We start from the raw sequence: 288,358 nt of genomic DNA, 5'->3' as shown, positions 1-288,358 counted from the left end.
TTAACATCTGTTCATATTACTTGTTTGCCTATTTTCAATAGTACAGTGTTAGAGTAAAAATATCTCTCAAACAGAGCTTCTGCTAAACTTGCCCGAGTCTCTTCTTCTTCTTCTTCCTCAGTGTTTATTTTCTTTATGTCTCATTTTCACTTGCTGCTTCTTTTGCGCCTTCCCTCTTCCTTTTTTTGCTGGCCCTTGCACCCTCCACCCCTGTGTGACAGATGAGGCAGAGATGAGAGGATGAGAGGGGAGATGTGTTGCACCTCACTTCTCTTTCTAATGTTTCTGGCTGCCAGGAAGCCATGTGGAAAACTAAAGACTATTAATGCCACAAACAAATCTCTCCCAAAACGGAAGCTCTTTTACATGTTTTAGTGTACGGGTGGGCTGAGGACTTAATGACATGGAGAGAGGAGGATGATGGAGGGGAAGGCTGGGTAGTGAGGATGGGGATGAGGAGGAGAAGAGGAGGACAAGATGTGGATGGGTAAGGAGGAGAAATGGGAGGCTGGAGAAGGGTAAAGGGAGGAAAAGAAGAAGCTGATCACTGAGATGACCCAGGTTAGATAAAAAAGCACATTTACTTTTATTAGTTCTGTCTTCTTTGCTGGGAGACAAAGAAGACAAAAGTTTTTTGTTGTAAAGTTTGTAATAGTTAATTGGAGTGGTCCATGTCCAGCTGATTTGGCTCTTTAATTATTTATTTGATGAAGTTGATGAGCAGGTTAGCTAACTACGGTCTAATCTGCTCAAGCTGGTGTGTGCCATTCTTAAGTTTGTTTTACCTGTCAGCTCATTTGTCGACTCTGAGACAGTTTTCAGAGGATGGTTGAGAACATGATTGCATACATCTCTGAGTACACTTAAAAGCACAAGAGTTTCCACCAGTACCAGACAAGTTTGATTCCTTTTTAAAGGTCTCAGAAGTTAACAGCTTCCAATTATTAATCCACACCTCCTCTTATAGCCCCAGCCAAGAAGTCCAAGTCTTAACCAAACCCACAGCGATAGGATCACAGTGTCGGAGTGGAAACAGAGTGCTCCCATTAGATGTCCAGCTAGATAAATAGACTATAATGGGCTGCTGGGGGTGTGTTTGGTCTTTGGCCTGACGCTTCCATCAGATGTGATCTCAGGGTCGTCGCCATGAATCAAGCAGCAGTGCGATGTCATTGGTCATCCTGACAGCTGAACAAAGCCCAGCAACTGGGGAGGGACAGACGGTGCTAATGGAGCCAGATTAGGATGGGTATGCTTTGTAACTTGTGCTGGCTCTGCCGGAGTTAGATGTTTGGGGTCAGTGACGTCTTTATGAGGTACCTGAGCAAGGCACTGAGGTGCCACTGTGGCATCATCCATATTGGTTTTGCTGGGTTGCACTACTGTGTTCCATGTTCTTTGTGTTTGTAGACCTTTATGGTGTCTGTGTGTGAGTGGAGAGCCTGGTGATGTGGTAGTGGTGGGATTGATAAGAGGCAGATAAAGCTTTAAGGGCTAATGGTTTCCACTAATGAGAAAACTGGCTGTGATTATGACAAATAGGTGGAGAGCACCAGGCTAAGCAGCGACACACAGCAGCTATTGTTAGGCAGCCGAGCCTCAGCATCTCATTACACCTCCTACTGATAGGCCTCCTTTTCTGCTTCAGATAGACCTCTTCTTGTCCCAAGAAACTTCTTTCTTTTCTCCCAAAAGCCATTGTTTCTCCTTCTTAAATAAACTCTCTCCTCTCCTCCATTCTACAATCTGTTCCTATCAGTCTCTAAATTCCATTTTACAAAAGTCCATAAGTGTTCAAAATAGTTCAAGCTTTATGTGAATAGGCAACATGGGGGGGACATTGTAAGGCAGAGGAAGTGGTAAATGGAATTTCTGCTATTCCACTAAGCAGTGGGTGACATTAGGGAAAGCAATGTAATAAGGAAACTATAGCCCCAACAATTATTGCCAGCAATGTAGGAGTGCAATTGCTTACAACATTGAGAAAATAACATGCATCAAGAATACGCATTGACAATAAGATGTTAGGTTGACTTCCAACAATAAGGAAGGAGCCTTTAGTCCTTTCACAATAACTTTATTTATACAGTGCTAAGTTTAAAAAACAAAACAAAACTGAAAACCACACATAATGTTTCAACAAAAGGAGAAATGTGTCATATTTTGAAAAGGTACAAGCTCAGTCCAAAAGACTGAAAGACATGAAAGACATCTTCATGCCTTTATGGACCAGTCTTATTGGAACCAGAAGAGGCTATTTCCACAAAGCTGGAAGCATGAGATTGTTCAAAATGTCTCTATAAGAATACAATTTATTTATTTGAAAACCAGTTTGGAATATATCCACCATCGCTCCTCTGCACATGGCCAGACCTTACCTCTCCAACCACTCAACCTGAGCTGTCCCTCTGATATACTCATTTCTAATTTTCTCCATTCTGGTTACTCCGATTGAAAACTTTAAGAACTTCAACTCTGCCACCTCCAGCTCCACCTCCTGTCTTTTTGTTAGTGCCATCATCTCTAAATCATACATCATAGCAGGTCTTATTAACGTCTTGCAAAGCTTCCCTTTCACTCTTGCTGCTATCTTTCTGTCATACATCACCCCTGACGCTCCTCTTCACCCACTCCACCCTACCTGCATTTTCTTCTTCATCTCTCTTGTGCACTGTCTATTGCTTTGGATGGTTGACCTCAGGCACTTAAACTCATCTATCTCTACTCTTGCATGTTCACCTTTCCCCCTGTCGCCCTCTCATTCACCTACATGCATTCAGTCTTGCTTCCACTGACTTTAATTGCTTGCTTCCACTGACTGTGTTTCCCTCTTCCACCTTCGCCCTACTCTCACTACAGATCATGTCACATCATGTCTTCTGCAGACATCATCCTCCAGGGAGACTCCTGCCGAACCTCATCTGTTAACCTGTCCATCACCATCACCATCCTCTTTTGGTGTTATCACCCTATTCTTTAAAATCTGTACCACTACATTTCTTCTCTACACCTTAGACATCCTCCCACTCTCCAGGATTGTGTTAAAAAAGGAGACCACTGCCTTCTCTCCCAAACATCCTAAAGCACTTCACTTACGTCATCTGGACCAATCACTTTTACACTCTTTGTTCCATTTCACTTCATTTTTTACCAAATCCTTGCACTTCCTGGTTCAGTAACTGTCCTCTGCATGCATTAGCCCCTCAAAGTAGTCCTTTCTTCTTCTTAACACACTGGCAAAATTCCAGTTGGCAAATGGTAAATGAACTGATTCATATATACAGCGTCTCCTTAACCTGCTCCACATCTTTGGGATGCTGGGTAAAATTTGGGACGTTATGTAAAATGCAATTATTTGCATAACTCATAAACCCACATTTTATTCACAATAAAACACAGAAAACATATCTAATGTTTACAGTGAGGCATTTTAGTATTTCATGAATGTTTTAGCTCATTTAGAAATTGTAACATGCCTTAAAAAAGTCGTGAAAGCCATAAAAACCCAGCCTTTTGCTGATAGGTTTTTGTTTTTTGTCACATTGCTTGTTTTTTATTTGTCCCTCTCACCACTTATCTTTGAGACTGCAGTGCATTAATATACTTTAACAGTACTGGCTGGAGTATATTAATATTTGTTAACTTCTGCTCCACCCTTAAAATCCTACTTGCACCTTTTAGCCTTCCCTCCCTCCCTCATGCATTGCATTCACCCTCCTTTTCTTTCTGTCTTGTCCTTTCTCCAATCTTCTCTTCATCTTTCCCTCAGTACCCTCTCTCTCTTTTTCCTCCCCCTCCTTCCTCAAACTCATTTCAGCATGAGATTATAAATGGAGCCTTGGGAAAATGTGATAAATCAATTAATCATTTGTAGCTGTGTTGCTTAATGAGTGAACTGAGGTGTCATAATTAGTTCTCCCAGTATCAATCATTAAAGTGCAAGTTTGCTGATAAACAGGCAGCTGATGAGTACAGAGACATAGCTGAGACTCTCCTGCTGCGACTGCTGGAAAATCACATGATAAGAGCACTAAACGTGCATTAATGAGCTACAGTTTACAGTATTTTAATTCAGCTACACTTCAGTTACATCTGATTGGGTCAATCTGAGAGATTGTGAACTTCAGCCCAGAATAGAGCATATTTTTGTCCTACTATAAGAACAGAAAATATATGCACAAGTCACTTTAATGTAAATTTTTGTACATTAAAGTGCCTGGATCTCCTCCATACCTGCTTCATGCCCTGGGGGACGGGGCTATGGCTCCCCACACTCCCTAGCAGATCATTACATGGCGAAACCTTTTGAATACAAGCGTGGCGATCCACACGGGTGTGCACACAGGTGTACACATGGGTATTCACAGACACAAGCTACACCTTTCTTGGCTGCTACCTCAAAGCATATTGTGCACTGTCGATCTTGCTTACTGCACAATAACATGTAATATTTAGTATCTACTGTTATCTACTTATAGCTACTTTATTGTGATAGTGTTGTATTTATTATGTTGCTCTTTTTTGTTTGTTTTCTCATCTGTTTTTTCTTATCCCCATACAAGTGATCCAGGTGTTTTGTTTGTTTTTCTTTCTTTTTTTCCCTTTTTCTTCTCTCTTCCCCCCTTTCTCACCATTGCTTCTTCCCTCTATTTTTCTTTCTCTCCCTCTCTTTCTTTCAGCTTTTTTCTTCCTGTCCTATCCCCCAGTCATGTCTGTCCCGTCTGTAACAACCGAAAAATAAAATAAAATAAATACATAATTATAATAAAGGTCAATCAAATGGACCAATATGACAAGGCCATGATGATCCAATTGGAAAAGTAAATCCACTTGGCATTTTTCTTGGCCTTCAGACAACAATTCTGATGGCTAAAGATCCAAACGGGACAGGCAAAAAAACCCCAAAAAACTTCGGTGTCCACACGCGTAGGGTGGCTGTGGCTCAGGAGGTCGAGCCAGTCACCTGCTAATCAGAAGGTTGGTACTTCGGTCCTCATCTGCTCGGGTCGGCATGCCATATATCCTTGGGTAATATACATCATCATCAGCCTTTCATTGTTAGGAGTGAAAATCGTGTAATAACACCACATTGCCATCTGTTGTGATCAAAAAGCTACTTGAATTAGCCCCCCAAATTTTTACATATTACTTAAATACAGCTATTCTCCTTCATAATCGAATAATTTGATGGGCAGGCTTTCAGAAACTCTTGATGACACCTTGTAAAATCCTGCATGTCTCATGGTCCCTTAGTTCTGTGTTGACCTTCTGTTTTCTATCCTTTTGCTTGTCTCTCTCTCTGTGTCCTCTGTTTGTGTGTGTGCACGTGATTGTAAATGAATTGACTCTTCTTTTCTGTTTCAGGGATAGGATTCCTCCAGGAGGCCCTTCCTTCCTGACTTACACTCGTGGAAGCTGTCACCAATTACTCACCTGTGTGCAATTGGTCAATAGCAGGTGAGTTCCTCTCTGCATTTAAGGTTAAAGAACTCACTCGATGCCATATTGTTGCACAAACTGTGATGTTTCCTCTCCTTTGAGCTTTAGTGGTATTCTGTTTACTTGCTTGTCAGCAAGGTTCCTCCATCCTTAGCATTGCTAAACAGCTTTATCAATCTCTTTACTTTCAGTGCTCACAATAAACCTGTTGAACTTTTCATCCATGTCTATCAAACAAGGTGTCCTTTAACATCAGTGTTATGACACATTTGAAACCTTTCTTTTTGTTTTAATTAGCTGTTTGTTAGTTTTAGGCTACAGCACTACTTCATTACAAATAGGATATAATAGTTCTAGTTTGATTCGAAAAGTGTTAAAACTGCAAAAGTTGTTCTAAAGGGAATGTGGTACATAAAGCCAAGGAGTCCTAAAAAACCTGTCAGCTTGTTGTTTAAAATGCAAATTGTGTGAATTAAAAAAGTTAATTCAATCAGTCCTGGATGTTTTTGAAACATCCATCCAGTTAAAGCACGGGTTTCGGCATCCATGCTTTCATGCATTGTGTTTTTTTTTGTTTGTTTGTTTTATCGAATTAAATAAAATCTGTGAATCCAGATTTTATTTAATTCGATAAAACAAACAAACAAAAAAAGCCATTTAGAGTTTAATCAAAAACGACATTGCTCAAAGCAAGCATTTCAGCTCCTTTATGCAAAACTCTTGTCCACATTACAGCAGCAAAAAGGGTAAGTTTTCTTCTTTGAAGCATGTGTGAAGGACACACTCTGGCTTTGCACATAGGCAATGGTACTGACTACCTACATTACAGCAACTAGAACATTGTCGATGTGTCTGGATAATTAAAACGAATGAAGGCAAATCTCTCTGTGCAGTTCGGGCAGAAGACTTCAGGTGGTTTCATTCTAATTTAATCTGATGCAACAGTGAGATAAGCCGAGCCACCGTATGTATCTAAGCCGTATGTGTACATTGTCACCTCTTTCATGTGTACTTAAAGAAAGCTAGCCGGCAGAGGTTAGATAAGTGAATTGCTTATTACTAAACCTTGCTTTGAGATGTTAAGCTAATTCATGCATATATAACATTTTTGGAGCAGGAGGCATGGCTGTGTGTGTGTGTGTGTGTGTGTGTGTGTGTGTGTGTGTGTGTGTGTGTGTGAGAGAGAGAGAGGGAGAGAGCAAGCGAGAAAGGGTCAGGAAGGAGGTCACTGTTTATGTGTGTGAGAGTGTGTGAGACTTGCTAATGGTCTTTCTAGCATGGAAAATGCCCCAGTGAGCAGCCTAAATTATTGAAATCACAAGCTCAACACTGGAAGCCATTATCACACTCATTTGCATAAAGACTCTTTCAAATAGGTTCCTGAAGGCCAGGGCACGCCTCCATCTCAGTCCCAAACATAAGAGTGTGTGCGTGTCCAATATTCCTCTAAGGCTTCACTTAGGTGAAGGAAAAGTTAAACCCAGCCCCCCATGTCGCCTCCTATCAATATCCAGCTGCACGGCCCACTCAAACCGATCACAGTGATATATGTATGGGGTGTGTCTTTGTGAGGTGTAACACAGGCAGGCAGACAAGACCACACACACACACACACAGACACACACACACACACACACACACACACACACACACACACACACACACACACACACAAGTATATTTACACACAGTGGATAGTAACAAGCCATTAATGAAAGCTTAATTGATGAGCTCGTTAAGATCTGTTATTAGAGAAATTGATTTCAAATAGCCACTTTAATCTGTTGGCCAGAGGGAAACAGGCTACAATGCAAATTGAAGCAGCTAAAGTACATAATGGAGCAAGTAATTCATAGATTTCACTTTCACTAATTAATAAATGGAGATTAGAGGTGACGGTAGGTGTTTGTGTGCCGGCTGACAGTGTTAATGTGGGTCTATTGTGGATCTCTTGTTATTAATTAATGAGCTTTATTCCCAGGCAACCTATTAGTCATTAACACTTTGTATATGCGTATGAGTTTGTGTGTGTTTAAATGCGTTGGGCTGGGTTTGTTTATGATCAAGAATATCATTTTTGGGGACATCTTTCAAAAACACAACTTAGACTTTAAACAGTGTTGTAATAAAACTGTGTGTGTGATACCAGACCGACTGGAATTATGTGCCATTTTTGTGGACAAATTTTTTGTGAAAGCCATACAGTGAACTTCTATGTGCTTCTATACACACAGTATGGTTTTAAAATGTGCTCTACAATAGCACAATAGAAAACATGATGTCAGATGTCATAGTTAATTATTTAATTAGCTACTTTGTGTTACTTTGTGTACTTTGTGACTCCACTCGCACCCAGCAAGAAGCTGGGAGTCCCCTGGTGGTAAGTGGATAGTGGGAGGGAGAACAATTTGGGGTTCTAGGAGGTGTTTTACAGCTTTGTAAAGTCAGTTGAGTGAAGCTGAGATTAAAGTTGGAGCACAATGTGATGAGCTCTCATGACGTCCTTACATACCTCCACATTGGTGACCCCTGAGGCGAACATGCTGAAGTCCGAAGAGGAAGCCGGCCCTTTCCCGGAAGTGTCTGCAGCCACCAGACTCCCACCTGTAGCTGCGTTTGCTTTGGCAGTTAAACTACTGGACTTTTGGCTTCACAACCCTCCTTAGTGGTTCGTGCACGTCACAGTGCCGATAATAGGCGCAGATTTTCTTTGTGCTCACGGACTACTGGTTGATGTTGCTAACAGACATTTGATCGATGCTGTGTCATTTTCTTCACTGCTTTGTTTTGCTCGGGGCACCGAGCCCATGGTGCATACTAATCTTGTAGTTTCAGGTAAAGTTTTTCAGTGTTTGCTTTCTGAGTTTCCCTCACTAACTGTCCCTACTTTCTCGAACACTGTGACGAAGCACGGGGTGGAACATTACATCACTATGGTCGGGCCCCTGGTGTTCGCGTGCGCCTGGCTCTACCCTGCCAAACTGTCTATCGCTTGGAAAGAGTTTGCGACTGTGGAGCACCTGGGTATTGTGTATTTTTGAATAGTTCCTGGGCTTCCCCATTACACACAGTGCCCAAATCTGATGGTCGATGGCAGCCTTGTGGGGATTTTTGCCATGTAAACAACGTCATGCGGAATGATCACTATCCCATTCCCCATATCCAGGATTTTTCCGCCCATCTTCTGTGGACCTCGATTTTTTTCTAAGATTATTCAATCTTAGAAAAAATAAGGTACGGGGGTATCACTAGGTTCCCATGTATGCTGAGGATGTCCCGAAAACCGCCGTAATTACTCGATTCGGCCTTTTCGAGTTTTTGTGCGTGCCTTTGGGCCTGAAATTTGATGGACTCTGTCTTGCGTGGGCTGCTCTTCGTCTTTGTATCTCTAGATGATATCCTGGTGGCCAGCAGCTCGGAGGGACAGCACACATCCCAACCCATCTCAGGTTTTTTAGCGCTTGGCAGCACATGGCCTGATCATTAACCCACCAAAACGCCAGTTTGGCTTGCCTGTTCTACTCTTCCTGAGACACTATATTTCTGTGGTGGGTGCGGTTCCATTGCCAGTCCGGGCCGTCTCAGATTTTCCACGTCCCACATCAGTTAAGGCACTGCAGGGATTTTTGGGGATGGTGAATTTTTACAACCGCTTTCTCCCCAGAGCGGAACACCTGCTGCAACCACTGTATGGCACATTGAAAGGTAAAAATGCTTATGACCCTGTTCACTGGGTCCCGGAACTGCTCCGGGCATTTTGCGAGGCTAAGTCCACATTGGCTAATGCTGCTCTGCTGGCCCACCTGCCTCCATCGGCACAGATCGCATTGACCACCGATGCCTCGGATGGTGCAGTTGGCGCTGTGCTGGAACAGTGGGTCTCTGGTGTCTGGCAACCACTTGCCTTTTTCACCTGTATGCTACGGGACAACGAACATAAATACAGTGTTTTTGACAGGGAGTTACAGGCTCTTTACCTGGCAACACGACATTTTCGTTTCTTTCTCGAAGGCTGGTAATTTACCGCATACGTTGACCACAAACCTTTGACATTTGCCATGCCCAAAGCTTCTGACCCTTGAAGTTCATGCTAGCAGTGCCATTTGGCGGCTATTTCAAAGTTCACAACGGACATCCAGGACGTGGCTGGTAAGTCCAATCATATGGCTCACTGTTTGTCCTGCATGCTGGTTTTTCCTGTGTATGTCGGCATAGATTATTCTGCTATGGCTGCCAACCAGTACAGTGACTCGGACATCCTTCGCAAGTCTTTTAGGGAATAAGCTGTGGCATCCATTCTGTGCTGCTTTGAGGTTAAGGAGGATCTTGGTGCCTTTCCAGCCGAACTGGTCCTCGGTCAGCCTCTCCATGCCCCTGGGGAATTCTTGCCAAAGAGTCCCTCCCCGTGCTTCCGTTCACTGGTGTTGTCTCCTCACCCTCATTTGGACTCATTTCGTGTTTCAGGTCCAGTGCACCATTGACACCTTTGTGATGCACAAAGGACACCACTACATCCGCTGTATGATGGCATGTTTAGGGTCCTTGAATCTGCTTGAATCGAGCCAGAAACACTTTGTTTTGGACTTCGGCAGGCGTAGGGAGACTGTGTGTGTGGACAGACATAAACTGGCCCATGTCCTTGTGGAAGATCAAGTAGTCCATTAATGCTGCGGAAGGTGGTCAGGCCCCCTGCTGTGGCTGACCACCTTCTGCAGGATTTATGGACTCTGGTTTTTCCTCTAGCAGCACCTCTCGACCTCCAGAGCTTGAGTTTTCTTCAGCCTTTCCTGGCTGCCCACGCTGGCCTCATCCTCAGGCTAGGACCCCCTCTACCATTTCTCTATCTTCCAGGTTCAGGTGTTCTGGCCGTTTAAGCCCAGAGTCCTGGACTAGTAAGAGACCCTGCTGGGTGTTCGAGAGGAGGTATGTGTGGCGGACCACCACGGGAAGAGAAGTGGATCGAACCACCAACCTTCTGATAAGTAGATGACAGCCACCCCTGTTGTTATTATAACTAACAACACTTTTGTGGTGATTTTTTGTTTGTTTTTTATTGTATCATTTTAACGTGTGGTGGCTTTCACAATACTTTGCTCAAATTCTTCTACTGCTGTTCGAAAGCACTTCTCCTGAGCTGTATGGCCCATTGTCACAACACAAAAACATGATCAATATGTTTATTTACCCAAAGGTTGATGTAACCCTTTATATTGACTGACACACACACTGAGTTCTGGAGCTTAGCTGACCAAGAACCAAAGTGTATGGTGTGTGTGCTTCAGCCAGAGAGCACTGTTTGATCAGACTGTTTTTAATCTCTCTCTCTCTCTCTCTCACACACACACACACACACACACACACACACACACACACACACACACACACACACACGTTGTATAATTCCAGTATTAGGGGTGGTATTAGCCAGAGTGGGGCAGGTACTTAACACTGAAAGGACTGAAATCACTTCCCAAGGGACCTTTTATACAGTGTGTGTGTGTGTTTTGGTGTGTGTGTGTTGAGTGTTAGTAGATATTGTGAGTGGCCTAGCTTTCCGATTTCTGTGCGCGGCTTAAGCTGGAGGAAGTGCGTTAGTGGCTGTGTGATGGCTGCAGCGACTCGGGGCCCCCTGCGTTGATTTAATGTAGAGAATTGGCTGCTGCTGTATTGAATCAGACTGGAGCCCATATTGTTCGGCTGCAGGGGATTACACATTTAGCAGCTAGTGATCTGGTTTTGGTTATATCGCCACTCGGCAAGAGAAGCAGCTCTTATCAGCCACAGGGAGCCCAGTCACTGCCACATTCACAAGCCTCCAATACACTTTAATTGAATTTCTTTTTAGAGACAGAGAGGCTCAGACGGCTCATGGCATTCAATTTACCACCTCCCCTGTCAACGTTTAGATTCCTAACCCCTTTTTCCTCCTCCAGAAAAAAGGAGGCGCCTTCAAGCAACAAAAGGAAACTTGCAAATACCATATTTATCTCTGTTCCCCCTCTCTCCTCTCTCTTCCTCCGCTCTCCTATCCATGTCAGTTATTATATCATTTCAATGAATACTCGCCAGGAAATGGGCTTATCTCAGTGGCAAAATATCTATTTCTTTCAGGCGTTGATTTAGTGCGTTTAAAGCCCATGGCGAGGACAGACAGACTGTCAGCTCAGGTGCAGCAGTGAAGTAACGATGCTATCGGCCAGGACCTGAAATACAGATGAATGGAGAGTGGAGAGGGGAGGGGACGAAAAGAGGAGAAAACAGAGAAAAAAGGAATAGGACAGGATGAAGTAACAGAATGAGGAGGAAAGAGAAGAGATGAATTCAAGCAGCTTTAACGCAGCAGTGAAAGGGCAAAGATGAATGAGGAAGGAGGTGAGAGTGAGAAGTGAGTTAAGAGCAGGAACTGGATCACAGAAGAAGAAAAGTTAACGTCAGATCCCTTCTTAGCGTCTTACTTCTTCCCTCTGTTCTTTTGAAGATGACAGAACATAATCGCTGCTGATCACTGCAGTGGATTTTATTTTAAGTAGGTTTTTCTTAGTATAGTGAAAATGCAGGTGACATTTTACATTGTGTCTTCTCCAGTCTCTCTTTCGTATCAATTTTCTAGATTCCTTTGCATATCTTTACTAGGTATTAGGTTAGGTACAGCTTCTCTTATATGGAATTTACACTTATTAGCATATTCAAATGACATATTCAATTTGTTTTAATCTGTGTTGTTCAGCACTTTGAACTGCCTTGTGTGTTCGTAAAGCGCTATACAAATAAACGATGATGATGATGATGATGATGATGACCTAACCCACTGTCATTACCCCAGTGCCTTTATAGGAAAACCGAGAATATAGGCTACTCTCCACTTTCACTGTCTCTCTTTAGCAGTAAGTGGCTGTCCGCTGTTTGGCTAGCTAGACACACAAATGTGATCACCTTAAACTGATTTTTAGTTTTATTGTCTTCATTTTCCTCTGAGCTATCAATTCTGTCACTAGTTAGCTAACATTAAACTAATGTAAAGACTATGTAATATAATGTAAGAGAACTACAGTAGTTGGCATTTTGAGCCCATTTTAGAAATAAATTCACCTTCAGTCCTTTTCAATTAAATGTACATAGAAATAAAAGTGAATATTAGCTTTTATGTATGTTTTATCCACTGTAGCTGCTGTCCAGAGACAAATTAATAAATTGAATGTTTCATTAACCCCTGTTAATGTTGGATACAGAGGTCCAGCAAATCTTGATTTTTGCAACATCTTAAAGGTAAGAACTTTTTGAATTGTTATCCAAATTTAGAAATAAAAGGCCATCTTTTGAAGGCCAGATTTCAAATCTGAAAAGTCACCAACCTTAAGTGGACATGATGCTCTGCTGTTGCACCGCATGCCCCTCATGTTTGGAAAATGTGTTAATTCTGAGCGGCTTTTCTGATCAGTACATTGTTAACAAGTGCTTATCTAAGTGTGACAGGTGAGACCTGAGTGTGGGAACCGCCCCTGGTAGGCGGAGCCCCTTTCATAAGCTCAGGTGTGGGCAATTGGGTATTCTCTAGCAAACCTGAAGCTGCGAGTCCCCCTAAACGTCTGTTAGAACGGTAGGTTATATATGTATATGTATATATGTGTATATATGTGTATGTATGTATGTATGTATATATATATATATATGTATGTACATATATATATATATATATATATATATATATGTATGTATATATGTATGTATATATGAGGGACCTATGGATTCTTCGATACCCAACATCCACAATGACGGCGAAACAACTAGTAGCTCAGTGTTCCAACATTCGAAAGAAGGGACTGCTCTCACAGCTAGAGATTGACGAGGTACAACATAAATGCTACGGCAAGGAGGAGTCAGGACGCCAGGTCAGGGGGGAGATATCATCACCCCCACCCGAGATTGGGTACATAGCCCCAAGTGCGATAGGAGAAGGATCGTTGAGTGCGAGAGGAACTGACCTGAAAGATAGGATCATGGCCAAGCTTGAAACCTGGACCCCCCCTAGCCGGTTACCAAGATTACGTGAAGTACCCTCAGAAGGTCTGCTAGATGATGTTAATGCAGCACTACGGATGATACCTACAACCACGATTACCGACACTAACAAGCTGATCTACACTACGGCAGCAGTGATCAGTGAGATGCTTGACTACAAGTTGAACAGCCACAAGGGGCAGTACCCTCCATGGAGAAGGAGGCTAGAGGGCAAGATCAAAGTAGCACGAAGGGAGGTTAGCCAACTAACGGAGTTGCAGAAAGGCGCGACAAAGAAGGTGCATAAGAAATACAGCAAGCTGTCCATACCTGAGGCCTTGGAAACTGCCAAGCAAAGACTCACAGCCTTGGCCAGCCGCTTGAGGAGGTACACCAGAGAGATAGAAGGCAGGAGAATAAACCAGCTGTTCTCCGCAGAACCAGCAAAGGTGTACTCTCAGTGGCAAGGGAACAATAACAGAACAGCACCACCAAGGCTGGAGACGGAGCAATACTGGAAGAGCATATGGGAGAAGGACGCAACCCATAACGGCAATGCTCAGTGGCTAGTGGATCTGAGGGCAGACCATAGCGACCTCCCTGAACAGGGTCCAGTAACCATCACAGTGGCAGACATCCAAGAAAGGGTCTCCAGTATGAAGAGTTGGACAGCACCAGGGCCCGACATGGTTCACGCCTACTGGCTGAAGAAGCTGACTGCACTCCACGAGCGTCTGGCAGCACAAATGAACCAGCTGCTAGTTAACGAGAGACACCCGGAATGGCTAACCGAAGGTCGGACGGTCCTGACCCCCAAGGACCCCAAGAAGGGACCGGTCCCATCCAACTACCGACCAATAACCTGCCTCAGTACTACATGGAAGCTCCTGTCAGGCATCATATCGGCTAAGATGAACAGGCACATGGGTCAATACATGAGCGGGGCACAGAAAGGGATTGGCAAGAATACCAGAGGCGCAAAACACCAGCTACTGGTAGACAGAACAGTCAGCCGAGACTGCAAGACCAGACTGACCAACCTGTGCACAGCCTGGATTGATTACAAGAAGGCCTATGACTCAATGCCCCACAGCTGGATACTGGAATGCCTAGAATTGTACAAGATCAACAGGACCCTAAGAGCCTTCATCAGGAACTCAATGGGAATGTGGCACACAACACTAGAGGCCAACTCCAAGCCCATAGCACAAGTCACCATCAAGTGCGGGATCTACCAAGGAGATGCTCTGTCCCCACTGCTGTTCTGCATAGGCCTGAACCCCCTCAGTGAGATCATTAACAAGACTGGCTACGGATACCGACTACGGAACGGAGCGGTTGTCAGCCACCTCCTGTACATGGATGACATCAAGCTGTATGCCAAGAGTGAACGAGACATCGATTCACTGATACACACTACCAGGCTATACAGCAATGACATTGGAATGTCATTCGGGCTGGAGAAGTGTAGTCGGATGGTAACAAAGAGAGGGAAGGTAGTCAGAACTGAGGGGATTGAACTACCAGAAGGCAACATTGCAGACATAGAGGACAGTTACAAGTACCTGGGGATCCCACAGGCGAATGGGAACGATGAAGAGGCCGCTAGGAAAGCTGCAACCACCAAGTACCTGCAGAGGGTCAGGCAAGTCCTGAGGAGTCAGCTGAACGGTAAGAACAAGATCCGGGCCATCAACACCTACGCCCTGCCCGTGATCAGGTACCCTGCTGGGGTAATAGGCTGGCCAAAGGAGGAGATAGAAGCCACTGACATCAAGACAAGAAAGCTCCTTACCATGCATGGAGGGTTTCACCCCAAGTCTAGCACCCTGAGGTTGTACGCTAAGCGGAAGGAAGGGGGCCGGGGACTGGTGAGTGTCAGCACCACAGTCCAGGATGAGACAAGAAACATCCACGAATACATCACGAAGATGGCCCCAACTGACAGCGTGCTCAGTGAATACCTCAGGCAGCAGAAACCCAAGAAAGAGGAGGAAGGCGAGGAACCATCATGGAAGGACAGGCCCCTGCACGGTATGTACCACCGGCAGATAGAGGAGGTGGCTGATATACAGAAATCCTACCAGTGGCTGGACAAAGCTGGACTGAAAGACAGCACAGAGGCACTAATCATGGCAGCACAAGAACAAGCTCTGAGTACAAGATCCATAGAGGCTGGGGTCTATCACACCAGGCAAGACCCCAGGTGCAGGCTGTGTAAAGATGCCCCAGAGACAATCCAGCACATAACAGCAGGGTGCAAAATGCTAGCAGGCAAGGCATACATGGAGCGCCATAACCAAGTGGCCGGCATAGTGTACAGGAACATCTGTGCCGAGTATAACCTGGAAGTCCCGAGGTCAAAATGGGAGATGCCCCCAAGGGTGGTGGAGAATGACCGAGCTAAGATCCTGTGGGACTTCCAGATGCAGACGGACAAAATGGTGGTGGCTAACCAACCGGACATAGTGGTGGTAGACAAACAGAAGAAGACGGCTGTAGTGATCGATGTAGCAGTTCCGAATGACAGCAATATCAGGAAGAAGGAACACGAGAAGCTGGAGAAATACCAAGGGCTCAGAGAAGAGCTCGAGAGGATGTGGAGGGTGAAGGTGACGGTGGTCCCCGTGGTAATCGGAGCACTAGGTGCGGTGACTCCCAAGCTAGGCGAGTGGCTCCAGCAGATCCCGGGAACAACATCGGAGATCTCTGTCCAGAAGAGCGCAGTCCTGGGAACAGCTAAGATACTGCGCAGGACCCTCAAGCTCCCAGGCCTCTGGTAGAGGACCCGAGCTTGAAGGATAAACCGCCCGCAGGGGCGCGCTGGGTGTTTTTTTTGTTTTATGTATGTATATATATATGTATGTATATATATATATATATGTATGTGTGTACATATATATATATATATAGATAGATAGATAGATAGATATAGATAGATATATATACACACACATATATCTATATATATAGATATATGTGTGTGTATATATATATATATATATATATAGATAGATAGATATAAAAAAACAAAACACCCAGCACGCCCCTGCGGGCGGTTTATCCTTCAAGCTCCCAGGCCTCTGGTAGAGGACCCGAGCTTGAGGGTCCTGCGCAGTATCTTAGCTGTTCCCAGGACTGCGCTCTTCTGGACAGAGATCTCCGATGTTGTTCCCGGGATCTGCTGGAGCCACTCGCCTAGCTTCGGAGTCACCGCACCTAGTGCTCCGATTATCACGGGACCACCGTTACCTTCACCCTCCACAACTTCTCGAGCTCTTCTCTGAGCCCTTGGTATTTCTCCAGCTTCTCGTGTTCCTTCTTTCTGATGTTGCTGTCATTCGGAACCGCTACATCGATCACTACGGCTGTCTTCTTCTGTTTGGCGAGCCTACCGCAGATATGAGTGAGACATATATATGTATATATATATAGATAGATAGATAGATAGATATAGATGTGTATATATATGTATATGTGTATGTATATAGATAAAGGCGCCGAGTGAAGACGGCACTGAGGGTTTGCTCTCTTTTTCTATAGTCTTTTGCCCATTTGGGGTTATGTGTGAGTTTCCGTCCCTTTTTAACCTGTGTGCTATGTCGATTTGTTCTTAAACGGTTCCCCGCAGTGCTTATCCTGTCTCACGGGCAATCATTCAGTTTTATCGTTTTTAATAAAGTAAAGTTTTTAATTGTTTTTAGGTGCCGCTGTTACACTGTTACTTTTATTTTGTGTTAAAAATTAAACCCTTTTTAACTGACTGTGTGCCTACGGCTCTGTCCTATTTTAAATAGGTACCTACCACGGGTCACATAAGTTACAATAGCCTTGCTGTCAGACTCACCTAGTCTTAATCTTCTTCTCTGATCTAGGAGAACAACAATTTCAGAAATGGTCAAACCCGCCCATCTCTTAATGTATCACCCCAAGGAAACGACTCCTTAATTTGTGACAAATACAGGTGAATCTTCGCTGTTGTTAGCACAGCTATCTTTGATGTTAGATTTGAGCATTAATTGAAGTTCATGTGCTACATGGTTTGATATACCGCCCTGGTGCCACATAAATAAGTTGCCACAGGAAGTGCTCAGTAAATATATGTGTGTGTTTGTTATACCAGCATGTCTTTTAACTGACAGGTTTTAATGGGCGTGCTATCTAATGGTCAGCCTGGAACTTACAGGCAAGCAGCAGATACAAGCAGCAGATTTGCTCACACACCCAGAGGTGCCTCGTGTGCATTTGTGTGTGTCAGTGACATCCCTGGCCACAGGCCCTTAAGTCTAACATGGTTTAACAATGTCACAGTGTTAGCCCATAGCACATTCATATTCACAAACATACAGGTCTGCTGGTGTTATGTGCCAAGGGTTATAGAGTATAGCAGCTATTTTTCTTTTGCACTGACTGGCCGAGTGGCCCTTAGACACAAACACACAAATATATAATACACAATGCACATACACCCACATATATGCAGCCATTTCATCTGGGCAGTGTAATTCCATTTGTCTGGTCCAGCAAGCAGTTGGCTAACTCCATGAATTATTACAATCCCACAAGGCATATGGGGTGTTGCAGCACTGAGAGGCCTGTGTGTGTGTGTGGCCTCCATCTACCATTGAAGTTACCATGGAAGATGAAATAGTCACACACTTGAGGACACACCCATACATACACACAGACTCTTCCTCTGTCCCTTATCAGAATGTGTGTATCTTCTATCTTCAAATAATGTTTTGTCTCTTTCTTTTGTGCTATCATGCTGCTACAAATGGAAAAACAGCGTCTCATTCCTCTCTCTGGGGTTTTTTAGCAGTTCATTTTTTTCTGCTGGGGTCGTGTGTGTGTGTGTGTGTGTGTGTGTGTGTGTGTGTGTGTGTTCGCACGTGTGTGTGGTAGTTGTGGGTGGCACAGTAACAGTGGCAGATAGATGGCCATTCCTCTTTCTCTCTCTGACCATGTTGAACATTGCCTAGAAAGATCATCGGAGCAAAAAATGGATTTCATTTCAGCCTGTATTACAGGATTTAAAGTACAGCAGGCCCTCTGTAATCTGAGAGCCCTTTGTATTATTCTGCACTGATTGAAGTAGAGTTTTTGAAGTAGAGGCAGAGCTTCTTTTTTTTTTAATCTGAAGTGAAATGGAGCTTGTGCAGGAATACAGAAGGAGTTTTTGTAAGTGTGAAGCCACTTCACTGAAAGAAAGCAGAGTTTTCAAAATGAAGCAAAGTGATTGCAGAGAGTTGTTTGACAGAGTCCAGAGCTGGAGAGCTATAGTGGTGTCTTCAGACCATTGAGCCAACATTCTGTCATTGTACTCGGGGATTGATTGATCAAATGAAGCATTTACTGTATGTGTGTGTGTGTGTGTGTGTGTGTGTGTGTGTGTGTGTGTATCCATGTAGTCATGGAATGCTTCATACTCAAAACAGTCTTCGTATTTTGGCTTTTTTTTAAAAGTATGACTTCATATTATTATTCTAACTATTAGTAGTAGTAGTAGTAGTACAGGAATTATTATTATTAAGCAAACGGCAAGGCTTGATAACCAGCTGAGTAACGTGGTAACTGATTAACAGTGTTACTTGCGTTTTGTGTAGAATCTTGTGTCTTCTCTCACTACACTGCACTGTTGTGGCCCTGTTCATCAACAAATACCAGGTACAAAAGACAACTTTCATCTACACGAATAGTTTTCTTGTCATAACGAGCCAAAAGTAGGGGATTTTTAAAAAATTCATTCTCCCTCCAAAAGGAGGAAGTATGTCATCAGTTACATTTGTGTGTTAGTCTGTTTGTTAGCAGCTTTGGTGAACATCAGGTCAAGGTTAGACCAAATGTTAAAACTAGTAAAAACTTTACATTATCCACAGTTTTTTATGGATTGTCTTAACTTTACAACCATATACTAGACACTGGGGGACATGAAGACTTAGACTGGCTAAACATTTAACCTTGACCCTCGTTGGCAGCACCCAAAGTCATAGAAAAAACCATGCTGGTAATATATCTTAAAATCTCTAGTTTTTACAGATTATAGAAGCCAAAGATTTCGGCCACTCCGATGCTAGGCTGCTAACAAACAGACAGGCAAACAAACCAATGGAACTGATGAAGTACTCTTTCCAATCAATGGTTGAATAAAGACACTGGAAAATAACACTGCCACTGCATACACCTGGACAAGATGCAAAATGGAAAGAGAGTTTCTTTGAAGTGGGCACACTCACCCCTGAACTGTTATCTGCTCCCCAATTTTATCTTCACCTTAGACATCGTTTTGGAGGGGAGGTGTAGATGAACAGCAGCTTGATGCTCATCTTTAAACTCAATTTTAAGGCAAGGCAAGGCAAGGCAAGTTTATTTATATAGCACAATTCAACAACAAGGTGATTCAAAGTGCTTTACAGAGACATTAAAAACAAAAACAAATAAAAAGCATGATTTAAATTTGATTAAAACAAGCAAACAAACAAACAAACAAACAAACAAACAAACAAACAAAACAGTATATAAAATCAAATATCAAAACAGTAGATAAAATCAGAACAGTAGATAAAATCAGTAGTTAAAATGTAAGTTTTGAAATTTAAGCTTAAAAGTGTGGATTTGGTGTTTTATTAAAATGCAGCTGAGAACAGGTGAGTCTTCAACCTGGATTTAAATAAACTGAGTGTTTCAGCTGATCTGAGGCTTTCTGGGAGTTTGTTCCAGATATAAGGAGCATAAAAGCTGAATGCAGCTTCTCCGTGTCTGGTTCTGACTCTGGAGACTGATAACAGACCGGATCCAGATGACCTGAGGGATCTGGAAGGTTCATACTGGGTCAGGAGGTCACTGATGTATTTTGGTCCTAAACCATTCAGAGCTTTATAGACTAGCATCAGAACTTTAAAGTCTATCCTCTGACGGACAGGCAGCCAGTGTAAAGACCTCAGAGCTGGACTGATGTGGTCCACTTTTTTGGTCTTAGTGAGGACTCGAGCAGCAGAGTTCTGAATGAGCTGTAGTTGTCTGACTGATTTTTTAGGTAGACCTGTAAAGATGCTGTTACAGTAATCAAGCCTACTAAAGATGAATGCATGGACTAGTTTTTCCAGGTCCTGTTGAGACATCAGATCTTTTATCCTTGAAATATTCTTGAGGTGATAGTAAGCTGATTTTGTTATTGTCTTAATGTGTTTTTCTAAGTTTAGGTCTGCATCCATCACTACACCCAAATTTCTCGCCTGGTTTGTGGTTTTTAGGTGTATAGATTGAAGTTCTCTGGTGACCTGTAATCGTTTTTCTTTTGCACCAAAAACTATTACCTCAGTTTTATTTTTGTTTAGCTGGAGAAAATTGTGGCACAACCAGTCATTAATTTCCTCAATGCATTTACCAAGAGCCTGTACAGGGCCTCGGTCTCCTGGTGACATTGTAATATATATTTGTGTGTCATCTGCATAGCTGTGATAGTTTATTTTGTTGTTCTTTATAATCTGTGCCAGTGGGAGCATGTAAATGTTAAACAGAAGGGGTCCCAAGATGGAACCTTGGGGAACTCCACATGTGATACTTGTCTGCTCAGATGTGAAGTTGCCTATTGATACAAAGTATTTCCTGTTTTCTAAGTATGTTTTGAACCAGTTTAGTACAGTTCCTTTACTTTCAAAGAAAACACAGTAATGATCAGACAGGCCCACATCAGACACAGTAACGTTTGAAATGATCAGGCCCTTGGAGATCAGTAGGTCAAGAGTGTGTCCTCTATTATGTGTGGCCTCTGTTACATGCTGAGTCAGCCCAAAGTTGCCCAGAGTGTTACTCAGGTCTTTAGTCCCTTTGTCCTGAGGGTTGTCCACATGGATGTTAAAATCCCCAACAATAATTACACAGTCGAAATCAACACAGATCACAGACAGCAGTTCACTTTAATAGCAAGTGTCGAGCTTCTCTTGGGTGCCTGTTGCCCTTTGGCTGTGAGAGCTCCGTCTGGGCTCCGTTGACTTAAGTCTGTCCTCTTATTATTAACTTTTTTCTATTCTCTACCTCTGTGGGGTGATCGTGGCTCAAGAGTTGGCAGTTTGTCTTGTAATCCGAAGGTTGCCGGTTCGAGCCCCGGCTCCGACAGTCTCGGTTGTTGTGTCCTTGGGCAAGATACTTCACCCGCTGTCTACTGGTGGTGGTCAGAGGGCCCGGTGGTGCCAGTGTCCAGCAGCCTCGCCTCTGTCAGTGTGCCCCAGGGTGGCTGTGGCTACAATGTAGCTTGCCCTCACCAGTGTGTGAATGGGTGGAGGACTGAATGTGTAAAGCCCTTTGGGGTCTTTAGGGACTAAGTAAAGTGCTATACAAATACAGGCCATTTACCATTTTTCCTTTTTACTTCTGTGGCTTTTTTCTGCCTGTCAGCTGTATTCACAATACTGATGTACTGTGAATAATAATAGAAATGAATAAATAAATAGATAAAAGAAAAGAAAACACAAACAAAGGAGCCTATAGTGACTTTTTTTATTTTATAAACACTGCATTCGGATCATGATTCTGATTGAAAAAAGCTACCAGACAAGAAGACAAGACATGCTAAAAAAAAGGGAAGAGATTTCCTTCTACACTGAAGATTTGAAATTCATACAAACCCTCCCTTTATTGTACAAATTCAACACCAGAGCAAGAAGGCCAAAGAACAAATTTGTATCTGTCACATCAGTCTAGTGACAGCCTTTCTATTCAAACCACATTTAGGTAGATATCAATATGTTCAATCAATATGTTTTTTTACATGTGCTACTGGAAAGCACAGAAAGCATCCATGAAATGCATGTAAAATTATTATGTGAAAAATTATTGTTTTTTTCTATCTAACTTCACTATCTGCCCATTTTCTCGCCTCATTCAATCCCTCATCTCTATCTTTCCGTCCTCCTCAGTCCTTTTTTTTGCTTTAACATTCGCACAAAATGCACAAAAATAGCATAAAAAATAAGCGTAGATTGTATTATAAGAGCAGGTTTTGGATCCACGTTTGACTGATTATCATCCCCAACTAGTCACAGCTAATGGCTGCCAGCTCTCACCTGGAACTGGAGCTATACTGCAAACATAAAATGAAGCTGAATTTGACCAAAACAGGGATAAAAAGTTTTAATAAACTAAACTAATAAGCTTGATCTATTCCTTGCCTGGCAGCTATTGATACAGCTGCAGCCTGGTAGCATAGAAGGTTAAAATGAACTAATACTCTCTAGTAATCTAGCCCTACCTATTGGATTGGCCAGTTCTAATCACATGATGTTAGAATGGAACATATTCCTGTAATTGTTGCTGTTTCTACAAGGTGTAATCATACTAAGCTGCATTATAGACTGGAATATCACTTTAATGTAGATTTATGTTTATACATCCCTATAATAAAACATCTAGCTCTTCCCCAGTGCTGATTGCCTCACTGGCATGTACCAGCAGTTGTTGTTGTTTCAACCTTTGCCTGGGTTCCCATCTCTTTATTTGTGTTTGATCTTTGTAAGTAATTATCTTTGTATTATTAAACGTTGGGGCTCTTCTGAGCTATTGACTTCTTGATGTATTTAAGGGAAAACTGTAGCATCTTGTGTTGGTTTAAATCTTCTAAAACCTTAACAATAGATATTCCCTTCTGTGGCAGAGTGTTTCCTCCAGGTTTATTATCACTGATTCTGTGAGTGTTACTGCTTCTCCTGCACACATTCTTCATAGAGAGTAATCTTAAATTGGATCTGTTGGCTGGTTTCTTTAATTATGCTATGATCCATGGGTGAACAGCTGGAAGGTGAAGAGGAGAGAGTGTGTGAGTGGGTGGGTATAAGATGCAGTTTGACGAATGTCATATCTAATAGAAGTGATCAATAATGGTGGCTTGTTGGACAGTGCTAACCTTTGCTGAAGCTTTGTCAATTTTACCTGGATTCAAACTCCATCTACAACTCTTTAGCAATTCTAAGTGTTCCATTAGACTTTAAATTCAATTTCAATATTTCTATTTCCCTTTTTTCATAAAACAAATCCATAATAAATATATATATATAAAAATTCCCCTCTTGCCGGTCTTTATCCTTCAAGTGTCTTTGCTGTTCCTAGGACTGCGCTCTTCTGGACAGAGATCTCAGATGTTGTTCCTGGGATCTGCTGGAGCCACTCGCCTACTTTATCTAGTTAATCCAAGCTGACAGAGTTGTCCAACCTGATTTTTACTCCACTGCTTAAATTAATATCACTGTGTGGAAAGAAAAGCAATGGTTAAAATGTTATCCTTTAGTAAATTTATTATCTTTTTCATTTTTATCACTTCCTGGTTTAAATCAATTAATTCATCACTGTCAAAAATTTATTGGAAAAATAAAAGTCCCCACATAAAATTTTCAACTTTTCAAAAACCCAAATCTCAAGGACCTATACTGTTTCACCTTCTCTTCTTTCCCTAATTTGGAGTAATCCCGACTTTACAATCACAAATAAAACATTAAACTTCACATCTGGAAAATCAAACTAATTACACATGTTAATCAAGATATAGTTTCTCTACCTCCCTCCCCAGCCCTGCTCTATCTACTCTTTTTATGGTAGCTTAGGTTTTATGATGCTCAGTACGGATGACTCACAAACATTTTAAAGAGGGCTCAGGTCATGCCAACACCATCACCACTTTGAGCCAGACAAAATATCAAGTGGACCAATGACCCACTTACAAACAAGCTATATACGATAGGAAAAAGAGCAAAACAGAAGTACAACATCAGATGTAGTCCAGTGGAATTTGATTATGCCCGACAAAACTGCTGCCCAAAACATTGAGTTTATCAGGTGATGACCTAATTATTTTTAGAGGTAATGGAAAGGATTCTTGGGGAAGTTGTGGTGTCATAATGTCCCCACATACACATATAATCAATCATTTATTGGTTCAGCAACAGATGCCCAGATTCCCAAACTTCTGTATCAGTTGGAGCCTAAATGTAGATGATCATTCTGGCTAATGATGTCTTTGCTATGATCAAGCACTGCTGAACATATCAGACCTTTAAATGGTAATATCCTCTGAATGGAGCATTAACTGTTAAGTGAACTTAATAAGTCTACCTAAGGACAGTGTTAATGGGCAACTCTTTAACGAGTGAGAGCGAGGGGAAGAGAGTGTAGACTGGGACATCAAATAAATTACAGAGAGAAATGAAAAAGCAGAGAATGGAAAGAGCTGGATATTAGCGATCGTTAAATTTTTATACCATTAGATGGTGGTTGATCATTTTGACCATACAGCAGCTCTTACTACAATCACCCGACTTACTGCTATGAACTCAATTAAGGCCAAAAGTTAAAGAGACTATTAGATCCTGAGGACTGTTTAAGTTAAAGCTGGCAGTGTTTAGCTGATAAGTGTTAATGGTGGATGGTTGGATTTAGTGACAATGCTGACTTCATCCGGGTTTGTGTGTTTATGTGTGGAGGTGGGTGGGTACCTGGATCCTCCGTGGCCGATTACAAAGACTACATGACGTAACCTCCAAAACCTAAGATGTGAATGCAGCATAACAGACTATCCCTACTGCGCCCTTCACTGAAACCAACCACAGCGGCAGTGATCATTGACATGCTTGGCTACAAGATGAACAGCAGCCACAGGGAGCAGTATCCTCCATGAAGAAGAAGATTAGAGGCCAAGATAAAGGCAGTATGGAGGAAAGTTTCAACTTACAGAGTTGCAGAAAGGCACGATGAAGGTGGCTGCAGCTCAAGTGGTAGAGCAGGTCATCTGCTAATCAAAAGGTTGGCAGTTCAATCCCTCCAGTCTGCATGCCAAATGTCCTTGGGCAAGATACTAACCACAAGTTGCTCTGATTGGAGTAGTATGTGCATGTTGGCTAAAAAGCACTCACATAGAACAGTTCTTGTGTGAAGAGCTTCGAGTGCTCAGTGTAGAAAGGTGCTATATAAGAATCTGCCAATACCTGGGCCAAGCAAAGAATCACTGGACCAGCCGCTTGAAGAGGTATAACCCGAGAATAAACCAAATAAATACTCTCAGTAGCAGGGAAACAATATGAGAACTGCCCTACCAAGGCTGGAGACACAGCAATAATGGGAGAAGGGAGAAGGCAGTAATACATAAAAACAATGCTCAGTGGCTGGTGGAGCTAAGAGCACAACACAGCAACCTCCCTGAACAGGATCCAGTAACAATCAGAATGGCAGATATCCAAGAAAGAGTCAATGTGTGTGTCACCTTGTGTCTTCCCTCATTTACTTTGACTGTCTGGGCTTAGAGGACCGAGACATTTGCACACGGTTACTGTACTTATTCACATTTCATAAATCCTTTAGTGTGAAAAACTGAACTACTTTGTAGTGGATGTGTTAAGTTTTGGTGAAACTAAACAGCATGTAAGAGGTTTTCTTTGCTTTTCTTGTTATCACTTGGACCTCGATTTGTTTAAAGAAGTTCCCTCTTAACTAGCTTATTATTTGCATACGAGTTTGAGAGACAGTGACAAGATGAGCTGAGTTGCACTAGCTAGTTGTCTTTTGTTCTTAGGCCCTAGGAGCTGGGGCTAGTGGTACTGCTGCTTCACAGGGTTTGTAAAGTTGCTGACCCAAAATATTCATCAGCCAAACATCACCAAACAGGTGGCCAGCCGAGAGAGATAATTTCTCCAGCATGTCCTGGGTCTGCCCTGGGGCCTCCTCCCGGTGGGACGTGCACAGAACACCTCACCCAGGAGGCATCCTTGTCAGATCCCTGAACCACCTCAACTGGCTCCTTTAATTGTGGAGGAGCAGTGGCTCTACTCTGAGCCCCTCTCAGATGGCCGAACTATCTCTAACGGAGAGGCCAGCCACCCTTTGGATGAAGCTCATTTCTGCCCTTTGTATCCGTGATCTCATTTTTTCTGTAACGACCCACAGCTCATGACCATAGGTGAGGGTAGGGACGTAGATCGACCGGTAATCGGCTTTGCTTTTACACTCAGCTCTCTCTTCACCATGACACCATTCACATCACTGCAGCCTCAGTACCAATCTCTCCCTTCTCCCATCACTTGTGAACAAAACCCTGAGATACTTAAACTCCTCCACTTGGGGTAGGAACTCGTTCCTGACCCGGAGTGGGTACTCCACCGTTTTCCGGCTGAGGGCCGTGGCCTCAGATTTGGAGGTGCTGATTATCATTCCCATTGCTTCACACTCGGCAGAATCAAACAGAATAAGTGACAAAGGACAGCCCTGGTGGAGTTCATCACCCACCAGAAACAAATCAAATTTTGCTGGTTGTGCGGACCAAGCTCTTGTAATGGTTGAAAGGCCCATAGCAATGGGCCAGACACTCCGTTACTCCCGAAGCACCTCCCATAGGGCACTCCAAGCGACATGATCGAATGCCTTCTCCCCCTATAGTTGGAACAGCCCCTCTGGTCCCCCTTCTTTAAGTCCCTCAGTGACCTCACCCCTGGAGATAGAAGAGTCGTCCTCCTCGTCCCCAGACTCTGCTTCCTCCACAGAAGACGTGCCAGTGAGATCAAGGAGGTCCTCAAATTATTCCTTCCACCATCTGACAATGTTCTCAGTTGAAGTCAGGAGTGCTCCACCCACACTGTCCTTGAGCCACAGGGCGATTGTGGCTCAAGAGTTAGCAGTTCGTCTTGTAATCGGAAGGTTGCCGGTTCGAGCCCCGGTCATTGTGTCCTTGGGCAAGACACTTCACCTGTTGCCACCCGGTAGTGGTCAGAGGGCCCGGTGGCACCAGTGTCCGGCAGCCTCGCCTCTGTCAGTGCGCCCCAGGGCAGCTGTGGCTACAGTGTAGCTTGCCATCACCAGTGGGTGGATGACTGAATGTAGTGTAAAGCGCTTTGGGGTCCATAGGGACTAAGTAAAGTGCTATACAAATACAGGCCATTTACCATTTCACACTATAAACAGTGCAGGTAGAGCACCACTTTCCCCTCCTCAGTCGCCTGCGGGTTTGCCAGAATCTCTTCGAGGCAAGAAGTCTTTTTCCTTGGCCTCCAAACTCCTCCCACACCTGAGTATTTGATTCAGCTACTGGCCAAGCCGCGTTCAGCTTGGTCTGTTGGTACCTATCGGCTGCCTCTTTCTAACAGGCCAACAGACTAAGAATGAAAAGTGATGTTTTATATACTTCAAAAGATACAATGTTAGTGGATGATTTGCTGTGATGAATTACAATACACATCTTCCAAACAGACAATAGGACCAGGGAGGTTTTAACATCAGTTGGACAAAATCACCTAATGAAGAACCAACTCCGACCTGCACCGTCACAAACCAGACAATAATAGTACAAACTTTGGCATTATACAACTTTAACAACTGCACATGAATTATACTTTGTACATGGGCTCTTAAGCTGTTGAGTTAAAATGCTAATATATAATTCATCATTTTGGAAACTCTTCCTAAAGAGTTATGATACAACTGATACGAGACTAAAATTGGTGTCAGAAAGTTTCAAGTTATAATGACATGTATTATAATATATCATATATCTTAAGTTTTGTGACCAAAAACTCCATGTGACCAAAAAGTCTTTTACCTTTTGCAAATGTTTTATCAATGATAAGCAGAATGTTGACATGAGAATCAATTTTATCAGTACTACCTATAAGTTTTTTTTTTAAAAATTTGTTTGTTTATTTTAATTTAAATCTTTATGTCCATTGAGATTGGAAAGTCTCTTTTACAAGGATCCCCTGGCCAAGATGGTACAGAGGTGAAATAAAGTCACGTTTAGCTTAGTAATATTATCAAAGTCAAAATGGAGGATCCAAATGCGGTTACTGAAAGCAAGCTCAATAAATAAAAAGGCCGCCACAACTCATATGCAAAGTACAAAAGCTGGAATATAAAAATCAGGAGTCTAAGAAAAACAAAGGAACACAAAGTAAACAGTCTGACAAAGATCAGAGATTTGAAGACATTAAGTAAAACAACAGCAAAAATGCCAACGGATATTACAGATATCACCAAAATAAAGCAGGAAGTGACAACAAGGAAAGATAAGATAGCTTAGTGTTACTGCAAAGAAACTGGCTGCTATTCAGCCACAGACACAGAGTTGAAGTGCCCTGTGTTCTTTCTTACAGTTGAATTCTAACTGAAATTTTTTCTTTAGTGAAGTTACTTTGACCATAAAATCCTATCTGTCTGCTAATGCATCTTTTATAGCAACTAGACATAAGAAGCATAAACCAGAAGGAAAACTTTCACATGTGCATATCTGATTGTGGTGCGTGATAGTAACTCTGCTCTCATTCATACTTCATCCTTCCATCTTTTTTTTTCCAGATTTTAGTCTCTACGTCACTTCTTTATTGACTCTTTTGCTTTGTTTGATCCTTTATTTTATTTTAATTTCTTCACCCCAAATCTGGGATGGAGAAAATAGTGCATCTCCACACTTACTTTTCCTTTCAATTTCCTTCTGTCAACCCACTTCCATTTAACATCCAGCCTTTTCTTACATCTCTTCCACTTAACTTCAATCCCCCATTCCTTACGTTTTTCTCTTATCAATTTTTCTGCATAGCTCTATCTTCTTCTACCACTCCTTCTGCATCCTTCATTTCAAACTCCATTTACCCTTCCATCCTCCCATTATTCCACTTCATCTTCTTCTTTCCTCCTATTTCTTCCTTGTCATCTGCCTTGCAACTCTTGCTCTCTAATCTGTCCTTGCTTGTGTCTTTTCTCATCCCTCCTCTCTCATTGCCATTCACCAATTTTTTCTCTTCTGATTTATCTCTCCCTTTTTCTTTATCTGTCTCTTTCCTCGCTATACTTACGTCTATTCTCACCTGCCATTTTGCTATTTTGCTCACTTCTTCTCTGTTGTTTATTCCCTATTCCAAACTTTCCCTCATCCCCAACTCTTCTCTATCTCATTCACCATACCTCTCTCTATCTCCTTCTTCCTTTCTTTTTGTCTCATTCCTTTTATAGCCAAAACTACTTTTTCTTCTTAAATTCTCCCTTTTCATACATTTTCCTCCTCTCCTCTTCACCCCTTCCACCTATCTTTCACTCTGCTTTTTGCTTTAAGTCTTTACCACACCCCATTCTTTCTCTATCTCCTTTCCCTCCTCTCTTCTTTGTTTTCACCTCCCACTATTTAACCTCCACTTGCCCTCTCGCCTCTCTCCTCTATTTCTCCTTCTTCTTTTCTTTGTCCCCCCACTTTCCATCTGTCACTGATGTTTTCTTCTTTACCTGTTTTATTCCACATCCTCCGCTCACTTCCTGCTTTTATTTACCATTAACCACACCCTTACCACTCCCTCAACCTCCATTCCTTGTTCCCCCCTCTACAAATCTATCCTTCTTATTCCTCTCTTTCATGTTTCTCCCTTCCTCTCTTTTCACCTCTCACTTCTTGTGCATCGTCTCCATCCCTTGTGCCCTGTCCTGTCACCTCTGTCCCTTACATCTGCATTCTCTCAGCCTTTTCCCTCTGCTCTGGTCCCTGTTCTCTGACATATCCCCTAATTTGGCCTTTGTCCCTTCCCCTCTTACACCTCTGCTATCCCTTTTTACACTCCTGCCTTTCTCTTTGTCTCTCTCCCTTCTCTCTCTCCCTCCCTCTGTCCTAATAGCGCAGTGACAGCGGCAGTGTTTCTAATCAGAGGTGAGGAGAGCGAATGAGCAGCCGTCCGATCCTCTCTGCTCTCTCATCAATCGGCTCTAACTGAATGGGAGCAAATCTCAGCCGGGACAAAATTAATATGTAGCAGATCTGCGGTGTGCTCGCCTGCCCTGGAATTGGAAATAGCTTCTGTGCTGCCTGACCCGTATCCGTCCTCGTGTGTGTGTGTCTGCGAGTGCATGTGTGTTAGAGGGTTGTGGCGGCAGATTATTGGAGAGACAATTGGCTGTACGGCAGTAATCAGGAGAACACTGAGGTGTGTCTACCTTATGACTGTTCACTGACAACCCCTTACACACACATATACACACACACATGTATGCACCAGGATACCCACCCACCCCTATCCAATTCAATCAGACAGTCCATCCGCCCTGCAGAGCAATGTGGCACTGCCCCCGTGCATGACAGTATCAATTCAATTACCCAGGAAATGGATCCATATTCAACCCATATAAACTCATACACAGAGCCAGGAGGGGCTGCTGCTGCTGCCGAGACAAAGAAATGCACATTTACCCTGTAATAACTTTCATTTGGACTGGCTTTGAAAACCATTCTCAGCCAGGCATTTGTCGCTGTCACATCACGTTATCCACAAATCAGGTTTACAAAATATCAATTCAATTTCTGGCGTAGCACGAAACGCTGTGAGAGGACGAGAGAAAGAGAGCGAGACACACACATACACCCAGAGAGAGAAAGAGGGCTGGAGAGAGAGCACACAGGCTGAGGGGCCCCTTGTGGTTTGGGCAGATTTCCAGTCAGAACTAATCAAAAGCAGAGCAGACCATGCTAATCTCTTCAATTTCATCCTTTAGGCTGTTTTCTCTCTCTCTCTTTTTCTCTCTCTCTCTCTCTCTCTCTCTCTCTCTCACTCACACACACACACACACACACACACACACACACACACACACACACACAGATATATGCTGCAGGTCAGTTACAGATTGACACACAAGCAAAAACGTACATAACACAAACATACCCCATTCTTAATACACAATTCACAATTTATATCACACATCCAGATTCGTGTGCACACACACATTCTCCAGTCCGCCAGGACTATATGCTGGAGTAAACACTTGAATGTAGAAGCAAGGGAATGAACGTCTGTTAACACACTCAACTTTTCTGGGTTTTTCTGAAAGATGAGTCCAATGAAGCTGTAGCCAGTCTGAGCGTGTCTCCTCAGTTCAGCTAGGAGGGAAGAGTCCACTTTGACACGCCCCACCTCCCCTGCTCATGTGTACATAAATAGAATCTTAATTTGTTTCAAAGCTGCTTGGGTTCAGTTTCTTAGCTGAGTGGACATTTTAGGACAGTGGACATGTTATTGTAGCAGCTATATCCATGCATGATGTCCTGTAAACCAATGATTGGACAGTCTCACACACGTGGAAATTTAAGTTTGTGTAAAAAAAAAAAAAAAAGCTCTGTTAGGCCTCTTGTCAATACCTTTTTTAAATTAACTTCTTATAATGTTTAACATTTAAGTGATTTTCATGTCGTTGTTGAGTCACATCAAAGCTCAGGTAGAGTGGAACATGCTGTTTGCCTTCTGAAATTAATTCCACAATATGCTAAAATTCACAAAGTTAGGATAGCGACACAAAGCAACAGCTGTTTTGCCTTTGTGGTTGGTTTTACTTTAAATTGGCATAACTTTGATTTGTAATGTTTTTAATGTCTTTAATTAGATTTTTACAGCTGGTGATATTGATTATACACTATAGATACATGAAGATCGTTGGAAGAAAGTTGGAAAATTAAAGCCACTGCAGAAGTGCCTTAAGTGAAACACAACTAAGTGTCCATGTGGCGCTGGTATTTAAAATCATTGTATGCAATTCAAAAAAAGAAATAAAAAAGAATGCACGTGTGATTATTTACTCTCTAAGAAAACCAAAAAATATCATTAAGTAGATCTACAAACACAAGTATGTTTCTCCAGTCAGGTTTCAGGTCCTTCTAACTACATATATATATATATACATGAAAAACAAACACAGAAAGAATGCATGCCTACGCCAAATAAAATCACCACCATCAGAACAATATAGAAAAATAATGCTGGCAGGAACATTTTGTTTGATGTGCCTCTACCAGGAAAGCAGCAGTCAGGAAGAATAAGTCGTTACAACACATTTATTTCATGGTCAGTATACAGGTTATGACTGAAAAGGTGGTGACTGGGACATAGACAGCAGCTGAGAGAATCTCCTTCAGATTAGCCTTTAGTAAAAATGATTCGAATCTTGCTCTGAGAAGGTTTGAAGGCTTTAACAAGAGTGACAGATAAGAAATCCATGTTTGGCATGGTTCCACAGTGTACCACTGTTAAGCTGGACACATGTCCAGACTGAAACTGTTTCTTTTGACTGCTAAAAAAGAGTTTTTCTTAAATGGTCTACAGGTTGTGTAAACCTGAAAAAATGAGCTTGGCTAATTTTTTTTGCAGAGTAAAAGTTTTTACAAGACCATGTCCTGGCTGGTTGGTAAATCATGAGCTGCTTCCTTCATAGGCATGAGATCACAACACACTTTGATGTTTCCCCAGTTGCATGTGCTGTTAGGCAGGTGACTCAAAGATGGCACCTGGTGGGCAGGTTAGGCACCATCAGGTGACGTGAAATGGAAAGTGAGTACTCAGAAAATACTTCAAATACACACCAGTCACCTTTGCTTACAAATGCGTCTCTGCCTGCTGTGTTTTTCTTGAATGTGCTTATTCAGAAGAGTTATAAGCGTACATACTCTACTTGACTCTTTGACATAAGAGAGAAGTGGAATGAGGTTATGAGTGGAGGAGAGAGAAGTGCTGCCAGCTGTAATAAACTCCTAATGAAACTCTCTCTTATTCAGTAATTAGACACATGGAGCTTCCTTCATCTGGAAACTGTTAGAAACACAAACGCATGGCGCTTCATGAAATTATCCACAGACACAGTCTGATGCAGACACACACGTAGCCTGAGGCATACACACACAGATACAGTGTCAGCTCTCACAGTAATTACACAGTTGCAGGGAGCACCAGGGCTCAAAACGCTGTTTAACAAATCAATTTAAGAATGCTTACCTTGTAAAGCTGTATCTATTTTTGTGTATTTGTATGTGTATGTGCATGTGGACACTTCCCTGAGCTGATCCATTAAGGTGTTAAGAGCTGCGCTCGGCCGCACTGCTGGAAATGTGTAATTGGAAGAATAGCTAAGGGCCGACACACACAATACACTTTATTGATCCGCAGCATCTCGCATATAGTGCCTCCAGCTAACATGCACTCATAGCCTCAGCAAGGGCTTCTACGGACTACAGTCCTATTCTGTTGCCATCAGTGGCAGTTTATCAACCAATCAATAGTCTTTTATTTTCTCATATCTTTAAATGGACGAATATCCTGAATATGATTTTTACAACAGCAGGGAGGAATGTGATGGAAAAGAAGGGTGGGAGGGGAGAGGAGATGGAAGGGAAGATGGAAAAAAGCATAAAGAAAGGAGGTCGACAGAGAAGAGCAGACACAGGGAAAGAGAGAAAAAAGATAGTAAAGAAAAGGGTGGTAAAAAGAGAGTTAAGCTGTAGATTTTGGACCTCTTCCAGCAGGCGGGAAGCTGCTGGTTGACCTGAGCGCCATTTGCATGTTAAGTGGTGTCAATCTGCATTGATTCCCAGGCAAATGAAATGCAGTGGGCTTCAATAGAGCCTGTGCTTTACAAGGGCTTCCTAGCTGCTACATCCAGCCTATTGGATTCAGCTTAACAGGCTCAGTATGACCACACACTGAGCAACTTATCTTTAATTAAAATCACTTCCTCCTTTAAGACCCACTGGACTTGCCTGGAATGGACGGAATTTGAACTGGACTCACCTTGGTTGTGCTGGACTCATCTCTTAGAACTGGACTGGACTTCAATTATTTGTACTCATTTGTACTGGTTTGAGTTAGACAGAATTTTCTGGGCATATACTGAAATGTTTTTGTAAGTGGTACTTCTGAAAAGCATGAGCCTGCATAAAATAGGCTGCATGAATGAACTGTTAACAAGAACTATTGATACAAGGACATGAGTTACACAGTTGTAAAGCACAAATCCTCTAGGAAACAGGAGAGTCCCAACAAGACCAAAAAAATCTCCCAACTTTAAACAAGAATATGCAGTGTGTGTTAAGGGTTTTTTTTGTCATCTTCTCCAAGGTCAAGCATGACCTTTCAAATTAATAATAATAACCAAACTGTCTAAATACTACTACTACTGCTAGTAATAGTACTAATAATACTGTTGTAATAATAATAATAATAATAATAATAATAATAACAACAATGATAATACTGTAAAAAGTACTACTACTACTACTAATATTATTATTATTATTATTATTATTGGTGGTAGTAGTAGTAGTAGTACTTTTTACAGTATTTTACATTTGGCTGTTCTGTGACCTCCCCCCACCCACTCTTCCATGCTCATGCATGGACTGTGTAGGGTCGGGCGAGCAGCAGAGAACAGAGCAGGCAACAGTGACAACATACACATGACATTGATCAAGTCTTGGAGTGGGATTGCTGCAACTGTGGACAGGCTAAACCCAAAGCAGTCATATACACAATACTAATTTATATTGAAGTTTAATGAATACTGTATGTATGCAGCACCCTGCTAGTGTTGTTTTATACAAGTGTAGTTAACCACCAAAGAGTCCAGCTACTTCTGAAGTTATGGTCTTGCATCAAGATGTTAGGAGTAGATCATTTCAGTTAATGTAATGACTCTAGTGACTAACCATTATTTCACCAAACCAAAGCCAAACATATTATTAAACTCTGCTAAATGTTCTTACCATCTACAGTCAGATTTATGAGTTAAAAACTGAATAAGAGTCTGTTATTAAAGCAAACAACTGCTTAAACTTGCAGCCAGTTTTTTTGGAACACAGTAACCCGGGAGTGATGTCATTCCACCTATCCACTTTTCAGGTAAGTGGGACACAACATTTCAGTATTTGCAGTTCAGTTTAGACAAGTCATATTGTAATAAAGTCATGTTGCAATAAAGAACAGCACAAAGTGCATGCCCATCCATAGTGCTGACTTTGTGGCGTTGATTATCATGTGCTTGAAATAATCAGTTTGTAGTGATTATCTTTGTTCATTCCAATTTATCAAGCTTAAATAACAAAAGGAATTAATTAATTAACTGATTAATTAATAAAAAGATCACTACTACTTGCACTGAATGGATTGTCAGTGATGGACCGTGTGTTGCTTTATTGTGAATAAACGAATAACCACAAAGATTGGATTCCACGAAACCACACTTAATTTCACTTGACCTGATTTTAAACAGACAACATACCTCATAAATAAATTGCACAGTTTGTAAGAAAGTGTTTGTAATATTTGTCTGAAAGGAAAGAAACTGCATTTGGTTATTCATAAATGTATTTAATGTAGTATTAATCCTTTTGGCATCACTGTGACTGGGAGACATAAGACAAGTAACCTGAGTCAGGTGCAAAGGGACCCCGTCACTTTCATGTGGATAAAATGGTAAGTTTAGTCAAAACTCTATGAGTACAATGCAGTAGATAATCGATAGAAAGAGCAGACAAGTCAAATACTAGAATTCCACTCACCAAAACTGAAGCACAAGCTTCTTGGATGGTTTGTACCATACAGCAGGCCATATAATTCCATATAATTCCAACTAGACAGCAGTCGACTGCACCTTTGTGTAGGGACACCTCATCACTAAAAGCAGTCATGCCACTTACTCCAGTACCATGAGTTAAGAAAAAAATATTTACTATGCTGTAAATATGCTTATTAGTGGTGTAACAATAGCCAAGATCAAGGTAGCACAGAGGCAGGTAAGCCAACTATCGAAGCTGCATAAAGGTGCAATGCAGAAGGTGCCTAAAAAGTACAGCAAGCTGTCCATACCTGAGGCCTTGGAAACTCCCAAGTAAAGACTCACAGCCTTGGCCAGCGGCTTGAAGAGATACACCAGAGAGATAGAAGGCAGGAGAATAAACCAGCTAAGGTGTACTCTCAGTGGCAGGGGAACAATAAGAGAACAGCACCACCAAGGCTGGAGACAGAGCAATACTGGAAGAGCATATGGGAGAAGGACGCAACCCATAATGGCAATGCTCAGTGGTTAGTGGATCTGAGGGCAGACCACAGCAACCTCCCTGAACAGGGTCCAGTAACCATCACAGTGGCAGACATCCAAGAAAGGCTCTCCAGTATGAAGAGTTGGACAGCACCAGGCCCCGACATGGTTCACGCCTACTGGCTGAAGAAGCTGACTGCACTCCACGAGCATCTGGCAACACAAATGAACCAGCTGCTAGTTGATGAGAGACACCCAGAATTGCTAGAATAGGCACATGGTTCAATACATGAGTGGGGAACAGAAAAGGATTGACAAGTATACCAGAGGAGCGAAACATCAGCTACCAGTAGACCAAGCAGTCACCCTGGATTTCAAGACTAGGCTGACCAACCTGTGCACTGCCTGGATTGATCACAAGAAGGCCTATGACTCGATACCCCACACCTGGATCCTGAAATGCCTAGAACTGTACGAGATCAACAGGACCCTGAGAGCCTTCATGTTACACCCCAGCCCAGGGAAACCCGGCGTGCAACATAAGGAAAATAAAAATAAGGAGAACTGCCCCCACACTCCCTGCTCTCAAGGAAGACGAACCAAAAAGACAACTGCCACGGATTTCACAACAGCCAGTCAGTTTATTAAGGCCCAAAAGGTAGCGGGCGTCAGGGTGAGCATGGCCAAAACAACAAACCAAAAACTCTAGAAATGAAATGCAGCTGGCTTACCTTCACAGAAAACCCCAAAAGAAAATTACAGGTGTCTTACCTGCCTCCCTAACCAAAAACAGGAGAAAAGGTTCCCAAAGAAAAATGGCTTCTCACCCCTACAGCTACCGAGTAAAATTAAATATTGACAACTATTTACATCTATATACAACACTATTCACAACACGGAAAAAGCTTCCAGAATACAAATTCACACGCAGCCACATGCACAGTTTGTTGGGAACAGGAAGTAGGCGGGGGGCGTGCCAGTTGAGAAGGGTCCTCATTTATAGCCGGCCTCTCCCAGTCCTCCACCAATGGTCAGCCTCCACCTGGAACTCACATAGCAGCAATAACACAGGACACAAACTATGCCACCCTCTGGTGTGGCAGACCAAAAAACACAGTACAAAAATATCCATAACACTGAATCATAACACTTCATCAGGAACTCAATGGGGATGTGGCGCTAGACACACTAGAGGCCAACTTCAAGGCAATAGCACAAGTCACCATCAAGTGCGGGATCTACCAAGGAGATGCTCTGTCCCCACTGCTGTTCTGCATAGGCCTGAACCCCCTCAGTGAGATCATTGACAAGACTGGCTACGGATGCCGACTACGGAATGGAGCAGTTGTCAGCCACCTCCTGTACATGGATGACATCAAGCTGTATGCCAAGAGTGAACGAGACATTGATTCACTGATCCACACCACCAGGATATACAGCAATGACATCGGAATGTCGTTCGGACTGGAGAAGTGTAGTCGGATGGTAACAAAGAGAGGGAAGGTAGTCAGAACGGAGGGGATCGAACTACCAGAAGGCAACATTGCAGATATAGAGGACAGCTACAAGTATCTGGGGATCCCACAGGCAAAAGGGAACCATGAAGAGGCCGCTAGGAAAGCTGCAACCACCTGAGAAGTCAGCTGAACGGTAAGAACAAGATCCGGGCGATCAACACCTACGCCCTGCCCGTGAAACCCAAGAAAGAGGAGGAAGAGGAGGCACCATCATGGCAGGATAGGCCTCTGCATGGTGTGTACCACCGGCATCCAGAAATCAGTATGGCTGACATCCAGAAATCCTACCAGTGGCTGAACAAAGTTGGACTGAAAGACAGCACAGAGGCACTAATCATGGCAGCACAGGAACAAGCTCTGAACACAAGATCCATAGAGGCTGGGGTCTATCACACCAGGCAAGACCCCAGGTGCAGGCTGTGTAAAGATGAGACAAACCAGCACATAACAGCAGGGTGCAAGATGCAGGCAAGGCATACATGGAACGCCATAACCAAGTGGCCGGCATAGTATACAGAAACATCTGTCCCGAGTATGGCCTGGAAGTCACAAGGTCAAAATGGGAGACGCCCCCTAGGGTGGTGGAGAATGACCAAGCAAAGATCCTGTGGGACTTCCAGATACAGACGGACAAAATGGTGGTGGCTAAACAACCGGACATGGTGGTGGTGGACAAACAGGAGAAGACGGCCCTAGTAACAGACGTAGCGATACCGAATGACAGCAACATCAGGAAGAAGGAACACAAGAACCTGGAGAAATACCAAGGGCTCAGAGCTCGAGAAGAATATTAATAGAGGAATGGCAGAAAGCCTGCTTGAAAGCCCAAACACAATCTATTAACACCCAGTTTAAACTAATCCAGTATAAATGGCTAATGAGAACATATGTCACTCCAACATTGTGAAACAAATTTGATTCTAATATCCCAGACGTGTGTGTTAAATGCGGGGTGAAAGGCACACTGATGCATTGCCTATGGGAATGTTTAGAAATGCAAAGGTTTTGGAAAGACACTTTAGATGTAAGTACACACATTACAAGTGTTAAGCTGAATCCATGTCCTAACCTTAGGGATTTTTCCCACTGAAAGGCAATTGTGCAAAGTTCACAAAAAAAACAACAATCTACTGCTTGTTACAGTAGACTGGAAATCGTGGAAATCCATTAGTAGACCACATTTGAAAACCTGGCGTCTACATTGTCCAAATTCCTAGCTTTGGAGGAACTTACTTTTATGATTAAGATTGAAAGATGTGGGGAAATTTTTTGTTGTTTTTAAAATATAAAGAAATGACTGACGATGAACAAATATAATTGTACTCATTTAATTTAAATGGGACATGTACTTTTGTTATTTTTAAAGAAAGCCTAAGGTACCAACATATACAAGGCTGTTCAATAAAAGGGTAAGAAATGGATATGCGGATGTCAAACTACCTAAAACTGAAGAGGATAATGTGACTTGTATTTGGAATCTTTGGACTAAACTCCAGCCTGCAGCCCTGATGTAACAAACGTACTGTCTCACTGCGTTGTACTTTTTTATTCAGCATTCTGTTCCTTTTTTTTTATACATGGGGTCGGTATTAGTGTGTATATTTGCATGCCTACTATACATTGTGGACATGTATTGTTTTTTTATGTACTTTGTTTAAACATTTGGAAAATAAATACATAAAATAAATAAATGATAAAGATCAGTCAAGTGGACCAATATGATCCACTTGGGAACATAAAATCTGTTGGTTATTTTTATTGGCCTTCAGACAATAATTTTAATTGCTACAGTGCAAAAAAATCTGGAAAATCAATAAATAAATTAAAACATTTTAAAAATCTCATAAACACACTCCTAAACCTTGTGGAAAGCTTTCCCAGAAGATTTGAAGCTGCAAAGGGTGGGCCAACATCAACATCAAATTAAACCCTATGTATTGACAAATGATGTCATTTATACTCATGTGAAGGCAGATAAGCAAATACTTTTGGCAAATGTATTGTGTGTGTGTGTGTGTGTGTGTGTGTGTGTCATATGTGGTATTTTAGCCAATGTCAATGTCCTCAGGAAAAGTAACCTTGTCTTTAAACAGTGGTGAAGGGCTTTAAGAAGTCCATGTGTTTATAAGCTTGAGTGTATTTACATGTGTATGTTTCCTCCAGTATGTGTAAAGATGCGTGTGTGCCTGTCCTCTCTATAATAGCCACACTGCTATCAGCCATAGTCTCTCACAGCTACTATGGGACAACCAATTCCCTTTATCAGGCTACTGATAACAGACTTTAGTTCTGCTCTGTCATCCTACATACACACCATCACACACAAAGCCACTAAATAACTAATTAGCTTCTCTCTGGGGCAAGGGTGGTAAGGTTGGCGGTGGTAGGGGTGGTGGATTACCCACCACTCTGACAAAGGTATGCAGCATTTTAACGTAAAGAAAAAATGAAATCAATAAAAGCGTGGGGCGTTGGGCAACTAGCAACCAGCCCTCTCTTAACATTAACAATTATGGTGATTAACAGTGATACCCAGAGCTCATTATTCACAGGCAGCAGAGAGAGAGAGAGAGAGGGGATAGAGATAAGCTTGTTTATTGGAGAGGGTCCTTTTCACAAGGTGCAGTCGTTCATCATTTGGGCAAAGGGGGGTGGGGTTGTTAGTGGAATGTGGTGGTGGGGGTGGGGAATGGGGCATGAGGGGCACTACAATTAAAACACAGTATGACCTTGTGGCTGGAAGGACCTACAGAGTTGGAAAATGTAACCAAGGAGGAGAAACATCATGATGGAGAGTCAGCTGCAATCAGGCCTCTCGTCCAGTGGCAACATCATCCATGTGATAAAGTGAGGTGGGTTATTTATGAACTCAGCTGTAATTTTGGCTTTGGGAACGTCAATTTAAAATATCAATTTACATATTGTTTAACGAGTTAACTTGCCTATTCAATATTTTCTTTCATATATGCGGGAGCAATGATGGACTCTCATATTAAATATGACTAGGCATTTTCACACCTATAGTTCATTTACACAGGTCCAAATGAGTTGATGATTTTTTAAAACTTGTAGTTTTTTCCTCTGCTTTTGTTTATTTTACACAGAAAAATCAGAGTGAGATTGTTCTCAGTGCTCTTATTGGCCAGAGTTGTCTGAGGTGGGAGCTACAAATTTAAATACAGGGAGCACCGTGAGGCAATTGTTGTTGTTGTTTGGCGCTATTTAAATAAAATACAGTTGAACTGAACTAAAGAAGGTGCTATGTTCTGGACGTTTGAAGAGCATGAAGAATTTCTGTTCATTTTATGGTTAGTTGCTAGCCTGCACAGACTCTTTGCACATCTAAAGTACATTCCTGCATTGAGAATACAAAGCATACGTTGATATGGGATGGGGTTTTTTAGCTCAAACTTGTAATGCACACCTAGTAGTTGGTTTGGATTGGTGATTTCTTTAAAAATCACTTAAATAGAATCTGTCTGTGTGAAGTGTGAATTAATGTGAATTAATAATTAATCAGGAAGTATTTAGAACAAGAACAATTTTCAGTCAGTTTTTATTTTCAGAAAATGTCAAATGTTTTCAGCTCCAGTTTGAAAATGTGTCATGTTTGTGTCCTGTTCACTGAGCACTCGTCCTGCTGGTTTACTGACAGTTAAACTCTGAATAAGTCAATCAACTTATTCAGAGTTTAACTCTCACTATGGAATGAACACCCCAGTAAACATGCCAATACAGCAATGTGAAAATAGCGCAGAATTAAAACTTTCCTGATTCAGTGGACTAGACTGAGCTAGTTGTAGTTGGAAACCTGAGGAGAAACTCACTTTAGCTCCAAGGGTGCTGCAGAACTCTATCCATGCACGTGAGGTGGACTGGGGTCGACAAATCAAACACAATGTCAGGTGGAATGCCATCTAGCCAGAAGACATGTTCTGTTAGAAGTTGGCTGACCCCCACAAGGACCAACCATTTCAGGTTTTTCGTACCCAGTTATCCACCTTTCCACCAGCTGTTCTGACAGACATTGACAGAAGTGCTGCAAAATCCTACGTGAAACAAAACCAAACAAAAGACAAATGCTATCCTTAACTCCCTAGCTTAATAAACAAGAGAAAATGTACAAAAAATCATCAGTTCACCTCTTTTGTTTTAGTAATATAAAGTTCTTACAACATCTGCTGCTGTAATCACCTTCACGGTTTGCCATTTAATTTTTTATTCTCTGCAGACATATTAAGCATGGCTGACAAATTTCTCATATATCATAGTTTGTGCAAACAAATTGATGAGGGTTTACAGGAAGGGTTCACTGAGTGTGAGATCATTTGAACAGTGTTAAAGATAATAATAAAGCCTGGTACTTTCAAAGAAATGTTAACCACCAAAGACGATTCAGTCTAAAGAAGCTCATATTTGAGACAACAACAGTGCTGACCTCTTTGAAGAGTTAAGTAAAGCTAAACAGCAAGATAAGTAGAGCTTTCAGGAGTTTCTGTAATTATGGATTTAAAACAGCGTGCACTCTTTGAGTCTTAACAGCCGGGTGCAGACTTTAACTATGACAAAAAGCTTGTGCAGAGTATTTTCCCTGACACATTGTAACAAGGCTTTAATAAGAAAAACAACTATTTTAGATATGACCTCAAACCCTTACTTACTGACCTAATGATTTCTTGCTAGAACAGTCTACTAGGGAGGTGTATGAGAGACTGAGTGGACTTTCTACAGCCACTGAAACCAAATCTGCAACTCTAAGTATCACAAACTTGCTATCATTGACCTGAGAGAAGAAGCTAAGGTTGACACTGAGCTACAGGCTAGCCGTGCTGCTATTAGAGAACTGTCTTTCCTAACCAAACAGTTATCCAAGGTTGTAAACACAACTCACAGTGTGAAGGGTGGGCGAGTTACCTGACCAACAAGTCTAACACAGATGCTGACACCCTCTCACATTATCCAGTGCCATTCATGGACTACATTGAAACAATGTCTCCAAAAGTGTTCTCTGTAATGTCTGTAAGGAGACTAAGCCCTGACAGACAGTGATGTGCTATGGGTGGCCATACAGCTATGTCACTGCACTGGCGACATGCCCCCTGAAGGTGCCTCGGTCATCACCCCAGAAAACATCAGGGTTGCAGAGATGGAGGACGCCCATCTGTGAAAAAAAGGTGAATCGTGTCCTTATAATAAAGATAAGACACCCCAGAAAGAGTATGTGCCAGAGAGAATGCCAGTGGGACCAGTAACATCCAGTGTCCCATTTGAACTCATCTCATTTGACTATTTACATGTAGAACCAAGGTGGCTATGAGTACATTTTGATCTTGGTAGATCATTTTACATGTTTTCCCAAGCTTATCTAACTAAGAATATCTCTGACAAAAAGCAGCTGAGAAAATCTGTTATGACTTTATCCCACTCTTCAGGTACCCCGAAAAGCTGCATCATGACCAGGGCTGACAGTTTGAGAATAGTATTTTCCAGAGGCTCAAACAGTTGCCCCCTACCACCCACAGGGAAACCCAACTAAGCGTCTGAATAGGAGACTTCTACAAATCCTTCAAAATTTGTATGATGAAAAACAGTCAGACCATTTGCCCCTTATAGTCCCTGCCTATACCTGTGTGGCACTGGCAGGATGAATGTTATGTCTCGGTTCAACCCACTTTCGGCCTGGCGTATTAGGGGGGCACTAGTATAAATAGTGGCCATTTGAGCATTCCTGGATCGCTTACCTGTGATCTCCTTTTTGGTCACCTGACTTCCCTTGGTGTTGCAGAGATCATCTGCGGGTTACCCTTCTGAAGCCTCCATCGCAGCTGGTAGGTGTTTACTCAGTGTAGTGCGTACATTACCTTACTGGGTGGTAAACGGATATTGTTTTTAGGTCGTAGCTGTAGAAGCCTCCTATGAGTCACTCTGCTCATGATTCATGACGCTGTTTACTCGGTACGTAATTCAGTTTTGTTACGATCTCTGCCTTTTATTGTTCTTTTATAGTAAATACTTATTATGCTTTGCAGGAAGTGTGGGCCTTAGTTTTACACAACGCTACGCTAACTGAAGTGCTGCTGCTTTGCTTTTACCGCCTGTTCCCGTTGCGAGGTTACTTTTCCTGCTGCTGCCAGCTTTTTAAAGTGGACGTCGGCGTGGACAGCGGCCATATGCATGCCGGTTATGGGAGTCGGCTGGCGTGCATATTGATTGACTGGATGATTAACTTATAGTTGGGCAGACTGCAAGTTGGAGCAATACGGCGATTTCGTCTGCTCCAGATTTTAAATTTTTATCTAGATTGTATGTTCTTTTTCTGTTGTTTTGATTTGTAGTTTGGGTTTTGTTACGCCACTGGTGGGAGGCCCTTTTTCTAGCTGCAGATCACCAGTGTGGTCCTGCAGTTGGGTTATCCCCCCAGCGCTGTGTAGTGTTCTTATTCCTCTATGAATAAAACATCAAGAATTGCTCCTGTTGCTAGCTTCAGCTAGCTGTTTACTGTTTTTCTACAACGATCACTTTCTTCTTCTATTCTGTATATCTTATTGATTACAGAGCGCCCCCTGTGGGTAGCTTCAACAATAGCAACTGTCATTACATCCCCTTTCCAAACAGGTTAGTGTTATAATAACCACAATTCCAAAGAGCACTGTTACTCTGTAACATCTGAACATTCTTGTCTAACATTCAACATGTTATAAATTGTGCAACAAACTACATTCAGTAGTGTTTTTTTATAACCAAAAGTTGTAGCACAAGTCAAACAAAATAAATCCAAATGTATACCTTACATTTTCCAGACTGGACCAAATGAGTCCCATACAGCCCTCAAGCACATTAGAACTCTTCACCTTTGACAACTTGAACAGTCAATAACACATTATAACTCAGCAGGTCTCAAGTACATGTGAACAATTACTATTCTAAATTAATTATTATCATTTATTTATTTGTGATTCATTTTTTAGCAATTCTTTACCACAACAGTTCACACTTGTTCTATGAGCCTCTCCGTAGGTTTCTTAGGTCTGGTAGACCTTCTCAGTATCTCAGACATTGGGGAAGGTGAAGGAGGCTCACTGTGGTGCTCAACAGGGTTAGCACCTTGTTGTTTAACATGTTTAACATCCTGTGTCTTTAACAGACTTCTCCGGTTTCTTCTTAACACTTGTCCATTCTCTGTCTGAACAGCAAACGATCCGGGCCCTACTTCGCTGAGAACTGTTGCTTTTTTGTCCCAGAAATCTGGACCTGCAATCCTCACAACATCTCTTTCCCGAAGCAGTTCCAGACGCCTTGCTGTTTTGTCGTAGTTCCTTTTCTGTCTGTGCTTGAGTTTCATCCTTCTGTCAGTCAGCTTGTTGTCATGTGCATTGTCATTTTCCTTGGAAATGTGTGGAAGTGTGGTGCGTAGCTTGCGATGCATGAGTAGCTCAGCAGGTGATGCCCCACACTCCAGAGATGAAGCTCTGTAGCTTAGCAGATCCAGGTAAGGGTCAGTCTTACTGTCTCTTGCTTTTTTGAACAGTCTCTTTACTATTTGGACTCCTTTTTCTGCCTGTCCATTTGCTTGGGGATACAAGGGACTAGAGGTGATATGTTGAAATCCATATTGCTTTGCAAAGTCACTAAATTCTCTACAGTCATATTGTGGGCCATTGTCACTGATGACACACTGTGGAATTCCATGCCTGGCAAAAAAGCCCTTCATGTGTGTGATGACTGACTGTGCTGATGTACTGGAAAGCTGTGCCACTTCTGGATAATTAGAATAGTAGTCAATCACCAAAACATAGTCCTTGCCATCCAGATGAAATAAATCTGTGCCTACCTTTTGCCATGGTGCAGTGGGTAGATCTGCTGCCAGCATTGGTTCTTTTGTTTGATTGTAGTGATGTTTGAGACATGTTTCACATTTCTGTATCATCTCTTCAATATCCCTGTTGATGCCTGGCCAGTAAACTGCTTCTCTCGCTCTCCTCTTACATTTCTCCACTCCAAGATGTCCTTCATGAATACGCTGAAGAATGTCCTTACGCATGGATTGAGGGATGACAATCCAGTTTTGTCTCAGCACCAGCCCATTAGCCATGCATAAATCTGCTCGCACAGAGTAGAACCCTGGACAGACTCCCTTCGACCACCCATTTTGTATATGGTGGGATACTTTCTGCAGCATTGGATCTTTTGCCTGTACAATTTGCTGCAACATGACATCTGATGCTGGGAGTGAAGCAGTTACCATGTTTACATGTGTTTCAGCCTCCTCGGCTGTAGTGCTGACTAGGGATGGGTATCGTTTAGGTTTTATCCGATACCGGTGCCAAACCGGTACTTTTGAAACGGTGCCGGTGCTTAAACGGTGCTCAAACCAGTGCTTAAAGAATGGAGAACACAAAATTGGTCCAAAAACCTCTCATGTTCAGCTGTTTTTTTTGTAAAAAGATAACAATGTTAGCCTTTTCTGCAGCTATAGGGCATATATGGTCTCACTCTTGGCTGGAAGCAGTGCTTAAACAATGGAAAAAACACAAACTTTGTCCAAAAACCTCTCATGTTTAACTGTTTTCCACTTTTTCTTTGGTCATTTTAGCCTTTTTGGCCAGGGTGAAGGAGTATCTGCCATCAAACAAGAAGACAGCCGCATGTAACTACGACGGTGTTTGCTAGTTCACCTTACATGCATTAAAGTAATAATGTGGTTAGCCTACTCAACGTTAATTACACACGAACAACAAGCTACTCACACAGAGGAGAACGGCTGCTGCTGCCATCCGTCATCATTTCTGCTACACTGGCAGGGCTAGGGGCCAGGACTCTACTCTTCGGGGTTTTGGGGGATGTTGCTAACTCCGGGTCCGATAACAGGCACCACACCCGCAGTAGATGTGCACGGTGTGAGGTCTCGCAACAAGCGATCAAATACTGCGCATTTCTCGGCTTTAAAAAAAAAAAAACCGCTATGCGTCGCCAGGTGTTTCATCAGATTTGAGGTGTTACCTCCTTTGACAGTATCATAGTATCAGCTTAAAGCACTTGTTGCAGGCTGCTGAGTTTCCATCTTTTGCTGTGAAGTACAGCCAGACTTTTGACCGCTTCGCCTTGGGCATTTTTAATCTGTAGCTCTGCTCTAAAAGAACGTACGTACCTGGCCCCGCCTACTAGCCTCGGAAACGTAAAATGATTGGCTAGAATTGGCTCAGGAAAAAATAAAGCTCCGAAATAAAGCACCGAAATGTGCGCTGCTTTTCGGTCTGGTTACTACCGTTTATGTCAGAACCACACCGGTACCCATCCCTAGTGCTGACTAACCTCTCACCGCTTGATGCTGGCGCTCGGGATAATGCATCCGCGAGTACGATATATTTCCCAGGCGTGTAGATCAGCTCAAAATCATAGCGCTGCAACACCATCATCATGCGCTGAATTCTGGGTGACATGTCGTTGAGGTTCTTTTTTCTGATCGATATGAGAGGTTTGTGATCAGTCTCTGCTGTAAAGGTTGGTAATCCATATACATAGCTGTGAAATTTTCCACACCCAAACACTAAGCCTAAAGTCGCTTTTTCAATTTGAGCATAGCGTTGTTCAGTTTCTGTCATGGATCTGGACGCATATGCTACAGGTTGCCACTTGTCTTTGTTCTTTTGGAGCAGAACTGCTCCCAAGCCATCTTTTGAGGCATCTGTTGAAATTTTTGTTGGCTTTGATGGATCAAAGAATGTCAGGACCGGCTCTGTAGTTACAGTTTCCTTTAATTTTTTCCACTCTTTCTCATGCCGGGCCGTCCACTCGAACACTGTGTTGTGCTGTAGCAGCTCCCTTAGGCATGCTGTCTTGGAGGTAAGATTAGGAATGAACTTACCCAGAAAGTTGATGATCCCCATTGCTCGCAAGACACCTTTTTTGTCAGTGGGTGCTGGCATATCCATTATGGCTTGTACCTTTGACTGATCAGGTTCCACCCCTTCACTTGTGACCTTATCTCCCAAGAAGGTCATCTCTGAAACACCAAAGAGGCACTTGTCTCTATTCAGTTTAAGTCCATTCTTGTTAACTCTCCACAAGAGTTTCTCCAGCCTTTCATCATGTTGTTGCCTTGTATTTCCCCAGACTATGAGGTCATCTATGTAGACTCTGGTGCCTTCCAGCCCTTCGATCAGGGACTCCATTGCCCTGTGGAAGATCTCTGGTGCTGATTTAATTCCAAATGGGAGCCTCAAGAAACAGTAACGCCCAAATGGTGTGTTAAAGGTAGTGTACCTGCTGCTTTCTGGGTCTAGCCTCAGCTGCCAAAATCCATGTGATGCATCCAGTTTGCTAAAAAACTTAGCTCCTGCCATTTCACTCATTATTTCCTCTCTCTTAGGGATCTGATAATGCTCTCTTTTCTTTTTAAAAAAAATTTGTTTATCAAGAGATTATAGAAACTTATATACATTGTATTGTATGCATCTTACATGACATATTTTCTCAAACATTTCTTTCCCAATCATTTTAACATTTTAACTTTTACTTGTTAAACAAAAGAGAAATTAAAATACAAAAAAACCCATCATACCAACAGAAAAACAGAAAATTGAAGAAACAACATTAAAAAGAAAAGAAAAGAAAAGAATAAAAGGGCGGGGGGGGGGTGCTTAAATCCTATGCCTACCTTTAAAAAAAAGAGAGAGAGAAAAAAAGAGTAAATTTCAAATTCTTTTCAATCTAGTCGCAGGGTGGGTAAATTGCATTGTACTAAGGAAAAGATTTGAGATATTCCACAAAGGGTGTCCACTTGTGGATAAATTTTGCAGAACTACCTTTCCCTGTGAGTGAAATCTTCTCCACCCTCAAGAATGTCCGGACAGTATTAAGCCATTGCAATGCAGATGGAGGCGTGTGAGATTTCCAAAAAAGTAAAATACAGCGTCTAGCAAGAAGGGAGCAAAAGGCCAAGATCTCATTTTGCTGGGGAGTTATATTAAGAGGGGTCTTTGGAACTCCAAAAATGGCTATTAGAGGGTCTTCTCGGATCTGAATTCCAAAACCCCCCGAAAGTACAGAAAAGAAATCACTCCAAAATTTGTTCAAAGTCGGACAGAAAAAAAACATATGGCTTAGATTGCAAGGGGAGGTGTGACATCTGTCACATTGGTCTATAATTGAAGGAAAGATTTTAGATAAACGGGATTTTGAGAAATGGACTCTGTTTATCACTTTAAACTGTATAAGCTGTAGCCTAGCACATGGTGTACTTGAACGCATGATGAGATTCACCTTATCCCACCATGATTCAAACAGTTCAACACCTAATTCACGCTCCCAGGCGGTTCTGATTTTACCTGATAAGTCAGATTCGGTCGCCATAAGCATACAATATATATTTGATAGAGGTGATTTTTGAGTAGGCCTAACAAGCAGAAGGTCAACCCATGGAGGATCAGCAGGGAGAATTGGGAAATTTGGAAACAGTGATGAGACACAGTGTCTAATTTGTAAATAGAGAAACAAGTGAGAAGGAGGTATAGGTTAAATTTTGAGGATAGCTCTGAGAAACTAAGAAAGACATCACCTTTGTAAAGGGCTCTCATGGTTTTTATGCCTCTTTTGTGCCAAGTCAATAGGTGGCGCTGGTAGTGGCAGGGGAAAATAGATGATTCCTTAACAATGGTAATCTGGTAGAGGGGGATATGAATTTAAAATGCGACCTGAACTGAAACCATATCTTAAGTGTAGAGAGCACTACGGGATTTGAAGCAACAGAAGATGTTTTAACAGGAAGTGATGAATAGATAAGGGAGGAGGGTGAAAAATATGGAGAAACTGATTGAATTTCAAGTTTACACCAAATCAGGTTAGGCGAATTTAGCCAGTAGGTCAGCTTATGAATATGCGAATACCAATAGTACATTAAAAAATTTGGTAGGGAAAGACCCCCATTAGAGGTAAACTGTTGTAATAAAGAGAGCCTAAGTCTAGGGGCTCTTCCATTCCACAAAAAAGAAGAAACCATCTGGTCCAAGGACTTAAAAAACTGTTTGGGCAAAAATAGGGGGATACACTGACATAGAAAGAGAAATCTGGGTAGCACATTCATTTTGATAATATTAATCCTGCCAATTAGTGACAGTGGGAGGGAATTCCACCTCTGGAAATCTAATGCAAATTGTGAGACCAGGGGGGTAAAATTCTCAGAAAACAGTAAAGGCAAAGTTCGTGTAATATTAATTCCCAAGTACCTAAACCCCAAGGGGCTGAGCTTAAAAGGAATGTCAGACTGCTCAAGCGTTAACGCTAAAGAGTTCACAGGGTAACATTCACTCTTGAGCAAATTAATTTTATAGCCAGAAAAAGAGCTGAATTTTTCCAAGACAGATAAAATTGGAGGAAGACTATTGGGTCAGCTACATACAAAAGAAGGTCATCTGCGTACAGGGATACCTTAAGTTCAACACCTGCACGGATAATTCCATGAAAGGAAGAGAGGGATTTCAGAGCAACAGAAAGAGGTTCTATGGCTAACGCAAAGAGAAGGGGAGAAAGAGGACACCCCTGTCGAGTGCCACGGCATAGTGGAAAATAATCAGATCGAACTGAGTTGGTGATGACACAAGCCTGAGGGGATGTATAAAGAAGTTTGATCCAAGACACAAACCTTTCTCCAAACCCAAACCTAGTCAGTACAGCAAAAAGATAATCCCATTCGACCCGATCAAAGGCCTTCTCTGCATCTAGAGAAATGATCACCTCAGGAGACGAGGGACAGTGAGCAGAAAAAATTGCACTTAGCACTGTACCTGTGTTAAAGAACAACTGATGGCCTTTAATAAATCCATTTTGTTCCTGTGAGATAATCTGTGGAAGAACGGCCTCGAGCCGAATTGCAAGTAGTTTTGCCAAAATCTTAAAATCTACATTTAGGAGAGACAGGGGCCTGTAGGACTCACAGGCCATAGGGTCTTTGCCTTTCTTCAGTAAAACTGAAATAGATGCCTGCGTTAAAGTGGGGGGCAGCCGGCCATTTCGCAGTGATTCATTATATACATCAAGAAGGAGAGGGGCCAGCTTGTCTTTAAATTTTTTGAAAAACTCAGCCGGAAATCCGTCTGAGCCTGGGGCCTTACCGCTCTGCATACATTTGATTGAGCCAAAAATTTCCTCTATTTTAATAGGAGCATCAAGCTTATCAGAAACTGATTTATTTACTGTGGAAAGGTCAGAATTCTGGAGGAAGGCAAGCATCTCATCTGAAACTGACTGTTATTCAGAGCTGTAGAGATTGCAGTAAAATCTCTTCAAGTTCAAGTTCAGTCTGTAAATCCTGACGTTGCTTCAATAACATCTGTGATGGATTAATGGCATTTTGGTTGTCAACGTCCTGAATTTTTGCTGAAATTTCTGCTACCTTGGCCCTGGAGTTTTTGTTAAGATTAGCTGAATAAGAAATAATCTGGCCACGCAGATATGCTTTCAGTGTTTCCCATAATAATGAGGAGGAGACTGAATCGCTTTTATTAAAGGCAAGAAAGTCATCGATTGCTGATAGAATGAACTGGTTGAATGAATCAGCAGATAGTAGGAGAGTGTTGAACCTCCAAGAAGGGCAGGAGCAAGGTCTACCAGTGAAGTTTATATCAAGGCTTAGTGGAGCATGGTCTGATATAACAATTGGGTGGTATTCAGAAGATGTGACTTTATGCATCAGAGAACCATCAACAAAAAAATAATCTATACGGGAATAAGATTGGTGTACCTGAGAGAAAAAGGAAAACTTTTTTGTTTGTGGATTACGCGTCCTCCAAGGATCTACAAACCCATTCTGAGACATGAAATCAGAGATTGATTTGGACATAGAGGACTGAGTAAAGACACGAGGTGAGGAGCGGTCTAGTGTCGGGTTCATTACACAGTTCAACTCCCCAGCAAGAATTAAGCAATGGGTGTCAAGAAAAGGAAGAGTGCTAAATAGATTGTTTGTAAAATCAGGGTTGTCAAAATTTGGAGCATAAATATTGACCAACAAAACAGGAGTATGAAATAGTCTACCAGCAATTATAAGAAATCTACCATTTTTATCCTCAATTGTTTTGGAAACTGTAAAATCAACCTTTTTACTAATTAAAATAGCTACTCCCCTGGCTTTAGAGTTAAAGGTTGAATGAAAGGTCTCCCCAACCCATGAGTACCTGAGCTTGCAATGATGTGTATCTTGCAGATGTGTTTCTTGTAAAAATACTATATCTGGATTTAGACGCTTCAAGTGTGAAAATATTTTAGAACGCTTCACCGGGTTGTTAAGGCCTTTGACGTTCCAACTCAAAAATCTAACTGAGGAAGAACTTGATGAGGCTTGTATATCACAGGACATGTGATCAGTCATTTATAGCAGAAGTAAGTAGGCACCCCCCTCCCAAAGGATGATAATGCTCTCTTTTAATGTTTTCATTTAGATCTTTCGGATCAAGGCATACTCTTAAGGCGCCTGTATTCTTTTTCTTGACACAAGTGATAGAGTTCACCCAGTCTGTGGGCTCTTCCACTCGTTCAATGACACCCATTTGAATCATTCTTTCAAGCTCTTTTTTCAAACTTGTCCGTAATGGAGCAGGCACTCTCCTTGGGGCATGCACCACAGGCACGGCATCATCCTTGAGCTGGATTTTGTAGGTGTAAGGCAATGTTCCATGTCCTTTGAAGACTGAAGGAAATTTACTGATAATGTCTGAACTTCCTTCATGCCCTTGGTGTTCCAGTCTTTTGCTTTGTTTGGCTTCTTTCATGGCGTCAGTATTAATCTGGTAGATCCTCTTTACTAGTCCCAAGTCCTCAGATGTTTTATCTCCTAAAAGTGACTCGTGTCCATCAGGCACAATGGTGAACAAAATGTTATGCTGTTTGCCTTTTGCTGTCACTTTAAGTCTGCATCCACCTTTTGTTTGTATTGGCTGGTTATTGTAGGCCTTCAGCGGCGTGACTTTCTCTGTAAATCTTCTAGGCTTCTCAGTCAGTGCCTTGAAATCCTTCTCGTTGATCAAGTTAGCTTTGGCCCCTGTGTCAATTTTAAATGTTACCAATGTCCCATTGACTAACAGTGGAGCAGTCCATTTATCATCTGTGACTGAACTAACACTTTGGCCAGTGTTAATTCTTGAAGACTGTGCATTGACATCTTCTTCATGTGACACCATCTTAATGAAAAATGTTTCACTTAGATCATCACTGTCATCTGTGTCTTCCTGCACAGTGTGTACTTTTTGTCCCTTCTTCTTGGAGAGACACATTTTTGCATAATGGTTTTGTCCATTACATTTTGCACATTTTTTTCCATATGTGGGACATTGTTTTGGTCTGTGTTTCTCTCCACATCTCTTGCAAGTGAACATTTCATTGTCATACATTTTGTTTTTGTTGTCGTTGTTTTTGAATTTACTCCATGGCTTTCTTTTAATCGACACTGTGTTCACTGCCTCATTTTCTTGTTGCGCTGCTCCTTGAACAGGCTCTCTAAATGTCAGTAAATGTTGTCGTGCTAGCTCACTGGCTTGACTTATCTTTATAGCACTTTCCAGCGTTAGTTCTGTTTCTCTCAACAGTTTCTCTCGGAGCTTCTTCTCATTAGTTCCAAACGCTATTTGATCTCGTATCATAGAGTCTCTGAGATCACCAAAATTACAGGACTGAGCTTTGATCTTGAGGTCTGTGAGAAAAGTATCAAATGACTCACCCTGATGCTGTAAGCGTGAGCGAAAGACGTATCTCTCGTACGTTTCATTTTTCTTTGACAGACAGTGCTCGTCAAATTTCTTCATGACTTCATCAAAGTTATCTTTGTCCTCGGGCTGAGCAAACACAAAAGTGTTGAAGACCTCTATTGCTTCTGTGCCGGCGATGGTGAGCAGCATGGCTATTTTTCTTTCATCTGCCCGTCGATCCACTCCGACAGCTGCAATATACAGTTTGAACTGCTGTTTGAAAGTCCTCCAACTTGCATCCACGTTTCCAGTCAGTTTCAACGGATTTGGCGGTTTTATTGCATCCATCTTGTTGCGTTGCTTCTTATTCTTTACCCCACTCCTGGTACCATGTAGTGTTCTTATTCCTCTATGAATAAAACATCAAGAATTGCTCCTGTTGCTAGCTTCAGCTAGCTGTTTATTGTTTTTCTACAACGATCACTTTCTTCTTCTTCTATTCTGTATATCTTATTGATTACAGAGCGCCCCCTGTGGGTAGCTTCAACAATAGCAACTGTCATTACACGCTGCATATTAGTTTTCTTGTAATATATTATAATTTTCTTTTTTTCTTTTATTCAGATGCGGAGGGCTGACGTGGAGGAGACTGGGGGCGCCTTGGTGGTGGGAACTTTTGAGTGTTACACACCTGTCTTCTTTTAGTTTATTAGTGTGTGATGGTGTGCTGCATTTGTGTCTTGGTGTGTTTTCTTTTCTTTTTTTTGAGTTTGTGCGTGGCATCCCTGCCCCTCCACTGGTAAGCCTCGGCTCTGAATACCTTTTTTTTTAAGCATATTTGTACATTGATATTTATGGTAGTGCTTTTATGTTGTTTTAAATAATTATTAATAAATTGTCAAACTGTTTTATCATTGAACCTCATCTCTGTACTGAGTATAACGAACCTAAGTGCCTTCTTGGTGATTAGTGTTACTTCCAGTATTTTCTGGGTGAAATTCCCAGGGTGGCGTTGTCTTTTAAACTGTGAAGAGTATTTACTTTATTCTCACCTCGTGCTGCCACACCTGCAAGAGGCAATGGGATATTCATCTTTCTTCCTCCTTTATGGAAGAGTCACATGCTTGCCGATGATCTGCTTTTTGAATTTTGCCTGAAAGAGTAATAGTCCAGACACATAATCCAGAACCACTGTGCACAAAAGTGGAATTTGTGCAAACAGGAAAATTTAAAAAAAAAACTTGTGAAGTTAGCTGAGACTTGTTCAAGCTCTTTTCATTTTTACCTAAGACAAAGATAGTCCTCACTTTACTATAAACATAGAGAGAGAGAGAGAGAGAGAGAGAGAGATATATTAATCACCCCAAAAAATTTATGTGTATTTATAAATGATATACTAAGGAGGAATAATGCTTCATAAACAATGAGCTAATACCTTACTTATGTTTAATAGTGTGACATTATTATGAAGTGTTTCCCAGAGTCTGTACATTAACCTCTCTCATCTCCCTGGAAGTTCCATTTGAGTCAACCACCTCAACTCAGGAAGTCTTTGATCTACTTAAACATCTTTTCACCTCAGCGCAGGGCTAGTACATGTGCAAACTCCTCCCTCGGACTATGGTGTCGTAGTATCACAAAAAGTAAATGATAAAATGCACCCTAGGCTTTTTATTTTCAATGTCTGTCATCAGAATAGTGAAATACAAGATGGGGGACTGAGAACTGCTATCTTTGAAGCTGGCACTTGAAGAGTGGAGGTACAGACTAGAGGGTGCTGAACATTCAAAAACCAAACACTCGTTACTTTTACTGTGTCCTTTCATCCAGGGTCCCACAAAACCAACCCAGATGTTCTCTCCCACCAGTTTCCCAGTTCCCCCACCAAAAAAGAATAGATTCCCATTCTCATCCATTGTTGGATCCCTCACCAAGGAGAGTAAGTCATAAGAGATATCCGCTAGAGATATGCGTGAGTATATAGGAGCCTGTACCACCTGTGCCCAGAATCCATCCATCTTCTTCTGCTTATCCGGGGCCGAGTCGAAGGGGCAGCAGCCTAAGCATAGAAGCCCGGACCTCCCTCTCCTCGAAAGTGTAACATACTGACCATTTGTCACACAGCTAATATGTTACGCTTTGAGATGAGAATGTGTTGACAGTTCATATAATGAAATGAGCACATTAAATGAGACAGTTGTTGGTGACAAACAATAGTGAGAGAAAGGCTAAATCAGGGCACTAATATACTCGATTCAGGTGTGCGTGATCCCTATGCTAAACTGTCTAGATCAGGGTTGTCCAACTCCAGGCCTCAAGGGCCGGTGTCCTGCAGGTTTTAGATGTATCCTTGATCCAACACAGCTAATTTAAATGGTTAAATGACCTCCTCAACATGTCTTGAAGTTCTCCAGAGGCCTGGTAACGAACTAATCATTTGATTCAGGTGTGCTGACCCAGGGTGAGATCTAAAAACTGCAGGACACCGGCCCTCGAGGCCTGGAGTTGCCCTGACAGCCCTGATCTAGCTGGTCATCATCTGGTAAGTTCTCCATTATTTATTTTTATATTCTTCCACAAAAGCTGTAATACATAAAACATGTAAGGAGAACCTATTAACATCACATAACAGTAATAGAAGTAGGACCACTAATAAAGCTATATAAAGTTAACAATTCTTATCTGAAGCTGGTGAATTGTCCTTGTAGAAGTTTGTTCATTTGCATTGAACTTGTTACAGATTGATTGCCATGCAGTCATTTTCTTGATTTGTGTCATTCTTCTTCAGTGATGGGTTATCTGGAGACTACTGTCTTCAAAAGAGTGTTCTCGTGCTCAGTGAAGTTGTTGGACCGCTGTCTTTTTTCTGCTGGTATAGTTGGATTTTTTTGTCCAGTTTGATAGAAATGTAAGCTATTTTGATTCCACTCCATGTTTTATAAACAAACCCAGTTTGGTTAAATCCCACTATTCAATTCAATTCAATTCAATTTTATTTATATAGCGCCAAATCACAACAACAGTCGCCTCAAGATGCTTTATATTGTACAGTAGATAGCACAATAATACATACAGAGAAAACCCCAACAATCATATGACCCCCTATGAGCAAGCACTTTGGCGACAGTGGGAAGGAAAAACTCCCTTTTAACAGGAAGAAACCTCCGGCAGAACCAGGCTCAGGGAGGGGCGGGGCCATCTGCTGTGATTGGTTGGGGTGAGAGAAGGAAGACAGGATAAAGACATGCTGTGGAAGAGAGACAGAGATTAATAACAGATATGATTCGATGCAGAGAGATCTATTAACACATAGTGAGTGAGAAAGGTGACTGGAAAGGAAAAACTCAATGCATCATGGGAATCCCCGGCAGCCTACGTCTATTGCAGCATAACTAAGGGAGGATTCAGGGTCACCTGGTCCAGCCCTAACTATATGCTTTAGCAAAAAGGAAAGTTTGAAGCCTAATCTTGAAAGTAGAGATAGTGTCTGTCTCCTGAATCCAAACTGGAAGCTGGTTCCACAGAAGAGGGGCCTGAAAACTGAAGGCTCTGCCTCCCATTACACTTTTAAATACTCTAGGAACAACAAGTAAGCCTGCAGTGTGAGAGCGAAGTGCTCTAATAGGGTGATATGGTACTACAAGGTCATTAAGATAAGATGGGGCCTGATTATTTAAGACCTTGTATGTGAGGAGCAGGATTTTGAATTTAATTCTGGATTTAACAGGAAGCCAATGAAGGGAAGCCAAAACAGGAGAAATCTGCTCTCTCTTTCTAGTCCCTGTCAGGACTCTTGCTGCAGCATTTTGGATCAGCTGAAGGCTTTTCAGCGAGTTTTTAGGACATCCTGATAATAAAGAATTACAGTAGTCCAGCCTGGAAGTAATAAATGCATGAACTAGTTTTTCAGCGTCACTCTGAGACAGGATATTTCTAATCTTAGAGATGTTGCACAAATGGAAGAAAGCAGTCTTACATATTTGTTTAATATGTGCGTTGAAGGACATGTCCTGGTCAAAAATGACTCCAAGGTTCCTCACAGCATTACTGGAGGCCAAGGTAATGCCATCCAGAGTAAGAATCTGCTTATATACCATATTTCTAAGATTTTCTTAGCACTCTTGTTTTTAAAATAATCCCAATTGCTTTAGTTCAAGACTCCATAGTCCAGGTGTTAGTAAATCTGTGTTTCAAAAAGTGGATTATTAGGAACTGATTAACAATTCTAGATTAAGGCCTACACTTAGCATAAACAGCAAACTGCCTCATAGTGAATAGACGGTAAGTGAAAACAACAAAATGCATTTATATGACAATATACAGATCTAGCCCAAATGAATATACACAAACTGGATTTGAATTCCTTATGACATCCATTGGAAGCAAATACTTCTTGTGCTTTCTGTCTCTATGAAGGGCCTTGTGCAGACTGTTTAAAGGCTCTTTACCACATTATTCTGGTCTACTGTCAGAAGACTTAAACTCAACAGGTAACTGAATAAAACCTTCTTGATGTATTAAATTTCCCTGACTGTCTGATATCTGCAACACAATGAGTGTATTTAGGGATTAATAATCCAACTGTTTCCAGTTCTGAGATGATGCTGACTTTGGGTATCTGGTGATACAGAGTACCAGTATGATACTTGCGCTAAATTAATAAGCTGTATTCCTCACTGCAGAAAAAGTCTAGCAGTCATGTTTTTTTTTATGTTTAAGGCAACATTAGACTCAACTTTACATTGCTTTTCTAAATTTGCTCCACCTTTGTCTAGATTGCATGGGTGCATCCACGCTGGTAAACTGCTATTTTTTAAGAATTTTTTTTATAAATGTATTGTGTGTGGACTCAACTCTAAATGTTCTTTTTGAAAAACAGATTCTTTTTTCTTTGTTGCTGTGTTGACAAGCTCTATTGGATGTATCAATTATCATATTAAATGTGTATTATATGGCATGTGTATGCCCTTAATTGGTGCTAATTAAAAACATCTTTTTGTTTAAGTGAGTACTTTGTATATTTTTAGGGAAAGGCTTTTTATCTTCTGGAGTCATTGTCAGTATTTCTCCTTTCTTTTCATCAATCCTTCCTCCATTCCTCTGCTTTTGTGTCCACGTTGGACCAATATAGATGCTTAATGAGCCATAAAATATAATTCAGAAATGATAGTCGTCTGAAAGAGATGGAGAACAAGAGCAAGGGAAAGAGAGATGGAGAGATTGGAAGACAACGACAGTTTACTGTCAACAGTGATCAGATTTCAGTAAAATCTTCTCTTTTCAAAGTGGCACATACCATCTGAACCATTCCAAAAGATGGGATCAGGATCACAAAACAGTACAGGGTGAAACAACAGAACAACATGTCATGTCATCTTTACCTAACCCTTTGCTGAAGGAGAATGTTGAGATACTACTACTACTGAGCTGCTACTACAGGCTGCTGCTCTCTGGTCGCCTGCTCACCCACTGAGCTAAAGAAGCACTGCAAGCTTTGATTTTTAAACTGACCTCTAATAACAGATTATATAACCCTCACACCTTAACATCGCTTCAGCTTGGTTCTGTTGAAAGCCTCTTCCTGTTAAAAGGGAGGTCTTTCTCCTCACTGTCACCAGCTGCTTGCACACAGGGGATTGTCTGATTGTTGATATTTAATCTTTGAAGGATTTTTCTAGTTTTATGATCTTCAACTCATTTGTAACATTCACAATTGCCAAATATAGAGCTACATGGGTTTATAATATAATTATATTATAAACTCTCCCATGTTATTTAGTCCCAATAGTCATCTAATCTGACTATTGGGACATAAGAGTTTTAAGAATAACTAAGCATTAAAAAAAGTGACCCAGTTTCTTTTTACTGATCTTTTATGTCCCATTTTCATCCACAGTTTATTCTACTTTGCTATAAAGAAAGAAAGAAAAAAGAAAGACCGACAGAATAAAATATTAAATGTGCTCAGTGGTTTTCTGCAGGCTACATTATGAAGCTTAGTCCACCAATGTATTCTGCAGTGTGACAATAGAAAGCCTTTCAGATCCAGTAAAAACCTACAGCTCATATTGAAAGCTGGCCTTTATGTACCATTCAGTGATGGGTGAAAGGGGCTTTTTTTGATCCAGTGAGTCATACTTTAAATGTACTAGCTGGACTGGTCTGTCTATTGTGTCCTCTCTGCTATTATTGAGCATATCCAGTGTTGGGGAGTAATGGAATACATGCGTTACTTATTTAAAACACAAAATGTGAGTGACTGTATTCCGTTACAGTTACTGCTTAAATAGGTGATAATTAGAATACAGTTAATTTGTTGAAATAAATGGATTACACGGTGGTCTTTTCCTGTTTCTTATGTTAGGCTGTCCCCTCTCTTCGTACAGCACCGATTTACAGACACTGTGCAGGTTCAGGAGCAGAAGTCCCATTGTAAGCATACCACTGCAGACCCGACGATGTTTGCATGAACATGCTTTTCAGCATCTGTTTCTTGACCACTTTTCACACACGGTTGCTGCACAAGGGAAACACTAGTTGGAGACTAGGTGGGTGATTGTTGCAATCACGTGCAATCAACTTTCCTTTGAAATGCTCGCTTCAGAGACGAGGACCAAGTCTAAGACCACCACCAACAGACTGTGCAGGTTATAGGGCGCAGATTTTAATGGGCCATATTTTAACTTGCAAATTTAGAAACAAACAGACACATGTATTTCATTTTCATTAATGGCAAGCATTTCACCACAAGCAGCACAAATTTGAATAGTATTGTGTCGGTCTGTGTGTTCACACGGTTGATAAAAGACAGAGAGGATTTCACTTTATACTGATCTCTGTGTAGAAATATGATTCAAAACCTAAAACACTGGAACGTGCGCTGCTCACTATAGAAAGGAAAGTAAGATGTATCCACACTTATTAGAGAAAAGAATTGGAGTGGAAGATTTGCATAGCTGAAGAAGTAGAACAAAGATTACAAGTTTGCGTCATCATTCACATCATCGCAGATCACCTCTTCTTTTCTGCTACTGCAACCAACTGAAAGACACAGACCTATATTCTCATCTTCCTCTCCTTTGCTCGTCTGCTCTTCCCTCTCCTCTCCTATCTGTCTGTCTTGGTGAAAGGCCAGTGTGAGCACAAAGGCCTGCTGTAGTAGGTAGTTATAGAGCTCCATTGTCAAACAGCCTTTCTCTATCTGCTCCATCTTAATAAGAGCAGTCGTCATTTAGAGTCTAAGTCGCTCTCAGCCTCCTGGCTTTAATTATGACGTATCGATTGTCTCGTTAAGTCTAGTTTGGCTTAATGAAATCTATTGTTACCTCTAATTCTTCCTTCCATTGTCCCGCCCTGCAGCGCTCGGTGTGTGATGTGGACCTGAGTTCTTTTTGTGTTGTCTAATCTGACTCTGTGTGTGCGTGCAGGCACGTTGTCATGTTTGTTTCTATTTGTTTGCGTCTTAGTTTATCTATGTTTGTGTCTGTAGGTGTGTTCTTTTTTTTGCAGTGCGTATATCTTTGCTCCAGAGCCTAAACCTGTGTGTGTGTTTTCATACTCCTTGTGTGTGTGTGTGTCTTTGTGTTGATGGGTCCCTGCTCTAAAAGGCACTGCTGTCACCGTTTATCTGCTGCTTCCTGATTCCCTTCCATCGACTCTCAGCCAATCAATTCACTAAATGATGCAATTATACGCCCTCTCTCTCCTCCCCCAACATTTAAAGTTGAGAGGTTTATTTTGGATCAATCCAGACCACTTTGTGTGCAAATTACACAATTGCATTGCCTTCAGATTCCTTAGGCAGCCCAATTGGAGCAAGTCCTGGGTGTGAATGCCTAATGAGAGACCCTGTCCTTCAAAAATGCTCTGTCGAATACAGCCAATTAGAGAGGTGGCAGCAAAAAAAAAAAAAAAACATCACCCGTTCCTGCTGTTTCTTTAAAGCTGCTTCGCACCAAATCCCATTCACTACAATCCATTGGTTTAAGTAGTGCTTTAGCATTGACACTTTGTGTATTTCATTTCATTTTATTTCATTTTATTTTATTTTCATGTTGGTGTCTGTCAAGAGAAGAGTATTTTATCAAGGATCTCATCAAGAACAGAAATTCAAATATAACACATAACACCAAATTCAACTTCAGCAAAGGATTCTAGTGTATATCTATCAATCTAGATAGATGGAGGGTTTCACCCCAAGTCCAGCACCCTGAGGCTGTACACTAAGAAACGGCCGAGGACTAGTGAGTGTCAGAAATACTGTCCAGGATGAGACAACAAACATCCATGTATACATCAGGAAGATGCCCCCAACCGACCGTGTGTTTAATAAATACTGCGTGCAGCAGAAACCCAAGAAAATATCGGACCAAGGAGAACCATCATGGAAGGACAGGCCCCTGCACAGTAATGTACCACCGGCAGATAGAGGAAGTGGCTGACATTCAGTGATCTTACCAGTGGCTGGACAAGGTGTACTGAAAGACAGGAGAGAGGCTCTAAACATGGCAGCAGAGGAACAAGCTCTAACAGCACAAGATCCATAGAGGCTGGGGTCAGACCCCAGGTGCAAGCTGTGTAAAGATGCCCCTGAGACAATCCAGCACATAACAGGAGGGTGCAAGATGCTAGCAGGAATGATCTTAATGACCTTATGGTAGGCTTAAAACTTTCCTTTTTGATAAAACATCGAGTTAGGGGTTAGGGCTGGATCAAGTGACCCTGAATCCTCCCTTAGCTACACTGTAATAGGTGTAGGCTGCCGGGGGATTCTCATGATGCATTGAGTATTTCTTCTTCAGTCACCTTTCTCACTCACTATGTGTTAACAGACCTCTCTGCATCGAATCATACCTGTTATTAATCTCTGTCTCTCTTCCACAGCATGTCTTTATCCTGTTTTCCTTCTCTCACCCCAAGCGGTCGCAGCAGATGGCCCCGCCCCTCCCTGAGCCTGGTTCTGCCGGAGGTTTCTTCCTGTTAAAAGGGAGTTTTTCCTTCCCACTGTTGCCAAAGTGCTTGCTCTTAGGGGGTCATATGACTGTTGGGTTTTCCTCTGTATGTATTATTGTAGGGTCTACCTTACAATATAAAGCATCTTGAGGCGACTGTTGTTGTGATTTGGCGCTATATAAATAAAATTTTATTGAATTGAATTGTTGGCAAATGGCAAAAGTAATAGTGGAGGAATTACATCTTTAAACTTACATACAGCATTTTCAGAAAAACATCTAGTGTACTGAAATGTATTCCCCATAAATTTGTGAGAACTTTAGGGATTAAAACCTGCAACCTGTCGTTTCATCAGGTTCTCCTTCTCTCTCTAAACTCACTGACAGCTCTGCTACAGCTTAAAGGAGCCATTCACCCAAATCCCTGTCTGACCCATGGCCTTTGCTCTCCCTTCTATCTCGGCTGTGCTTAGTTCAGGTTCTAACATCAGTCAGCTAGAAAACACTCTGATCCCTGGCTATGACTAGTCCCCTGTGTGTGTGTGTGAGCTGGGCAAATCTACCAATCTATTCCCAGCAGCAGTCCTGACCAGTCAAACATGGCTGGCAGTGCTGGAGGGATGATGGATGGAGGTTTAGTTAGCTCTGCAGCATGAATCGGAACATAAAGACCGCACATGGCACCCTGATACAGGCCTGTAGTTACAACATCACAGCTTAAAATTCAGAAGTCACCAAGAAAACCCCACAACCCCCTCTCCCATGGAAAACACATTCATGCAAAGAGCAAAGAAAGAAAGGTTAGCTCCCAATGGGCAGATATACAGACTGAACTTGTACTGGCCAAATCCCATCATGCTGAGGTTTAACCCAGCGTTGCTCTGTTTTAAACTGGCAACTCCAAGCAGAGAGCAGTATACTAGTGCTGTAAAGGACAAAAACTCTTTATGCAAGCCAGTCCTGATGGAGGTTATCATGTTCTATTTACAAAGGTTAAACAAAACATTAATTACTTAGCATGAACACAATTTTTTGAGCTAACTGTAAGACAAGTAAAGCAGAGTTTTCCAATCAGAGGGTAAGTCTTTAAGTAAGGAAATGTTCATTATATACAGAAATATCCAGTCAACATCAACCCTCATGGCTCTATATAAAAAATAATTCCTATAGGTCACACTCAAAGCATTTTATAGAACTTCATTCATCCATTCACACATGCACTTTTTCTGTGTAAGTTCTTTCTATCTAACATTTACACACTTTCACTTGGGGTTGGTATCTTCCCCAAGGAAACTTGGCATGCACACCCAAGTAGAGATTGAACCACCAACCTTACAATTAGTAGATAATCTGATAAACAACTCGAGCCTTTTACACCAGAAACATATTAGCTAGTAAATTACAGCCAGCAGAGCTGATTCAATTCTCAAGATAATCATTATGAACCCAAGACGCATCCCACCATAACCACTGTTACTATAACCAAGTACTGGGGATAAGTGTAATAATTTAAAAAAGTTAATATGAAAATAGTATTTACAATTATTCTTTACGTATGCTTCTTTACAGTTATTATGTCACCACCTCCAGGTATTTTTATTTAATTAATCTGACAAAAAAGACAATATATGATAAACTAACTTAATTCAACTAATGCTTCTGAATTTTAAGGATCACCATGAGTGTGAAATTAAAATCTGATTTTGTGACAGTCCTAATTTGTAGTTTGTTGGCTGCACTGGCCTTTCTGAACATAACAGTTTACATCTACATGAGCAGGGAGTGAGGAAAAAGTCAGATTGTAGCTAATGCATCAGCCCAGTGAAACAAAACAGTGTTTTATTCAGTTCACAGAGTCACTTTGGTTACATGTCCCAGACTGGTCCCGGACTGGTTGTAGGTATGTAGGGGTTTTTTTAATGAGGGAAATAATTTATATACTAGCAACTAAGCCCATAAAGTAATCAGGAAAGTGTTTACTAAGGTCACAGATCCAGAGATCTGAAGGCTATTGTTGCATATATGTCTGTGTAAGTAGACTTGCTTTTGTAACCACAGGAGTCGCTTTTTACCGTTAATCAGACAGGCTCTATGCTTAGGGTGCTTTTACCTTAGCTTCAGCTTTTAGACCCAGAATCTATTTCCAAGTATATATATTTTATATCCACTGTATGATGCAAAGTCAAACTTTTTGTTTTCTGTTTCAGAGAATAGAGGCACTAAACTTCTGCACAATGTTTGAACCCTTGAACTGCACAGTGAACAAAACTTGTCTCCAACATGATATCATCTGTAGAAAGGCTCATAAGGAGCATCTTTTTATTTTACCACTTCATGTACTAATACTACTTTGTTTGTTTGCAGTGAATCTGAATACAAGGGAAGTTTGGCGTGAAGTGTGAACGGAGAAGTTAGAGCAATCTGGTGCAATAATGTTCAAGCAGTTTAAATACATCAGGACAGTTCTGCTTTCTGTCGGCTGTTTCCTTGTATCTTCTAGCACTCATGCTCTTTCCATGGAAGTCCAACAAATTCCATATGATGCAAAATGTCCTGGAATATAAAGAGTGAAGTAGAGGTGACGAAACATATGTGGATTGAGAGTAGGGAAGAGGATGAGGGGGGAAAAGACAGAGCCTGAATTTACTAAGAAAGACAGAAGATAAGGACGGGATAGGACAAGGAGTAGCGCATGCAAACCCGCAAGCCTGTGCTGAGAGAGGAGGGAAGGGTGTGTGTGTGTGTGTGTGTGTGTGTTGGGGTGGGTAGAGTGTGTGTGTGTGTGTGCAGGGGGAGGGGGGGGGGGGGGGCAGTAAATCAGCCAGCCTCTTGTCAACACCTCCCACCAGCTCCCCCTCAGGGGCTTCTGAAGCCACTGAGCTGAGAATAACAAATGGCCGTCATTGGCCAGGCAAAAAGCTGTGATTATAATTATCACATCCCACACTGACCTTGCATAAACCTTAATCCTTCTCCAATGGAGCATTTAAATAGGCTGCCAACAGCGACAGAGATGAGGACCAGGGGAGGAAGGGGAGATGTGGGAAGGCAGGAGAAGGAGGGATGTGAGGAAGAGTGGAAAAAGGGAGCTGAGACAAATGTAAAGACAAGGAAGTGGAAAGGGAAAGAGGTTGAGAGTGGAAGAAGGAGGAGAAGGAGGAGAAGGAAGAGATGAAACAGAGGAGGGACAATGAAGAACAAGGGAGATGAAGCAGAGAGCGAGTGAGTGGTGTGGTTCGCCAGCACATCTGGAGGTTCAGCAGTTCAACATGAAGAGTAATGAGGAGGTGAGACTGGAAGTCAGTGAGCACAGGGAGAGAAAGCAGCAGGAGAACAGTCACAAGACTCACATGTGGAATGTCAAGTGATTCTGTACAAGTTTGTTAACCACGGACCAATGGCAAATTACAGGATAAAATAAGCAGAAAAAACAAACACATTTAAATTGGAGCAATTTCTTACTCTTTCCACATTGGATGTTTCTAGCATCCAATGCTAGAAAGTCAAAGAGGAACTTCTTTAATTTTGGAATTCCTGGATTTACAACTGCTAAATTTTCTGTGAAGTTATCTCAGCACAACATCAGATACAAAGCCCAGTATCACAAATTAAAATACATTTGAAGCTGTATGGCACCACCTCTATTCTCAAACCTCCATTCTGAATAATTCTATATGGTGAACAAGAGGAAAAAAGCAGAAGAATGTATGCTATTGAAATTCAGATTTATAAAATGTAAGCAAATTCATGTGTCAGATGACAAAGGGAACACAAACATTAATGGAATATGGTCACATTTCAGGGAAGATTCTACCTACCTAGTGATATGTTGGTCATAAACAAACCTTAAGAACAGATTCTTTGTACCAAATGATCTTCAGCTGCTCCTACTCAGCCCTGCTGAAAATCCAGTCAGGCAATAGCAAGACTTTGCTTTGATGGCCGCACCATGCAGACACACTAGAGTCAAACCATTATATGAGAGAAGGAATAGCTACAGAACCTCTAAAACAATAGTAAGTGCAGGCAACTAACCTTCAGTACAATATTCTGTATTAGACAGCCATTCATTAACTAAATATATAGGATTGCCTCAGATTAATCTCTGTTTATGCCACAAGTTGTAATATACTACTACAGGTATACAATTTAAATAGATGGTTAACAAGTTGTACCAGATATGTATGTGCGAGAGATACAGTAAGTTCAATACTTAGTGCAACATAATAGTATGTGACAGTGTAGTTTCACTCAACAGTGTTTTGGTAAACACAAGCAACAGAATGGTGACGGCTTTTCTTGTAACAACACTGGGTGTCAATAATTACCAGTTTTCGGACGTTCTACAAGTTTTAAACCCATATTTTATTGGGCAGGTTGTCCCCCATGAATCCCCATCTTACCATGGTGGTCTGTGCACCCCACTGATTTCAGAGGCTATGTTATCAGAGGGAACCTCTGAGCTTAGGACTGTATATGGGTTAAGTGATGGATGGATGGAAATGTTAAGGATGATTACTTATCAGAGCACAGAGTGAAGCTTAAGCTAGTATCAGGATGCTTCATATTTGACTAATTACAGATGTCTGACATTTCACTATTTACAGACCACACATCTATTGTCCAGTCAGTATCAGGCATTAAGCATGTGTCTTTATTAATACAGTTTTTGACACAGTGCAATTTGTAACACAAATAAAAGGGATCATTTAATGAGTAAAAACAGAATGAAGGACAAGCATCCTTCCTGCAGACCTCTTATTCACTCTCTTTCTCTCTGGGTGGATGCATGTGAGAAGGCGAGCCTCAGGGAGGTCAGAGGTCAAGTGGTTTGACCCTGAGGTCAATTGAGTAGTGCTGGCCTCACTCCTACAACATTTTACACGTACTTTTTTATGACATAGAGACACACAAACGCACACAGGCACACATCACATTTGTATGATATGAAGAGCAGAAAATGTGTTTAAAATGCTGCTGTGGTGTATCTGATAACAATATTTCAAGGCCAGTCTGGGTTATAGACAGCAGACTGAAAAAATGATCATCTAATAAGAATATTGTCAGCATAGACTCAATCATTTAAACATGTTTCAAAATGTTTCAGATTGAGTGATGATATAATGGAACACACTCCTAATGAAATAATTGCAAGCTCATGTAAAAGTGTTACCTAACATAACCTATTCAATGTTTGTGTGGTTTCACAGTACAGCCTGAGGACCAGGCTGGCATGGGCGGCCAGGAGAAGCTGAAGATAGCTCGGGCCCTGCCAGGTGGGGGGTGCTCCCAGAGGAAGAAGCAGGGTTGTCCAGTCCAGTGGAAGGCGGGCGGCCACGGCGGGGGGCCTGAGCCGGCACCAACTGATCATCCTGCAGCACATGTGCCGGCTTAAGTCTGTCAATAGAAACAGTCTCCTGACGACCCCCAAAGTCCAAAAGGAAATGCTTCCGGCCCGGCTGAATAACCCTAAAGGGGCCGTCATACAGTGGACGCAGCGGAGGCCTATGAGCGTCATGCCTGACGAAAACAAACTGCGAAGAGTCCAATGACCTCGGAACAAAGGTGTCGGGCAGACAATGGTGCACTGGGCCAGGAAGAGAAAACGAGTCTCTTGGGGGACGGAGAGACAGCACAGAGGGAGCGAAGCACGGAGGTGGGCTCTCGGGCAAGAATTCCCCGGGGACCCGGAGGGGCTGACCGAGGACGAGTTCAGCCGGGGAAACCCCGAGGTCTTCTTTAACCGCGCAGCGCAACCCCAGTAAAACCCATGGGAGGCGGTCAACCCAGTTGCCATCTGTGAGAGAAGCACGGAACGCGGCCTTAAGCGACCGGTGGAAACGCTCGCACATCCCGTTGGCCTGCGGGTGGTACGCAGTGGTTCGGTGGACCTTGACACCCAGGCCATCAGCCATGGCAGACCAAAGCTCGGAAACAAACTGGGGGCCCCTGTCTGAGGTGATGTACACGGCGGGGGGACCGAAAAGCGAAACCCACGTTGACAAAAATGCCCTGGCCACTGCTGCAGCTGTAGTGGACGCCAGAGGCACTGCCTCAGGCCAACAGGTTGTGCGGTCCACCACAGTCAAAAGGTGCGTGAAACCTTGTGACTGCGGCAGGGGACCAACCAGATCCACATGTACATGATCAAAACGCCTCCCTGGAACGCGGAAGGATTCGAGGGGCGCCTGTGTGTGCCTATGGATCTTAGCGCGTTGGCATGGGATGCACGCCGCTGCCCATTCTTTCACCGATTTATGAAGGCCTGGCCAAACGAACCTAGAGCTGACCAGCTTGACCGAGACCCGGACGCCTGGATGAGAGAGGGCGTGTACAGAGTCGAAAATGCGACGACGCCACGAAAGTGGAACTACAGGGCGTGGTCGGCCGGTGGAAACGTCACAAAGCAGGCTAGGCCCGCCGTTCCACACGGGGCTGTCCTCCAGTACAAGGCCCGTCTGCTCAGACCGAAGGGCAAGGACGTCCAGGTCCGCCCATTGATCAGCGGCCATAGCGTCAAAGTCTATGCCAACGTAAACGGGAGAAACCAGCGCGCGGGATAGACAGTCGGCCACGCAGTTGGACTTACCAGCCACGTGCTGAATGTCAGTTGTGAACTCGGAAATGGCTGCCAGCTGGCGCTGCTGGCTCCCGCTCCACGGGTCAGAGACCTTGGACATCGCGAATGTCAAGGGTTTATGATCAACGTAGGCGGTGAAACTCCGACCCTCAAGAAAAAAACGAAAATGCCGGGTCGCAAGGTGCAGGGCCAGCAACTCCCTGTCAAAAACGCTATATTTGCGCTCACTGTCCCTAAGCGTGCGACTGAAAAAGGCAAGCGGTTGCCAGACACCGGAGGCCCGCTGCTCCAAAACTGCGCCCACCGCCACGTCCGACGCATCGGTGGTCAACGCGATCTCCGCCGATGGAAACGGGTGGGCAAGCAGGGCGGCGTTTGCCAGCGCGGCCTTGGCATCAGAAAATGCCTGGATGCGTTCAGGGAGCCAATCAATCGGGTCCTTAGCAGTTTTACCCTTCAAGGCAGCATAGAGAGGCTGCAGCAGGTGCGCGGCTCTGGGGAGAAAGCGGTTGTAGAAATTGATCATCCCCAAGAACTCCTGCAGCGCTTTAACGGACGCGGGACGCGGAAAAGCCGAAACGGCCCGGACCTTGTCCGGCAACGGAACCACACCGTCAGCGGAAATGCGGTGGCCCAAGAAATCCAGAACCGGCAAGCCGAACTGGCACTTGGAGGGGTTGACGATCAGGCCGTGTGCCGCCAAGCGCTGGAAAACCTGACGCAAATGTGACGCGTGCTGACTCTCAGAACAGCTGGCCACCAATATATCGTCAAGGTACACGAAGACGAAAGGCAGCCCGCGCAAGACAGAGTCCATCAACCGCTGAAAAGTCTGGGCGGCGCCTTTCAGGCCGAACGGCATGCGCAAAAATTCAAACAGGCCGAAAGGGGTAATAACGGCAGTTTTCGGGACGTCTTCGGCGCGCACGGGAACCTGGTGATACCCCCGCACTAAGTCAATTTTAGAAAAAATCGAGGTGCCGGCGAGGTGGGCGGAAAAATCCTGTATGTGGGGAATGGGGTAACGGTCGTTCTCCGTGACATTATTCAAACGGCGAAAATCCCCACACAGCCGCCACCGACCGTCGGACATGGGCACCATGTGTAGCGGAGAGGCCCAGGCACTATTCGAGCGCTGCACAATGCCGAGGCGCTCCATGGCGGCAAACTCTTCCCGAGCGACGGAGAGTTTCGCGGGGTCGAGGCGGCTCGCGCGTGCGAACACCGGGGGACCGACCGTCGGAATATAATGTTCAACCCCGTGCTTCGTTGCCGTGTTTGAGAAATTAGGAACAGTCAGTGAAGGGAACTCAGAGAGCAAACGCTGAAAAACATTCCCAGAAGTCACCAAAGTAGCCCGATTCAGGGGCTCGATGGCGCGAGTGAAACAGGGCACTGAAGAAAAAGACTGGGCGTCGATTAAGCGTCTGTTAGCAACATCGACCAGCAGTCCGTGAGCACAAAGAAAATCAGCGCCCAAAATAGGAACAGAGCTAGCGGCAACAACAAAGGTCCATTGGAAATCCCGACCATGAAAACAAACAGTCACGAACCTTTCCCCGAACGTTGCGATGGGAGAGCCATTAGCCGCAATGAGCTGCGGTCCGCAGCCCGCTGCTAAACTGTCGGCGCCGGACGGGGGAAGGAGGCTCTTCTGTGAGCCGGAGTCGACCAGGAAACGTCTCCCGGAGCGCGAGTCTTCTATGAAGAGCAGCTTTTCTTTGTCGCCAGCGGTCGTGGCCACTACAGCGCGCTGTCGGGTCCCATGTCCCAGGGTAGGAAAAACACAAGGCAGCAAACAGCGGCGCGCTCTGGGTCCAAAACGCTGATGGTAGAAACAGAGGTCCCGTCCGCGGTGTGGCTGTGCCGCGACCTTTGCCGCCAGCGAAGGAGCGGACACGTCGGGGCAGGTCAGCGGGGAAGTAGGAGGCGAGGCTGGAACTAGGTCGTGATCGTGGAAAGCACGGGTAGCCAAGAGAATACGATCCGCGTCCTCAGCCAGGGAGCGATAATCCTTCGTGCCCAGGAGTGGAGAGTTGGCGAGGCCGGCTCTCACGGCCGCCGGCAGCTGTCGGAGGAAGATGTGGGCGAACAGGAATCCCCCGTCGTCCGGACCGAGAAAGGACACCATGCGCTCCATCAGTTCGAGAGCCGTACCGCCACCCAGGCCTGAGAGGGAGAGGAGCTTCTCGGCTCGCTCTGCGTCGGAGAGGGCATAGCGCTGAAGAAGCAGCTCCTTAAGGGCGGCGTACTTCCCTCGGGCAGGTGGGTCCCGGAGGAGAGGCAACGCACGACGGGTGGCTAGCGGGTCGAGAGAGGCCACCACCTGGTGATATTTCGTGTCGTCAGCCGAGATGCCACGAAGGGCGAACTGAGCCTCCACGTGCACGAACCACGACGGGGGATCGTGAAGCCAAAAGTCCGGCAGCTCGAGCGGCACAGCAAACGCAGCCGCAGCCGGAGGCAGAGGGCTGGCGGCTGCTGATGCATCCAGAGCGGAGTCGGTGCCACCATCGGACTGCAGCATGTTCGAGTCAGGGGTCACCAATGTGGAGGTAAACACAGACGACACGAGAGCTCTCGATTAACACTCGTCGTTTATTCTCATCACCACAGAACTGAACTCTTTTCCCTCCAAAACATAACAACAACACTTCCTGAGGACTGGGTGTGAGTGGAGCCCTCCAGTGGTCCACCACAACACCATATAAATAAAACTGAATTGAAATTGACATAAATACATAAATAAAACAACAAATAAAATGACCTGTATGATAAACTGCTTAAAAAGTATGGGCTTCAGTTTTGATGAGTGATTTTTTTCGTATTTTATTTCAAGTTAATCTAGTTAGTATCTCAGTAAAACTAATTTGAACTGTATTCTCTCCCACAGCGACACACTGTGCCAAGAGACCACTTTCACTTTCGTGAGTCACTTTGTTACAAGACCAAGATCTTTGCAGTGATCAGCAGAACAATTATAATTTGGAAGTCTTATTATCACAAAAAGAGTGAAGGGTTTGCTTCCCATGATCCTTTATTAAAACCTGTATTTCATTCCTTTTTGTTTATTATTGTGGTGATTACAGCGGCAGTCATACAGTTAGTCATCGCACTTTCCACTGTATATCTATCTTTATGGAATTGATTCAGCAGAATAAACTAAACTGGATTTATTATTGTGATTCTGTGCAAGTGAGGAATTATAATAATACACAGATAGTGTAAAGCAGGCCTCGATTAAATTAACTAAGTGCTTTATATTACACTTACCCTCACGTACACATACACTACAATCTGTTAGCACAAACACACCTCCATACAAAACTTGCACATAAACATGCATGCACTCACAGATAGGGTTTTCTCATGGACAGAGTATAGGCCACCGGCGCTGTGCTCCCAATCCATAAATCATAATATTTCAGCAAAAGCAGAATTTCATTTCCCTGCAGGCGTCTTATCAGGCTGAGGAGGGATATACAACCCATCACAATGCTCGTTTATTATCTCCATGAATAGGCTGTGGCAGGGTTATGGCTATAACCCACTGAGAGCAACCGGAGACTGGATTAGACTATTAACTGGAATAGCATATCAGGGCTAAGTCTTTTTCCTAAAGCATCAGTATCATGCTCCCCTCAAGATATTCACTATCCAGATGCAGCCATGGCCATAGTGGGAAGTCTCTTTCATTTGTTCTATTATTATCTATTTTCTATTGACTTGCACAGCTGAGTGAACTGTGGTCCCTGCAAACCCACTCTGGCCCCAACCTGAAGCCTCGCCTTGTTAAAACACTACAGTACTGCTTTAGAGGCTTCATCACACCCATTCCAGGGCATATTATTACATAGTACAACATGCTTCAAATGGCCAAATTAAACTTAGAAACACTGATGGACGGGTTATATCACTCATAGGCAGCCTGCTGTTTGATTAACTCATCATTATTCTAAGTTAAGTGGAAAAGACTTAGTATTAAGTAAACTTTGCTTTGTTTGCTGGATTGAAACATGAATATAATATAATATAATATAATATAATATAATATGTTATTTTAATTCAATTCAATTCAATTTTATTTATATAGCGCCAAATCACAACAAAAGTCGCCTCAAGGCGCTTTATATTGTACAGTAGATAGCACAATAGTAAATACAGAGAAAAACCCAACGATCATATGACCCCCTATGAGCAAGCACTTTGGCGACAGTGGGAAGGAAAAACTCCCTTTTAACAGGAAGAAACCTCCGGCAGAACCAGGCTCAGGGAGGGGCGGGGCCATCTGCTGCGACCGGTTGGGGTGAAAGAAGGAAAACAGGATAAAGACATGCTGTGGAAGAGAGACAGAGATTAATAACAGATATGATTCGATGCACAGAGGTCTATTAACACATAGTGAGTGAGAAAGGTGACTGGAAAGGAAAAACTCAATGCATCATGGGAATCCCCGGCAGCCTACGTCTATTGCAGCACAACTAAGGGAGGATTCAGGGTCACCTGGTCCAGCCCTAACTATATGCTTTATCAAAAAGGAAAGTTTGAAGCCTAATCTTGAAAGTAGAGATAGTGTCTGTCTCCTGAATCCAAACTGGAAGCTGGTTCCACAGAAGAGGGGCCTGAAAACTGAAGGCTCTGCCTCCCATTCTACTTTTAAATACTCTAGGAACAACAAGTAGGCCTGCAGTGTGAGAGCGAAGTGCTCTAATAGGGTGATATGGTACTACAAGGTCATTAAGATAAGATGGGGCCTGATTATTTAAGACCCTGTATGTGAGGAGCAGGATTTTGAATTCAATTCTGGATTTAACAGGAAGCCAATGAAGGGAAGCCAAAACAGGAGAAATCTGCTCTCTCTTTCTAGTCCCTGTCAGGACTCTTGCTGCAGCATTTTGGATCAGCTGAAGGCTTTTCAGCGAGTTTTTAGGACATCCTGATAATAAAGAATTACAGTAGTCCAGCCTGGAAGTAATAAATGCATGAACTAGTTTTTCAGCGTCACTCTGAGACAGGATATTTCTAATTTTAGAGATGTTGCACAAATGGAAGAAAGCAGTCTTACATATTTGTTTAATATGTGCGTTAAAGGACATGTCCTGGTCAAAAATGACTCCAAGGTTCCTCACAGCGTTACTGGAGGCCAAGGTAATGCCATCCAGAGTAAGAATCTGCTTAGATACCATATTTCTAAGATTTTCAGGGCCGAGTACAATAACCTCAGTTTGATCTGAATTAAGAAGCAGAAAGTTAGCGGCCATCCAGGTCTTTATGTCTTTAAGACATTCCTGCAGTTTAACTAATTGGTGTGTGTTACCTGGCTTCATGGATAGATAGAGCTGCGTGTCATCTGCATAGCTGTGAAAATGTATACTATGTCTTCTAATGATGCTGCCTAAGGGAAGCATGTATAATGTAAACAGAATTGGTCCTAGCACTGAACCCTGTGGAACACCATAATTGACCTTAGTGTGTGAAGAGGACTCTCCATTTACATGTACAAACTGGAGTCTATTAGATAGATATGATACAAACCACTGCAGCACAGTACCTGTAATACCTACAGCATGTTCTAATTGCTCTAATAGGATATTATGGTCGACAGTATCGAACGCAGCACTGAGGTCTAGCAGGACAAGCACAGAGATAAGTCCACTTTCAGAGGCCATAAGAAGATCATTTGTAACCTTCACTAAAGCTGTTTCTGTGCTGTGATGAGCTCTGAAACCTGACTGAAACTCTTCAAATAAGCCATTCCTCTGCAGATGATCTGTTAGCTGTTTGACAACTACTCTTTCAAGGATTTTTGATATGAAAGGAAGGTTGGAGATTGGCCTATAATTAGCTAAGACAGCTGGGTCTAGAGATGCTTTTTAAGTAAAGGTTTAACTACAGCCAGCTTGAAGGCCTGTGGTACATAGCCGATTATTAGAGATAGGTTGATCATATTTAAGATTGAAGCATTAATTAATGGCAGGACTTCTTTGAGCAGTTTTGTAGGAATGGGGTCTAAAAGACACGTTGATGGTTTGGAGGAATTAATTATTGAAGTTAACTCAGAAAGATCAATTGGAGAAAAAGAGTCTAACTTAACATCGATGGTACTAAGAGTAGCTGTAGATAATATTACATCTGTGGGATGATTATTGGTAATTTTTTCTCTAATGATAAAAATTTTATTTGTGAAGAAGTTCATGAAGTCATTACTAGTTAACGTTAAAGGGATGGTTGGCTCAGTAGAGCTCTGACTGTTTGTCAGCCTGGCTACAGTGCTGAAGAGAAACCTGGGGTTGTTCTTATTTTCTTCAATCAGTGACGAATAGTAAGATGTTTTAGGCTCTAAAGGTGAGTCATTTCACACAAACTGCCATGTTAAAATGCAAAATTAACAGTATTAAAAGGCAGTTTTGGCTTCTATGTATATGTGGTCATGGTAGTGCAGTCACAAGAGAATTAGAAGAATGAAGATTGAAAATGCCACCTGGGGAATTGCACCACAGGAAATGTTGTTCTAATGAAGTGTAATTATATTATCAGTTAATCACAAAAGCACACAGGCTCATTATTGACAAGGCAGAGGCATGGCAAGTTAATGCCAATAATTTATTAAACAAATTATATCAAAAACAAGAGCTGCAATGAAAAGGGACGTTGGAGAAAAAAAAGATGTACTTTTGCAAGATCTCACAAAAGTTTTGCAAGATCCTGAGAAAAACTTTTTTACCTGCATTTATCGTACTGCCATCATTACCTGTGAAGCTGTCCGGAGTATTGCAGCTGGTTGTTCATGAATTCATCCAAGATCACCAGGTCAGAGTATACCTTGCAACGAGTGTTTCCCCTGCCACTAAGAAATATCTTCAGATGTCTCTCACAAAACACTGAGTTAATGCCTTTTTAGTTTAGGCCAAGTTTAAAGTAAAAATCTATTAATCTCTCTTCTGGGTGTGTGACTTCCATTGCTATGGTTGTTTTCCAGGTGTAAGTAGTGACTTGAAAGTACATGGACTTAAATGAAAAACCTGTGGCCTAAGAGGTTTATTCAAGATGTTTCGGTGCTTAAAATTCTAGTATCTTAATAGTCTTAGGAGCTACTGCAAGATATCTGTGGACCTCATGATGACATCACCCCTTGGTTTATAAAGCAGTATTCTGAACCCTCGAGATTAGGAATTTCACCATTGTTGTGTTAATGCATGTGATCGAGGTTGCTAAACTGTGGCTAAATTCTTTGTGTTGTCTTACCATAAAACCTTTCTCCAAATAGCATCCAGAACACAAAACATCATTTTTGTTTACCTATTACATTAGAGAGTAATACAGATATTTCCATTAATTACATGTGTAATTAATTGTGATTCATTGTAGAATTAACACCATGAAATTGCTTTGAAATAAATAAAATAATCATCTTAATGTGTTAGTAACACTCCTAAAATCGGAGTGTGAGGTCCTGCCAGACCTCGGTGCAGTGTTCAATACTGTCAACCATAATTTTTTATTACAGTTATTTCAGCACTCTGTGGGTACTGAAAGTACTGCGCTGCAGTGGTTTGTATCATATCTATCTATAAGACTGTCAATGGAGAGTCTTCTTCACACGCTGAGGTTAATTATGGAGTTCCACAGGGTTCAGTGGTAGGACCAATTCTGTTTACATTATACATGCTTCCTTTTTGTAGTTTTATTAGAAAGCATAGCATACATTTTCACTGCTATGCAGCTGTACTTACTTGGAGTCATTTTTGACCAGAATATGTCCTTTAATGTGTATATTAAACATATATGTAGGATTCTTTTCTTTGATTTTGCAAACATCACTATCCTGAAATATCCTGTCTCAGAGTGATGGTGAAAAACTAGTTCATGCATTTATTACCTCCAGGCTGGACTACTGTAATTCATTATTATCAGGAAGTCGTAAAAACTCCCTGAAAAGCCTTCAGTTAATCCAAAATGTTGCAGCAAGAGTCCTGACAGGGAAGAGAAAGAGTTGTCTTCTTGGCTATATTGACTTCTCTTCTCAGGTAAATCCAAAATGAAACTTAAAATCTTTCTGCTCACAAACAAGGTACTGAATAATCATGCCCTATCTTACCTTAAAGACCTTACAGTACTGTATTATTACACCAGAGGATGTTGCTTTAAGACTGCTTTTTTACTCAGTAGTAAAATGGTGTCCAGATCCCATTGTAGCCTATAATCAATAAAAGGCTATTCTATTCTATTCTATTCTATTCTATTCTATTCTATTCTATTCTATTCCAGACTGCTGCTTCTTGTGTTGTTTTGAGGCTTTGAGGCAAAGCTGGAGTGACCTCTCAAGGGTGAAAGCAAAGGCATGACGATAGACTATTTCCCAGGACTAATACAGTTTGCCACCATCAGTGTCACAGGAATGGATGGAATATCGCTGGAAAGACAGTGGAAAAATCTGGGGATTCTGCTCTGGATTTTCCTTCAGGGTTGACTTCTGAAGCCCTTTCTGTAGTCAGGTATTCAGGTTTGAAATAAGAGTGTTACTTGTCCTAGATGAACTGCCACCCATGACTATTTGGGCCTCATCTACCAAAAACAACAGATTTTGAGGCACCACTGATCCGACTTCGGCCCATGTCTTCCCAGTAGCAGCAGCTGTACCAGGCTTAGAAGCTAAGCTACACAAGAAACCAGGAGTTGGACTTTGCTGTCATAAGTGAAGCCACACCACTGAAAGCATTTCAGAGATAGTGCGAGTTCATCCTTATTATCACCCTCTGCTTGACAGCCTTAGGAGTCAGCAGACATGTAAAATCCACAAATCATTTCATTAAATGTTTTGAAGATGTTCAGGCCGTAGCACTACATTCCACTAAGATGATATTATACGGTAAGAATGAATTAGCATCACAAGAATTTGTTAATCTTTTCCAGATTTCACCTCCTGCTGATTTTAACATTAGTTAGACATCAGTATGCTGAGATGGAAGTCAGCGGGCTGCTAATGGGCCATTTTCACAGAGCAGGACACACTTTTATCTTTTATTAATTAGATTCTTTTTATTTGACTTTTTTTTTTTTAATTTTCATTAAAGCACACACTACAGTAAGCATGTCTCTGTCTAGCTTTATGTGCATCTCTTCATAGTGTATGTATAAGCTACGTTTTAAAAACCTCTTATTTCATCTCATCTACCACATTATATTCTCTGATCCTGAATCCACATCATGCTTTAGGAGTATCAGCAACTTATTCTTCAACATATTATTTTATCCACCCACACCTCATATTGGTGTGTGAGATCCTGCTTTTGAATAATGTAAAGATCTCTTTTTGTTTTTTGAACCAGATGTTACATCCTTCTGACCCTCTGAAAAAATACAGGGCTAAGGCACCTCTATAGTAGTCTATGGACAGGGCATGGTTACCCTAGTGAGTGCAGGGTTATAGTTAGATAACAAATAAGTCTTCTGTAGTTACCAAAATAACAGCTTGAATGTATGTTTTATACCAAGTCATACTTAATTTTTGGTAGACAATAACAGGTCTGGTTTTTGCGAGAAGTTCCCAGTTTTGGTACGTGTGCTACACTAACACTGACTTTGAAGGTTTTTCAAGTGGGACTGCTCTCATGTCTTCAAACTACCAAAGTGTGTCAAAGCACCAACATCAAGAAGTTGGGGGAATAACAGACACACAAGAGAAAACATTACATTGTACCTCAGACTAAGAATATAGATTGAATAAGAAAGTAAAACGTAAAATTAACTGGTCCTTTTTTAGTAGCACTTTTTACTATGTGCCACATTCACCCTTTCATACACAGATTCATACAGTGCTTTATTATATGTCTTTGGCCACATTTTAACCACCACACACTTACTCCAGCGGATGTATTGTGGGCAATTAGAAGTTCACTATCTTGCCTAAGCACACTTCAGTACACAGACTGGAGGAGCCTGGGATCAAACCACCAACCTTCAAATTGATGAATGACCTAAGCTGCCAGTTCTTTGTTTCTTGTATATGTAGTGTGTTTCCTGCAGAGTGGCAAAAGTACATTCAGATATTTGTGTTGAAAAATACTGCAGTAAAATTTGATGTACTGATCTAAATTATTTACCAAAGTAAAAGTTTAAAAAAAGTGCATGCTGTGAAATTTAAGAAAGTAAAAGTAGCCCTTTGAAGGATATTTCTACCTGCTATTTTTGTGCAAACCTAACTGAACATTGTGTTATATTAATATAATAATAAAATAATGTTAGTGGTCGGGAATACAAAACTGTTTTTGACTTTGCTTCCACACCTAAACAAATGAGTGTAATCAGAGGTTAGAGTGAGATTCACCAGGTGGAGGAACCCTGTTCACTCGTACTGCTGTAGTGGCTCAACAAAGGGAAATGTACCAGAATTCACAATAATTTCTAATAAGAGCTCTAGTAGAGTTTCTTTGATAAGCTGATATGTATTGCTGCTGCTGCTGTTGTTGCTCTGAGGTTTACTGTTCTTTCATGTAAGCAGGTGTTTCAGCTACTTTGGATAATTTCCATTCTCTGACCCAGCATTATACTCTTTATATTGTGTTTATACTAAATAGTAGAGTTGGAATTCTGCAAAAATCAGTGAAAGAATATAATCACCAGTTCTTAATTCTTCTCAAGCTTAAATTAATCTCTGCTACTGCTCATGTAACCTAAATCTGATCATGAAAATCACAGCCACTGCGCACCAGGCCAAAGCAGCGCTTTACTGTAAATTCACCACAATACAACAAGATAACCTGTTTATCCTGCATTAAACTGCCTCGTATTTTCATGCAAACTTTAATTACCACAAAGTTAGTACACCTCCGTTTATTTGCAGTATAGTTGCAGGACATACGGATCCAGTATCTAATTTTAAAATAGGGGACATGTAAGCTTTAAATTTCCAGTTTTTGAAAAGCAAATAAAACCTCCCATTTTCCTCTCCTGTCCTGTGTTTTTTTTTATATCTTTCTGAGTGAAGTTCTCTCATGGTCTTTTCTCACCCTGGGAAATACACCAGCTGTAACTTTAGCAGCAGATACGCTGTGCGACAAACTGCACACAAACCATTTGTGTGTTTCCTGATCTTTGTTTAGCTGATAGAAACATTGGCTTTGAAATTAACTACAACTTAAAAATGTTAGTCCCTTTATGCTACCTCCTCTTCTGTAATGCCAGTTAGATGCTGAAGTACCACGACCACAACTTAATGCCATCTGCACCAAAACACATTTCTAGATCCTTCTGGCCCACTTTAACCCCTGAGTATGGCCCTACAAATGATGTATAAATGATGTGTTTTTGCCTCTTCGTGTGATATGCCCTGGTGATGGATACATTAATAGGATTGTCTCTTATGTTGGTTATTAGTCCCTCCACTTGGTTTAATGTGTAGGCACACAGTTAAATTAAATTAAAACTTCCCTCAAACATGTTAAATCTAAAGTAACAAGCTTGTTTTGAAACTGTAAGGAGTAGAACAGATGTTTGTGTTAAAATGTAGGGAATAAAACGTTGTTAAATACTTAAGGAAAGTATAGATACCTGAAAAAGTATTTGTACTTTGTCCCACTTCTGGTTTCGTCTAACATCAAATACTGTTCCAGCATTGAGCGTTGTTTTAAAACATTCTGTTGAAAATGAACATACGTGAACTTTGATGGAAATGAAATCTCCCATTGGCCTGTGCTGAGCTAACATACTGACTGGCTGTTCATCAGCCTAAGAGGAGGAGACATTTGTGACTCTGACAGCTGATTGGCTGTCTGAAAGTCATCAGAATGCAGCCATGCGTTGGATTGGCTGCACACCTCTCAGCCAAGCTGACATGCTAATGTCAGTGGAATAGACAGTGATAATGTCTTTCCAGGTAGATAATGTATTTTGACTAGCTGGGATAGCGGGATTATTAGCATGATAATGAATCCGGACAATGAAAGCACAGTTAAAGAAGATGATCAACACTGACAAGTCAGCGATGAATAACTTTATTATTTTCTATTTTAATTTAACATTTTCCTCTAATTTGTCTTCTTTAATCTAACCTTAAGCAGGCAGGTATTAAAGAATGAATTCTGATTCAGAATGGCAGCTATGCTGTTACATTACAGCTGCTGGAATGACATATTGTTATACTGTGTAAAGGAAATCTAAATGAAATGCAGCTATTCACCTTCTGTTTAAAACTGTATCTCTCTGTAAGATGAGCCATCGAGGAACACAGCTTTTTTTCACAATTTGAAGTCTCAAATAAAATATTTTGTCTCAAATAAAACATCTGGGAAAATAGCTGTGTTTTAATTCAACCTATCCAAGGACCCACAAAAGAAGAACGTCTTGACCAGACATGTTTATCAGGCATTTGAACCATAAACATAGAGATAGACATTGACAAGAGATGATTTCTGTGTCTGAACAATCATGAATATGCATTATCTCTAATGGCCAGCAGCGGAGGATACTCTGGAAGTAGAAAATAAATAAACTACAAGAAAATGATATCAACTCCCTGCATCTATGACCTCAGTGAACACCTTCCTGATAAGGTGATAGTTTTAAGCCCCCATTGAATACAACATGATGTTCATAAAGGATAAGATGTCTTGTGCTTTTGCATCCAGACTTTGTTTCATTTCTTTTCTTTCTGTCTGTACTGGTCTCACTGGTTCCATCTGTTCCCTGTACATTTATATCCAGTCATCAGTTTACATATAGACTGTACACAAAAGATGGACACAGCCACTGTCACACAGAGACACACATGCCTGCTAATTACTTGTAATGACCAGACTAATAAAAAATACACTCACTGAAACTGAAGGAAAACTTCATGAATAGTCTTTTTGCACTCAGCTGTGAAGATGTTTGTTTCTGCTGCGATACCATTGACCAGTTTAACATGGGAGTCTATGGGAACCATGGGAACAACCAGCTGATGTTAAATAAAAAAAATAAATAAAAAAGCAAAGTTGCACAGAGTTAAAGCTGCTTCCATAATAGATTTTTATAAAATTTTATAAACCTGTCCTGTGGAAAGCTTTCACCTTCATAGTGTTATATGTTTCTTTTACATGCTGATTCAGTCCACCAGCAGTGTGGCCGACAAGACTTAGCTCACATTTCGAACCGTTACAGTGTTGTAATGTGACGTCTGCGTTTGTGACGGTGGTCCGGATATGCTGCAGTGTTCGGCTGCTTGCATTCAGATGCAGATCTGCACTAATTAATTCTCATGTTAAAGGGAATTAAACATTATCCTGAAGAAAAGAGCATGCTGGTGTGAGTCACTTTAGTATGTAGGCCAGATGAAACGAGAACTGTTTTTCTGTGATAGACATGCATTTATTCACATTTCCCCTAGCCAATTTCATTTCAATGTGAAATGAGGAGATGAGGTTAGGGGACGCAGAGAGGAGAGTTAGCTAATAGAAAACAATGATCGCTGTTTTATTCTCTGGAGGCTATTCTGCTGTTGTCAGTGCTCTCCCTCGCCAGCCGCACAATGCTTAGAGACAAAGAGAGAGATCAGTGGGGCCAAGTGCCTCTTCTAAAACACACGGCAGCTTATTAACCCCAACATGCACACACACACGCAGACACACGGAGCATCGCAGCGGGCTGCAAACCATATCAGGGAGTAATATATTGAGGTTATATTCAGGTTGTAATGGTGTTATTAAAGCAACAAGCTCAGGCTGAATAGAGAGAAAATCCTATTAAAATAATTATAGAGTCCTGGGATAGTAGTGAGAGTGAATGTGTGTGTGTGTGTGTGTGTGTGTGTAAGTTAAGAAAAGGAGAAAGTGAAACAGCTTGGCTGCATATGTTCAAATATAATAGTGTGTGTGTGTGTGTGTGTGTGTGTAAGTTAAGAAAAGGAGAAAGTGAAACAGCTTGGCTGCATATGTTCAAATATAATAGTGTGTGTGTGTGTGTGTGTGTGTGTGTGTGTGTGTGTGTGTGTGTGTGTGTGTGAGTGTGTGAGTGTGTGTGAGTGTGTGAGTGTGTAAGTTAAGAAAAGGAGAAAGTGAAACAGCTTGGCTGCATATGTTCAAATATAATAGTGTGTGTGTGTGTGTGTGTGTGCGCGCACGCGCGCGCGTTTGTGTCCTTTGCTAATGTCTAGTAATTGACTCTGCTAATAGTGATTGCCAGCTAATTTTATTTTCGTCAGCTTTTAGCTTAATTAGAATGCATTGCTGCTATATTCACTCAACCTGGACCTCTTAGAAATAATTATTTCTACATCTAATTATAGAGTTATATTGTTACAAAAATTATAGTCCAGTAGGTAGCATTAACATCTAATTCAAAAATCTAGGTTTCTCTTTCTCTGCATTTCTTCTATCAGTAGCTTTAGGTATAGTTTAAATATTAACACAGAACACTGAATGTTTGTATCAATAGCCTGTGTGGAAAAATACAACATTATTCTATTAATTAATACAAGTTATTTCATTTATGTAGGGCCTTTTCACCATAGACATTTTTTCAAGGTACTTTATATGAAGACTCTATAATAGAAGAAAGAGAGACCAACCACCAGATTATCCCATATGAGCTCACATTTGCTGACAACAGGGGAAAAGACCTCCCTTTGAACAGGAAGAAACCATGCCCAGGCAAGAGCATACACTTGTTGTGACTGTTTGAGGGATAGTGGGAAAAAAATGTTTTTGCAATTCAAAACCAGAATTACTGAGTCGATGTCTCATTCACTCTTGGCATACTGATTGAAGTCATCCATGTACAGGAGGTGGCTGACGATTGCTCCGTTCCATAGTCGGTATCCGTAGTCAGTCTTGTCAATGATCTTTTCTCTGCCCCGCTCATGTATTGAGCAGTGTGCCTATTCATCTTAGCCGCTATGGTGCCTGATAGGAGGTTCCATGTGGTACTGAGGCAGGTTATTGGCTGGTATTTGGATAGGACCGGTCCCTTGTCCAGCCTTCACTTAACCATTTTGGATGTCTCTCATCGTGTCTCTCATTGACTAGTAGCTGGTTCATTTGTACTGCCAGACACTCATGGAGTGCAGTCAGCTTCTTCAGTCAGCAGACGTGTGTAGGCAGCTGGATCGCCTAATGGTAAGACTACGCTTATAGACATGCCTATATATATATAAGACCAGTTTACAATCACCTCCCAGAGAGCAAAGTTCCTCATGAATAACCTGTACCCCAACTTGCTAGTAATATACAAGACAGGGAGAACAAAACTGTAATTAAAAAAAAAATCATTTCAGTTCAGTTTTGTTCATACAGTGCCAAATCAGTTTATATTAAGGTAAAGCGAAGTAAAGACTGTACAATAATACAGAGAAAACAGAGAAAACTCCAACAATCAAATGACCCTCTATGAGCAAGTGCTTTCTGAAAGTGAAAAACTCCCTTTAAACAGCAAGAAACTTCCAGCAGAACCAGGCCCAGAGAGGGGCAGCCATCTGGGGCGACGGGAGGAAGACAAAAAAAGAAATTGGTTTTTAAGAGAGCCAGATATAACTAATGATTAAATGCAGAAAGGTGTTTAAACATATAGTGAGCGGAAAAAGGTGCCTAAAGAAGAAATACTCAGTACATCATGGAAAGCCCCCTGCAGCCTGGACCTATTGCAACATAATAAAAGGGACAATTCAGGGTCACCTGATCGAGCTCTAACCATATAGTTAGAGCTTATCAAAAAAGAAAGTTTGAGGCCTAATCTTAAAAGTACAGAGGATGTCTGTCTCCAGAATCAAAACGTGAAGCTGTTTCCCAGTCCGAAAGCTGAAGGCTCTGCCTCCCATTTGAGAGGAGTAGGAATGTTTTGCTGCTATTATTTGCTGCTATTTTTTATAATCATCATTAACATTTCATTATTAATAGTGATGTTGCATTTAGATGCATTCAGATGTTCAAATATATGGTCATAGTCTTTATTACAGGTTCAGTTATAACCACTTTAAACTGTGGAGTTGAATCTATAATTTTAAATGTTTTTCAATGCTCCTATATAATAATCTTAAATGTTTCTGTGTAAAGGGCAGAGACAGGAAACACTTCTGAAAGGCTTGCAGAAGTGAAACCGAAAGCAGAGTGAGTGCAAGCCAAAGAGTAGGGTGTTTATTATGCATTTATCTTTGATTTAAGCTTTAAGTAGTTGTATTAGATTGAAACATTTGTTTTATACATTTTACATAGAAGTTAAGACCATTACACACAGGATGGCCTTAGCCTGGTTGCCTAAGTTGAGGTCAACTAAGGTTCAGAAAGCAGATGCAAACTCTGCACGCACAGACAGACGAGACATACACACATACAGACACATATAGTGAGAGAGGTCACCACACGTACGCAGTACACAGCACGCACGCGCCCCCGCACGTGCACGCACACACACACAGACTCATTTAGTAGGTAAGAGTTTATAACTGCAAAGTTTGGGTGCGTACGTGGTAGTCTGTTCCAGGAAGTACACCTGATGGTCCAGAAGATAAGCCTGGGCAGGATGGAGACAGGAAGCACCTGCCGTCGACCCGAAGAAGATGTTTGTTTTAGACTATGTTAAGAGTCATTGTGGTTTTGGGGTGACGTATGCTTTGTTTAAGTCTGCCTGGTAACAGGAAGACTGCCAATCCTATAAAACCTTTGTCTAATTATTGTAAGTTCAGTTCGACGCTGAAATCTGCACAGCGGTCGGACTCACACATGTGTATTCATTAAAATGCCGTCTAATTGCACACCGGACCGGATCTGTGGTTATTTATGGATTCCTCTCTCAACATTGAACCTTAACACATTCTAACTTGAAATACCCTGACACCACAAGTAAGCCAGCAATGTGAAAACAAAGTGGTCTGTTGGGGTGATACGGTACTATGAGGTCTTACTCAAGAGCTTGTATGTGAGGAGCAGGATTTAAAATTTGATTTAGGATTCAACAGGGAGCCTGTATAGGAGAAATCTGCTCTCTCTTTCTAGTCCCTGTCAGTACTCTTGCTGCAGCATTTTGGATTAACTGAAAGGTTTTCAGGGACTTTTTCGGACATCTTGATAATAACAAATTGCAGTAGTCCAGCCTAAGAATAATAGCTCGGGGCGACCGTGGCTCAGGGGGTTGGGAAGCATCTCTGCAACCGGAAGGTCACCGGTTCGATCCCCGGGCTCTCTGTCCTGGTCGTTGTGTCCTTGGGCAAGACACTTTACCCTACTGCCTACTGGTGTTGGCCCGATGGTGCCTCACCTCTGTCAGTCTGCCCCAGGGCAGCTGTGGCTACAACAGTAGCTTGCCTCCACCAGTGAGTGAGTGAATGAATAGTGGCATTGTAAAGCGCTTTGGGTGCCTTGAAAAGCGCTATGTGAAATCCAATCCATTATTAATAGCTGGATGATCACTGGCACAGGATGCTTCTAATTTTGAAAGCATTGCACAAATGGAGGAAACCAGCCCCTTAATATGTGCATTGAGGGACATATCCAGAAACGCCTCCTCATAGTGTTACTGGAGGCAAAGGTAATGCCATCCAGAGTAAGAATCTGCTTAGATGCCATATTTTTAAGATTTTTAGTGCAGTGACCTCAGTTTTTCTGGATTTAGAAGGAGAAAACTAGAGGTCATCCACTGTTTAACACATTCCTGCAGTTTGACTAAATGGTGTGTGTTGTTTGGCTTCATGCATAAATGAAGATGCGTGTCATCAGCATAGCAGTGAAACTGTATGCTATGTCTTCTGATGATACCGCCTAAAGGAAGTATGTATAATGTAAACAGAATTGGTCCTAGCACTGAACCCTGTGGAACTCCATAAATAACCTCAGTGTGTGAAGAAGACTCTCCATTTACATGAACAAATTGGAGTCTATTAGATAGATATGATACAAGTACCTGTAATACCTACAGCGTGCTCTAATCCCTGTAATAGGATATTTTGGTCGACGGTATCGAACGCAGCACTGAGGTCTAGCAGGACAAGCACAGAGATGAGTCCACTGTCAGAGGCCATAAGAAGATCATTTGTAACCTTCACTAAAGCTGTTTCTGTGCTGTGATGAGCTCTGAAACCTGACTGAAACTCTTCAAATAAGCCATTCCTCTGCAGATGATCAGTTAGCTGTTTGACAACTACTCTTTCAAGGATGTTTGATATGAAAGGAAGGTTGGAGATTGGCCTATAATTAGCTAAGACTGCTGGGGCAAGTGATGCCAGCTGTGGTATGTAGTTGATTAATAGAGATCTGTTGATCATATTTAAGATTAAAGTATTAATTAATGCTTTAACTTCTTTGTGCAGTCTTTCAGGAATGAGGTCTAAACTACACATTTATAGTTTGGAGGACATAATTATGTTAATTGGGATAAAGAATCTAAATAAATATCAGTGGGATTGAAAGTAGCTGTAAATAATGTTACGTCTATGAGTAATTTTTGAGTAATTTTTTTCTTTTTAAAAATTTTATTTTTTAAAAATGCTCAACAGTGGTCTGACCTATTGTCAGTGTGGCTACTGTGCTTAAGAGAAACCTAGGGTTGTACTTTTTTCTTTAATCAGTGATGAATAGTAAGATGTTCTACTTTTACGGAGGGCTTTCTCATAGAGCAGCAAATTATTTTTCTAGCCTAAATGATGATCTTCTAAATTAGTGAGACTCCATTTCCTCTCCAGCTTACAAGTTATATGCTTTAAGGTGGGGAGTTGGGAGTTACACCAGGGAGTCAAGCACACGTGATCTGAAGCTTTGTTTTTCAGAGAAGGTATAGTTTCCAGAGTCATATGCAGTGAAGATGAAAAATAATAACAAGATAATCGATCTCTGTGGGAGTAGAGTTCAGGTAGCTGCTCTGCACTGTGTTAGCATGTGGCATTGAAGTAGATAACAGTGGAGGAATTATACCCTTAAACTTAGTTACAGCACTTTTCACAAAGTCCAGTCTGTAGTGGTCAGTATTTATCAAAAGTGGTCCAAGGAAAGAAGAATGGATCACTGATCCACATGGAGAGCGAAGGTTGGCTATTGTGGTCCGATCCAAAAGACGAGCTTCTGCACCACAAAAAGAGTTCTGAAGAGTGCTAGTTCTGAATATAATAATAATAGATTGCATTTATATAGCGTTTTTCTAGACACTCAACACGCTTTACAATTTCACTATTCATTCACTCTCACATTCACACACTGGTGGAGGCAAACCACAGTTGCAGCCACAGCTGCCCTGGGGCAGACTGACAGAAGCGAGGCTGCCATCGGCCCCTCTGGCCAAAACCAGTGTCTTGCCCAAGGACACAACGACCAGAACAGACAGAGCTGGGGATCAAACCGGCAACCTCCCGGTTACAAGATGAGCTTCCCAACCCCCTGAACCACGGTCGCCCCCTAACATGCAGTGTTTACTGTGTATAGGGCTGCATCGCTGCAGACCAGTCAGAGTGCCCAAGGTAGTCCACTCTTGAGGATAAAATTTGGGGGGGCAAATATGAGAAGTTTTTTCCATTTGTGGATAATGGATTTGACTGTGGTTAGCCTTAGAAATGGCTTTGTAACCCTCTCCATACAGGCTGATGCCAGTTACTTTATTTCTCAGCTGTTCTTGAGGGTTTTTTAGAAAGTGGGGATCTTTTAACCTATTCACTTTGTCACACAGGTTCTATATAAGTGGTTTCTTGATTTAACAGGTTTGGCAGTAATCAGGCCAGTGTGGCTAAAACTGAACTCAGGTTTCCAAAAAAATGTAGTTAATCACAGTTAATGCAGAGAGATGTGAAAGACTCACTGCCAGTTGTTGCAAACAATTGCAGTTCTTGCTGGTCGCGAAACTAGGTACTAGGTTTAGGGGTCACTTAAGTTTTTCAAATACGTCCAGGTAGCTTGGGATAACTATGCAATTATAATTTCAAAACTGTATATTATATATTTACTCTGATTATCTTTGTCTAATATTAAAATTGGTTTGATCATCTGAAACTCATAAGTGTGACAAATATGGGGAACAAATGAATCAGGGAGGGGTCAAATAGTTTCACGGCACTGCGACTGCCTTGAGATAGAAGAAGAATGATCAGAATCAGAATACTTTATTAATCCTAGAGGAAATTTTTTAATCCCTTTTCTACAGCAGGTAGATCCATATACAGAAATGGACTTTAAATTTACTACTATCGCTAGAGTCAATAGTGGCACCTATGAAGCGCCTTGAGGTGACTTTTGTTGTGATTTGAATTGAATTGGCATATAAAACATGGGAAGTGAAAAGAGAGGGGTGAAGGAGGGAAGTGATCAATGCATTATGGGAAGGCTCCAGTAGCCTGAGTTTAACATATCGCAGATTACTTGATTCAGTCCTAATAGACCTTTTTTATACCTTTATTAGATGGAACCACTGGTGGAATAGTATGAAAGGTTTTAAGAACATAGTCATGTGAAAAAATGCAACACTGCCCTGATCATCATTTAGCCTGGAGAAATAGTTTGCTGCTTTATAAGAAAGCCCTCCGCAAAGCCAGAACATCTTACTATTCGTCACTGATTGAAGAAAATAAGAACAACCCCAGGTTTCTCTTCAGCACTGTAGCCAGGCTGACAAAAAGTCAGAGCTCTACTGAGCCAACCATCCCTTTAACGTTAACTAGTAATGACTTCATGAACTTCTTCACAAATAAAATTTTTATCATTAGAGAAAAAATTACCAATAATCATCCCACAGATGTAATATCATCTACAGCTACTCTTAGTACCATCAATGTTAAGTTAGATTCTTTTTCTCCAATTGATCTTTCTGAATTAACTTCAATAATTAATTCCTCCAAACCATCAACGTGTCTTTTAGACCCCATTCCTACAAAACTGCTCAAAGAAGTCCTGCCATTAATTAATGCTTCAATCTTAAATATGATCAACCTATCTCTAATAATCGGCTATGTACCACAGGCCTTCAAGGTGGCTGTAGTTAAACCTTTACTCAAAAAGCCATCTCTAGACCCAGCTGTCTTAGCTAATTATAGGCCAATCTCCAACCTTCCTTTCATATCAAAAATCCTTGAAAGAGTAGTTGTCAAACAGCTAACTGATCATCTGCAGAGGAATGGCTTATTTGAAGCGTTTCAGTCAGGTTTCAGAGCTCAGCACAGCACAGAAACAGCTTTAGTGAAGGTTACAAATGATCTTCTTATGGCCTCTGACAGTGGACTCATCTCTGTGCTTGTCCTGCTAGACCTCAGTGCAGCGTTCGATACTGTTGACCATAATATCCTATTAGAGCGATTAGAACATGCTGTAGGTATTACAGGTACTGCACTGCAGTGGTTTGTATCATATCTATCTAATAGACTCCAATTTGTACATGTAAATGGAGAGTCCTCTTCAGACACTAAGGTCAATTATGGTGTTCCACAGGGTTCAGTGCTAGGACCAATTCTATTTACATTATACATGCTTCCCCTAGGCAACATCATTAGAAGACATAGCATAAATTTTCACTGCTATGCAGATGACACGCAGCTCTATCTATCCATGAAGCCAGGTAACACACACCAATTAGTTAAACTGCAGGAATGTCTTAAAGACATAAAGACCTGGATGGCCGCTAACTTTCTGCTTCTTAATTCAGATAAAACTGAGGTTATTGTACTCGGCCCTGAAAATCTTAGAAATATGGTATCTAAGCAGATTCTTACTCTGGATGGCATTACCTTGGCCTCCAGTAACACTGTGAGAAACCTTGGAGTCATTTTTGACCAGGACATGTCCTTCAACGCACATATTAAACAAATATGTAAGACTGCTTTCTTCCATTTGCGCAACATCTCTAAAATTAGAAATATCCTGTCTCAGAGTGATGCTGAAAAACTAGTTCATGCATTTATTACTTCCAGGCTGGACTACTGTAATTCACTATTATCAGGATGTCCTAAAAACTCGCTGAAAAGCCTTCAGCTAATCCAAAATGCTGCAGCAAGAGTACTGACAGGGACTAGAAAGAGAGAGCATATTTCTCCTGTTTTGGCTTCCCTTCATTGGCTTCCTGTTAAATCCAGAATTGAATTCAAAATCCTGCTCCTCACATACAAGGTCTTAAATAATCAGGCCCCATCTTATCTTAATGACCTTGTAGTACCATATCACCCTATTAGAGCACTTCGCTCTTGCACTGCAGGCCTACTTGTTGTTCCTAGAGTATTTAAAAGTAGAATGGGAGGCAGAGCCTTCAGTTTTCAGGCCCCTCTTCTGTGGAACCAACTTCCAGTTTGGATTCGGGAGACAGACACTATCTCTACTTTCAAGATTAGGCTTAAAACTTTCCTTTTTGCTAAAGCATATAGTTAGGGCTGGACCAGGTGACCCTGAATCCTCCCTTAGTTATGCTGCAATAGACGTAGGCTGCCGGGGATTCCCATGATGCATTGAGTTTTTCCCTTCCAGTCACCTTTCTCACTCACTATGTGCTAATAGACCTCTCTGCATCGAATCATATCTGTTATTAATCTCTGTCTCTCTTCCACAGCATGTCTTTCATCCTGTTTTCCTTCTTTCACCCCAACCGGTCGCAGCAGATGGCCGCCCCTCCCTGAGCCTGGTTCTGCCGGAGGTTTCTTCCTGTTAAAAGGGAGTTTTTCCTTCCCACTGTCGCCAAAGTGCTTGCTCATAGGGGGTCATATGATTGTTGGGTTTTTCTCTGTATTTATTATTGTGCTATCTACTGTACAATATAAAGCGCCTTGAGGCGACTTTTGTTGTGATTTGGCGCTATATAAATAAAATTGAATAAAATTGAATTGAAATTGAATTGAATTGAAAGGTCCAGCTGGTGGGAAGGCAAAGGCGAAGACTTGCTACTACAACCGCTATTTAGACACTCAGATGCAAATATATCCAAAATATGACATTTTGTGCACAAATACAAAACAGGCTGATCATTACCTGGATACTCGGTGCATGTGTACACACTCATAGTGCCAGTTTAAGCCACACCAACACCCTGAAACAGGAGCAGCCAAACCAGTCATGACAGCTCAATTTTGGTCATTTCCATATTTTTCCTGCTGTCAAAGAAAATTAATATTCCATTTTTTGACAATTATTGTCAGCAGTTACACAATAACTGCAAAACTAAGAATTTACTAAGAATTTTTGCTTTTATCATACTTATACTGTGAGCTATTAGAAGAGAATTCATAAAAGTTATTTATTTTATGTAAATGGACTGATTCTTATATAGCGCTTTTCTACTCTCCCGGAGTACTCAAAGCGCTCTATACAACATGCCTCATTCATACAAGCACTTCCAAACTCAAGTGCAACCTAAAGTACATTCATACTACGATGAATGCATCGGAGTGCAACTCGGGGTTAGTATCTTACCCAAGGATATTTGGCATGCAGACAGGAGCAGCCTGGGATCGAACCACCAACCTTCTGATCAGTAGCTGATCTGCTCTACCACCTGAGCCACAGCCACCGCCACCCTAAGGCCTGCAATACAAGCAAATTTAAATAGAGAAGCGCAAACGTGTGCTCTCTCTGTGAACTGTGATGCAAATAGTCACAGCCTTGCCACTGAGCCTGTGATCACAATTTTAAATCCCTAACATGATTTTTTTTCCCAGAGCAGATTAAAATATTGTCTTATCTTAATTTGGTAGCATGAACCAAATCATTTACAACACACTATAATCACTTTAAAACTGCTTTAATGATCTCCACTGGGGAAATTAGGAGTGCTGATACCTATTATCTTGAAAGAAAATGTAAGCTCGTTGACACGGTGCTTTCGGAGGCTATGAGGGCACATTCACTTTCTGTTCAGGTCCCTTTTTTTAATCCTGGTACATCTTCACATCTCTTACATAGCCTGATCGGGTTTTCAGCGTACACTTTATATTTCTTTGGCTCAAAAGAAATTGATGGACACAAACCTACTCTATGCTATTTTTAATTTTCAAGACCACATTTTATAAGCAGTGGATATGCTTTCACATGCACATCAAATTAGTGTATTAACTCGATAGTAATATCTACGTATTGTATGACTCAAGAATATCAGCTTCTGCCCCAAGCCTTGGTATCCAGCTGACTGACAACTCAGAGGTCAGAAATTGAGATGTACAATACAAAACCTCTAAAATTTAAAGTGAACAAGGCAATCCTGTGGAATTAATAAGACCATACACTTGGACATTTTATACAATATATGCAATAAATAAACAACCATCATTACATGCTTGAAATATCTGTACTAATGCACTAATATGAAAGTGAAAGCATTTCTTTAAATTCAAAGGTTTTATCTTTCATCTTGCTCTAACACACAAAACCTCTAATTTGCCTGTCGGTCCACAAACTTCTACACAGCAGCAACCCAATCTGAAACACACGTACCTCTTAGGCTACTGAAGGTCCTTAACTTTATCAAATCAAATCAAATCAAATCAAATCACTTTTATTGTCACGTCACATGTGCAGGTACACTGGTACAGTACATGCGAGTGAAATTCTTGTGTGCGAGCTTCACAAGCAACAGAGTTGTGCAAAAATACAAGAAAAAAACAAGCAAAATATAAGAATGGCTAAATCTGAAAGTAGTAAATATATGTACAATATAAGAGTATATGCATTACTGGATGTGTATACTAAATATGTTTTTCTACGTGTGTGTGTGTGTGTGTGTGTGTGTGTGTGTGTATATACATATTTACAAATGAAATAGAGTAAACAATAAAATAAAATAAAATAAATATAAAAAATATACAGAGGTTGGTAGTCGGACATGTGCAAAACAGTGGCATTAATGTACAGTATGGAGTGCATAATGTTGAAGTTCCAGTAGTGAGGGTGAGGTGTCTATGACGTGTTCAGCAGTCTGATGGCCTGGTGGAAAAAGCTGTCTCTCAGTCTGCTGGTACGGGACCGGATGCTGCAGAACCTCCTTCCTGATGGAAGTAGTCTGAACGGTTTATGGCTGGGGTGACTGGAGTCCTTGATGATCCTCCCCGCTTTCCTCAGGCACCTCTTCCTGTAGATGTCTTGGAGGGAGGGAAGCTCACCTCCAATTATCCATTCAGAGCACCGCACTACTCTCTGGAGAGCTTTGCGGTTGTAAGCGGTGCTGTTGCCATACCAGGTGGTGATGCATCCAGTGAGGATGCTCTCAATGGCACAGCGATAGAAGGTCCTGAGGATGCGGGGGCTCATGCCGAATCTTTTCAGTCTCCTGAGAAAGAAGAGGCGCTGCTGCGCCTTCTTCACTGTTTTGTTTATGTGTACTGACCACGTAAGATCCTCAGCCAGATGTACACATATTAACATGTTATCACATATTATTCCAACTACTTTCAATTGGTAGAAATTGTAGTGTTTATGAACTTATTGTTCAAGCAACAGGTTATTATTTTTAATCTCATGACAGTAACATCTAATTTATCATTTATATGTACAAAGCTTAATTTGACATGATATCATCATCTGCCAAATTGCAGAAACACTGTGTGAAAAACATACATGCACCCTATTATTCAACAGCTTGTACAAACACCTTTAGCAGCAATAACTTGAATCATTCTCTGTATCAGTCTCTCACATCGTAGAGAACTTCGTTCAACTCTTGGCAAAGTTGTCTCAGTTCACTGCGGTTTGCAGGAATTAATTTGTGCACAGCTCTCTTTAGGTCCCGGCACAGCATTTCAGTTAAAGGGGACACAAAACCCTACAAATATGAAGGCTAATTTACATCATGGAGCCCTAAGGTTCCCAACTGTCCCGTTTTAGCCAGGATAACCCGAATGAGCAAAACTGGTTCGTGCCTTATTCTAACTTAAAGGTCGCCTGCATTGACCATTACCGGCAATGTCACTTTTTGACCAACAGATGGCACTCTTAGAAATCCCGAATCTGATTTGACCTAGTTAGCTAACACAAACTAAGGCTGTGTCCCAATTCAGGGTCTGCACACTTGAAGTACGCACACTACGCGTACTACGTACGGTGCGTACTACAAGTACGGGAAGTGCGGAAGTGAGAGGCTTGTGAAATGGGACGGTCTAGCCTTCGTCGTGCTGTTCAGGTTGCCTAGCAACCATGATACTAACCGCGAGAAATGTTTCATACAGCTTTGTGTGACAGAAATGAAGGAGAAAAATGTTTTGTTGTTCATTCATTTTTGTCATGACATCACTTTGATTAGTTGAGACCACAGGACTGTAAAACATGATAGTTGGGCTTCATTCCTGTACTGAACAGTCATTTCAAGATTAGTTAGTAAATGATAATTAGCTAATGTTATTCATGAGACTAAAGTCATCTCACTGTGGTAATGTTAATATAATATGGACAATATTATATGTATTGTCAGATTATATATATATATATATATATATATATATATATATATATATATATATATATGAGCTTGAACTCTGGGTCAAAGATGCAAGTAGCAGTTATTTATATTTCCTATCACCTTAAATCTTCACTCAAAGACAAGTATCTGTGACAGTGTATATACAGATGTATTATATATAAGAGACAAACATTGTTTGTTCAGTATGTTGGCATTACTAAATTTGGCTCAATGCTTATATATATGTGTAAAAAGAAAATGTACGAGCTGTGATAACTGTTTCTGATAGAATGAAGATCAGACTGATATATGAAATATTCCTTTATTGGGTGAGAAAATCAGACCATGTCATAACTGCTTTAAGTCACACAGAATAGATATCAGAGCCTTAAACAGGCTGACTTCTACTAAATGGGTCAAACTGGGCAGAAAGTATACAAACACATAACATCCTTATAGAATATGATGTAACACTATAGATCAACTTACCTCAGAATATATAAAGCATATAAACAATTACAGCAATATGATGCAACAAACACAGCAGTGCTACTAATCCAAAATACTCAAAGCTTCATAGAACTGAAACAAACATTTATTTTTAGCTCCATTCTGCTGCTGATACATACTTTAGGTTTCTGAATATTAAACTTGTTGCTGCCTTTCATAGTGTGTAACTTGAAGGCCCTGAGTACTTTCTCCCACACTGAAAACACTGGGATGATAACATTATTTGAACATTACCTAATAAGACTGATTCAGGACAGACAATTAGTTATGTTAAACTTCCCTAGCAGTCCTTCACAAACAGGGAACAGTCTGTCTATTCTCTCCATCTGTCAGCTGCTGCTGGCTCTTCCTCCTCCTCTTCCTCACACACTGCTGAGTTTGTCCTGGTGGATCATCAGGGGTGCAAAGCCTCACAGATGATGTGCAGCAGTGGGTCCCTCAGTCTGTCCTCACTCTGGACACTTGCAGTCGTCACACATGGAAATCAAATGTGTGATAAGCTGCAGGATTCAAACACAAGTGTAACTTATAAATACATGTTCATACTTTTATTCCACAATCAGAGAGAAAGAAACAGAGAGAGAGTGCAGGACAGACAGACAGGTGACAGTCTCAGGTGTATACACTGCTACAAAACAGCACAAGAGAAGGAGGATTTAGTGTTTGTGTTATTACGAGTGCTAAACAAGAAGAGTTCCAGATGGTCCAGTGGACACATGTGTGACTCCTGTGATTAAAGCATCTTTCTTTCAGCTTAACGAGTGAACCGTCAGCTCGTTCAAACACACGTTAAAGTCCGTTTGGCTCGACACCACCGAACAGAGGCAGCAATATAACATAGCTAACATTAACAGTGCAGTGAATCCTGCTTGTGCCGTCATATTCAGGACTGCAAACCGAGCAGCATCACTGACTTTCAGCTTGTTGTGTTTGTGGATATATGACTGACTTTAATTATCCATAAAATCATCACATTCTCTGTAAGATTAAGGTCGACTATATATGTATTTAGAAGTAGAGGCTTTAAAACCAAGTTACCGCTGAAAGTACAAACATCACTGTGTCACATAACTTTGCCGACATGTGGCCAACAGTAATGTTTTAATGTTCTTAAACATTCGCACATAAATAAGTGACATCATATTCAGTACTTACTTTTGACAGTTCACTCTTCGGTCGCTCCCTTCTGCCGTATTTTGCGGCAAAATAGGGCTTTGGAGTTGACGTCACTGGAGGTGGGCCACGCCCCCTTTCCGCCATGACAGTAGGCTAGACGCAGGATTCAGTTTCAGCTATGGTTCGTACGTGTTGTGTTATCAGTTGCAACGTTTGATCACACGATCGTGAAGGCAAGAAGCTGGATAATGGGCTCTCTTTTCATCGTTTTCCATCCTGGAGGCAACGTGAGGGATCCCATGTATCCGATATTACTAAACACAGACGTCAGGCTTGCATTGCAGCGGTGAGACGAGCGGATCGAGTTCTGTGCAATCCCCAGCTTTTTGTTGGTTTGTTCTCCGCATCTTCTTTCCGGTGAGTTCTAAATTAATTCATATCACTATTAAAATGCTTTTAGTGTTATTTTCAATGTGCTGAGGTCATAGATAATGAGATAAAACATGCTAATGTGTGATGCTGCAGAACCACGTCATGTCATCATGTCGACTGAGTAGCTTATGATTTAGCATTATTGCAGGCAAAGCAGCATATGAAATGGATGTAACAAATCCAGACTGGGCACCAACACTGCTCATGGGCCTCTAAAAACATACTAAATTGCTCTCATTGTACACTAATCCGCACATAACTTCCAGATGAATCACACACCTGTCATGTGCACTAATTTTATCTTACAGGCTTTTATTATGCAGCTGCAGAGTCTGAAGGTTCTTATTAATAATAATAAGCATAATTCTTAAACTGGTTTGCTGTGTATGCGCTGACTCCACAGACAAAGGGCTGTATCGCGACCGATTGCGCCCAGACGCCAAGAGACGGTACTTTCAAAAAATTGCAAAAACCATGATAACTTTCTAAACAACTTCCTTGTTACAGTTTTTGATTTGCACGTACAGCCAACCCATCTATATTAGCCTTGGTTCATTACAGACTTTTTATTAAAAGTGGTTTTTGTGTGTTTCAGGTACTGCACTCACAACGACTGAATGAAACTGCACTGTGACCTCGTTGTGTGGACACAGAGAGACCTTCTGTCATACGCATCTTCCCTGATGTGGATTTCTGGGAACCACGTTTAAAGCAAGCACAAGACTTCTTTCTTAAAGTGTGTCTTCCTGAACTTGTTGGGAAATACTTCTCCAAACAATGTGCTGCTCTAAATAGCCTGTAATGTTTCATTTTGTGGTTCAAGATTGATGCCAGCTGTGTGTTGCCATGTAAATAGTTTGCATTTCATTTTTATGTACTTGCTAAGTACATGTGATAAGATCAAGAATAAAAAATAAAAAAAACATGTATACTATTCTTTTCTGTTTTATTGAAACTACTTCACACAAAGTACAATTATTTACAATGAACTACACATGCAACACAACAGCTTTATGAATACTCAACAAGAGCAAGTTTCATTTGGCGCTGGTTTGACAACCACACTGGGGCACATATTCACCAAAACACAGCAAACCTTAACAATCTTATCAAGCAGTGTTGTGTTTATTTCTGCTCCGCCCTGTTCATTGCACACACAATGCTTCGTCTGCCCTTTAGCTTCTGTGATGCTGTCTGTCCGATCACCACTGTCCACATTTACAGGTGGTACCTCAACCTCCACTTGTCCAACACAACTGCGGTCCACAGCTATGACATTGTAATTTTGTTGTTGTTCTTCTGTCAGATCTTCATCGATTACTTCTGCACGGGGCACACCTTCAGACTCTGCAGCTGCATAAAAGCCTGTAAAATCAAATTAGTGCACATGACAGGTGTGTGATTCATCTGGAAGTTATGTGCGGATTAGTGTACAATGAGAGCAATTTAGTATGTTTTTAGAGGCCCATGAGCAGTGTTGGTGCCCAGTCTGGATTTGTTACATCCATTTCACATGCTGCTTTGCCTGCAATAATGCTAAATCATAAGCTACTCAGTCGACATGATGACATGACGTGGTTCTGCAGCATCACACATTAGCATGTTTTATCTCATTATCTATGACCTCAGCACATTGAAAATAACACTAAAAGCATTTTAATAGTGATATGAATTAATTTAGAACTCACCGGAAAGAAAATGCGGAGACCAAACCAACAAAAAGCTGGGGATTGCACAGAACTCGATCCGCTCGTCTCACCGCTGCAATGCAAGCCTGACGTCTTTGTTTAGTAATATCGGATACATGGGATCCCTCACGTTGCCTCCAGGTTGAAAAACGATGAAAAGAGAGCCCATTATCCAGCTTCTTGCCTTCACGATCGTGTGATCAAACGTTGCAACTGATAACACAACACGTACGAACCATAGCTGAAGCTGTATCCTGTGTCTAGCCTACTGTCATGGCGGAAGGGGGCGTGGCCCACCTCCAGTGACATCACGCTCCAAAGCCCTATTATCCACACCCACCGCCGCGCTATGGATTGTGGGATATATGGGGCCACGAAGCGTGCACCGGACCACACTTGATGGCCGTTTCTCAATTCTCAAGTACGCGAGTACGTACTCGCGTTCTCGGTGAGTACGTACTCGCCGAGAACGCACGGGAGTACGTACCCGCCGAGAACGCGAGCACGGACTCGCGATATGTACAATTGGAACACCTGCGTACGTGATGATGTCACAGGTCCGGAGTTTTTACTGCCGTCCCCTCTTAATTTAACTGTGAGTAACATGTTATGAAGCTTAACTTTAATCACAGCCAAACCGGTTTACTCAGGAACAAATAAAACACTGAAATAAACCAAACATTAACATTTAGAAGTGATCTAAGTGACTTATATATCATTTTTAACCTCAGTAGTGAAACCTCTATTAATAAAAATAGTGTACATGTACATACGTGTACATACCTTAATAAAAACAAGCAGGTGAGATGTTAGAACGCTTTTATTTCTATTCTAGTGGACACTCAATACTATAGACAGCTGCTGGGGTTTCTTTAACCTGAGTAGTGAGATGACCGCGAGCGGGGTGGGGGGGGGGTTGAAAACGATGTGCCGGGAGTCCGCTGTTGAGTTTTGGATGAAATGCATTCTGGGATATCTAGCTGTACCAAGTCCACACCGATGCATGCTCGATAAAACGGGCGGAGCGAGAACACATCCGGGACTTTTTCGCGTTCTCGGCTTGATGCGTACTTCGAATTGGAACAGTACTTGGTCTCCGACTGATGACGTATCACGAGTACACGAGAACGCAAGTACGCACAAGTACGCATATTGAGAAACGCCCGATATTTGGGGAAATCGACGGCGCATTTGGAGTATGCATTTGAGGTACACTTGGGACAGCCGTCGTCGCGTGGCGGTGACGTAATCGCACTTGAAATGCGTACTTCAAGCGTGCATACCCTGAATTGGGACACAGCCTAAGTCTACTAGCTGCAACCAACCAACCACATGATGTCATGTTCTGTACTGACAGAAAACATGTTTTTAAAACTTTAAGCACTTATTTCTTAAATCCAGCTTCACAGACAGAGTTACATCTATGTCAGTCTTTAAGAGCAGGGCTCAGTGAAGTAAATTAGCCTTTATATGTCTTGCATTTCATGTCCCCATTAATCCAGTCCTTTGCAATGACTGCAAAATAAGCCCAAGTCATCACGCTCCTTGTGTGTGACTTTTTTTCCTGTCCTTTGACTGAGCGTCTGTTTGTTTTCCTTTCCTGTTTCCTTTATATGTTCCTGTCTTTCCCCCCATACTACTTTGGATTCTTGGATAAAGGTCCGGTATTTTGTTCTCTTACCTGAGTTTCAGTCCTGCATTTGGATCCAGCCAGTCTACTTTGACTATAACTCTCTTCCTATGCAAGCAGCAACAGTGTTCATGATCTTTCATATTTTAGCATAGTTTTTGTTCATTAATGACACGGTGTAATATGTAATATGTGTTGTTGTTCATTGCATTGTATTTATCTCACTTCAAGACCTTGTAACTACTATATTTTTATTTATATAAAAATACACTAGTTTATTTATATTTTTTATTGTGTCCTGATATGTCAAACTTTAGAATTCAGCAAGGTTGTACTTTCTTTTTCACATAACCATCTATACCCCAGTGTCTCCGTGTGAGCTTTATTGTTGACTTTGTATTGGTGTTTGGCTTTTGTACAGTGGCTTGCAAAAGTATTCGGCCCCCTTGAACTTTTCCACATTTTGTCACATTACAGCCACAAACATGAATCAATGTTATTGGAATTCCAGGTGAAAGACCAATACAAAGTGGTGTACACGTGAGAAGTGGAACGAAAATCATACATGACTCCAAACATTTTTTACAAATGAATAACTGCAAAGTGGGGTGTGCGTAATTATTCAGCCCCCTGAGTCAATACTTTGTAGAACCACCTTTTGCTGCAGTTACAGCTGCCAGTCTTTCAGGGTATGTCTCTACCAGCTTTGCACATCTACAGACTGAAATCCTTGCCCATTCTTCTTTGCAAAACAGCTCCAGCTCAGTCAGATTAGATGGACGGTGTTTGTGAACAGCAGTTTTCAGATCTTACCACAGATTCTCGATTGGATTTAGATCTGGACTTTGACTGGGCCATTCTAACACATGGATATGTTTTGTTTTAAACCATTCCATTGTTGCCCTGGCTTTATGTTTAGGGTCGTTGTCCTGCTGGAAGGTGAACCTCCGCCCCAGTCTCAAGTCTTTTGCAGACTCCAAGAGGTTTTCTTCCAAGATTGCTCTGTATTTGGCTCCATCCATCTTCCCATCAACTCTGACCAGCTTCCCTGTCCCTGCTGAAGAGAAGCACCCCCAGAGCATCATCATCATCATCATTTATTTATATAGCACTTTAAAAACACACCTGGTAGACCAAAGTGCTGTACAATACTAATATGCACATAGTAATAAAAAACAGACATAGCAATAACAATAACAAAAAAAACAAAAAAACAAAATCAATCAGTTACCCACAGAGTTAAAAGCCAGGGAATAAAAATAGGTTTTTAATAAAGACTTAAAAACTGGCACTGATGTAGCCTGTCTAATATGGAGAGGAAGGTTATTCCAAAGCATCGGCGCTGCAACAAAGAACGCTTGGTCTCCTCTAAGTTTCAGCCGTGACTTTGGGACCGAAAGCAGCAACTGCTCAGCTGACCGAAGGGAACGAGTGGGGACATGGGGCTTCAACAAGTCAGACAAATAAACAGGTGCCAGACCATTTAGAGATTTAAAAACCAATAAAAGGACTTTAAAACGGATCCTAAATTCAATTGGAAGCCAGTGTAGAGAGGCCAATATCGGAGTGATGTGATCAAATTTTCTTCTGCCAGTTAAAAATCGTGCCGCAGCATTTTGCACTAATTGCAAGCGTGACAAAGTGCCCTGCCCAACCCCTATCAAAAGAGAATTACAATAATCTAAACATGAGGTAATAAAGGCATGAATAACACTTTCCAAGTCACCCTTGGAAAGAAAGGGCTTAACCTTTGATAAACGTCTGAGGTGATAGAATGCTGATTTTACCACCCCGTTTACATGGTCATCAAAGATAAGTGCAGAATCAATTTTAACGCCGAGATTTGTCATCGAACTCTTTAGTTGGGAAGTTAAAGCTGCAAGATCAACATCCGGAGTATGAGAAGAACGATTTGGGCCATTAGAATTTAAAAAGTTTTTTGCCATCCATGCTTTGACATCAGTAAGGCAGTGAAGCAGAGGTCGACTTGGGAGACCATCAGAATGACTAAAAGGTAAATAGAGCTGGCAGTCATCTGCATATAGATGGAATGGCACTTTATGTTTCCGGAAAATCGCGCCAAGAGGCAAAAGGTACAGTGAAAACAATAACGGCCCAAGAATAGATCCCTGTGGCACACCCCAAAGCAGAGGGGCCACAGAGGATGAAGCCGACCCCAACTTAACACAAAAGGTCCTATTTAAGAGATAGGACTTTAACCACAAAAGTGCCAAACCAGAAATTCCCACACAGTGCTGTAAGCGAGAGATCAGCAAATCGTGATCCACTGTGTCAAATGCAGCGGTCATGTCCAACACCACCAGCACTGCATATTTACCATGGTCTGTGGCTATCAGGATGTCATTCATAACTTTTACGAGGACTGTCGCCGTACTGTGAAATGGCTTAAAGCCGGACTGAAAGATTTCTGACAAATTAGAGTCCAGCTAGTCTTAAGAGCTTCCATAGAGACACACAGCCTATCTTTTTTCCACCGTCTTTCACATCTTCTACATTCTTTTCTAGTGGCTCTGGTAAAATCAGTTAGCCAAGGACTAGCCTTTGGCTTGCATTGTCTGAATATAAAAGGAGCGACAGCGTCGAGGACAGATTTACAAGCAGAATCCAAATACGAAACTAATCTATCTGAGGTGGACAACTCAGGAGGATAAAAAATAAATTGGTCAAACAATATGGAAAACCGCTCGGCAGTATCTGAGCCAAAAGCACGATAACATCGAGCAGGTACAGCACGCTTAACAACAGGATTAAAAAGAACAATATCACATAAAATAGGCATATGGTCAGAGAACACCGCATCCTCGATGAGTACGTTATGGACAGATAAACCATGTGATAAAACCAAGTCCAGTGTGTGACCACGTTCTTGAGTGGCACCTTTAACAGACTGAACAAAGTTAAAAGAGTTCACCGAGTCCAGAAAGTCCTTAGCCAGGGGCTTCCCCGGGCAGCAGACGTGTATATTAAAATCACCAAGTAAAAGGATCTGGTCATACCGTGATGAACAGTCAGCAAGAAACTCTGAGAACTCGGATAAAAACTCCTTATTATATTTTGGGGGCCAATAAACAATCGCACAGAACAGCGAAGACGAGTGGCCCAGTTCGCACAAACAGAGTTCAAAACTGGTGTGGCGTGTCGATGGGGATAGCTGCTTAAAGTCAAGATGTGCCTTAAAAACAACAGCTAGCCCTCCTCCGCGACCAGAAACTCTCGGAACACTAAAGAAGGCACAGCCAGCCGGCAATAATTCAGAAAAAGCACTTAACTCACCGGGTGGAATCCAAGTTTCAGTCAAGCAGAGAAAATCCAGCGCACGGGAAGAGAAAAATTCCTTCAAAATAAATGTCTTATTTGCCACCGATCTGGCGTTAATTAAACCCAACCTGAGAGGAACTGGCTCGGGAGCTTCCGAGGCAGTAACAACCAGATCCACAGGTCGGAGGTTTGTTCGGTCCACTCCACGCCAACGCAGATGTCGGAGAGGAGAGGATTTTGCAGAACCCTTCTAGAGAGATCCCACAACAGGAACCAAGCAGGAGTCCACCGGGTCCAAAGCACGCAACAGCACCAAGAGTCGACAAATTGAGCAAAGCTCATGAGGAAAACAAGAAATCCTGAGTCTCAATTTGACGAGGCGACCTCCACGGTTACCCCGTCTCCTGCGTCGCTTCCACACATCCAGTGGCAGTGGTAAGGAACGCCAGTGAGGTGGTGTTACTTCCAAATCGGGAGGCAGAAAGCCTTGGTTGTCATTTCCAAACCGAGCTAAAGCTTGGGTAGATAAACCTATTTCCAATAATCTCTGGTGATCATAAAACAATGTAGGGCTGACATGTTGCACAAAATTGACTAAAAGCAATAAAATAAAACAAATAAAAGAGACCAATAGACGGTGTGCCAAACACACAGGCGCCATCTTGCTTATATAACTACATAATGCTGCCACCACCATATTTGACAGTGGGGATGGTGTGTTCAGAGTGATGTGCAGTGTTAGTTTTCCGCCACACATAGCGTTTTGCATTTTGGCCAAAAAGTTCCATTTTGGTCTCATCTGACCAGAGCACCTTCTTCCACATGTTTGCTGTGTCCCCCACATGGCTTGTGGCAAACTGCAAACGGGACTTCTTATGGTTTTCTGTTAACAATGGCTTTCTTCTTGCCACTCTTCCATAAAGGCCAACTTTGTGCAGTGCACGACTAATAGTTGTCCTATGGACAGATTCCCCCACCTGAGCTGTAGATCTCTGCAGCTCGTCCAGAGTCACCATGGGCCTCTTGGCTGCATTTCTGATCAGCGCTCTCCTTGTTCGGCCTGTGCACACAGGTGCACTCTATTTAGTCATTAGCACTCATCAGGCAATGTCTATGGGCAACTGACTGCACTCAGACCAAAGGGGTCTGAATAATTACGCACACCCCACTTTGCAGTTATTTATTTGTAAAAAATGTTTGGAGTCATGTATGATTTTCGTTCCACTTCTCACGTGTACACCACTTTGTATTGGTCTTTCACGTGGAATAAAATTGATTCATGTTTTTGGCTGTAATGTGACAAAATGTGGGGAAGTTCAAGGGGGCCGAATACTTTTGCAAGCCACTGTATGTATTTATGCAGCTATTCACCTCATCCAGAAACAATAAGACGGGAAGGTTTGATCATAATATATCTCAGTCATTCCTAAAAAAAAAAAATGTGGAAAAAAACCCCAAAAAACTATTATTTGTAATTCTGAATGAGACTTTTCAGACTGCTTTCAGGAGCTGTTGGCTCTCCGCGTCCCTCTGCTCTTCTTACTCTGCTCAAGTTTATTGTGTTCAATCAGCTCTGTTATAATGAAGAGATCTCTGCATGGATTTTTTAATGCTTTAGCAGAGCATTTCAGCACTTCCTAATTTACAAGAAATTTGACAAAATTGCTCCATTCCATTATTCTGACTTGTTGGTGGCAAATGTGTTTGATCTCAGTGTGCAGATGGTGTAGCAAAGACGAGACAAATGTGTGTATTTAGGCTGCTGAGATTCTGTGTATAGGCACATGCACATGCAACAGTTTCTGTGTGTGGGTGCACTCTGATAGACATCAGGGAGCCAGATAGCTGAAGGCATTAGGAGAGGAGAGGAGGACATTAATCTAAAGAAAATTAAAATCTGGAGCGGTGCATTTAGGATGGAAAGCGACCGCTACTTCTGATAAGAAGTGGTTAAGGAGAGCACAGATTTAGATAAATAGGCAGGAGAGAGAAAAGAAGAAAGGAGGGAAAGCCAGAGAGAAGAAGAACAGGATGTATAGAAGAGAGGAAAAGTAGATTATGTGGAGTGTGCAGAGAAGGCTGAAGGTATGGAAGGAAGGAACAACCCAGAAATGAAAGAAGGGATGGAGGCAGGAACTGAGAGAAGAAAAGAAATAAAGAGAATGAGAGGAGGTAAGGTGAAAGCAAAAGAGAAAGGGGAAACAGAACGGAGTGTCCAACAAAATCACCAGGACCTGAGCAGGCTGCTAAAATGGCCTCAGTGTGAATCTGAGTGTGTGTGTGTGTGTGTGTGTGTGTGTGTGTCTGTGTCTGTGTCTCTGTGTGTCTGTGTGACCAGACCATACTCCAGATAACCTGATGTTATTGATGCTCAGGACCACAGAGCCACTGCTATCTACATGTGCTGCATAACACAGGCACACACACACACACGGGCGGGCACACGCGCGCACACACACACACACACACACACACAGTGAGTGATAGCAGTGCCACAGAGGTGGCTGTCTGAGGTTAGCAAAGCTGTGCTCAACAGAATGTTGTAGATTTAAGAGCGCGGCAAGTCGACAAGATGTGGAACAGATTTAAGTGCAGCCTGCAGCCTCTGCTGTCCACTGACACACTGCACGGCATTTTACATGAAGACGGGGAAAGATATGGCTCTGGCTTTTATAGAACCTTTATTTCATGTTATTTACTGAGTAGATATATGTTTTCACATTGTTTTAATTTGCAACCAGAAGAAAAAGATGAGAAGTTGCTAATTTAGCCACAAATATGAAAATTATTTTTCATGTGTATCATGGCTCTTATAATACTGGGAAGTTTAATATAATTACTGGGGCCTTTTTATACTATATATTGACACTGAAATAAAAAAAAGATGAAAGATCAGTAGGAATAAGATCCAAGCCAACCATGCATAGTCATCAAATACCCAGGAATAATGAGTTGGCCAGTGAAGGGGATCGATGCCACTGATTTCAAAACACAAAAACTCCTCACAATACCACAGACGTCTCCACCCAGAGTTCAGCATACTGGAAAGTAGGGTGAGGATTAGAGCCACAATCCAGAAACATGAAGCATTTGCAAATACTTTAGGAAGATGGTCCCATGTCATGAGCTCCTCCAAGAATGCCTCAGACAGTTGAAGACAGATGAGGAAACATAAAAGGGGAAATGATGGACAACCACGCTCCTGCATGGAAAGTACCATCAACGGATAGAGGAAGGAGGTGGCATCACAAAATCCTACCAGTGACTAGTAAAGGAGAGCTAAAAGAACATCACAGGGGTCTGAGCACGACAGCACCAAAACAGGCCCTAAGCACCAGCTTAATACAGGCAGGAGTCTACTCGATGGGACCCAGGTTGCAGACTGTGCATATCCATCGCATAGTAGCAGGATCCAAATTGGGACCATGTACTCTGACAGGCACAAACAAATGGCTGGTATAGTGTACAGGAACATCTGTGCTGAATATGGACTAGTACGGATGGACTACTACGCCTCTCACAGCTCAACACACTCCCTTGACAAGAAAGGACTCAAAGATTATTTTCACTGAGCAATTACAGCCTTGCTAACTTCAGTGTTATTTGTTAACTAGCTCTCTCCCTCTTTGCAGATCCTCCTTGAATATCACTATTAAAGTTAGCAGTTGCCAAATTAACCACCTGTGCTTTATTCATCTTAATTCGGTTACAAATAAACCTTTCAAACTTTTCTTTACTTGTATGTCTGTTCTTTGGATCCAGTCTCTCTCTACGACAATATTGCTTTTTAGAAGCAGTCATGTCGATAAAGTACCTTTGGATTGAATTTTAAGATAATATTATGATGCAGGAAGTAGTATTCTAATGCCGCTTTCAGAATAGTAAGGAAATAGACTGTCCCACAAACCATGCTTGAACTCGGTTTAAAGCACCAGTCCTCTTTCATTAATGTTATCTTTTCTATGCAGTGGTTTAAGTGACCCAGCGGAACAGTTTTGTGTCATTTGTGGTTTTAGAGGAAATGATCATTGATTCACGTTCTAATAGGCAGATTTTACCAGAGTTGGAAAAAGTACAGACATTCCCTGCTTAAGTAAAAGTACAGATACTTGTGTTAAAAATACTCCAGTAAAAGTTGAAGTACTGATTCAGTTTCTTTACTCAAGTAAAAGAAAAAGGTACCAGCTCTAAATGTACTCAAAGTAAGAAAGTAAAAAGCAGCTCTTTGGAGGAGGTTTCTATTTTAGTGCAAAGCTAACAGAACACTATATTAACATAATATTAAAATAACATCAGTAGATGGGAATACAAACTTTAGTCTATTTTTTTCTCACAAGAATCAGAAGAAAAGAAGGAAAATGAAAAATATTTCTATTTTTCTGTTGCCCACACTGTAGAGGGTGACTTTGCCTCTAAACAGTAAAATGTGTACAGTCAGGGGTTAATGTGGATTCAGCAGGTGGGGGAACCTTAAAATTGGTTGTAATGGTTAAGTGTGGGGAAAATAATCACATCTCACAATAATTTCAATAATTTCACACAAATAGCTTGTTTGTTTGCTGATGTTTGTTGAGCTGATAGAAACGTTACATTTGAAATTACCTGCCACTTCAAAAATATTGCTCCCTTTATGTTTGCTCGTCTTCTGCAGAGTTAGCCAGATGCTGAAGTAGCAGGACTGCAACTTACGAACACCTGCAGTCGTTCTTGCGTTGTGCCAAAAAAAAGAGAAAACGCTGGCCCCTGACTGTGGCACACGTCATCTCATTTTATGTGACATCCCCTGTGGTGATTAATACAGCAACAGGACTGCCTCTGATGTCGTACTGTTTACACTCACATTGGTCTGATGTTTGAAGACTTGCAGTGACGTGAAATAATAACTCCCCACAAATCTGTTAAACCAAAAGTAACAAGCTCATTTTGAAAATTTAAGGAGCAGAAAGTATAGAACGTAGATAGTACAATAACAAAGTACTTCGTTACTTCCCATCTCTGGGTTTTGCACACAGGTTTTTGGTGCCAACATGTGCAATATTAATATCCTGTGTGAGTTAGCCTGTGAGTCGGCAGTCTGCAGATCGAGTCTAGCATTTTGTTGCCTCCAGCAGCAGACCTGAGCATCGTCGCTGCAGCTGTCTGACACCTATTTAACACCACAGTCAGTCTCCTGACCTTTTTATTCAGTAAGAAAAGCCCTCCATTATGGATTGTGGAATCACTCAGGTACTCTAAATGTCTGTCTGTCAGGTGGCCTGACAACTTTAGGCCACACGCACACAAATACACACAAAGACTAGCAGCCACTGGCCAGTCAATCACTCAGAACAAAGCCTGGAAGCCCAGAGTCAAACCTGGTAGACCATGTGAAAGAGTGATAGTCTGTGAGGCTGTGTGTGCATTTCAGTGTGTCAGAGTGATGACTGCAGCTGTAGCAAAAGAATGGCCATCAATAGGGCTGAAATGAGCCAAACATCCATGAGTTAAATTGTATTATGTGGATCATCCATAGTGTCCATAGGGCAGAAAACGTGTGAGTTTGTCATCTGTACATTAGAGTGGGTCTTGGTCACCTCACATCATAAAATAGCAATAACGATAGACCGGGAAGCAATATGACATCTGTGATGTCTCTCAATTACGAAAGGCAAGATTTTTCAGATCTAAAACATTGCATTGCATCATGTCTTTTGGCCACTTTGTTCATTTGTTTGTTTGTTTGTCAAAAATGTCAGTTTCCTCCAATGAAAACACTGCTCCTAAAAAAGTATATGTGACAGCAAGTCAGCTATGAAGTAGTAGGCCACATAAAATCACAGAGCAAGGTCAACAGATGCAGAGGTGCATGTTGTAAATGTTCTCTGAAGTAATCACACTTCCCATCCAGCAATCTGATGGAAGTCAGAACGGTACTTCTTAGGGCTGGGAATCAAGAATCGACAACTGAGGTACAAGAAGTATGAATGCTAACTTTGCTATCTAGATGATAGACGTTGAGTTCCTTAAAATGTTTAGTCTAGTTGCCTGTCAATTATGCTCTTCGGCTCCACTTGCATTTCATGTGCCAGAGGAGGAAAATAGCAGCGTGGATATGGACATTACTTATTCTTATTCCAATAAAAAAGATAAGAGGTCAGTGGTAAAGTGAAAACTGTGTCCAGAACACATCTGCATCATACTGTTAACACAACTTCAGCTCTTTGCAAAGATCTGAATGCTAATGCTAAGCTGTCCAAGAACCCAAAGTGCTGTTAAAGCTGAGTGACTGCTGACCCTAGCCAACAGCCAAATCCTGAACTTCACCAGGTAACAAACTGATGAGCAGTCAGGCTGCACCCTGTATTTCAAACTGTCAATGCTTCTCAAGTAGAATCACTGTGGTGATCACTTAAAGGTCTCTTTGTGCTGGTTTTCATCTTTGCTTCCTGTTCATCCCAAAATACTAAGTCCTCGTTAGGATAGGGATTTGTGTTGGTGTATGGGACTGTGGCTGATAGAGCTCCATTGTCAAAATGATCATTATAAGACACTATGCTTCAGGTCAGGTCAAGTAGTGTGGCAAATTACTTTCTCCTGGGAGAAATTAAGAAATGTACTATATTACTTAGGAAAAGTCTTCTGTGTAATGTGTATAATACATTACTTTTTTTGAGTAAGGACCTCGACACTGTGGATTTGACCATTTGACCACACAGCATGCACGAATGTAATGTCTTTGATATGCTGCTTAGCCACAGTGGACAAAGTGGGCAAAGCAAGGTCCATAAAGATATGGACGAATGAGTTTGATTTTGAAGAAGTTGACTGGCCTGCACAGAGTCCTGACCTCAACCCGACAGAACACCTTTGGGATGAAATAGAATAAGAGACTTCAAGTCAGACGTCAGTGTCTGACCTCACAAATGTGCACACTCCCAAAGCTTGTGGAAAGATTCCCAGAAGTCAAAGCTGTTAAAGCTGCAAAAGATGGGCTAACATCATATTAAACCCTATGGATTAAGAATGTTGTTTCACTCAAGTTCATATATGTATGGCAACAGAGTGTATATGCATTCTTGTGTTTAGTCCAGGTCACTGTGCTGATCTGAAAGCTTGCTTATTATGAGTGAGTGAATCAACAGGAAGCTAAATGTAGAGGAGCTGCAGGACAGGATGATATATATATGTGTGTGTGTGTGTGTGTGTGTGTGTGTGTGCGTGTGATGCTGTTGTTGTGCGTGTGTGTGTGAGATGAAGTGTGTTTAGCAGATAATTTGTGGTGTGCAGGTGATTTCCAGTGATAGGGTTAAGGTTGGCTAGCTTTCCATTAGCCTGGACATCATTCAGTCACCTTCACTTTCACCCTTCCTCAGGCCATACATTAACATTCACTCCATCTGTGTGTGTGTGTGTGTGTGTGTGTGTGTGTGTGTGAGAGAGAGAGAGAGAGAGAGAGAGAGAGAGAGAGAGAGAGAAAGACACACAAATCTCTGGTTTTGAGAGAGAGAAAGTGTAAGTATTAATCTCCTCAATATTGTCTCCATGAAATTGACATTTGACAGTAATTGTGTAGCGACAGCAATCCGGTCCTCCCTGTGCTGTGATTGGATGAGGATATTACACACACATACTATGATCAGTCACACTTCCTGCCAGTTAACAGCACAAATATAACAGCAAAACAAATTCACACAGTCTTAAACTGGATGGAGAGATGGGTAGATTTGGATTATCTCAACACCGTGAAACAGACAAAACAAGACATTTATTAGACCTGAATTAGACCTTTATTAGAGGTCTTTTATTAGAGAAAGCTTTTTATACTGAAACCTTCACAGTGCTGTTCTGGTTCTATCAGTTCATCTCACACTAGTCTGACACTAAAATAATTTAATAGAATTGTAACTGAGATTTTAATTTGCTTTCTTGCCAAGTGTTACAGAATATCTGCATCCTAAATATGAAGCCACAGCACTTAGCTTAATGGCTGAATGCAACAGAAACAGAGAGCCTGGCTCTGCCCAAAGGTAAATCGAATTCTGTGACACATCAAAATGTTGTTTATTTCATCCAAGCATCTGATTAGGCACTCACACTGACATAAATTACTGATATTTCTCTTGTATTCATGTAGCCAACAATGTAACCGATTTCTGTAATATGAACAGTACTATACTGTAATAGCAACAGTAAGAAACCGTAATAGGTTTATACAATAATTTATTGTAAAAGGAAAAGGATTGTGTAAAAATATGGGCCCACTACTGCTATTCTTCTTCACTGTAATTCCATTTTACAGCGTTAAAACCCAACCCTGAGAAAAATAACCAAAGCCAGAGATTTCTTTTAAAATTCAAATTTTAGCAGAGCAATTGACGTGGCAGCAAAAAGACAATAGATACATATACCATAATTATTATACACATATCATTATTATTATTAATTTATGTGTTAGTGAGACATTTTTAAGTGCATTTTTTCTTGCTTGACCACTGCCTTACAGCTCAATATTGGTATCTATCGATCGATAGATAGATAGATCGATAGATAGATAGATAGATAGATAGATAGATAGATAGATAGATAGATAGATAGATAGATAGATAGATAGATAGTGACTTTCTGTGGCTGTTAGTTGAGCTGGTCTATTGTAATAGAGACAGTTCAGCTGGTAAATGATCCATGATCCCAAAGTAAGAACAGTAAAATAAAGATTAGCTCGTTAGACAAACAAATGTGTGTAAAATGTAAATTCTCCTCTGCCTCTTCTGACATCATTTGCTAATCTGAGCTCCCACTGCTCCATGTTAGCAGCGATCTAACATGAGTGTAGAGCTTTGTGCTGTAGATGCCGTCCTTCACCGAACTGGAGTGATTTTTTTTCTGAAGCTAGCCAGACGGTCAAATTTGGGATATAAAGGTAAAAAGTGGTGAGTAACCTAATATTAACCAGATGAAAGATGACCACATAAAACATTAGATGTTTACCGTCATTGATTGGTTGGATAATTAGGGAGCGATGCCTCATAATTAAATAGGCTGAGAAGGGAAGGGAGTTAGTAGCGAGCTGCTCTGCAGAGTGAAGTAACAGGAAGAGGGAACAAGCTCCAAAGGTTATTTAGAGGTATGTAAATCATGGATTCATTCAACAGCAGGATAGCTCCAGGTAACATTGACCCTGTGAATGGCCTCCTGTTTATTTTTTACATAGTTTAACTATATAGTTTATAGTTATATGGATTTTTTATTTTTATTTCATTTCATTTTGTTTTATTTGTTTACTTTTTTGCAGTAAAAAGTGTTTACAGTACGGATCAGTAACTAACATGCATCTAGTATGCTATATGAAGTTTACTAATGACTTCATATAAATCATTTACTGTTCATTTGTCAGGGAAAACCTAACTGCACTTTGGTACAGTCATGACAGGGTCAGCAGAAACACAACTGCTAATTTGTTAGATGTTTATGTAGGCCAGCTGAGGAAGATGCCGTTCTTAAAACCTGAGCATGAAAATACAACATATTGTTTCAACAGGGTGACAGGACACATTGCTTTTGTTTATTTCTTTTTCTAAATATAGTTGATGAAGTGTTTGTGTAAATATAGTGGTTTTGTTTGTATAAAAGGGCATTTCTGGCAAAACACCAACGTTGACAATTAGCCCTCCATTGCCTGTGTCTGTCTCTCTATGTTTCCTTCCACCTCTAAGCACCTTGGACAGGACCTACAGCCATTCCATCTCTGATTAAACCTAATAATTAGCTGTGTGTGTGTGTGTGTGTGTGTGTGTGTGTGTGTGTGTGTGTGTGTGTGTGAGAGAGAGAGAGAGAGAGAGAGTGATTTTTATCATGGTTTTGAGGACATCCTATTCTTCTCCAATCATCTGCCCATTCCCTGTGGGCAGAGACTAATTAAAATCAATAGTCTCCTCAGACTGACACTGAAGATTCAGCTACGATGAAGCAATGCAACCAAAAGACAACAATCTTCAAATAACTCTGCTTTCCTAGGATGTGTCTTTTAAAAGGGGAATAAAGTCAAGGGAAACATGCTTTAATACATTCACCACTGACAGAGGAAACCAGTTACTTGTAATTCAAAAACCCAAGAGTGTCATTGTTGATTAACTCTGGTCTTGACAGTGAAGTCTTTTTCAGCCTGGCAAGGTGAGAGGAAAAGGAGGCGGAGGAGGCAGGGGGTAAAAGGTCACAGAGACATTGTTGACCTAAAGATGTGCTTGCAGAGATACACGAAAACACTTTTCTGTGCATACAATAGATATATCACTACAGCTCCTCAGAGACTGACTGTGCAGTACGCGTGACAATGAAAGCTAATATGTCCCCAGTAGAATTGGCTTATGATGTTTATGGTTTATGTTCTATGAGACTGTGGTGGTTAGCAGCTCTCAGGGCGGCTAACTGTGGGTGCATAGTGCCTCAAATACGAACCACGACACCAAATGTGTAGAAGGACAATTCATGTAGACACAAATTTATTCAGGTTTCCAGTGTAATTTTTAAAAGTAATAAGCAGTATGATTCAAAGGCATGGCATACATTTTCATTGCTAAGCACATGACACCCACTTCTGTCAGTGAAGGTAGATAACATACACGTATTAGTTAAACTGCAGTAATGTCTTAAACACATAAAGACCAAGATGACCTCTAATTTTCTGCTTCTAAGTCAAGATTAAAACTGAGTTTTATGGTTCATGGTCCTAAAGATCTTAGAAATATGGCTAACCAGATTCATACTCTGGATGAGGCGACTATTGTTGTGATTTGGCGCTATGTAAATAAAATTAAATTGAAAAAGTTGAAGTGGATGGCATTACCAGTAACACTGTGAGGAACCTTGGAGTCATTTTTGACCAGGACATGTCCTTCAATGCACATATTAAACAAATATGTAAGACTGCTTTCTTCCATTTGTGCAACATCTCTAAGATTAGAAATATCCTGTCTCAGAGTGACGTGCATTTATAAACCACTTTACATTTGGTTATTATCAATCTATGGCTTGCTTCCATATCTGGTCTTTTGTCCTGTCCTGTTCTCCCACACTGAGCCTGGTTCTTCTGGAGGAAGTTTTTCCTTTCCACTGTTACCAATTACTTGCTTATAGGGGGTCATCTGATTGTCAGGGGTTTTATTTTACCCTACACTATAAAGCAACTTAAGGCAACTGTTCAACCTGGGTCTCTCCTCCACCTGAGTCTGTAGCACCTTGAGTTACCACTTATTTTCCACTATCTGTTCATGTATGACTGTGGATCCGACATCCTCTGTGAACAATGTACCGTGTTCATACTCAACATGCTCCATGTTTTATGATGAAGCCAATTTAATACACCTCCTCGAGATGTTAGCATTCTTCTTGACTTGTTTCTCAGCTAGGCAAGTCTGTGACTTCTGCATAAGTATTATATATTACTGTATAGCAAGTGCTTTGCTAAAACTTTTCAGACTACCTTTATCATTCATTATACAGATTAAACCATTAACCACATGGAACACTTGCACCATGGCTTCTCAGAGCACATTCCACTTTTTTCATGTTAGAGCTACAAAAGAAATAATGAAGAAAGCTATTTTTTTCTGTATGTCAAAATGATAACAGCCCCAGCAATGATGTGGGACCTGTAAGGACATTAGTGACAAATCCTGACACTCTTTCAATCTCTTATGGAAAGCCAACACAGACACACACAAAACGTAAACTGCTTTTTTGGTTTCCATTTAATTTTGCTAATAACAACATCCAAATGTTACTTATTGACATTGAAGAATTGATTTGTTTTTTTCTCTACAGTCAGTGTTAACTTAATCATTTGACCAATATAGGATGCTTTTGGATGTGATCAAGTACAAAATCAATATAGTGGTTTTTTTCCACATTTTGAGTCAAACTCTAAGATGCAACTTTGTGTGAAGCAACTATAAAGAAATATATACAACATTTATAATAATGCAAATTTCAGCCTACATTACTACAGTGTTTTAGTTGCCATGTAAATACATGTATGTTTGACTTCTCTTAATTTGTGCTTCAACAAGAACAAGAAGAAATGTTCAGAACATTGCTGTGCTCATCATTTAAAAAACACATTTTGTTCAATTAAAAAGATAAATAGTACTGAAGATATAATATACTGGGCTAGAAGGCATGTCAAATTTAGCTTAGGAGACTAAATTTGCCCAAAAGAAATGCTATTTAATTGTTTCCAATTCCCCAGGTGTGAGTCAGCTACATCCACTTGCCTGAAACAGAGTCACAGGCCAGCACAATGTCTGTCACAGATGGAATTATTACATTATTGTTTGCTTGATGTGACAAAGGTTAGTTTCCCCCACGCAGATCTGAGGTTTTCCTCAAACATCGTTTGTGACTTTTTTGTTTGTTTTTTACTGAAGCGGTTTGGTAGATGGAAGCAGCTGAAAGTAGGTAAGCTGGATGTAACTGATCATGGAAAGCATAGCAATAGTATAGTTTTTAAATCTGAACATCCACCAGGTCTTCAATGAACCATTCAGTGAACTACGCTTGTGTAGCATTTTAGCCACAGGGTAAGTGTGAACTCTTTAACTAACACTAAACAGGTCACTAGTGACATGCTCATTATCACAGTGAAAGATAATGAATAGATGACATCAGGATTTCAGATATAAAGTATTGATAAAACTGTAACTCTGTAACCATTTTGGGATATTTACTAAACATTTAAGAACTAAAGTGAGTAATAGGGACTGCAATATCACCTATTAAGCATGAATAGCAGTGTTTTGTGGCCTCTTGCACTGTGTATGTATAACTGATGTGTTAATAGTGGGATGGGTGTAGGTGATAGCAGTGTAGCAGTGTTTAGTCCCATCCCACATATTAGCAAATGCTTTCTATCCATCCATCACAGTGTGCCTGAAACACACCACCAAATAGACACATTCATCAAAGCCTCTGAAGATCACAACACACACACACAGACACACACACACAAGTGAGATACACACACATCATCTCAGCCAGATCTGTGCTTCTGTGGGCGCAGCCAGCACAGTTCCTCTCTCTCTGTCACACACACACATACACACTCTTGCTCTCTCTCTCCCTCTCTCTCTCTAATAGTGTTGTGGTTGACGGAGTTGTGTGTGATGAATTGTATGTCTCTTCCAGACTTCTCAAAGTAAATTTTCTAAAGACTGCTACTCATTGGAGGGGAGAGGAGATGATAGGAGACTGGTCAGTGTGTGTGTGTGTGTGTGTGTGTGTGTGTGTGTGAGTGAGAGAGAGTTAGAAGGGAGGTCAGGATCACTCAGTAAAGCCTTTGTCTAGTGAGTTGCCACAGAAACTCTCATTCACACTATTTTTTGTTACCAAGGCCTTATGGCAGCACAACAATGATGGTCATTTTTGTAAGAATAGTCCTGTGGTACACCCGGAGTGGTGCAGTTTACAAATCAACAGATAAAAGAGTAAAAAAATCCTTACATTGCAAAATTAAAGGCTTCACACGATAAAAAATAAACTAAATAACTTCATAGGTGCCAAAAGTCTTAACTGAGCAGGTCTCTACTCTGGATTTAGTTCACATCACCAAGCCACCAACTCTTGAGTGATCACTCTGCATTTGACCTGATCAATAAATTTACTTTTTTTACACCAGTTCAAAACCTAACAATGCTCTGTTCTCTCCCTCTGAGTCTCAGATTTGGTCCCTACACAGTTTTCTTGTCCAAATCCAAAACCTCCCCTAAGGGCTTCAGTGATTATTATACCGTACACAAAGACAAATAAACAGCACCGTGGAAACCTCTCTCTGTGTCAGGCTTTGTCTTAGTTCTGCAGCTGATAAACCTCAAAATCAGAACCCCTATTTTGAGATTTTGAGAACTCATTATTGTGCCACAGTGGGCTGCTAACTGTGAATCACATTTTAAAACAAGGGGATTCCTTTTTTTACAGACTGGCTGGTTCGCTTTGTAGAAATCAGTTCAATTGAATTTCATTCATATAGCACCAAATCACAATAGTTTTCTCAAGGCCCCTTTTGTTGACCCTAGGAAACCCCATCAGTCAGATGACTTTCTGTGAGTGAGCGCTTGGCGACAGTGGGAAGAAAAAACATATTTTTAACAGAAACAAACGTGGGTCAGGGAGGTGCAGCCATCTGCTGCGGCTGTTTGGGGGGAGGGGACACAGGACAAAAACCACACTGTGGAAGAGTGCCACAGATCAACAACTAATAAGAAACACAGTGCATCTATGGAAGCTGACGACAGCCCAGACCTATTGCAGTGCAACTAAGTGAAGGTTCAGGGTCACCTGATCAAACACTGATTGTATGAATAAGACCTTGAAGTAATTTATCTTGTTGTACAGCAGAGCTAATTGTGAATTCAGCTGAAGGGTACATTGATGCTCATAGTTCACATTGTTAGGAGTAAATGTGACTGCTTCTTCAACAAATCTAGTTTGACGCAAAGCCTCTGTTGAAGAGTAGAGATTCAATAGCTCCAGGTAACTAGATGGTAACCTGCTCAGACTGCTATGAAGACCCCGGGGACAGAAACCTGCACAACTACAGATTTCATTTTCCAATTCAGAGTTGAAGAACACACAGTTCATAATTGGGTTCAGTGTCGGTTGTCCTGCTGTTCCTACTACTTATGGCATTGGTCCAGTGGTAGCTTTCTTATTCTTACTGATTAAATATAATTATTATTACACATGTGTAATGCACAACTAGTCCTGAACTCTCCCCTCAGCAACATCATCCCATCCCTTAAGCCCATCGAAGAAAACAAACCAAACCTAGCAAGCATTTTATCAATTAGCTCATAGTTGACATTTTTACACAAAAGCAAAGACATTGTCATTACAAAGGTTTTCACACAGAACCACAAATACAAAAGTTTGCTTATGATATTAATAACAATGTCTCTGTTTTTCATCCACTGTAAAACACCAAATATCCCCTATTTTAAAAACTTTAAAGACAGTTGAAAATTTTTGCTTCCTGTTTGATAATGGAGCAAGATGGTAGCAGAACGTTTAGCCTCCAGACATTTTAGTACTACAGAAAATTAGCTTTTGTTTAGATCCCAGTTACGGCTATACAGAGGTCTGGACTGGCTCTATGGATATTTGTCTAAAAGGTTAACAGAAACTAGCTTAGTCTGAATGTCCACCCCACTGTCCGCTATTTCAATTCAATTCAGTATGATTCATAAAGAGTCACACGCTCTCTGCTTTGGTCCCACACAAAAGGAAAGCCACAAACACATTGTATTCATAACAAATCCCCTGGAACATGGATGGAAAAACCAGGCTTCAAAATAATTTGCATTATTCAAACTTTTTCAAAGTTCAAAAAATTCAAAACATTTTCTCATTCATCAGATTGATTACATTTATTCTTGATTACGCTTTGATTAAACACGATAATTGATTGGCAAAATGACATGTAGATAAACTTTGTTTTAACACTATGTATCACTTTTCCCATAAAAAGGCTGCAAGTTGGGTATGGGATCAGAACGATGCCACCTTGAAACGAAACCGAAAAAAATATTGAAACTGAAAAAAAAAATTGTAAGCAAAAACAAAAAAATTACAGTTTCAATTAATTGTTTTTCACTATCCAATTTTTTTTTTCCGTTTCAATACAAGATTTTTCAGTACATTTATTTCAGTTACAATATTTTTTTTCGGTTTCAATATTTTTGGGGGTTTCGTTTCAAGGTGGCATCGTTCTGATTCCATAGTTGGGTCCTTTTATTCAAAGTGTGGGATGAACCAGAATGACAATTTAATAAATGACTTTAAACATGTGGGCACAGCGTGTAGTTATTCTTACAGTATATACATTATAATAATATTGATGTTTAGGAACATTGTCAGAAGTTAAGCTCATAAATGAGTTAATATTTGTACAACTTACCCAAGTAAAGACTTACAGCAAATCAGTGGAGCAATGGTACACAGTGACATTTTGTCACCAGAGGATGTACATAGAGCTCTGCGTACGCTTCACTTGGGTGTCATAGAAACTGCACTACAATGCACCAACCACACAGCAAGATAACCAGGAAATGGTTGGGTGGGCTTTTCTTTACCCAAAGTGTCCATGGTTATACATGTTCACTAATAATAGTGGATATAATTCTGACTGGTGGTCTGTCTGGCAAGGAAAATTCGAGCTTCACTGCACAGGGAAATCTGTGAATAGTTTATGGTTCTATTAAACAAAGTTTTGTAATAGAGGTGCACAAAGAGCTTCTTGGACATGCTGTAGACACTTATGGAAAACTATTAAACTGAACAGGGTATACCTGACTGTAATTTGAACTTCTGAGTGAACTTATGATTGTTGGGTTTTTCTCTGTATGTCTACCTTACAATTAAAGCGCCTTGAGGCCACTTTTGTTGTGATTTGGCGCTATATAAATAAAATTGAATTGAATTGAATTGAATTGAATTGAGTACTGCAATAAATAAGAGGGGGGTTTTTTTCAATTTACAAGAATCTCAGACTTTACACTGATGGGCAAATATCTCAGTTTAAATCTAATATGCTTCAAAATGTGCAGAAAGAGAGCTGAAGCACCACCACTCTAACAGAAGGCTTTTCTTCCTGTATTTGTATGGACATTGGGGTACCTCAAGTGGCAGAGCAGGTCACCTACTAATTGGAAAGGTTGGTGGTTTGATCCCCGTCTGCATGCCAAATGTCATTTCGAGTGTGTGAATTCTAGATTGAAAGCGCATGGAAAAACGTGCTGGAGTGAACAGCAAATGAGGCAAGTTGTGTAAAGTGCTTTGAGAGCAGGGTAGGAAAGGTTTATAAGGACCAGTCCATTTACCAATTATATTAGAGGATAAGCACACATAGGAATGTAGAGTCTTTACCTTACAATATTGAGTTGTTGTGATTTGGTGCTATACAAATAAACCAGTGATTTGCATACAGTTTTAATGTTAAATGACCTTCCACTTTATCTTCACTTTTATTATCCATCCATTTTATTCCACAGGAGGGCTGGAGCCTATCACAGCTAGAGGTGGGGTACAGCCTGGACAGTCTGTCGCAGGGCTAACACATAGAGACAGACAATCAATCACTCATTTTCACACATATGGACGATTTAGATTCCCCAGTTAACTTAACCCCACTAACTGCATGTCTTTGGACTGTGGGAGGAAGCTGGAGTGTCCAGCAAACACAGGGAGAACATGCACTCCACAAAGAAAGGCCCCAGCCAGACTGTGGAGTTAACTTCTTGCTGTGAGGCACCACTGCTAACCATTGTGCCACTGTCACTTTTATTAACCAGTAATATACAATTTTTGCAGACAGAAAAGCACCTTGTTTTCCAGAAACTACAACCAAAGTACAGCATTACATCAAACAAATGAGTGTCGGCTTTAAAATTCGTTATTGTCTTATGATCTGATGAATGACAAAAGAAGGAATGCATAGAGAAAAGGAAAAAGCAAAGATAAAGGTCAAAGGAAGGAAGGAAGAGAGGCAACAAGGACTGATGTTAGAGTGGAAGGATTGACAGAAACTCTTCTTCTTCACTTTATATTCCATTAGTGCAGGTTGGCTGTCTTGCACTTGTGTGTGTTTGTGACAACGTGCTGACATTATCTCCCTCTGACAAAAACCCCTCGGGCAATTTCTAGAAATTATTTTAACAATGGAGCACGCCAAATGTCAGCATTTGCTAATTATGTTTATGCTAATTGTTAATTAGTGTCTTAATGGGATGATCTTAATTAACAAAAGGTTTGAGGCTGCCACTTCCAATGGGGCTGCCATAAAGGAGATGTAATTGCTCCACGGTGCTCGATGAACATGGATTTATTGGGCATTTTGACTGCAGTGCTTATCATTTAATTCTATGATGGATAGAATTGCTGGATTGAGCAGAAGAAATATGGAGTGAGGAGGCCTAACAGTGTAGCATATATACAGGTACACAGCAAAGTCACAGCAAAGCTTGGCCACACTTTGGCCCCGTTATATAAAAATAGACATAGCCACTATGGCATTTTCCATTGGTCTGTTTGTTTTAAGCAAGAAGTCACCATATTTGTATGAGAGGTTGGCGTCATCAGGTAATCCTCGCATGCTCGGGTAGCAAGCTTCATCCTTCCAAACTTTATGAGTCCAACACAGCGATATCTGATAATTTGTGCTCACCAAAACATGAGCACAAATTTCTCGGTCTGTATCTTCTGGGAGGCGCTGAACATACATTTTAACACTGTAACACACTTTGCTAATCATCTAATTTTTTGGAGCCAAACTCAAGTGAGCAATAGAAGAACTGCATTTTTTGGCGCTTGCCAGCTTGAGTGGCTTGAGCAGCCATCCACAGAATATCCTGACAGGCCAAGAATGTGGGCTGATGGCTCAGTGAGACTAAAAGACAGCTGTGTGGTAGTTACCCTGTCTGGCAGGCTGCAGTCCACACAGTATGAACTGTATTAGTGTCAGTTTTGTATAATTTCTCATTTATTTGTAAAGTTTGATTCTAGTCACGGGCTAAGCTGTCTTGGTGTTACAACTCAAGTTCTTGAGAAAAAGAAAAAAAAATGAGCATAGTGAGCAAACAAATTAATGATTAATGATTAAAAAGAAACAGTGCATCATGGGAAGCCCCCAGCAAAATAGGCTTATTATAGTAAAACTAAAGGAGGATTCAGGGTCATCTTATCCAGCTATAACTATATGTTTATCAGAAAGGAAAGTTTTAAGCCTAATCTTAAAAGTAAAGAAGGTCTCTGTGTCCTGAATCCAAACTGGGAGCTGGGTCCACAGAAGAGGGGCCTGAAAACTGAAGGCTCTATGTTCTCAATTCTGACTTTCTTAATTCTGACAAGCCCCTCCCCCAGTGGGACTCTGGGTGAGGAGCCAGCTTCCCTGACTTAGGTGAAGGATACCTTGAACTAGACTTAGTCTGACCCTTCAACCAGGATTAATGGGCTTTTTGCAATGGTATTCTGGATTCCCTCTTAGATATAGCAAGATCTCTGTCATTCTGGAGGTTGTCAGGGAAGAGCACCTGTTCTTCCACATTAAGTCGCCAGCTGTGTCCCCAAGGCGAGGTTTGTCAGGCTTGTCCCCGGAAGGAGACCCAGAATACACTAGGGAGATTACATCTGTTGGAGCTTTGGCAAACGATTCTTTGACCATAAAGAATCTGTGAGAAATACCAAAGAAAATAAAAAATACAGAGTGGTTAAAGGCTGCTATCGAAGCCACCTCGGTTTAAAATCTAAGCAGTGCCGACAAATTAAGAACTTCTTTACAATTTCCTAATTTTTTGAGACTCTTGGTGACTCTTACTGGTGAAAGAGCTCAGCATCATAAACAGATGTGTTCCATTTCCCTTTCAGTGGTGTACATGTAACTGTCTACATCATGGCCGGTATGACTCTGCAGTGATAGACATGAGGCTTGTGTTTTACTATGTGCATGCAGTGGTGGTGCTGGGGTCACAAACAGCAGAGTGGATACATTGTGTTGTGGAGATAAAAGATTCCAGTGGACAGATCAATAGGCCATATCAGCCTGCTGTTAAATTACTGATAACACTATTTGCTTTATTTGCTTTTTTTTTCTGTTGCTGCGCACATGCCACATTTCTCTGCCTGGAGGTCTTGTGTTATACTGGACAGATGTGCGTGTGCGTGCGTGTGTGTGTGTGTGTGTGTGTGTGTGTGTGTGTGTGTGTACACACATATTTTTTCTTAACCTCCTCACAATGACAGTAGTTTGACAAATAGTGTTTTTCTTTGTCTGAACTTTACATTACTATTATTTTTCTGGCAAAAATACTGTGATTGAGTTATTAATTGCATCTTCTGAAACTTTTTCCCAGCACTATTTTCTTTGTAGTACTGAGGTTTCCTCCATCAGTCTCTGAAGCAGAAGATGTTCAATAACACCAGTTTTTTTCGTTTTCCTAGGAAGGACATGTGCTCCTAGTTATGATTATTGTTTTTTTTAATTATACATGATATTGTACAACTGATTAATTGGACGGGAGTGCAGAGGATTTAGAACTTCCCTTTAAATTCTCCGGTTTAACAAAATTTTGAATACAGTCGGATACAATTGAAATGAAATTCATAGTCACAAAAATGAAAAAAATGTGATTTTTATTCAACTTTCAACCTGCACTGACCAAATCTTACAAGTCGACACACAGAAATTAAAATATCAGTAGTTTGTCCTGCCCAAATAGAACAAACTCATGGACTTTCCAGATGATACTATGATTATAACTTTAATAAATAAGTGTGTGTTTTTCAACTTCAATGCCTACTGCCCTGGAAGAGTCTGATAGCTTTTTTTATATGCTTTATTTTGCAGTATTGTAGAAATCAACTTTATGCCATCCAGAAATTGCCACTAGTTGTTGTTCAAATATTGGATGGCGTTAAGTTTTGGAGTTTTTATGTATTGGTCCCAAATTACAGACTTATTATAGACTTATTTTGATAGGAAATACCATTGAAAATTTCAGGCTTTTATTTTTAATAGTGTTTGCAATATTAGATTTTAGTGTGCAAGTAAAACGCCGGAAGAAAATCAACAGACCGTTTTCAAAAAAAAAAAAAATCTTTGATTTAGGAAGATAGAATTTCATAGCACTCATATATAGATATTTGTTCAAACTTTTACAATAAAATATGTATGCAAATTAGATATGGACGAGCAAAAAAAAAGTTGATGGATGGGATGACCCTACAGTCATTGATGCAAACTGCTGTGAAGTTCAGCAGTGTGTTCCTGATAAAATAGATACTGGAACACTTGACTTCAGTGATTTAAGTGCTACTGAAGGATAACATTTTCAGCTTTATTATTAAGTGTTAAAGCACAGCATGGTACGTTTGCTATAACATTTAATTCTAACATTTAAGTCAATTGCAACCTTTGTGGATATGTGCAAGCCTTCTTTTTACTCTAGATAAAGTAGACTCGTCAGTGTGTGTGTGTGTGTGTGTGTGTGTGTGTGTGTGTGTGTGTTGGAACAGTTATTTACTTCCCTGCTGAGTCTGTAACAATACTGATGGTTATCAGTTTAATTGAGTGGCATAAGAGAAGGTGTTACGTCTCATTTTGCTCTGTTCTTTAAACAGACTTGTCTTTGTGTTTTATTTGGCTTCAGCAAGTTTACGCTCTCATTCACCACAAGTGCCAGCAGTGCTACTGATTCTGGTTTTAACCAGTAGAAGTCCTTTGTCTGTTTTCGAGACCCCAATCCACTTACTTCCTCCGAGTTCACTTTTAAGCTAAAGAGAAAAACTGTTTCATTTTGTCTTTAACCCTGCTCTGATGCCTTTTCTCTATTCCCTGCAGCAAATTTTGTTGTGGCAGATCAGCAGTTTTTATTTGTCATTTATTATGTCAACAGACATAATCCTTTACCTATACATGGAATACAAATATTCATCGGGTCATTTGTACTGATTTATTGTTGTGGAGTTTAAAGCCAAAGCCTAGCTGGTAATCAGCACCTTGGACAGCACCCATGGTGACAGTGCTGAAACCACAGGCTACTTTTAAAAGATGGAGGCAGCCAGTGCAATGTCTCCCATTGGAAGGAAGCATGTTGAACGACTCTGAATTTAAAAATCAACTCTGAGATCTGCAACTCTCAGTTCCCAGCTCCCAAACAGCTGATCCTAGTTCAGTCAACTCTGAGTATGTTCAGCCTAAGTTAAGTGCATGCATGTGATACTAAGTCATCATTAATTGAGCTCCAATACCACAAATCACTATAGTAACAGATAAATAAAGAGCACATTCTCCGCTGGGCCAAACAACATGAATTAGTGTGGACCATAATGTTTATCTTAAAAAATGTGAAGAAAGAAAAGAGCTATTTTAATCCGCGTGTGTCATTCTGTTGGCGGCTGGAAAAAGAGGCTCTCTGGAATCTGAACTGAATTGAAAGCCTTTATTATCATTATACACAGTATAAAGAGATTTAAAACAGCTCTATAAAGGTGCACATGTGCTTAGCACATTATAAAAAACTATACAATAATATAACTTTACACATAATATAAATACACAGTACGGGGTGACAGAGACAGACAACCAGAGAATGATGACACAGTCGGTCAGTTCAGATATTTCAGTGCAAATTACTTTTGTGCAAGTTTGAGTTGAGTATGGTGATAGCTTTGGGGAGGAAGCTGTCCCTGAGTCTGTTTGTTCTGGCCCGTATGGATCTGAAGCGCCTGCCAGAGGGCAGTAGGTTAAAAAGATGGTAGATGGAATCTCAGCTAATGGCAAGGGCCACAATGACAGGTGGAGCACTGACTGGAGTATCTGATGGTGGCTTTTAGCAAGTCAAAATTTGAAAAGAACTAGGATGTAGCCCACAGACAACACATGTAGTTCCAGATGAAACGGCATGAGAAGTCAGCAAGGGCTAGTTTCTAACAGGTGAACTGGGCAAGTAATGATAATAATAATAATAATAATAATAATAATAATAATAATAATAATAATAATAATAATAAAACTAGCCCAGAGACATTTTAAATAAGGATTACAGATCATGATGGGTCAAGATAAGCCATGATAAACAGATCCAAAATGGATCAGTTTGGATTCATCATGCTGTGGAATTGAACACTGACCAGAACACAGTTTGCTGATCCATCATGGAGCCTCTCATATGCTACCTTCAAGTGGTTTTGGTTCTGGGTATCACTAAAATCCAAAACTGTTTAGAGAACTCAAAAAGAGGTCAAGTAAACCAAAACCCAACCAAGGCTAACTTAACATAACTAACCTGTTTACCTCTTAACACACACGGCTACCCTACCAGACACAAAAAGAGGATGCTTCCACAAACAATATATACATCTAGAAACTCTAATATGACATAAGTTAAAAAACAACTTGATAAACTAAGATCAGCTTATTATATAAAGATACAAATATTATTCCCCAAAAAGAAAAAACATCCCATCCATTCTCTTTCACTTACCCTAATCAGGGTCATGAGGAATGGAGCCTCTCCCAGCTAGTGTTAGGATCCCTGGGTCATCGACCCAGTGGGTTATGTTTTGGTTCTTTGAGTTTGTTATTTCATTATATTCTTGTTTTGCTTTTTGGGTTTTTGGATTATTCTTAGTTTAGGTTCTCTGGGTGGGTTCTGTTAGAGTTTTAGTGTTCTGGTTTTCTGTCTGTGATTCTGAGTTGCTGTCTCCCCTGTTTGCTGTATCCCCACGTCCAGTCAGTGTCTGTGTCTGCCCTGGTCCCACGTCTTTGTTCCCTTTGTTATTATGCCTGCCTGTGAGTCTGTGTTATGTTTCCTGTTTTACTTTGAAAGTCCATGTCTCATGTTAGTGTATCTGGTTTTGCTCTCCTTGTCTCGTTAGTCCTGATTTGCCCCAGCTGTGTTTCCCTCCTGTTGCCCATTCCCTGATTGCTCCCTCTGTGTATTTAAGCCCTGTGTTTTCCTGTGCTCTCTGTCGCGATCTACCGTTTACCTAGCTGTGTGTTCTGTCAGTTCTCTGGTTTAAGTTTATTTTGATTTTCCCAGGTATGTTTTGTTACCCTCTTTGAGTTCAGCATTAAAGCTGTTTTGAGTTCACCTTTTTGTCTCCGGAGTCTGCACTTTGGGTCCTTTTCCTGTCTGCACACAGCCTACACCTAACAGCTAGGGTGAGAGGCAGGGTACACTCTAGACTGGTCACCAGTCAGAGGCAGGGGTAACACAGAGAGACAGACAATCATTCACACTCACACGTATGGGCAATTTAGAATCACCAACTAACCCCAGTAAAAAACAAATTATTTTACAAATATTGAATTCTTCTGCTTTCTTCTTACATGTACAGGGAGTGCAGAATTATTAGGCAAATGAGTATTTTGTCCACATCATCCTCTTCATGCATGTTGTCTCACTCCAAGCTGTATAGGCTCGAAAGCCTACTACCAATTAAGCATATTAGGTGATGTGCATCTCTGTAATGAGAAGGGGTGTGGTCTAATGACATCAACACCCTGTATCAGGTGTGCATAATTATTAGGCAACTTCCTTTCCTTTGGCAAAATGGGTCAAAAGAAGGACTTGACAGGCTCAGAAAAGTCAAAAATAGTGAGATATCTTGCAGAGGGATGCAGCAGTCTTAAAATTGCAAAGCTTCTGAAGCGTGATCATCGAACAATCAAGCGTTTCATTCAAAATAGTCAACAGGGTCGCAAGAAGCGTGTGGAAAAACCAAGGCGCAAAATAACTGCCCATGAACTGAGAAAAGTCAAGCGTGCAGCTGCCAAGATGCCACTTGCCACCAGTTTGGCCATATTTCAGAGCTGCAACATCACTGGAGTGCCCAAAAGCACAAGGTGTGCAATACTCAGAGACATGGCCAAGGTAAGAAAGGCTGAAAGACGACCACCACTGAACAAGACACACAAGCTGAAACGTCAAGACTGGGCCAAGAAATATCTCAAGACTGATTTTTCTAAGGTTTTATGGACTGATGAAATGAGAGTGAGTCTTGATGGGCCAGATGGATGGGCCCGTGGCTGGATTGGTAAAGGGCAGAGAGCTCCAGTCCGACTCAGACGCCAGCAAGGTGGAGGTGGAGTACTGGTTTGGGCTGGTATCATCAAAGATGAGCTTGTGGGGCCTTTTCGGGTTGAGGATGGAGTCAAGCTCAACTCCCAGTCCTACTGCCAGTTTCTGGAAGACACCTTCTTCAAGCAGTGGTACAGGAAGAAGTCTGCATCCTTCAAGAAAAACATGATTTTCATGCAGGACAATGCTCCATCACACGCGTCCAAGTACTCCACAGCGTGGCTGGCAAGAAAGGGTATAAAAGAAGAAAAACTAATGACATGGCCTCCTTGTTCACCTGATCTGAACCCCATTGAGAACCTGTGGTCCATCATCAAATGTGAGATTTACAAGGAGGGAAAACAGTACACCTCTCTGAACAGTGTCTGGGAGGCTGTGGTTGCTGCTGCACGCAATGTTGATGGTGAACAGATCAAAACACTGACAGAATCCATGGATGGCAGGCTTTTGAGTGTCCTTGCAAAGAAAGGTGGCTATATTGGTCGCTGATTTGTTTTTGTTTTGTTTTTGAATGTCAGAAATGTATATTTGTGAATGTGGAGATGTTATATTGGTTTCACTGGTAAAAATAAATAATTGAAATGGGTATATATTTGTTTTTTGTTAAGTTGCCTAATAATTATGCACAGTAATAGTCACCTGCACACACAGATATCCCCCTAAAATAGCTAAAACTAAAAACAAACTAAAAACTACTTCCAAAAACATTCAGCTTTGATATTAATGAGTTTTTTGGGTTCATTGAGAACATGGTTGTTGTTCAATAATAAAATTATTCCTCAAAAATACAACTTGCCTAATAATTCTGCACTCCCTGTATAAAAGGTCCTTTCACTCAGTTAACTGGCTCTTTGGAGCTCGGGGGAAACACAGGTAAGTATTATTAGCATAAGACAGAACTGTTTGCTAAAAGCATGCACCAATATTATAATAAATATATATAAAGTCATGATTGTGTATCATCTTATTTAAATGAAAACTAACTCGCTAAAGTAATAAATAAAAATACTAAAACTCACACTCTGGCCTATGACTGATCACTGATTAGCATGTTATGTGTCTGAAGTTTTAAGCAGATAGGTTTATTTAAACAGTGCTACAGTACGGTACCGTAGTCAAAATATTTGTTTTCTTTTGTTTTGTTGCTTTAGGTATTATTGTGGGGTCTTTGCCATGAAATATTAAGCTCCTTGAGGCAACTGTTGTTGTGATTTGGCGCTATATGAATTGAATAGAGCACTGAGCTCTCTCTGTCTTTTGTGCTAGTCATCAAATGGGGCCTCACAGCATTAACAAGAACAACAGATAAAATGATTCTGTCGTTTTTTCAGTTGGCATTATTACTGGATCAGAAACTTGCATTGGTAAGCACATACTAGCTGAGGGTTTCCAGTCTTTGGCTCAGTGTCACATGGGTGGGTATTGTTGTTTTTTGTTTGGTGTTTTTGTTTTTGTTTTTGAATGAACGTGATAGTTGTTTACAGTTACCAGCCTGACAACTAGAAACTGCTGCTCGGTTAGCATTTTATTCTCCTTTAACATTCAGAGTTGTTACCACATAATAAAACGAGGATTTCAAAATGTGTATGGAGTTTATATCACTTGGTGTTATAATTGTCAGAGAATCTGACTTAATTATCCAAGCTGCAGCTCATCGGATTGGAACATCTTGTCCTAATAATGAGTAGTGGAAGTGTTTCTCACACTGTGATTGGATGTGACAGGAACAAGACAGCTGATGACAATGGAGGCAGTAAGTGAGCAGACACGAAATAGAAATTAGGAATGTTTTTTGTGAAGAGCACATTTGGTCCTACATTTCAAAGTACTAATTAGTATTGAAAAAGCATGCATCCTGCTAGGATCTCAAAGCAGAATGCATGTTTTCAGAAGGAAATGTGAGGAAATATTACATTCAGAGCAACATTGTGTGTTTTATCACATACATAATGTGACAACTTCCTCAAACTGGTCGTTTTAACTTCCGTGTTCTTACCTGGACATGACGACAAGATTAACAGAATCTGCTTGTGCTCACAGAAGAAACTTCAACTATGTAAATCAGCACCATCAGCACCAACACCCTTTAAAATTTCCAAAAATGACCTGGCAGAAAAAGACAGTGAGAAAGAAAAATACAGTAAAAGCCTTGTGAATATCTAGGTTAACATCTAGATTTTCCTTTAAAAAACTAGACTGGTTCCTGTATACAGACAAACTACCAAAAGGGGCAAAATCACAGTTTCTGTTGAGAAAGCTAAGATCGCTTGACATCTGCAGTAAGTTGTTGAACATGTTCTGTCAGTCTGTGGTAGCAAGTGTGCTGTTCTGTGCTGCAGTCTGCTCGGGAGACAGCATCAGAAACGAGGATGCAAGGAGACTGGACAAGCTAGTGAGGAAAGCTGGCTCTGTAATTGGAGCCAGACTGCTGGTGAAAAGATGCACATCAAAAATTTAATGTGCATTTTGCACAGATTCACTCTGTGCAAAATGTATTTTATTGCTATGAAACAAAAGTGATGAAATGAAAGTCTTGAAACAAAATATATATCATAGATTGCACATGAAAAAGGTCACTGTGATGTATGTTTAGCAGTCCATAGATGATGTGTGGGTGGATCAGACAGACATAGGTGGCTGCTGATATGTGCTGAATAAAATAAATAAATAAAGCCTGTTCCACTCCGCAAGCAAAAACCTAAATGGACGGTTTCTTATATAGTGCTTTTCTACTCAAAGGAAAGTCGTATATGCATTAACAGTCCAGAGGTCCAATTTAGAGAGACAGATTGTGTCGGTACCCACCACTGATGTCCCAAAAGGACTTCAAATTTTCCTTTTAGAAGAAGCCTCAAATAAGTGATGACTTTGATGACCTAGAAAGGATCCCATCATTGCTGCAATGAGCACGGGCTGCTTTGGAGAGCTTCCATTATTTAGTGAGCTGCTCTTTCCTCTTTTAACTTCCTATGCAGTGAATGGTACCATTGTCATTTGCCTTTTGTCTTCTTTTTCCCATAGTTCATACTCTTCTATATCTCCTCTCTGTTTAACTTTCCATAGCTATCTGGCCCAAGTTAACAGCTTGCAAAAGCATGCAAAAGCAGTCTTGTACAAAGACCAGTTTTGGTGTCTATCGATGATTGCCCTTTATAAACGTTTTGAATGTTTCTTTTTAATCATTGGATTTTATTAAGGCTTAAAAGCATAGCTGTGTGGCCTCTTTGATTGACAAATGTGCTGACAGAGGGAGCTGTAGCTGTATCCTGTCTGCTATCTGTTACACAACTGGACTTTTTAACTATGTTTGTGCTGTTGGTGCCTTTGGAGCATTTTAATGGGGCTATTTGACAAATATTGCCTTGAGGTACAGACCATCCAAGAGCTTTGGAGTTTCACTTTTTATTTGTCATTTAATTTTATTTTTGCTTGATTTTATTAATCTGCCACTCAGTACTAATAGCAGACTATGCAGCGGATGTGTTTGAAGTACTTGATGTGTTTCTGGACAACTTAGAACTCTCCTTTACTGAAAAAAATGTTTGTCATTATGAACATCTCAGTGCAGAAAGATTGAGATAAGATATTTCAATAACGGGTAATTCCATATCTTCACAGTCTGGTTCTGAACTCGGTTCTGCAAGATGGCAACTCTTACCCCCACAGAGTGAGTTTATCAGAGTCTACCTAAGAAATTTGGGAGAGGAGGATAGATTGGCCTGCCTGCAGTCCTTACCTCAACCCCTCTGAACACCTGTGGGATCCATTTGGGTATGCTTTTTAGCCAGAGTGACCAACACAACCACAGTGGCTGATTTGCAACAAATGCTAGTTGAAGGATGGGATGCCATCCTTCAACCACAGCTTGTGACAAGCTGGTGACCAGCACGAGTATGAGGTGCCAGGCTGTTGGGGTTCAATTCAATTTGATTTTATTTATACAGCGCCAAATCACAACAACAGTCTCCTCGGGTAGACCCTACAATAATACATACAGCCAAAAACCCAACAATCATATGACCCCCTATAAGCAAGCACTTTGGAGACAGTGGGAAGGAAAAACTCCCTTTTAACAGGAAGAAACCTCCGGCAGAACCAGGCTCAGGGAGGGGCGGGGCCATCTGCTGCGACCGGTTGGGGGTTGTGGTTGTGTATGCTACTGAGGCCTCTGTCTGTTCAATGAATAAATTGTTGAGCTGCAAATGTGCCTTTTTAATTCACACTTCAGTCATCCAATCTAATGACAACAAAAGAGTCAACAGCAGAATAAGCTGTTTGTCATTATCAGAGGAGATTTTCATGGGCACAACCCACATACTCAACTCAACCCATCAATGCATTTTCCTTAGAAATGCTGGACCATGGCAAATAAACAAGACCAAATGCAGATTCCCTTACATTTTGTACTGTGTGTAATATATAATGCTTAAATATAACAAAATAAAGAAATAACAAATAACAAATAACATTCATGCAGAATCCTGAAAAAAAATGCTACACTTACAAGTGCATATAAATTCTTCTCACAGTGATCCTGCAACAACGTGTCCTTCATTAGCTGAAGGACTGTGAAGGGACTCTGGTGAAGAGAAGGTTTCCCTCTGTGTCCTTATAAATGTTGTCAAGTGGCCAGCTATGACCTGATTAGCTGGCCAAGGTGTGTGTGTGTGTGTGTGTGTGTGTGTGTGTGTGTGTGTGTGTGCATGTCCTCCCAGCAGTAAAGCGCATTTTATTGGAGTTAACACTAAGGTCAAATAAAGCAGATTTATTTCTATGGATTACTAGCACTCTGCTAGCCAGTCCATAAAACAGAAACCAATCACTGACACACACACACTCACTCACACGAAGGACTGTGCGGCAGAGATATCATTGCTACTGTGTGAAAGAGCCACTATGAGAATAAAGTGTTATGTTTAGCCATTTTAGCCCTGAAGACCCACAAAGACCTTAAAGCGATTCCAGCTTTTTAAAGCAGGACAGCCTCTCTCATCACCTCACAACCTTTTCATTTTTACTCTTCTGCTAGTACACACTGTCAGTGTTTTGTGCAGAAATCCATTCACAAGTCATTTTCATGGCTTTTTTTTATGTGTTACTTCATTACAGTGCAACACTGTGGACACTGGAGTTGGATGTTTGCTGAAATATGATGATTGGGGTAGAATCATATGTTTAATAACCACTTATCGCTAAAGACTTCAGATTTTCTGAGAGAGGTAGGTTGCAACAAACCAAGTGACACAAAATGAATATGGGACATGTCCATTTTCAGGTCAGGAACTAAGTAGGATTGCTGTATAGCAGCTGTGCAGCTGTGATGAATGATTAATTGATTATCAATTAAGAGCTGCAAAAATGGTACTTCTAAACTTTGAGTTGCATCAGCTTCTAGATTTTTCTTTCTTTGTCAAGAGCACGCTAGCTCATAAAAATTGATCTGCTGGTCATCTATGCATGTGCATAGTGCTGGTCAGCAGTTTGAATGTCTTTGTTATACCAAGCACAACCACAAAAAGCCTCGTACCCAGAGACTAGAAATATTAATGGGACTAGGAACAAAAGCCTTGAGGCCATCCTAGTGGGTTTGTACATTAAGAGACAACCTTTTTTGTGATCTTGTAAAAGAAAAGCTGTCTCGGACATCGTGGACATCTGGCATGCTATGTAGGGAAATGATGGACTATTCAAGCCACGACTGTGATCTTATTAATCTAATTTAGCAAGCGTGCTTTTCGACAAATATGGAGACTCCATGGTTAAGAGAATGTGAAGGCAAAGTATGGATACTGTTAAAAAGTCTTGATCACTGAGCCAAAGTTACTTATGCCATGTTCATGCTACATGAAATATATGATAGAAATCCAAGAGAAGCTCAGTAGGTTTTATTTTCAGTCATCTCGCCACCTTCTGGTTTCATTCTTTGCTACAGTACCAGAGCTTTTTCACTTAAATATTAAATAACATTGTTTTAGGACTGGTTATTAACAGACAGTGTGTTATAGTGCACAGTATTTATTTCAAAGGCAGACAGTGTCTTTGGCTAAACTAACTGCTTGAGAACACACACAGAGAGAGAGAGAGAGAGAGAGAGAGAGAGATCACTGAGCTGTGACTTCCACCAATAAAAACTCATCTGGCCCCACAGCTTCACTCCAGCCGTGGGGTTTCCACAGGGATCACTAAAATGACCTTCAGTCGGGTGGGAAAGCAAGGGTGAAGTCACCCTTCTGTCAATCTGAATCTGCCTGTCAGTCCATTCATCCATACTTTGAAATGATTTAATTTAAAAAACGTTTCAGAAATGACAACATGACAAACCTACAGAATAATGAGCAATATGATATGAATAACATGAATGTAGTTTTTTTTAAATTCACCAGAACTGAATTTTTTGGAGTCGCTGATTTCAGTCTTGGTTACGTTTCTTCAGCATCAACATGTCACAAATAATGCTGAGTTTCACAACTGACTCAGTTTGAAAAAATAACATCCACTGTGTTATTTTCCATCCGTCATGACTTTTTTAGATTTTTGATAGAATAAGCCAGCCAGAGGAGTCAGAGCTTACACTGTGAGCACAGCAAACATCCAAACCTGCCCATAAGGCCTCTGGATGAATATATAGATCACTAGAAGAGTGCTTTTATTGTGAAAGGACAAATACAATTAAACCTCTAACAGTTGATTCCTGTGGGTTTATAGATAGTTTTATACCATCAGGGATAAGAAGATTCCCCAAGAGTTTCACTACAAACATGCAAGATTATAGGCAAATATATGTTTGCTTGTTTGGATTTCTTTGTTATGTTTTGTTTATTTATTTAAAAGCTAAACATATCTTTCTTTCTGCTAAAAACTCCCAGTTTGAAGTCTCAGACTAAAGCCAAGATAACCAGGTAGATATAATCATTATTGTTTTCTCAGTATGCCTCATGACTCTGAACTTAATATATAAAGTGAGGAGAGGAAAAAAACCCAAACCCAGTCACGTCCTTAATCTACTTGGACTCTGTCATCACTCTTCTCTTTTTTCTAAACGATAATATACATACATATATATGTGTGTGTGTGTATATATATATTAGATTAGAAAGATAGAGATATATGATAGATATGTACATTCTTGCATTTTTTGCAGAAGTATGGTGTGTGTGTGTTTTTGTGATACTAAATAATAAAGGAAACAGTGTGTGTTTTCAGCAGTTCTTGTTATAGCTTTATTTTACTGATTACAATATTACCTTTGTAGATTGTTGCTACACTGTTTCAATCCTGTCATTATAAAAGAGTGGTGGAATTTAAATAAATTAAATATAAATGGATAAAGGTGAGAAAATAGGGTAGGAGACAGGCAGAGAGACACAGAGGGAGACAGAGAGTTTAATGATTCCAGATGAGCTGAGTGGTCTGCCTGACAACTGAAATGAACAGGAATCAATAGTGAGAGCGTCTGTCTGCAGCAGATAAGACACACACTCACAATGTTGACTATTAAAGACGACAGCTTGAGATATTACACTATTAGTTATGCTATTTTTAATCAGCTATCATATTTAATTAATTCTTCAGGTCAGATTCTATCTGAGTGTCTAACTGCGAGGTGTGTATGGTGCGAGGATTCTGCCTCTGTGTGTGAGTGGAGGATGGGGGGCTTTTAACCCTGTAATGGGGAAGAGGAGGAGGGCTAATCTAAAACACAGAACCTTGAAAAGACACAAAATAAAAAAATGGGAGGAATAGATGAATCGAAGAGATGGATAGTAGAAGTATAGCGGCTGAAATAAAGAGAAGATGGGGAAAAAAATTCACTGAAGCTATATCTATAACACTAATAAATAAAGCTGTACTGCTCAAGGTTTTGAAATCCAGTGGATTTGGACAGGTGTCAGGTTTGTTGATAGTAGACATATTTTGTCAGCGCTCTTTATTCTTGCATTTTAGAAACCTGTATGAAAGTATTACTGTTTTTTGTCAGGCCTTTCGAGCTTTGAGAGGCCTCATTTACACAGTGATAATGTAAACTCACAAGTGTGACTACACAGCGTATAGCAGCTCTGATCACTAACACTAACGGACACAATTATTCTGACTGATATTACAATCAAAAACAATCAAATTAGTGCAGCAAATCTCAAATCCAGTCTGGAGGCTCTATGCTGAAAGACCAGCTCCATGAACATTATATTTATGCAGAGCCAAAGCCAGTGGACACAGTGGAAGGAGGGGGAGATGAAAGTTGTGGGTGTGATGAAAGCCTCCGTGTCACACCACACCTTGCTCTGACCAGCCACCGGCATGAGATCAGGCAGCTCAAGCTGCTAATTATAGTAATTATGATTCATTACCAGCTGAGATTAATTTAATAAAGAGGAGACTGAGCAGAGCTCATTAACCTTCATTAGAATAATTACAGACACAAGACACACACATGCTCACATACACATGCGTGCTGACTGTTAATCGGGAAAGGGAGTTCTCCCATAGCATCTGTTGGCCCACACTGTGGAAAGTGGGACTACCACTGTATGTGTGTGTGTGTGCTTTCTGTTCGTACTGTCACAGTGAGAAGCAAATTTCATCATAGTAATAATAAACTCAGACAGAAAGGACACATATTTTGCTAATTTTGCAAATACTACTATACAGAACTCTAATTGATATGGTTATTCTTTTTGCTGTTTCTCTGACTTCTTCCTCTCTGAATATAACAGAGCAGCACTACAAATTGCATTAAAGAGATATTAGGGTCAAAGGCCAGAACGCTAGGCACACAGCTCATTACACTCACTGATGTGTGGAACCAGGGTTGGACTGCTCTTAAAACTCATTCTTTTAAGACTTGAGCGGTTAATATTCTTCTAATTTGACATATATGCACCTCAAGTCACATGCAGTGAGGCTGCTTGGCTGGATTTCAACTGCAGAATAAATAATAATAATAATAATAATAATACTTTTCCATATTCACTTGGCTGAATCAACACTTCCTCTCTGTAGCACTGTGCAGTGCAATGGTGCTGCTTTATGCAAATATTTTCTAAGGTAAATAAGCTGCAGTGATGTTTAATATAGTTAATATACTGACTATTTTAAAATAAAGCTATAAAGCCTCAGGGTGGAAGCAGGAAGTAGATCAAATGGGTTCAGCTCTCTGATTGGTTAATCATGTCCCATTGTTTCAGTCATTATTTTACTCAACTTTTAATTTCTTCCTCCCAAGGATCATTGAGCAAGGCAATTACATGGAGCTGACCTTGTGTATTAGGACCGGGGAGGAGGACAGGAAAGATGTCCCGTCACCTCGCTTTCTTTCTTCTTTTTTTTATATTTTCTACAACAATATTTTTTTAAGTGTGGCGTTAGAGCTTCCATCACCATTCCCCTCTCCTCTGTGGCTGAAAATGAGAGTCAACGGAATATTAAGTCCCTAGTATTAGAATAAACACGTCGTGTGTTAAATCAAAATCCAATTCTGTGGTCTATTATTTTCTGGCATAGTAATGACTGCCAAGGATTAGGAATCAATATTTCACTGCAGCGGGGACATTACCGGCTTTATTCAGGCCGTAATTGAGTTTTGAGAGAGGCCCTGCCCTGGAATCTGCATTAAAGATAAGGGCTCCCTTTCATGTGGATGCACAAGTAAAGTGCGAGCGAGGCGGCGTATTACACATCAGCTATAAATTAGAGCACACGGCTGTTAACCTCCGAACGCTAATGTAACTCGCTGGTTAAAGCTAATTCTAGAACTAATAACTGAGCGCTGTGACTGTGTTCCAACTATCTGCACACCTGCTATACGTTTACTTCACCTGTTAGCGAACAAAGCAACATTTCACGTGACGTTCAACCTAAACAATTTAGCGTCGTGAGATCCGCGAGGCGACACCGCGCGCTGTAAAGTGGGGACAGCCAGCGCTCTTCCCGCTCTGTCTCTATTTCTCCGCGTGCTCTGATAGCGAATTGGCCCGGGCCACACAGCACCACCCGCGCGCTTGCAGCCTCGAGATAATAGCCTATTAGTGCAAGTGGGATTAATTTGTAGCCAATTACAACCCGTAGAGTTGAATAAGAATGCATAAATAAGGAGGGAGATGGCGACACACAGGCCTACACACACACACACACACACGGGGACAAATGTATGGTAGAGGCTCCTCGACTGGCCTGCTAAAAGCCAAAAACGGAGACGAGAACTAAGAGAGAGAGAGAGAGAGAGAGAATGAGAGGGGAGAGAAAGGGTTCTTCACTTAACTAATGGGGGGAGAGAGAGCAAGAGAGGGGGGCGCAGGCTAGTTTTAACTATTAGAGAGATAGATCAGTCTGTCCCGCCTTCAACTCCTGTCAGGCTTCCAGAGCGCGCAAGGCTGGAGGTCGGAACGTCGCGCGCTGTTTATGTGTGCGTGCCAGTACGGGATAACGGCACCGTACAAGACGGACAGACAAAAGATCGCCAGAGACGCTGAGTTGCAGCGTCCGATGTAGAGGATGAAGGCCGGAGAGAAGAAGTTTAAAGTTTGACGGAAGCAAGAGTGCAGCTAAAGCTCTTATTCTGCCCAGACTGTCCGGATGCCAATGGAAAACTTTACCTGGGTGAACACATCGCTTGAGACAGAATGCTGACGGGACACATGAACCGGCCTGTGGCGTGAACTTGTTATTTGACATGAGTATCATCCACGCTCTTTAAAACGACTTGGTGTTGATTTGTTTCTTTAAATTTTCAACTCTAACGGATTGTTATTATATGGGAAAGGGAGAGTAAAGTGATGAACCGGGACAGAGCGGATGGGGTCCAGACCGTGATAAGCCGGGAGAGAGCTGCGGCGGGGCCAGTGACGGACGCCGTGCCACCCGTTATGAGTCGGGACAGAGCGCTACCGGCGCCCAGCGGCGGGGACGGCGTCCAAACTGTGGTGAGCCCGGACAGCGTTGACTTGTTAGACGGAGCCGCCGCGGGGGAGAAGCGGCTCTTCTCCAGCGCGGCCGCCGGCGGCAGAGATGCTCAGGCCACGGAGAACCACTCGGAACCTCCGCCGACGAATCCGGTGTTGGCCCCGCCACAGCAGGTAGGCTAATACGGGCACGAGCAAACTTTATGAAGCGCCACCGGAGCGGTGCGTGACTGTAGCAGACAGTAACGGCAGACTCTCAGGTAGCCAGTATAGACCAGTAGACAGGACACAACCGGGACACTGCAGCATAAATAAAGAAGCATCGAGGTGGGAAGAGGGATGGCACGAAAAGTAGCTGGGCTAGCAGAAAAGTAAGAATTCTTAGCACAGGGAGCAGCCGAAGCACCGAAACTGAAGACAGTTTTTAAAATAAAATTATTTGGTTACTTTGTCCTGTTGTGTAACTGCTATGATTCTTTGTTTTTAAAATGTGTGTGGCCCGTGTTGTCATGTTATGGGTCACATTATGGAGACGAGGCCTTTAATAAAATGCAGTTGGAGAATGCGACCGGAAAGATACCAAATAAAAACTTCTAAATTAAAACCATTCAAATTCGTTTCCGTAAAGAAGGACACCGACTTTTATTTTGTTATTATTATTATTATTGCTCTGGATTAATTAAAGCTATCAGCTCTTTTTCGTTCGTTTCTGAACGAAATTTATTGGTTTCAAAATAATTTAAAGTAGGCCTGTTTGTAAAGAGGGGAAATTCTCTATATTTTTTCCATAGACCCGAATTTTGTTTATTCTTAAATAAAACGTGATTGTGTTTATTTGCAGCTCTGATTGTGGTATTTTTCGATTCGACTATTCTTATCACCAGTTGTTAATGCGCCCCTGGGTCTTTCTCCAGAGGATCCCTGGGATTATTTAAAGTGAGAATTACAATATTAATGTAGGATTATTCATGTCGACATGCTCAAGACTGGCCTCATTAATAAATGGATGATCCTAATCAGGATGTAATGCAGGGAGGGGTGGAAACAGAGTCACTGCACCACCTTTTATCTGTCTTATACACTTGGCTACCTTTTTGACTCCACATAAATTAGGATATAAAAAATCTGAACATTTCTACATCACACAGTAAACCTTGTGCCCACATGGAGGTTCAAACTGGGTAAAGCAGTATTTTACCTTAAGTGTAAGCCTTCCCTTGAACTCACAGATTTTCCAACCAATTACGTGTGGAAATGTAAAACTGAAGTTTTAAAAATCTATAGACTGCACTACTTAAAATGGGATTGATTCGTTTTTCTTCTGATAGCCTATTGACCGCTACACAGCCTGCGCAGGAAATGCAGCTGATCTGTGTTCATGTTTGCTTTATGAACACATTTTACCAGCTGTTTTATTGGATGTGATGTGTGCTGCCAACACCTAACACTCGGATTTGTCTTACTTCACTCTTTGACTTTAACACTGCTTACTACTAATAGTAACAACAACAATAATAATAATAGTAATAATAATTAAAGTGGTCATTATTAATATTACAAATAAATATATAGCTGTTAAAATGCGTGGCAAAATGTAATTGTGGAGGGAAAAAACAAGAAAAAAAGCAAGTTCAAATAAATTCAAGTATACGGGATAAAAGGCCGGCGATAATATCTTCTTTTTAACTAAATAAATCATTCGATTTGTTACTCTCCAGGGCCCCATCGGGCACCGGACAACTTCTTTCTCCGTGCTGGACATCCTGGACCCCAACAAGTTCACGAGCAGCCGGCGACACCAGCTGCAACAACAGCACGTGAGCCACCGCGGCGAGCTCGAGCAGAGCGTGTACGGAGCGGAGAACCGGAGAGGAGGAGTCGGGGAGCGCGAGCCCAGCCTCGAGGCCAGCAAGGGCTACGGTGCAGACGAATATCAGAGCAGTAAGTCTACGTGGACTTCAAACCAAGTCCATTATTGAATCATTTATTTATTTTTTTAATTTCCTTTAATTTCCCGCCATTGCGTCAGTAACGTCGTTTCTTCCTGTTCAAATGTCTTTAAAAGCAGCTGAATTCAGTCGAAGTGCTTCTGTTACTTTTGAAAGTCCCCTTTCCTTAGAAACCACTCTGCTTTTAGTGATTCTGTAACATCCTTTAACGTTTTAAGAATTTTTTTATATGATTAAAATAGGTGTGCGTGCTCGCGTGTTTGTAGTTTGTAATTAGGTTATTTATTTTCTGTGTCATTCAAATCATATTTGTTCTAACCCGTGAATGAACTGATTTATTCATATATAGTTAAACATGCCTACATTAGCCTGAGTGAAACCCAACCAATGAAACCATTTTACATAGACCCCAATTTCGAATATAGAGCTTTTCCATTTCTACTTTAATATAGCCCGTTTACGCTATTTATAAATAATACATATTTTGTGAACACCGCTGGGCTTTTCCGACGGAAGAAAAGTGATCCGGAAGAAGGCCTTTCTAATTCGGTTCATATTTTAAGGGCACTGCATTGTTCGGTGTGGTTTATCTAACTGTGACCTAAGGATTCTGGTTTTAATTACCCACCAGTTGTTCTTGGGCTTTTGTTTCGTCCGTATGACGGAAGTATGTTCTTACTAAACCCTGGTGTCACACAGAAATCTATGTTCCAGGCCACTTATTCTTGTGATGATGTAAGAGATCAGAAAAATCACGATTACGGACCATTTAAAAAATTGGAAGAATGGGGAGAAAACCAAAACCAAAAAAAAAAAACTAAAAACTATGGTGTCTGGAGGAGGATAAAAACAGTTCTTTTCGCAAACGAGCTCTTTGGTTTTAAGTTTAAAACAGCATCTGTTTTTATCTAGAATTAAAAAGAGCAAAAAAGTTAATTGGCTGCAGTTCCTGTGTGTGATCGGTATTATTGGTCGGTAAATACTGGCAGGTGTACACTGAGTTCATGGACCCCACGTAAACGCATTAGCTCCAATCAGCTCCATCTCCTCGATTTCATATTATTATACACCAGTATTGGACCTCTTCCTTCTTTTTTTTTCTCTTTTCTTTGTTTTTTCCGTCACATTTTTATTTTTCCTTATTTATTTATTTTTTAAATCTCTCATTTGTTTTCATTACATTTCCCGTACATTTTACAGATTTCAAATCAACAAAATTCTGACTTTATTTTTCAGAAGCAGATACAGGCATGTGCCCTAAATCATAAATAATTATAACTTCGTGATATAGTCGCGCTGGATTAAAAACAAAAGCTCAGAACAAAAAGAAAAATAAAGAAAACAGTAAAAACATCACAGGAACAACTGCACTGCTGTTGTAGTTTGTATACTATTATTCTGTATTATTATACTGACTGCCAAAAAAGTATCCCAGCAGTACAGACTATAATAAATATAGTTGTAACATCAAACAAGGTTTTATTTTTAACGACTGTAAAATCAGGCCTTTTAAAAAATTAAAATTTAAATTAGAATCAGTATATGATTAAATGGCTGACGTGTTTTTAGCAATAACGAACAAAATTATTATTAATTTCTGTTTATTAGAAAATGGACAAGAAACCATCTCACCAAGCATCATGGTTCCTTATTTCTTAATTATTTTTATTAATATAATAATAAGTATTATTATTAATACTTATAATACTAATACTATTATTAATACTTATAATATATGATCATTATTATTATAGTATATAGTATTATTATTATATATGAGAAAAATGAAAAAAGTGGACATTTTATGAGTGAATTACATGTAAAAACATAATCTTATTAAGCTATCTTTTCTATAATTTCTCTCAACTAACCCAGAAACACATTCATTAAAGGTTTCATACATATTTGGTCTCTGATTTAATCTATAAAACTACACAGTCTTACTCCAAATGATCTAACACATGCTCAATGTCTTTTTTCAGTGGAAATCATGCAGGTGGATTTGTCACTGGTTAATAAATGCTTTTATTTTCTCACTTTTTTGGGGGGCACATGTAGGACAATATAATGTCTTACATTATAGTTTTTTTAAAATATAATTTAGTATTATTCGAGGTGTAGTTTACTTTTTCTTGTCATTTAAAACTGTTGATGTTGTCGATATTAAGGACAAAAGGAACAGCATAATTGGGCCAAAAATATCCAAACCAATTACATGAAAAAAGCACACACAGTATTTTTCTAACATTAGCAATAAGAGCATTTGCAGGGCTGTAAGCACATGTGTGCTGTACACGTCGATGTGAACTGTGCTCGGTGTTTTCATGCAATGCAAATACTGTATGAAAGCTTAGCCTGAACGTCCAGATCGTTTTTGTCCCTAACATATTATTGCACTACTGAGTGCAGAGTAACCTGGCATTTTGTATTGCACATGTAAATGCTTAATTTTTTAGTATGACTCCAACAGCAGCCTCTAAATGTTTGGATGATACCAACTCAGAAAGAGTTACGGTTTCATTAAAGACTAAAGCACCATGTGCTCCTCTGAAGGGCTGATGTAAAAGCAGTCGATTTGCAGCTAAATGATTTAATTGGACATTTAAGAGGTAGGGATCAGTGACATTCCAACAATGCCTATTAGCTTTTTTCTGCTGATCTGTGGTACCTTAAAATCCACCATAATCCAATGCTCCATTCTTATTTTAGCACACTATTAGTATCCAAACACAATTTCTTTTACCTGATAATCATCTAGTATATTTTACAGTGTACAATAAAGTATGGTGACCAGTGTATGGTCATTTCATACCTTTTCGTTTCGTCTGACGATACTGTTTTCAGAACCTTCTTGATCTAATTGCCTTCTTATTTCTGTCGATTTTATCATTTTATTTCCAAATATTGCCCTCACTCATTTAGCCACAAATGAAGTAAGACACCACAGACTTATGATGCAGTAATCATGTGATGAGTAAACTCCAGAAAGTGGAGCGCATAGCAAAAAATGATGATGGATACCAGATGACACAGTGATTAATACTAATGGAGAGCAGAGAGTTGGCAGCTCAGTATCAGCAGCTCATTCTTGCCCTCTGGCTCTTTAGCAGTTTACTCAGGTTAGGCTCATGGCTGCTCTGTCTTTGGAAACTTGACATGTTTATTCGTTCAAGATATTTTTAAATTCAACTGCAAGTTTCTGAAGGAAGCATACAGTGGCCAAAATTAGGACCACAGTTCAACACTCACTGATTATGCTGGGAAGAGACTGTTTTTCCATATAGCAGACAATTAAGCTAATTACAATCCTTAGCTACATTTTTTGATTAACTGGCCTCCCGTGGCAACGGTAATTATGAGGAGATAGGGGTAAATAGATGGGCCAGTAAAATTTAGTACTTAGAAGACCACTGTTTGCTTTATGGTCAACATTGTTTCTTCTAGCTGTAACCATTTCATAATCCATACTACCAATTTATTACTGCAACCAAGAAGCTGAACCTAAAAGTATTTATTTGAAGCCATAAGTGCCATCAGTGCCAATCATTCCATGTTTGCACTGATCACCACCTGCACTCATGTATATATCTATCTACTTAGCACTTTTAATTTTTATTTTTATGTTTATTTAAGCGTTATATGACAGTATGTTTGCACTAAGTACCGCAGGAATTTCCTAATGTTGTAAACCTGCTCAACATTTGGCAATAAAACCCTTTCTGATTCTGATTCTGATCAATTCTTTGCAGTGAAGATGTTTAAGGGTATCTATATTTATACCCTTTGAAAAAAAAAATTCTGATTGTAACTGATGAAATAAGACTTCAGTTGGATATTACAGAAAAAAATAAATAAAAAAGCTCTAGTCATTTTATGAAGTCTGTATATTGTGAGCTAACCTGTTCATATGCATGCTTGTCAGAAGCTAATAATTTGAATTACACAATGCACTGTGCTCCCTCTTCGTCGCAATATTTTGGTGTCTCTGTTTTTGTAGCTGTGACATTTGGTACCAAATCTAGTTTAACTAGCTTAACTTGCTAGCAGTGCAGAACCATGGTTAAACCATGCCTAAATATCTTAAGGTACTGGTAGTGATCCAGGTAGTGAACTACTTACATAAGCCTAAACATGAGCTTGGTATGGCTTAATCTGAACAAACCACTTCATTAAGCTAAGGTGGGTTGTAGAGACAAACCACCTGTGTAACCATATAGGATGGAGAACTTGTTGGATGTTACACGTGGCTGAACTCTTTGTTGTGTCCGTTCTTCTAGAGGAGGGCTTTATATACAGAAGTCCGGATGAGGAGGACTTCCACAGATCTGGGACCCCGGACTCAGAGGCTGCAGACGGGCCCTACAGCAGTGAGGAGAGCAGCTCGGCTCTTCCCAGTAATGGAGACAGAGAACTAGGCCAGCACAGCCACCAGGATCCCAGCAGAGACACAAAGACCCCTAACGGAGGCCCCACAAGCCAGATCACCAGTCCCCAAACCAATGGGGGCCAAGGGGCCAAGCCCAAGAGGAAACGCTCTGGCTCAGACTCCAAGTCAGGGAAGCCCCGCAGAGCCCGGACTGCCTTCACCTACGAGCAACTGGTGGCACTGGAGAACAAGTTCAAGTCCACACGCTACCTGTCAGTGTGCGAGCGCCTCAACCTGGCCCTGTCCCTCTCCCTCACCGAGACCCAAGTTAAGATCTGGTTCCAGAACCGGCGAACCAAATGGAAGAAACAGAACCCTGGAGCTGACACCTCGGCCCCCACCGGCACGGGAGGAGCGGGAGGCACGGGAGGCACAGGGGGAGGAGCGGGAGGAGGCTTGGGAAGCCTCAGCCCTCTGAGCCAATCCCCTCCAGTCAGTGGGCATCTGGCCATGCACACAGGCTACGCCAGCCACCATCACCCCCCTGCTGGGAGCCTTGTCCAGCTGCCTTTCCTCACCGCCAGCCACGTCCTGTCTCCCTTCATGCTGGGGACACAGAGTTATGCTGCACCTGCGTTCTACAGCACACACCTGTAGATACACTCTCACACCTGTAGATACACACACAAACACACACAGAAACCCTGACTGAAACGTCCCAGTATGAACTGCAGCACAGCGTTCAGCTCCTCCCCCTTTTTTACTACCAGCGTTTAAAGGCTTTAATTTTATTTTGATAGAATGTTAATATCTTGCAGAACTGTACATAAATCTATGTTCTAGCTCTGAATGCTGTTTTAAACACCGTAATAGACAAATAGTTGATCTCATTGTTTTTTTTTTCTAAAGTCTGTAAAAATATTGAATGTTTATTTAAGACTTGAGAATGGCTTGATCTATTGTCAGTACCATGTAACTCCAGCTGTGATCGTTTTCATTTCTTTTATTTATTGAGGTGGTTAACAGTTTCCATAAAATCCGTGGATGTACTGAGTCCTCAGCTCAACATGGTATTGTCCTTTGATATTAAAATGATCACAATTAAACAGAAAAGTATCCCAGTGATTTTGTTTTTAATAACAGTGAGCTGAAGCGTTGAGTGCTGCAGTGCCTCAGAGGTAAGTAACTTCCATGCAGGGTTTGGGTGTGAAGCTAATCCTGTGCCTGTTGGTTGGTTTGGATATCTGTGAGATTTCCTGTTTGTCAAAAGCAAACCAATAAAAAAATCCAAATGGCAACTGGAAAATATTTATGCGAGGAGGGGTTTTGCGAAAAAACAATACAAATCTCTAAAACGATAAAGATAACTACAGTGAAATGACTTTTCCTTCATAGAAATATGAGACGTGATGAATATAATGTCGATAAAATCTTTCGTCAATGTTTTGACAGACAGCACGATAGGCCAATGACAATAAGAACAGCACTGAGCCGAGCCAATCATGTGGCTGGGAAACAGACAGAGCCGCGTGATATGGAGAAGTTGAAGTAGTCCGCACAGACTGCAGCAGGAGCGGCCGGACAGCACACGTGCAAAGTCCGCCAATAGCGTGAGATTCTTTTATAAAAAGACCAAGTAAATAGATCATTTTAACGAAAACTGGAGCCACAGTGTCACAATGTCACTAAATGTTTTTGTCTCAAAAGACCAGAAAACTGTTGAGAGAGAGTGCAGTGAGAGTTTGCAGTTGTTGCTTCTTTGTCGGACTTTAAATAGTCAAACTGTGCTTGAAGCATGTTTCCACAGAGCCAGTAACAGGAGCATCTGAAGCAGTGCCATGCTTGCATAGCGCACAGCTGTAGACATCCCATTTCCCGTGCTGAACAGTGCCGAGCGGCCTTTCTTTAAACATTTCATTATTTCAGATGATTTTGTTTCAGTTCAGTTCCTTCAGCTGAGTGCATGCCAGTTTGTTTATGTTCTCCTTTATTTACATTTGAACATCTTTAATTTAAAACAATATGTTTTTGAAATTTTATCTTGTAATGATGTCTACAATATTTATCCGGAAGTGACAAAAATGTAGTTTTTTATTTGTCTGTTTTTGTAATACTTGAAGCTTTTGATTGGTCAGGATTAATTAGAGCTGTCTAATGTTCTGCACGACATTTATGGTCTGACACAAAATGAAAAACATTTAATCAAAATGAATCTTTTATCTTCAGTTAAAAAAAAATAAAATAAAAATAAACCCAACTCTCCAACTTATTTTAACTTTACAAGCCTCAGTAGTGAAAAAGAAAGTTTTCACAGGACTCTCTGCAGTGTTGGGAAATCTAAGTACATATTTAAGAGGAAACGGCATCAAATCCATTTGGTTAATCAGTCATCAGTAAGTGTAACCATCTCTTTGAGTGGGATTATTTTGTTTTATGTTATTATCAGAGAAAAGCGCCAGTGTTAGTCTCTGTTGCTTAAAAGGGGAAAGTGCTGTCGCAACCAGCATGCTTTCCATGCTGCTGCTGTTAAATATGAAGAACATGATTCACACACTGCATATAAAACATGGATCTAGTCATCCTCACTGTAAGCATGTGGACTTTTTTTTTTTTTCAAACTTTTGAAGCCATCCTCAAATGGCCATTAGCAAAATTAGTTTTAGGCATTTCTGCATTGGATGCATTTTTCAGCCCTCCGCCCAAAATAGGAACAACAAAGGAAGTAGAGTCTGCAGCATGATGTCAAGACTTTGTTCACCGACATCGACAGAACACTGTAATGACAGTATACACTGAAGGAGGTCAGATATACTCCAAAAAGATACGTCTCCTGCATATTAATGATAGAAAGCTTCTTTAAAAAAAAAAAAAAGCAGCGGTCACCCTTCAGTAGTAGTATTCTTTCATTTAGTAAAACGTGATATAGAGTAGTATTTTTTAATTTCTCATGAACTTTGCATATTTATGCAGTGTCTGTCTGCTAGCATGCCTCCATCACTTTCTGCAATTACTCCACTGCAAGAGGCCACAAGTGTTTCAAAGGTGCGTTGATATAATCCCTGAATAATGTGTGCAGTGTGTCCGGGTGCAGGTGCAGTGCATATCACTTTGACTCCCATGCTGAGACCCAAGGTTTCCCAGCACAACATTACATCACATCCTGAACTTGGTGCTAAAATTTGATTGCATCATACAGAATACCAAGTTAGAAGACATGGGCACTCTGTGCACTCATATCCAGTAGCTTAACATTCTACAGCCAATCATATGAAACTGCTTAGAACAACTGAAGTTCTAGTTCTGTTAATAGTTTAACTTGAATAAGCTGTGTTGAGGTATGGGTTCAGATCTCAGCACAGATCCCAACTTTTAAAAACCTGGCACTTCAGTAACCCCTCATTAGTCAATAGCTACAGATTAAATAGCAAAGCCCGATACTTATGTACTGAAACCAACTACTTCCGCTTGTCAGCTTAAGTTAAAATGTTACATTTTTCCTCTGATTATTTTTTTAGCATTTTTTTTTACTTTGTTTGTTACAAATATTCAGGTTAAAAAACTTTCCGAATTATTTGTAATGAGTTATGTTCACAAAGTCACATGTGCAGTACTCTGTACAGCTTGCATGTCATGGGCCTGGGTCTGTGACCTGGGGGTCATGTGTTATTTTTTGAGTTTAATGAATATTATGAGTTTTATTCGTCTTTCTTAATCATTTATGGTTGTGGTGTGATCTGCTCCTCGTTCCTCGCTTCCCTGTGGGTTGTTGTGTCAGTTTTGCTGCCCCACCAGGTCTGGAGAGTCCCTGCCTTGGAGCCAGCCACACCTGTGATAATCACTCACCTGTTGCTGATCTGCCTAATCAAGGGGCTCTACTTAAGAGAGCAGTGGAGCAACAGTCGGCACGGGATTGTTAAACTAGAAATACAGTTAGTGCGGTACTCGTGTTTTCAATACTCTCTCGTTGGAATGGTTAGCATGTTTCGTCGGCCGGTGGATGGGACTGTACTCATTGTGGCATCTCTTGTTTCCAGGATGATTACGGAGACGTGTGGAGGGAGCAGTACACAGTTGAACACAGGCACCGAGCAGGACGAAGCACAACCACGCATCACGGAGAGGAATCACGGCACAGGGAATTAATTGGGAAAGCACACACTGTGGACTGTTGGCACTGTTTTTTGTGTAAATAAACACACTTTCTCCATTCTAAAAGTCCAGCATTTGGGTTCTCCTTCAGCCAACCCATGACATTGCATCCTTTAGGACAAATAATTAATATTTCTTGTTCAATACCACTGCTGATAGCACCTCCGTATGTTGTGACCAGGATGCAGCAGCAGACTGAACCTCGACTGAAACCTGCTCCATCATCTCATCTTTGCAGATGTCCATTTATAAAGCATCAACAACTCAAAGGTAAACATGATATTAGAAAATGTGTTAGTATATAAGGCCTTTAAAACAAATAAAAAATAAACAGCTCATATGTCAGCTGTCGGCAGAACTGTGGGACTGAACAACTTCAGATCCCGAGTGTGTGAGGACAGAGAAGGATCAGCTTTATTTCAGATTTGAGAGATAAACTTTATATTTCAGTTTGTGATGATTCTGTTCTGTTTGTGATTACAGGAGCCGTCCGCAGATTCAGACCTCAGCACCACCCAGTGACAGCAGACAGATCATCCTGTATCTTCAATCTTTGTAGTAACTCCAAAATTAACTGATGAAAACAGTACAAAGGTTAAAGTACCACATGTGCTGTCAGTGAAAGCTGCAGCTGTTTTATTGATAAATTTAAAGACAAAAAGTCAAAAGGATTAATCACCCATGTAACTGTGTCACTATACATCAGCATTAACAGGACCTCAGTTTGGTGTTTCAGAAAACTGCTGATCTCAGACCTGCACAACTTCTGTTTTAAACACTGAATTTACTCAGCTACATGAAGAGCATGTGATGTTTTCTCTGACACAATTAAATAAAACCTGATTAAAGTCAAAGGTTGTTACTTGTATTTGAACTAAAAACTTGTGACCTGGAATTCTTTCACTGTTTTTTGACAATAGTGTGTTATTTATCATAAAGTAATTCAGAGTCATTCATACCAGAGTAACCAGAGAGCACAACATATATTTAACTTTCTACAGGACTTAAAGCTATTATATTATGTAAAAGTCCAGACCCTCTGAGGATTGTCTGAGTACTTCTAACATTACACAAAGCAAAGGTCTCCATCAGTGTTCATGAAATGCTGAGTTTATCCTTCTTGTGAGGGAGCTGCTGGTGAAGATCACGAGCCCTGCTTGATCCCTGCGATGAGTTTCAGTCTTCCTGGTGTTTGTGAAATGATGCCTCTCACTGTGGGTCAACAGTATATGTATATGTGAGAAGCAGATTTTGTATTTACTTTTCTTTTGCCAATCAAGATAACTAAAAGTATAATTTTCACCATACAAATACTAACCTTGTCACTCCTGCACTGTCTGTTTTGGGCTCTGGGCTTGTCCTTCCCAGCGCTCATGAGGCTGCTTTATAAATAACAGACCCTCTGTCATACAGTTTGCACCAAAAATAGCTCAGGTAAAATCAGCACCAGAAGCACCAGAAGAGCTTGTACCAGTGACCCCCCAGAAACCCAGCATGCAAGAAAAAGGTGGCATAGCTAAAAATCTCATTCTGACCGGTTGGTCAATTGTTGCCAGTTTGGCTAGTCGATAGAATGTTTTATTTTTTTTCTCCCCTCTTGCTAATTTTGACCTGTTGGTCCAATTTTGGCTAATTTCTGATTTACATAAAGCGGCTCCCCTCTGGCATGGTTATTTTGTTGGCCCGTTGGCCCTTGTCTGCTTGTGGCCCGTTGGCCATTGACCGTGATTTTCAAATGGCACCTGTTATTACTAAAGAAACTTATCATATTTTGTTTTTTAGTGAAGTGGCTTTGGGCTTCAAAAGACACCGGGCGTGTGGAGGCAGTCGTTGGGCCATACAAATTGTATGACTCTTCTTTTCGCACACTGGAGGACAGTGGGTGGCTTTCTGATGAGGTAAGTGAAGTAATCATTTTTGGTCCTAGTGGTGGTCTGTAAAAATAACCTTCTGTTAATCCAAACAGGTCATTGACGCATACCTGCACTGCCTCATTAGGAAACAAAAGGCAAGTAAGAACGTATGCCGGTTATTTCACAAAAGCATTTTATACAATTTTGTAATCTTTTAAAAAAACCTCTTGCATTTTTCAGAAACCCGTGTATCAGTTGTCTTGCGTTGTTGCAACCTCTCTGTTTTCTGGGAAGTTTAAATGTGTCACCAAGGTAATGTAGATGTTATATAGGTCATATAGTGCATGTTATGTAAATGAATCTAAACCTTTATAAACTTAAAAATATTCCACAGATGTTGTTTCCGGCTGAGGACATTTGGTTGTGCCCACTGAACTTCGGTGCACACTGGATCCTTGTGGTACATTGTTCTTTTTAGCAGCATATTCTTATTTTGAAAATGCTTACAACTGATTATGTTTACTTAAGTTAGTGTACTACACATATTCTACTAAATACAATTTTTATTTTAGGTTGTCAAAATCTCCTCACGATCTGTACTGCTGTTAGACCCTCTTGGAAATGAAGGTTGTTATGAAAGGAAAATTATGCGTAACTGGAGGTATTCATCATTCATTAATTATCTGTTTTGGGTTGTTTGGTTTGTGGGGGGGGTTTATATTTAGAGCAAAATGCTGGCTACATTTTAAAACTTGTTTTATTTTTATTAGGAATTTTCTGAAGATGAAAGGAAAGGAAGAGTCCCGAGTGGATTGGAAAATGGAGACTGCCACACAGCAAGCAGATGGACTCCAGCAGTTGTGGAGTTTTAGTGTTGAAGGTATTTAATAAGCCATTGTATTTAATTGTATTTATTGTATTTAACTAGAATTAAGTTAATCAATTGCAATTACTGTAACATATTTTACAGTTTGCCGAACACTACCTTATGAGTGGAGAGGTTACTAGGGTGCTGTCCACTCCAGAAGCCATTGGGCTGCAACGCATAGAAATTGCTTGCGAACTGCTAGAACATCAAAGTAAGTTGAGTCATGTGCTTTTGTATTGCAATAGCACTTTCAGTTTTGTTTAAAAACTGTTAGGTTGAACGCCGGTGTGTTTCTAGGTAATGCTGATGACTACTGTGTGGTTTGTTCCATGCTGGAAGCCGATCCTGAGTCCAGTATGATTGAAATGGTAAAACAAATAAACCACAAATGCAATATACAGTGGCTTGCAATAGTATTCGGCCCCCTTGAACTTTTCCACATTTTGTCACATTACAGCCACAAACACGAATCAATTTTATTGGAATTCCAGGTGAAAGACCAACACAAAGTGGTGTACATGTGAGAAGTGGAACGAAAATCATACATGATTCCAAACAATTTTTACAAATAAATAACTGCAAAGTGGGGTGTGCGTAATTATTCAGCCCCCTGAGTCAATACTTTGTAGAACCACCTTTATCTGCAGTTACAGCTGCCAGACCTTTAGGGTCTGTCTCTACCAGGTAGAGACGTTGTTCTTTCACGTGGAATTCCAATAAAATTGATTCATGTTTGTGAATGCAATCTGACAAAATGTGGAAACGCTCAAGGGGGCCGAATACTTTTGCAAGCCACTGTAGTAATTATTTTGTCATCAAATTCGTAATGCTGGTTAACACACTTACACCACCCCCACCCCCCCTTCTCCCTCTTCAGGTGCAGTGTGAGTTTTGTCTCAGATGGGCACATTTTGGATGTGCTCAATATGAGAGCAGCCTGGTCAAGTACTTGTGTAAAAAAATGTACATAATTTGTTATGAATACTGTTTCTTTTTCAGTTCTTTCTCCCTGTGTTCTGTTGGATCTATAAATGTCAAATATATATATCTGTAAATATATTCAGTAAATATATACTGTAACTATAATGGAGTGAGTTCATTGTCAAAGTTTATATAGTCAGATGTTCCAATCACTTCAATGGTGACAGCTGTATAACTTAAGCACCTTGGCATGCAGACTGCTTCTACAAACAAGTGCCAAAACATGCTACCTTTGTTATTATAAAGTAGAAGCATACTCTATAATAACAAAGGTAGCATGTTTTGGCACGTAATTCTTCCCGTCAAAGTAGAAGCATACTCTGACGGGAAGAATTACGTGCCAAAACATGCTACCTTTGTGAATGTGACCTACAAGCAGACTTTAATGGGTAAAAAGAAGTGTCAAACCGTACTGGCTTTATGAATATCAGCTACAAACATACTCTGATGGGCAAAGTTAAGTGGCAAACCGTCATACCTACTTAAATTTGTGCTGGAATTATTGTGTGGCAGCAGAAATGTGCATAAATTACGTACAGTAGGACATTTTGCCAAAGTAGGGCAGTTTGTCATAAGGCAGCGTAAAATTATCCTACGGGTAGGACGTTTTGCCAAAGTAGGATGGTTTGTCAGAACACCGGCCTCCAACTCCTAAAGAGACACGGGTATCCCTAAATTTAGCAAATATTAGCTTCAGGCTAGCTTGCTACGACGAATAGGCTAATACCAGCATTTTACACCAACTTCACCAGATGTAGCTAAAAAAACTAAACTAATGTCCAGTCCAGTGGGACAGCAAGGAAAGATGACAAAAAATGATTACTTACTTGCGGTTTAGAGGGTCAACCTGAAATTGAAGCAGCCATTGAAAGACGGGAAGAGAAAGATGGCAGCTTGGTCAGCACTAGTGGCCTCTATAATGTATGCAAATACATGCGGGCCGGAATCCCCCACCCCCACCCAGCGCGCCCCCGGAGGCCAAAACAGTGCCAGCAGAGTGAAACTGAAAAATGGTTTGAAACCGAAAAAAAATGGATTGAAACTGAAAAAAAAAAATTGTAAGCGAAAACAAAAAAATTACAGTTTCAATTAATTGTTTTTCACTATCAAATATTTTTTTCGGTTTCAATACAAGATTTTTCAGTACATTTATTTCAGTTACAATATTTTTTTTCGGTTTCAATATTTTTTTCAGTTTCGTTTCAAGGTGGCATCGTTCTGATTCCATAGAACCCACTGTTATGTAGCAGGCTGTAAACATGTTCAGTAGTTTTTGCTGTAAAACTGGATGTTTTAACATGACGGTCATTGAGGACTCACTAACTTTTTTAACCAGGATCAAGTGGCCACTAGAGGAGCGGCAGGTTTTAGCATATCTTAATAATAATAATAATAACCAGCCTTCAAATGATGGCTGATGTTTGGACAGCTGTGAAGGGAATAGTTCTGTTGACGCAAGCCAGTGGTCTCAGATCGCCCAGAATACTCTCATTAGATTTGTTATGATGTCATCATTGCAAAAGTACTGACTGAAAAACATGTTCCATGTGCCTGTCAGACAGTACAAGGACGCCGTGTCTGCTGGGGAGGAGTGCTGGTGGATGCACAAGGCATCAGATCAAGGCAGCAGCAAGCAGTGAAGCCAGGAGAGGCAGAGCAAATCATGGATGAGCTGAGCAAGGGCGTAGATTTGGTTTTGGCATTGGTGGGGACGGATGATTCAACCACCGAACCCTGCGCTGTTTCTTTTTTTTTTTTTCCTTTTTGTCTTTGCTTCTTCATTAAAAAAAAAGAAAAAAAAGGGAGAAATATACTTGCTTACATATGCTATTCTACATGCTTTTAAACCATTTAAAATTACAATTCATAGTTTTATATGTGAATTATATAATGTTAAATTACTATTAAATAAATGACTGATTTTAGACTTTAGTTTACTTCAGCCATATTCCATATAAATCAGGTATCATACAAACATAAAAAAAAGCTTCAAATAGAGTCATGACAATAAAAGAATATGACTTTAAGGACATTACTTCAGTTATAGTGCACCAACATCTCTTACACATTAGCACTAAGGGAACACTGAATGACCTGATGGTTTTTGTCCATAAAACTACTCATCTAAGATTACCACAAAGTAAAAGATCTCTCAGCAAAATTATGCAACCTTTTAGGCACTATTGCCCCGATCAAGTCAGTGAGCTGGGACTTTTCATTCTAAACATGAACTACTGTTACAGCAACAGACATGGACTACTGGTGCCCCACACAACAACTCAATGTCCACTATGTGAAGGAGTCTATACTACTGTTTATACTATACTGTCTATACTATACTGTCCTGGTGGACATGGCAACACTTTTTTCATGGTTACATACAGTTTTAGACTGATGTGGGCCAAAGCCTAGCACATACCTGCCAACCTTGAGACCTCAGAATTAGGGAGACATTCAAAGGGTTTTTTTTTTGTTTTTTTGTTTTTTTACAGTGTTTACTTATCGGAAAAAAATAAGTTAAATGTCACCGGCCTGTTCCGGGGGTGTCCAAATTCAGAGGCTGCGTCCAACTGAAAGCCGGGTAGACCGGAAATGAGCGACCGTGAAATTCGGGGGTCTAGCCTTCATAATTACGTCACCTCTGCCGTCTGCTCCTTGCTGTCTAAATAAAATAAAATATAACCGGACGCTTGCGTAGATTCTCGACCATCTCACACTTCTGTTTAATCAGTTTTCTGTTTGACATTTATTCAGCTGTGTGAAAACCCCAGAGGAACCCTCCCGAGGGATTAATAAAGTTTTATTTAATCTAATCTAATAACTTTATTCTCAGCCAAACCGATTTACTCATGAACAAATAAAACACTGAAAAAGGCCAAACAATAACATGTTTAAGTTATTTGAAGTTTACACAGCTACATTCTCGCCTGAAAACATGTTAAAAGTTTATTTCGCGACCCAGAAAGAGTAATGAGAGTAATATTAATACTAAGTAGCTGCAGTAGCAGCTATTGTTGGAAACTGGAATTGGCTGGGCCAATCTAGGATATGGTTTTTCAATTTTGTTGTGGAAAATCGGGAGAAATTGGGGAGAATGGTGGCTCCGGGAGCTTTTCGGGAGGGGCACTGAAATTCGGGATTCTCCTGGAAAAATCGGGAGGGTTGGCATGTATGGCCTGGTATTGCCTGTAACGTTATTATGACGGACACATTTTATGAGTGAACTTGACTTTAAGTGACTTACAGGTTTCTTTGAAAAATACTTTCTTATATGCACGTTCTTCCTCTTTGCTACCGTCCTGTCCTCCTCGCAGCGCAGGTTTGCCGCTGCTAAAACTAAACAGAGCTCCCTGAAAGGCACAGCCAATCACATTGGCCATATTTGTCACATGAGGTAGGACTCCAGTAGAGAACGTAATTTAACTCTTTCTGCACCGCTGGGTGACTGAGACGCTGACAGATCGATTTTTTCTTTCTATTGGGTTTGTATTTCTTTACTCGCAGAGATCAAATTATTGGTGGGGACAATTCAATAATCGCTGGATATTGGTGGGGACATGTCCCCTCCGTCCATGCCAAATCGACGCCCTTGGAGCTGAGGCTTTAAGGCAGAGGTTCCCAAAGTGTGGGGCCCGCCCCTAGGGGGGGCGCAGAGCCATTGCAGGGGGGCGCGGTATGAAAAGAAAAAAAAAAAAAAAGAGCGCTTGGACACTGTGGACAGGTTTTTGACGGGGCTCCCACACAAACGCAAAGCAGGAGATGAAGCATCGCCAAATATGTTTCCAAACCAACTTCCTTCCAAGCCAAAGACAGGAAAATATGGTGAAGCATATCTTCCCTTTGGCTTCACCTGCACAAGTGCCAAGGTAGGTCTCCCCTGCAAAATTAGTTTCCCTGCGTCGGGAGCAGCGCTGGGCTCTCCAAATCACGGACAAACAGGATCCCACACTCTTGATTTTTAGTTCACAAACACTTCTTGTAATAACTAACTACTCCTGACATCTTGGACATGTTAGGTCTTTATACAGTAAAGTTACAGTGGGATACAAATAATATCAGGCTGATCCTGCCGTAATTTGTTCCCCCGGTTCAAATCACGGACAAACAGTATCCCACAGCTGTTTATGTGTTTAAACCCATTTTGCACAGAGAGACATTTTTTGAAAAATGTATTGACAGCAATGTTGAATATTATTACACAGGAAAAAAACAACTACACATAAAATAATTACACCGTGACGCCTCTGCCTTTCTAAATGGAGGGACAGTAACTGCGTGTGTATATGTAAGCGTGTAAAACCTGCAGATAGTCAGATTAACAGTATTTTGTCTCTATCTGCCATTCTGCAATTCATCTCATGTAAACAATAACGTGGCGCACAGCGTGACGTGAAAAGAGGCACATACCTTTGTCGTTGCGTGACGAACTCTGTAATCCTCGTCCACACGTAAACGCAAAAAAGGAGTTTTAAATAATCTCCGTTTTTGGTGAATCGCAACGCCGTTTATGTGTTGACGAAAAGCCCAAACGCATAGAAACAGCTGCGTTTTCAAAAATACCCGTGTAGGTGTGGACGCAGCGTAAAAGAGTTAGTAGTTTATTTTATTACTACCTGTAATTTATTGCAGTTTACTTGTATTTGCTTAATTGTTTACTAAATGTTTGAGGTGTGAAATAAACCGCAATGGAGTTTGTGCGGGGGGGGGGGGCGAACATTTTTCTTGTAAAAAAGGGGGCCTGGCAAAAAAAGTTTGGGAACCACTGCTTTAAGGTGTCCCAGGCGAGGCCAGGACCAACCCTACAAAATCCACCATCAGAAGTCAGTGGAGTACAAGTTCCATCCATTCATCCATCCTCTCCTGCTTATCCAATACAGGGTTTAATGGGGGCTGCAGCCTAGCCCAGCTGTCATAGGGCCAGAGGCTAACATGAACACTCACATTCACACTTACAGCCAATTAAGCTGACCCCATGTATCTCTTTGGACTGTGGGAGGAAGCTAGAGAGAACCCATGCAGACATGGGGTTCTCCACACAGAGACCCTGACTGGATGTGAACCCAGGACCTCCTTCTTAATGTGACACAACAGTGCCAACAATACCATGTTGCCCCTACCAGGCATCATTAGTTGTGCTATGAGAAATGTAGGATCTTGTGTTACTGAAGCTAAATGACATTTCATCTCAACCATTTTTGAAAAAATATTCTCTGTAAAACGTGTAATTTGATGGAAATGCATAAATGTGCTGTCAATGAGTTCTTCATTAAGTGTAGAGAATCATAGATCATAAAACAGATGCAAATCCTTTTTCTTAAGCTGCAGGATGTCTGCTATTCTCGTGATATGTCACTGGAATGTAAACCAAACATGACCTGTCTTTTCAATATAGTGTTGCAAATATATATTTATTTACTCCCATTAGTTGCCACTTATTCCTAAAATAGCTTCACATCAGAACTTTCCCACAGTCAGTGTTGTTGTGCTAAATGAATCTCGTTTAAAACCAGGACAACAAAAAGGCAAAAATGTAACAAGATGCAGGTTTGCAATTTTAATCTCATTAAAAAGCATTTGAAACCTGTCAATCACACAAAACACCAGTGTAATAAGAATATAGAAAGTCTACAAATCAGTTGATCATTAGATTTAGCAATCAGCTGTCAAAGAAGTGATATCATATGAAACAAGTTTCATGTCCTGTATCGAGCATCAGCTTTGAGGTAGAATACACAGAATCCTTCCATCTGCTTCAAGCTGTTCAAACACCTTTATCATCATATTTATCATATCAGCAATTATTGAAACATTTCTTTTTTCATTACAAAGAAACAACAGCTCTGGACTCTTAACATTACACCTTTATTGTACAAAACAGTGGATCAGGTTTGGTGATTCAGTCTTCCAGCTTCTGCCTCCTTCGCTGTTCCCAGCACTGTTCCTACAGAGTCAGCCTCACATAAGCTCAACTACAAATACAAAAAGTTCCAGTTTGAAATGTGACAATGCATTCTTTAGCTCCTTGTTTCCCTGAATCTCTACAAGAGGTCGTGACATAAAAGAGACATATAAATAACAAACGATAAACACAGGAGCGGTCCTGTAACGGGGGCTGAAAGGTTACTAAGAGCAACACTCCATCCGTCTGACTTCAGTTAAAGGCACACGAGCTTAGTTGAGAGCATAGTTGAACTGGTTGGAGAACTTGTCGTGTTTTCTCTTGTCAGCCTTATTCATCACCTGAGCCACTCTTCTCAGGGAACTCCTGCAGGGAGGGAGAACAGAGCAGGGAGGAAAGCAAGAGAAGGACAATGAGAAGGATTGATGGGAAAAAATCCAAACAAACAACAACTTTAAGCCCAGGAGCTAAAACCCATTCTGCTCATTTCTAGCTCCAACACACAAACCCACACATGTGCAATAAGACTGCTATATGTGCAATTCTTCTTCTGACGAAGTTGTGTTTTTGTATTTTCCTACTCAGTTGTATATAGTATTTGTATTTTATTCTATTGTATATATTATTCTATTCTATTTTATTCTATTGTACATAGTATTTTATTTTATTTTATTTTATTGCATTCCAGTGTTTTCTAATTTCTGCTACATAACTTTGCACTTTTGCTGTAACAAAACAAATTTCCCACCTGTGGGACTAATAAAGGCCATCTTATCTTATCTTATCATATTTCTACTCTTAGACTGTGATACTTGCCTCCACAGTTTAAATAATAATGAATCATTAGTTATTTTATACTGGGACTTGGTCCAGGCCTTCGACTAAGAGCACTTTGAGGATCAACTCAATGGTGCAAAAATACAATTTCATGTCTGTCAAAGTGTCATCTGTGGATTTTTTTGTAGATTGTTGTTTCTTGTGATATGATGCTAGTAAGTAAAGTGCCTAAAATAAACTGATTAATTGGGTCTTTGCTAAACTGTCATTTATGGGTAAGCTGGCTGAGTTAGGTGTCTTTTTTGAGGCCTGTGTTCAGTGGCTCAACTTTATTTAACTCGATGTATGCCACACTGTTTTGTCTTTGACAAAGTTTCCATCTTTTAGTTAGTTGGTCGTTTCCAGTTTCACCAAGCACATGTTCTTAGCTCCTACACTCAGAGAATCATCTAGAAGCTGAAGTTAGCATTCGTACTTGTTAAAGACTTTTTTCTCTAGTCTGCAGCGGGACGTGTTGGTGCTCTGCTTCAGGTCGCTGAGGTGGGGGTATTTCTTCTTCTTCCCTTTCCTTTTTTTACCGCCCAGCCGGTCAGAACCCAGGTCCTCTCCTGTTGCTGCCTCAATGTCTCGCATCAATTCTGCATCTCGCCAATCTGCAACAGAAAAACAAATGTTACTCTGCTCCTGGAGGACGTTTAGGATTCTCCCACTCTTCATCTCACCTCATTCAGAGAGATGAAGAGGGGTGGCCCGGTACTTTTGTCTATACAATCCAGCAACAGCGGGAAAAGATCAGAGGTCCTGAGAAAACTATGAAAACTTTTCATTTTGTCCTCTTTTTTTCATTTCAGCTGAGATTTGTTCTGTGCAGCAACACCTGTGGCTTTGAAGACAGCAGTGAGCATCACTGTGGCATCCTGTAGCAGCACAGCCATGAAATACCCGCTCACCATCGGACCAATTCATGTCAGCCTGGACTGATATCCTGCCCCAAGATCCCTGCCAGGACATTATGTTGTCTTCAATGAGACTTGGAACCAGTATTTAATCCAATATGGCCATTAGGAAAATGTTCCCTGAGATCATAGAACAAGGCAGCTGAGGGGAATTTTCTCAGACTTCTACACACACTATTAATTATTTAAAAGAATCCAGGTTTTACTTTTTGTCCAGCTTTTCTATACAGCCTATGGACTAAGGTTAAGACAAGGACTGAAGCCTTAAACTGGACTACAAAAACAAACAAACAAACAGCTATTTTAAAATGTGGATATTAAACTTCTTTCTGCATGCGTACTTCACTTGCTTTGTGTTTTTCAGCCACAAAGGCCTGGTGCGTGTAAGGTTACTCCCTGTACGAGCTGCTATGATAGCCCAAAACCTGAACAAAAACCAATTTGACTGAGAAGTGTAATAAAGTAATTAGAAGTGATAATGTAAATGAGCTCACAGCGGCCGTCCTTACAGAGCATGGGTCGTAAACAGCGTGTCCTACGGGCTCATTCGGATGCAATTTTGGTGTTAATGAAAACTGTAACGTCATAATTCTGGCTGATAAAGTAAAAGCAGCTGTAATGCAGAGTAATGACGATCTAAACGAAGAGACATTTCTAGTTAATGATGTACTGCGAAGGAATTCTAGATAAACCTGCGGTAATGCAAAGTAATTACACGGTGATTGTGATGGGACTGAAGCCACACTCAGTGCTCCGTCAAAACACTGACCCCAGCTCAGAGTGAGCGTGCACGCAGGGTTATTAATCAGCTGCTCTGACCCCGGGTCTGACTGGGCCTTCAACCATCCCTCATCACACTCTCACACACACATGAGCAGTAATTGAAAAGCAGCTGGTGTATTTAGGGGAATCATTACTGCTATAAGAGGAGCAGCTGCATTTACATTCATGTGTGTTCAAAGTGTGTGTCCTTTGTCACTTTGTTGTTGAAAGTTTCAGAGAAAATAAAGAGAAGAGATGAAAGAACAATCAAAAGAAAAGCACGAGAGGAGAAAAAAAGAGGCGAGCGAGAATAACAGTGGGAATTTAATCAGTGTTGCAGCAGGGCTCTTTTCTCCGTCAACACCTCTTAGTCCATCCAGCTGGGGTCTCTATGTGTGTGTGTGTGTGTGTGTGTGTGAGGGCAGGGGGCAGAGGTGTGTGTGCTCCTGGGGTCTGTGGTTGGTTCAAATGTAACTCGGCTACGCATCACTTAACACAAGGAGCCTGCAAATGTGTGACAGAGTAGCACAGCATCCATTTCCCTCCTCCCTGTCAATCACCTCAATGGACTTCTTATTTTTTAGTATGTGTGTGTGCATGCATACGTGTGTGTGTGTGTGTGTGTGTGTGTGTGTGTAGGTCTGAGTCAGACGCATAATGCAACATACACATCTTATTATAAGACGAGCAGAGCTCAAAAACAAGAGTAACACAGTCATGAGAAAAAGAAGATTTTTACAGACCTCTGTGTCTCTGAGTAGTCATGTAAAAATCAAAGCATGCCCCATTGGTCAATAAATTATAGAACCACCTTCAGCAGCATTACCTTGAAATAACTGTCTTCTGTGTGAGTTGTAAGTTTTCATACAAATAATAATAATTCTTAGTGTAATTATTAGTAGCTAGCTGGCCGTTTGTTCTTATGCATGGTTAAAATTTGTTCTCTAAGTCTGAACGTGTTAAAAAGTTTGTACGTATGATTTACACACACATTCTCATTCTATCTTGAATGTCACCTGTAACGACCTGTCATTAAAAATGACTTCCATTGTTGCTAGATGTCGTCACTTGCAGTATAATATCTTGGCACATGGATGCTGGAGAATCTGGATTTTGGCAGATGTATTCTATTTTTTCTTGTGTCACTTTTTATTGATTCATTTATTTATTTTTAAAGGGTCACCGCTCCTGTGTGCGCCTCTGCAGGCTCCCACCTTACACCTCAGACACTATTCAACTTTCTAGTTGGGGTGGCTGTAGCTCAGGAGGTGGAGCAGGCTCTCTAGTGATCGAAAGGTTAGTGGTTTGATTCCTGGCTTCTCCAGTTTCCATGCCTAGTATCCTTAGGCAAGATACTAACCCCAAGTTGCTCTCCGACGGGTGAATGTTCGTGAGGAAACACTGAAAACTAAGAAGCAAAGTGATTGGGTGAATGTGTTGTATAGAGTGCTTTGAGTACTCTGGGAGAGAAGAACAGTGCTATATAAGAGACAGAGTTCCTCCTTATTTCTTGCCTAGAGGTGCAGGCTCCTCTAAAGCCACATCGTCACCTCCGTTTTCACCGCTTCTCCTGGAGAGAAACATGTTTCCTTAGATTGAAAAACGGGGGCGGGGCAGTATGCAGATAGTAGTAGAGATCCTACAAGGTGTTGTTTCCGAACGAGCCCGACTTGCTAATGTAAAATGGCAATAAGAACAAAATAGGCCGGTACGCACTTTTCATAAACGTTGCATGGGAACCAACTTTCTGCGCAGAATAAGAACGATTCCATACAAATATTAGTAAATGGAGCTCGTCTTGTGTTTTGTACAACTTTTTACAGAAAAAAGCCAAGGCGTTCTTCTGGTGACCCTTCCAAACGCTGGCTGTTAGTTTCTCTAGTTGTACTGTCATAAACTCTAACATTTGACATTCTGAGTCCTGCAGAGACTAAGATGGAACTGGCATTTTTTTTGTTTCTCTGAGCATGGGAGCATCCCAGCATATTCACCCTACCATGGGTGAATATCCTGGGATGTGTACTCCTGGAAAGATGGCGACTGTATTGATTGTTTGCACTTGTGAATAATGTTTCCAAACAAGTGAATAATCTTAATAAACTTCAAATCATCTGGTAATGACCACGTAACCTCTCTAATACTGATGGGCAGCAACAGTTGCTGATTTCTTTCGCCCTGAATGCTCCACTAGTTCTGCTTTTTTCCACATGCTGATGAACAGTTAATCAAGTGCACTTGATTAAGAGCATCGGGTTGCTACTAAACTCCTATGGAAGCAGTAAAGCAGTACTTACTTCAAAGGACTGTACAGAGTCCTATGAAAACTTTTGTGGCTACATAGTAGCAGTACATTTCACTAACAGTTGTAAATAGAACTGAGTGACCATAGCAACAGACGCCTCTGCAGTATTTACCAGAAGACTGAAGAATAATCTTCACTATGATTTACAGGCTGTAACTTATAGGGATCTGTGTTCAATTTAGCTTTTAATCTGGAAACTTGACAGCAAATGGATTCAATTAAAACACGGATATTTATAATCTTTGATTTCCTCCGTTCCCTAATTGCATTTTGTGTTGTGGGTGTGTCTGTCTATAGTTTTCAATTTCTAGTTTGGTTGTTTTTTTGTAATTTCACACCCTAAATAATAATATGGATAATAAATTGCTTCTACTTTCTAATAAGTTAGACATAGTTTCTTTAGGCCGGCTGTGTGCTTCCTCACCACCTGCTGCTTCTCATCTGTCAGTGACCGGCTTCATCAAACTCCATTAAGAAATCCTTTGCTGCCCTACTGACTTCAGTATAAGGAAGCCGACCAGGAAGACTGACACTAATCTCAACCGGCTTCACATCAGCCAGCTCACCCTGTTGTACTTTGTTGACTTGTGGTTATCTGAAAGCAATTAAGCAGGAAGGTTCAGCTATTGCTTTGTGGACACTGTAGGATTAACATAGCTGTAAAACATAAAGACACTGCTGCTACATGACTGACAGTAACTGAAAGAAGACTTCCATGATGACAGTGCTCTTGTACGGCAAATGTCACTAACAGCTAAAGTACTTCTTATCCTCTAAAAGCCTTTTTCTCAGCACTTTCAGAGAGGTTTCAGACTGCGGACAGATTGTGCTGATGGAATTTTATGGTAACCTTACATCAGGTGAAGCTTTTGATTTTTATTCTCTGGCTGACAGAACTTTTTGGTAACACCTTTGTGCAGCTGTACTGTTACAAATACACTTACAGTCAGAGTCTGATATAAGCTTCCTTGGAGTGGTCTACAGGGGTGGTTACTATGGGCAACCCTCGGCGTGGATATAAGGCAATAATTAAGTAAAAACGATTACGTTTGAGCGTAGCTGCTACTTTAGGAAGTGGTCTGTGTGTGTTACTGGCCGTTTAGGCTCACTGTATGTGCCTGTGGAGGTTTGAAGAGGTAAAAGCAGCTGAGGCCAACAGTTCATCAAGTTATTCAGGCCAGCGCCCCCCTACTGTGAAGCTGATGTGTGTGTATGTGCGGCTAAGACTCTTGGATCGATATTGTAGTTGGTAACAAAAGATGCTATTTCACAACTCACTGGACTGCAAGCTACGGCTACAGACACTCTCACACACACACACACTCTCACACACACATGCACGCACGCACACACACACACACACACACAGCAGCTGGTTAAGACACTGCAGGCAACTGCTGGACATCCTGCAGACTGGAGACGCAGCCACACGACCTGAGCTGTCCCTCACATACACTCATTTCTAATTCTGTTGCTCTTGGTTACTCTCAAAGAAAAGCTGAGCATTTTTAACTCTTCCACCTCTAACTCCAGCTCCAGCCTGCATACATCATAGAGCTCTCACTACCACCTCGGTCACACATCACCCTTGACACTCACCTCCACCTGCACTCACTCATCGTCACTACCTCTGCTATTACACCTGCCTCCGTCTCATTTGTGCATGTTTTCCATCTCATTTCTACAGACTTTCAATCCTCTCTACTCCAGAACATACCTTCACCTCTCCAGGCTTGACTCCCTACACTCACTTCGAGCGTCTCCATAGACTCTGTCACCCTGTCCATAACCACAGGCTCAAAGGTAAGCCCTGATGTAATCCCAGATCCACCCAGAACCGGTGTCCTGCCATCGTCATACATGTCCTCCACCACCCTCGCATATTTCTCTGCTACTCCTGACTTCCTTCTCCTTCCTCTAGAGTCACAAAGACTCAGTGCAACTCTGTGCGCCCTTCCCTTACAAACCTTTGATGCTATTGTTAAAATTCAGTCCTCTGATAACATTTCTTCTGTGCGATTTAAATCTGTTTGTATTTTTCGCTTCTCACCAGGCTGCTGCTCTCTCTTCCTCCTTTCTTCCTGCTCCTCCCTCTCTTGGTCCTCCTGCCGGCAGGCTCGACCCTCCTGGTCTCGTGGAATGATGGGGCCATGGAAAGGACACTGAGGAGACACAGGCCTTGCTCAGTTTGGGGAATCAGAGGGAGACCTACAGTTGCTCACTTTATGACAGACTCCAAGTTTATCCTGTTACCTTGAAGCGGTCCTGCCGCTGACAGAGCTTTCCATCACTCAGTGGAGCTCTGCAGAAATGGCTAACAGGAACGAAGCTCCCAGGGAAGGAGATGTATCTGCTCCTGCTCTCTGCCAGCAGCTCTTCATTCTCCACCTCCTCCTCCACCTCTGCTGGAACCCAGAACTGGTGCTGCGAGGCTGACCTGCAGCAGAAAGAATGTGACACATGGTTTACAAATGTTAAAGAAGAGTAAACACACTATAGTTTTAATATTATATAAAAATGATCCTTTTTACTTTATCATCTGTGACACAACACACAGATCAGTAAACTAGGGACAGTTAAGTGTCTGCTGGGGATGACGTGCTTGTCTGGTGCATACTTAATGATCCTGCCAGCGCTGGGCTGCTCCTGACCCCAGTAGAACACGTCCAAACCAAATGGAACCACTGGAGCATTGACATTGGTCTGCTTTGAACTGGACTGAGATGAACTGGGCTCTGAGGAGCTGCTGCTAAATGGAACACATTTGGAGAACCATTAAAAACCCACACACACGGACACGCACACACACACACACGGACCTGTTTAATATAACGGTGTCAGTATACGCACAAGTAATCCCTGTTAGCTGTAGGCTCAGACTTCACACTGTTCTAGTCTCTCCTTTATATTTAGAACAGTTACTGTCACTGAGACATAATACGGCAGTGTTACTATATGATTATAATGTAGTGTGAAGAGGAGGGGGTGGGAAATGATTCCTGGGGGTTTAAAGAAAGCAGACCTGCAGAGGCAGCGATCAGACTTCACCTGGATTCTATGGGCGGTGGCATCTTCTCTCTAAGGAGGTGCAGTGTGGCGACGACAGAGGTTGGATCCTGAACCTCTTCTGCAAGCTGCTTTAGGCGCCTCATTGAAGAATAGGAGGAGGAAGAAAGAGGAGGAGCTGCAGTTTTTTTAGTGGAAGGTTTCTTTTCTGCGACTGATCCTGTTGAGGTGGAAGGAGAGGGATCCAAACCTGCGAGCAGCGAGAGGTGGATATCAAGATGTAAGGACTGGTTCATCTGACATCTGGGTTTATTTTCGCTCCAGCTCCCATGAACTAATGGTGAAAACACGCAGCTGCTGCTCACTCTTCCTTCCTCTAATTAAAATGGCCAACATCAGTGGTGATCGCTAACATCACCTGCTCATTAATGTCACCTGAGAACATGGCCACTGAAACTTTAGCATGATTCATGTGGTCTCTCCAAGCTGCTGAACTCTGCCTGAGCCACTCACTCTCACATATTTTGCTTCTTAGAAGCCAGACTTGGATTTTTTAAAGCAGTATTGAGTGACAGTTCTTCAAACTTTCACAGAACTTTCTGAACCCTGAATTGTGTTCATTGGAGTGTGAGCATGTGCACACGTTAGACAGAAAGTAAGTGGAGAAAAATAGTGCTGAATGTGTGTGTGAATGGGTCAATGAGGCATGTATATAAATGAGTATATAAAGAGAAGTCCCCTTTTATTTTCTGCCAGCATTGGTACATCCGAGCTTACTGACTGATTTGGAGCGCCGACAGGAATGAAGACAGACCTCCAGCAATGTGGGGTTATATCTCCAGGACAAGTGAAGTCAGACGCTGACTGTTTTGTGTGTGTGTGTGTGTGTGTGTGTGTGGGTGTGTGGTCAAGCACAATATCATCTGGAGTCTCTGGGGATTGAACAAGACTTAAACACACACACACAGCAGGTGAGATCAGAGGGATGCAGTAAGCCGAGAGCTGCCAACATGCTGATCCCAAACATTATTAGGACTGACCCGAGTGCTTCAGGGATTCAATCACTGGCACAAGATACTAACACAAGTCATTCACACGGTGGACAGTCTGTTCAAACAATAAGACAGGCTAACTTCATACTTTTCGACTCCTTCTTCTTTAATTAAACGGTACACAGACTGTTTCTTATAAAGAGCTTTTCTTTTCTATTTGAGCACTCAAAGCACTTTGCAGCATACTCACTGAGTCATTCATACAAGCACTACTTCCTATGGGCAAGTGCTTTCTATCTAACATTAACACATATTCATACTCCAAAGGATGCACTGGAGAGCAACTTGGTGTTGGTATCTTGGCCAAGGATATGTGGCATGTAGACTGGAGCAACCAGGAATCAAACCAGCAACCGTCTGATAAGTACATTACCTGCAACAACATTTGAACTAGAAAAAGAAAACCAGTTAACTTAATATAAAAGATGGCTAAAGCTACTGTGACATCCACATTCGATTAGTAAAGTTCTGTCTTAAAGCATCATTGTTACAGTCACCTTCTTACAATAATCACAAAATGATAAGCAAGGGATGAATTTGAAGGACATTGTATGCTCACTGTAGCCCTGCCAGCTTTATCATCCTTCTGGACATCGTTTACTAAATGGACATCATGCTATTTTCAATAACACTCAAAAGTAGTAGCTGAGGCCACAAACCTGTCAGAAAAGCTGTGTTTCTGAGGCCACAGAGCAAAGAAGCTGAAGGTCATTTTCCCCCTGAGCTGGTGGCTCACAGAAGTAGCCACGATCTGGCCATCAGGAAGAATGCAGATAAAACACCTGGAAGACCTTAGAGGTCTATCATTTATACACAGTCGACTGGAAAGCATGCATTAACTGAAATAACTCAGTGACACAGTGATGCTTTAATCACTCTGTATTCTTTTCACTGTTTGAGCTTTAACCAGCACTCTTTGTGTCCTCTTCTCCTGCACTGGGTTCTTTTGGGCACGAACTGCAGAATCAGTGCCACCAGCTGTTCCTGCTAACAAACTGCTAATATAACAGCAGTGGATGGAAATGGGGAATAAAGTCAGGGACAGGGAATAACGACATAGTAACTGTGATCACAATTTCCATAATTTACTGCTTTGCAGATGGAGTTAGTGAATCCGGAGAAGATACAGGCAGTCACCGGAAACGAGATTCGAGAAGCATCTAAAATGACAGAAAGTAATCGCATGGATTTTACAAGCCATCCTGAAGACTGACTGTGCAATAACTGAGACAGGATCGTTGAAACAAAATACATCTACTTCCAGAGACTGCACGTGTCCCAAACAAAACCCCAACAATTCAATCAACTGGTAAACATCTTCCTGCCTTTCAGCTGTGCAGGTGCAGGCATAGATGGAGATCTAGGTAAGCACACATTTCCTATATCAGAGATACGATAACGAGACATGAAACTCAAAGTGAAACTCAGCTGAAATCTATGGGACGATTCTGTAAGAGCACAGCTCATGATACGAGTATAATGTTCAATAAATGACATTTGTTGCTAATAATTTTGTGTTTTTTGTTAAAATCAGATTTGACTGGTTAGTGTAGTTTTACATGACGGGGATTTTTAAAATAATTCACGGCGCTTTCCCAGTTCTTGGAGATTGGGAATTAAAAATACCTCCCCGAACACACACACACACACACACACACACACACACACACGATCATTTCAGAGCACCAATTGAAAGAGGTTAGTCTGCTTGTTGTGGATGTTAAGACACACAGATCAATGGGAGGAAATGTGTATAGTAGTGTGTGTGTGTGTGTGTGTGTGTGTGTGTGTGCACACGCGCGCCTGGGTTGTTAGAAAAAGAGACAGAAATGCGGGGGTTTAACAGGGTGCAAGAAAAAAAGAGTGAAAGAGAAAGAGAGGAAAGGCAGGAAGAGGTATTGATTTTCCCAGGTTAAGCAGGGCCTGTAATTAAAATGTTAATTTGAGAAAGAGAGCGATAGTGTACTGACAGCAGAGAGAGGGATAAGAGGACTGATAATCAGGATGACAGAACAAGACAGAGGGGTGGAATGAGAAAGTGGAAAGAAGGGGACACGGGAAGACGGGAAACAGAAGGAGTGGACGAAGTCAGGAAGAATTGAAAAGAAAGAAGAGGAAACGCTAAAAAATGATAAATGTGATCCACGGGCAGAGATGAAAAGAGCGAGAGGAACTGAAATGCTATTGTGATCAGGGAAATTAGGAGAGAAAGGAAGAATGGATATGATAGCGGAGGAACAAAGACAAACTCTCAGCCATCCATACATCGGATTTTAAAATCCAACTCTACTTTTGATCCTGCAGGAGCATTAATTCACCAGGTCAGACCCCTCACCTCTCAACCCAACAGGAACAACTTCTTCATTTAGTGAAGACAAAAATTAAAGCAGAAAAAGAAATTAAGCTGCCCGTCTGAGTAAATGCAACATTTGGTGTTAGACATTTACATTTCAGCTAGGTACTCACTACAACGTGTTACCAAGGGTTCAACAATCCATCCTTACAATTATAATTATGCAAGAGCAATTTGTCCAATCGCATTTCAGTTTCTGAAAACGTGTGGACTACATCTAAAAATCAGCAGTAACTCCTAAACATCTGGATTAAAGATGAAAGCCTGTACTTGATTCTTTGATTGAACATCCACTATAGTGGTGTGTGCAGGCAAAATGACAGAAAGTCCAAATACTTCTTATTTCTTTACAATTTAAACAAGATGGCAATGGTACTGTGTGTGTGTGTGTGTGTGTGTGTGTGTGTGTGTGTGTGTGTGTGTCCATTTGACGATGGGTGGTAAAATCTGAGTGCAGGGCTAATAGGGGCTCATTAAAGAGGTTGCATTGTTAATTTGGTGTGGCCCCTCTAGATCATTACCTAGCCCACTAATCACCCTGACAAACACAAACACACACACACACACACACACACACACACACACACACACACACACACACACACACACACACACACACACACACACACACACAGCTGTTTGGGTCCATCAGATATAATCTAATTACTCTAACGTCTAACTGATTAGTAATAGAGGGAGGCGGGAGTGGATGGGTTCACAGGTAAAACAGGCTCAGTGTGAATGTAATGACTCAGGAAGGTGGTGCCAAGCACTCACTGGGGGTCAAAGGTCACAGTACAGCCAAACTGCATAGCTGAGCCAGCAATAAGTGCCTGGGCAACAACATCCTGTGTTATGATGTCATTAACACTAACACATAAATATGATCGGTCTCTCTCCTACACACACACACACACACACACAGTATATAACTTCACATATGAAATGGTATGAGTGATGGAGGGGTGGAGGCAGCGCTGCTCATGGCAGAGCACACTAAAATCCTGAGAGAGGTTTTAGTATTTACTGTTGCCTGGAGCTTGTACCTCGTATTAAAAACAGTCAAACTGCAACTTATATTTGGAAAAAATGTTATTATGTAGCTGACATAGCAATAAAATGCACAGGCAGCTGGTTATTGACCTGAACATTTGACCTTTAACCCAGTTTGCTGCCTGGAGGCTAGACATGATCCATACATGTCCAATGCAGCCATGGTATACGAGGGACTCTCACAGCCATTCATATGTAAGCACCAGAAAAAGGCTTGCAGAAACAAGAGTGTCTCTATTACAAACCTACGCTGCCTTCAAATCAGGAGAGATCAGCACACATCATGCAGTTTGGCTCATTTCAGCCACCAAACACCTTTGGCAAACTCCCCATAAGAAACTGGCTTACTGTTTTTTTTATTTTGTGGGAAATCACAACACAACTTTTGTTTCTTATATTTTTAAAGTGACTCCTATTTTTATTTTATTTTTTTACTTCTGAGTGCAAGAGAACGCAGCTTCACTGTAACAGACATCTGAGATGGATGCCAGCAAACGATAAATTTTGAATTTTTACCAAGACATGGACTAAGTATTAATTTATTAAAGTCGGATTAGTGTGTGATTAATTAGGGGAGAGCACAGAGAAATGCAAGAGCTTGCCTAATCCAGAGCGAGAACGGTTGTACCAACACATCCAGGGAGCAATCACAGTCAGCTTTGTGATTTCCCACAGAATCACAAAAAACATTATACCATTCTCTGGTGAGGAGTTTATCAAAGAGTGTCTGGTCGAGTCTGTCGGGCTAAAATGCCCTGAAAAAACAAAGAATGAGAACGTGGCCCTCTCCAGGCAAACGGTAACAAAACACATTGAGGACACTGCAGGACATCTGGAGCTTCAGATGAAAAACAAATATGACAATTTTGGCTCTGGACAAGACCTCTGATGTCTACAACACAGCCCCAGTTACTCATCTTTAAATATTGGATAATGACAATGTTTTAGATTACGGAGCAGCAATCGGCTCAGTGAAATAGACTACAGCAGGACTGGTTTGTTCATAGAAGTAATGTCCGGATAAAAGTGATTGAAATCAACCCAGAACTGAAATTGGTAAGTGCTAAAAATTAACCATATTGTTGATGTTGTAACTAAAATAGTTAACTTGACTAGGAGAAGTGTGTTGCACTTTTAGAGGACCATGAGACTGAAGATGGTGACATAGGCTACCACTCGGCTGTCAGGTGGCTCCGCCTGGACAAAGTGTTTACTGGCCTTTTTGATGTTGCTGAGCTGGGTAGTGCATTGATTTTAAAAATGTACTAGACTGTTGCTTTGGCCATGTTTATCATCTCTGTGATCAGTTTTGTCTTCGGCCTTCTTTAGCATTAAAATCTGTTTGGACGAGAGACAAGCTATAAAAAACAGTTTAACACTTTGAGTCAAGTTCAGACATTATGTCTCCTTTATTTATAATGTCATGACAAGGGAAGGCCATTAAACTGTCAGTCTGCTGTCCAACTAATTGTATAAAATGTCTGAGAATCAGTAGAAAATACTCATGGCACAAGTTTTATTAAACACCTTAAATGAAAACTGAAGGCAGACATCCTCTGAAGCTTTTGAATAGATTTTTTTTAAAGGAAGTCAAACAAAATAAAAACAAAATGACCACTTGGGCAGCTTTGGGACAATATTAACGATGGAATGACTTGTCTTAAATTTCAGAATAACGGCTTGTTATGGACAAACTATAATGAATGTTTCCTCATTCAAATTAAATTATACTCATTAAAGATACAATTTGGACTAATGATATCCAAATACTATTCACCGTGTTGGCTGCTTTTCCTTTGTTTTGCAGAAACTTTTGTGGGCACACGCACATAAATCCACTTAAGAAGCACATTACCTGCGTTTTACCAGCTGCCAAAGGCCAGTACTTTAAAGTGTGATTGTTTATTTGTAGAGTACGTGTGGATCTCAGGAGATCAGGACAGCAGCTTTGTAGCTTAACCTCACTATTTGTGCACGTGTCTATAGATTTGAAGTGCACACGCATGTCTGTTTGCGTACATAAACTCACCGTACTCGGCTCGCAGATGCTCTGGAATGTGCGGCTCATAACCTTCTTTCTCTGGAACTTCATCAAAATCATCATCATCATCGTCCTCTCCATCTGAAGAGACCTTCATCTGAGGAAAGGGAGAATCGTTAGCTTTTTCATAGTTTTGAGTGTGAAAAAAACAGCTGCTTTATTTCATGAAAATGATGTCCTTTTATTTTAGGCATCCAGTTAAAGCAGCTGCAGGAAACTCCACACATCTAATATAATGTAGTAGATGCAGTCATGTAAAAAAGGCATTTTTTAACAGACTTTATGGAGTCCTGTGGAAAAGCATGAATTAAGAAGGCAAGTAGAAGCCAGATGCTGCTAATCAACAACAACAAATGCACGCAAACCTCAACAAACTGAAACAGCCTTGTAAAGAAGAGTGGGCCAACATTGTTCTGGTAAAGACTAAATGTCACGCAGAAAACAATCGTTTCAAGTCACTAAAGATGGTTCGATGAACTATTGAATCATGGGGTGTAAGCTGCCTTCTATCAGCCTTAACTTGGATCTTTATTTTAATTTTTTAATGACAAAAATGGGCCATGAATTTTTTCACATACTGCATGACCACAATCAATCCAACAGCGCACACTACTCTCTCGCTGCACCTGAATACCGCTGTAATGTCTGCACCACTAGATGGCAGCACATATAATTTGTCACTGGATTCACCCATCGTGCGACTCTCCCGCGAATCACTCTGGTTTTCTTATTAGCTAAGGGGAGAGGGATGACAATGTGTGTGTGTCTGTGATGAGCTTCTATCAGTAGTAAGCAAAATTTATGGTTTTTAATTTCCTGGTGAGCTTGTTAGCCATTGGCTGGGCTACAATGCAGAACACAACACACACACAGAGGCTCATTTCCATAACATAAATTTGTGTGCGTGCATGCATTTGTGTGCGTGGCCCTATGCTTTTAACAGCTGAGCAGCCGCACACACAGAGTCACACACTTCAGTCTAGCAGTATAATAATCACAATGATTAGTGTTATGAGGAGCAGTAAAAGCTAACGTTAAACTAACCTCTAATTCCCAAACGCCTCTTTTTCATTAGAGTGTAATACCTGATTGTGTGTGTGAGAGCGATAGAAGGCCGCTGCGTTACTGCTGATAAAGCCCATTAAAATGTTAGAATTGGTTTACCAATAATGACTCCTTGAATAATTACCCACATGTCCCTCCCCCCAACATATATACACGCACACATTTACAGCTCAACCACAGGACAGACTCAGTTAACCGTGTCACAAAGCTGGATACACACCTCTTGATCCACTATGCAGAGACCAATTAAAACACTTCATATTACAATACTCAACATTCAGTTAACAAGCAACTAAACAATTAAAGCCTAATTACCTCTCATTAACACAGCTACAAAGGCTGACATATTGTGGAAGAAGGTTTGAATCGGGGAGAAATTAGACCTCATTTATGACATGTGAACAAATACTGTACAAGTGGATTAAAACCTCTCTATAATAAATGTGCATTAAATTACATCAATTTCAATTAAATTTTATTACAGTCACTTCGAGTCGCTTTCTATTGTAAGGTAGACTCTACAACTGGGTACATTTCAATAAGAGGTAACAGAGAAAGGCTCGGGTTTTGCAGCAGTTAAATACTTTTAAAATGAGAAACACTGACATGAAGTCATCTGAGTGAAATTACTCGCTAACCTTTAACCAAAATAACTAGCTGCTGTGTTTATTGTAGACACAGTGCAAACCGTCGATTCATTCATCCACCTTGTATTTTCTGTCTTTGTTTACTGACTGTTACTGATACCTACAGGATTTTGAGGTACTGTGACAGCAACCCTTACAGCTGGCATTTTAACCATGTCGTGTTGTTGTTGTTTTTACATGTAGCTTCTGAAACAGCTTGCTGCATCAGTATGTGTTATTGGTGGATCACACAGACACAGATACCTGCTAATAAGTGCTATTTAACATATAAATACAAAATACAGTTCAGTCATTAAAGTTGCCAAAGTGAGGTCCGCACACAAAGCTGTGTGTGTCAGCATACCTGTCAATCGCAGCGTCATGCTCTGACTGACAGGCTAGTTGTAAAATAGTTCTTTCACTCTGCTTTTGTTATTTATCATATCATAAATGCCATTTGCACCAGGCTCTAAGCATTTTCAGATAAAACCAGCCATGATAAGATAGGAGTCTGTGGGAACTAACTCACTTTTGGAGCTAGTCGATTAGAGGAACTGCAGGGTTTATTTTTTTGTGGGGGGTTTTCTTCCTTAAGTCAATTTTCACTTCAATTCAATTTTATTTATATAGCACCAAATCACAACAACAAAGTGCCTTATATAGTAAGATAAAGACAATAATACAAGCCTTTTTTGGACAGGAAACGGTATGAGGAAGAAGCAAACCCAGGCCCAAACCCCTGCAGCCTCGTAACACTGCAGACACTGCAGTTCATGTATGTTTCCCAGCTTAGGTGTTATTAATACAAACGATCCTTTTATTCAAAGAAAAGGTTTTGCACAGAGTGAACATAAAGTCTGAGATATTGATACTTGACTTATGTTTTTATTATGTGAAAAAGCTGAAAGAATACTGTTAAACACAAGGGTACACACATTTTAAACCCCAGACTTTCTCCGTTACTCCACTCTGCTGCTATCCTTATTCATCCTCGGAGGACAACGGATCCGCACACAGCAAATGTGAACACACATATACACACAGATATAGTCTCTATAGGTTTTTTGCTTGTCTACTTTAATCCCGGCTGGTTTATTCTGTTCTGATCAATGACCTAAGACTAAGAAGTGATCACCCAGCTGGACGAAAATCCTGCCCTAACATCATCCTTTTTCCCCCTCTTTCTGCCTCTTTGTCTCTAATTCACCTTAATTTAATCCTGATAGCATCGAGTCCTGTCGGCCGGCCTGGCAGAGCTGTAAGTCTCACAGTAGAATTAGCTTTCCCCTAGAAACATTTTGCTGACGGGCAGAGCACTTAAAATATGGCTTCTATTCCCCCACATGGCTGCACGGGGGGCTGCTTTGCATTTTAACAGAGCTTTGGTTTATTCCCTGGGACACACACACACACACACACACACACACACACACACACACACACACACACAGTAACACAGAGTTCCCCACGGGAGATAAAAACTGCTTCTTTAACTGAAACTCTAGATCTAGCAGACAAATTAGAAGTGATAGTTTAAGTAAAGCGGAGCCATGCGTCACTGTAATAGGAAAAGGACAAAACAAATATTGGTAACTTTCACATTAAAAACAGGCCCAGATAGAAATAAAAATAGCTCCAGAACAGAGCAGAATAAATAAAAAGTTGTTTAAGTAAAGCAGAGCTATGTGTTACTGTAATGGCAATGTTTACTGGCAAATAAAATAAAGCAGAGAAATGGGCAAGGAAGAAAAATAAGCATTCCTTTAACAAGCAAATAAAAAGAGATCTGTTGAAATTGGCTGCTAAAGGTTTGACCATACATTATTTGGGCAATAAAGCAAATGTTGTGGGTTTGCAATGGCGACTACCTGCTGCAACTCACCCCCAAATAACTCAGTTCTTTCTACCAAACTGTCATTTTTTTCCTTAAAAAATCTATTAAACAGTCTATAAAAAAAACACTAAATAATAGCATGTCCAAGTAAGAGAATTTAGGATTTTCTCTGGGTTTTCACTCTAACATATTCGAATAAAACCGGAGACAGATGCAATCTTGATGCTGTGAGGCAGCACTAGACACTAAACTACTCTGACACCAGGATGTAGTCCCAAAAAAGAAAAACCATAGGTGTGCAGCTAAGTATGAAGAGGACATTTGGTGTCACTGGCATCACAGCTGATACGACACCATCAGCACCTCCAGTTAAAAGTCAAATTTGACCACCTCTGGATTTCATCTCATTTCGGTGCAGCCAATGAGGTCAGTGTATTGAGCTCTATGAAGTTTTCTACTCTTGGATCTGTGCAATGTCATAAGCGATACCCCTGACACGGGCACTTCTAGCTTCTGTTCTCGCTGGCAGCCAATCAGAAAAAAGAGAGTTGCTTTCAAAGGGGCTGCACCAAGACACCGTATAAAATAAACAACAATTGATTTGAACTGTAAACAGTATAAACACAGAGATGGTGACAAAGTTCTGAGCTGAACTCCATCCGGGGTTCAAGTGACCGATAACTGGACAGTGACTGTGAGTCAGGTCACCCAACATCAGTTTGGGATCTTAACAGTTAACTGATGTCTCAGGACATCCCAACACTGGTAAACTTTAGGAGTGAAAGTTGTTACAGCAAATGCATTTTGATGTTAAGATGTGCACACAGTACCTGCCTCAGACCCACAGCTGTGGGGGGAAAGGTGCAACTAGAAACTAAAGTATGTTCCTGCATCCACAGGTGTGCTGCTTATTCAGCTTCTACAGCGTCTCACCCTCTGTCCTCCCCCTCCTCTCTCTTAAGTAAGACTCTTATCCTTTATAAAAATGATGTGAGGGCGCCGCCTCGGACAACTGCTCCCCTGACTTCATTTGTCTCTTGGCAAGTTTGATGGCGCTGCGTTTAAAAACCCATTCAATCTTATAAACCAAAAATTAAATGTAGTCGAGTGTGATGGGCACTCAGTGCATCTGCTATTTATATGCTAATGTACACTCAGCCTGCCAAGGCCTGGCAAATTATTACTGCACAGCCATAAGTCAGGTGTATGGCAGAGAGGGGAGGGGCAGGTTAACCAGCACACAGACACACATGGAGGGCGAGAACAAGAGTGAGAGCAGGAGGAAGCGAAGGGGAGAAGGAGAAGGAAGGAGGAGAGGAGACGAGAGAACGAGGAGGCGAAAAAGCCCTAAAACGCTGCCTGTGCAGACATGTTATATATAGCTCTCCGGCAGGCTATGCACACACTCGGTGACGAGATAATTTCATTGTACATTTGAGGCCGAAATGGAAAATGTCTTTCGGGAATACTGACTGGCTCTAATGCTGCCATTATCACAAGGCATTTGCTTTAAGAGAGGGCAAGCGAGAAATAGTTAGCTTAATGAACACATCATACACAAATGCTTTTCTAAACATACAGTCATCTTCCTCGGAATATTACGCATAAATTACATGCGCACATCTGTGCAGATATTAGAAGCTGAGGTGTAAATGAATAATGTGCATGCGGACGGCTTCTTCTATGTAACTCTGTGGTTCTACTTTTCAGCCCAAAACTGACACTGTGCCATTTTATCACCTTTCCCTTCTGGAGTTTGTAGACTATATCATACGTTTCCCACCTGGCCTGGAGGCAGAGGTCGGTCAACCGCCATCTTTGCCTTTTTAATTATTAATTACATTTACTTATAAACCTGTAAGTAACCCATCTGTGAGACCCTGCTTCAATTATTACCACTGTTACAAGATATTACTTTTTCCATCTTTGCTCTGCTGAGGAGACCCAAGGTCTGCTGCCTCTGATTGATTTCAACATATTTACAAACTAATTAGGCCTAAAGCTTGCAGTGGAGCCTGACCTATTCAGGGCTTGATTTGCCACAACATCCCACATCTCTATTACCATCTTGCACTTCTATTCATTACTACCTAGAAAGGATCCCATGGGATCCACTCTAATGACAAAAAGCTTTGCACTCCCCTCTCTCTGTAGTCTCTTCTCTGCTGCTCTGCTGCCCATTACACTCCCACACCACCAAACACACACACACACACACACGCACACACACACACACAGACGCAGCCTTTGTCTCTGGAGAGCAGTCAGCTTATATGATGTATAAGGTGACATCTTTATTTCGCTAACCTAGCCTGGCAGGTCTATTAGCCAGCCTGGAGCTTCTCAAACCTTCCCCTGTCAGCGAGCTTATTTTCAACTGTCTAGTTCATTTCCCCCTCCCAGCCTGTCTCAATCTGTGATCAAAACAGTCATTATTATACACTGTCACTTACTACCATAGTGAAATTACCCTGCTATTCTATTCTACTAGTAAAACTACTGAAAGCTTTGGCGAGACAATTAAAATGTCCAGAAAAGCCTTTCAAAGAAGGACCGGGCTCAAAGACCGGGAGCCCAGTTTGGTCCTTTGGTCAGTGATAGACCGTGGCTATCCCAGTGCTTCCATCATTTCCAATTTGGAAACCCTTCCTCTTTCATACTATCAGAGATCCTTGATGAAACCAGACTGTGCCCACTCTGATTCACTCCAGTAGCAGAACCATCCTTCTTTGTAATTCCATTTCCATCCACTCATATTTAGGGAATTGTGACAATCCAGAGTCTCTGAATCACCAAATTCTAATCACATTTACAGCAAGCTCGCTTTGAGCTGGTAGACCAACTTTGAATGGGCTTCTTAGGAGTCCTTGTTTTGTGCAATGTACCCTATACACCTCCAAACTGCAGTCATTTTCCATGAAATGATTCTAATAAGCACTGAAGTACCAAGTACTTCACCCCTTTGTCCGTTTGGCTCCACGTAAAAGAACGAGACCTTGCAAACTGGCTACATCCATTTTTTATATGCAGGTTATGTGCACGAGATGATCCAATCAACCGTGCCGACAGTTTTCTGACTGGTCACAAATGAATGAACAACAATGAAGGCTGGATGCCAAGTTCTAAGGATTTATATGAAACCTTTTTGGCCAAATCGAGCAGGCAAATTCCCAAAGGTACTGAGACAAGTATATTTTGGTGTCTGTGTTGTGTATAGAACTGAGAGAAGCCGGTCCATTCAGAGAATGGATGTACGCATGAGAAAGAGGGAGGGTTGGAAGAGAAATAGAGAGATAGTCTTTCTTTGTTTATCTCCAGTGAGAAACAGGCGGCCATATCCATTGTGCTGTGATAAGATGGGTTATCAGCAGTAAACAAGGCCCCGGCCTGTATGAATGGAGCTCTGAATGACTGAATATAGTCTTAAAAACAGATATGTTTAAATAACTCCACGTGTCTTATCCTTTCCTAAACATTAGCCCACGTTTTCAGTTTGCAGGATTCGACAGATGCATATAGGATTCACATCTCATAGCTCTTACTAAAAATGCATTTCAAGCAGCCACTGTTCTAAAAAGTATGCAGGGTACTGTAGAAGATGCTGCAGGAGACAGCGCTAAAATGCTTAAAGTCCCTTCACACGAAACACAAAAAAGCTTTTACTACCTAAACAGCACTAGCCTCATACCTGCAATTTAACAAAGAGTGTAGTCTGCTGTTAAATGATCACATCATCAATAAATTGGATTTTCCTTGTCTTTTAACCTCCTGTCACAGCCTTCATCAGCAGACAGGAAGCACGTGCAACTGACACAACAAAGAAAATTCCATCAATGGATGAAGAACAAATTTTAAAAAGGTCAAAATGATCATTCAAAAAGAAAGAATATAGTATATATTTAGAGATGCACGTGTTTCCATTTGACTCAATATCCTGATGTTACTTATTCAGAGGCAGCCTAAAGTGGCCATTCAAGGAACTGCAGTTTTCATTGTTCAGCCCCAGACACCAACAAATCCTGCGACGCTGCATCACCAACGTAGTTATATTGCCAAATAGTTACAGACTCCTCGGTCACTGTGGAAATCTATGGAAAAAGGTTCATATTGTCCGGACGCACAAATCTGTTGTGATAACATTGCTCGCAGAGGTAGCAGCATTCTGAACAAACCTAACAGGAAGCTCTTGGATGCTAGAAACGAATTAAGTGATATCAGGAGTCTCGGTGTAAGCTGCAATAGCAGAGCTCTGTCAAGCTAATTCTACCAACTATAACGCGTGAGTGTGCCAAACTGGCATCTGTGTCATTATTGACATGAAATGTTAGCAAAAATGAAAGCTTACAGATCCACAGGGACGTTTTCCCCCCTACACCCTTTACTTTTACTTTCCATCCACAATGCAAATTCTTCTTTACTCCACCCTCCTAGATTCTCTTTTCTCATTATTTAAACAAGCAGCTCTATCTGCCTCCATAAAGCGGCTCTTCCTTCTCTGCAGTTCACCCGTTATGGGAGACTATATTGAGAGGCCCGCTGTGAGAGAAACCAATCGCGTGGTGTGTCAGCCGCCCGACAGAGAAGGACCCAGTAATGGAAGGCCTTTTAAGGTTAAAAAGGAAAAGCTAATTATGATAAAGGGGCTGTAAGTTGTGTGGTTATCACAGTGCTGGGCCTGCTGGTGCAGCAGACTGGTCCCTGACAGTGATAACCAGGCAGAGTAAGACGCCCAGCGCTCTGTCACTGTCACTGTGCCACTCTGTTCAGCTAAAGATGGATTCAGACTCTACAAATTTTATGCCTTTTTTTCTTCCAAACATGTAATATACTTTGCATTTCTTGGTCCTTTAATAATGGCAGCCTGCCGTTGATTTTTCTAGGATTTGTCTTTTTCCCCCTTTTAGAAATTATCTGCACTGCCAGTATGTTGCAAGCATCTCTAAAACAGCAACTGTTCATCATTAAAGCGTTTCAAATAATATGAAGTAGAGCTCTCGTGAAATGACATTTACTCCGGTCGGAGGGGCCGCTTCTCCTGCCCCTCCTGCTCAAACAGCAGCAGAGTGGCGATTCCAAGTCAGATACAGCGGCAGCGAGATAGACCTATCAGCTATCAAGCCACGGGGCACATTAGCAGTAGTGAAGTGAATGAATGGGTACATCCTCCCCCTTGCTCCCCAATTTCTCCTCTCTCCTCTAATGCATTATGCATTATGGCTGTACCTCGCTACTATCTCACCTCTCCCAAATGTCTCTACTATTAATATTTCCATCCTTGCTATCTCTATCTCTCATGAGACTTGGAAGGCCACGCAGGAAAAGATGTTCAAAGAAGAAAAAAGGAGGAGGACATTTTATAGTTTTGCACATCAAAACGAAAAATAATGATGATGTGCTCGCTTGGTGACACGGACACAGACACAACAAGGCTTGTCCTCATAGTACACTGCGTGCTTGCAATGTAGCAGATGTGCAGCTGTAAGAAGCTAGTGGCAACCCCACAGCACCTCGCCCTCACCTGCACTGACCAAATGACTTGGACCCAAAGGGACCCTTGCACAGTGCAAAAAGATTACAATAAATCCCTGAAGAGCATCTACATGACAAAAGCGCAGCGATGGGCCTCGTTCACAGTGTGCGCACTAATCTGTGGTTAACCGTGCATATAAACTCCACATGTACACAATTAAAGACACACTTTTCACACTCTTACCTGCCCTGTCACTAGCTAACCGTTTAGAGATAGCTGCACATTAGCTACAAGCCCTGGAGGTACAATGTGAGACTATACTAGACTACATAAGATACTACCTTTAACATTTCCCAAAATACTCCCTGACTGACTCAGTCAGTCATGGCTCTGTGGTGACAAGCATGTGAAGCTGTGTTGAAGCTGTGTTGATGGAAGCTAGAGCCCTTCTGGGACTAATGCAAAGCTTTCATTGATATCAGCCATCAGCTGTTCAAAGTGAACAGAGTCTGGGCGAGATCCATTTTCTTCTGCTTATCCAATTCAGGGTCATAATGGAGCTAGAGTCTGTCATAGGACCGGGGAGGGGCAGGGGAGGCCCTGGACAGGTTGCCAGACATTTGCATTTACATTCACACCTGTGGACAGAATCACCAGTTAACCTAACCCTACTAACTGCATGTCTCTGGATTGTGGGAGGAAGCCAGAGAACACCTGAAGACACGAGGAGAACAAACTCCACACAGAACGGCCCCGATCAGATGGTGGATTTGAACCCAACGCAGATCTTCCTCTGACGTTGGCCATCTTTTGATCTGTTATCTATGAAGATGGATCCCACGTGATCCAGGCTGTGGGGAGGCCAATCCATGACTGATAGTGTGCTTTTCTATTACCTAGTATGCCTTTACTGCACCGGCAGTGTGTTTGGGATCATTGTTATGAAGTCGTTGCCAACGCTTTGCAGATGGTGTTGCATGGTGGGTCCAAATCTGACAGTATGTTGTGCTTTAAATAGTTCTGACAATATTTGCAACACCGGTGAAAGAAATGCAGACAGAAACCATGACAGAGCCTCCAGCACATTTTACAGATGACTACAGACACTCAGTCTTGTACCTCTCTCCTTATTTTAAGTCTGGATTCATCGCTCCATAAGCCTGTTGCTACTGGCTTTCCCAGGTCAGATCTTTGATGAATGTTTTCCCATTTCTTAAAAACATGCCTTTCACATACTGTTTTAGTGTTGCCACAGTCAGGACACTCTGCAGACTATGACAAGAAATCCAAGTTTTCTGCCAACAGCACTTCTGGGATCACCTTGTTAAAGCCTCTTTAAAGTAAAGAAATACTGCTGTATGTCTATCAAAATGTGTCATCTTTGACATTTTCTTTTAGATTCAACTAAAGAAACAAATGATGATGATGGATGAGAACCTCCTCCCCTCAGTCAGAGCACTGATAGATGGATGACCCAGAACAAACTGCCAGGACAACAATGAAGTGGCTAAAAAAAGAGTATAGTATTCATCTCAACTTTGCATGTATATCCAAAAGTAAATATCGCCTTCAAAGCCTTTACGTACAACATATTTCTCTGTGATGTCCTGCTGACATTGCATAGAGTGAGGCTTCAGTCAGCTTTACTACATATACAGTTGCAGCCATCCACTGCCAAGCCTGATTCTTTGTTAGGTGCAGCAAAATCAAACAAACACAAGGACCCAATTTAGTCCAAATGTACCTTCCTCGATGTAAAAGTGAAACTTTTTAAAAGGGAGTTGACAGCATATTGAGAGTCCTCGGAGAAGCAGAGATGACAGTGCTGACTCCAGAAAATTCTTCTATGGGACTCCATTAAACTTCTCTGTCCAAATACAAAGAACCTTTAAAAAGCAATTTATTTTAATGTGAGTTCTGGTTGAGGAATCAGTGTTCCTCCATAAACATACTCAGGTTGCTGCTGCAGGAGAACGCAGCAGAATTTAGAGAAACATGAAGCTTTTTTCCATCGCTCACTCCAGGCTGATGAAATCCAGCAGAGAGGCAGCCAGTTATCAACAAAGCATTCAGCTACAGCTGTTCTATCACAGTGCCTCCCTCCTGTACCATCATCTTTGTAATGGAAGGCCCCCCTGTTTGATTTACAATAGAATGCTGCCATCTGCTGGTTATCTTCTATAAAAGCACCAAAAAAATCTTGGGCATGCTCAATGTAAGCACACAGCATTTTTTTATTAAAAAAAAACAGAGCACTGTGTCTAATCTTAACCCCGAGCTGTAAGATTAGCTATAACTCACCACTTTGCGGACCCGGGCCTTGTAGTCGATGTGAAGCTCTTTGTGTTTCTGCAGCGTGGCTTCCAAAGACCTCTTCAGGTCGAGTGCTCTTCTCAACAGCTGCTCCTCACCACCTGATTTGGTGAACACCTGCACACACAGGCAAACCAGAAATACAGGTGAGATGGCCATACTCAGACAGGTGGTCAGGCTGTCCTCAGTAATGTGACCAATAAAATCACGCTGTGAGCCAGCAGGAGACGGTTTGGTGGTTTCAGATGCTGAAATAATCAAAATAATCACGGTAACCAAAACCATGGTAAAGCTAACATTAGGAACATTGATGGTGATAGCAGAGCCACTGCAGGTATGTACTCCAGCATTTGTTTTCTCTAAAACAGTAACACAGTTAACGCACAGAGACAGAGGCAGGCTCTCAGAACAAAGTCTCAGAACAAACGCTGACTACGTTCTCTTTGTCCGTGATCTTATATATGCTGCTTATATATTCTTACATACACTGCAGAAGATACAAATATATGCACATCAAAAGAAACAATGTTCTCAGAGTACTAAAGCATGTCTAAAATAATTTCTCACCCTCTGTTTACATGGAAACACAACAGCTCAGAAGCTTATTTTCATGTTCAACGCAGCGCTATCATAGTAGCACACGAGAGTCTTAAAACAATGTAACACCATAATAAACACACAAGGGAACAGTTAACTACACAGGAGCAACCACTGTTCAAATACCCTGCTTTTGGCCTTTGAGGTGTGTGTGTATGTGTGTTTGCCTGTTCTGACCTGAACCCAGCCCTGCACAGCTGGCAGATGTTTGGTTGTTATGAGTTTATGGAGGTCTATCACAGTGGAAACCACTGGCTCGTTATCCTCAGTCTCCTTCACATGAAGACCTGGAAGAAAAACAGTCTGCTCACTCCACTGACTGTGCTAACACATTTAACAGGAAGGACTATTCGAGGCCTGTTTTCAGAAGGATTCTCAAAGGTTTGCTTTATGCTCATTAAACAGCAGGATACATTTACTCTGGATGCTGCTGATCACACACCTGGACACCACTGCTCTACTCAGACATCCCCATGATATTATTATTTAGACATTTGTATATGAAATGCCACAAGTGCAACATCCTTCATGAGTTATATTAGAGTCACATATTTGTGGTGCAGTCACATACTTACAATATTTAATAAAACAAGTGTGAAAAGAATCAGAACGAACTTCATCATCTACCTTCTACATTACTGAAACTGGCACTGTGTTATGTTTGAATGTTAATGACTGAACTTTCTGTAATCATACGTATAGAGTCTGACACACAGCCCTACAAATAAATGGTTAGACTGTATAGTGTATGTATGCTACACTCTAAATTGCCAGTTTATATGGTACACTGTATAAAATGTATCGGGTTAATAATGTTCAGTTTCGGGGAGTAAAGTTTGTGGTGTGTTCAAAGGCTTTGCTATGATTTATTATTTTCTTCGCTGGAATTTCAATGTCAGGTTTCCACATGTGTGTGTTCTACGCACCAGGACTGAGGTTCAGATCCAGACTGTAGGAGTGAGATATGAGGCCAGAGTTCCTGATAAAGTCTTCATCATCAGCCTCTTCTTCTTCTGTACTACTTTCCTCCTGCTCGCTCTCTTCTTCTAGCTCCACCTCCATGACTTCCCTCCTTTCAGCTTCCTTACTTTTGTGCATTTCCTGCTTCTCCCCATCCTTGCCCTCTATACCTTCACACCCTTTCTTCGCTTTTTCCCTCTCTCTTTTCTCCTTCCAGGTCTTTCTGTTTTCCTCTGTCGTTCCCATGCCTCCTGTATTTTCCTCTCTTTCTTGGACCTTTGCCCCTCTGCCATCAGCCCTCAGGTCTTTGCTGCAGCAGGGCTGCTCATCATCTGAAGGACACTTGGTGGCTGGCTGGGAGTTGGAGGGGCTGCTGTTGGCTGTTTGGATGTCTATGGGGCTGAAATCAGGGAAAAGCAGCCTCATGCACGATTCCATCTCTGTCAGTGTTGCTTCTATTTCTTGCTGTGACTCTAACAAATGAATAAGAAACAATATAAAAGTCTTAAGGCCCAAACATTAATAACACTATGTGTAAAGATCCAATTACAAACAAAACCACTGAGACTTTGCGTGTTTAATAGTTTCTGATAATGGAAATAAAAATATTGGTATTTAAACTGGAAGCAGTGAATAACATGATGTACTTTTACCCTCCATTTCTTTAGCTGCTGTTTCTACTTTCTCCTTGTAGATCCTCTCCATTCTCCTCCGTCTTTCCTCCTCCCTCGTCCTCTCTGCTACTGTTCTCGCCTCAATGTCCTGGAAATCCACCTGAAAGCGTGCACACCTCATTGCATTTGCATGAATGCCAGAAATCTTCATGATTTATCGACTCACTGTTGCTGACGATGGTGGCTTCTATTAAACCTGCTAATATGACGTCAAACTTCCTAACCAACAGGAAACAAGCCATCGTCTGCATCGTTGATCACAAAAACTAGAGAGTATCTTAGGTGCTGTCATGACAGCAGGACATTCTCAAATAGCACCCCATCAAAATCTCTCCATGCACACAGAGACGAATCACTGCCTTTATGGTGGTTCCTCACTCACAAGGTCAAAACAATGCCAGAGTCACTGTTGCAGCTGGTAAACAGATGGCTCTTTAACATGTCTCTACAGATCACTAGCATCAGGCAATTTCCAGAATCTACAGTGTGTTTTCCTCATGTAATGTAGTACAGGGCCTTGCGGCTCATTCAAATCCATGTGTCTGCATTAACCTTATACCACATGGGTTGTTTACAGTTGATAAAGCTCACTCTGTGTCTCTGTATTGGTCACCTTTTTAACTTGTTTGAGGAAGTGGTAGCCCAGTGCCAGCTTCTTATAAGCAGAGCCATAAGACGATTGCCATGACTGCACAGTCTGGACTGCCAGAGCTCTCAGTTTCCTGGCTACTTCTTTAGGAGGAGGGAGGGGCTGCTCTGAATCTGTCTCCACCGTCAGCTCCAAGAACTCCTGCAGGAAGAAGAGAGGTGGAGGAATAGATAAGGGGGACACAGAAAGAAAGACATCCTAATATTAAAGCTGAGTGTCTGTATCGTTCCTCTTTGAATGGAATTCATTGTATGTGGATTTATCCTACACAGATCACTTAGTAGGAAAACGTGAACCGATATCAGCCGAAAAGCTAAAAAGACTTTAAGTTTGCCTTTGCTCCATTGCTTTTTTGAACTTCTTCATCAGCTTTTTCATTTTGTTTTTAGTAGTAATTAACTGTAAGAGTGGGATCCGCTCACAACAAACATTCGATTCAACAGGTACCAGTGCTGGCATGCTAATGGCCCTGGACAACCAGGATGTTTACACACAAAAAATATTCAAAAATATCCCAGAGGCTCTGTCACAGGGTCGCATTTCTGCGAGTAGAGTTGGGGATACTGTCAAAACTGATATGACGGGTTTTTGTAGCAGTGTGCTGACTGCTATAAAATGCCATCACTGGCCTTGTTCTGCCAGTAAAAAGCCAGGTCCTGTAATGTTTGGTGTACACTGGATGATCTCAGGTGATTACTAGTTACTAGTAGCTGATTTACCTGGAAGTTGTCCACTAGCAGCATCCTGAAATGGTGTGACCTGGCGAAGAGCTCACTGGCGATCTGGAAGGCAGATAGCCGGATCTCAGCATGTTCTTGGTTTAGCTGGGACATCACTGAGTGGTATACATGGTCTAAGCAGTCATTAGACACTCTGTGAGGAATGGAGAACAAGTGGAGAGTAATTAGCCCAGTAACTTTTTCTTTTTTAAATTCTGCTATGAATCAAGAAAAAACTTGACATCTGTTGTACTCGTAATGCTGAAAAAGAATTAAATGACTGTATTTAACATGTAACCATATTTTACCATAAATACCTTCAGTTTTCATAAAACCTTCTTTCTGGAGCAAGGACGTCGTAGACAAATACAAGTTAATATACACTTACCCACATTGCTTTGGATTATATGGTATTATTGTATTAAATGAGCAGCTGTTTTCTTCTGTTCTTTGTGTAACCTTTATTTGACTGTCCACTAACTTTTTATCAGTATGTGGGAAATTGTGATTCTCATCCTGATGTAGACCCTCTGTGGCAGGCACATGGGGGGGGGCTTGAGCTCCTGCCCCTGATGGGTGCCCCAAGTGCCCTTTTCTTTAGACATTTTTTTTTAAATGTGTGTGTGTGTGTGCGTTAGGAGTCCTCCCTGTGCCCCTCAACAATAACATTTAACTATTAATCACAATTGTGCTAAATAAAATGATCTGGCTTGCATCAGTCACATGACTACCATTAACCAATGCTCACCCTTGATGGCAGAGCGTGCTGGTTGCAAGCCGAGCTCGCAAAGAGCACACGCATTTTTTGCTGCCTGGGCCGTGCGGAGCTGTAGGAGAAACAAATTAATTGCAAGATACAGACTGATGAGACAGAAACCAGTTAGTAGGGCGTACAGCCCGATCCGGCGGGGAGGTGTGGGATGCCAGATCAGGTGCCCCCCTTCTGGCTCTCCTCTTTCCTATCTTGTCTCTTTTTTCTTACTTCTCTCTATCACCTTTTGTATCCCTTTGAAGAAGTGAGGCTCCAAAAATTTTAAAGAGGTAAGTATTACTTCTCAGTTGCAGTGAACTGATATCCATCCATCAATTCGCTTCCGCGTACCCTTTTCAGGGTCGCTGGAGCCTATCCCAGCTGTCTTAGGGCAAGAAGCATGGTACACAGGTCGCCAGTCTGTCACAGGGCTAACAAAGACAACCACTTGTGCTCACATTCACTCCCGCATTAATACCTATGGGCAGTGTTTCCAATTAACCTAACCCCATTAACTGCATGTCTTTGGACTGTGGGAGGAAGCCGGAGAACCCGGGGAGAACCCATGCGAACATGCAAACTTCACACAGAAAGACCCCAGCCTGATGGCGGAATTGAACTCGGGACCTGAGGCAACAGTGCTAACCACCATGCTGTGGTAAATAAAGTGTAGAAAACTAAAAGGAAGAAAGTAGAAGAGAAATAACAATTTAACATAAACCAGTGACACACTCTGGGGCCTGATCAACCCTGGCACGGCCTCCTTGGATGAGGGTGTGTAGTGATAATGCCCAAAACACCCGATGAATTCAAGGTCCACTACTGACGATATGTCCCAAAATTTTAATATTATAGTCTAGATCAGATCTCTAAACCCTAAACCTAACCAAGGAAGGTAAAAAACTGGCAGATTAGCTTGTGATAAAAGACCGAAACACCCTGTGAAGTTGAGGCACACAACGATGTGTCCCGCTGGTAATGTTTTTGGGCTGCCTTTCCTCATAACAGCCATCCGTCAAGACTTTCTCCATTTGAAGCAATGAATTTTCAGGGATTGTAACATCTAGTCCTTTTAATGAATTATAACACACGGGAGTATTAGGTTATTATGTACACGTTGGTAATTTGTCTTGTGGCAACTGACGAGAGAAATGAGCGTGCTGTGTGTGCAACAGCACGACAAATACTACCTGTCCTTTTATTAACTGCACAAGTGTGCTGGTCATTAGCTGCTAGCTAACTGGGTAAGCGTGTCATGGGTCTGTAGCTCTGTCCACCGCTTTAGGGAACATATTTAGTTTTAAAGTAAGTTCCCTGCCTTTCTGAAGGGTTTATATTTCACTAAAAACTGATATGCATATCCACATAATTATGGATTAAAACACACTGTCTTTTAAAGAAAATACATTAAGAAACAGATTATATTAGATTTACATTTCAAATAAAACAAAATGCTGAATTTACAGCAGCCAAATGATTGTATCTCTACAGTTTAAAAATTTAATAAGCTTTCTGCCTGCACAGAGTGGATAGTCAAACAAATCGAATCATCATAAATACATTATGTAATATTTATTACTTTATTTTTTTTATTCTTATAGCAGTAGGAATAATTAATAAGAGAAGGATTCTGGATCACCCCATGATACAAACTTGTGGCCATAGTATATACAGTGTAAGATGTCACTGTATGTATGTGTGTGTGTGTGTGTGTGTGTGTATTTTATGTGTATAGATTTTTTGGCTACATTCTTATTTTATTGTAGTCTCATTAGACTTGTTCTATCATCTCTCCTGTGGACTTTTTCATCTCTACAGTCTCAGATCAACACAGCCCTGCCCTCCAGCACTATCCTCAGCAACAGTAACCCCTCAACAGCAACACACAGGCTATGTTTGCATTGCATTGTCCCCACTTGATGGCAATGATATAGTATGAAGTGATATTATATTAGCTTGTTGATGAATGTGGGTTGTTGTTATTCTGTGTCGTTTTACTCTTGATATTCTCTAGACAATCTGCGCGCTTGATAACAGATCTTGATAGATTCAGGGTTTCCTTACTGTGTTGTCAGATACTTGCAATCCTGACCCCTTTCCAAAGGATTGATATAAACACATTTTGGAGTCTTTCATTTGTTTCATAATTCCTCTGTACACCTACAACTAAATAATCCCTATGTAAATGCTGATGCCATACTTGCAGAGCTTTTTGACCTCCTTCATTTTGTCTTGGTTGAGCTGTGGCTGTCCTGATGTAGTCAGTTCCTCCACCAACTCCGATAGACGCTCCCTCTGAGACAGCTCCATCACTATTCATCTGCACACAACAACATACCTTTAACTATACGGAGTGACTCCGTAGTTACACAAAGGTAAAACTTTACTCTGAATTAAAATCTTTCATGTAAAAATTGGACAGGTGCCAATGCTGAAGTTAAAAAACTAGTTATCAGCATTTTAGGTACACCACTGCTATTTTTAAGCAAATCATCTGCCTGTTATTTTTCACACACCGGTATGATCCACGTTAGTAACTAGTTATACACAAGTAAATAATCTGTATGTGTGACCTTTATGATAACAGTCGCTGACACAAACTGTTTACTGCTGGCGGTGAGTATTAATCAGATATTTGTGCAGCGTTTTTTATTTTATAGAACTTAACCAGATACAGAAAAATATACACAATTCAAATCAAAGAAACAAAGAAATCTCCAGATTTCAGCTGGAGTCATTTAAGGCTAGCATCCATCTAGCTGGTACAATCCTAACAAAGTATGAACACAACAGCATCTGCCGGTTAGCTACTTACCAGGCGCCAGCTTGTTTAAACACAGAACCTCAGGAAGGCTTCTACCCGTTAACGAGTCCCCTCTGTGAGCCGCTTCATTCATGACAAAGATCAATAACCGAACAGCGACTGTTTTACTCTGTTTACATACGGCATCGTTTAGTTATGTCATGCATTTCCTGGAAGCGCGTGTACTACCGGTTTGACTTTTCAGAATAAGAGCATCAAACCGTGCCTGTCGATTGTGCTTCATTATCGTTTTGGCCGTCACTCAGGGGTGAGTGGGCAACAACAAACAGCTGCTTTTCCTAAACACAGTTCTTAAACATCGGCTGCAGTTTGGGTTTGAGAGAGGAGAAGATTTCCAGTGTTAAAACAAACTTTTTTTAAAAAGTGACCCCTTGTAAATAAATGTCTTACAACACATACGTAGTATGTATGGGGGCGTGTCCAAGTCATGGACCTAAGTCAGATTTTATATGGGCCTTCGCTTTTACATTAAAATGTATTATTTATGGTCAGCGACCACAAACGGAATTAATAAAATATTATTTCTCTTTCCACCTCATGGTGGCAGCACAATCTGATCTATGTGACAACACTGAGTGATCAAAGACCATTCACGGAAAGTTGGGGAATTACACAAAGAGATCTATTTGCATTCTTTACCAGATTAATCTTGAAAATCTATCTTGTACCCATGCACGGTTTCAAATACACCTACAGTGTCTGCACACTTCCTGAAATACAGCAGGGAGGAAAATCTAAAATAAAGTTTAACAAACATTTTTGTCTGGAAACACTCATTTTTTATTTTGGGGCCATAAGTTACTTTCTTGAACACACATCAACAGAACACCATCTTTTTCAAATAAATAAACACATGAATATTTTGAAGTTATCAGTCCAGAGTGAAAATATTACTACAAAATCCACCACGCCCCAAAGAGCTAAATCTATCCAAATTCTACTGCAACTTGCAGCACATTCTTGTTAGTGGCAATAACTTGTGTTGCCAGACTATAATGCTTACATTTCCTGTAACCTATAGAGTAGAACATATTAGTCTTAGAAAATAAAATTTCAAATACAATCCTGTTTTTTTTATTTTAAAACTGATGAAAAATGTGTTTCCATTGGATGTGACTATTGGAAAGTCAGGTTGCCTAAGTTACATAAACAGTAATTGTGGTGGGGTGTGGTCTGTGGCTCTGCTGCAGGGAAGGGGTGGTGCAGTGGGGCCAGGTCGGGACCTAGAGGAGAGAGGAGCTGGAAGTGGACTGCTACACCTGTCCATCTGTCTGTGTGTCACCAACAACACTCGTTCATGTTACAGTATCATTCACACTGTCCACTGTACAGAGTGGCATGACTTTAAAATTAAATATCAAACAGTTTTTACATTCCCATGTAGTCACAAAGTCTCTGTTTGAAAATACATGCAATCATACAGTGTTGTTTAATACTGTAATGTATAGCACTCCACATTCAGATACTACGGCTGTGGCTGCAGCGTTGCTTGACGGTCTTCATAAAATACGTCGCTCTGCTGCCAGTAAACATATCCACGTTCATGATCAGTCAGACGTTGCTAAACGCTGCTTTCTGCATGAAACTCTGACTTAATAACGCCCATAATACGCACACTTAACCTAACCTGATGTCTAATGTTAGAGTAAGTGAAGCCAGTTACATCCTGGCATAGTGAAGTTGCTTCAAAGCACATGACCCAGCTCTTGCTTCCTATCAAACATGCAGCGGGACTACATGGCCATCACTGTGCCACCGTCACTGTGAATCGATTCCTTCTGTGACACATTCACTTGTGACTGCAACCAGAAGAGACTCCATACAGCAACAGGGATCACTGTTCTTTGGGATTAGCGGTGTGTGTACACCACCCTACCCACTCACCACAGTGATTAGAAGAAAAGCAACGTTATTGATGGTAAATTCTCAGAGAGGCCATACAAAGCTTCAGAAGTGTGGAGAACATTTTTAGGCCACACAAGAAGTATTTGTTGGTTGTGTTCATGCTGACTAATCGCACAGCTGTCTTCCTCAGGGCCAGTTCACTCGTTATGTCCCCAAAATTGTGTTCCTTGTGGTGCTCTTTGTCCACTGCTCTGCGATTGACTGTCTCACCCCAACAGAGTAAATGTACCAGCTCATCGATGTATGCTGTGTTCATATGAAATGTCAAAGTGCTGTCCTCTGATCATTTCATTTTGACTTGCAGTGCATCTATGAGTTCTACAATCTCCTCAAAGTAGCTGTTCTCCTCTCCTAGAATTATTTCTGACTGGATCATTTCCTGGTACTCTTGCTTCAGAGAGTGAAGAGAAGCCTGCAGAGAGCCGTCTGAGCGGTACTGATCCAAACACACTGGAGCCATTGCCAACAAAGCCTGGAGAGCCTGCAAAAACACAGCACCGACTCTTAGGTCAAGTTCATTTTAAACAGTAGTTATACTATTAATGTAAAATAGATGAAACCACCCACCTTCTCTCTGTAGTCATTCTCTGAAGACTCCAGGAGCTGTGGGACCAGAGTGCACCAGCCCTTTTCCAACAGCTCCTCCTGCAAAGACACTTTAGAGTACTGCCGCCGCCGCTCATCATGAGACGCATCCAGTACTGGGTCCAGACCTCCCTGGAAGATCAGCTCCTGGAAGAAGGCAGAACAAATCATGAGAATGATCCCACGAGCTCGGCACTAGAACTCTTAAAGTCCCAACCTTCTACTGATACCAGTTTTGATCATTTAGACCTTGTATTTGAAGAGGTGTGGGCTTGGAATCTAGGAGCAGGAGCGTACGTTTACTGTACCTTTTCAGTAATCATATCGTATAACATGGTGACGATGCGTGTACGCAGAACTCCACTGTCGTCAGTCCTGAACAGCTCTGACAGGACCTGCAGACCCCCGTGTGTCAGGAAGTGACGCTGTGCATAGGGGAAGTGACGCAAGAGGGAAGCCACTGCAAACAGAACCTGAACACGAACACGAACACACACACACACACACACACACACACTTCAGCTGTGTGTGTAGGTTCTCATTCTTCCTGGTTGAGAGGTGAATCATCTTCACAAACCTAAACAAGTCCAGTTGCCTTCTTTTGTGAAGTTCTCTGTGCAACGTGTTGTCTCCAACTTTCTGAATGTAAACTGTAAGCTGTGTGGGTGTGCTTACCTTTTTTTTGACTCTGAGTTGCTGAGCAGTGGCCAGCGTGGTTAACAATGTCTGCAGGGCGCCATTCTCCACGGCTTCAACTTGAACTGCTGGATTACTGTAGGACACACACAAAGTGTGACAAAGCTGACAGTCGTACTAATGCACAGAGTGGGCAGTCCCCACAGACACAAATACAGCATGTTAGGCCTGTAAGCATGATCTATAACAAACAGAAGGCGAGAAAAGGAAACAGGAAACTTTACCTTCAGTAAATCTGAGTTACTACTCTCCAAGTGTGCCAAAAGGTTTGCTTTCAACTCAAGTGTTTTGCTCAGAAGAGATTTGAGACTTTCAAGACACAAAGTCTTGTATTCAACTATTTATTTGACTATTATTTGGTCATTTTCTAAGCCTGGTAGTTGCTGCTTGACTTTCAAAATTCAACCATGATGTTGTGCCAGCCAGTGTCAGTGTACTGTGACATTATATGATTTCATCTGATAAGTTGCAGCACTGTTGGGAGTGTCATTACAATCAGGGTTATTGCAATACAATTCAGTCACATAGGAAACAAGAAAAAAACAATGTTGTGCACAATTTGTAGAGAAAAGTCAAAAATGTATTTAAAAATTCAAAAGTAAAACCACCTGTTTTGACTTTAAACAGCTACAGAAGCTTGATGTGATCATAGACACCACTGTACAGCAAGAAGTGACATATCTGCATATCTGGAACATGTAGCTCAGACTAATCAAGCTTAATCAAGGCTAAATATCATACCTGGCTAATGCAGAGCCCAGGACAAAGGCAGAGCTTTCCTGTAATCTGAAGTCAGAGCTGTTCAGACCTTCTAAAATGAACTGGAGGCCCCCCATGGAGCACAGAGTCTGAGCATTATCCACCTAGCACACATACAAGCATTCATGCAGGGTTAGAGACGGGAAAATTCAACGTAGTGTGAAACATCATCCTGTGTGTGTGTGTGTGTGTGTTACCTGATGCACCAGATATTCGAGCTCCGTCAGGATGCTCAGTCTTTGTTCGGTAGTTGAGTTGCTGCTGTTGAACTGCTCCAGCAGACGCTTCATTATCTACACATGCAAGAAACTTCATTTGACTGAAGCACAAACGTTTCACAGTAACAGCTCACAATCATAAATGAGATCCAAGAAGACTGATGTACCTGAACATCCGTCTCCAGCAGCAGGTCCAGCTGAGCCATGTCTTTCTTCAACTCCTCCATTGTGCGAAACTTAGAAGCCACAGAGTCCTAGAAGTGCACAGCCAGCAGTGGAGACACACAGTAAAGCTTCTGCTGCCAGCACGTAATCAGACTTAAGTTCAACAGTGGCATTCGTGCTACTACCTTCTGCTCTGTGTCCTTGCTTGCAAGCTTCCAGTCCTCTTTTATCTTCTTCATGGCTCGTTTCAGCTCATCGGGATTAAAAGAAGACCGGAGCTCTTCTTCCTCCCTGAAAATGTACACTTTTACTGCAAACCCATTTTGTCGTTTCCTACCACTGCCCCCTACTGGGTGCACTTTGCGTGAAGAAGTATTAAAGGGAGGGAAATAAACTACTGTCTCAGACTGAGGTTTTAGCCTGGACCCCACCTGTGCTCCTCTGTCCAGTATTTCAGCTGCTCTTCTCCCAGCCTGACCTCCCTCTCACCCGTTTGCAGATTCAGCCTCACATGAGAACCTTGTGGCACTGCCTGACCTGTGTGTGCACAGACAGAGTAGCTCAAAATAATTATACAACTACTGAATATTATGAAACTCATGAGCTCCCAGATTGCTGAAACCCAGAAGCAGCAGAAAATGGATGGATGCACGTACAAACTGATGGTGTTTGAGTCAGCTGGGTCATGGTGGGCGTGTATGTTTTCTGGACTACAGTGTGTCTTTTCATAATTCTGGCTGTACAGTCAGACAGCATTACAGCCATCAGTGATTTGCTGAGGAAAAATGGAGAGATCATTTTTGTTCTGCTAATGGCTGTGTATATGTGATATAAGGCTGCGCATAAAGGCCTTTAGTATGTGCAACAAATCATGTCTGTAAATAACAGCAATTACACGCCGTGACACTAATGTGAATTTTTATAATGAAGTACTGTGAAAATGTTTTAACCACCCTTCATATTAGATATTGCTAGATTTAGATTTTCTGCTTTCTGAAAGTCTTTCAAAGCTCTTCTTTGTACATTGGCTGCTTTTTCACTTCTTTAAACTCTAGACCTTGTACCTTTTTGTTTGTTAAGCCACTTAACACCGAATCATTCAAGCAGAAAAAACTGCAGCTAGGTCTAAGGGTGAACCAGACAACACTGTGTTACTAGCTTGTAAGAGACTAAATATCTGTTTCGTGCACCTTGTTAACAGGACATCCCCGGAGATTGCTACAGTTACTGGGACTCACTCCCTTCTGGAGCCAAAGTGGCCGTCAAAGGAACTGCAACATGGGTAACTGTTGATTGTAGAGATGGCACAATACCACTTTTTTATGTCTGATACCGATATCATAAATTTGGATATCTGCCGATACCGATATGAATCCGATATAGTGTGTTTTTTAATCAATAAAACTGTTTTTAATATCTTGCTGCATTTTGTATAAGTTCATACTCAAGTTTAAATAAACAACAACACTAAAGCTATTCTGTTATACCTGTATGTAAAAAATACACTGCACCCAAAATATTTCATAGTTCAGCAACACTGATCAATCTAATAAACTTAAACCTGCTCCATCCTCCCTATTCTGGTATTTTAAAGAGTATTTAGCAGAAATATTAAGCAACCTAACTAATAGGGTTGCAAACTCCCAGCAAAAGAAAATAGGGAACCACCCCCCACCCTCCACCTCATGATGCTTAATCGATGTAATCAACTTTAATTTGATGCAGGGTGAAAAAAAATGCACAGAAATAAATTATTTTTCAAGAATAATTAAATAGATTCAACATCTTTCTTCAACAGAATTGCAGACTGCACAGATGGTACCGTCCCAAAGGAAAAAGTACTATAGCTTACTAGGGTATATTAGACTTAACAGTTACTATATACAGTAATGGACTTCTATACATTTTACATCAGATTAAAACTTTGGGTGTAAGATTCAGATAATTATTTATTAAAAGCTCGACATTTTAAATGAGAATAAGAAAGAAAAGTATGTCTTTGTGCCCCCTTTTCCCTGTTCATGCCCTATCGGCCCCCCTGGCTAAACTTTGCTAGATCCGCCCCTGCACAGTTACCAGCCGTCAGCTACGTAGAAAAGGATCCTGGTGTAGAAAGTAATATTAAATACATTCTAACAACAGCTTATCAAGCTTAAACGTGCTGCTGTTGTTCCGCCGCTGGTTTCCTCTTTCTGGTGCAAAGTGGGCCAAAAACAAAGAAGAGAGACGGACTCGCCACAGAAAAGCCGATCAGCTGATCATTGATCAGTTTCACGATTGAAGTAGCAGCAGGAGAGAGAGAGAGAGGCAGTCGCTCCATATATCGGTTGTTAAGGTTAACATGGGAACGCTTTACAAACATTCAGAGATGAACTTACGTACTTGCTTTACTTCTCTCTGGGATAACTTCCTCGGAGATGAAATGCTGGTTTGGTAGCGAGGCTCCAAATACACACAGCTGCTCTATCACGTGAGCACACTGCTCCGACGTGCTACGGTTATGAGCCGAGTTACACCGTGTGACAGGTTGTGTGAGGTGCTTTTTTGATATTTAATGGATCGGATTACATTTTTTATTTCTCGCCGATATCCGATCCAGTAATTTAGGTCAGTATCGGACCGATACCGATACGTAATATCAGATCGGTCCATCTCTAGTTGACTGTTGCATCAATAATGGTTATTTAAGAAAATAGTGGCTATCACAATAACTGCGTTGGTACCGTTAAACTTTACAGATACTAAAATGATGATTTTGCATAGAGAAAATTAAATAACCTCCCTTTTGTGAGGTTACATGAAAGGAGAATCATATAAACTCCATATGGAGGCTTCATCTTTATACGGTCTATCGTCATCTGAAGCATTAGATCATACACAAAGTAATATTTATCTTAGGACTGATTGTCATTATTCAGAACCCGGGAAAAAGCCCTGTGAAGGAAAAACTGAGGGTATTACCTGGTTTAAGTGTCTGCCACTGCTCACTGGGCTGGACAACGTCTAAATCTCCTTCATCATCTTCCACATCATCTACTGCCACCTCTTCCTGTTCACCATTTACAGCCTCATGTTCTGTGTTTTCCACCACAATTAAATCACCTCCAGACTGTGCAAAGAGAAACAGGATGGCAAGAAAATCAGGCACCTCCCTGGTTTAATGACAAACACCTTTCTTTGGGTTTCACTCAAACTCAGATGTAATTTCTGATGGTGCTTGACTATTAAACTGCTACTGTTTTTTATTTTTACTTCATAGCTCTTACATCAGCATACAAGCACTCCAGCTGTAGCCCTCCAAGTTCTCTCTAAAGAGGCTAATTGCCTTAATGGAAATATACCAGCATTTATACTACAGCGTCTTTCTGTTCTTTAGTGTTACTAATTATGCAAAGCCCCTTTAGAATATAAGTCATATTCCTCCTGAGAAGCGACAGTGCACAGAACAAAAGGCATTATTGCTTTTAGCAGGTAAAACAAGGAGACCAATTCTGCTGATTTGCAGCCCTTAATTTTTATTCTTTGCATGAGTCCCAGTACAAGATATTGTCCTTTATGGTGTACTGCCATAAAAACACTGATGTCTTCATTTGATACCAGTGATAGTTACATCAGCTAAAAGGTAACAGCTTTTATCACACCACTAATTCCAGCCAAGTCCTAGCTGGGGCTGAAACACATGTGGATGTTCTCATGAGTCTCCAGTTTGCCTACAGCCAGGCTTTGATCAGCAGCTCTTTCCCACCCATCACTGCTGCCAAATCCATCCTATCACAGTGCAGCGAAACTAAATGGCATGCTCAAACACCTGAGAGCTTTAAACACCTTATCACAGCAACCTACCTTGTGGCCAAGAATGCTGGCTATGTGACAGTAATGCAGAACCAAGAGGACGGCCAGGATGAAGGAGACTCCCCCAGTATGAAAGGGTATCAGCTTCATGGTGACTGGAACACAGAGCGTGTCAGAATTATAGCTAGCTGCAGGTGCTTCCTGAGCTTTACGAGGGGGGTTAACCACTACACCACTGGTCATTATTACTGTTCTTCAGCCCGAGGCAAAACCCCATTCACTAATCTCATGTTTTAACCAAAAAAATGGGAATAAACTACTTTTTGTTCAGTCTTTGGTGATAATCTCCTTTAAAATATGTCGATTTAAAAAGCCAAGATGTTGAATGAAGCGTCTTTACAGACTGGCTACCAAAAAAGTAACACAATGATAGCTCTACACGTTTGCATATCTAGGCGACACAATGAGCACGTAAGAAACGCCATAACAGCTGACAGCTAAGAGTTCCCAAATCCCGAGGAACCAGAAAAGCTGCGACAATGACAGCTCCATGATGGCGACAGTGTTTAGGTTAGCAAACACACTCACCAGTCCCAGCGACATTAAAGCAGCAGTGAAAAAGAAGCGATGCTATTGCTGCCTTCACCTGTCCTGAGCCCGGCACTGACAGTTCCCGCAGACATCCGAAAGCTTCTGCTGCTTTTCCATCGACTCTCATTGGTCCACGTACAGCTTCTCTTCTTTGAGCTGCGATACAGTACACAAACCTCCTGCTGCTGCCACCTGCTGGTGTAGTGTGTTATACATTCAAATAAACGGGACGCAGCAGCTGTTGTCAGAGGTGGCATATTTTATACATATTTATTATACAGGCTCTACAGTACATCAAATCAAAATTCACATGTTTTATGTAACTGAAATGTTTAATTATGTGGGCTAAAGAAAATAAAGTTATAGAGTATATTTATATGAAACATATGTATACTTACTGCACATGTATTTTAACAATATATGTTGCATATCACAGAATGTAACAAGAAAGAATTGAACAAATGAATATACAGGATGTTGGAAACATTTTTAATAGATTTAAATGTGTGGGTACAATTGTAGAACAAATATGTTATTTATAAGAACAGAAGTTGTTTTTTTAAAGACTATTAGAAATGACAGCAGCATCATATACATGTCCACATGTGACAATGTTTAGTCCAGGCCTGATGAGTCCTACTGCTGAGCACACTGGTTCTCCATGCTGCTGTTAGAACTGACGTGGATCATCTCCACTGCTTTCTGTTTCTTTCTCCTCTCCTCTCGTTTATTCTGCTGCTGGTTCTCCTCCATCACTTTCTCCTTACAGTCAGCTGAAGGAGAGCTAAGAACAACCAAAACAATGCAATTCAGTTACTGCTCTCTCGGCACCTGATCTTACAGTTTTCATCTGTACTTAGTCAACAAAACTATGTGCCAAAACAGAACTAAAGTCGCACTGAGACTATTTATTTTTAAACAAGCTTGGTAGTGTCATTAGAAGAAAAAGCATTTGACAAAGTAAACGGGACATTTCTCTTCAGCACTCAGCTTCAGATATGGTTTTTGGCAAGTCATTCATTTGTTCATTGATTCAGAAGAACACTAAACACTTTAACTTGGGTCATAACATATTTCCAATTTTCTTTGAGCAATATGACAAAACCATAAAATTAAAGGAACACAACAATTCAACGCAAAAAAATCAGTTCTGATGCTTTATTATTAGTTACTAGACCCGTGATGTAACAAACTAGAATAAACCAACTTCACAGTAACTCTTTAAGGATGCCCGAGCTTCTACAGCTCAAAATTCTTCCCTCCCAACATTAAACATTTATTTACATAGCACCAAATCCCAACAGTTGCCTCAAAGTGCTTTAGATTGTAAGGTAAAGACAATACAATAACAGAGAAAACAGAGGAACCCCAACAATCATATGACCCCCTATGAGCAAGCACTTTGGTGACAGTGGGAAGGAAAAACTCCCTTTTAACAGGAAGAAACCTCCGGCAGAACCAGGCTCAGGTGAGGGGGCGGAAGACAAAGTCATGCTCTGCTATCAAAGGCCTTTTTTTATTGGCCAAATTGCAACAGTGGAGACAAACATTCTCTCCTATACCAACTATCAGTGTTTCCAATAACACCTACAAACAACTGATTTATTCAATGACTACAAATTCTACTGGAAAAACAAAAAAACAAAAACCAAGAAACATTAAATTTTCCACTCAGCACTAAAAAGCAAAGATCACACTGTGGACTAGAATCAAACTGCCAATCAAAATCACCCTCATCATCATCATCACGAGGAGCATAGATATTACAGAGAACAATGTCTACACTTTTCAAAACCAAAGATTAAAACTCGTGAAATCCTTTCAGTTTAACAAATACAGATAGAATGTTACTAATAATCTCCCAAACAGAAAAATCAACTGTATTTATGCCTTAGCTCCAACTTGTGGACAGAAATTTATGTACAGTAAACTACCTTGGCGTCTCTGCAAAGCCAGGGTTAAAGCCAACACTAAAATCCCAAGAACCTAATCCTAGTTGGTAGCACAGATCCCTGCTGTTAGTACATACCTGGGGTTGGGAATTACAGTAGCTTCGTTTTCACTGATCTTCACACACTTGGCAGGCCGTGGCTCAGCCTCTGAAACTGCAACAGTGAACGGTGGTACGATTATTTAGTGCTTTGTCCTCGCTGCAGTGAGCATGCTGTAATGGTACTGTGACTGCACACCTGCTGAGGAGCTCAGTGGAGGACCCATGTCGACCTCGGGGTCGGCAGTCTTAGAATCAACTGTATCCGTCACCACAGCAACGGCCTCCTCGGTCCGGTCCAGTGGTGCCTCCTCCACGGAGGGTGTGATGTCAACAGGAAGTTTCTCTTTCTTCCTCTTCTGGATGAGATTCTTCTTTGCCTCTGCAGGCGACAGCAGACTTACACAGCTGCAACAACACCGGCGCATGATGTGTACAGAGCGGGCGCGCTATGCTATGTACCTTTTGGCTCATATTTGTGTTGGAGCTCCTCTACTCGCAACTGTAACTTGATCTTCTCACTCTGAGCCTGCAGCAGGAAATCGAAATATCCAATCAAATAGCAGATATAAGATCACAGCAGATACAATAGTCCACATCCTGTTCTCTATATTTTAGCCTCAAAATGAAAATGTTGAATATTAACAAAGGAGAACATTTCCTTACAAAAATCCCATCATGGGGGCTAAAATTTACAGCTCAGTAGAAGAAACAAAGTACATATACTAACTAGAGCTACATGATTACTGTAAAACCATGAAGTTATTTTAGTATCGTTACTGTTTTAGACGTAATTTTATAATTACTTAAGATTTCCACAGAAAACACTACCTAGGATACTCTTGTGCTTCCATCTGCATTGTAGCGCAATAGCAGCCACAAAGGTGCCAGCACAATTAGATAACTGTGGAATGAGGGATTCTGTCATCAGTGACCATAATGGAACAAAAGACTGCAAACGTTTTAAACCGCACTTGTAAGAGATACTAACACAGGGAAGTGCTGCTGGCAGAGCAGCCTGTTACCTGTTTGAGCAACCGTTCAGATGTGAAGAGTTTCCTCTCCAGCTCCAGAGCTCTCTGACTCTCTGACAAAGACTTCATCCTCTGAAGAGAAAGCTCATCTCCCAGACGCTCTGCATCCTTACTAAGGAACACACACACACACACACACACACACACACACACACACACACACACACACACACACACACACACACACACACACACACACACACACACACACAGAATTGTGTTTCCATTATGTCAAAAGACATCACATTGGAGACGTAGTCAACCTATTTGAAACCAAAAGTAAAATATGTAGATGAAATAACTGAAGCCTAGCCTTCTTTGTTACACTAACAGTTTATTTTTTATCCTGAAAATATCAAATCTTCCCAGTGCAGACAAATATGTGTGTTTTAGAATGACAAACACTGATTCATGAAACCAAGAAAACCAACCACCTGACCCAGACTTCCTGCATAAAGATGGAAAGACAGAGAAATCGGTTATAAATGGATAAAAACTATTTTGTTCTGCAGTGGTTTCTTTAACCTCTCAGTGGTTCTACTTCTATTCTAATGTCTCAACCTAATTACTGAGGCCGTTTTCCCACTTTCATCCAAGTCCAACAACACCGTTACATTAAGCACCCCGAGTACCGTCTATAAGGTGGCGGAGCAGGACTTTAACTTGTCTCCAGATGAATGGGGCTCAAAGCACTGGCTTCTTCACATAAATTTACCTGTAATGTATTTTTCCCATCGATCCAACCTGTTGTCTCTTTTGTTTTGTTTCTTAAATCTACATCAACCAATTTCCAACATGTTTTCTCATGCTTTGAAATTTCTCATTGTGTCAACCTGAATACCTCAAATTAATGATAAATTGTTTAAAATTGTTTCACTGACCTTTCTTTAAAGCACTTTGAGTGTTCAAGTAGAGCAGAATAATCGCTGTATGAGAATCAGTCCATTTCCCATGAAAGTGAACCAAGATTTTATGCCATTTAGGCTACGTTCACACTGCAGGCGAAAGCGCATCAAATCCGATTTTTCTGACCCTATGCGACCCATATCTGATCATGGTATGACAGTGTGAACGGCACGAATCCGATATTTTCAAATCCGATCTGGGTCACTTTCGTATGTGGTCCTGAATCCGATACACATCCGATGTTTTAGAAAGCGACTGCTGTTTGAACGGTCATGTCGCATTAAATCCGTCTTTTACGTCACTGACACAAGACAGACGCCAATTATCAGCGCCGGAGAAGACATCGCGAACGCTTCCTGTGTAGATGTCAGTGAAACTGTTGGGAAGACAACGTTGGAGAAACGTGAACATTTTATTTGTACTGTATAATCTGCAGATTATCCTTTGAAGCACCGCTCCTCTAAAACTGCAATAAAGATCATTATTAGGTTATCGACATTATTATGTAAATAACAGAATAACTTAAAGCAAAAGTTGGGAAACATAAAGTCTGAAGTCTTTATATTAAGGGCCATCAGTCAAACAATACTGTTTGCTCTGGGTCTAAACAGAGCGCGTTGTGTGTGACGTCTTCTTTTGCGCATGCGGGCCGCTTTGAGCGTTCACACTAGAGCGCGTTTGCTGTCGCATTTTATGTGTAGTGTGAACAAGCAGACAAACAAATCAGATTTGATCAAAAAATCGTAACGTAAAACGTAAAACGTAGCCTTTAACGAGCCAATAATCAACATTTATGGATGCATCTGTCCCAAAATATGGATCCGGACTCATTCTGATGGCAAGAAAGGCCAACTGACAATTTCATTCTTTTATACTCTTCCAAAACATATACTGAAAAATATTAAACTCATGAAGCTGAAATTTCACAGTACTCATTATCTATGTCCAAACTTTAGATCATTATATTTTAGGCAGCCTGCAAATGATCAAGCAGAAGGCCAGAAAACAGCCAAACTCACACAGTGTTGCTGAGCTTCATTTTGAGCAGGTCGGTGTAGTATGTTTCATCCTGGCCCTCTCCATCATCGGCTGGAGCCGGATTAGCTGGCTGAGATTTCAACAACATCTACACACGGGAAAGACGACATGTGACTGTGTGTCCAAATCTAGGAGAGCAGGGTGTATCTCATAAGTAAAACAGCACAAGTTCATGATATGCGAGAGGCTTAGCCGAGCTCCTGTTAAAGCAGGAGCATCCCATCTGTGAGAAACATAGTTCTATCTGAGCCTGCAGTTTTCTGTAGATTTTGGACTATTTAACATCCAGCGCTAATTTATAAATGTTATGCTAGCACCTCTCAGTCGTCTGCTGGGAACGTTTTCCAGTAAGCAGGATTAACATGTGAAGTAAATGTTCTTTAAAAGCATTTTGTGTAATTGTCTGTGGAACAGGCCAGGTGTTACTCTCGCACGAGCACACACACTTTCTGAAAGTGAAATCGTTCTACAAACTGCACTGGCTGTTACGTTCTCACCTCCACCTTCTCCAGTCTCTGCAGTTTAGTCATCAGATTCTGGATCTCTCCATTTTTCTCCGACAGCATGGACTGCAGTCTCTCCAGCTGAGCAGGATCAGCCCTGGAGCCCTGCAGCTGCATCAGAGTGGCTATCTGCACCTGCACCAAACACGCACATCCACACCGTCAGCCAACAATCAATCAGTTACAAAACAGCGACCCTGCCCAGATGAGCTATCACACAGTACCTTCAAGCGCTGCATCTGCTGTTTGCTAAAGGCGTGTATTTTCTGCAGCGACTGATACTGGACCTTCATACTGATGAGCTGCCTCTCCATCTCAGCCCGCTTATCCTCCAGCTGCAACACAACATGGAGCCATTTACTGAGGTTTCAGGTTCGATTCAAGACCGAGTTCTCAGGAGCACAACTCTGGACTTAGAGACAGACCTGCTGTCAAAGGAAAGTGTGAAACACTCTTTTATACCTCAGCAAACAGAGAGTTCCCTTTGCTGTTTGGATCCTGGGCCTGCTGAAGAACCTGATCCAACTCGATCTGCAGATCCCTGTTGGCCTCACGAGATTTCTGTCATTACAGGGAGAGAAAGGATGAGATGAGATGAGATGAGATAGCCTTTATTTGTCAGTTGCAGGTCTTTTGCCCGCAACCGAGATGACAGACCTTGCCGACCATACATACAATACACAAACATCACATTGGGGAGACAGGTCAGGCCAGGTAGCGAGGAAAAAAACATCGAAATGTGTAACACAAAAGGATAATACAGGAATGCACAGATATCAACACACCATAGCACAATAAACACAGACAAGCAACATGGGAAAGAGTTCCAGTGTGTGCATCTAATCTGGGACCGCTGCAATCTTTCGACTGCGCCTCCAACTGACCCGATGTCCACATCAGAGGGGAGGTAAGCGTTGGAGGTGGCGTTGGATCCGGGGTAGGGAGGGTGATGCGTTGGTGAGTGCTTATCAGTATCAGTATATGTATGTGTGTGCGTGTCCAGAGTTCAGCTGAGACAGTGTCCTTCGCCCTGCCAGGCTAAGTAAACAGTCTTCCAGCCAACCCAGGTGGCCTTGCATGGGATGGGAAGGAACAGACTCAACACAGTCGTTATCAGGGAGTTTTGGCCAAAGGGGTATCCGCATAAGTGATGTTATTTTTTTACTTTAGTGCGAACAGCTCATATGAATTTCAAAGCAGTTCTACAGTCCAACACTGGTCTCTCAATCTCCCGTTGGAGAGCCGCGAGCTTCGCCATACTTGCGCTCTGTGATGTTGTCACTTCTTGTGCTCAAGGAGCCAATGTCTGAGAACTCACGGCAGTGTGCCTCCCCGAGATGTCATCCAATTTTGCGCCCAGAGATGTTATTCCGGGCTAGCGCTTCCAAGATGTATCCAGTCTGCAGTCAGAGGTCTTATTCTGAGTGTTCACAGCAGCCGTAGCCTCTCCAAGATCTTATCCGTGCTGACTCAATGAGCCCATTTTGAGAAACTCACGCCTCTTCCCATCGTTCCAATCCCAGCGGGCAGCCTTGTGGGGGTTTGAACAGCCGGTTCCACTTTCTTAATTCTTCGATAAGTCAGGGCCAAGCCAGCTCCGATCAGCAAGAACCCTGTTACCATGGTTCCGAATAGGTAGATATCTTCACCACTCAGGCTCACCCAAGCCCAGACTTCTCGTTGAGAAAAGGGTGTCAATTGCATTCAGGGACCAGTTGATCAAATCCATAATTCCTCTTTTAGGTTTTAGAGAACAGACTGTGAGAGAGTGTTCCAGGGAAAATACAAAGAAAAACACGAGACTAGACAAGGACATAAGCAGGGAAGCTAAGGGAGAGGAGAAAAAGTGTGTCCGCCTCCTCCGAGAGCCAAAGAAGAAAAGACTGAAGCGACCACTCTTTTGTTGTGGAAATGCACCTTAAAATGTAACTAAGTGTACGCAGGAAATGCTTACTGATGTGGTTAATGGATATCTTATTGTATGGAACTAAACACGCTTCTCTAAGAATTCAAACTTGGCTGCGCCATATGATTGGCTTTGCCCTGATTAGACTATCACAGGACATGACTGCAGCAGAGTCAGGGACAACCAACCCAGCAGCAAGTACGAGCTTCATCAGAGTGCTCCAGAGACCAGGCTGATGACCAGAACGTGAGCCAACGTTCTGGTCATCGTTCCAATTCTACTTACTCGAATAATGATTATTTTATTTTTTTAATATTTATTTTTTAAATGCACAATATCAGCTCCTACTTTCCTAATTTCAATCTTTTAATTAAGATTTTTAGATTGAAAATATAATAATCTATTTTGAGATTAGTGAAAGTGCTTATTCAAGACTTTTCCAGGCATTTCCAGGTCCAGCCTGGTGTGACTGCACAACACAGAGAAGAGCAGATGAGGGAATGAGTGTTTTATTGCTTTCACTTTAAATCCACAAAGACTGTAACATGTTTACCTCTAATGCATTGAACCAGGACACCGCTTCTTTCTCCCTTTCCTCCTTCTCTTCTGTGATTCGCTCCAGCTGCCGCTGCAGGCTGCTGTTGCTCAGTTCCAGCTGCTGCTCCTTGTACTGCGATTCCTGCAGCTCCTGCTCCAGCTCCACCTGGCGGACCAAAACAGATTACATCACTTGCTGATTCAACAACCACTTGAGAACACCCCTTCTTCTCATGCCATTAATCATCTTTATTCATCTAGATACTTCTCGTGTTAGTTGACCTGGTTGGACATGGATGGTACATGCTTTGTGGTGCTCAAAGGACCAAAAACATCTGGAAAAACTAAGCAGCTTGTCAAATCCACAAGCCTTTATGTGAACAGCTTAACAGAGCAGCTCAGCTCTGGATGGTCTCTATTATCACACTGTCACTGTGAGAATGAGCTGTCTGTAGAACTTTCCTTTGTAAGTCACTCACTTTAACGTTCTCCAGCTCTGTGATCTTCATCTGCACCTCCATCATCTCCGACGTCATGGAACTCTGCGTGTGTTCGTTTAGAGCTCTGAGCTCCTCCATCTTGTTATTCAGCGTCTCCGTCTGCATTTCCAGTTTGTGTTTGAGCTGTTTTTCATTCAGCTGGGACTCCTCTAGAGAAGACTGCAACCTCAGGATCTGAGAGAGCAAAAACTACAATCACAGGTTGGAAAACAACATGACAGCGTGGATCCATCCTGCCGTGTACCAGTCAGGCTGTGAGGGATATTTTCTTGGCACACTCTGAGCCCATTAGCACTACCTGAGCATTGTTTGAATCCTGCAGCATGTCTGAGTATTGTTGCTGAACATGTTTATCTCTTTATGACCACAGTGTCTCTATGGCTGCTTCCAGCAGTGTAATGCACAGCATAATGCAAAGCTCAAATCATATCAAACTGGTTTCTACAACAGGACAATCACTGTACTCATACTCAGAGCACCTTGGAGATGTGGTGGAATGGGAAATTTGCATCATGTATGTGCAGCCAACAAATCTGCAGCAACTGTGCAACTCCATCATTTCAATATGGACCAGATTCTCTGAATCATGTTTCCAGCCCCACAAAGAATTAAGGCAGTTCTGGAGGCAGTAACAGCGTGCTATACCTCAACAAGTATCTTACTTTACTGCTCTAACAGCCACTCAAGAATTGGGGCTTTTACTGGTGAGTGTAAGCTACCATAGTGCATTTAACCTGGTAAAGGAACTCTGATAACTCTGTATACTCAGCATAGCTGCCTATCGCTAGTACAGACCTCAGACCACATGCTGTTGTACCTTGTTGTGAAGCTCACTGAGTGCCATGCTATGAGCCCTCTCCAGATGTTCTTGTTGTTCTTGAAGGTACCGTTTTTGCTGATTCTTCACACAGTCAAAGTCCGACTGCAGTGATTCCAGCATCCGAGTTTTCAGCTCCACTTCCTTCTGCAACGAGTACTTGTCTTGCTCGAGAGCCTGTGGCACACACATCATACAAAGACAGGTGGAGAAGTTTGAAACAATGATAAAGTTAGTTTGGATAACCAACAGGAGGAAAAATTAGGAAAACAATGACATTTGTATTGGGTTCATGGCACAGTTTACTGGAGCTCTTTCTCTTTATTTGTGTAAGAGCGGACCTCAAGGGCGTTGGTCATCTCTACTCTTTGTTCATCCAGTCGGTTCTGCAGCTCCACCTGCTGGTTGAGGAGATCCAGGCCAGCTTGAGCAGCCTGATGAACCTGCTCCTCCTTCTCTCTGAGCTGGATCCTCAGTACCTTGATCTCCTCTTCTGCTGCCATCTGGAAAGGGAAGGACAGAAATGTGTGTTAAAATCTGCTGTGTGCTTCAGTCATTACTGAAAAAGCCCAGGAGCTCAACAGAGACTGGAGCTGCTCAGTGTCACTGTTCTTATATTGTCTTAATAACAAGTGTCCACGGGCACTCTGCAACTGCCATGTTGACAACAAATATTAAAAAATGCCACAAACACAACAACTAGCTGATCTAGTCCAGCAGTAACCAATGTCTTGTGATCATTAAACAAGATTCAACAACATTAACCTGCATTGTCATTAATATCTTAGTAAGTACTTACAATGTGTCTGAAAGCTAAAAAAAAAATATATATAATTTGATGTATCAGCTTTTTGAATGAACAAATATTGGTGTCAGTCTTAACAATTCAATATCCAGTTCCTGAATTATTTGCTATCACCATGTGACTTTTATTTTATCTATCGTTTTCATTTTCTCTGTCACTTGGAGTCTGATGAACACATGTAGACAGGTGCAGCTTTTGAAATCTGAGAGCTCACAGATCAGTGGGACTAACTGGAAGTCACACAAGTTACTAACCTGTTTGTCAGTGTAACACAGGTTTGTTGCTGTTAAGCTGGGATCCTGCTTTATTTTCAGTATAATATAGTTTTGTTTTTTTTTAATACTCCACTGTCCAACTCAGAAACACTGCATGTATTAAAAAGTGACACACAAAAGTAATCAAGAAAGGCATACATAAATGCAACCGTTTATGCTAAGGTCTATACCGTGTTCTCGTTTATTATGTAAGACAGTGCTATACAGCCTTAATTTCCTTCTTTCCAATTAATCAGAAGCTAACGTCCCGCCGTTAATAAGTTTAATAGTGACAGTAAATGTCCAGGAGGACAATACGCAACAGCTACAGCAGATAGTAAACGCATACAGTATCGGCCAAAATATGTCAACAAGTCACGTAAAGACAGCTAGCTCCTGCTTGTCCACACAATCTAAGGCTGGGGAGGCTTAAGATTTCAATATGACAAACCCGAACTAACGATATTTTCTTTATTTAGCAACAACAACTCTACTGTGAGCAGTTCTTCTACTGACGAAGTGCCTATAAAATAGATAAACTGACAATAACAAAAACAAGCATTAAATATACCTTTCTTAACGACCAGCCAAAGCGCCACAATTTGAATCCGACTCCAACCAGCTATCGCGACAACTTGGCTCTGCGAGACTTTGGAGATTCGTCAGTCTGGCGTTGTTGAGATATCGCCCTCTAGGTGTGGAGGACCGAGAGAGTCGCGCACATCGAAATAAACAATTTCATTGATAAATAATTAATTGTGCAATTAAATATTCATTAGTACATACATTTGCTCATGATTTTTTATTATTAAAGGAATTAATGTTGTGATAAATTATTCGACAGTAAAAACAGTAGTTATAAATAAATATTTCTAAATGTATTAATCCATTGATAAATTCAATTTTTTTTAGACTGAGAATGAGATTGTAAAGTGGTGTGGGGGGTGAATGTACCTAGGCAGCATCAGATGGTAGTCTGTGGGATGGCTTTGGAAATCAAGAAGAAGAAGTGATTGAAGCCTGATATGGTAATTGAAGACAGAAAACTGTTGTTCAGAATTCAGGGAGGACTTAAAAGAAAAGCCGACAGAAATGCCGGTTGGGAATGTTAACAGACTTATCATGATCAGAACTTTATTGTTAAAACATAGGAGAGTCTGATTATAATCTGTTGTTCCATTAAATAATATCCAAATTTGCATAAGACAGCTTTAGTTTTTTGTTTTGTTTTGTTTTGTTTTTTGGCCGCAGCCCTGAGTGTGTACTGGTCTGAGATCAGCTAAAGAAGCAAAACAAAAACAAATCAAATATGGGCCGAGTCTACCTGCGCTTGATCCAATTTATATATTAATTCTTATAATACTTAATTGTTCTTAAACCTTTAAAACCTGAACCATGAAATAACTGCCAGAAACCTTTATCTTTTTTGATAATGGAGTGTTTGCTGAACCTTTAGACAATATATAAATACATCAAATTTTAATCTGCATATACGAGTTTTAATTTGTATTACGTTTGCTACATAAGCCATATTTTGCAATGTAGTCATTAAAAATGTGTCATGCAATTTATATCACTTTTTAAGGTTAAAAAAAAAAAAAAAAAATCACGCTGATGATGCAAAATTTTGTGCCAAAAGGTAAAAAAAATAATTAAAACGAATAAAAAGCAAGGAATAAAATTGCATCTAAGAATCTGTATTTATTACTGATGCTCATTTGGGAAACACAAAGGCTTCAGACACTTAATATACTTGAGCTCCTGCTACTATTCGCACACAGAGATCTTCAAAGAATCGTACGGATATTTTCTGGAAACTTGGTTTATCAGCAGATGGTGATTTTATACCTGTTGACATTTAATGTGGAACATAACGTGCTCCAAAGCACGTTATGTTCCCATCACAAGTTACCATGGCGATGTACAGCAGTACGCAGTAAACTAGCTTTGCAGCGCAGGGTTAGCCCCAGAGTAAACCTGCTTTGTAGTACAGACCTCAGATGATGCAAATGTGTAAACCACTACAGTATGGAGTCACTTTACTTTGGTGTGGTTATAATCTGAGTGCTGACAGTACAACTCATCTTTGCTGAGTTAACAACCTGCCATTTTTGAACCAGCCAACAAGCTTCAGTGAATTAATAAACTTGTTTGATAATGTGGAAAAAACTGATTTCCTTTATTGGCCAATTAAAAGTATTTAAAACATTTTAATTGAATTATAAATATGTTCTAAATTACAGTCTGTCTAAGAACTAAGAAGCAAAAATTAGGTGGTATGTGTGCGTCTCAGACTCGGGTCATATTGTTAGCATTACCTGATCACTTTACTATTGCTTAAAATGCATGAACCAAAAGAAAATGGGCAGTAGCGACAGATGTCTATCTTTCCTATATTGTCTTTCAGTACCAACTAACCCTTTTCCCACTTCTGAACATAATGATGACCCTCAACTTTATCGATATAATGTAGCCATTTTAAAGTATGCACAATTGTCTCACACTTTCAGGGTTGTAGACACAGCAGGTTTAGACCACTTCAGTTTAATCAAATCATCATCACATCCTATTCATATATTAAACTTTCCTCAAATGTCCATGAAGCTCACATCAGACTCACACATGATCTTAGCTGTTAAATGATCATCGGTGCTCGATGCTTGCTGGTGTTTGGTCAACAGGTGATCTAAGCAAATAGTGTCAATAATGTCAATCTCTGTGTAATCTCTGTGGTATCATACATCTAGAACTACCTGCAGTACACAATGCTGCTTTTTCTTTTTATTTACAAGAAACACTTTCATTTTCTCCTCAAGCTGCAGCAATGGAGGCGTCATCCAACTGTCGACCCTGAGGCTGTGGAGAAAGACAGAAACGATGCTTTAGCCCAACAAGGAAAACATCTCCACTTTGACCTTAGTGTTTATGGGTTTCTATGTGTGTTACCTTGACGAAGATACGCTGGGGGAGGAAGCGTTTCAGAGCTTGAGTGCTGAAGGTGGGGCAACGTGGCAGACTGATGTTGAGCTGTGGTAGTGTTTGGTAACCAGCCATCAGTGGATAGTAGTTATAGAGCATCTCCTGCTCTGAACTGGGGAGGATACGGAGACGCACCTACACACACACACAAATGGATTTGTCATTTGGATACATGTGCAGCCAAAAATCAAGGCTAGGTCAAGGCAGTCAAGATGAACCTTGAATGAGGTAATGTTTGAAGTGAAAGTGACTCTGGACCGTCTGGTACAATCAAGCCAGAGGCCACACAGTGACTCTTTGTAAAGCTAAAATAAATGTAGTTTTATATTTACAGATAGATAGAACACACACACATGCAAGTTTCAGTGCTGCTGCTCAGATTTTCAATGTATTGATGAAGCACGATGACATCACCAAAACTGTCCAATCAATATGACCCATCAGCCCTTATAACACCATTCCTACAGGTGGCGCAGCTGTACCTGTTTGAGACCAGAAAACATGAAGGCATCGGACGGTTCCACGGCCATCTCCACCTCCTGCACCAGAGCCGTTCTGTTTTCTATGTGGTAACGCACAGGAAGAGACTCCCTGACTCGCCCGAATGACGGCAAATCTGAAAAACATCAAAACACAACAATGTAACACCACCAACAGCCAGAGGTTAACATCTTTCACAACTGCAAATGCAAATAATGAGAACATTTTTTGAATTCTACTTAGTGTATTGGAATATTATCTGTAAAATCAGGAACACTGTGTGCATGCGATGCTTGCGTACTGACCAGCGTGGATGTACAGAGGCACCATCTCCAGGACCACATGAGGCAGACTGACTATAGTCTGGATGAGAGGACTGTCTGGACTGGAGGAGTTTCTGTAAAACAGTTTTAGAAGTCTGTTCAAGCCCTCTGAAAACCCAGCAGCAGCATGTCAAAGCCTCCATTAACGTGTACGTACCTCCTCCACGATAGCAGGTACTGTCCTGTAGCCACCGTGTTATTGATGTTGGTCTGTGGCGGACATCGGAGACAGAAACACTCACTGGCACACTCCCCTGTTTGTAGAACCACTGAACATAAACATACACTTTTTACTTTTCAGCAATAAATCTAAACAGGAAATTTTAGGTAACTATGTTAAGTACTCGGATACCTTCCTGTAACTGCGACTGAAGCTGTGGTGTGTTGCTGGTCACAGTAAGAAGCTGCAGAGAAGAGGAAGTCAGCAGAAGAGGCCACGGAGATGACGACAGGATGTCAGTCATTAGGAGAAAGGGAATGTCCACTGATACCCGGTCCAATGGCTCAAACTGCAGCAGCACACAGAAGCAGAGACGATAATAATCATTTCTATTAGACTTACTATAAAAAAAGACTCATTATCTTACTTTAATGGAATGAAATTTATTTAATTGAATGCAACATACCAAAGCTCCTGCTTTTCTCTTTACTTTAACCTTTTTCTTACTTATTTCTTTTGTCCTTTACTTTGTACTTGGAGTGTTCGTCTGTTTCAGTAGATTTTTTCTCTACATAACTTGATTCTAATTCTAGAAGAAGCTGTCAACAAACAGGTTGTTTAGGTAGGTGTATGGTAGCTTACTCTAATGTAAATGTAATCAGATAAATCAGGATGTTTCTCATTTCCTGCTTTTGTATTTTATGATATTAAGCTTATTAAGATCCCTTCACACCTCCCTGACTATTAGTAAAATCCAAGCTAAAATGAAAGCGGGTAAACCTAACTACACACCTTGGTGGAGACAAACTTGACCGAAACCTCAAATGGAACAAGTGTCTCTATGGTTACCGTCTCATCCTGGAGAAGAGGAGAAAAAAAGAGGTGTAAACCAGAAAAGTAAAACAAACGTTGACATCTGTTTATCACTGAGCCGACTGTTAGCTGTACTGTGCAGGTCAGACAAGCTTTCTACCTTATGACACTTGCACATAATCTGTCGTCCTTCTACTGTGGTGTCGATGCTGTAGGCCACGTGGAACAAGAAGACCCTGGGTCCGGTTGATACACACTTGACATACACGCATTTCTCCAACTAGAGGCAAACACACAGCTCACAAACTCAAATTTCTTCTTTTGCTGTGAAGAACCTGACAATGCTGCTGTTTTGCGCGATATGCTGAATTGACATTTCTTTGTGAGAGTCACCTTTTCGCCCGGTTTCAGCTCTCCGAGAGGCACATCGGGGAGCAAGGAAGGTGCGCTGTCATCACAAACCTTTGACCCGTCGAGTGTCACGTGAGTGGTTTGGCCTAGATTGGCATCCTGACCTGAACATGCAAACCAAGATAAATGCTAAATTAGCATTTGTTTGCTGCTGTATGTTATTGAAAATGATTAGAGTACTGATGTACCTGGTTTGAGGCCAGCAGTTAATTTAACATCTTTAGCCATGGCCTCCTCCTGTGATTGGACAGTGAGCTTGATGCAGTACATTTCATTGGTGAGTGCAGGAGGCTGGTGGCTCAGCTGAACAGAGATCTTTGGGACTCTGGAGATGATCCTAAACACAAGAACCATTTCTGCTGATTTGATCCCAGCGTGTAAACTGACACTGTTCAAACTGACGGGCTGGTAATGACTTTTTCTGACTCACATGGTGCTGTGCTGCATGGTCAGGCTGTCCCAGTCCAGCTCCTGACGCGCTTCGATGTTACGGCCCCAACGCCGTGAACACCTGCTGGCCTGCAAGGCTTCATGTGCAGACGCAGCGTCTCCACCTGCTCCTCTCCAGCTCACAAACACACAGCGGCCACTGTCGCCACCCAACATCACCTCGATACCCGTCATCTATAATAACACACGTATTAATCACCGTTTCAATCCCTGTCTCTGTCTCACAATCACAAACAAAAAAGTCTCCTTACCTCTATCTTCTTACCAACATCTTCAGTTTTTGCCACAAAGCTGAAATTGTAGCATGTGGTTTTTCCTGGTAACAGACTCATGGCCTCCTGGCCCGACCACTCTGCCACACACCACTGGTTGTACTCCTAATAAACAAAAACACCTTTGTCACATACAATACCCCATCGGTGTTTTACGGCTGAGTGATAGACAGCTAAGCTACTGCAGCATAACCATGAAAAACAGTGAAAGGAAGGTTAATGTTACTTTCAGTCACAGCTGTTTGCACTAAAACGAGGTGAACATGAACGAGTCTGGGTTGTATTACTGCAGAGGTTTTTAACTAGCTGTCCAACAAAGATGGTGATAATTACAGACTCAAGTAGATACATGAAATAAACACAAGACTTTTGTGGGACTTTGTACAGACAAAGCGCTCCAAGCTGGTATCATACATGGAGGTGGAGATACAAACAGCCTTTTTTGTAGCACGTACCTGGTTACTGAGGCTGACAGCTAGCTTGCCGAAAGACACAGGATGAGGGCAGTCAGCTCGGAGGAAGACCTGCAGTTGGACAGGCTGGTCCACATGGAAACTGGGAGACTGGAATTTGGCTTTACACTGGACTGGAGTAAGAAAAAAAGGACAGCTATTATAACCCATTTATATCGAGATATAGAAACTGTATTTTTACTGGGCATGTATCCCAAACTGAATGCTGCATTAACTTATTACTTTAGCAGGATCTCATTTTAATGATCCAACTTTTAATAAAACTGGAAAAGAATACATCCAGAGGCTCACTTTATACTAAACTCTTTCTAAACCCAGTATCATTAGTCAGCATGCACTTTTTCTTCTTGGCATGTACACGTTAAAAGAGGAGAACTGAAACCCCTTTTTGAGCGAATCATGTGTTTACTAACTGAATGGGATGTAGTCTTGCACTTCTATAGTTAGTTCATTTGATCCAGCCAAAGCCATGCGGTCATTCCACAAAGACCTGGCAGCACTGACAGAAGACGGATCACACTCGGGCTCAGCATCTGGGACCTCGTTCTGGAAACAAAAGGACAATTAAAATATGTGGATGCATCACGTTTGATTTGACCTCTGCTTAGCTACTCTGAGCTTTACAACACAGCAGCTGCTGCACAACTGCAGCTTCTAAGCATTTAATTCCTATGAAACACACTACAGTTATATTAATGTTTGAAATCCACAACATGATGATTAGATTTGTGGAATCCTTCAGCTCACCGTGAGGACTTTGATGAGATTCTTCTCAATCCTTGACTTTTGCTCCTCCTTTAAGGTGGAAGCTAAAAGACAAGATCAGCGTGAGTCTTCTGATATTATTCAGTTTTCCACTCAAACGTCATGTTTAATATTTTAAACATCCTGGGACAGTTGCAACAACTTTCTCAGATTTACCACATGCAAGTAATAAGATTGTTCTGAGCTGTTAAACAAAAGAAGAGAAAGTGTCAGCAGCAGTTTTTAATACTACTCCACAGATTAAATGATTATGTTTTAAAGGTTTATTTGGCATCTTTTGTTCTTTAACTGTTCCTGATGTTTTGTCGTAGAGTTTTCAGTTCCCTCTGTTTCTCACGTGTAAAATCCATTCTCACCTCTGCCCAGCAGCTCCATACAGTAGATAACGTAGTCCTTAATACTAGCCATCAGATAAGCACAGCGCAGAGCTGTGGTCAGTATGGCTGTCAGGAGACCCCACCATCGCTCTGTGCGATAGTCACACATCACATAGTCCAACAGCCTGATAAGAAAACACACACACAGATGAATAAACGCGATTCTTCGCACACCCTGCTTCTAAGATTGAGAGGTAAAAAGTTCTGTTCTCATTCCTCTCAAATGTGAATAATTTGTAAGATTCTGGGTGGGATGTGTCCTGCTCTCAGCTTCTGTATCAAAATAAAAGTGGGATGTAATTTGGAAAAGCAGTGTCTCACTTACTTCAGCGCCTTGGTGTAGTCTTTTGCATGGTAGTATTCCTCTCCCATCTGCACCACTACAAACGATACACACAGTGAGACAAGGTGAAACAACACAACAGAGCGCAAATAAAAAACCTGGAACACAACGTGGCTGCGAACTGCAACGTGGTCATATTAAAAAAATCACCACAGTGTCGACGTTCTTTACATACTACAGGGATAACTAAGGATTAGAACATGTCCACCTGTAAGAAGGTAACCCAGTGACTATAAAATGCTAATCATACGCACTGAGGTGGCTCTTCATTCGAGGACACTTGTACTTCTTAAACTGGGCGACGGCATTGCTGAGAAGTGCTATTATCAGCTCCTGCAGGGGCAGAGACACCAGAGGCATCGTGTTTAATTCAACCTGACAGGAACTAGAAGATGTAAACACAATTATGACAATGACACAACAAAGAATCAAAACTTCAAAGCTGAATGTTCATGTCTCTGTGTAAAGCATTTTCTGCTCTAGCTGGGATACTGCATCATATGCAGAGCAGCCTATCATTTTCTCAGTACAAACAGGAACTCAGCATATGATGTGCCAACACATTTAGATTCCTGGAACACAAAAACACACAATTCCTACATTTTTCTTGCTCTATTTGAGAATTCTATGCCTTTGAGGATCTTTAATACTACCAAAGAAAAGCTACTGTTGTAGAAAGTACTGACCACAGATGAATCACTGGCGTTTTGAAAAACTTAATAATCGAATCCAAAGTGCGCTTCCAGTGATTTTTAGATGACCAACTGTACCTTTAGGCAACATTTTCTCAGGGATTAAGCACTTTTTCCATTCATGTCTGGGCCTTTTAAAAGGCTGCACACTGACTTCTGTGGGCATGTGAAGGATGCAAGATGAAAGGATGTCAGCGTCTCCCTTTTAACGCTGAGCAACATCAGCTAATCTTGATGTCATCTTATCACTAACATTAACAAATGATTAGCTCCCAGAACAAAAAACTCTAAATTTTAAGCTACTTCACAAACCAAGCTGGTCATTTCCAAATGGTTTTATCAGCTACCATCACTGGCTCCATACAGTGTGGTTAACTTACAGCTGGTTGGCTAGCTCGCCAAACTGCTTCATCTATGAAACTAACTTGCATGTTAAAAATAGGCTAGTTTAACTTCATCTGTAAGGCTGAGGGTGTGTGTCATTAATAACAATGAATTTTTAAAATAAGCAGGACTAAAACAGTAAAATATTGCTGTTTGCTCTTACAGAATGTGGTACATCTCTCTCTTTAATCTGCAGGGCTAGAATCCCCGTCTTCTCTTTTTCAGCATCTGGAGGATCAATACCTGGAAGTGAAGGATTACAGACATAATTACTGAACAAACTCTCTGTATTAGGTTTCTTTTTGGAAGGTTTAAATTAGAAGTAGTGGTACACGCAGCATCAGACAGCAGAAGGATTCTCTCATAAGCTTTCTAAAGGCACGTTGGATGTGTTACATGTGTCCAAAATAAAATATTTCAATAAAATTGTTTAGACAAGATCATTCAGCTTAAAACAGCATAATCATGTACTGTCAAGTCTCAACTAGAGTACATAATGTTGCACAAGCACTGTTGTGCGAATCTGTCAATGAAGCAGTAATGACCATTAACACAGTGCTTGAAGCCAGCAGTGTTGTGTATTCCATGTCTGTATCTGCCAACATACTCTGTTGTCCCTGCCTCCAAGGTCTCTGGCCATAAAAATCCAGTCCTGCCCCTTGAGTGTCCAGAGGGTCGGGGGAGGGGTAACTTGCACCAGCCTGGAACAACCAACCAATAAAACTATTAAGCTGTGTTTTATATGTAATATAATTAGAAACTTCCTAACAGAAGTTACGATTCAGCTGCATTTTAAATCGGCGAGTTCATGCTATCTTTGGTGTTGCTGGTACACTGAGGCATAGTTACAGTAGCTGTACCACCATCACCTGACAGAGCTGCAGTGCCAGCTGCTTCCTGTCTTGACTGTAGCAGGCAGCCTGCTGGTAGTAAAATCCAGGGTTCTGGGTCTGGATTGCAGTCAGTCCCAACTTTATAGCTTCATCAAACAGTTCCCCAAATGACTGGAACCTGAAGGGAGCAAAGTCAAACAGTCAAGATCTGCAGATGTATGGATATGCATTATAAATAAATATGAGTCCTTCGTATAATTTACTGTTCATGTGCACTCAAGTGTGGGGCCTTTCTGTGTTCACCATTGTGAGTTAACATATTTTTATTCATAAGGTTTAAAGACTTCATCTTGTTCCATACAGAGGGTGATGGACATGTATTCATGACTATCGGCCACATGTGTAATTTCTGTGTGTCCATATCCAATGAGCATATCTCACTGTTTAGACATCCATGCAGAGTGCTCAAAGGCCAGTTCAGCGCTGCCGATCTTCTTCTTACACAGGTCGATGTGCTTTCGGAATTGGGCTATAGCATCTAGAGGAGTGTTATGCTGGAAACACAGGCGGCAGATCTACAGACACCGAGAACAAGAGAGAACCATAAAGGGAGAAGTGTCACAAAAAGTACAGTTTAGTTTATAGTATAGTTGGGAGTGTGTCTACCAGGACTCCTTGTTGTTGGCTTTTTATGCTTAACATCTGGCCCCTGTCCTATTACTTGGCACACAGGTTGTTTTTGTGGCAAGCTCTGATATCCTTTTTGGATTTACACCAACTCCGCTAACTTGAACTGCAACCATAGCAGTAGCTGACATTAACTGCACGCTGGAGGGCCAGACACGTCACCACGTGGAGAACCAATTCACGCAGCCAAGAGGGTGTATTTGCAGTTCACTCACAGAAGACACCACTGATTAAGATGCTCAAGTTGTTTGTTACAAACGACTAGGTAAATACACACATGTGTACAGACGTCCCTACTAATGTTGAGTAATTTAAAGACATGAATATGGCAAAAAGTCAGATCCATTGCTGTTTATCTGAAGAACAGTTACACAAAGGACAAGCACGACTGTACCTTGTAGTTGATGAATCCAGCCATAGTTTTGATCTCCAACATGTTGGTCTCATGTGCTCGGAGCTCATGCACAAGACTGTAGGCAGTTCTGTAATACCTACAGACACAAACACACAAGATAAACTGATCAGCTATTATTTAGGACGTTTACTACAGCGCTGTTCTATTTTTCAAAAATACTAAAAAAAAAAAAGAAAAGAAAAAAAAAGAAAAAGACTTTTTAGTGATTTTCCGAAAAGTCTTGCTTTGTTACCATATTTAGCACCTATTGTGAATCTCAGGACACACACTTACTTGAGAGCATTTTGGGTGTCCTGCTTCAGTTCACTGAAGAAAGCGATTTTAAACTGATGCCTGACAAACAGCAGCTGGGAACAAAGAGAAGGGAGATTATTTGTTTGCCTTCCATCTCTTAGCAGCTTTCTAACCTGTTCTATTACTGGATTAATTTGAAAAAAAATATTGAAATGACCTTAGATTGGGTTTAGAATAAGTTTCAGTTCAGCAGATTATTTGTCATTCTACAATAATTTGTTAGAGGCCCGTTACCCCATGTGTGACACCTCTGTCTCAAAATCGCTTCAATGGATCACCCAGTCAAAGTGACACAAAATAGTTTAAGATAATAGGATAATAAGCAGGGGTGCATATAAGTGGTCTGCAAGTGCGCATTCGCCGTCAAAATAAAAGACGCGCACCAGATAAGAAGTTGCAACGCGCGTTTGCGTCCATATAAAAGGCACTGTTTTTGTCTGCTAGAGTGGGATTTTCACGGCATATTCTGCACCACATCTCTGTGCGTTCATCACTTGTTTGAAGCCAGCTCACCTCCTGCAACCACTTTTCCTAGAATACGCGCTTGTTTTGTGGTTCGGACTCCTTCTGACATTTCTTTGGAGGTGGAGGAACAGCAAAGTAATTGCTTAAAGGAGCTTCTTCAACATCTTTAAGAGTTCTAAATAAATGTCTGTCCTCCTCTAGAAAATCTTATGTACGCAAACGTGCGTTGCAACTTCTTATCTGGTGCGCGTCTTTTATTTTGACAGCGAATGCGCACCTGTGGACCACTTATGTGCACCCCTGATAATAAGACATGCATCTCTGCATTTTGAAATGTCACAGCAGTCAAACTTTACTCTGAGCCCAAGTATTACTAGTTAAGGTGCACCACTCTGAGAACTATTAGCTGGACAAAGTTTGGGGTCTTATTTTGATCATCTTTTGAGCCAGGAAAGTTTTGTCACATGATAGTAGTAGTTCTCCTACAATCGAGATACCAGGAATGTGCTAGGAATCAAACTCAAAACAGCTTTCTTTGTGTTAACTGGCTCAACAAAATCTTAAACCCCGGCCAGATATCAACTTTCTTTGTGAACTCAGGCTTTCTGCTTCAGGCTTTGCATGCTCACACAAAGGAGTGTTTAATGAATCAATAAAGCGCTTCTTTAATCATTAGTTAATATGGATTAAACGAGTGCTGCCTACTTCAGTCAGTAAAAACAAAAAAAGGCAATAGTGCTGCTACAAATGAAATAACAGAGCAATGCTGGTAAGAGTAAACTGAACACACGATACTCAAGAAGTGGATTCAGTCTGATACCGTCACATAATATTCGTGGGGGTCGAAATAACTTCAGTAACTGGCCAAATCATGAATGAATTTTCTAACCTGTGCCCTTTTCACTGTTATTCCAAAAGTGTAAGACAACTTATACTAAACTGGGCCCAAGCATAAGACATTTTCATACTTTTTCTGCATCACCAACTAAACGTATGCGTGTGACAATATGAAACAAGACTGCCCTGTTGTAACATCACTGCATGGCCTGCTTCAGTGGTACTTCTAGCACAGAACTCAACAGGACAGGCTGCATGTACAAAACGTAATGTTTCATCAGATAATCTGATTCAAACTAAAAATATGTAGTCAGGTGAAAGTGTTGGGCTTCAAGGTAGTTATAAAGCAATCTCCTCCAGAGGAGGTACACGTGTATACACGTATATACACACACACACACACACACACATTATATGTACAATTTCTGCTGTGCACTGAGCATTTTGATAGATTCACATTGTTTGCGTAGCACCTACAACTGCTGTGTAATAAACAAACTCAATCCATTCACTGTTCATGGAGGAACATGGAGCACATATTCATACCTGGTGGGTTGTCTTGTTGAGGAACTCTTTGTGAGATTTGACACGCCGAATCTCAGTGTAATAGTAGGTCTGAGCATGTTCGTAGAACGCGTTCTCCAACCTTTAGAATCACACCAAAAAGATACTCAGTGAAAAAACAGTTTTCACTTTAAATCAGGTCACTGGCTCAGTCAGTTGTAGGTACCTTATAATGTAGCCCACTAAGTGGTCAGTATGAGGGAGAACAAAGAGGCTCTTGCCAGACAGATCACAGGAATGACAGAGAGCTTGTGCTCTCTCTGATGCTACCAGGTCCTCTCCTGTGAAACAAAGACAACAGATGATGGGCCTCTGTATGGTCTGCAGATTTTTTTTTTTTTTTTTTTTTGCATGACTGTGAAATGAAAGAAGTTGCCATGAGCACTTATTGTTATAATTCCTAACTATGATTTTGAAGAAGGCTCTACCTGGAGGCAGAGGAGTTTTCTTCTGGATTAAAACCACAGCCACTTTGGTGTTTCTACCCTGAAGACTGGTCCTAAAGGTAGACAAATGCGACACAACAGAAAAAACTCACTACACATTTCCGAGAAAAAAAACAAACGCCAAAGGCATTTCACAAATTTCATTTCACCCACCTGACAATTTCCACTTTAGTTGCACATTCAGACTGTTTCTCTTTCCACTGTGGGTCATCCCAGTCCAATTCATAGAACAGAACTACGAGAGCAGGTACCAGGTTTAAGTGTTTGTTCATCCAGCCTGTTTTCAGGATGCCTTTAGGGATGTACCACTCATATGATGTTCGCTAGGCACACAGAGAGCAGAAAACAATATTGTTGATAGCGGTTAGTGTTTTCCTACATTTTAGGAGTGATGCTGTTATTTCCAAGTGTGAAAATGACATTTCCAGTAATAGTTTGAGTTTTATTAGGATATAATATAGTGTAAATTTCAACTTGTCAAAGATTTCTCAAGCTGCAGCTCACCTTAGTGCGACATTTTGGGTACTCGTGGTCTCCTGGTAGCACTTTGAAAGAGATGGGGACTCTGTCAGCACGACGATTGGCACAGAAGGCATCCCAAATGGCCCGGTGCACAGCATTGTATACCACATCCAGGCCAGTCAAAGCCACAAATGCCATGGGCCGGCAACATAGCTCCGGAGGAAGCTCCCACTGGGACCCTGCCATCCTGATGGTTCAACAATAGATACACCTACAACAAAAAAGGGCAATATCACTGCAGCAGCATCAAGATACCCCCATACATCAAGCCTGCAGTTGAATCAATAATGGTTAATTATTTCCAATCAATAATCTGCCGTATTTCAACAGTTTGGTGATGGGAAAAGAATCAACGTATTTAAAATATATTTTGGGAAATCACAACGAAATTCAAGAGGAACCACTTAAGATGAACGCAGGGACGTCTGACCCGGCAGAGTTCATTTAAGCAGCTGAGTATAACAAGTATTTACACTATATGAAACAAAGCTCCACACTTTTGAGGGAAGAAAGTAAACAGACAGGTCTCCCATTTATACAAAAATAGGTTAAATGCGGACAGCACTGTATACATTCTGACGGCCAGAAAAATACAATACAAAGACAGACTCCCTAAGACAGAAGCGGAACTGAAACATGATTCGGCTAACGCTAGTGACAGTGCATTTAGCGTCCGTAATAAAACACATACAGAATCACGAAACGACAACATACCTCAGTGCATCACTTCAAATGAATTTGTTAGGGGCTGAGCTCAGCAAGCTTGGTTAAGTTAGCTAACTGTACTTTATGTACTGTTAGCAGATCACTAGCGTTATCTTATAAGGTTAACGCTTAGCGTTAGCTAGCCAATGGGCGAGGTTGCAAATGTACCTAGTACACATACACCAGGTTTAGTTCCACACTGCGTGACTTCTTTCTAGCTAAATTCCACCTCTGGTCACCACAAGAACACGATGGGTCAACCTCGAAAAGCTAGAAAATGACAGCTACTCTAGAAGCCATTGCTGAAGGAATAACAAACTCCAGCTAATTAGCGGTCTAGCAGAAGTTCAATATCACTTCCGGTGCGACTTTTCAAAATTAAAGTGCCACTGAGTACCAGTTTTTTGTGGTTTGTTTCGTCAGATGACGTTTTTCTTTTGTTTTGTTTTACAAGAAAGGCAAATGAGAAAAAAATAATATAAGGACACCAATCATGGCTCTTCACAAAACCTATGCAAAGAAATCTGCTGTATGTCATATTAGAAAATAATGTTTTAGACATGATATACTGAAGAAAATAAACGACTTTGATTATTTGAATTATATTTTATATAACAACGGTATACTATTTTCATGCCTTCTTCCTTTAATGGTTGCCACAGTGGATTATCTTCCTCTATCTCTTGCACCCATCCATAAACATTCTCTGCAGCGTTCCTCTTTTACTCCTGTTTGGCAGCTCCGACCTTTGCCCAATATATCCACTATCTCTGGTCTGTACATGTCCAAAACATCTCAGCCTTGCTTCCCTAACATTGCTTCCAAATCACTCAACCTGAGCTGACTGATATAATAAATAAGTCTCACCCCCACTGTTATATGATAAGTATGATATTTAGCATGTCATTGTTGCATTGCAGTCCTTAAACCTGGAAATAGACTTACTCTGATACTGATACTCTCTAACTCTATCCAGATTGGAGTTGCTATTGTTGTTTGTATGCCTCATCTAGGCCTCACACAAAACATTATCACTCCTAAGTGCTAAGGGATCCCATGTCAACCACAGCCTCAGCAGTTAATGATGGAGGGATGAGAAATGTTGCATTTCATTTTTAAACTTCAATGAAGTGCAGGAGCTGGTTACATATGTAGAAGTCAATTGTTAGGCGCAGTGCATTTCTTTGTTTTCTATGCAGATAAGGAGGATAAGGATAAGGATAGATAAGGATACAGCAGGAATAAAGAAATAGCTCATGATGTGTTGAAATCTGTCAAGGTAACAGGTTTAAATAATTTTTTCAGGGGTTCTGTAAATGTGAAAGAGTGTTGAAAATAAAACTCCAGAGGAGGTTCTGTGTTCAGTATAAGTGACCTTGGTAGGTCACCTAGCTCTATTCTCAACATCCTTTGGTAATTCATTTATCTCACTTTGTTGTACACCTCGCTGATGTACTGTCAAGAAATCAAAAAAAGCTAGCTGAGTGCAGGCTGCACCATAGGGCATAGAAGACAACAGGAAAAGCCAGTATTCAACACTCAGCATGTTAACTGGTTTCTAAATGGTCTGTCTACAACCTCTGATTGTTCTGTAAATGTGAAAGACAGTGTTGAAAATAAACAGAATGGGTCAGCTGTAATGATCTCATCTCCATCATCTATTCCTCACTACAAAATCTGCCGGATTTACACTTCACAATAATCCTCTGTGATCTTATAGTTCACCTTGGTGCAGCACATACATTCATCCTGTTTGAAATAATTTTTTGGCTCCCCTCCTTTAAAGGCCACTCCTTTCCTCCATTTCTTCAAGGGAACTTTCTACTGATTACCTCTCATAACAAAAAGATGTGTGGTACTGCTGTGAATACAGCTGGAGCTGTGTGCCTGATGTGACCATATTTGGGATATCAGCTCTTACTGACATCATACAGACTTAAAGTAGGAAAAAACTGTAAAATATTTATCTCATTACTTAAAACTTCAGTTGTGTTAATACTGAAATATCCATCTACCAATGAAAAAGGATATATTGTGGTGCTCTTTCCTGATTTCCTTGTACATCTGTCACAAACAAATGTTTCCAATCATCAAATAAATTACAATATTAGACAAAAATAACACAAGTACACACAAAATACAGTTTTTAAATGAAGATGTTTATTATTAAGGGAAAAAAATCCAAACCTACATGCATGATTGTTTTTATTCAGCCACACTGAAGCATTTTTGAGTCTGAACCATATTTTTAAGGTCACAGCGTGTCAATTGCATTCTGGTCGGGACTTTGACTAGGCTACTCCAAAGTCTTCATACAGTTTTTCTTAAATCATTCAGAGGTAGACTTGCTGGTGTGTTCTGGATCATTGTCCTGCTTCAGAAACAGAGTGTGCTTCAGCTTGAGGTCACAAATGCATGGCCGAACATTCTCCTTCAGGATGACAGCAGAATTCATCGTTCCATTTACAACAGTCTTTCAGCTCCTGAGGCAGCAAAATAGCCCAGCCCATCACATTACCATATTTTACTGATGGTATGATGTTCCTTTTCAGAAATGCTCTGTTACTTTTAAGTGAGATGTAATGGGACAACTTCCAAAAAAATTCAGCTTTTGTCTCATCAGTCGACAGAGTATTTTCCCAATAGTCTTGGGGATCATTAAGAGTTTCCTGATGAAACTGAGTAGAGCCTTTTTTTCAGCAGTGGATTTCGTCTTGGAATTCCATGTAGGCCATTTTTTCACAGTCTCTTTCTTATGGTAGAGTCATGAACACTGACCTTAGCTAAGTGAGACCTGCAGTTCTTTGGATGTTGTTCTGCTGTCTTTTGTGACCTCTTGGAGTCATCACTGCACTCTTGGGGTAATTTTGGTCGGCCACCCCTGGGAAGGTTCACCACTGTTCCATGTTTTCTCTAGTGATGGCCTCATGACACCAATGCTCCGATACAAGCTTCTAACTTGAAGTTGCCTTTTCCTTGAACCACCGCCTCAAAGCTTGCTTCGGTGCAGAAAATCACTTGTGATGCTTGACCCCTTGAATCACATAAGTGGTCGAAATCATCGATACTGCTACGTAACACGGGAAGCTTTGTAACACCTCAGAAAAAATGGTGGAAAAAATATTTTTTGTCATTAAAAATCCCACAAAAATCTAAAAATCCCAATCCCATGCACATAATCACACCCTCCGTTTCTCCAAGCACACTTTCTTACATACATGTATAGAATAAACTGACCTGTCAATCCATGCAAATTATTTATATTTTTCAAATTATTTATATTTATATTTTATATTTATTTATATTTTGCAAATTATTTATATTTATACTTTTCTGGCATCGTTGTATTTTTACTCAGTTGTATATAGCATTTGTATTCTATTTTTATCTCATTGTATATTTTATTCTATTTTATTCTACTGTATATAGTATTTTATTTTATTCTATTCTGTACAGTTGTGTACTGTATTTATTCTTATTTTATTTTATTCTGATTTTTGCTTCATAACTTTTGCACTGTCCACTTCCTGCTGTGACAAAACAAATTTCCCACGTGTGGGACTAATAAAGGTTATCTTATCTTATTATCTTATTTATATCATTCACACAAACCTTCGTTACACTCAGCACCCGATTACTGAGACACTGTTTTGCTGTTTCCTATTTTGTCACTAGATGTCACTGAAACTAAGCTTTTAATGAATTCGTCTATTTCCTATAGAGCTCATGAAGTGGTTCAATACTGGTTCATTGCTTGATTTGCACATCACTAGTGTTGGACATTTGTGGATAATGGCTCTCACCATCATTTGCTGGAGTCCCACAGGTTTAGACATGGCTTTATAATCTCGTCCAGACTGGGAGATCTCAATTACCGTGTTTCTCATTTGTTCCTAAATTATCTTGGATCATGGTATGATATCAGGCCTTTCAGGATCTATTGGTCTACTCCACTTTGTAAGGCATGTCCTTTGTAAGTGATTTCCTGATTGATAACAGGCGTGGCAGTAATCAGGACGGGGTGTGGCTACAGAAATTTAGTGTTTACTTGTGTTATCTTTGTCTAATATAGAAATTAATTAGCAAATATGATTAATATTTAAATGATCGAACATCGAAAAAAACAGAAAATCAGGAAGAGGGCAAATACTTTTTCATACCACTGTATATGACAACAAACAAAGCATATTAGGTCTATTTTATAAAGCACTAATGAGAAGAATACCATACAATAGAAAACAAGAAGACATGGTGAGCTGATCCAGCTGCACAATGAACAAAGATTGAAGATATAGCTCCTCAGATCCCCAGAGATACTGCTGTTATCTGCCACTGGCCCAAAAGCCTGTCACACTCTTTAGCTGTGGAAACATGTGCATTTTATTTTACTTAAAGCCTACGACTTTTTTTTTTAGTTTATTCTTTTAACAGTCACCTCTATAATAAAAGTCTATCAGAAAAAAAAGTCTATCAAATATTCATGTCCCCATGTTACGGTCGCTGACCTCTGGTGACATCTATTTTCCAGCATTACCCCCCACCCCAGTCAACACTTCATTTTTAAGTGGGGCGTAACACCCCACCTGTCAACATCTTTAAACGAGCAGAAAGAGAAACATAAAGAGTCAGCCTGCAGCTTAGCCGACTCTGTCTGGAGACACAAAGGTTAAATTCAAAGTTGCAGCACTAGCTGCCTATGGAGCACACGGACAGATGCCTCCGAGCTTCCTGTCATCCTGCTCTCCTCAGCAGACAGCAAACCTCATCCTCCCCTTCGGGCCAGAGGACACGAAGAGAAGGCTGCAGTATGGGACGTTATCAAAACCGGCAGGTACACTGAGTGTGAGAGGACCAGGCTGTGTCCCAGCCTGCCTGACTGAAGGTGAGGATCCGAGCTAGGTGTGTCTGTTTTGTGGTACCTCAAGATACTGCCTCGTAAGTATTTAACCTTCAGGAGACGTTCTCACGCTGGGTGCGGAGGACCGCTGTCCTCTCAGGTATCGGAATGTGAGCATAGTGACGAGGATGCTGGTGGGCTTTTGCTGCTGTTGACCAGGTGAGCTGAATAATGGAGTGAATCAGCGCTACGGTAGATGATGGCATAGACCATAGACCCGAAACACGCCGTACTGTAGCCTTTCATGGCTAAGAAAAATTAGGCGCCAAACTCTATTACGAATCACCAGGATTTAAAGTTCTGTGCCGTTTCAGATGGCACGAGTATCTAATAAAATAGAATGCTCGGCATTTTAGGAATATATTGGCAGCACTTGTGAATTCGGCTGACTTTGATTCACTAATGTGTCCAATCTTAGTGTTACATTTACTTTAGAAATTCTCACAAAACAGGGACCATTCTCAGGCTGTGGACTGCCAGTACATTATGGAAACGGGGAATATGGATCCCGTGTAAGCCGATTGAGAAGACAGTTCTCTTTGAGTCAATAAAATATTTGCAGAGGTTTTTTCAAAGAACAACACTTATTAAAGTTGAACATTTCCGAATTATGTTTGGTGATTCTCTTGGATCACACTACAATCAGAGAGCGATGTCGTAATCTATAATCGGTGCTAAAAACAAGTCAGTGTGTTTGATGATAAGAGGTAAGCTCCAGCGGGTCTTTAATGACCTTAAGATACGATTAATGATTTTCTGGCCCAAAATAAAAAAATCCCTCCTCCCTGGAATGGTTTTCCTCTCCTCGTGGCTTTGCAATGGGAGAGTTCCCAGCCCCTCCACAGGAAGCTGGTCAAATATTTATCAGATTGCACTCATGCTGATATGATTCAGGCTATGTATGCAGTACTATATGAATGAATCCAGCTTAAAGAATTGACTGCCATGTGCTGTTCATAACGGTGTAAAATGAAAATAGAAAAACAACAGAAGGTCCAAAGAAATGTTATGTATAAAAAAACATCAGTTCAAAACATCCCCAAGTAGGATGTATAATCAATCAAATCCTTGCAAATAAGTGAAAATTTCGAGTTAAATTAGATTGTAAAAGATGCTTGTGGATTTTGGGTTTGAACAGTTAAGTCATATTTCTTAATGGCCAGCAGAGTTAGCTTGTTACAAAAAGACTTGCAGTAGTATAAAGTCTATTGGGAAACAGCCTTTGGCTTCTTTGTTCAGTGACATAAACAAACACTCTTCAGGTTAGTTTTTGTCTCATTCACTCCAGCAAGAAGCGTGATTTGTCACTTCAGAGAGTTTGCATCACTCTGGAGTAAAGTGGCAGCGTGCTTTACACCACTGCATCCAGCGCTTTGCATTGCATTTGATGTAAGGATTGGATGCAGCGGCTCAGCCACTGAAGCTCTCTATGCACTGTTAGCCCCTGATAGTGACCCATTATTTAGCTAATGTTTGTAGAAGCAGTCTGCATGCCTAGGTGCTTGATTTTATACACCTGTGGCAATGGAAGGAATTAGTGCATTTGGATGAGTGAGTGAACTTTTGGCAATATAGTGTACCAAGACAGCAGCTGACCATAAAATACTAACCAAATGCATTGGTCTGTGTCCATCTTTTACGTACAGTTTGTGGTTAAGATGAACATAAATACTTGAAATTGTACTACTAGTTTACAGTGCTGTTACAGCTTGTTATGATGGCAGTATGATGATACTAAATGCATCCTTCCAGCCAAAACTGATGGGCTTTGTTGTCTTACTATATACACCCAAGTATTGCCTAATTAGTCCTAGCTAACTAACTAACTAGGAAATGCTTAGAGATGAGTGTGTTCACATTGCTATTTTGGTTTAACAAAACAAAACAAAACCGATGTGATGAACGGGGGCAGGTATGACTGTGAAACAGCTTGCTCATTGGCTATTGCAGTTTCTGCTGAGATTGCAGATGGGGGGCTTAGGATCTGGAGTCAACAGCATGGACCCGCTGCCTAACCTGCCTAGTACTCGTCGCTCATCGTAATGATATGTGGAATAGTGTTTTGTTTTTTTGTTTTGTTTTTTTTTTAGCACAGTTTCAGTTTTAATACCAATCAATCATGGTCTTAATGCTGCAACCACATTAAGTACTGCTGACCATGTTCGCTACTTTATGGCCACAGTTTAACATCAGTGGCTATTTCTAGCAGGATAATGCACCATGCCCCAAGGCAAAGTTACTTCTTCATAAGCTCGAGAGGGAAATATGTGGACTTCAGGGCCCTCCCAAGTTATTGTATCTGAATCCACCAAACCTTTGACTTAAGTTAAAAAATAGCCTTGTCAGCATCAATACAGCTGCCGACAAATGTGAAGACATGGTGTGATGCATTCCTGTCACCATGGAGAGGAATTATGCACAGGCTCAAGCAACACAGTGTTCCATTATCTCTTTATACTTGAAAGTGTGAAAATAGTAAAGTGAAAATATTGGAAACATAGACTGTATATAAAAGACTGAGATAACGTCTATGGCTGAAAAGTGAAGCTAGTGCTGCAGTGCCTCAAAGCCTGGTCCAGTTAGAAAGAAGTCCATTTAAATATGTATGGTGGGACCAGAGTTATCTCACTTAATTCCACTGATAAATGCAGAGAATAAAAGACAACATAGAGAAGCAAGAATGATGTAAACGCGTTCCCATCCGACCAGTTGTATTATCACTAGCAATACTTTCATGTTAACGAGTTTCTGGGTTGATATTAAACACATTGTGAGTTACACACCAGTGACTGTGTAAAATTAGTCATTGCCACTGAATTGCTTTTCATATCCATGGACATTTTAATTGCTAATTTTTTATAACTGACTAAAATAAAGTTAATATTAAACAACCGACAGAGTGGTCTAGAACTTTCTCCTCCTCCCTCTCTGGTGTAGCACATGCAAATTGTTATAGATCTTGATGATGTCACCGTTCTTTGACGTAAGGCAGCATTGTGAGCATATCGTGAAACAAACAGGGAAGAGCTACTATTGAGGTCACGATGATGCTGAGTCATCTCTCTGAGCTCTGTGGGTCTTGAAGATGGAAGAGAGAGAGTGAGAGGCTGTTAGTGTGATAATGTGTCTCAGTCAGTTTCACCTGATGTCCTCAGAATGTGCTGTTTTTTGTTTTTTGTTTTTTTTTTACAATAACTTCCCATTATTGTACAATTTCCATTCCACGTATCCATGAAAAATGATCCTATTTACAGGACCTTAAAATTGTATTTTTTTTAACTGAAGTTTTGATCCTTTGTAACTTCTAAGTACAGGAGACGGGTATGCAAAGTTTTCATGGCTGGAAAATAAATTTAAGCTCTGTTAAAACCTACAGGCAAACAAACGTTACATCCACTGCAAGTGTCAGAAATGAAGGCCTGTTTTCCATGACTGACCTTGAGCATCATTCTTATGAGATGTATCACAACAGCTTTAGTAGCAAAACTGCTTTTGTGCTCCTGGATGGATGTTGTGTCTGGTTTTGTCCATGTGAATCCTGAGAGGATCTGTTTTTGATCATTTATTTGAGGAAAAGTGAATAGTGCTTTTTCTGTATATTTAAAGGGTCATATCACCATGTGGTACAGACGGCTGATCAAAACTATTACAGCATTTGCAATTTGTTTTATTGGGTTTTTAAAAGTGTGTTTTTAGTGCTCGTTTTTGCTAAAGCCAAAAGAGATATTGGCTTTAGATGGTGTTTATTCTCTGGCCATGAAAATGATTTGTGCCCAAGTCTTCTACTTAAGAAGTTGTGAAAGATTAAAAATGATGAAAGTTTGTAACTGTAACTTAGTTTCATAAAGTTTCATACAAGATAAAAGCAAATCATTTTCATGGCAACGTTAGATATGTTTAAGTTATCATTAGAAAAATCAGCTGATTCAGAGGGAGTCGGGTAGGAGGTGCTCGCTGAATTTCTGTGGAATGACATTTGTGAGCGAGTTTGCTTTTGTATATGACAGAAAATGTTTTTACTGTGAAGTTAGATGAAATGCTGGGTGTTACATTTCATTTAGTCAAGTTGGATATTAGAGTCCTCTGAGATGTCAATTATACTCTAAAATGAACATAATGTAAAATCCTAAATTTACAAGCACACTTTCTCTGTGCTTAGATGCTCCATTCTGATTAAGAAAAATACCTCACAAAACATTTCATAGAGGAAAAAGTAGTCGAAACTTCAGAAAAAGCCACCAAGCAGGCCACTGTCATCCACGAAGGCCATGTGACGAGTGAGTCAACACTGAAGCTGTGACAATCAAGGCTGCAACAGAATATATGGGAGCAGGTGAAGGTCTAGCTGTCTACAGAAAACCAAGTGAGGGTGAATATGTCTCCCCCCATCAACTTTGCCAGAATTCAGAGTCAGTGTACAAATATTTCCAATCCATTTATAGTCGTGTGTGTAAATGCTTCAGACTGCTATAAAAATGGATCTTTAGTGCATGTTCTTCTACATGAGAACAATAGCCAAATAAATGAACAGAATGATCAGTTCAGTTAGAAAAACAAACAAACTATGAGACATTACTCCTCTTGGGGTTCCCCTTAGCCCCTGGAGTATTCACTATGAAAAACAGATGTTAAACAGATATCCATAAAAAGGAAAGGAAGAGACTTAGTGGGCTGGGACTGAAAAGTAGGAGGAAGAGGAAAGAAAAGCTCTGAGAATACAGACTGTAGACAGACAAGTGCAACATTGAGGAGTAAGTATTTCAATTAAATACAGTATTAAATTAAATGTTAAATACAGCAAAGGCAAATCATCACTGTAACATAACTGGGTCCTTAGCAGGTTAGGTGTGCAGCATAAGTTGCCATGGCAATATGCTCCAGTAAGAATCCTGTTAATCCCCACTGTCCCACAGGCAAAGTCATTTTCTTACGAAAGTAGTATACCAGTACTATAGTCTCATAGTCAACCACCTCCACTTTATCAACTCCAGCCATTATAAAGCACAGATGGAAACGTCTCATTCAATTCAATTCAATTCAATTCAATTTTATTTATACACCAAATCAACACAACAGTCACCTCAAGGCGCTTTATTTTGTAAGGCAGACCCTACAAATACTTACAGAGAAAAACCCAACAATCATATGACCCCCTATGAGCAAGCACTTTGGCGACAGTGGGAAGGAAAAACTCCCTTTTAACAGGAAGAAACCTCCGACAGAACCAGGCTCAGGGAGGAGCGGCCATCTGCTGCGACCGGTTGGGGTGAGAGAAGGAAGACAGGATAAAGACATGCTGTGGAAGAGAGACAGAGATTAATAGCATGCAATCATATTGACCATATTTTAAAAATAATCTAATTACTGTGCTGTGTAAGCTTCTGCCTCTGAAGTGTGCCTGCAGTTATTACCCTTTTTAACTTCCACATGAGGGAGTTACTAACCACACTTAACCAACTCATTAAAGAACCAAGAACATCTCATTTTTTTAGTTTGATTAATGGTAATAAACACAACCCAGTGTTCTTCTTTGAGACTATCAGCACACTCCTTAATTCCCCCCAGTTTGTGGCTTTCCATGCTACAGCTTCTAATGACTGTAAAAACTTTCTAAAATTCTTTATTGGCAGGATCAACAGTATCAGGTCATAGTTCAGGTCGGTGCCCTTTCAACCCGAGTTTCTCATTCAGTTCTGTTGTCTGAGTCCAAGCTGATTTCCATGACGGATTTTGGCTCATTAGCTCCTTCAGCTACTTGAGGTAAACAGCATGTTTGGTAAACTCCAACCTAGTTGCAGACAAACCCAGACCACGGAAACAGCTTTATTAAAAATGACCTTTATGCTCAGATGAAGGTGAACATTTATTTTAGTCCTGCTTGACTTATCTGCTGAGCTAGAGAGGGAAATAGATATAACCCTCAGGCTATTCACTTAACACTGTTAAAGTCATCTCTTACCATTGCTATGTAGATGATACACAGCTTTAATTTTCTCCACAGTTTCTCGTACAGTGAACGCCTCTCTCTGCTCCATCTCAGTGTCAGTGAAGCTGACGTTCTCGTGTTTGGCCCTGACACTTTCTCTAAGGAGGTCAGTCAGTACATTGCTCCCCTTTCCAGCGACATCAAAACATTTGCTAAGAACCTTGGTATCATGTTTCACCAATACTGAGATTTGAATCTGACATTTCCAAGCTAACCCAGTCTGGCTTTCTCCACCTCAGAAACAAAAAATATCAAATATTTCCTGTCATTCGGTCATCTGGAACCTTTAGTAAACACCTTAACTTTCCTTTGCCGTGATTATCGTAGCTGGCTTTTCACATGCATCTCTGAGTCCTCCATAGAATCTGCTTTAAAATCCCCCTTTTTTTTACCATATAAAGCTCTTCATAAACAGGCCCCTGCTTATATATCAGAGCTACTGAAACCTTATCACTGCAGTGACTTCTCTGATCAAGGTCTTCTAATTGTTCCCACCTAAGGTTACAGTGAATGTGTAACCCTGCAGTTGATGATGTGTCTGTTTATATGTCTGTGTGTGGGAACATGTGGCTTTTATTGAAACTGTGAAGCACTTTGTATCTTTGTGTTTTTGAACAGAGCTACACAAATAAAGTTATATACTAATATTATTTTATTAGTATATTAATATATCACACGGTTCCAGTAGATTTGCACAAAAATAGCTGGTAGAAATATCCTTCAGAGCTGCTTTTTACTTTATTATTTTGAGTACATTTCAGAGACAGTACTTTTTCACTTTTACTTGAGTAAAAAAGTTGAATCAGTACTTTTTAACTTTTTTTTTTTACCTGAGTATTTTTAACAGAGGTATCTGTACTTCTACTCAAGTAAACAATGAGTGTTTTTGCCTCCGCTGTGAACTTTACATTTTGAATAATTGCCACATAACTATTCAGTTCACAAAGATATTCTATTCTGAAGATGTTTAGTGGCTCCTAATGATATTTGCTATCACTGCGTAAAAACATTTTCAAAGGGAACAAGTGCTGATACAGTGTGTGTGTGTGTGCGCGTGTGCGTGTGTGTGTGTGTGTGTGTGAGGGGCGTTACTGGATGCTGATAAGCCAGCTGGAGGGCCAAACTGATAAGCACTCATATCTTACTCCATACAGTACGTGTTATTCATAATCACACTATGTAAAATGTGTGTGTGTGTGTGTGTGTATATATATATATATATATATACAGCAATACTTCAAATACATGACTCTTTCCTTTCTCTATGATACAGTTTATACTATAACAACAAATAAAGAACAATTTGTACTACAGGTGTAAACCTGTATTTTTTAAAAGATTTGTAACATTTCTTTTCATGAATAAAAAGGACATGGTTGCCCTGTGCCCCCATATCTTCTCTGGAGATAGACAGAAAAGGTGGGGCTAAAGGGAAGCCAGACTGGAGGGGCACACGCTGTATGATAGTTTCTTATCCAACACACTCATTGGAAACAATGTTTATCGGCTAAATCTGAACAGCTTTTTTGTTTTGTTGTTACTGGTTTCTTTTAGTAGCATGTTTTTTAGTAACATCGCAGACTTTCACAAGTTCAGATGTGTCCACGCAGGCAGTAAACCTGGTAAGAAATATTTGTTGGCTAACAGTCAAAAAGCTAAATTCTTACGTTAATTTGCATTTGTAGGTGAAACTGTTGCCTGGGCAGAGCCTAAGAGGCTTTACAATAACTAAAAGCAAAAAGTAAATGAAGAATAAAATAAAATAAAGTATGGTAAACAAAAAATGCAAAGGAAAAAAGATTGAGTGGTTGAGATGTTTGCAGGTGACACCTTTTTCCATACTTTGTTTTGCTGTATGCTGTGAAGATCTGTAAGGTGTTTGTCTAAGATCTACTAAACATATTGCAAATCATGGAAATTGTCTTATGGTTAAAAAAACATAAAGCTTGCTTTCAGGAACTACATGACCTCGTGTGTGGGATTTGTTGTGTCATCAGCCTGCTTGCTTTCCCTCATGATTCCTCTTCTTACTCATATTTCCAGGAGTTTTTGGATTCTCTTTGTGGGCTTAGTTGGATTTATGTTTTACTCAGCTGTTGGATCCTAAATACATTTTTGGTTCTGTTTGTTAATCATGTCTGCCTCCATGGCCTGCTGTTGGTTTGTTTAAAAAAACTTCACACAATCTTTAATACAATTCAAAATATCACTAAAAAGATTATATAAATGTTATAATTACTGGTGTTATCAAAATAATTATTAGGTATAATGTAACACATAATACATATATAATTCTTAAGATTATTCTGAATTAGACAAACAGATGTTCTAAATAAACATATATTTGTCATGGTTTGTCTGGCCAGACTCAAACGCAGGATTGAGATTATTTACAGTGTTGGTGCAGACAGTACTCTGTAGAAAGTCTTTTTGAAGTTCTCAGTTCAAAAGTCCTATTTGTACAAAATCCATTGGAAGGAAGGTTCAGTAAATCCAAGTCCCCGATCCTCTGAGTCTCTCGAGAGACCGCCAAGCAACAAACACTTTCTCTGAACTCCGCTGGGCCGTCCCAGGCACAGGAAGAGACACATTAAAAATCTTCAGCCAGTAAACTGAAACAGAGCCTTGCAGAGAGAGACAGTGAAGACTACCACAGTTAGACAACACTCAGGCAAAGACTGGAGGTCAGGTCCCAGCTTAAGTAGCAAACAGCTGAGTGCAGCTGAGCCACAGGTGCTTGATTGATTCAGGTCCAGGAGAGGGCGGAGATTCCAGGAGGATCCCGCCCCTGTGAGGCAGGTAAAAACACCCACACACAGAGCAACAAGCACAAAATCAGAGACGCAGAGAGAGATGGTGGAGACGCACAGGAGGACCATGACAAAACTTTAAACTAAATAATAATTAGTTTATGATAGAAAACATCTACATAACTCATAGACTCTGTTAAAGCGTAGTCATGCTAAAGTTTTGAAAAAACCCTTCACAGCTTAACTGTCTATAATAAGACAACAGTAGATGTGTGCGTGGTATTAGCATTAACTAATACAGATGAGGCATGCACGTAGTATGACAGCACGTTTCTTCCTGTTCTGTTTCACGTCCACTTCTGCTAGAGGAGTCTCTTTATCCTCTTAACCTAATATTGATGTTAATGTTGTAGCCTCTGAAAAAATGTTCCTGCTTAGATCATTACTGTCCCAACCAGTGGAGTTCAAGGATGACAGAGATTCTGTTTTGTTTCAGGTTAAAGCCACATTATGACTGAATTAGAAGCCATGGGGGCAGGGACGCCTCCACCCTACATAATGTTTCTGGTGGTCTTCCTTTTCTTTCTTACGGGACTGCTGGGCTTCCTAATCTGCCACCTCTTGAAGAAGAAGGGCTATCACTGTCGAACAGATGTGGAGGATGAAGAAGAGGAGGAGAAGCTAGGGGAAAATGCAGATGGTGGGTTGAAGAGAAAAGGCTAATCAAGGAAGAGCTCTGTGACAGAAAGTAAAATATCTAAGGTTAAAGTTAGCCATACTGACATTATTGTGCATGTGACAAATATATATATACATTTTTAATAGATTACTATAAGAGTACTATGAGTAATGTATATGATCCAGTTTTATTTGTATAGCACCAAATCACAACAACAGTTGCATCAAGGCGCTTTATATTGTAAGATAAAGACTCTACAATAATACAGAAAGAACAGACACATTTTGTTGTTTGTGACAGCATCTGTAAGGAACGTAAATGGAGGATAAAAGCTGCATTCATTTATTTAAGTGCTTATTAGAACCACAACAATGATAAACAGTGGGCTGTTGTTAGCTTACTAGCATATCTAGTGCAGTGGCTGTGCTCGTGTGCTTGTCATGTGACAAATGTCCACCTTAAAGCAGATAACTTGTAAGCTGGAGAGGAAATAGTGTCTCACTAATTTAGATGATCATCATTTAGCCTGGAGAAATAGTTTGTAAAACTAGAACATCTTACTACTCATCACTGATTGTAGCCTGGCTGAAAAGTCAGAGCTCTGTTGAGCAAAGCATTCCTTTCATGAATGTCTTTCATGAAGTACAATTTTAATCGTTAAAGAAAAGATCATTCATAACCATCTCTCAGACGTATCATTACCTACAGCTACTTTCAATACTATTGATATTGATTTACATTTTTCGCTCCAGTTGATCTAAGTTAACTTCAAAAATTATTTTCTTAAATAAATGAACTTGTCAGTTAGTCCAAATGCCTACACTACGTACCACAGGACTTTAGGCTGGCAGTAGTTAAACTGTTACTTAAACAGCCATCGCTTGATGCAGCTAAATATAGGCATATCTCCGACCTTTTACCTAGAAAATTCTTGAAAGAGTAGTTGTAAACCAGCTAACAGATCTTTTTCAGAGGCAGGTTATTTGAAGAGTCAGCTTCAGTCAAGTTTCAAATTCACAGCAGTGAAGGAAGCAAAACCGAATACACTGAACACAGGACAAGGAACTATCACAATAAAACAGGAAACATAAGACAGGCAGAGAGAAAAACCCGGAGAGAGAGATTATACACAGGCTAAGATAAACACTAGGATCACTAAGAACTCAAGAAATACAGATAACCAAAACCCTGAATAACAATAGTCAAAGGATATAAATTAATCAACAAACACAAAACACTGAGTCACAGACCCAATGCCTTGTCAGTAAATTTTAAATGAGAAACATTCAGTCTTAGAGTGAAGCTGAAAGACCAGCATGTGCGCTGAGATGCCAGTCATGTAGCGTAGCAGATCATAGAGCAGGCCATCCGCTAATCGGAAGGTTGGTGGTTTGATCCCTGGCTGCTCGAGTCTGCATGCTAAATATCCTTGGGCAAGACACGCACCACAAGGTGCTCTCCGATGCATCCATCAAAGTATGTGTGTGAATGTTAGATAGAAAGCAGTTAAGTGTAGAAAAGTACTGTATAACAACCAGTCCATTTACCATTTGCATTTATTACTTCTATTTTGACTACTGTAATTCATCATAATTATTATTACCAAAACCCCCCAGAAAATCCTTCAGTTGATCCAAAATGCTGCAGTGAGAGTACAGACAGGGACTAGAAAGAGAGCAGTTTTCTTCCATACTGGCTTCCCTTCATTTCCTCCCTGATAAATTCCATGTTATCTTAAAGACAGTGTAGCATAGCACCCCATTAGAGCGCCTCACTATCAGACTGCTGGCTCATACTTGTGGTAAAAAGTAGAATGGGAGGCAGAGCCTTCAACTTTCAGCTCCCTCCTTTGACAAAAATTTTAAGATTAGACTTCAAGCTTTCCTTTTTGGGGCTGGATCAGCTGACCTTGAACACTCCCTGCGTTATACTGCAATAAGCGGTATATAAATAAAACTGAAGTGCTTTGAATCGCTTGCCTCTAGCTTACAGTGCTGGCTAGCATTGCTGCTTGCAGCACTGTGAAAAGCAGAACTGAGTAGGTAAGTCTCTCCCTGACAGTACATTGCCTTTCTGGCATTAAGAACTACTGAAGTGTCTTCTTTTGATGATACACATCAACTGAGCACCTTTCAGACTTAGGATGAACTACGGCACTCTTTGAGGAAATCTGACCCCCAGCACTTGTTCCGCACCCACGCCCACTCGCGTGTGGACATGCTCTGATAGACACACACCAGATCCCCAGCTTTGAGTAAATAGCCCCATTACCTTGTGGCTGTCTTGGGACAGACAAACGCCAGCAGAGTAAACCTGAACAGTGGAGCTCCAGAGATGGTTGGCTAGTATATTTACCACCGTCTGGCAGGTCCTGCATTCAGGTCCATATGTTGATTTTCACTCTCTTATGTTTTAAGAACAAAATGTTTATAAGGATTGCATTAGCTAGAAGATGAATGTGTTTGTTTTACTCTGTTTCAGATGAGGATGAAGAGAACCAGGACACGGTGGAACAGATCCTTAAATGTATCATTCAAAATGAAGGTGACAGAACCGACCAAACATATAACATATTATAGTTATATAATGGACATGGACATAATGTGTAGACTCTGAGCTTTCATTTAAGGGTATCCAAATTCAAATTGGATGAAGGGTTTAGGACAGGGGTGTCCAACTCCAGTCCTCAAGAGCTACCGTCCTGCAGCTTTTTGATGCATCCTTGTGCCGACACACCTGAATCAAATGAATGGCTTGTTATCAGGCCTTTGCCAAACTTGATGGCATGCTGAAGAGGTAATCCAACCATTTGATTCAGCTGTGTTGGAGTAGGGATGCACCCCTGGTTTAGGGGTTTCAGCTCCTTCACGTGTGCCTTTCTCTTTTTAAAGAGACCAAAAGTAACTGGACTATTGACTTAAAGGCTATTTCATGGGTGGGAGTGGGTAATTCCTTCATAATGTCATTACAATTAAGTAGATAAAAGGCGTGGAGGTGATTTGAGATGTGCTGTTTGCATAATGAGGGAACAGGCTTCAGGTGGGAACAGAGCTGACACTAACGAGGCTGAGGAGACAGGAACAGGAACAGGAAGTGGACTTAACACCAAGACAGAGACTAAAACACGTGAACGTGACACTAGGACTGGGAGTAACATGACAAGGGGTGACTTGACATGTAACGTGGAACACAGGAGCTGCCTAGAAACAGAAACCTTAAAACTAGATGACAAACCTAACACTAGAAAAGGCAAATACTACACAAAGCAGAAATGCAACAATAAGAACCAAAGCCAGGAACATAAACTACATTTTAGAGTGTTAAATAAGCCGGAATCAAAATGTCCAAATACATAAACACTGGGTCACGAACCCAGGACCTAACTGCAGAAGTTGTATTCATGTTAATTTACTATTTACTTCTTTTATTTGTGTCCTCTAGCAAATATGGAAGCCTTCAACGAGATGTTGGGAAACCATAATGTCTGCGTGCGTCATGACCCCAGGTATGCTTATTCAGCTAAAGCTATGTTACACTACATGGTAATCTTTACTTTTTTATATGACCTCTCACAGTTTTTGAAATTTCGTCTCTGTACATCACCACAATGACTTTTAATCGAAAAAAATCAAGATTCGACTTATGTCAAATTTCAGCTGTAATTCTAGAGGTTCATTGTGATTATTACATTAACCGTTAAAGAGCTTGCAAAGAAGAGCGTCTGGACTTCTTTGAGTTGCTTGAAGACGTTTCACCTCTCACCCGAGAAGCTTCTTCAGTTCTAAGGGTCAATGGCCGAGAGTCCCAGATTTAAACCCAGTGGGAGTTTGCCCCCAAAGAGGGACAAAGGACCCCCTGATGATCCTCTAATCACATGAGCCAAAGTGTGAAAGTGGGCGTGGGTCCCAATCAGCCAGGGTTTCAGGTGAGCTCATTGTGAAACCTGGCCCCACCCTATCATGTGATTTCCTGAGGTCAGATGGCCCAGGATGTGAGTGGGTGTTAAGGCGTCTGGGAAGGGATCCCAAAACTGCATTACAATGGCAGATGAAATTTAAAAAACGTAAAAAAAAAAAAAAAATAAAAAAAAAAAAATGGCAGACAGTTGGTGTCGTAAACCACCGCCTCTGTTCAAAGATGGTCGCTCACAGTGGACATAGATGGCTTCTTTCACTCCTCTTTCAAACCATCTGTCCTCTCTGTCCAAAATGTGAACGTTGGCATCCTCGAAAGAGTGACCTTTATCCTTAAGATGCAGATGGACTGCTGAGTCTTGTCCCGTGGAGGTGGCTCTTCTATGTTGTGCCATGCGCTTGAAATGGCTGTTTGGTCTCTCCAATGTAGAGGTCTGGGCATTCCTCGCTACACTGTACAGCATACACCACACCTCTCGAAACACCTTGCTACCATCCTTGCACCTCTCGTGGGGAACACCCCACACCACATCAAGAACTCCACCGACTTCACCGACAAGGTCCAGAAGCTTTCCCTGGATCCAGATGAAACCATGGTGTCCTAGTCTCTCTCTTCACTTGCATACCCACCACGGAGGCAGTGGAGACTGTCAGAAAACGACTACAAGAAGACAGCTCCTTGGAAGACAGGACCAACTTCACACCCGATCAGATTTGCACACTGTTAGATCTCTGCCTCACCACAACATATTTCAAATACAACGAGGGTTTCTACAGACAAAAACATGGCTGCGCCATGGGCTCCCCTGTGTCACCTATTGTAGCCAACCTTTACATGGAGGAAGCAGGGGCGGATTTAGAGAAATTTTCTTAGGGTGGCATGAGGGTGGCAAAGAAATCAAATGGGGTGGCAAAATCAAAGCCTTTTTTTTTCCCCCAAACACATATGCAGGTGGTTACATATGGTTAAAATGATTCAAATGCAGTAAGTATACACGTTTTTCATATAAATATAGTCTATAACTTAATTATTGTCTGTAGCCCACATAATTACACACTTTAGTTACATAAAACATGTGAGTTTTGATGTTATGTACTGTATAGCCTGTATAATAAATAAACATGTAGCCCAATAAGTATAAAATCCAGAAAGCTACACAACATGGGGCGGTTCATTTACAAACACAAGTCTAACTTAAGTTTCACTGTTTTTTGTTAGAAAACAATCACATTGTTACAGCTTAAATTACACAAAATGTCAGAAATCTGCACTGTCATGAACAAAAATTTAAACCTAATTTTTCATGATTTGTTGGATGAACCCACTGAGGTCTGAAATACAACCAGACATTTTTGACTCCTTTTGAGTTTATGTTTGTATTTCACCCTCAGATTGTTTCATTTTATTTTTTCCCCCTTGCCTTGTTTGGTATCATTATTTTCAGCTCAACTGAATTTAGTTGTTGTTTTCACTGACATACTGCATTAGTGTTACTGATCTGAAATCACACAAAGAACTTAAAATCCTAGTAGTATTTTTTTTTGCTGTAAAAAAAACCCCCCCCACACATGTTGAGTAAATTTTTATAACTTGAAATGCAAATATAAATTGTACATTTTGTAAACATATACAACTATTTATCTAAAAATGCAGCCAATACACCTGCCGTTTTTTTTTCATTTTGTACAACCATTTAAAAATATTACTAAAACTAAAATGAGAGAACAGTCAGGTGTTGCATTAAGATGCCCCACAAATGATGTGTGCCAGTAAAAAAAAGTTTGTCCACCAAAAGACAGAGGAGAACATCACAGGGAGAAACCTGCAGGCCTGACAACAGCAGGTGTATCACTCCGCTGGTTTTCTACTTAGTGACAGTGTTTACGTTACAAATGTGCCTTAGTGACATTCATTAGTGCCCTCACTGACACACAAAACAAAACGACTACACAACAGAACAACTACACAAGACAACACAACACACTAAGTATACACTCCACACTAAACGTCACAAATCTCCCACATCTAAAAACTCTCTCTCTCACTCTCTCTCTTTCTCACTCGCTCGCTGTCTCGCTGCCGTTACCGTCACTCCCAAAACTCTCCCCTCTTCCTAAACAACAAAATCCCACATGTTGACTTTTTTTTAAAAAATTGGTCGACATGGTACATTTTTCCACCGATAGGAAAGAGGTGGCTTCTTTTCCTTTCTTTACTGTTTTCGCGCTGACCTTAGAAAACGCTTAAAACACACACACACAAAAACGTGACGACAGTATTTAGAAAAAAGCATGGCTTATATATATTATCATAACTCTGGATTTACTGGCCTGTAATTAAAATTTAAAAACTTTGAAGTCCGAACTTTCAATATGGGCTAAAATAGAGACGGCGTGGCTGCAGCTTGTTGTTGTCAGCTTAAATCAGTCATGTGATTTGGAGGTGCAGCGTGTCCGTGGACCACAGAGGGTTAATAACACTCACCTTCCTTCCATTTCCAGAGTGTAACATCCAACCAAATGTGTAAAATCCGAAATTCCCATGGTGTTGTTCAAAATGTGCTCTGGCACAATCATAAGCATCGCTTGCTACTGAAAACAAGAAAAAAGCCGGACCTGATATGGGCTGAACCATTTGTTACTGGTGGAGGGGGGGAACACTATGCAATATATTCAGTTTTAGCATTTATATTCACTGTTGACTGTAACTACGCTCAAACTGTTAATGCTATCTTATTTTAATAAACAACACTGTCATATGCAAAACTGGGGTGGCAAGGGATCATTTTAGGGTGGCACTTGCCACCCCATGCCACCCTTCTAGATCCGCCCCTGGGAGGAAGTGGAAAGAAAGGCTCTTGGCTCTTTTGAAGGGAGAGTACCCAGCCACTGGTACAGATATGTAGACGACACCTGGGTCAAAATCAAGACACAAGAAGTGGAATCCTTCACCGCGCACATTAACGCCGTGGATAAAAACATCAAGTTCACCAGGGAAGACACAAAGGACAACTGCTTGCCTTTCCTGGACTGCGCTGAGGAGAACGGCAACCTCAACATTGAAGTTTACCGGAAGCCCACACACACAGACCAGTACCTCCTCTTTGACTCCCATCACCCTCTGGAACACAAACTTGGAGTAATTAGGACCCTACACCACCGGGCAGAACATGTTCCCTCTAAGACTGAAGGGAAAAAGAAGGAACACACACATGTAAAGGAAGCACTTAAAACATGTAGCTATCCTAATTGGGCGTTTATAAAGTCAGCAAAGATGCACAGAAAAGAAGATCAGACACCAGCGAGGGAGGATAAGAAAGACAGACGCAACAACATTGTCATCCCCTATGTAGCCGGTGCATCAGAGAAACTCAGGAGAGTTTTCTCCAAGCACGACATCCCAGTGTACTTCAGACCCAGCAACACACTCAGACACAAACTGGTTCACCCGAAAGACAAAACTCCTAAACACAAACTTAACAACGTGGTGTATGCTGTACAGTGCAGCGAGGAATGCCCGGACCTCTACATTGGAGAGACCAAACAGCCACTTCACAAGCGTATGGCACAACATAGAAGAGCCACCTCCACGGGACAAGACTCAGCAGTCCATCTGCATCTAAAGGACAAAGGTCACTCTTTCGAGGATGCCAACGTTCACATTTTGGACAGAGAGGACAGATGGTTTGAAAGAGGAGTGAAAGAAGCCATTTACGTCCACTGTGAGCGACCATCTTTGAACAGAGGCGGTGGTTTACGACACCAACTGTCTGCCATCTATAATCCAGTTTTGGGATCCCTTCCCAGACGCCTTAACACCCACTCACATCCTGGGCCATCTGACCTCAGGAAATCACATGATAGGGTGGGGCCAGGTTTCACAATGAGCTCACCCGAAACCCTGGCTGATTGGGACCCACACCCACTTTCACACTTTGGCTCATGTGATTAGGTAGAGGATCATCAGGGGGTCCTTTGTCCCTCTTTGGGGGGAAACTCCCACTGGGTTTAAATCTGGGACTCTCCACCATTGACCCTTAGAACTGAAGAAGCTTCTCGGATGAGAGGTGAAACGTCTTCAGGCAGCTTAAAGAAGTCCAGACGCTTTTCTTTCCAAGCTCCTTAGACTACGATGACCTGGATGACTGAGAACCTTCACAGACATTAACTGTTAAAGAATTACATATCTTACACATAGTCCCACATTGTCCAGGTAATCGAATAGTTGACTAACAAGTAGTTTCATGGCCAGGTGAATCACATTCCTGTGTTATTCTAGGACAAATTCAAATATCTTGATTCCAAATGTTGAACTTGAATTTGGTCAGGTGTAATGTACTTGCATCACTAAATGTGTTGAACAAATGCTCATGTTATGATCCAATTTAGCTTTACTGGTAGATACACTGACCAAGGTTTGGAGATGGAGATGGTGTGGATCAGACCTGTTCTAGAACATAATCAATAACCTCTTGCTAGTTCATGGTTTGCCCCTCCTGCAACCACTAACCTTGTGGTTTAATTAGGTTTTTATGAAGATTTTATGACCTAGTCATAAGGATGATCTGTCCATTCTTCAAGAATCTGCCTATGTGAATGTCACTGAGACTCTAATAATCTAAGTGTGATGTAAATGTTCTAGGACTTCACTTTTTTTCCAGAGTCATTTTTGCCATTTTCCGAAATATGGGGCTAGGTTGATTTGAACATTAACATCTTAGAGCCAGATACTGCAGGGTAGCTTGAAGTCTCTTCAAGCTACCTTGTAAAATCTAGGCACTGAGGGGATTGAGCTGGATAAAAAGTTATGATCTATTTAAGATAGAAAGGTATTTAATCTAATTTCAAAACTTTGCTGATGTTGATGGCCAGGTTGCGTAAGGAGTCCCTTGGTGGTATTCCTCCCCATCTCCACACAGTTCACTCAGGCACCGACCACAACTCCTGCCACCTCTGTGCCCAGATTAAATCTAAAAAAGGCCGCAGACAAAGCAGAACCCTACGTGCCAAGCAACGACCTGGGGAACAGACTGTCTTCTCTGTTGGCAGGTAATAATGAAGAACCGGGCAGTTTTGTAAAATACACAGAGATAAGGTAGCGACAAATAGAAGGAGTAATAATTAATTTCTTGAAATCCTTTCAGGTTCCGAGTGACACACACTGATAAAAAGTCCAATGGAGGTCCTAGTCCATTGGCCATTTCAGGGGACCAGCTGGACCAATCCCAAGACAGCGAGGATAGGAAGGATGGCGGATACAACCTGAGAAGCATGTTTAAGGAAGTCCGCCGACCTTCAGAAAGTGCCAGTGGAATATCTGCAAATGTGGGAAGAAGAAAAAAGAGTGTGACTATATTTGGGCTAAGGCGGGGCAGTGACCCTGTAGGTATTAAGGTAGGGGAGGAGACAGGCAAAGATATTGGAGGGGTCAAATTTGCTGTTCAGCAGCAGCCTGTAGTGCTGGAAGAGCCCGTGCCTGTTAATAACATTAAAGTTGATCTTCAGTGTGGTACTAAATCTGATTCCATACTTGAGACTGAGCTACAACAGGAGAATAAAACATCAGGTTCTCTTAATTCTCCTTCTTCCCAGACTAAAACTGGGCTCAATCCTGAACCTTGTACAAAGATCCAGTCTTCAACAGGGAGTACAGTTGCTTATGCCCCAACATCTCTTCCTATTCCATCTGAGAAAAGAGTAAATGTTGAGGGTCAGTGGATAAAACCTGAAGAATTTGGACCACTGCAGACATCTACACCCATTGTACCTATGCCCACATCAATTCTGGGTTTCACTTCTGTCACTCATACTGGTCAGCTTGATGCCTGTTCCAGGACAGGTTCTCAAGTTATTCAAACTCTCCCTGACGTAAGCTCTAGTTCAGATATGGAACCAGGTTTAACCCTAGATTCGTCCCCTTCATCTTCCTTCCCAATCAAGACCCCATCTTCAGTTTCTTCATTAAAAACTCCTACATCCCCTCTAGCAGTGACAGCAAGTCCCAAAGTTGGCTCAAAAAATATGCCACCAGAAGTTGTAAAAGGAGAACTTCCTTGTGTCCTTACACCAAGCCCGAAACTCCCACTTCACCAAGAAATGTCTCGCCAATCACCTGTTTCCTATTCATCCTTTAGACAAACTTATAGTCCATCACAAGCCCAAGCTCCGGAGCGAGAGCTTGAAGGCACCACAATGCCCAAAGCTGAAGAAAAATTAGAATTTAAGAGACCTGGAATTCTAAAAAAACCCAAACTGTCACCAGTTGCAGCAGGGGACTCTAAAAGCTCTGCCCTTTCATCTTCATCTGAACAACTTTTTAAAGACAGATCAAGCAGTTTACCTTTGTCCCCTTCTAGCCTGTCTCCCTCCTCACCTCAAGGTGGCAGAATAAGTAGTGTGACGATTGTTAAAGCCAGTCCTGACAGCCAGAGGGAGTTCTCTGTTGTCACAATGGTGGAAGAAGAGAGGTCAACCACTAAAGACCAGAAAGAAGACGATTATGAACTTAGAGTTGACCCAGACAAGAGGGTTATCGGTTCGGCTGAAGGAGATGGCTTTGTACCAGGTGCTAGACAACCTGAGAGCCAGAGCGGAAAAACTTCTGGCGTAGAGGTTATCCCATCTTTGAGTCAAGAGAAGGAGGACATGGTGGAAATGGAAGATATTAGAGACTGCAAGGTCATGCAAGTGGAAGGAGCACAGTTAATGGAGGAAGAAGTGGAGCTGAAGATGCAGACTCAGTTGGAAAAGGACTGAGAGCTGAAGTCACAAAGTGGTGAAAAGTTAAGTGTCCAGTGCTAATCTAAAGAAAGTGACTGTTACCACTGCTAGCTGGAATAATTCTTACAAAATAATCATAAGCACATTTTTAATTATTAACTGGTTACACTGTAGGGGGACTGGATTGGATAGTTAGTTGAAAAGCCATCCACACAAATTTCAAATTTTCTTTATGTAATGGATGACCACACTTCAGTTCACACTTTGGTCCATACTAAGCACTTCAGTATCTAATATCCCCAAATGATGAATTCTCCAAGCTCTACACACTTTTTCACTGCAGGAGCTTTTTCAAAGTTGTGGGAACCAATGGAGGAACTTTTTACTGCGTAGGTAAAAATTCATGTTATTAGATCTATTTTTGGGGGCGCTATGTACAAGTAGGACATAAGAGGAACTTTGAGTGAAGCAAACGTACAGCAATTTGTCCAGATATAGAGTTTGATCAAACACGAATGTAGATCTGGCAAAATATTACCATACAAAAAACAGTTTTTAACATTAGCCCTAAAAATGGACCAAATCAGAAAGAAGAGAACTGACAGCAAAGACGCAATTTAGTTTTTCTAAACCTAAAAAATACTCACCTCATAGCGAAGAAATGTAAAGAGAAATTAAAGTGGCTGAAACAGGATTACAAGAAAATAACACAACTATAGGTAATGTTACCTTACCAACCACTGACATTACTTCAAATTTCCCAATGAAACTGATGTTTAGTGATCCTTGTTCTTTTGTTTATCTCACAAAAGATGACAGGTGAACATCCGAGTTTACCTCAAAACTCCCAAAAGTTTTACTTATTTCACTGGGAAGTGTTTTTCCACGATGTTGTTTAGATATAAATTGGGTGGATCAGTCATTGGGTCAATATTTTACAGACATTCATGGCGTAGTTCTGAATGAATCTCAATACCTCTGGTGATCTTGAATGAAATTTCTGTATCTTTTAGAATGATTGCATTGACATTTTTTTGACATTTCATCAAGTTTTTCTCGAGATGAATCTCAATAACTTTTGTGAAATCAGGCTTTTTGTCTAGCTCCACAATCAGGTCAAAAATATCATTCTTTCCAACATGCTGGCTTATTACGGAGCCCCGCAAGGGTCATTGGAGGAAAAAAAAATGAAGATGAACTTTTGCGAGATCTCGTGAAATAGGCTGCATCCTTCACAGGCCGCCAGCTCGAAGCTGACCAGGAGGTTGAGGCACGATGTGCGTCTAGTGAGCCTTGACCTCCAGGTCAGCTTTGAGCTGGTGGGTAACAGACGTCTCCAAAAACATCGGAGCACTTTTGCAAATATGTGATGTCGTGATAAACTGAGCAGATGTTTGAAGTTTACACAGCTACATTCTCGCCTCAAAATATCTTAAAAGTTATTAGCTTTTAAGTAGCTGCCACCATTGTTGGAAAATGGAATTGGCTGGGCCGCGCTATGAATTCTGGGAATTTTTGGACCACGAAGGATACACCGACTCGGCCGCGGCCTGCGAAGGATGAGGCCTATTTTGCGAGATCTTGGAAAAGTTCGTCTTAATTTTTTTTTCTCCAATGTCCCTTGCGGGGCTCCGTAGGTTTTTAATTCCATGGCTGCTAAAAAGAAATCATGTTCCTATTAGCCTCAGCTGTACTTTGACTTCAGGGGTAATTAGCAGACTTTAGCATGCTAACAAAACTCCTGAGTGCTGAATTGTGTGGTTTTTAAGTTTGCTTTTATATTCAACATTAACAGATGGTGTGCACTTTTGTCTTTTTTGTCACAACTCATGAATGTTACAAGATATTTCAAGATTTGATACCACACAGAAATGAACACAAAAATGGTTGTTTGTTAAATAACTCGAGTCAAAAATGAGTCGGAGTATATTCTTACGATGGTTGGCAAATCTAATCATGATGGGCCTAAAATCACTAGTGACGACAGTAGATCCTGAATGAATGGTTCCTGTGTATTGCAGGTGTAATTTTATGTTGACCCTGTGTTACAGAACAATTTTACTTAGGTTTGCCTCGTCTTTGAATTTAAAAAGTGTGTTTATTGGCTGAAATGCAGAAGACATGTACTGGAAGGTTATTTCTTTTCACATTTAGTGCATGGACATGGGCACTAAGCTAGCTATAGCTGAGGTGATAGCAGGGGCCATCACTTTTACATAAAGTGATATCCTTTTACTAATGGCTTTAGTGTGACCTGTGGATCAGTGTGCTGTTGAGCTGTAAGATTGTCTAGCTGATGGTTGAAACAGTAATTCTTTACAACACATCCATTAGATTGTGAAGCAAAGTGGAGCCATAATGACTCCATGGGCAGCTAGAGATTTATTAATGTGCTGGCTCTCCATTAAGTTGTTGTAATTGTGTTTGATGCTATGCTATATATAGGTGCAAATGTTGCAGGCTGGTCCTATTATTCCATTTCCTTTCCCCTTTTTCTCCCAAATTAATATTTGTGCTAAATTACTGCTAACTCTCATTCACAGGAGAGTAGGTGATGGACAGCACAACAAAGAACTTTACGTTGAGAGCAGAACCTTTATGATATACAGTCTTCTGTATGCGCCCTGTCAGTAGTAGGCCCACGATAAGGACTTGATCCTCATTGATCCCGCAGCACACTGTTACTTTGTTCAAGAACCTTTGCCTTTTATGACAGTGCTAGACACTTTTATTGGCAAATACAAACCTCTTTAACCCCACACCATGGCTTAGTTTTCTGTCATTTAAATATGAATGCATAAATAAATAAATAAATAAATGCTTAAATCAAACATGTTATTTTCAATATTAAAATAAATGCAAAAACAATATTGGGAAGCAGAGCGGCACACTGTCTGCTGGTCGTTTGGACGACTAAGCTGCACTTTCTTCCCAAGAAGCTGTTAAACTGCAGGCAACTTCCAAGTAAACTTAAAAATAAAAATAATGTAAAGGTGTACATTTTCAAAATATTGGAAATGCTAAACTGCAACCTGTAAAGTTTTTACATCATATAAAATAAAGGTAATATTTTAAGTGACTAGAGTGGAGCTCTCTATTGATGCATGCACTCGGTTTGTAGTATTTGATTGTTCAGTTCAGGTCATAGCTGTGAAACTTGAAACATGGTTATATGAAGAAATGCCATGTGAAACCAGAGTGGTATTATTCATTCTTTTTTTATTTATAACTTTACATTTATGTCTATATATTGTCTAATTTAATGAATATTAATAGTAGCAAGTTCATTATATACTTCAACTACAGACTTTTATATATTCCAGAAGCCAGAAGAAGATTTATTTCTGCTTTTAGGTTTGTTTGTTTTTTTAGAAATTTAGTCCCGTTTTTGTGTAACGTCACTAAAATAACTGACGAGGCTGAGCACTAATAACCACACAAGTTTTAATTTGTTTAAAGCTTCTATAGCTATCAGACTACATTAACATACAATTGCTTCTTTTAATGTGTAGAGCCTCCCTCACTTCTTCTGATGAAGAAAAGACTAAAACACTAACATAAAGCTGCAGGGAGAAAAGGTGGACGAACAACAGGATGTGAAATGTTAATATACAGCTTCCGTACAACTGACAGTAACCACAGTATTAGTGTTTTGGCCATCTTTGAGCAAGAGAATGGAGCACAAAGTTCTATAATATAAGCTATAGACAAATTTGATGTCAATGATGTAGCCATAAAATGAGGCTAATCTGTATTTATTCAGCTTCGTACTTTCTTGTGTGCTTCGGGCCCTGGGGACTCACTTATGGCTGTGTTAAAACAGAAAGTTTAAGAGACACAGTTCAGAGTTCAGCATTATTTCCTGTCCTTGTGAGAAACAAACCCGGATGTCCCTGGTCTAGTGTCCCAGTTTTCTTTTTTCCCATGCGTTCGCTTTTCATTCCATCCTCTGACTGGCTTGCTTCCTTGTGCAATGTTATGCATGACTATAAATGAATGATAGCATCTCATGTGTTAGCGTGTATTTCCATTATCCTACAGCAAACTTTTCCAGCAGTATTAACATATCTGTACTTATCGACATGACACATTCACACGGCTGTTTGTTTTACACAGCTGGATGTGTGTATATGAAAGACACAAGATTTTTCTTTTTTACTTATGCACTATAATTATATTCCCATAACAGTTAAATCAGAATTACATGTGTATGTATATATATTATATACTCTTTGAAAACATAAAAATAACTATGAACTGCCTATGATTTGCCTTAACGGAGCAGGTGTGTGTAGCCTATTTTCTCTTCTCTTCTCTGATTCAATCTAAAGCTGGATTTTCATTCACATAAATGTATTTGGTCAAAATGAAGCCGCTACTAAATTATTATATCTCAACTTGAAATGATTTAAACACTGATACTATACTATAAGTTACTGGTTGACCATGATTAGATCAGTCTGTCTGTTTTCTACAGGTTAATGAATTCAACTTAAAATCACAAGTCAAGTTTACTGGACTGCAACATCGCAATGAGTTATTCAGAAACATTTGTAGCTAACATATCTCATTCCTAGCTTCAACTGCAATGGATTCCACAGATTTCTTTTCTTTAAATGCAAAAGTTGACCTCATGGAGAGTGCTGTGTTTTATGCAGAGGTCAGATTATGTATTGACTGATCAAAGTTAAAACCAGAATAAAGGCAGGTCTACACCGCGTTCCAAATTATTATGCAAATGATATTTTTCTCTGATTTTACTGAATAGTCGATTCAAATGACAGTCGGCATAATTTTCGAGTCATCGACCACTAGAGTATAATTCAAATGTTACTGAACAAACCTCCCAATGAACACAGTATGTTTTTCAAAAATAAAAAACTTAAAATGCACTGTTCCAAATTATTATGCACACAGAGTTTCAAAACATTTTATAGGTTGTAGAGAATTGAAAATGGTTATTTGTTGGATTTGCAGCATTAGCAGATCAATTTTACTGAAATCAAAAGCTATTTCAATCAAAAACATCTTAACAGGTCAAGTTACATATTAACATAGGACCCCTTATTTGATAGCAGTTTTACAATTCTTGCATCCATGGAACTTGTAAGTTTTTGGAAAGTTTCTGCTTAAATGTCTTTGCAGGATGTCAGAATAGCCTCCCAGAGCTGCTGTGTGGATGTGAACTGTCTCCCACCCTCATAGTTTTTTGCTTGAGGATGCTCCAAAGGTTCTCAGTAGGATTGAAGTCAGGGAAGAATCGGGGCCACACCATGAGTTTCTATCCTTTTACGCCGATAGCAGCCAATGATGCAGAGATATTCCTTGCAGCATGAGATGGTGCATTGTCTAGCATGAAGATGGTTGTGTTGCAGAAGGCACAGTTCTTCTACTTTGCAGAGGTCATTTTCACACCTTCAGGGACCCTAAAGAGGCCGACCAGCTCTCTCCCCGTGATTCTGGCTCAAAACATGACTCCACCACCTCCTTGCTGACGACGCAGCCTTGTTGGGACATGGTGGCCGTCCACCAACCATCCACCACTGCATCCATCTGGATCTTCCAGGGTTGTATGGCACTCATCAGTGAACAGGACTGTTTAAAAATGAGTCTTCACGTAGTTCTGGGCCCACTAAGCCGTTTCTGCTTGTGAGCATTGGTTAGGGGTGGCCGAATAGAAGGTTTATGCACAACTGCAAGTCTCTGGAGGATTCTACACCTTGACGTTCGCAGGGCTCCAGAGGCACCAGCAGCTTCAAATATCTGTTTGCTGCTTTGTAATGGCCTTTTAGCAGCTGCTCTCTTAATCTGATGTATTTGTCTGGCAGGAACCTTCATCATTGTGCCTTTATCTGCACGAACCCATGTGTGCTCTGACTCAGCCACAAATCTCTTAACATTATGGTGATCACGCTTAAGTTTTTGTGAAATATCCAAGGTTTTCATTACGTGTCCAAGGCATTCAACTATTTCATGCTTTTCAGCAGTAGAGAGATCTTTTTTCCTTCCTATATTGCTTGAAAATGGTGGTCTGCTTAATAATGTGGAACATCCTTCTTTAGTAGTTTTTCCTTTAATTGGGCTCACCTGGCAAACTAATGATCACAGGTGTCCGAGATTGATTTCAGTGATACAAAGAGTCCTGAGACACAATTCCATCCATGGGTTTAATTGTCAAACAACTTATTTAGTCTTTATGACACTTAAACACAATTTGCATAATAATTTGGAACGCGGTGTATACTTCACATATCGCCTGTACTGTCTGCATGTTATACTAACAAACAACAGTGATATTTGTTAGCAGAGAAAAGTATGTAAAGTCACATGACTCGTTACCTATTTTCACTTTAGTTGCATTTTTTTCTTCTGCTTCAGGCTGACAAGATAAAACCAGTTCTTGGAATCTGTGTGGTTCATTGAGATAAGAACTCGTGCTGCTACTGAAACGCCACTGAAAGCTGCAAAACCTGAAATAAATAAGCAAGCAAACTAAAATAACTACTATAAATAGCTTGATCAAATCCTGGAGTGTGAGTGTTTGAGAGATGTTTCTTGTCATGAGCTTGGAATATTTGTAAAGTATTATACAAACACTAAAGAAAATGTAAATAAGCAGATGGATTATAATATATTCTGATGCAATAAAAAACAAAACAAACTCTGGTCTGTGCTTCTGAAAGCTCTGTGTCTTTTTCCCTGTTAGATGACACCACAAGAGCCCATGATTTGGGTGGTAATGGCTTACTTAAATAACCAAACAAAACTCCAAATTTACTAACTTAATTTATTTCACAACAATGACGTACAGTACAAAAACAGATATATAGAAGAGGATATTTCAAAAATCCAAAAGCTAATTGTTTAATTATGACACTAGCCTCGCTAATATAATATAATAATATAAGGGTAAACAAGTAGAACAGATGTTAGCCTTCGACATGCTAACTAGCTTAACTGTTGCAATTTAGAATAGCATGTATGCTAGCTAATGTTAGACTTCATGAAAATAAAACAGATACCTAATGTTACATCTGAACTGTGTTTGTTAGTCATTGCTACACTAAAACTTAAAAAATAAGAGTTCCAAGTTTAACGTGATTGTGGGAAGGAAGGTTTTCACAGGGTTGCATAGCTGCTGAGCCACCTTTAGCAGCAACAACTTTCTGTATGTCTTTATCAATCTCTCACAGTATTGTGGAGTTTTGGCTCACTCTTCTTTACAGTGTTGCTTCAATTTGTTGAGTTTTGTGCACATTTAACTTTAATATTTAACATACTTACTGGGGTCTGAAGAGTGTAAGATGTAGCGCTCGGGTTTTCTGCAATTCTGACAATTGCAAAGTCTGAACTTGGAGTGAGTTTGCGGGGGAGAAAGTATCATCTACACATCATTACTACATCTACACACCTCCATGCTCCAGACCAGCAAACTGCCAACACCTCTGCTTTATGTTAGTCAAGTGCATTTGATTATCAACACTTGGCTGTCATGTAACTTGTTAATTCCTATAAAAAAGTAGTGATATATTAGCTTTCACAGAAGTGTATGGAGTGGTGTGAAAACTTTCTTTTTCACACGACTGCAATCAATTAGGGTTGTTTTTACAATGCTGCTTTTAAAAGATAGTTTTTGCAAAAGTTTCATGTCAAGTATTACATTCTTTACATATAAATGACTTTGTAATGCTTCTTTGCTCTTCCAGCTGCCAAAACATGGTGGAGACGTATACTGTAATCCTGACTGTTGATCTAGCTCCAGCTTTAGTAATACTCATACTGGAATGTCTCATGTTGGATTCAGGACAGGCTCGCTGGACCATCTTGTGGTTCAAAGTCGTATTGCATGCGCAATTTCTTATTTTTACAAATTTTATTAATAAAATTAGCATTTTGATATTTTTGCTATTCCTTGTAACAGTGCTTTGGCAGTCTTTAAAAGGTCAAGTACTAAAAAAAACAATGGTGTGGATCTAAGCCGCCATGTTTTCTTGATAACCTGCTGTTCCTGCGATGAAACTACTTTTAGAAGATGAACAGAGCAGTGATCCACACACAGATTGCAACTACTGTACTTCTGTGACGCCTCACATGACCAAGAAAACCACCTGACAATATATAAATGGCACAAATCAGCAATGTTTTGGCTGTAACAAGACCGCTATGACTCCAGTCTGTCTCAAGCCTGAGATGAAGTCTTCTGTGTTGGAGGTGGAGGAGGTGCTCGACACTGAAACAATACAGAGAGATATTAGACGTGTGTGTTAATAAGCACTGATTTGTGTTAGCTCAAAGAATCTTGTGTCAGCTACTCCCTTTAGGAGCCGACACAGCAAATCATATGTCTCCATGTCACCCTGTACCAAGCATCCTCTGCTGTCACACCAGCCTCTGTGTGTCCTCCTTTACTACATCTATGAATCCTCTCTGCACGTGTCCAAACCATCTCAGCCTTTCCTCCCTAACTTTGTCTCCAAAATTATCAACCTGATCTGTCCCTCTCATCACAAACATCACATCTACAGTGCTGTTTCTCTCCACCTCTCTACCTTCAACAGCTAGCTGCACATCATCCTTGTTGAAATCAGTATCAGAACACTTCTCCGTTCCTCTGGCATCCTCTCCTTCCCTGTCCTGAACACATTTTCTTCATTCATTCATTAGTACGTTACCATCTCCAGCCTTAACCACCCTAACCCGTTGCACATCCTTTCCAACTCACTCTCTCATCTTAGTCAATCGATACAGGTCCTTTTATTCTTGCTTGGCATCCAGTCTCACATACAGCTAACTATAAGCATTTTCTTTGCCACCTCTCTCTGCTGTACATGAACGTCTGTCTTGTCTTTCTTCATCTCCATGATTATTATTAAAATCCCTATATTTAAAGTCCCTGCTCTCACCTCCAAACTTTTGCCTTTTCTTTGTCTCTTCCTGCCTCCTAAAATGCCCTGTCTGGGCTTGTGCTTCCATCCACTTCAAATATTCCAAAAAATACGTGCTTAATTTTGAGGTAGGCTTTTATTTTCTAAAAGATGCGTGTAGGTGTTGCACCTACTGGTCTCAGTGGACTGTTGGAGTGCTCAGGAGAGCTGTGGCTGCTGGTTCCGGCCTCTGGTGGTGCAACAGACACAGAGTGAATCACCTCAACACCTCAAATAACACATTTTAGATAGAAAACAGAGAAATAGACTCTACCCAGTCTGTTGCCTGCCAGCTTTGATCCCTCCATTAGAGCAGTCTGCTGTTTGTCCTCCATACTGCTCGGAGAAGCAGCGCTCAGTTCTGAATTACAGCTAGGAGCTGAGGGTGTGGGGATAGGAGGGGAGAAAAGGGGCATGGTTGGGGTTGGAAGAGGCTGGAGAGGAAAATAAACATCAGAAAAACTGATTTTTACATTTCAGAAGATTCAGATTATCAGGATCTAGTCTCACCTGCATCTCCTCCTTTTCTTCTTCATCCTCCCCTTCATCGTGAACAAGCTCTACCATCAGCGATGGGAAGACGCCGACATGTCCGTTCAGCTCTCCCTCCCAAAAACCATCATCAACCTGCAAAAAGACTCACTTAGATTTGCAGCCTTCATCCTGGGTGACTGAAGTCTGAGGTAAAAGCAGGTGGTTGTTAGGGTTTGCCTCCCTTCCTGTGTAGCTTTAAAAGAGCTAAATAGTTATGAGGTGTTTTTTTACTGTAACTCGCTAAATAAGCCACACCCTCTATCCATTCATGTAGAGCAGTCATGTTTGTAGGCACAAAAAAACAAACATTCTTAAACAAAGTATTGCTGTTGGTGCATGATGGGCTCTACTTTGTTTAAAAACAAATCCAGGAGTGTGATCGCTCTAACATCCAACCGCAGCAGAACACACACCTCTCCACGTGGACGCCGTATCAGGTGTATTAGCGCCCCCTCTTGGAAGGAAAGCTCCTCTGCACTCTGAGCCTGGTAGGAGTACAGAGCCCTGGCTACACCTGAGACACATCAGAACACACAATTATCTATAATATAATATAATATTCATGCTAGTCAGTGTAAGCAGTTAAGGAAAATGGAAGATGGTGTGATGTAAGTAAAAAACTCAGTCACTTTTTCAGTTATTTCTTATGACTTTCAGTGACTGGATGAAAATAGACTTGATCCAAGTTTTAGTGTAAGTGTAAACATGGCCACAGACCTCTGCCCTCTGGCGTCTCTTTAGTCCCAGTGGATGAGGTGGAGCTGAATGAGCTGTCCAGCGGAGTGCTGTCCTCTGCTGGCAGACACAGGAGCTGCACATACCGCTCAGGAACGTAGCCCACCTGACCACATGAGTTACACACCTGCACAGAGAACATCAGAGTAACCGATCTGACCTGTTGTTTCTGCAGCCAGTCTTTGCTCTTGGCTCACTATTGTAGTATCTCAAATTCACGCCTCTAAAGTAGCAAATTCATCACTTTTACTCTGTCAATGTACATTTGAGTCATGTGAAGGATTCAACATTTGAGCTTTGATGGGGATATCCTCCATCCAGGCCAATGCCTTATTTCATTTTAAAGAAAGTGACACATATTTGCACCATGTTTAGTGAAATCTGACCTGGTAGTTTTTGTACACTGGCTTCCACTTTGTTCATTTACTCTGTGAAAGCAGCTTCTGTGACAGTCCACAACAAATTTCTTTAAGGGGACAATAAAGTACATTATACTGCATCACATCAGTATTGTTACCTTCAGCCAGTCCTCCATATCTCCATCCTCGATCACTTGAAGCTCCTCCCCTTCTATGATTGACAGCTCATCTGATTGGCTAGCCTAAAAGAGATAATTTTCCATTACAATAGAATCACTATTATTCAACTATAAGCCTGTTAATGCAGGTTATCAAAGAGCTGCATGAATGCAAAATAATATATTTACTCTAGAGTAACATTATAGTGATACAAACCTAATAAAATATAACACAGAAGGGCTTATTTTATTTTATAAACCTGCGAGTCGTTTTAAATGGTCTTCCATCCGTGTTTTTCCTAACCGAAAACCTTGGATGATGAGTGAAGTACAGGCTGTGATCAGAACTCGGGACAGTTCTCTGTGAAGCGCTCCTCCAACCTGAGGAGGGGCGCCAACGACATCCCAGGGGCTGTGGTTAAAGCCTGCATGGACCAACTCACAGAAATCCTCACCGGGCTGGTCAACCTCTCCCTGACTAATGTCACCGTTCCCACCTGTCTGAAGGGCTCCACCATCATCCCCATTTCTAACTGATCCACCCAACCAATGTCATCGTCATCTCATCTCTGATGGAGATGTGACAGCGTAAGATGTCCTCACAGTAGAGGTGGAACCTCAGCTTAGAAACATCATACACTTTCAGAACACCAAGCAAACAAACCAGTGTTAACCTGAAGTTACCTCATTCTTTCTCCTTTATAAATGGCTCGAGGGATTTGTTTATTTGTGAGTACCTGTTTCGTCTAGATCCTACTTAACCTAAACTCTTCTAAGCAGTAACAATGCTAAACTTCTTTTTGGTTCATTTTACATGTCCAACATCTGGGTCCTCATTATGACCAAACTTTAACATCTCATAGAAGTCTGCTGATATTCTAAGGGTTCGAGGATGCTTTGGGGTAGATGATGAAGTTAAACTTAGGACCTTCTTGCTATGATGCAAGAGTGCTAACCACTGCACCACCATGGCACCAACAACAGCCTTGAACATCTTGTAAACACCTTAACAGCTCTGCTTCAGACTGTGGACAGATCTTTTAGACTCGTTGATGAATTTGCTAAAAACAAATTTTAAAAAGTAGGGCGGGGGATGCTGATGATCACTACCTGATAGCTGTAAATAACTCTGCAGGCTGCAGGGTAAACACACACTCCAGATGCTGACACTGGATCTGTGAAGATCTCTCCATTATCATCGTAGTCCTCAAAGTCAGTCAGCTCAAACTCCTCCTCCTGCAAAACAAAGTATTTAAGGGCGTCGTCTCCACTCTGATCCAAAAAATATATAAGCGTCATCCAACAAGCATGGACTGAAGTTAATTCTGAATCTGAAATAGTCTTTAGCCTGTTTGTTCTCCTGTGTGTAACATCTGTTGTGTCTCTGTGTGTGCAATTATGTGGTGAAGTCATACTTGTGTGTTTTTGTTGTAGACAAAAAGTGACTCCCTGTGTTGTGTTAGAGGCTGATTTTAAGGTCAGGGCAAAGTTTAGGTTAAAGATAACGTATTTTGCTTTTCCTTACTTTCTGTCACATGTATAATGTTTCAGTGGTGGATGCTTATATTAAAGTTATACAATCTAATAAAGTTTCAAATAATGAGGTCAGGATGATATCCATATGTTCTTCATCTCAGATACACCTCTGGTTGGTCTGCAGGTGATGATCAGGGGAAAAGGAATGAAACTATGATCAATGAAGATGATTTTTGTAGGCAAAAAAGACAAATACGACTCTGGTTCTGGCATTTATTTCTGTTTTTTAATTCAAGTGGGATTCTGTTTTATCCTTTCTAATTGTGTCAAATTTTAAGGTTGTGTGGCGTGAACGATCTGAAGTGGGGCATACCAGAAAAATGTCAGACGCACCAGCTCAAACAGGGTGTCTGTATACTGAAGAGAAGAGCAGAAGCTGAACTGGAGATGGACTGTATGTTTATTTAATCCCAATTTTTACCAGATGATGGCGCACTGAGACGGCATTACCTTTATTTAACCAGGTCAGCGATCAGTAATGCTGTGATCTGTAACGGTGGCTTGGGAAATGGCAAAGCCTCTTGGATAAAGAAAACTAGGAAAAGAGGGTATGGCTAAAAAGTCATATAAACACACAACCCACAGAACTGATTGACAATTTATACCATGTACTTAAAAAAAACCCACTCAAATGAGGTGGGGTCATTTTTGACCCAGAGGACAAAAGGAGTATGGCAATCAGGAGGATGTTACGAGTGATAGAGGCCTCTAAAGATGACATGTAAGCCACCATGTGATGAAAACGCAGCTCAATCTGTGTGTTTGTTTGTTCGCATACTGAAAAGTCTTCAGTAGACTTCCTCTGTTCACTGAGATGTCGCTCTCTTTCCAGCTCCTCCTCCACCTGGTTCATGGCAGCGTGAAGCCATTGTTCTGTTCCTGGTGTGCTCTCTGACAGCAGGGCCAGGCGAGCCTCGGCCTTCGCCCTGTTCAGCTGAAAAACCAGGAAACTTAGTTAGACACACACAGACATGAGACTCCGAATCCCGAGTCACACGGATTCTGTGTAACTCAAGAATTTTCCTGAGCTTTGGTTTGGTCAAAAGCTGAAAGCAAACTGATTCTAGAATAGAACAGAATAATCCTTTAATTGTCCCACAAGGGGAAATTTGGGTGTAACAGCAGCAAGAAAGACACATATACAAACAAACAGTACACAAGACACAGAACAGAAACATACTCAATTTTTACATATTTACATCAAGGACAATGGTTACCAAAAACAGAGTACTGTACCGATATTACATTAAATAAAATTAAATACAGATAAGAGGCAAACCCTGGTTATAGCGTGAATCGGTTGATTCAGTGTGCCTCAGTTAAACTATCATGATCAACATCAATAATTTGATTACACAGACATGACATCGTTTCTATTTCAGCTACTGTAATTTAGATTTCCAGATGCTGTTATTATATATCGCCAAACTCATTGCTCCCTAATATAACCCACCGTCTGTGTTGTTCACTTCACCTCTCTGTGCTCGTGAAGTTATGCCTGATTGGTATGAGCGTACCACACTATCCATCACACATGGTGGAAGCAGCCACTGCTGTCTACTGGTGATGTCACTGCTGTGATGTCACAGGGATAAACTCTCTGCTCAGATTCAGCTAATGATATAAAACCGATCAAAACTAATTTTTATTTCATCAGTGCAACAAACTTTGTCCTTTGGAGCGTTTTTAATCTGACGAATGATATGGCCTACTTCATGGTATCAACACTAATGTAACACTAATTATCAGGTTATCACTGTTTATGTAATGCACCCGTACAATTTAAGGATGCAGTTAGAAATAAAAGTATGATTGTTTAGTGTATTTTGCACAGGTTACGAAAAATGAAAATTGTATGATGAAAATTCTCACATCACTAATGTTAATCACTCAACGCAGTTCTTAAAACAGACAAAGAATTTCTCTTAACACAGATCTGTGCAAAAGACATGAAAATCTTCTGTCACACACAAGCTCTGCATGTCTTTCATCACTACAGCCATGAATCTTCTCGTCCTCTTTTCTTACTGCCCGGCAGCTCCATATTCAGCATCCTTTGGTCAGTATACTTACTATCCCTCCTCTGCGTATGCCTGAACCATCTCAGTCTTGCTTCTCTAACTTTGTCTCCAAATCACTCAACCTGAGCTGCCCCATTTGGTTCATTCCCAGTGAAACTCTTCAACCCTGTCCTGAGTGCATACTTGGTCAATTTCTATGTCAGTGAGGAACAGAGAGTTGGGAGCAGATTGACGTAGAAACAGAAAACTTACTGACTATACTGGTGAATGTTGGATTTTGTAGCTTATAGGGTGGAAACACTTTTAAAAACAAGTACCTTGGCTTTCCTGACGCTCTCCTGTACCTCTGCTATCTTCTGCTCCACACTGAGCGCCGTCTCCCCGGATAGGAGCTTCAGTCGGCTCGCTAACATCTGTAGAGCCTGATGAAACAAAGCAGATCTTCACTGGAATATCATTAAAAACATAAAACAATGATTTTGGTCTTTAGGAACAATCATTTTAATAATAAACAGCTGCACATAAAGCTAGCTTCTCTATCATTCTTCTCCTTCACAATATTTCAGTGCTGCTAATTTATCCCCATATCACATAAATTCATTTTTAATCTGTCGACCGTTAAACATTACAGCTGTACAGAAGCAATATTCATTTTTCATCGGTTTGAGTGGGCCTCCACGACTGACCAAATACTTAACAGTGGCAGTAATACAGCACCACAAACTGTGATTGTGACCAGAGCTATCATCTGGGTTTAACAGACCTCTGTAATGCTTACTACTGCCCTCCATAATGTTTGAGACAGAAACATCCACCACGGTGAACTGTAAATGCATTAATATGTGCCTGAAGTGCAAACGTTCAGCAAACATTTTGCATTAACCTTTTAATAATTACAAACATTTTTACACAAGTAAAAAGTTCAAATTAACATGACATTTGGCTGACAAGCAGTTTCATGGCTCCCTTGTTATTTCATGACAAATGAAGCAGACACAGTATCTTAAATCCAATTTCAGAGCCAGAATACTTTAATAATCCCCAAGGAAATTATGTTTGTCTGTTTTTATAGCTTTTTATTTAAAACATGTTATGTAATTCCGAAGACTTGTTAGAGGAAGCCCGTCCTTAGACTGAAAAACCCATTTAACACTATCAGCAGTCACTTTATAAGTGGCCAAATCAATAATGTTAATAAGATGAATCCACTCTGAAAGTGCATGATTGTTAAGAAAAACAACTTCACTCTAACAAGTGAAAATGATGCAGGTGTGTCATGAGTGGAAATACAGAGGGTCTACAACAAGGTGCGAGCACTGATTACACTCAGGAACAGCACGGTCGAATTAGACTTTTAAAGAAAACATCTAAGAGAGCTGCCACAGTTCTGGAAAAACACTCTGGACGGATTAAAGTGTAGTTAAATTGATGGGAAGGGGAAAGTATAGAGAAGGAGAGAAACAGCTCATATTCATCCATAACACATTATCTGTCTAGTACAGCGGAGGCAGCGTTATGTGACTGCTGACAGAAGTAGGAGGATGACCTGTGAAGGTTGCAGAGCTACACCCTCTGCTCAGATTCAGTCAGAGCAGCAAAGCTGAATGGACTCTGGCTCTGCCTCACAGTGCAAATGTTTTATTTTGCTATTGAAACGATAAGTGTGTGTCTCTAGTGATGCTGGATGTTGGTGTGTGATGTTCACCTTCAAGTCTTTTCTCTTGGAAAGTCTGCATTATAAACTGATCTAATAATAATAAACGATGAGTGACCTTTCAGAGTTTCAAAGATATCTCAGCAGGAAAACCGGAAAACAGAACTGAACTTATTATTGAGTAAAGAGGATCTTTTGTACTTCAATCACATTATGATAGTTTGACTTACAATCCACTGTGGACGTGCAAAACTACAAACATTATGGGAGACACAGTAAGCCTTCTGAAACACCATAAGGCCTGCCCTCCAATATCTAACACCAATTTTTATTTCAAATGTTGAGAACGTTTCACAAGAGATCAAATATTGTAAAATGGGCCTAAAGAATGAAGACACCAGAAAGGACCCACTGCATCACAATGGTCACAGTTCTTCCTCTAGTTTCTCACCCTCTCTCCGTGGGCAATGATCTTGTGGTCTTTTGCCACCTTGGCAGTCCATTTCTTAGCCTCCTTCACCAGGCAGCCCTCTTCTTCTGAACCACAAACTTCCTGCATAACTGACACCTATGAAGAGGAGTACCAGTGACCACAATGTGAATTTAAACAGATACTTTTTCAAGTCTTTTTCATTTGAGTATTTCTTAGTTTAGAGTATAGTCCTGGTTTATTACATTTCAGTGAAAAAAAACCTTCTAATTTACTAAAAGTTTAACAGCTTTAGTTTGTAGTTCATTTTAAGACTTTGCAGTATGAATGATAAAACAATGTTTTTAAATACACTGTTTAAAATTCAGTATTTGGCAGAACAGAAAACGTTTGGAATGACCAAGAACTGACATGAAGTTTGAATTTGAAAAGTCTGGATTTTCACACATAAATGAAAGCTTTAAAAACAATAGGATAGTTGGAGTCCAGCACTACTCCAGAGGTTTTTCCTCTTTAAGATCTTCTGTGGTGAAAAAATTGAAAAGATAGTTTGAACAGATCCTCGTTTAATAACATATATTTAATAGATTTACTTCATATATAATTACTGAATGTAACCAGGGATGTTTTCAGTTTTTTAACACCACTGTATCTACATTTTCCTTCTAATAATTACAATATGCAAATTAATTTAGGCTTTTTTCTAGCTGTTTTTTAATACTTGTACTTAAGGATTTATATGTTACTGTTTCTGTACTTTTACCTCAGAAAAGGAACCGAATACGTTGTCTGCCCCTGATTTCTGAGCTTTCCAGTTTTGTTTTTTTTGCTAGATATCTGTATCGGTAACAATAAAATGATCTGTTGTAACATCATTGCCAAATCAAGCATGTGGATCATCAAGAATGAGATTTCCAGGTTGGAAACTGGGTTAATGGCCTCCTCTCGTGCTGCTGGGCCAAAGGGTGGCAGGAATCTGTGTCACTGTTGGGCAAAGACAAAAACAGAGGAGAGAGAAAGAATAGGCCGCGGCCTATAGGTGTGCTGTGGAAGCTGATTACTATTCTTAGTGATCGGCGTAACGGGCAGAACAATTCCCTTCCACTGTGTGTGCATATTTAGATTATATGCTCACTCAATGCCCAATGAAAGAAGAAGTAGCTCCTTTTAGTTGCACCTGTACTTTCTACATTTTTTTTGCCAATGCTTACTAAGTCAAACATTTTCTCTCCTTGTATTAAACTGAGGCAAATATGCAAAATATCTCAAATGTGGAGCTCATGACCAAATCTCTACTATAATTTGTGGAGGGTCACCGTGACACTTGGACTACCGTCAGTATGTCTTCCTTAGACACACCTTGTCACGCAGAGCAGGCTGGAAGGTAAATTCAGGGATTTTGCTGAAAGATGCTGATTCTTGGAGAAACTGCTGAACATTTCTCTCTCTGGTCACCTGCAACACAAAAACTAATGAAACAAAAGCATTTTACACCATCCTCAAAGAAACAAATAACTGTCATCAACAGCATCGCTGCAAATTCTGCTGAATTTTTCACAAAAGCTAGAAAAGGCCTTTCAGCATGAACAAAAATACGATGTTCTCACTTCTACCGACTTTGGATGAACACCTGAAAGTCAAATGTACTCAAAATGTCCAGGGAATAACTCTGAAAGCAAGAGTACAGTCTAAGGGGAACATCTCGAGATTACTTACGAGTTTACTATCTGCAGTGACAGATTTGATTTGGTTACAAACAACATCTACACTAAGTTCACACATGAAACTGTAAATGATGACATCTACATGTAAATGATGCTTCTCACATTATTATGTGTGTTGGATGGTGAACCTATTTGTACAAGCAGCTGTTACAATGCATTCTTTATACAGGCTAATCAGATTATAGTTTCTTTTACTAAGTTCTTATTCATTCTCATTATCCACTTAAAGAATACTATAAATCCTCACACAAGGTAACAACTTCATAAGAGCTCTATTTTAAGCAGACATGTTTAGCATGATGACCCAACACTGTCACAGTATGTACAACATAGACAACTGTGAAATGGGACTAATCACAGATGGAACCAATCACTTGCAGTCTGATGCTCTGTCATGACAATGAACTGCACACTGTGAATATGCATCCAGTATATAAAATATACTGGAAAACAAAGCATCTCATCTCTCTTTTTTATAGTTCATATATACAATACCAACCTTTGCAACACTGTCCCACACCCTGCTGTACTGTTTGTGTGTATGAAGGCAGCAGTCCATCTCAGTCCCACACAGCAGGGTGAAATGGCATCTCAAATCCTCATAAATATCACCATCCATTTGCTGAGGAGGTCAGGCACTAAAGGTCAGTTTTCAAACATTTTTACTGAGTCCGTACTGAAGACTAATCACCTATGTTATGTGTGTTTTCTGTAACTCTGTGTTCTCATTAAATACAGTATGGGCAGCAGGCTAAACGCTACATGGCAAAACAGTCATTCAAACACTTGTGGTGACACTGGTTCCTTAAAAAAAAGTAGCTATGAAGCTTTTTGTGAAAGGACATTTTGATCCATTCCATCTGTAAAAAAGTCAATATCCAGGAAATAAATGTACCACACTGACTGTGTTAGTGTGTGTGGATTACCTCCATAATAAATGGTAAGTCGTTTGTGTAGTAGTGCTGCCGATGCGCTCTGACTGCTGCTAATGTCAGCAGGTACTCATTACGAACTTCAGTCAGGCGGTCATCGCACTCTTTGAGTCTGGCAGTGAGCTGCAAACATGTAAGTGAGCACAAACACAATGTCACGCAAACAGGCAACATTTATACAGGTCTATAATTCAGCAGTGTGTGCTGTGTAATAACCTTTTCATTCCACTTCACAAAAACACAGCCTGCAATCCCAGGGGGTCAAACCCACCTTGCAAAGCTCAGGACCCCAGTGCCTGTCCCTGTGGGGGATGGCCCACAAAGTGGTGGAACCAAACTGATGGCCAAGCCTGACACCTTCTTGTAGAAGTGCTGTAGCTCATTTGGGGTTTTGTTTTAATTTCTTTTGTGGCCCCTCCCCTGGCACCCGTTTTCTTTGGGAAACCCTACCATTGAAATCAAAAGGAATCTCGGAAAAATAGGAGTCATCTGATTATGATGCATTCTGGGAGCATTTTTAGGGTGTTTTTTGTTTGTTTGTTTATATCCTAACGCAGAGGTGGCAAAAGGACAGACATTGCGCACTTGAGGTGAAGTACACATAATAACTGTTAAGAAATACTCCAGCAAAAATTAAACTACTGATTCTTTTCTGTACTCAAGTAAAAAGTGAAAAAATACAGACTCAGATTAAGACAGTAAAAAGCAGCTTCTTGAAGGAGCTGAAACTTGGTCTATAATAATGTAATAATAAAATAATATTATTAGATAGAAAAACAAACTTTATTTTAGTCTCAGTTTTAATTCTAAGAAATGTACTCAGCTCGAGTATTTTGAGGAAAGAAAACCAGAATTCATGAGAGGTTAAACATTTACTCTGATCTGGGAGCAAATGGACATACTGGGAGAGGAAACCCAGAACACCCAGCTTAGCCTGCTGCTACTATGACCCAACACTGGTTAACAGGAAGAAAATGGATGGATAGAGTGATAATATAATTTTGGTTTGCATTAAAGGCAAGGGAACCTAGAGAGATTATCCTGGGACAACTCTTTTTCAAAGTCATAATCACAGGAGAGAAGACTATTTACACCAGGACACAGTTCATCATAGGAATAACATTTCAGCAGCTCATTTGATCCATACCTTAGTCGTTTTATGGAGTCCGGTTTTGAAGTGAAAAATTCCATGTTCACTTTTTCTAGCTCTGGAAGAGAAAGTGAAATCATATTTATGTCATTCTAGACAAGAGAAAACTACAGCACTTTAGTGCTTCTTAATGTATACATGTAGTGGTTAAAATATAAGTTGTGGGAAACTTTCACTCTGCAAGCTAAGCTCTTATTGGCTGAACTCCCATCGGCACATAGCCATGCACAGAAGGCGAAGGTTCAGCTGTTTGGTGTAACAGAACAGATTAGAGCACATCTGCGGTTTTACCACCCAAATGTCATCATAGTGCTATCTAACCTTTTTACTGTTTTATTAAAGAAGTCGTAACAATAATAATAGTAATAGTTTAAGAGTAAAAGTGCTTCACATGTAGAATAAAATATATAGAAGTGACAAAAATTGTTCCAAAATGTAGCTAATACAACCTTAAAAATCTTACTCTTAGTAACTTTAAAAATATTTTAAAACAAAATGAAATGCTGATCAAAAGTCTTAGCAGAAGATTCAAACCTCCGTATTGAAACACAGACCTGGCCTGTGCATCTGCAGTTTTCTCACGGGCAATACTGGCAATGTGGCTGAAGTCGTGGTAGCACTTCTTGACCCTTTGAAGTTCCCGTAGAGCATCCACCACTTCAGCCTGCACCCTCTGCAGCCTTTCCAGGCCCTAACACACATATGCACACAACCCAAAGGCATCAGAGTCCACCTGCAGTCCACATGGACTTAAGCTAAATTCAACTGAACTCTACTTATGTAGTGCCAAATCACAACAACAGTTGAATCGAGGCACTTTACAGGTAAAGACCCTAGAATAATTGGGAGAAAACAGCCCCGTTTAAACAAGCGCTCTGGCAACATTGGGAAGGAAAACCCTTTAAACAGGAAAAAACCTCTTTCAGAACCAGGATCAGGGAGAGGCGGCCATCTGCCACAACCGTTTGGGGATGAGGGGAGGAAGGCAGGAAAAAAATGTTTCATTATTTGAGTGTTGTTTAGAAATGTTTAATCTGTGTGTACTGACTCACTCTCTTAGCCCGGACATCCTTTGCATTGCGGAGACTTTTGGAGACTTGCCCACTGAGTCGGCGGTATTCTTCTGCAGCAAAAAGTCTCGATGCAGCAGTCTGAGCTGTAGCATCGACCACAGATCGCCACACGCTAAACACACTCCTGAAAGCACACAAACTGCATTCATATCGCCATCACCAGACACTTTCCACAATGTCACATACTATTAACACACGCAGGGTGGCCTTATGTGTTAATGCTTTGCCTCACCAACCACTGCATTATTAGACACAGAGAGATAATGGGTATTAAAGTGCAATACCCATTCATTCACACACTGTTGTATGCTATATTCTTTAAGCATTTTATACTCCTCACATCTACAGATCACCAGTTAATTAACCATGCATGTCTTTTTTGGGAAAAGGCCAAAGTACCCCGAGCAGACCCACACCAAAGGGTTTGTAAACCTTATTACATACACATACTTTTGTCATTTTATGAACAGAACATCATTTATAGCCTTTAAAGCTGTTTCTGTGCTGTGATGAGCTCTGTAACCTGATGTGCATTAAAAGAGATCATATTTAAGATCGAAACATTAATTAATGGTAGGACTTATCTAGAGGGAATTGGGTCTAAAAGACATTGGAAGTAATTACTGAAGTTAACTCAGATCAGCTGCAGTCAAAATACATTTCAATAGTATTGAAAGTAGTCGAAGAGAAACCTTCAATCAATAATGAATAGCAATAATGAATCAATACTCAATAGTAAGGCGGTCTAGCTTTATGGAGGGCTGTTTTATAAAGCAACAAACTCTTTTTTTCAGGCTAAATGATGCTTTCCTAAATTAGTGATAAGCCGTTTGTTATCTGCTTTCAGGTGCATGTTTGGCAGGTTTATTCTAGAGAGAGCCAAGTTATTTCAACATAAGCATCACCACATTGCTGATCTACAAGTATTTTACTTCCTTTGGTAATAACTTTTGTTCACATATTAATAATGTTACATATAATATTATTCTGCATATATGTACATTAAGTAGTCGAATGCAGTTCCTCAAAGGGGCAACAAGTCAAATGTGATATATACATCAAGACATTACGACAACAAAATATTTCCACATTACCACTGCTGTCCTATTACTGTTTTTTTCACAAACTGCAGAAAGCTACTCACAGAATCATCCGTTTTTCTTAACATGTCTGTTTTGCTGATGTAACTTCCAAACAGCAAAAAGAGCCAATCTAGTGTTTGGTTTTTCAAAGTAAAATCAAAAATCAATAACAGCTGTTAAGAAGACTGCATGCTGTAAAGTTGTGTAGTTACCCAGAAGTGATCGCATCTGTATTTCCTCTCTGCCAATCTCTCTTTTGGTACTGGACAGCTAACCTCTGTAGAGCCTGAAAAAACACAAGAGCCCAAACAAAAAAGTACATCCTCTTTAACATACAAAGTAACTTTCCTTACACAGGGATTACTACTGCAGCAAAATGCAAAATGTGTCAGTTGAGTTTTTTGTTTTGGTAACTTGTTAAATGGTACTTATATAGTACTCCTCCTAAGAGCCTCCTTCACACATACAGTCACACAGCCATAATCTATGCCTTTCAACACTGTCATACGCATACTTACAGCCCAGTGGATATATTAGGGGAATTACAGGCTCAGTATCTTACACAGGGACACTTCAGCCCGTGGACTGAAGTAGCTGTGATTAAACCACCGAGCATTATTACATGGCCCACTCTGGAGATGGAGCTTCCCTTCTTACATTAGGGTTTTTGTAGCAAGACAAACATAAACTAAACTTAACTTTCAGTTAACAGCATAGAGCTGGCACTCCTAATTTTGCTGTTGTAGCCCCCTGAGATTTGCTAGATATTGCCTTTGACTCCGTCCACCAGGCAGCTCAGTTTGCTTTTTACAGCTATAAATGTTGTAATATGATCAATAGTTGTCAGTGTTAATGCTTTAATAGTGTTTCAGCAGGGTGGGAGAATGCTGCTTTGTTGTCCTCTCTAACAAAGCCAGGCACACATGCATGCACGCATACAGACACACATCCACACACATACTTGTCAGATGTTCTTGTACACAGACGTGAAACATTCTACACCACGGTGTGAAAACACATAAAGCTCTGAGCAGTGTATTTTCCTGAAACCAAGGAGATTTGTAACATTAAGTGAGAGAAACAGTGACTTTGTCCTCAGCAGAGACACTCCACAGCAAACCTACTTCTGTGGTTTGTACCTGACTGAGACTAGGTTAGAAGTCAGAACCTTCATGCTCAGAGGTAACAGTTAACCTTTGCACCACCGTGCTGCTGAAAAAAGGCAGACTGCTGTCACCTTTCCAGCATGGTGTCAACAAATCCGCTCCATTTAGGTACAAGGCCATACGTGGGGTAAAGATGCACGCCTGAGCCTTTCAGACTCTGTGTCAAATATGTTGGCTTGGCTACTGTAAACACTACAGACACCTTAATTTTAAACTGCAGCTCAAAACTGCAGAGGCAAAATCTTCTGAAACTTCTGTAACATCCTTTGAAACTGTGCTTTAGCATGCAGCTAAAATGCAACCTAACCCTGTCCCTGCATCCAAGTGGTTTGCCGACTATCTGATGTGCAGCAGTAGCAAAGGAATAACACTTTTTGGCCTACCTGCAGCTAAGGTAAACTAGATTCACACAACTACCTCTTTGCCAACACCGTGGGATCAAAAGCCAGAACAGCAGCAACAAATGTACCACCTTTCTACCTTCATTTCAACACCTTCAGCCCGAGGTAGAAACCACTTTGTCTTTTTCTCACCCCACTTAAAAAATAACAGGGTTAACCAAATAACCCCTTCCACCCATACTAGTGTTAGTTACTCTCACCAGGTAGGTTTAAAATGTCATTAATTGACATTTTATATTTATTTGGGGGATATCAAATGTCCTAAAAATATTTTATTATTATTTCATTACTTTTAGTACTAATCAATGAAAAACAGAAGGACAAAAGCCTAATAAAATTGTGTGAGGACACACACACATATACAAACCGTGTATGTGTGTCACACAAGTCAAAACATAATCCAGCACTCAGGTACTAATATGGGATCTCAAATCAATATATTTTGAGCATTTCCAGTAAACAATGAAAAGTGTCAGTAACACAAGCAGACAGGACTAGAATAGATCATGTTCACTCACCTGACCGTATTCTTTCTCTATAGCAGCGCGATGCTTACTGAATGACCTTTGGGAGCAAACAGAAAACAACACATGACACATAAGACATGTGTAACGTAACACCTGCTTATGAGACAGACAGTGTGTCGTACCTGATCTCCTCCAGCAGTTCAGTGTCCTGATGCTGTTTGGTCTGCAGCTTGCTGAGCTGCTCTGAGAACACCACTTTCATCTGCTGGCTCTCCTTTACCTGTACACACACGGGGACAGCTGTGCAGCATGTCTCATTGATAAAAGATGATATCCGTCGGCTTTGTGTCGCCTGCAGTTTTTCAGTTTGCTTTGTTTTTGTTCTAGTTTCTGATTTTAGCTTCATTGCTGACTATGGTGGCTCCCTCTAATGGACACCTGGTAATGTTTGGCCTGACTTGGAACTGGCAGAGGTTCATAAAAAAACCAACCTCCTTGACTAAAGCCTAATGATTAAAAAATATTCACTAGTCTATATTACTTGCTGGTTTATGCCACGTTATACTGTGACAACACAAAGTGGACAACAACATTTTATAGATTCCTAAAATTATATTTAAATATTATACACAATAATTACAATTACAATAATTGTACACAATATAGTTATTGTGACCTAAAATGACAGCCAGGCGCAGGGTACAAGTTTATGTTATAGGTCAAACCTGTGACCTGTTGCTAACCCGTGACACAAATACAGAAGCCTCACAATATGATTTAGATAATTAAACCTTATTAAACAGTGTTATGCAATTTTCTGTGGTTGGTATCTCTGTAATGATATCTTTCTATTGCTGTATAAAAGAAAAAACCCTCACAGATATTAAAGTACAGCACCTTCTAGCTGAAGATATGAAATATTGGAAAGCTTCATTTACATTTCCAATTACTGGAAGTAGTCCCAAATGTTAGCTTTGAGCAGGTCATGCACATTACTGCCTATTAGACGCTAACTTATTCATCAGTCGAGCATTCAGTTTAGTTACACGCTGATGTGGCTGTTAATACTTGTATTGTGAGCCAACACCTAACCTGAAACAAACCCAGTAACATCCCAGTTTGTTTCATTTGTTCAGCTTTTGAGTTACGGGGAAAACAAACACTGAAAAACATTCAGTGAGGCCTAACATGGCATGTAATACACACAGTAAATGATGTCATAAAAGAATTATTTTCAGAAAAATTGAACACCAACCCTGAGGCGTCAGTGCAGTGTGAATATTTTACTCATTCACATCAGATTGTTGGTATGACCTTACCTTTCTCGGTGGTGGCTGCATGTTTGGATGTAGATGACAGCTGTTGTCTCCGTTATGGCGTTAGTTTGTTGCACTTCTTGTGCACTGTTACTTCCTTTATAGTTTCACTAATGCACATGTGCAACTCTCTCTCTCTCTCTCTCTCTCTCTCCCTCTCTCGCGCTCTCTCCCGCGCGCGCTCTCTCAGCTTGTTTGGCTTGAAATCCTATAGAGGGCAGCAGAGTCCGGTGAAAACACTGGTTTAAAAAAAGTCCATGTTATTATTAATAGTTCCTCTGTACCATCAAAGGAAAGCTGTTGAAAAATAGTAACCAGCTAACTGTAACGAGGTCTGGGATTTTGTGTCCCATTGCACATTTAAAAGCTCCCATCAAAACAGCTTCTCTGGAGCCTGTTTTTCAGGGAGGATGAAATCAGTTTTTCTGTTATACACACAGCATGGTGAGCATTAAGTATTGTGCTACAACAGGCGTAAAAATGCTGAACAAAAAATGCATCCCATACAACTAAACTGTATTCTCAGTTACGTTTGCAAGAGTGTTCATTGTTCAACACACTGACTTACTCAGGCTACAGTAACTTTGCATCAGCACCACCTGCATTTTGCACTCCCCTCTTTCCTGCTCACATCCTTTACTTATTTCTAAATTTCTGATATGTATTCTAATATCTGTAGGTAGTATGTGTTCACATTGTGTGTATTTATATTAAAAATTTTTGTGGAGAATGGTTGTCTATACATATTTCATCTAAAACCATCACATGCTTTTTAATCAGGTTTAGCTAGATAAGCACCTGAGATAGACCCCAGAAGCCTGAATGTTGTTTCCCAAAGCTAACCAAAATTACTCCGAGAGTACATCAGTGGTTTATCCGGAGTGTCACAGTAGAACCCAGAACAACATCTAAATAACTGCAAGCCTCAGTTATCTCAGTCAAGGTCAGTGTTCGTGTTTTTCTGTGAAAGCACTCTGTGAACTGATGACACACAAGATCAGCTTTTTGGAAGGTTTGAGTGCTGTTACATCTGGACTAAAACTAGCACAACGTTTCATAAAAAGAACATGACACCAAGAGTCAAACGTGGTGGTGTGGGGCTGCTTTATTGCTTCAGGATCTGGACGACTTCCTGTAATTGGTGGAACCATGAACTTTCAGTCTACCAGAAAATTATGAAGAAGAATATCCACCCATCAGCCACGTTCCTGAAGTTCAAGCGCACTTGAGTTATGCACTAGAACAACGATCCAAACAATACGTCCACTTACAAATGCCCGATGAAAACCAACACAGGGATCCAGGTAGACATTATTGAGAAGGAAATAAAGCAATCGTGCTTTTCTAAATGTCACAACCAATTACAGTAATTCCATTGACTCTGAAGAAAGACCCAATTTGCAGCTTAAAATTTAAAAAGCTATATTTTATATGCACTCAGGTTAAGTGGTGGAATTTGCAACAGGGAGAGCAACAGGTGAGTTTCAGGACCAGAGACTAAAGGCTTAATCTGTAGGTCTTGGAAGTTTTTCCAAGACCTTTCTTTCTTCTTCTTTTTGCGGAACATCTCTAAAATTAGAAATATCCTGTCTCAGAGTGACGCTGAAAAACTAGTTCATGCATTTATTACTTCCAGGCTGAACTACTGTAATTTGTATATCATTCAACACTATAAAATTGTATATCATTCATTTTTTTTATTAGTCTGAGAATCTTTTCTTTTTGGTCAAAAACAAGTAATCAGTAACACAACTATTATTTTTCCATGTCCTTGGTAGGTAATGGAGTTCCTATTACAGGTCAGGTGAGTATGGATCCGTTTTCAGGTGGTATATGGAAACAGGAAGACAAACTACAACTCTCAGTGGCTTTTTCTGACCATGAGGGTCATATCTTTCTCACAAAGGTTAAAACTAGAATAACAGCGGTCTGTGGTGCAGAGAAAATATAAAACTGAATGTATTCACAATGATTTTCTAAGACAACGAGTTGAATTCTCTACTTTTAAGATTAGGCTTCAAACTTTCCTTTTTGCTAAAGCATATAGTTAGGGCTGGACCAGGTGACCCTGAATCCTCCCTTAGTTATGCTGCAATAGGTGTAGGCTGCTGGGGATTCCCATGATGATGATTACTCAGACTCACCCAGATCATAACACAGACTGCATTAACCTCTGTTTGGTGACCCGCTCACAGTCACTGACCAGAGTTCCACCAAGTAATCTAGAATAGAATAGAATGCCTCTATTGTCACTATACAGTTGTACAATGAGATACAGAGCATCTCCTACTCAGCGCAAACATGCTGGGGGGGGGGGGGGGGGGGGGGGGGGTACAGTTCTGCAGCGCTATATACATATGGACAGTATTAACATAGGGAAAAAGATATATATATATAAAATGTACAAATATACAAGCCGGTTTTAAAAAAGTAATATGGGGCCCTCTGGATGTCTGGAGCCTGGATCTCCTCCATGCCTGCTTCATGCCCTGGGGGATGGGGCTATGGGCCTCCACACCCTCTAGCAGACCGTTACATGGGGAAACCTTTTGTATACAAGCGCGTTGATCCACACAGGTGTGCACACGGGTGTTCACTGTTCGTAGACATAAACTACACCTTTCTTAGCTGCTACTTCAAAGCACATTGTGCGCTGTCTGTCCTGCGTGCTGCACAACAACTTTCAATATTTAGTATTTACTGCTGTTCACACTCAGCTAGATTAACGTGATGGTGTTGTGTTTAGTATGTTGCTTTGTTTTTGTTTGGGTTTTTTTTTGCTTGTCTTCTCTTCTTTTTCTCTCACACTGAAAAAAAGGGATTGGCCAACTCTTGGATTTACGTAAGCATCTTGCGTGTATTTAACATAAGTGCCTCATGCTTTAAAGTTAAGTGTAACTATATAGTGTAGAAACTACATGATATGCAGAGAGGCTAGATTAAATTGTTCATATCATGTTCGAGTGAAGTAAGTCAATAACTTTCAGTCTCGTGCGCTTTGGATCGTGGTTTCAGGAAGGCTTCGATCTCAGTCAAATCGAGCAGCCGCTTCTACTTTTTTTTGGTATACCGAAAAAAGTAAATTGGGTGGTTGTTACATTAAAAAAGTCTAACTTGTAATTTAAACACAATAATTTCATGTTTCTATGAACATAATTAAATCATGAAGGATCTGATCTTTTAATACATAAATTCAACAACTTAATTTGTTCTTGTTGAGATGACCTGATACAATCTAGTAAGAGTGGTTAGTTGCTGAACTCATGAAATTCACAAGATCGCACGAGATGTCAAACTGCAGGAAAATCACTGGAGTTATAAGAGGCAGACAACTACACACACACCACGTGTATGCTATTGCTATTTATTGTGGATTAACCTGTCAAGGACAAAAACGTACAAAAAAATTCTGCATCAAGCCTTGAAATCATAGCTTTCCTGCTTTTGTTAAGTCTGGATTGGTGGCATGGTGGTTAGTGCTGTTGCTCCACAGTAAGAAGATTCTGGGTTCAAATCCACAGTCTGGCTAGTTTGCACTGGTTTCTCTCTGGGTATTCTGGTTTCTTCCCACAGTTAAAAGTCATGCAGTTGTTAGAGTTAGGTTAATTGGTGATTCTAAATTACCTGTCAATGTAAGTGCAAATGGTTGTTTGTGATAGACTTATGAGTTGTCCAGGGTGTGCCCTGCCTTGTAACCTATCACTTCAGGGTTATTTCCCAGCCCCCCTGCAACCAGGATAAAGATAGGAGGATGGTAGTTGTTGTACATCCATTGAATTTTTATGGTAACCAGGATCTAGACTTTGTTGAATATTATGTAATATGAAGACAACATGTAGTATTTAAGTGACCAAGTAGTATTGGGGTAAAAGTTATTGAATAGTGTTGAAATAAAATGACAAAATTGTGAAGGATTAAAATATTCCAAGAGCTCAACTTACTTCATCTAAACATGTTTCAATCGCGTTTTATGAACACAAAATGCACAGGTTTATTGAATATGAATAAGTTGTGCTGATTGAACTCAATTGTTTAAGTTTCTGCCAAAGCAAAACATTTGTGTGCAACCGATGTCCACTATTGAATCAAGTAAATCCAACATGGCCTGTTTTTCAGTGCAACAGGTGATCCAGGAGATTTTTTTTTCTTTCTCTTTGTCTTTGTAAGTGCCCTTTCTCACTGTCCCTTTTCCCTTCTGTTTTTCTTTTCCTTCCTCTCTTTCTTTCTCCCTTTCCTATCCCCCAGTCATGTCTGTCCCATCTGTAACAACTGAAAATAAAATAAATAATAACAACAAAGTTTGATCAAATGGACCAATACGGCAATGCCATGATGATCCATTTGGCAGAATAAATCCATTTGGTATCCTTGTTGGTCTTCAGACAACAATTCTGACGGCTTAAGAACCAAATGGGACAGACAAAAAAATAAAAAATAAAAAATAAAAAATAAAAAAAGTAATATGTAATAAATAGTGTTGTGTATATACAGTTGGGTTATTGCACATAGAATTGGTATTGCACAGCGGTGGTCCATAGAGGAAGTGGGAGGAAAAAAAGAAAAATGGGGGGGGGCTGTGTTATCGGTGCTTGTATGAGTTCAGGGTGGTTATGGCTTTGGGGAAGAAACTGTTCTTGAGTCTGTGGGTTTTTGTGCTGATGCACCTGTAGCGCTTCCCTGAGGGAAGCAGGCTGAACATGTTGAAACCAGGGTGGGAGCTGTCCTTGATGATGTTTGCTGCTCTGCTGAGGCAGCGGGAGGAATAAATGTCCATCAGGGAGGGGAGAGGGCAGCCGATGATCTTTTGTGCTGTCTTGACTACACTCTGAAGCCTCACTCTATCCGCCTTGGTGCAGCTGCCGTACCATACCGTGATGCAGTAGGTTAGCAGGCTCTCAATGGACGAGCGGTAGAAGGTCAGCAGCAGGTTGGAGTTCAGCTTGTACTTCCTGAGGACTCTCAGGAAGTGCAGCCGCTGTTGGGCCTTCTTGACGACCGCTGAGATGTTGTCTGTCCAGGAGATGTCAGCAGAGATGAGGACACCAAGGAACCGGAAGGTGTGGACCCTCTCCACACACTCCCCGTTGATGTAAAGGGGGGCTAAGTCAGTGCTGTGTCTCCTGAAGTCAACAATGAGCTCTTTGGTTTTCTTAGTGTTCAGTGACAGGTTGTTTTCTGAACACCATGCTGCCAGCTTCAGGACTTCCTCTCTGTAGTCTGCCTCGTCTCCCTCTGAGATGAGTCCGACTCATCTCAAAGTCGGACTCATCCTTACTCATGTAAGCATCCTCTGACAGTCACCTTGGTCCAAGCCTGCAAACTGATTCAATTCAAGTCAATTCAATTTTATTTACACAGCGCCAAATCACAACGACAGTCAGCTCAAGGTGCTTTATATTGTAAGGTAGACCCTACATACAGAGAAAAACCCAACAATCATATGACCCCCTATGAGCAAGCACTTTGGCGACAGTGGGAAGGAAAAACTCCCTTTTAACAGGAAGAAACCTCCGGCAGAACCAGGCTCAGGGAGGGCGGGCCATCTGCTGCGACCGGTTGGGGTGAGAGAAGGAAGACAGGATAAAGACATGCTGTGGAAGAGAGACAGAGGTTAATAACAGGTATGATTCAGCAGAGAGGTCTATTAACACATAGTGAGTGAAGAAGAAACACCCAATGCATCATGGGAATCCCCGGCAGCCTACGTCTATTGCAGCATAACTAAGGGAGGATTCAGGGTCACCTGGTCCAGCCCTAACTATATGCTTTAGCAAAAAGGAAAGTTTGAAGCCTAATCTTGAAAGCAGAGATAGTGTCTGTCTCCTGAATCCAAACTGGAAGCTGGTTCCACAGAAGAGGGGCCTGAAAACTGAAGGCTCTGCCTCCCATTCTACTTTTAAATACTCTAGGAACAACAAGTAGGCCTGCAGAGCGAGAGCGAAGTGCTCTAATAGGGTGATATGGTACTACAAGGTCATTAAGATAAGATGGGGCCTGATTATTTAAGACCTTGTATGTGAGGAGCAGGATTTTGAATTCAATTCTGGATTTAACAGGAAGCCAATGAAGGGAAGCCAAAACAGGAGAAATCTGCTCTCTCTTTCTAGTCCCTGTCAGGACTCTTGCTGCAGCATTTTGGATCAGCTGAAGGCTTTTCAGGGAGTTTTTAGGACATCCTGATAATAAAGAATTACAGTAGTCCAGCCTGGAAGTAATGAAGGCATGAACTAGTTTTTCAGCGTCACTCTGAGACAGGATATTTCTAATTTTAGAGATGTTGCACAAATGGAAGAAAGCAGTCTTACATATATGTTTAATATGTGCGTTGAAGGACATGTCCTGGTCAAAAATGACTCCAAGGTTCCTCACAGTGTTACTGGAGGCCAAGGTAATGCCATCCAGAGTAAGAATCTGCTTAGATACCATATTTCTAAGATTTTCAGGGCCGAGTACAATAACCTCAGTTTGATCTGAATTAAGAAGCAGAAAGTTAGAACTGATGAAGAGGAGTCTACCTGATCAAGTACTGTGCTTCTGGTGAAAGTCATTAGTGTGATTTCTTAAGACTCTGTTCATTAAAAGCTTGATGGTGAAACACCATTCAAGGCAATTTATAAGGACCTGTGGTCAACTGTGTCACAAGCAGAACTCAGATCCAAAAGACTTAAAATGGAACAACAGCAATTAATCAGCCACGCCGTAAATGATGCCCTCTGATCATAAAAACACTGAAACAAAAATGTTGAGGAGAGGCTGGAGTGTAGACCACTGTGTATGCTCTTTAATGGTGGTTAAAGGTGGTTCTCAGGTTGATCCTCTTCAATCAACCTTTAAGCTCGAGAGAAAGATCTTAGTTGGTTGCTGTGATGTTTATTTTTGCAATAAGGCTCCACCCTGTTCAATTACCCCATTATGTTCCCTTCATAATGTTGGTGAATGCATGGGTTTCAACAAATTTCAACAAATTAAGTCATTATAAGAATGTGACTTTGTTTTCAACTGTAACCTTTGTTATCCAACAATAAAAAAGGGTAGTCTAATTTTCCTTTGAAACTTTGCCAGTTGCCGTGTGAAAGAAATTTTGTCGAGCAAATATTGAAAAAAGATAAATTTAGCAGCTTTCCACATCAAAAGGCGTTCTCTACTTTTTGTAAGTTTGTGACAAGATGCAGCTGAACAAAACCACCTTGCCACATCTGAGAGCTTTATCAGAGAGAGCTGCAAAATGGAAGAGTCCACGTTGTAAGAGCTGAGAGACGGCAAAAAGTTACTTTAGTCCCAGGTTAGTCTCTGGTGTAAATAAATCAAGCTTAATCTCATTACATTCTCATAAATCCTAGTTTGAATAGTAGGTTAGATTTGGCAGGTATTTCATGTCCTGACACAACCCAATAGGCTGGTTTGTGTTTCCAGCTGGAACTTAACCTGCTTACCCAACAAATTTGTAACATTTTTGATCATTTGTAACAATTTGTTTAAAAAAAGCTTCCAATATACACACTAAATAATATTGTGAAGGACATTTATTGCAAAAAATGAACAAAAACCTGTCAGTGGATGTAGTGTTAATATTACTCATGAATTGAAAGTGGTGGATTAGCACAGTGTGTTTAAGCAGTAACCACTTTTACCGTACCGTTAGCTCCTTTTCATTTATCAGGTTCTTAGTATGACTTTACATTTCTATGTGGTGGCTGCATGTTTGGAAGCTGTTAGTGTCAGTTTGTTTCAGCTGTGGTGCACTCTCACTTCCTTTTTAGTTTCACTAATGCACATGTGTTTTCAAAGAATATTGATTTTCTATAGAAAGGTGTCAGCAGCAGTGTTATGATTTTGTTTGTTGGCTGGTTTGTTTGGTGCAGCATTGTAAACAGATAAAAGGATTTCAGGGAGAAAAAACTGATCAGGAATATTAAAGAGATGGTGGGATATTTGAATGCTGTAGAAGAATATGAGAGCTCAGGCAGAGCTGTGTTCATTGCAGCATGAAAGCAAAAAAAATTGTTGTGTAGAGAAAATCACGACTATAATCAGCATTATTTTCTCAAACCAAATGGCATATTTGAAAACATAAAAAAAATAATCGGCAACAGGTAAACATTTTTCATTAGCACTTTAATAAATAAATAATAAATAATATAAATAGAAAGTAGCATTAGAACATATTTGAAAACAGGTCAGCATCAGTAAGTTAAATTCCACAAAAGAACTGCTGTCATACTGAGATAGTGTCTGATTTACTCACTGACAGATTAAATAGATTATTTATGAGGTACAGGGACCTACAGGGCACTTAAGCTGACTTTTCTTTTGTTGAGAACTTATACAGTGCTCCATTATTTTCCCAAAGTACAGAGCATACTTAAATATGCGGCCAGTCTCTATCACAGAGGAAAAGGAAAGTGTAAACAATAGTATTTTTCTGTGAAAAAGTAGTTGAACACAATTTCATATAATCTAACATCAAATGTTCCAGCAAACAACTTTAACCAGACTTTCCATGAACAGAAAGAATTCAGAATAAATCTGAATGCCAGTTGTATTGCGACTGAAGAATCAGGTTGGCGTCGGGGTGTTACTTTTTACTGTGGTAACAATGAAACAGCGTTTCCAGTTTCTCATGAAACTCTGTTGGGTTGATGGGCAATGGATATTGTTCTAAACACCCAGAGCTTGTGATATTCTATAGGAAAACACATTAACAGAGATTAATGTTAAAAAGTGACATGAATAATTTTAGGTTCATCATAAATTAACAGTCATGATCACTTACCTGAGACAAACCACCCAGGCGGCGTAACAGAGCTGAGATAATATGCTTTGTACCATGCTCTGTACAGTTGAGTAACTTGATGCCCTCGATAAAATACTGAATGGAAGAGTTCTTTCCAGAGAAACAAAGTAACATTAGTACAAACTTTGGGAATCCTACTTGTAAGTAGCTGTAAGCATGAGCATAAGTATGCTACTTATAACTTGTAGGACTAAACCAGCTACATACTGGGAGTTAAACAGCATAACACCATAGTAAGTACGTCAGAAGTTGTCAATTTACACAGACATTCGTAAGAAATAAGATTAAATTGGTTTAAACCCACAGACTGAATTTAAAAGTGAACAGTGACACTGTAACATCCCCCAGTTCCTCAATTTAACACTTGTACCACAATTATACTTGATTGTTGAAAGCATACCTCAATTTATACTCTAATGGGGAACTATAATTGAGAAACATGAACATCATATTTGAACTAGTTATGAGACCACACACAGGATAGTGTTTTCTGTGGTCACAAAGCAACAGAGCTGAGTGCTGTTGCTACAACACAATGGCAACAGGACTTTTTAAATGATGAATGCAGTTCATGAAGCAGCTTTCATGCCCAGTTGTGTCCTAAAAAAGTATAAATCCAAAAGTAAGCACTTTTAAAGGATCTTTGTGCTAGTCAGGGTGACTAGATGCCCATCTTTAAGTTAGACTGCACAACATTGTCATTACATGTCTCCCTATCGTACATCTACATGCCCCCCTTTTAACACCCTTCCATGATTAAAAATTAAAGCACTTGGTAATGATAATTCCAACTTACCGAGTCTGGTACGATGTTTAACTGCTGAGAAAACAAAGTGAGAAAACAGTGATGAGCCATCATATTCTTGAATCGTTAAACCAGCATTTGTCCTTGTGCTGTTTTCCCTCCCAATTAGGTCACATTTCAAGAGTTACAACTTGTTTTACTTTTTTCAGCTAATGACAAGAAAGAAAGTGAATGGGTGCACTTTATAATGATGTGATTCTTTATGTATGGAAAAAAGAGATGAATTAGAAAGAAAGCATCCTCCAGTCAACAAAGCTGCGCATGAACAGCTGAAATTAGTTCAGATGAGATAAGAGTGATGCAAAGAGGAAGTGGTAAAGATGCAGAATAGAGCATGCATGATACAAAATGCATTTGTGAACGTTTTTGAACATTTTTTAGTGATAGTCAAAAAGCATTATGAGTCCGTTTGCTTATTCTATATCACATTTAACCTTGTGTGAATTGTAATTTTATATTCTGTTGGTTTTTTTTAATTTGCTATAATTCTGTTCTTTTGTAGAAATATGTAAAAATGATTTATGAATGCAAGCTGTGTTGTTAGTCCACAGAGTGAAATGGAAGCACGGGGCGGTAAAACACCACAGCTAATGACCAGTGTTAGAACAGGACCTGTTGTGCACTGAAATACTTATTACTCATGGTTCAGTATCATTACTCATATGTTTTCTCACAAGTGCAAGAGCAGTGTAATCATATAAATATATAACGAATGGAAATAATGTAGGAAGCAGGAATACAGATAGACATTGTTCAGAAAGAAAGAAAGCAGAGGCCACTAAGGGCTGTCTAACAGGCTTATGAATTTGAACTCTAATCAATTAAAATGACAAAGAACAGAGAAGTTGGTGAGAAAAGTCATAATTTCAAGCAACACAAGGTGTTAAATGGGAATAAAAATTGTAGGCTTACAGTTTTGTTGGACTTGCTAGAACACTCCTGTCAAAATAGAAACAGAGTTGAAGCAACGGCAGTAACAGACAAGCTAAATGTCAAATAGACGCCGAGCAGCAACATCGGCTACTTTATCAGCCATCTATTCCACACTTCACCCACACAAAGTCATCAGTTTACTTGTAGCTTACACGAGAATGGTGCAGGCGAATCCCTGAGAAGAGGCTTTTGATTCACCAATTTAAAGTGTTACCCCTGGCATACTGAAACCCTACATTACACGTCTATATACCAACCTAAAAATTGAACTTAAAGAAAGAGAAACACTTTGTATAACAAAGTAAGTAATCAGCTAAAGCAGACAGGATTACTTTTGAAAGACACAACAACATCTGACTGCTTTTTAAAAGATGGTTTTGTGCATAATTTTGTTGAATTCCTTTACAGTTCTAAGTACCACCACATAAAAAGAATCCCAATACTAATTTATCACTCACTGGTTGGTCAGCTTACCTTCAGCTTTGCAAGCTCATTTTTGGTCTCTAATGGAGCTGAAAAGGATGAAATGACAAAAAGAGCCAGAAGGATTGGGAGCAGCATCCATGAAGAGGTGGAGGTAGAGGATCCAGTCATGATGACAATAATAGATATAGACCTGAGAGCTTACACTGAAATATTCTTTTGCAAATTAGATTTTCAGTCAATATTTTAATTCAAAATAATTGAATAATAGGCTGTATTTTCAAGCTCAGATTAGGTCCCTGCGAAGGTACTGTTAACTGTTTATACAGCTTTATTAGTCTTCTAAAACGTCCCAAGTCTTGTTGCACGAACCTGAGTTTGTGGATAGGTGATAGCTTGCCACCTTTTTAATACACCGGGCCAACACATTTCCAGACTTTTGGGGAATCCCTACTTGTTTGTCCATTAGTTCATGCTCCCACACAGGTGGCATGTCTGATACAGCATGTTTGTGCTCATGCTAGCCACATATCAGTGAGATCTCACTACTTATGACTGTCGCGGCATTTCCTCACCTCTGTGAAGATCTGGCCGTCACTGTACAGAGGAAAATAAGTCATATGCTTTCTCTTTTGTAGTTTGGTGGCTGTGCACTGAAATCAGGTTTTATCCAGCCAGCAGTTCTGAGACTTGGTGTAAACTTGGTGAAACATGTAACAATGTAGCACAATGATAGAACTTAAAAAAATTTAATTTGATTTTATTTACATAGCCCCAAATCGCCACAGGCTCGTCATATTGTAATAACAATGTATACTTCACTGA

General features: G+C 40.9%; 7 protein-coding genes and 3 long non-coding RNA genes across 19 annotated transcripts; 5 read left to right on the top strand and 5 right to left on the bottom strand.

Moving 5' to 3' along the window:
* The first annotated feature begins 138,587 nt into the window (after positions 1–138,587).
* On the top strand, positions 138,588–146,853 carry nkx1.2lb (NK1 transcription factor related 2-like,b). Its single transcript, XM_003454299.5, has 3 exons — positions 138,588–139,604; positions 141,149–141,371; positions 145,657–146,853. Exons 1-3 carry the CDS (start codon positions 139,305–139,307, stop codon positions 146,400–146,402), a joined length of 1,269 nt encoding a protein of 422 aa, XP_003454347.3. The 5' UTR covers positions 138,588–139,304; the 3' UTR covers positions 146,403–146,853.
* Positions 146,854–149,415: 2,562 nt separating this feature from the next.
* Positions 149,416–150,748, top strand: LOC109203148 (uncharacterized). Of its 2 annotated transcripts, none has more exons than XR_002063071.2 (3): positions 149,416–149,930; positions 150,076–150,164; positions 150,378–150,748. It is a non-coding gene; the product is annotated as an uncharacterized LOC109203148 (long non-coding RNA). The 2 variants fall into 2 exon arrangements; XR_003221372.1 differs by having other exon boundaries at positions 150,054–150,164.
* Positions 150,749–151,985: 1,237 nt separating this feature from the next.
* LOC109203146 (uncharacterized) lies at positions 151,986–153,571 on the top strand. Its single transcript, XR_002063070.1, has 7 exons — positions 151,986–152,059; positions 152,142–152,207; positions 152,320–152,408; positions 152,518–152,627; positions 152,718–152,826; positions 152,913–152,983; positions 153,493–153,571. It is a non-coding gene; the product is annotated as an uncharacterized LOC109203146 (long non-coding RNA).
* Positions 153,572–159,137: 5,566 nt separating this feature from the next.
* uvssa (UV-stimulated scaffold protein A) lies at positions 159,138–192,448 on the bottom strand. 3 transcript variants are annotated; one of them, XM_025909550.1, is made up of 15 exons: positions 192,271–192,448; positions 191,656–191,775; positions 188,705–188,858; positions 187,950–188,126; positions 187,310–187,436; positions 186,629–187,135; positions 185,880–185,989; positions 185,094–185,222; positions 173,786–173,894; positions 167,341–167,548; positions 166,910–167,041; positions 166,546–166,729; positions 166,343–166,454; positions 160,748–160,925; positions 159,138–159,861 (listed from the first exon to the last, which is right to left on the bottom strand). In XM_025909550.1, the coding sequence occupies exons 2-15, from the start codon at positions 191,763–191,765 to the stop codon at positions 159,768–159,770; spliced, it is 2,331 nt and encodes a 776-aa protein (XP_025765335.1). In that variant the 5' UTR covers positions 191,766–191,775; positions 192,271–192,448; the 3' UTR covers positions 159,138–159,767. The 3 variants fall into 3 exon arrangements, with proteins under 3 accessions (XP_025765335.1, XP_025765337.1, XP_005458942.1); XM_025909552.1 differs by having other exon boundaries at positions 166,910–167,038; XM_005458885.4 differs by having other exon boundaries at positions 187,316–187,436; positions 192,271–192,447.
* A 593-nt stretch (positions 192,449–193,041) lies between these two features.
* sil1 (SIL1 nucleotide exchange factor) lies at positions 193,042–201,170 on the bottom strand. 2 transcript variants are annotated; one of them, XM_003454297.5, is made up of 12 exons: positions 201,046–201,170; positions 200,451–200,554; positions 199,569–199,716; positions 197,039–197,144; positions 196,793–196,898; positions 196,610–196,696; positions 196,422–196,517; positions 196,207–196,328; positions 195,445–195,541; positions 195,078–195,242; positions 194,752–194,916; positions 193,042–194,665 (listed from the first exon to the last, which is right to left on the bottom strand). In XM_003454297.5, exons 1-12 carry the CDS (start codon positions 201,080–201,082, stop codon positions 194,468–194,470), a joined length of 1,431 nt encoding a protein of 476 aa, XP_003454345.2. In that variant the 5' UTR covers positions 201,083–201,170; the 3' UTR covers positions 193,042–194,467. The 2 variants fall into 2 exon arrangements, with proteins under 2 accessions (XP_003454345.2, XP_005458941.1); XM_005458884.4 differs by having other exon boundaries at positions 200,988–201,141.
* A 288-nt stretch (positions 201,171–201,458) lies between these two features.
* spdl1 (spindle apparatus coiled-coil protein 1) lies at positions 201,459–211,981 on the bottom strand. Of its 2 annotated transcripts, none has more exons than XM_003454296.5 (14): positions 211,852–211,981; positions 210,563–210,724; positions 210,222–210,398; positions 209,384–209,578; positions 208,921–209,070; positions 206,924–207,022; positions 206,686–206,796; positions 206,456–206,596; positions 205,940–206,046; positions 204,006–204,126; positions 203,443–203,509; positions 203,180–203,362; positions 203,020–203,095; positions 201,459–201,774 (listed from the first exon to the last, which is right to left on the bottom strand). In XM_003454296.5, the coding sequence occupies exons 2-14, from the start codon at positions 210,722–210,724 to the stop codon at positions 201,627–201,629; spliced, it is 1,737 nt and encodes a 578-aa protein (XP_003454344.1). In that variant the 5' UTR covers positions 211,852–211,981; the 3' UTR covers positions 201,459–201,626. The 2 variants fall into 2 exon arrangements, with proteins under 2 accessions (XP_003454344.1, XP_025765330.1); XM_025909545.1 differs by lacking the exon at positions 211,852–211,981 and adding an exon at positions 211,281–211,412.
* Positions 211,982–212,122: 141 nt separating this feature from the next.
* Positions 212,123–213,693, top strand: LOC112847628 (uncharacterized). Its single transcript, XR_003221273.1, has 2 exons — positions 212,123–213,155; positions 213,189–213,693. It is a non-coding gene; the product is annotated as an uncharacterized LOC112847628 (long non-coding RNA).
* trappc11 (trafficking protein particle complex subunit 11) lies at positions 213,259–226,343 on the bottom strand. The gene is made up of 30 exons (XM_005458883.4): positions 225,980–226,343; positions 225,248–225,476; positions 224,897–225,066; positions 224,726–224,796; positions 224,464–224,578; positions 224,280–224,379; positions 222,411–222,484; positions 222,117–222,213; positions 221,477–221,610; positions 221,072–221,213; positions 220,810–220,903; positions 220,366–220,445; positions 219,381–219,459; positions 219,109–219,163; positions 218,763–218,908; positions 218,389–218,450; positions 218,055–218,187; positions 217,624–217,754; positions 217,148–217,273; positions 216,877–217,070; positions 216,635–216,783; positions 216,429–216,550; positions 216,196–216,315; positions 216,015–216,080; positions 215,415–215,571; positions 215,220–215,331; positions 215,045–215,136; positions 214,742–214,875; positions 214,227–214,394; positions 213,259–214,136 (listed from the first exon to the last, which is right to left on the bottom strand). The coding sequence occupies exons 2-30, from the start codon at positions 225,449–225,451 to the stop codon at positions 214,092–214,094; spliced, it is 3,372 nt and encodes a 1,123-aa protein (XP_005458940.1). The 5' UTR covers positions 225,452–225,476; positions 225,980–226,343; the 3' UTR covers positions 213,259–214,091.
* Positions 226,344–230,553: 4,210 nt separating this feature from the next.
* On the top strand, positions 230,554–257,582 carry rell2 (RELT like 2). Of its 5 annotated transcripts, none has more exons than XM_025909523.1 (7): positions 230,554–230,852; positions 236,869–236,959; positions 240,100–240,303; positions 242,764–242,826; positions 243,724–243,787; positions 249,069–249,245; positions 249,341–257,582. In XM_025909523.1, the coding sequence occupies exons 3-7, from the start codon at positions 240,114–240,116 to the stop codon at positions 250,950–250,952; spliced, it is 2,106 nt and encodes a 701-aa protein (XP_025765308.1). In that variant the 5' UTR covers positions 230,554–230,852; positions 236,869–236,959; positions 240,100–240,113; the 3' UTR covers positions 250,953–257,582. The 5 variants fall into 5 exon arrangements, with proteins under 5 accessions (XP_025765308.1, XP_005458938.1, XP_005458939.1 ...); XM_025909525.1 differs by lacking the exons at positions 230,554–230,852; positions 236,869–236,959 and adding an exon at positions 238,196–238,475 and having other exon boundaries at positions 249,341–250,978; positions 257,295–257,582; XM_005458881.4 differs by lacking the exon at positions 236,869–236,959.
* A 101-nt stretch (positions 257,583–257,683) lies between these two features.
* Positions 257,684–276,778, bottom strand: LOC102083204 (F-BAR and double SH3 domains protein 1). The gene is made up of 21 exons (XM_005458879.4): positions 276,582–276,778; positions 275,445–275,542; positions 275,314–275,359; positions 273,441–273,514; positions 272,126–272,270; positions 271,628–271,764; positions 271,071–271,131; positions 269,918–270,046; positions 269,491–269,613; positions 268,627–268,722; positions 267,289–267,405; positions 265,501–265,605; positions 263,941–264,096; positions 262,737–262,862; positions 261,627–261,710; positions 261,092–261,236; positions 260,788–260,888; positions 260,351–260,467; positions 260,115–260,274; positions 259,975–260,030; positions 257,684–259,146 (listed from the first exon to the last, which is right to left on the bottom strand). The coding sequence occupies exons 1-21, from the start codon at positions 276,600–276,602 to the stop codon at positions 259,096–259,098; spliced, it is 2,148 nt and encodes a 715-aa protein (XP_005458936.1). The 5' UTR covers positions 276,603–276,778; the 3' UTR covers positions 257,684–259,095.
* Between the last annotated feature and the right edge of the window lie 11,580 nt (positions 276,779–288,358).

The sequence above is a fragment of the Oreochromis niloticus genome, linkage group LG2 (genome assembly GCF_001858045.2).
Source record: "Oreochromis niloticus isolate F11D_XX linkage group LG2, O_niloticus_UMD_NMBU, whole genome shotgun sequence".
NCBI lineage: Eukaryota > Metazoa > Chordata > Actinopteri > Cichliformes > Cichlidae > Oreochromis > Oreochromis niloticus.
Note: the sequence above shows the minus strand (reverse complement) of the source record. Positions and strands in the feature narration are given on the sequence as shown.

Bases quoted from the DNA above. Each gene is read 5' to 3' on its own strand.
- LOC102083204 (XM_005458879.4), bottom strand. From the start codon at position 276,602: ATGCAGCCACCACCGAGAAAG. The intron at 270,047-271,070 runs GTATGGATCAAA...ACATGTTTGCAG, and splicing joins GACTCCATAAAACGACTAAG to CTCACTGCCAGACTCAAAGA. The intron at 260,889-261,091 runs GTCTGTGGCCAT...GATGTGTCTCAG, and splicing joins AGAGACGCCAGAGGGCAGAG to GTGTAGCCAGGGCTCTGTAC.
- uvssa (XM_025909550.1), bottom strand. From the start codon at position 191,765: ATGGAGCTGTCTCAGAGGGAGCGTCTATCGGAGTTGGTGGAGGAACTG. The intron at 187,136-187,309 runs GTACATCATGTT...TTCATTTGTTAG, and splicing joins TAAAGAAATGGAGGGTAAAA to AGTCACAGCAAGAAATAGAA. The intron at 167,042-167,340 runs GTGAAGTCTGAT...TGTTCCATTTAG, and splicing joins CCACCGCCCATAGAATCCAG to CAGCAGCTCCTCAGAGCCCA.
- spdl1 (XM_003454296.5), bottom strand. From the start codon at position 210,724: ATGGCAGCAGAAGAGGAGATCAAGGTACTGAGGATCCAGCTCAGAGAG. The intron at 210,399-210,562 runs GTCCGCTCTTAC...TGTGTGCCACAG, and splicing joins AGATGACCAACGCCCTTGAG to GCTCTCGAGCAAGACAAGTA. The intron at 203,096-203,179 runs GTGTGCAGTCAC...TCACTGTTGCAG, and splicing joins TCCACTGAGCTCCTCAGCAG to TTTCAGAGGCTGAGCCACGG.
- sil1 (XM_005458884.4), bottom strand. From the start codon at position 201,117: ATGAGAGTCGATGGAAAAGCAGCAGAAGCTTTCGGATGTCTGCGGGAA. The intron at 199,717-200,450 runs GTAGGTTGCTGT...CTCTTTGCACAG, and splicing joins CCAGCATTCTTGGCCACAAG to TCTGGAGGTGATTTAATTGT. The intron at 194,917-195,077 runs GTACAGTAAACG...GCCTTCTTCCAG, and splicing joins ACGATATGATTACTGAAAAG to GAGCTGATCTTCCAGGGAGG.
- rell2 (XM_005458881.4), top strand. From the start codon at position 240,114: ATGACTGAATTAGAAGCCATGGGGGCAGGGACGCCTCCACCCTACATA. The intron at 242,827-243,723 runs GTGACAGAACCG...TGTGTCCTCTAG, and splicing joins ATGTATCATTCAAAATGAAG to CAAATATGGAAGCCTTCAAC. The intron at 243,788-249,068 runs GTATGCTTATTC...GTTGATGGCCAG, and splicing joins TGCGTGCGTCATGACCCCAG to GTTGCGTAAGGAGTCCCTTG.
- nkx1.2lb (XM_003454299.5), top strand. From the start codon at position 139,305: ATGAACCGGGACAGAGCGGATGGGGTCCAGACCGTGATAAGCCGGGAG. The intron at 139,605-141,148 runs GTAGGCTAATAC...GTTACTCTCCAG, and splicing joins TGTTGGCCCCGCCACAGCAG to GGCCCCATCGGGCACCGGAC. The intron at 141,372-145,656 runs GTAAGTCTACGT...CCGTTCTTCTAG, and splicing joins TGCAGACGAATATCAGAGCA to AGGAGGGCTTTATATACAGA.
- trappc11 (XM_005458883.4), bottom strand. From the start codon at position 225,451: ATGGCAGGGTCCCAGTGGGAGCTTCCTCCGGAGCTATGTTGCCGGCCC. The intron at 219,164-219,380 runs GTGCGTATGATT...TATCGTTTGTAG, and splicing joins TCGAATGAAGAGCCACCTCA to TGGTGCAGATGGGAGAGGAA. The intron at 214,137-214,226 runs GTAACACACATA...CTTTCTCCACAG, and splicing joins CCCAGCGTATCTTCGTCAAG to CCTCAGGGTCGACAGTTGGA.